The 288,358-nt window shown below is 35.2% G+C and overlaps 1 protein-coding gene and 1 long non-coding RNA gene across 5 annotated transcripts; one reads left to right on the top strand and one right to left on the bottom strand.

Annotated features, from left to right (window-relative positions):
- Nucleotides 1–19,366: 19,366 nt before the first annotated feature.
- Nucleotides 19,367–24,878, top strand: LOC118352737 (uncharacterized). Its single transcript, XR_004810367.2, has 3 exons — nucleotides 19,367–19,478; nucleotides 23,171–23,272; nucleotides 24,807–24,878. It is a non-coding gene; the product is annotated as an uncharacterized LOC118352737 (long non-coding RNA).
- A 120,026-nt stretch (nucleotides 24,879–144,904) lies between these two features.
- HNF4G (hepatocyte nuclear factor 4 gamma) lies at nucleotides 144,905–266,155 on the bottom strand. Of its 4 annotated transcripts, none has more exons than XM_035708391.2 (13): nucleotides 266,042–266,155; nucleotides 217,725–217,779; nucleotides 214,765–214,852; nucleotides 171,029–171,213; nucleotides 167,737–167,908; nucleotides 162,906–163,000; nucleotides 159,763–159,869; nucleotides 157,428–157,583; nucleotides 154,318–154,405; nucleotides 152,043–152,195; nucleotides 151,679–151,915; nucleotides 150,615–150,737; nucleotides 144,905–147,467 (listed from the first exon to the last, which is right to left on the bottom strand). In XM_035708391.2, the coding sequence occupies exons 4-13, from the start codon at nucleotides 171,162–171,164 to the stop codon at nucleotides 147,346–147,348; spliced, it is 1,389 nt and encodes a 462-aa protein (XP_035564284.1). In that variant the 5' UTR covers nucleotides 171,165–171,213; nucleotides 214,765–214,852; nucleotides 217,725–217,779; nucleotides 266,042–266,155; the 3' UTR covers nucleotides 144,905–147,345. The 4 variants fall into 4 exon arrangements, with proteins under 4 accessions (XP_035564284.1, XP_035564287.1, XP_035564288.1 ...); XM_035708394.2 differs by lacking the exon at nucleotides 266,042–266,155 and adding an exon at nucleotides 264,792–264,829; XM_035708395.2 differs by lacking the exon at nucleotides 266,042–266,155 and adding an exon at nucleotides 245,458–245,761.
- Between the last annotated feature and the right edge of the window lie 22,203 nt (nucleotides 266,156–288,358).

Here is a 288,358-nt window from a genome sequence, read left to right as displayed (position 1 = left end):
TAATTTCATTTAAATAAATGTAACTTAAAAAAAAACTTAAAAAAATAAAAAATAAATGAAACTTATTTAAAATTTTAAACAACTATTAATTTTTATTCAGTTTAATTTCTATTTAGCTTATTTATGTAATCTATAATTTATAATATATGTAAAATATTAAAAAATAATGTGATTTTATATGGCAGGGAACAAATTACATTTTCTCATGGAAAAAAATGGTAATAGGCTTTTTATCTTAACACTTTTCTGTATTATAAAGAATTAGGCTTTCTGAAGAGGATTAGATATATTAAGTTGCTCATTCATGGCATTCTATTTCTGGACTTTCTATTTTGTTCATTGATCTGTCTTCTTAGTTATATATCAGGACCACAATGTTTTAATTACAATAAATTTTAAACATTTTAAATATTTGATAGAGCTACTTCCTTCAATCCCTCAATTCTCTCTTTTAGAATTTCCATATTTCTATTTACTTCATTTTCTATAGACATATACACACATAGACACAAACACAAACACACACACATAGGTATATGTACACATATATTTTTATTGGATGGTATTTCACTTATGTGGAGAAAGTTAAAGTTTTTCAATACATAGGTCTATTTTTCAAGTAAATATATGCCTTTTCTATTTATTGCCACATTTCTTTAAATTCCTCTGTAGAATTGCAAAAGTTTCCCTATATACGCACTGAATAGTTCTTGTTACATTATTCCTAGGAATTCTTTTTGTGGTAATTTAAAAAAGAATTTGTTCCTCCAAAATATTTTTTTCCTAACTACTATTTCACGAAAACATTCATTTCATTAGAAAAGAGTCTGCTAAGTCTTGTTTATATTGTATGTCCAAGTCCTAGCATGCTACATATTTCATATCTTCCATAGATTTTGACTTGGTGTTGTGTTTGCTTTATATTTTAATGAAGTGAAATATTCCACTCCACATTTTCTACAACCGTTGTCACTGTTGTTTTATAATGTAGAAAGCAAGATAAAAGCGTCTAAACATTTTAGTAAAAGCTACAAGATGAAAACTCTTATTTTTTTTAAAGGATTTTATTTATTTATTCATGAGAGACACGGAGAGAGGCAGAGACACAGACAAAGGGAAAAGCAGTCTCCCCTGCAAGGAGCCAGATGCAGGACTCCTTGGGGGCCTGAGCCCCAGGATCATGCCCTGAGCCAAAGGGAGATACTTAACGGCTGAGCCACCCAGGAGTCCCCAAGATGAAAACTTTTAATAAGGGCTTTAGCCATTGCTAGGATACAAAGCATCGTGCTATGATTTGGGCAACATTTACTAACAATCAATAATTATTGTGTAATATATGTATATAAACCCATGAAGGATAGAACCACTTCTTTTGAAAGGGGGTTAGAGCTAAGTAGAGTACAGAGCAAAGCTAGAATAAAATAACCTGTCCATGGGAGCTTATAAAAAGCAACAAGCCTTTCCAGGGTCAGTATTCAAAGTACAAAGTCATTTTAAATGTGATTCCAGAGCCATAAAAAGTTCTTCCGGTCATGGTCTATGGTCCTTATTCCTAAAGTACTGCCCTTAATTGTATCTATCACTAGACTAAGATAGTAACAAGGAAGGAGACATGGTGGGAATATTGCAAGTCTACATCTTGAGAAATTGCAAGTAATGAACTCTTTGAGTAGAATCTTTTCTTTACCCAACCCCAGTCATTAAGTTTTAGTGTTTAGAAAAAAGCAACGTTGAAGTATTTCAAGTTATTTAAGTTTGTGGCTCAGTCCAGTTAAGCATCCTCCTTGGCTCAGGTCATAATACTAGGATCCTGGGATGGAGCTCTGCTTTGGGCTCCCTGCTCAGCAGAGAGTCTGCTTCTCCTTCTCCCTCTATCTGCTGCTCCCCTGCTTGCACTCTCTCTCAAATAAATAAATAAAATCTTAAAAAAAAAAAAAAAAGAATTTGTACTTGGGTAGTTACATGTTTATTTACTGATATTTACAATTCCTGAATTTGATTGTTGCACTCTGGTTATTTGAGAGATTATCCTTGTTCTTAGGAAGTACATTTAGAGGTAAAGATGCATAAGGTCTGTAACTAACTCTCAAAATAATTTATATATATATATATATGTGTATATACATATATATATACACATATATATAGAGAGAGAGAGAGAAAGAGAGCGAAATGATAAAGCACATGTCATAAAATGGTAAAAACTGACAAATTTGGGTCAAAGTTAAGTGGGATTCTTTGTGCTATACTTACAAACCTCATGTAAATTTGAAATTATTTAAAATAAAGTTAAAATATACAATGTTTTTTTCTAATCTTACTTGCAGCATGGAATAAATACAGTGAACTTCCTTACTAAAAAAGTATAAATGTATATTCAAAGGGGCTCTGTTAATTTTGAATATCCTTTCAGAAAAATTGTCAGAACTTTTTGGATCATCAGTGCTTAGCTCTTGTGTAATTGATAAGCATTTCTGACTAAAGAAAAAAGTATCAGCACTACCACTTACCTCTGGTCTGATTCTACTTATGGTATCAAAATAATTTTCAGTCCATATTTTTTGCAGGATTTCTTTGTTCATTTTGTGGGGTTACTTAGTTAAAACTAAGTAATAAAAGTGAATCGCCACTTATCCTAGATATATAAAGTAGAATTTATCACAAGATACACAAACACGCAGATACATACAGAGATTTCTATCAACCCCAGTATTATACCTGCTTGACAACGTTGTCCTGAATCCCTGTTACAACTATTTGCATCTACTCATATAGACATATAGCTTTCCCCCTTCATAACATGACCAAAGTGCTGGAAGGTTCAGCCAAAAAAATATTCTACTGTTGGTTATATAATTAGGCAATGAACTCATTACCCTATTCAACTAAGAAATGTTTCCTTTAAATATTAAAGTTCAAAATTCCCCATCCCTGGGTATTCTGCTACGCTGAAGAAGGACATCTAAATCTGAGACTTGAAGATTGAAGTTAGCCAGGCAAAGGGAAAAGAGCATATGGAGCTCTGAGCAGATGACAGAAACACAGGGAATGCCTACACTGAGGCTGGGTGGATGATAAAGAGAATTAGTCAAGGAATACTGTGGAGGGTGGATGCAGAGGTAGTAGTTTGCATTCTGAAATGCTTTGAAATCTAAAGGAGATGGAATCAAGTCAATGAGTGCAAGATCAAGATCAAGCACGTCAAAGTGCTAACAAGATGTCAAGGATTTGAAAGTTGTGTCATCATTGTGTGATATAACTTTTGAAGATTTGCTTTATATAACATTTGAGCTAAAACCAGTTTGCAAATGTTATTTGTAGGTAGAAAGAAGGTACAAATTACTCTTTCAAAACTGTTGATGATTGAGGGAAGTAAAGAGATAAATTAATGACGTGAAGAATTAAATGAATTGCAAGAAGCATCCTTTTAGTCTATAAAAGATCTAACCATGCTCTAAGAATTGTAAAAAGAAGTATAGCAAAGAGAGTAAAAAACTGAAACAAGTCTGAGTTAATTGGCAGTCTGAAGAAAAAGAGTTATAGTCTTCAAAATGAGAAAGAAGAACCTTAGTTTTTAATCCTAGCTCTACCTCTGATTTACTTATGATTTGAGGAAGTTTCTTAGCTACTCTCAATCTCAATCCTTTCATATGTAAAATCTGGAAATAATCACCTTCCTCACTGGGTTTTGATAATGGGCCCAAACTTTACCTCACACCAATAAAAGTTGCTAAAAACATCTTCAATAAAATGTGAATGGGTGGGCTTGGTCCACTGAGAGTAAACACTGGAAAAGGCATGCCAGTTTTAGATTTTGAGTTGTGAGAAATTAATAGGATCAGGTGTCAAATAACTTCAATTTTCTCAATAAGGGAAATAAGTAAATCAGCTGAGGGTCAAGTAGTTGTAGAAAGTGAAGAAAGCTTGGAAAAAGTAGAAAAATTGCTAGCAGATCAACAACTATTAATTAAAAACTGCTGAATGGTTGTAAAAGTACAAGTGTAGTGGAATAATTTTTGAGGGTCCCATACACATCCACTAATTGATAGACTGTCTATACTACTACTGAACTAGAGATCCAAAAATATAAGAGCCTCATACCAAAAGAAACACAGGGTTTCCATTCCAAAATTTAGATTAGCTGAAAATTGCCTACAAATTTTGTATAAGGAAAGTTTTTGAAATAAATATGAGGGAGAGGATTTCTTCTTATGAGATCATTTTTGTTCTTAAGAAAAATTACCTACAAGAACTTTGCACAGAAAGACCTGTTATTAAAAACAATATATTGTATATTTGTTTTGTTTTGTTCTAATTTTAATCGTATATATGTATTTGTGGATGTACAGATGATGTACATTGCTTGGAATATAAGACTTGCTTGGAATATAAGAAAGTCCATGTCTACATCAAATCATCTGTTGTGGACTGAATGTTTTATTCCCCCAAATTTATATGTTGAGATCTAATCTCCAATGGGACAGTATGTGGAGGTGGAGTTTTGCAGATATGATTAAGTCAGAAAGTGGAGCCCTCTTCAATGGAATTAGTCCCCTTTTAAGAGGAGACCAGACAGATAGCTAGCTTGCTCTCTCTGTCATGTGAGGACACAGAAACAAGATAGCCCTCTTTAACCAGGCACAGAATTGACTGATTCCTTGATCTTTGATTTCTCAGTCTCTAGAATTGTGAGAAATAAATTTTTCTTGGTGATAAACAACCCAGTTTATGTTATTTTGTTATAGTAGCCTAAACTAAGACACTATAACATAGAGGAATGAGTATAATAACCTGAATGTTCTCATTTAAGTACCCCTGGAATGTTTGAAAATCCACTTGTAAAATTGCTAGAGCAAGTTATTAATATTACCATTTTAGGTAAAAACTAATAAGACTAGTATATATTTTCAGGTTGGCTTAACTGGTTAGATCATGGTTCTCAGCTAGAACAGCACAGTGGTTTTGTGGAGTCCAAACTGCCTTGGCTCATATCTAGATTTGTCTCCACTTAAGAGGAATAAACCTCTCAGTTCCTCAGTTTCTCCATCTGAAAAATTCATATGTAAAATATGAATAATAAAAATAATAATACTGCTTATCTCCTAGGGATATTGTGAAGATGACAGCACACAGTCACAAAAACCATCTAGTAATTAATTAGGTATTAATTACTATTGTTCTATTACTGTTATAGCTCTTCTGCTCTCTGACCCAAATCACAATTCTAAATTTTGTCGCTAATTTCTAATATGTCACCTCAGCTCTAGGAAATATAAGGGGCCATGTTTGAATCATTTCTAATATGTGAAAATATCTTAGACTGCAAGAACTGTGCACAAAGGAGAGTAACAAAAGCAAACTCTCCATCAAGATATCAAATTCCTATGATCCATAGCTGGATCATGTATGGCCTTTGTTAATTATAATCTTGACTTCTTGATAATCTCACTAATATTGAATTCTATGTTCAGTGATTGTTTTGTTTTTATAACTATTAGTCAAAAATTATAAAAGGAAAATTGAAGCAAGTAGATGTCTTCAAAATGATCATGAACCAGTAAAGCCAGTTTCTTTTTTACAGAGGCTCAGAAAAGTTAATTGACTCACCTACGGTCACAAAGCAAACAAGTGGTAGAATAGAAATTAGAATTTTAATCACATGACCCCTAGTTTAATGTTCTTTAACAATGCAGTCATTTAAATAGCAAAGGATTTCATTGTGTATTAGTTTAGAATTTACAAACTGACCTAACACCTGATCTCTTACGATTTTCACAATAAATCTGTGATATGAGTGTGCCAGGGTTTATTGCTAATATATAAACATCTTGAAAATTCAAAAAGGAGACTCCCTGGACCAAACCATGTCATCATAGCTAGTAAGTGGCAGATCCAATTAAAACTATGCGTGCGCACACACACACACACACACACACACCAAAGAGCTATGGTTTAAATGCTTGAGTCTCCTCCAATTCATAAGTTGAAATCCCAATGCCCAATGTGATGTTATTTGGAGGTGGAGCCACTGAGGCCTGATTGGTCTCTGTTGAGAGTTGGTCTCTCTTGAATAAGATTAATACCCTTGTAAAAGAGGCCCAAGAGAGCTCTCTTGCCCCTTCTAACATGGGAGGATAGAATGAGAGGTCTGTAACCCAGAAGAGTCACCAAACCCTGCTAGCATCCAGATCTAGCACTTCCAGCCTCCAGAAATATGAGAAATGAATTCCTGTTGTTTACAAGTTATCCTAGTCTGTGGTATATTGAGCTGCAGGCACTATAACAGACAAACATAATTAATAAAAAGACTCAATCTGATTCCAACCCCACTGGCTTCCCCATTTACAACATGGTTTTAATTGTGAGATAATGCTTGGTCATCCAGAATTAAATTCTGTAATTAGCAAACATATATGAAGTATGACCAGCTAAATTAAAAAAAAAAAAAGTGCTGAAATTTAGAATTCAATGGAATTTAAAGTAATAACAGCTTAGGCCTGCAGGCTGTCACTTCACATCTGAAACAATGATTCCCACTGTTTTTCTGGTTGACACAATTTATTAAAACCTCTCAACATATATGAAATAAAATTATGATAAGCCCCCAAATCCAACACAGAAAGCCTAGCACGAAACATTTAAGTCATAATTTACCTTGGAGAGTCAGGAAAAAGAAACCTGAGAAAAATGAGAAAAGTTCAAAAAAGTCATTTCAACATCCCAGTAGAGTTAAAGACCATTTTCAAGTATTCCTGTTCAGATGTTTTTATAATTGCGTGGATCCTACAGTGCTACACATTCTACTAGTTCTCAAGTGGCTGTACCCAGAAGGTGGTGACTGTTTCTGACCGGCTGCTTGCTTGCTTTTATTTTCATTTCCTGTGCGAGACTGAGATTGCTGTTTGGGGACAGTTAAATCTACTTCAAGCATAAGAATCATTTGTCCCATGTGGAGGCAGCTTCAATGAATAGCTTTCCATTTCTTCTTATTCAACCTGACGTTACAATTGTAATGCTTAGCATGATAGGATTTCATTTGGTTCTCCCTCTGCATCACACAGCTCTCTTTCATTCTGGTTACTTAGGCCAAAATTTGGAACATCATGGTTCAGATGGCATTTTGGCAGAGACGGTCATCTGTAGACTGGGTTCATCTCTGCATGATGTGCTTCTTGATTATTTGTTTGTTGTTAAATATGCCTTGTAGCTCTCTGGGGGGTGTGTATATCAGTATAGGACTGATAGAAGGTAAAGCTTATGTCTTTTATTTTCTTAGCAAGACAAAATAAAGAAAAAAAATGGGATCAATTTCTTGATAACAATTTCATAGTTTTCTTTCCAGTCAAGAAATGCCTCCTTATCTAATGGCTGGGCATCTGATACAAATTAGCTCTAAGCAATGCATTATGGCACAAATGCATGTATTTGCATTTTCCAGAGCTCTAGGTTTTCATTCAATATCAGCAGTGAAACAAAAGCAAACACTCATTGAAAAAGTAATAAAATTAAAGGTGAACACTATGCCAATGAGATAATTCAGAGCACAGGAAAAGTAACTAGAGGTAATTTTCTTTTGAACAGACAACTTTTATTAGCATCACAATTGAAATGGTTGTCACAGATATAAATTTGTAAGAATGCATAGCTTATAACTGTAGCCCAGTGGCTTTCATCTTTGAAAAGTTGGATTTAACACTTTAAATCTGAAAAGATTTCCTTAAAAGGGGTGACACTTAAACAATTCCTTAAGGATAAGCAGATATTCTCCAAAAAGTAACTATTAGTGGGCAGGAGAAAAAATTCCATGATAAGAATATAGATTCTAGAAAGGCATAGAAATGTAACAAGGCATATAGAGTTAAAAAAAAAAAAAGAAAGAAAATGAGAATTTTTCTACTTATTTTTGTGATGTGGAAAAAGCATTTAGGGAGATGATACTAAAAATATAGTTGCCATCATATCTGAACAGTCCATGAATATAAGATATTAGTAAGTTTGGAAATTTTTCTCTGATCATTAAAGAGTTAAGTTTTTATTTTTTGCTTTTTTTCAAACAGATTAGTTTGTTCAACATTATACTTTAGACATCTGACAGTCATATGAAGGGTACTTTGGGTTAGGAGAGACTGTGGGGAACACATCTTCTGAGGCCTCAACAATAATCTACCCAACATATGGTGAAGAACTGAATGAAAACAGAAGTAGAGATGGTAAAGGAGAAAATGCAAGACATTTAGGAGGTCAAGTTGATGAAGTTTGGTGACTGACATGGGGTGTAAGAAAGGAAGGAGTTAAGGAAAGCACATTCCAAACTTGTGAAATATAAATAATAATTACATTTAACAAGATCTATAGAATATGGTAGAAATGAGATGAACACAACTGGGAGAAAGGCTGTTTTCCCTTTAGAAATATGGACACGGTATAATGCTGGTAGAAGGGGGATGACAGAATTGGAGCACAGTAACCAATGAGGTCTGGAAATACAGATTGGGAGTCACTGTACTACAAATGATAATTTATATCCTAATATGAATTGCAAGTAGGTTCCCACAGAGATCATACAGAGTGGGAGGAGAAGTTGGCATGGGATGGAGCTGTGGACAACAGCAGGAAGTATGCCACTTTTAGAGAGAAGGGAAGAAAACACTTCAGGCTGAGAAATGGAAAGAAGAAGCAGTGTCGAAGAGAGTGATAATAATTTGCTTGCGGAGGCGAATTAAGTAAATAAGCCTTACTTCTTAAAACATTCTTCCCTTAAATACTACTTTCTTTTGATTTTCATATGACTACACATTTCTTAATACCCTCTACAGTTTCATTTTCTTTCTTTTTTTAAACATTTTATTTATTTATGAAAGACACACAGAGAGAGGCAGAGATACAGGCAGAAAGAGAAGCAGTCTGCTGGACTTGATTCCAGGACCCTGGGATCACGACCTAAGCCAAAGGCAGACACTCAACCACTGAGCCACCCAGGTGTCCTACAGTTTCATTTTCTTTGTCTCTTTTATCTCCTCAAAGTTTTATCCTTGACTGTCTTTTTCCTTATTCTAAGTCTGGACATTCTCCACTCCCATTTAATATTTACTATTCCTAAACATGAATATTTAATTCATTTAAAAGCCCTTAAGGAATACTACTCCAGAAAGTAATCATGAACAACAACAGAGTTGACATTTCTTCCATAGAATTTAATGAATGGAGAGAGTAATAGGTGCATAAGTAGACTGCAATGTAGTAAGTGTGGAGTAATCATATTGTACCATCAACTAGATCAGGTAAGTTGTAGGAAAAGTGAATCTGACAGATTGTCTAGAGGGAAGGGCTTCTGATAGAAATTTGTTTCAATAATCCTGGAAGGAAAGAATGAGGGCCTATACTAGTGATACCAGGATGCAGAAGAGTCCAGGATGTCTCAAAAGCTTATATATCTGTTTTGTTTCATGTTGCTATAGTTGAAGTTGCTGATGCCTGGATTGATAGGAATGACATTCACTGGCATGGCCATTCCTACAGGAGTTAGAGCAGGTTTGACAGGAGAATGGGAATGATATCAGTTCTGGACATGCAGGGTTTGACATATCTTTTTTAAATGTCTGGATAGGAGCAACAAACAGGTAATTAAACATTTGGGTCTGAGACTCAGGAGAAGCTTACTGAAGGATCACTCCTATGGGCATGACTGGGAATCCTTTTTGTGTCAGATAGAAGGACTGAGAACAAAAACCTACGAATCACTGTATTTGCAAGACAGCCACAATTTCAGCCGGTCTCCTGAGCTGCAGGCTCACAAAAACTTTATATATACAAGTACTCCCAGATTTTTCCAATTTAATATCTTAAACTACTTGCTCTCTTTGATGTTCTATTCTACTTACTGCGTTCTACATGCCTATTCATATTGCAATCATTTTTCAGTTATGACTTTCTGAAACCTTGAAATGATTTTTCTCTGTCCAGTTGGGACCCTCACTACTCCAATTAGTTATTAGTTCTTTTGATTCAACTACTATGATGTTTTTCTTGTTTACTCATACTTTACATTCCCACTACTATTGAACTTAGTCCAAGCACTCAACATCTCTTGTCTGGTCTGTTCCTACTCTCCTCAGCAATGCACCTTCCAAAATATTCATACATTTCCCTTTCCAAACTAGAGGTTGAATAGCATTGTATACCTATTCAACATCTTGAAAAAGTATCTTTCTCCTTCTCTCTTTTTTAAAGATTTTATTTATTTATTTATGAGAGACGTGGAGAGAGAGGCAGAGACATAGGCAGAGGTAGAATCAGGCATCCTGCATGGAACCTGATGCGGGACTCAATTCCAGGACCCCGGGATCACGACCTAAGCAGAAGGCAGATGCTCAACCACTGAGTCACCCAGGTGCCCTAGGTATCTCTTTATTAAAATAATAAAGCCCTGTAGTCTCAAGATCCAAATCCTATGATTTATGTCTCAAATTAATCTTCCTAAGCTTATTTCTCCATTCATTCTGGCTAGAATTATAAATTCCAACACACATCAAATGGTGCTCCAAATATCCTCTCCACTCTCCAGCTTCTGTGACTTTATTTGCATTGTTTTCTCAACCTAGCTAAACACTCTCAATGTTTAAATTCTTGACTTAAATGTGATTTCCATTACATTTTCCCTAATACTTTAATCAGAAGTAATTGTCCTGTCTGCTCTCCTTTACAGAATCTCTCTTTTAGCACTTACTTAATCCTGGGTCATATCATACATAGTTCATCACATGCGTTGATCCTGGTGGCTAATACTTTTATACTTTACTACTACTAATGTTCCCATTAGGAACACAACAAATCAAGTAAAGATATTAAAGAAAAAATATTGCTATGGTTTAAAGTAACCTGGTTTGGGGGATCCCTAGGTGGCTCAGTGGTTTGGTGCCTGCCTTCGGCCTGGGGTGTGATCCTGGGGTCCCAGGATCGAGTCCTGCATCAGGATCTCTGCATGGAGCCTGCTTCTCCCTCTGCTTGTGTCTCTGCCTCTCTCTCTCTCTCTCTCTCTCTCTCTCCCTTTCTATCTCTCTCTGTGTGTCTCTCATGAATAAATGAATAAATCTTTAAAAAAATAAAGTCAACTGGTTCAATTTTAAATCAAGAATCTGAGTTAACTTCTACTACAGTGTTAATAGCAAGGTAATTAGAGTAAAAACCCCAAATAGTATATATTTTCAGGAGCAATGAGTATGTTTTAAATTGCCTAGCTACCTCTATATTGAGATAGGCAAGAATATGTTTGGCAGACATTATTTCAGATCATCTCAGAAAATAACTTGTATTGCTTCAATCAAATATTTAATATATTTTTGTTCAATGTCCCAGAATGTTCTGTAGGATAGGTGCCTAAAAGTTGGCGGTAATGGGGCCAGTGAGTCCTTGGCTTGCAGGAAACAAAATTTCTCTTGAGGTATATAGCTGACAAGTCACAACAAATTAAAAGAACTTTTGCTTATTGCCGCTCTCATCCTATTTTGACCACTACATTTAATTCACAGATGGAAAAGTCTTTGGGGATATTGTGTTACTCCTATACCAACATCCTGAAAAAGCATTGAGTTAAGTTCTTCTTATATCTAACCAAAATTTGTCCCAGACACATACAATGGTTTATGGTAGGGTCCAAGTGCTCTAGTTTTAAAAAGAGTTTATATTTATCCTTTCCAACCCAGCAAGTAAATGCTTAGATGAAGTTATCTAGATCCCAGATTCTTAAAGCAGAAGTTTATTTATCTGGGGGACCTAGATACAACCTTTGTTCTCTTTTGCAGACATCATCCTAGAATTGGATATTTCCTACAGTCAGAGCTTACAGAATCGTTACACCTAAAATGCAGGAGACAAAGTATGTGTTGGTAAGTACTCTTCCCAGGATGACTGGGAATATAAATGAATGGCCACAAGCAACACTAGACTAGACTAGATGGTTCTGGGAGAAATAGTAGAAAAATAGTTAGGGGTCTGAAGAGATGTCCTCAGAATAATCATGAGACACAGAAGGGCTCCATTATAGGAGAGGAGAGAATGTCACCAAATTGGGTGGCTTTCATTGGTGGGAAACAGTCCCAGAATGTTTTAGTTCTTTGTTCGGATTAAGGGCAGAAACAGAAAATCCTCAGTAATTGGAAAGTTCCATCTTATTCCTCATTCTAATTCCCTGACCTTAATGTTTACCCAATAAATCCCTTACTCCTCCTGTTACTTGTCTCCCTCTGGACTTATGGAATTGTTTCGCCCTTTGTTCACCCATATTCACCTGGCAAACATCCTCTGAGTGACATAATATTTTCTTGGTATAGAACCTTCTGTATTTACCTAGAAAATGACATTTATTATAAGATGGTTATTTAAGATCCATTAAATCTAATACTGCTTACTACTAAAACATCTTCAGATTCTAATTAATAATAAGACACAATTTCAGAGCATAAAAGATATAAATAATAAGATGCTTCTGAAGGATAAATATTATCAAAGCTTTTTCTTTATTCCCTTACATTCAAATAATTAATTCCAGCCTATATGTGTTTAAAGCATTCAGAGCATAGAAAATGAGGGGTGAAAACCCAAGTATTAATACTATCTCTGTGTTTTCACACATGCTTTTTATTTAATCCCCACAAAACACTATTAGGTTATTGGTGAAAAAAAGATGAGACTCAAAGAATTAGCTTCCTTAGCATCACAAAGTCAGTACTTACGTACAAATCTATGAAACTTTGTAGCAATCATGGTCCCATAAGGAAAAGAAACTACTCTAAATTCTTCAACCTAAGAGAACTTAAAACAGGAAAGTGGATATGCAGGTGATGGAAGACCTCAGGCATGAAACAAACAATTCATAACAGCTATTCCTGAGAAAACCTCTCTCTGAAAGGTAACTCCATCCTAAGGTTGGAGGGAAACAGATAGTTTATCTGGAGCCTAACATACATAGCCTGCAGAAGAATCAAAGATCATAGAGCAAAGGGGTTCACTTGCTAAATCAGGGAACATGAAGGAAACGCCAGAATTGGTATAGGAACAGAAAGAAAAAAAGATAGAGAAATACTCTTACTTCTTCTTTCCTTTCACCTTCCAGTTTTCCTGCATCGCCTCTCAGTGGTTAGTTTTACTCAGAAATGAGTTGCTCAGGCTATCTGGGAAATGTAGTTCCTTGTGATGCAGTGTGAAAGAGGGAAAGGGTAGGAAATTGAATTGAGAGCAAAAAAAGGCAAATGACAGCACACATTCCATGATGCCACCTTGCACTCTCAAGTGAATAGTATAAGTAAAGGATAGAGGTGAGGAAGTATCAAATATGTGCTAGGATAACAATGCAATTTGGTTGTTCCATGGGGAATACGTGGAAACATTAGGCTAAAAAAGTGGAGCAGTATAACAGCATGGGGAAAAATGAGGTTGGGGCTAAGTTGTTAAAATTTAATTTAATGAGAAGACAATTTGGACCAGGGACACGATGCAACTGACATGTTGTTTGGGAAATATTAATTTGAAAATTGCATGTAGAATGGTATTGAGAACATTCAAGAACATTGCCTGGCAAGGAAACGATTACAGTTGTTTAGGACATAAATGATAATGACTAGGCAGTGAAGACCTATAATTTATTGTACATCTAATATGTGCCAGCTACTGTTCTACATAATTTATATATAAGCATTATTCCAGTTGATTCTTATGACAATTCTTCAAGCTAAACATCCTTATCTGACTGTACAGACAAACAATGAGTCCAAGAATTTAAGCAAGATTACCCCTGTTAGGTAATGAATATGTGACAGGGTCTCTTCTAAACTACTGTTAATGAAGTAAAATAAATGGAATTTTTTTGGATGATCCCAAAACTATGTTGTTATGAACATGAAGCTTGATACCAAAGTTAGCATATGCTAATTATCATGCCAGATATCAATTTTCTGTATTGTTAACTTTAATATCTATAAATATTAGTGCTGAAAACGTATTTGGGGGGGTTGTTTATAGTTATTTTTATTTAGTGTAACTTAGATATTACCCAAATTGCCTTGGAAGTTTTCACCTATTTTCTTCATAGGTTGGATTATTCTTTTTTTAATATTTTATTTATTTATTCATGAGAAACACAGAGAGAGAGAGGCAGAGACACAGGCAGAGGGAGAAGCAGGCTCCATGCAGGGAGCCTGATGTGGGACTCTATCCCGAGTCTACAGGATCAGACACTGGGCTGAAGGTGGTGCTAAACCACTGAGCCACCCGGGCTGCCCAGTTGGATTATTCTTTAATTCGAAACTCTCCTGTGATAAATGAAATACTTTGTTACAATCATGCTCATCTTAAAATAGCATCTTCAAGACCTATATCAGAAGCTTTCATAAAGCCAAAAGAATGTGAACATGGATATCAAACATATTTTGAATGACTACATTTTGTTTCTATATAAAAATGTTGTAGTATTGTCTCCATGTGAGGATTTAATGTTTTCTCCAGTTTTTGTTCACTTCTGTTTGTTAATCACTCACAGCTACTGGATGTTTATGGATTTCCCTTGAATTTCAAAAATTTGGTTACCACCAAAATGAACACATCTATCACAGTAAATGTTCAATATTTATATTGATGTGCATTCATTCATTCCAAATCACTTTCATACTACTCCTGAAATCCTTTTTTTTACTCCCGAAATTCTTAATAACTCTCGAAGTGATTATTACTTTTTAAAAAATTCTATAGAGTTTATATTATCTAAATATATAAAATGAGTAATACAAGGCTTATTTTGACATTTTGGTTAAAAGTAATGGTCATTGTTGTTTGGTCTAGTTTTAATTTATTCTTTTGCTGTTACTTCTGTCAATGAGTCACTAACAACTGACTAAGTCATCCTAAAATTGAAACTATTGAATATGTAGAGATCTAAACTTAGCAACTATTTCATCCATAAAAACAATTAGATGCTCTATTCAATCTGCCCCCACCCTACCTCTTGAAATATCAGTTGAAAATTTGGTTTTGGAGACTTATGGCATTTTAATAATATGAATCAGAGACTGAGTCACAAGTACTGTTAGTATCAGAATGACTCATTTTTAAATTATCATTGTTTAGTTGAATCTATAATGACCTTGTATTTGCATTCTTGCAAGAACTTCCACTATAGTTCCTGTTTCTTCTCAGAATACTAATCTGATGGAAAGAATAAGTCATCATTTCTGAAATGGATAGCAATGTTATATAGAATGTAGGTAGACTCATTATTCTCAATACATTTGACTCATTTTTTGCCCATATGACATAAAAGTCTATATTTTTATTAGTTCAGAGAATATTCATCCCTATGAAACTTGAGGCCAAACCACTAAAATCTATTGCCTTGCTTTGTATCAAAACTCTGCAGTAAGACAGAGACCTATACTTTTTAATTGCTAAATGCTTTGATTATTCTAACAACCTCGTGTTCAAAATTTATAGTAGGTGACATTTCTATAATTTCTGTCTATACAAGTTCTTTCTTCCTTATGACATTTGTGGCCTTCCCAAATATTTACCAAGAATTCCAAATACCATTTAAACTCGTAAGAACTAAAGTGAAAAGGTATCTTGTAGAGCTTATGAGGCCTTAGAACCTTTAGGCCATAGAGCAATAGATTAAATGACCTCTGGAGACCCCCTCCAGTCCTATATTCTATGGGGACTGATAAAGCACAGAGATAGCCAAACAAAGGGGATACAATGAAACTGGTTCTATTATCCCAGCATTTAATGGTTTTCTGTGTATGAAGTTCAAAGCTGAAAGTTTCAACAAAGATTCTACCAACACAGTGTTTCCTGCATTTACCACTTTTCTGCTTACAATACTTTCTCACATTTTTCAAAGGCCAAGGAAGTGTGCTTTCTTTGTAATTCCAAAAGTAGTTTAAGTAATAGGAGATATTATTACAGATAAAAAAAAGTATATAACAGTGAAATCAGAGTAATAAAGTTGGATTTGGGTTAGGCCAACAGAGCAACCAAAGGAATACAAAAAAGGCAAAAGTATGATTTTAATAGAAAGAAAAGTAAATTTTGAGTAGAGACATATATGCTAACCAAATGAAAAAGAAAGGGGGAAAGTTAAAGGACTTTAAGAAAGCAAATGAAATATGCTGAGGGTGAATTAAAGTGTGTTCACGGGCTATGCATATCACTTAGAAATAAATATGGTTTTAGTTAGAATAAAAAGTCAATGTGGCAAAGAAGGAGAGTCCAAAAACTAATCAAAGCCAAGAAAGAAGAAAATGTACAGGATAAAACATGAGCTGGAGAGAAGCACTGAGGTGACTGAATGAAGTTAAAAGTGTAAAAAATATGATAAGAAAATTAAGGGGAGAAAATGAAAGGGAGATTGTGCAAGAGTTTCAGATAAATCAGGATCCTTTCAAGTAGAGAAGGAAGAAGGGGTCAGGGCTGGAGATAATGGGACCTCCATGAAATGGAAGTGTAATTTATTCACCGAAGTGGTGGATATTGCTATCAATTTTAATGACTTCTCTGCATCAGCTTTCAGACTAGAGAATGAAGAAAAGATATTAGGAAAGAGACATATATTTGCATATCTCAGGGAAGAAGGATGAAATAAATATCAAGCTAGAGCAATGATTAAGTTATTAAACTAATTTCTGGCAAACTATAGAAAAAAATGAAAACCAACTTAGATTTCATAAAGGAGTATTAATAAATAAGAAAGTCTTTATCAGGAGCCTTTTAGAACTTTATAGAATTTAAGGGATTGAAAACAAAGAGCCAGCATTTCTAGATTCACCTATTTTTTTTTTATAATTTATTTTATTTTTATTTTTATTTTATTTTATTTTATTTTATTTTATTTTATTTTATTTATGATAGTCACACAAAGAGAGAGAGAGAGGCAGAGACACAGGCAGAGGGAGAAGCAGGCTCCATGCACCGGGAGCCCGACGTGGGATTCGATCCCGGGTCTCCAGGATCGCGCCCTGGGCCAAAGGCAGGCGCCAAACCGCTGCGCCACTCAGGGATCCCTAGATTCACCTATTTTCATATCCACGGTCAGAAATAATTCTTGAAACATAATGCTCTGACAGCTATGTACATACATTTAGTCAATCACAGAAAGCTTGATTAGCTTTCTCTGTTAGAATTTTGGTATGGACACATACACACAAGCACACATTAATTTTAACTCCATTTTACTTTGCCATGGGAAGGTAAAATTTTTCACTTCCAGGAAGATTTTTCACCTCAACAGAATATAAGCGCTCATGGAAGTCCTTGAGGCAGTCATTCATACACCCACTGCTGTGTGAATGATGAAAACACACACAGAGACAAGCAATGGAGTACAGAGCATGCTAGAGCCATCACTGCCTCATGCTGCCTAGCAGCTTGAAGAAGCCAAAAGCCTCACATCAAATTATCCCAGCCAGAGCTTCATAGTTATCCATATCCTGATGGGGAATACAGATAAAAATCATACTTTCCCCATCCCAAGCAGGGTAAAGCCAAGTGATTCATTCATGGGCATGAAATCAAAACATCATCTGTATCAACTAAAAAAAAAAGAAAGAAAGAAAAACTTCTCGTAAGATTCTTGTTAAAATTTTGTGTGATTTGATCTTGGAAAATCTTGTGAAAAAAATCTCAGCCTCTGAAGATCTTATAAAACGCTGAGATGGAACTGATCTTAGCATTGATGAGTCTAACTTCACGGGAGAGTGCAGACAGAATGACCTGGGAACTCCCTGCATCGAATGCTTGCTTCAGCAATTTCTGATGGACATCCCAGCTGGAACTCCACCTCAGGAAAAAGTAATGAACTTAAAGGGAAACTAAGGGGAAGAGGTGATAAGTCTGAAATTATTGGAGAAAAATTTAGACTGGGAATCACATATCAGGTTAAGTCCTTTAGAGTATATCCAATAGGAAATTATTAGACATTGTATCTTGAGCAAATAGGTGTCATGTTCTGGGAAAATTAACTTTGGGTGATGTGCAAGGTTGGTGAAGCTATCCTTAGGTCTAAATTCAGGTGGTATAATCAGGAATGGAGGGAGAGCACGCTCTGTCTGGGGAGTTGTGAAGGTAGAAGGCCACAGGACATGGGGAGTGATTGAATAAAAGGCAAGAGAAATTAGACAGAAGACTTAACAGTTTGCCCTCAAATAGGGTGATGTCATTCATACAGATGAGACTATTATGAAGAAGAACAGGAAAATAAATAATAGGCCTGCTTTTCAAACGCTAAATCGGAAGTGATGACCAAATAAAATTTGGAAAAATGTATATTCTATTATGCTATTTATATTGTTGACAAAAATCATACCATTTATCCTAATGGTCCAACAGCCCTTTCTACTCAATTCTAACCAAACTAATGATACCCTAAATTATAAAAATAAACATAACATTAAAATGTTATTAAATAACATTCTACTTTTGTGAGCTGGTTGAGATATTAAGACAAATTCTTTTGGGGGAAAAGAAGAGTTCAAAATCATTCACAAAAAATACTTTAAAATTGAAACAGAAAGAATGTGATGTAGGCATTAGACTAAGCCTAGTATTCACAAAAATAACATAAACTCAGGACTATTAGGAAGTAATCCAAAACTCACTACTCTTGACACGTATATTCAAGTCCAAATGTAATTGCCTTGGAACAAGATTCTGGAAAAAAAAAATTACTTCCTTCTTAACTCTGACCCAACCTCTCACAACTCTATTTGTTTTCTGAGTCAAACATCCAAAAATCTTTAAAAGACTCCAGTACTGAGCATAAATATTTCTTCTGCATGATTCTGGCTGTAGAAGTGCTTCTATTTGTCAATTTAGAAAGCTGAGAAGACTAAAAATTGGATCAACTGTTTTCTACAGAAATAAAGTCTAAAAAATTACTTTCGCAGAATTCAACATTCAGCATGTCTATAAAGTAAACCTGGCAACCCCTGCTCATTTTATTTTCATGCTGACTCAACTGCTGTCAATTTACAGAAATGACCATCACCTTTAAAAATGACCATTCACTGATGTAGAATTCTCCATTTATTGAGTTTGACATTATTTAATTGACATCAACTCTGACAACTTCTATTGTTTTATTTTTATTATTATTTATTTTAGCTCTCATTGCAAAGCCTAGATCTAAAATCATCACTAAAAATGTCTGCTATGAAATACGCACATAGTTCATCTTTTGTGCATTTTTTTCCCTTCTTTTGGGGCATCCCTGAAAAGTGGAAGAGAGAAACAGAGGACCTTTAAAACAAAATCTTAGCAATTAAATTACTCACGGACTTGATCAGCTTGTAAGATAGGCTTTAATTTATTTAGTATTTCTCTTATAGATGAGACACCTCGGAATTTCTCATTCACTGTTTGAGGCTGCCCTGAATCAAGCCACTCTGATCTCGTGTTAAGAACACTGTAATTCTTAGCATACTTAAGTGTGACCTCAGGTAAGACACAAGTTCCTTAAGTCTCTGATTTTATTTGTAAATGGACATGATAACACTTGCAAGACAGGATAATTTGTAACTGAAATAAGCTAAATGCAGAAAGGTACCTGCTACAAAGTGCTTAATACTAAGTAAAACAAGTCAGGAAGTAAAGCATCTGTTAATCATCTTATCACTTTTGGGATGCAAAACCAACTAAACAACTTTATATATTTTATATCAAATATACTGATTTTATTAAAATTGGTGCATTGTTAAGTAGTTTATAAAATGCTTAAGTGTATCTGTAAGTTGTGAGGGTAATGAGACATTTAAAAAGAGAAGGCAATTTGCCCTCTCCACAATCCTGACATTGATAAAATTGATCATTGGCTAATCAATAACATTTCTGACAGCTTTTGGGGCACTTTGACTGCTGATCTACCTCCTAACTAACTTGTCAGTGACTACTGCATGGCCTCCATTTATGAGCTACAAACTGTGGCCATTATAACATGATTCCTTACCTTTTGTCCTGGCCCTCACCTTGATATCATTATCTTTATTATATTGTTGATGATAAATCAACTTTTCCTTCATAATTATTCCTTTCACTTCAAAGCTACATTTTTGTTTTGAACACCTCTTTATGCCTTAAGAAATATTCTTGGTTTCCCATTTAATAGATATTTTTTATTATTCCTGAGCTAACAAAATATATAATCAAAAAATTTGCCACAAATACTGAAATAATTTTAAATTTGTTAGTTTATAAATTATAACAAGATCTGCTATATACATTTGAAAATTATCCAAAAATTTCATATGGTGCAGCATAAACATTGATATATAAAGGTTATTTGGTGAGACTGTGGGAGAAAGGATATATTGCAACTAACAAAGCTTTCCCCTCTAGGTCTTCAGTAGACAATCTGAATACATGCATCAAACCAATAAGCATCTCAGAGGTTCAAAAATAGTGATTTTCAACCATTATTCTCAATTTGTGGTTTGGAAATCTGTGGATACACTTTGGATTATAGCAATGATGAGACATGCTGAACCATTTATATGGTATGAGTCTGAGATGTCCACACCCAAATATAAATAAATAAATAAATAAATAAATAAATAAATAAATAAATAATAGATAGATAAATAAATAAATAAATAAGGATAATCTGTGTGTGTTTGTGGTCTATACACACACATTATATGTGGATTATGGATACTCTGTTTAAATGAACTTTATCCTAAGAATCAGGTCCATTTTACATATAAGCACAAAGTATTTAGAGCAAGTTTTTAATATCTATTGAAATTTCCAGAAGTATATCTAACATGTAAATCAAAGGAAGATTGTACTTTGTCTTACTTGAAATTTTACCAAGAGTTAATTATCATTTTAAATAACAGGTTTTAAAGGTAAGGTTGTCTGTGGGATCTGAGTCATCAGTAAACTTGCCTGTATAGATCTTGTCTATAATTGTCATATTCATAAATTTCTACACATAAGTGCTAGCCTCTGACTACTTGTTTATGTCTTTTATCACAGGCTTTTGTGAATTAAAAATATATTATTTTATTAAGCATTATTTTATTCTATATTTCTCCTTTATAGTTAAGATATTAGATTGATTCTTTTTTACTTGATCACATATATTGGTAACTGAAAATGTGAATGAATTTTATTGCAGAATAGTTAGGGTTATTGCAAAGCATTTGCTATGAAAATGAAGTGTAAATAAATAAAATAAATAAAAATCTATAAGAAAATGAATGTTAGATCTGATTGAGAGCAAATAACACTGTTTGATTATATTAAATATTACATAGTTTCTGTAATTGAAGAGGTTTCCCAGGGTTCTCTGATCCAGACAACTTAGATTTGCTCCACCAAAATACAGATGCTCGGAGTCCATCCCATGCCAGACATTCATTTCTCTTTTACCAAACAGGAGTGGGTTGATGGCTGTAGTGACTGTAGTTCTTTTACAATGTAAACTCTTGCAGACCTTCATTCTCTTCTGGTTCTGAGAAGAAAACCTGCAGCTCCAGCCATCTTTTCTGTGTATTTCTCTTCTGTTCTCACCTAGCTGTCTTCTGTGGCTCTGAAGGTTTAGGAAGCCTACTGATGGAGGGGCGAGAACTCCCCCATAAGAGCAGGAAGGCCAGAATGCCACCCACACCTCTCATGTGACTGTTCCCAGGCTCTCAAAAGCTGAATCTTAGATTTGTGATTAAGAATCACAGTTCAGGCTGCTGTGATTGGCATTCAAGCCTCTAGGGTTGGCCCAATCAGTGGCAACTCATCACCAGAATTATATCAACTTGTGTGTATTCGCAATATTTCTTAAAAAGAGGGAGATTATTTCAGAAAATATGGTTTTTATAAACATATAAACTCTTAGAAACATTTTGCAATGGACAATATGTTTTTACTCCACATCATTTTCTAGTAATAATAAATTATGTCACAGCCTGACAATTTCTAAAAGCTTTCTAGCAATGTTTCTCTAGGAAATTCAAATCATTGAACACTTCACAAATAATTTTCTTTGCTCTAATTATAAAAATAAAAAGATGTTTTGCAAATTAAAGCAACAACAACAAAGAAAATTCTTGCAGTAGTACCCTCAGATTAATAAAGTAACTCAATCTTAACTAGTGGAATATTACAGAATGGTGCTCTGCCTGAAGACAAAAGAAAATGAATCAACTAAATGCAGTAGTATAACTATTACATAGTAATACAACCCCAGAAGTCTGCAAATATATTCTCAAAAAAAAAAAGCAAGCATAGTCTGGAGTTGTCACTAGAGGCATTATCCTCCAGTTTTGGTGTTGACAATGACTTTGACTTACAAATTCCAATTACCTTGGGATGCTTGGGTGGCTCTGTGGTTGAGCATCTGCCTGTGGCTCAAGTCGTGATCCTGGGGCCCACGGATCAAGTCTCATATTGGACTCCCTGCGTGGAGCCTGCTTCTCCCTCTGCCTGTGTCTCTGCCTCTCTTTGTGTATCTCTCATGAATAAATAAATAAAATCTTTTTAAAAATTCCAATTACCTAGGAGGCTTGGGGAAAGCCACAATCCACTTATTGTGAGCCCTAAAAAAGACAGCAAGAAGAAACGAAACCCACTGTGAAGTTTTCCATGATTTGGATTTACTTGCAGAGACAAGCAATCCAAACTGTTGCCCCCAGAAGCTGCCAAGAGCTGATGCTTAGCCCATGTAGAGTCATTATCAACCTAAGAGTCCACATGCTGCCCTAGGCTGGCTGAGAGACCATAACCATAGAGAAAGCCAATATAAATCACAAGCTCTACCTCTTTGCCTAACTAGATACAATATTGGGACCTAATTCCTGAATCAGTCCCCAAAATGGTAAAATATAGGACCCTGGCTACCCTACTCTTATGCTTCTTTTTTTAAAGTTTTATTTAAATTCCAGTCAGTTAACATATAGTGTGATATTAGTTTCAGCTGTATAGTTTAATGATCCTATGCTGCTTATTTTAAGTGTCTCATTCTGGCTTCTTCTATCTTGGTCAAATCAGAGTAGTAGGAAAAAGTTTCCCACTTTGTTATCACCAGTAGTCCTGTGTAAAAGAAACCTGATTTGTTTGGCTTATGCCCAGCTGAGCTCTTGCCTGTTCCTTTCTACTCTTAGTCCCTTTAATAAATACATGATATCGTACTTGCCTCTAGGATCTAATGTCAGGTGAAAGAGATCTCCATCCAGGCCCTCATGGAACATGAGACATCTAGAAGACAGACAATTATGTTAACTCACAAGAAAAACTGAACAAGGTAAATGCTACAGAGTTGAAGTAGGAGGGTGCATAGGTGTTATATGATATAGTGGTTGTTTAGACTACTCATTCAGGACTAGAACACTAATTCCCATAGGTCCTGGAAAGGGTGGTAGTTGGTGACACACAGCTAAATTGTTCTTTTTTTTTTTTTAAGATTTTATTTATTCATGAGAGACACAGAGAGAGAGAGAGGCAGAGACACAGGCAGAGAGAGACACAGGCTCCATGCAGGGAGCCTGACGTGGGACTCGATCCCGGGTCTCCAGGATCACAACCTGGGCTGAAGGTGGTGCTAAACTGCTAAGCCACCGGGGCTGCCCCTAAATTGTTCTTTAACTGGAAACAGTTGGAGTCGAGTGGCAGAAGTAAGGGTAGGATAGAGGCCTGTCTCGCATCTGCAGCCATTCGTTATCTTCTTTATCTTTATCTATACATTAAATTTAATAATACTATTCTAATCATTTCAGAAAGTTTTGGAGAGAGGTAAATTAGACAATGTGTATGAAATATTTGGTACAGGGCTATCTATATAAGAGATAGTTTAGCATAATTGTGAAGAGCATGGGCTTGATAACAGATTATCCTGGTTTCAAATTATGACTATACCATTTATTCAATGTGTAAGCCTCAGCAAAGTGATAAAATGGTTGCAAATTTTTTAATTACCTAAGTTTGCTAAAGTTGCTAGAACCCAGCGTACAATAAGAAGGTAAGCCCTTGAGACACCTGGTGGCTCAGCTGTTGAGTGTCTGCCTCTGGCTCAGGGCATGATCCCAGGGTCCTGGGATCCAGTCCCACATCAGACTCCCTACAGGGAGCCTGTTTTTCCCTCTGCCTATATCTCTGCCTCTCTCTGTGTGTCTCTTGTGAATAAATAAATAAAATCTATAAGAGAAAAAAAGAAGAAAGTAAGCCCTTAACTTGGTATTAATACCAATTAATACCAAGTAATTTAAATTGTCAGGGATATTTGTTGGTAATTATTAATTCTTTATATTTTAGTGCCTAGAGCAGCATTTGAATTTCATAAATATTTTAAATGAATAAATGATCATTTCCCACTAGTAATTTATTCAGCAATGCTTTATAGCCACTAAACATATTTATGAATTGCCTCTTATGTGTTGGGCCTGTTCTAGGCAAAGTTTCCCTGGTACAGCTGGAGAATAGTTATTACTGCCAAAGACAATTTAAATAGCATCATGAAATTCAGGTTTCTTTTGAAGGGTATGGGCTTTCACAAGAAGTCGACTCCCAGATTTGAACTATAAGAATATGCATACTCATCTGTACCCTGGATGATTTTGTAGCCTTTCTTCACAATCTGTCTTTCTTTCTCTTGTTTGTATAGAAGGAGTTTAAAAAACAACCATGAATTATTAGTTATTAACTTCTCACAAGTTGCAAGGCAGTGATGTATGTCTGCTACTGATTGCAGAAGATAGGTTCAAAGCCACATCTATTAAAAAGTTTTGTGTCATAAATTTTGTGTAAAATATAGCAGTATCAAATCAGAAACTCTCTTGCAGCCAATCTCCCCTAATCTGCCATCATTTCTTTATGAAGTTGTCAGCCAGAAGAAAATTGTCAAAAGAATACAGGTAAGAATTGGCCCTCAATTTCTCCTCTTAAAGACTCACTTCAACCAAAAACTTGAATTGCTATTTCTCTTTCAGGTAAAGCAAAGAAATTATTTAAGTATAAAAATATTTGAGTCCCTAATAACCCACATAAAGAGGATATATTAGAAGACGATATGACATAAACTTTAAAACTTCAAAAGGAAATACATTAACAAGATTAATCTGCAATTCATTTTGCCTCACACACAACTACAGAGCTCAGAGTCAGTTGCTCTTAATTTGAATGGGTTTACTTTCATTTAATTTCATAGATTCAACATTAAAAGCAGTAAAATCTCCTCTTCATTATTCAGTTTCCACTGCAATTTGTAACATGAATGTTTTAATTCTAGGACTAGCTGCCTCCTCCCAGAGTTAGATTTTACATTTGGTATTCTAGTGATATTTATCTTATGGTAGCAGGTTATTGCTAGGGTAATATTAGTATTATCACATAAGTTAGGTTCAAGCCATAAGCCTTTGAAAAATAAGGGTGACTGACCAAGTGTCACTTAGTTCAAAGTCTAGACCTGAAAGATAATGATTTCATAATTTCTTTTAATAACCATGAAAATCTCAATCATGTTCCATAGCATTGTATAGCATAATGACCACTAGAAAAATTCAGTATTCTCACATAACCATAGAAAGACCATGATGCCAGTGAAACTAAGATTATTTTTTTAAGAGAAGTAAGGATTATTTTTTAAAAATAGTCCAAACAACTAACTTTTTCAAATCTCTATGAAAAAAATATTGGGACACCTGGGTGGCTCAGCAGTTGAGCATCTGCCTTCAGATTAGGGTGTGATCCCGGAGTCTAGGATTGAGTCCTGCATCAAGCTCCTTGCAGGGAGCCTGCTTCTCTCTCTGCCTATATTTCTGCCTCTCTCTATGTCTCTCATGAAAAAATAAATAAAATCTTTAAAAAAAAATGTTGAAGCCTATAATTTAGTAAATTATTTGTAGAAACTAAGGAAGGACATCTAGGGAACATTCATTTAGAAATAATGTTTAGTCTTATTGTAGTTTAACTTCCCTTGTCTTGTTTCATAGAATTAAAAAAAGAGAGAGACAGTTTCTGATGGAAGACAGTTTCTACACTCTTTTGAAGGTCTGAGACAGTTGAAAATGACTTAAATTTATAATGCATTAACAGCGCAAAAAAACTCTGATAATAATGATAATAACAGTAACAATCGGAGAGCCTGGGTGGCTCAGTCCTTAAGGGCCTGCCTTGGGCTCAGGCCATGATCCCAGGGTCCTGGCATCAAGCCCTGATGTCAGCGGGGAGCCTTCTTCTTCCTCTCCCTCTGCCTATCCCTCCCCCTGCTTGTATTCTCTCGCTCTCTCTGTCAAATAAACAAATAAAATTTTAAAATAATAATAATAACAACAATCTACATTTACTAGGAAGTGCATAAATATCTTAAGTACTCAAGATTTTACATCTTTTTCTTCGTTGCTATCATAAGAATAATGAGGTAGATGCTGTTATTATCATTGTTTTACAGATAAAAAGACTGTATCTTGGAAAACTTAATAATTTGTTTAGCATTATTACCTAGGTGGTAAACCAAGAGTTGAACCCAAGTTATCCAACTCTGGAGTTTTTATTCTTAAAAATCCTTTAGAAATTTAAAAAAGATTTAGCATATCAAATACTTGGAAGATATTAAGTTCAAATATGCACACAAATAATTTGTTGAAAAACCCTTTTGAATCAAATGTTTAGCTTCAATTCGAGAACCTATTGGATTTCATCCCTACTATATCTTCGGATTTGTTTTTAGACATCAAATTTCCAAAAAGTAGAACACTTCAAAAAATTTATCTTGGCAAAAGAAATTTCTAAGAAAAAAATATCTGTATAAATACTTATTCTTGAACATACTTCTGACCACTATCTTCTAGAAATATGTTCTCAACAATTTTCCTCAAAGTTATCTACAGTTGCAATTGTACAGAAAACAAATGATAAGCATAAGACTGTTTTTCATTTACTTGAAACACTAAGTAATTATTTTATTCTGTTATACCAAATCTACTCAGTTAGTTAAAATAAGCTCAACTTGATGAAATATACAATTTGAAATTTTTAGGTTTGTAATTGGAATGATTACTTTCTCCCATAAGCTGCTTAGGATTTTTTTTTTTTTTTTTTCATTTGTAAAACTAAAGCATTTGGCTACCCAAACACAGAATCAACAGAACTTGTCCTACAATCCATTGTTTATTAATAATTTTCTGCTGATAATCTAAATGATGATTAGTCCTGCCTCAGTGAATTCTTTACTCTTCTAATACACATTTAGTTTAATCCTTGTTACATATTTGATTTGTCATAATTTGGGAAGTGGAATTCAGGAATATTTCTTTCAAAAACTAATTAAGGCAAAAGAAAATATTTTAAATGTAAAAGAAATTGTAAAATGAATATTTTTAACAAGGCCAGATGTCATATATACAGAAAAAATGCCTATGTGTTTTACAGTCATTAATTAAAAATAAAATCATAATTTGAGAGCATAATTCAAGTGGAAGTTTTCTCTTTAATTTAGGTAAACAGCCTGTTCATCTTCTTACTAAATATGAAACTTTTACAAATTATAATGTATAATAAAAGCTACCTAATTCGTTGGGCAAGCTGTTTTTCATACAAATGAAACTTCAGAAAAGATTGGGGTAAACAAAATATCCAAGATATTTTATTGAATGTTTTCAAAAAGTCACCATTGTTGTTTGTTAAATGGGCATAATAGGAAAAGCTGGAAAACCCTTAGACAGATAGAAATTCAGTTTGGCACATCATCATTTTCATTTTGAAGAAAACCAGACTTCTGTGTGTTGCTAAATCATCTCTCTGCGCTTAGTTTCTCAACATTCTTTTTATCTACGCAGACTCATTCATTACACGTTTCGTCTCTCCAACCCAACTTTGCATCGCTTTCTATTTTTCTAGCTATGCGTGTAGCAATCCATCTTCCTCCATACATCTAGTCCATTTTTACATTTGTTTAAAAAAAAGTCTTTTTCACAGAATCAAATTTTCCATGATCCTTGTCACAGGCAAGGCCTAATCTCTTTTTATTCTGAAAAGATGGAAGCCTGGGAAACAAAAGTATAGAATGCCAGAAAAAATAGGCAAATTTACTTAAATGTTTATTTTTTAAAAACCCTATTTTAGAGCATGCCACCTGTTTAACTTATATAATTGTCCTTGCCTGTTTAATTTAATCTGAGAGGCTCTGGGACAAAGACCCTGTCCTTCAATATGGTTTAAAGAGTATTGGGCTTACCTGGCATTCAACAAACAGGAGTAATGAAGATCTTGATCTTCTGTAGTCTTTTCATCTCGAGTTTTTATCAGAATTCACTGTATTATTATTTGTATGAATGATTTCACTGAGCTTAGAAAGGGTATATAGGAAGCATTGTATTTCCCATCCTCTGCCACCCCATGCCATTCCTCTAAAGAGAATATGAGAATAAACATCATAAATAACTTCAATATATTCTTTTTCATTTAGTGAAATCATTCAGGGAAAGTTTGGTGATGGAATTTTGATATCTTAATTATGCTGGATGTTGGTGGCCTCAGTTGATTAGGTTCTGTTGGTAATTGAAGGCAAAATCCTGTGCGACACAATGGCTTTGCTTTTCCTAAGGCACTGGTTCTACCCATAACATAAACAGATGCCTAACACACACCTCCATTAGTCAAAAGGGTGAGTAAGCCACAGCAAGTAAATTGATCTGCAAAAATCTGTCATCACTATTGAGAAAATTATTTGGTATGCATATTCTACTAATAGTGAATGGCATCTGTTTGGTTAATAAAGAAGAGCTAGTTTGATAGTTTTTCATTATAGTTTAATTTAACCAAAGCAACGCCAATGTGCTTACTATATAATATAGTAGTTGTTTAAATTCAAAGAATCTTTACATAGTACCCAACATTAAGGATACAAACACATAAAAACATAAGGGTTGTGTTTCTATTATGAAATGTTTGTACACCTTTAAATAAAGGAAGTACTTATTAAAGTACTCTGTTTAATATGACCAGTAGGAATACTCATTTCAAATGATAACTACCAATGGTCAAATGGTCCAATAAAGTTTCATCATCTGTGCTATTTTTGGCTGATTATTTTTAATATTATTTGCTTTATAAAGCACTTTTTATTAAAGAAGCTCTATTCTTAGGATTACGTTATATTGATAACAGAAATAAATGTATCTTGTGCTGGTTATTCTACAGTTTTAATGCAAATAAGAAATAGCACTCAATCCAGTTTTTATAATCAGATAAAATCCTCTCAGGATGGTTTTATTTGTCATTGAGACCTGAGTGCCTAGTTCAGTGCCTTACAAAGAGACAAATCTTGGGACATGTTTGTGGAATTGCACTGAGCCACAGAAACATCTTCGTTCGCCTATGAGGCAGTACACTTGTGAGCTACAGATTGGGGTTTCTTTGCAGCCCTCAATCCCCAAAGATGTGGGACCTAGGTCAAATCTTTCAAGTTTTAATCAGCTCAAATGAAAACACTTGGATACAGAAAAAGAATGACAGGAGTCAAACTGTTATGGGGGACAGGCAAGTAATATAAATGAGTAATACAAAGAAGAACATGAAATATTAGAGAATAATTGATACTGGACAATTAGAGAGCACTACCTCACTAATAGAGCTGCTACCACTTACTTTGCCAAATACTGCCATTTACTCGTGAGCATCAGTATTACCAAATCATCTGATTTGTAAGAGAACCTAGACGTCAGAGTTTTATAGGATATACCTGAATATTAAAGTTTGGAAATAGCTGAAAATATTTAGTAGTCTCTATGAGGGCCAAATCAAGCATAGCTGCTGGTTTGATGTAGTCCTCAGATCATAACTTTAGGATCTCTTGTAAATCACAAAGAAAATAGAATAAGTTACAAAGATCTAGATATTAAACATAACCTGAATTCCTCTTATTTCAGTTTTCTTATATAAAATAAAGATTGAATTACATTATTTGTAAGGTTCCTTTCTGCTGTAACAGCTTATCTTTTTAATATGTGTGGAAAGATGTGTGAAATATAGACCTAAGCCATAAAATAAGGATGTTTACCTCTATAGCCCTTGGAACATTCCAGAAATGCACTGTGTAGTCTATTATAGAGAAACGCAAGAGGAAGCTATGGAGAAAAGAGAAAAGAAGAGTAAATTGGACACCATTGTACAAGGAGGTTCTGTGGTAAGTATTCACAAAACATGACTGAAGTCAGTTTGCCTGTGGCAGGAGTAAATTTATACAGGCAGTGACAGAAAAGATAAGATTACTTGGAGGGCTGGTGAGGAGTCTGTTTTGGTCATTAGACTTTAGAAAAAGAAGGTCAGAGGATTTATTTTGAAGAAGAGGTTTAGGGAATCAGCAATGAGGCTCAATAGTAAGAGATATATTGTCAACAAAAGAAGGGAATAAAAGTTAAGAACAGGATTGTTGGAAATGCTGAAGCCAAAGGAAGTGTTTTAGTTATGGGATAAGAAAAGTCTTATTTAGAAGCAATGTCTACAAATAAATCAGAGGTAGAGCAATAACAATAGGAGCTAGCTAAGTGATTTGAAAAGACTCACTCAAAATTGGCAGGGCTATAGAAATAGTCTATTTTAGCAGTTACTTAACTTAAAATTTTGGGACAAATCTACAATAGTATTTATTCCCAAACATGATCTTTCCTTATACAGACATGAAATATGTTGGGGTTTTTTTTTTTCCCTCTTAAATTAAGAGAGATATTGAGAATGAGTAAGTCAAGAATAGCTGAGAACATGTTCTCTTCTACAAACTAGCTTTTTTTCTATAGCAATCCAATTTTGAATTAATAATGTGAGAAAAAGTTAATTGCAAAAATAAACACACAGATTATTTGAGGACTAACAAATAAAAACATGCTGGGTTCATAAGCAGCACAGTTCCCTACTGCAGGGGAGGTGCTGAGTCAGAAGAGGTTAAGGTAAAGTAAGCTCTATTTATTAACTGCCTACCTATGTATGGAGCATTCTGCTAAATTCTATCACTGTTATACCTTCCACTGTTGACAAAAATTCTCTGGTATATGTGATATTATTACATTTTAAAGAAGAGAAAGTTCAGGATCAGAATACATAAATAATCTGCCTATGGTCCTACGAAGGGCTGACCCAAATTGGAATTCAGGTTAGATGAACACCAGAGTCTATATTCATAATGGCTCCACTGTGCTTTCTGCCTCCAAGTAGGGCAGAGAAACCATTCTTGCAATTCTCAGAATGTTTCATGTGAAACTGCTTTCAGGCTTTTGTCCTTGTTATGCTCTTTTCCTGAAAAGCCAGCCTTCCAAATCCTCACTTAGCTGGTTTTCTTTTCATCCACGCAAAGATGACAACTCATCTGCCCTCTTCTCTAGAGACCTTCTCTCTCTCCGAGCTATGCAGGTGGCTCCCCTATCCCAGCCATTCTCTCCCCCCACTGCACTGTTTCTTTTCCACAGCCCTTTCACTATCTTAACATCAACTTAATTGCTTTCTTTCTATTTCTTTGTAATCTGTCTCCTTCCTCCAGCAGGCAAGCTGTATGAGAGCAGTCTTCTCATCTGCATTGTTGATTCCTGTAAATTTAGCACTTAAAAATCTAGCAAATGTAAGCACTTAATAAATTTGTGCAGATTTTATAAATAAGGAAAAATTACCTAACTTTGATATTTAAAAAAATAATTTTTAGATAATGGACAGGTAAGCTACTAGTTTTGTGACATTTTTTTAAAAAGGGCAACATACTATCATCTTGGATCCTCATTTCCCATGGAACTTAGTAAATCTTACTAAATAATTTGTACCAAATCCTTGATGAGCTGCTTCATTTCCATCTCTTGTCATAACCTCTCCCACCAAATATAACACCCACAATCATGAACTGTGAGCTCCAATCTGCCTTGTTCTATTCATATTCTTTTTTCGTATATTTTTATTGGAGTTCAGTTTGCCAACATATAGTATAACACCCAGTGCTCATCCTGTCAAGTGCCCTCCTCAATGCCTATCACCCAGTCACCCCAACCCCCGCCCACCTCCCCTTCCATTACCCCTTGTTCATTTCCCAGAGTAAGGAGTCTCTCATGTTCTGTCACCCTCCTTATTTTCTCAAAAACCCTCATGGCCTTTTATTTTTAGTGCCTTGCGTGTCACACTTTGTGAAAGACACTACCCTCCTTTGGCTGGAAAACTGCCAGTGATGCATATCAATAGACTCAGTTCTTTCTTTTCTCTTCTCTTCTCTCTTCTATCCTTTGGGGGAGAATGGCTCTTACTCCTAACACTGAAATGGCTATTTTCATATCTGTCCTTCCCACCAAATGTGGAGATCCTCAAAGGCTTGAACCACAAACTAATAGACTTGCAAAATAATTTTACTGCATCATGCCATTAAATTTTTTTGAGATATAACTGATGTTTACATCATATTATCTTCAGGGTTACAAGATGATGGTACAATGTGCCATGCCATTCTGGGTGGCTGGTCCATTTCTTTTACATTTTAGACTGAACTGATCACAAAGAATGGCAAAGCAACATTTGTATTCACAATAAAATTTTCGTTTTAAAAAATCTAACATTAAACAATTTTCTGACTGTAGTTTAATTGTGATTTTTAAAAAAAAAAGAAGTATGAAGATTGCTACAATAAGGTAAAATAAAAAGAACCAGTAACAATATGCAAATAACATTCATGAAGTGACCTAGTCATGAATTTCTTGAAACCTTTGATATATGGCAAATCACAACTCAGGAGGGAAATTACAATGACAGTAGTCCTAAAGTATCAACAAAGACTAATGCAGAATAACCATAATGTTCATTGTAGATTCTATTCAACTGTATATAGGTAGGTGTGTGTGTGTGTGTGTGTGTGTGTGTGTGTGAGAGAGAGAGAGAGAGAGAGAGAGAGATGTTCATCAAATTTGTAGCTGCATTCATTGTTCTTTCTATTTGGAAAAGATATTCTTTGCTCCCCTAAAGTAGCTTTAAGAATAGTCTTAACTGTGGCTAATAATCTTCCTATGGCTTTATCTTAAAAGGATTAGAGTGACCCCTACTGCCCGAGTTAAGTGGCTATATCCTTCACTTTCCTTTGGGAACTTTCAAATGCAAATTTTAACTTATTGCTTACAATTTCTAATCAAAGTCAGAATTCCTTGCTTAACCTTACACCCATTATTAGAACAGGATGAAAGGAGACATTTGATGAAAGTTTCTATCCAATAAAAATGTATGTACCTAATTTAGCCATACTGCATATTCTGCCATTTCCAGCATGGCAAGTATTTTTTTTTTTTTAAATAAAATTATAATAAGTAAAGAAAAGAAGAGCTGAGGTGAAATGTCAACTTGGCAGTAAAATAGGCATTTGAACAATTGCAATTGATTTTGAATATAAAAGAAATGCAGAAAGATCTGAATACAGGGTTGTCTAAAATCAAGATTTCAGTAATTCTCTATTTTTAAAGGCTAAATTAAAAGTACTGGCTTTCACAATTTTTTGGTTTTAATGGACATTAAAAGTTAATAGATGGCATGGCTGTAGATAATAAAGATTTCTGTCATTTGTTGAAGTAGTACAAATCAATATAAAAGCTAGAGACTGCAGTCACAACAAAGACCTCAGTATGGGGCTACCAAGAAAGATGACATCTCAAATTTTCACAGAAAAAAAATTATAAAAGGAGCTATTCTTTGAACTGCTAGAAATCCATTCTACCTTTTTAGATAATGTTCCTTAATTGGATTTTTTTAAAGGCCACCTTTGGAGACCTTACAAATTTTTTGGAATTCACTTAGGTTTTAGTGTTGAATATATCTTTTTAATAAGAGATAAGGTACCACATTGACTTGTATCAAAAAATAAAATATTTTGAAAACTTTTTTAACCATTTCAGCTAAAATGTGTTTCGAATAAAAACAAATGGGCTGCAAAATATTGCTCTAGAAATCTGTCTGCATCCATGGAATTCACAAAGGGTTGATTAATCCTCAAAAAAAATTAATTTTGCATAATCAAAAATGATTTTCTCAGTCACAGAAGTAACTAGGATATGATTTTCTAGTTATTTTCATAACTGAGATAGTTGTACCCCAAACTTGGTGATAGTCTAAAAAACCATGACATTGAGATAAAAGTATTGGTATAAGTAAGTCCTTAACCTATAAGGTAATATCTCAAACCAGCTTTGAAATAAGTAGTATTGTTTTCTCAATGGGTCCTCCCTAAATAAGCAATTGACTTGATCCATTCTGTCCATTCATTTTTAGCCTTGATGTTTAGGGATCAACATGGTTTCAGAGGAGAGTTCCAGAAAAATCTGTGCCACAGTGAATAGCTAAAATGGGATTTGGAATACATAGCTTTAAGGAGAAAAAAAAAGTGACAGAGGTAGTGAAATGCTGAAGGATAGAAATATTAATGTACTCTATATTACTATTACTAAATGCATTTGTTCAACATGGTTTATTTTATTTCTGCTTAAATTATATTGATTGTTATAAATATGATATTGTACAATTCTTTTTGTTCTTACCATCACTAAATAATTTAAGACCTGTCACAAAGAAAAATGCCAACTCCTCAAATTTGACAGTTTTGATTTTACACCAATACATAAAATTAAAATAACTTTCCTGTTTAACAATATATATTTTAGGTAGAGGAATATTATTAGCAACTATTATATTATTTCATAAAAGTTATCAAATTCTTGTGTTAAAATTCATATCTATAAAAAGAGGTTCAAGAACAGAAAATTCACACACTTGCTCTCAGCTTAAACTTTAGTAAAAAAAAAAAAAATCCATACACAATATACCATCTGTCTCCTAAACCATGTGAAAAGAAAAGCTTTGAAAATCCAGCCACTGCTAATGTGACATGTTGAAACATTAATCACCCCCTTAGGCCAATATAATTGTAGCTCCATGTTAATTACCTAACAATTAACAGCAGTAATTTCCAAGGGGCAATCAATGAATTAGCTTGTGATTTTCCCACAGATTTCAGTCCCACACTGCCAATCTGAATGCATTTCAAATTCCTCACCGTGGTTCATCAATGACACTTCTGGTGTATGAAATAAAAATTCATTTGCACCCTTACTAATTAGGCTCAAATATATCCCTATGTGTATTGCAAACTCTATTCACTAGCACAAAATCTCTGCCACAGGCATTTTTCCCCATTTAAAAATTCATTTTCTATTAAATTAGAAGGTCACCTAGCAGGAAAATGTACTAATCAAGATTTTATCACTAACGAATTAAAGGTTTTTAATAAGCAAGTTTAATTAAGTTATCCTAACAAGTGATAACAGCTATTTACAACTTAGGGGATGTGTGCATGTGCACTAGAGCATGGAGAGTTTGAAATCATATTTCTTGAATTCAGTAGATGCTAAATATTCCAAATACAGATGGAAGTTGACTAGGCGTACATGTATAAGACAAACAACTTCAAGCATAACCATTGTTTTCAGGCTGAGGAGGGGAGCTTGCTTGAAAAAAAAGTTAATTAGTTTTCTAAATTTTATGCTCAAAGATATAGAATATTTGATTTAACAGAATAATTTCTTCTCTTGACTGTGTACTTGTCTTGGTGTCAATTACATGAATGTGTTGGTGTCAATTACTTCAGTGTATTGATAATTTGCATGATATCTTAAATACACAAATATTGTAGTTGCTTATTATCTCTTAGGATAATGATAAAAATTGTGGTTCCAGGAAATTATATATCATCTTAAAAGACAAAAATATTATTTTAATAGAACTATTAAACGCAAACTTCTTGCGAAAAGTTTGCTACTCTCCAAAAAAAGTAGAAATGTAATATGTATATGGTATGTAACCTTCTACTGGTTTAGAATTCTTACTGGATTTACTAACACTTTGTGTTTTTCCTTTATAATTGCTATGTGCATATACAAAGATTTTGCTGCTTGCAGAATATCCCCTTTTAAAATTAATAATGAAGAGAGAACAGAGAAAAATTAACACTATGGCAATGGCAGACTTCCAAAGTGACGCTCATAGGCAGTTCTGCAATTCTACAATTGAATTGTTCTCTTTTTAAAAGATCTATCCAGGATATTTATCAATCCATGACTCATCTCATTCATTCATAAAGCATATGCCACTCTAAACATTGTCTGATATTATTCCCATGATGACAAAATCACAATAAACATAAATATTTTACGTTGTTTAATAGTGTCTTGAAATCTGTGTAAAGCATATACAAAAGTGTGATGTTAACTCTAGGAATTTAAGTCATAGAATTACTACGAGAAAAAGAGCAAACTCTCTTTCCTACATACTATTCATAATAACTACTAATGGACAAACACATTGGGGTACAGATAATAAGTAGACAAAAATAAACCTTTAATAATATCAAATGCAAATGTTTTCACTCCCAGATTCTTTCTTTGAGGAATGTTTAACACAGGTTATGAACTAAATCTTGTTACAAAGCATGTATCATAAAATCATAGAATTTTTCAACTCAAAATGACCTTAAGAGGTTAATTTAAAAATGAAATAACTGAAGCTAAGTGATGTAAAGTGACCTATTTATGGTCACACAAGCAGCTAATGGCAGACATAGATTTACTGACCTGCTAGGCCTATGCCCTTTACACCGCATTATACTGCTACACTGTTAGTAATGCCATTTTTTTAGTCATTAATGTCATATTTAGCAATAATTAATACATTTTATAAAGCATTTTGGAGTTAGCCTCCTGCCTCTCTGACCCATTCATTCCTTTGCTCCACTAACTGTTAAGTGGCAATATAAAGAACACACTAATACCTCTTTAGTCCTACATACTAATAAATGTCCAAGAAAGCCTCATTTACTGTCATTGAAGGCACCCTTTAAACTGGCTCTAGTTCCTTATTATACACTTATCCATCACTATTTCTACCACGCCTTAACAACCTTATACGTAAGAAGGGACTAGAACTTTCTAGTGGGAAATAAAAGGAAAGAAAAAAGCATTATATCCCTTTGTTAAACTTCACTTTCAGCAAAACAAACATACAAAATAACAGTTCTGGGGATTGACATCTACAATGGCAATGTTTTTATTTAAGTTTTTTTGTTTGTTTGTTTGTTTTTTTATAAAATAGTCTTGATGTGGTATCCACCACCAAGTCATACTCATTCCTCCATCTATGCTTTGAGTTATTATCCCAAAAACTTTGCCTTTGTCTTCAAGTTCAATATATCATCAAGATTCGCATGCCCTGTAAAGTCTAGCTTCACTACACTAGTCTTCTTTTTTTCTGAAACACATTTTTAATGAGTATATGCCACTGGTTACCTTTAATGGTTAACTTTTCGTGTTTCTCTTATTTTTATATTACTGTTGGTGATTGATTTATATATCTCTATTCAAATATCACCTCTTCAAAGAGATCCTAACTGATCTGATCAAATAGACTAAAATAATTCATTGAACCCAAATACCTTTCAATTCTGTGATATACTTTTATTACTTTAATTACATTTAAAGCTCTGACATCACTATGTTTATTTATTTAGTTGTTTTTTTAGTACCTTCTCCTTATATAATGTAAATTTCATGGGGGAAAAAAAAGGATCTGTTCTACCTTTTTAACTACTGTGTTCCCTGGATCTAGAATGGTATGTATCAAAACACATTCAATACACACTGCTGCATATTAAATAAAATTAAGTGACTCATACTTAAATCTTTAGACTATAAAATTTGGCATCATATAGAGGGAAAATCTGATTGGGCTTTAAATCCTGACTCAACCATTCAATTACACACGACAGTGAAAAGCTGAAAGTTTTTCCTATATGATCAAGAAGAACAAGACATTGATACCTATTCTTTTCACAACTATTCAGTTATAGTGGAAGTACTAGCTACAGCAATTAGGCAAGAAAAATAAATAAAAAGCATCCAAACCAGAAAGTAAGTAAGATTATATCTGTATCTTGTTATGCTGGTGACATGACCTTATGCATAGAAAACCTTAAATATTCCACAAAATATCTTAGAACTAATAAGTGAATTCAGTAAAGCTTGGGATGCAAAAAACAATTACAAATATCAGTTGCATTTCCATATACTAACAATAAAATGTCAAAAAGAGAAATTAAGAAAAAAATACCATTTACAATTACATCAAAAATAATAAAATGCCAAAACTAATAAAATAATAAAAATAAAATAAATTTAACCAAGGAAATGAAAAACCTATATGCTGAAAACTATAAGATATATATTTTTTAAAGATTTTATTTATTTATTTATGCATGAGAGACACACAGAGAGAGGCAGAGACATAGGCAGAAGGAAGAGCAGGCTCCCTGTGAGGAGCCTAATATAAGACTTGATTCCAGGGCCCCGGGATCATGACTTAAACCAAAGGAAGATACTCAACCACTGAGCCACCCAAGTGCCCCAAAACTATAAGATATTGATGAAAGAATTAAGAAGATGTAGATAGAAAGCTACTCTATGTTCGTGGATTAGAAGAAATAATATCGTTAAAATGTCCATACTACCCAGCTCAATTCAAAGTTCCAATTCTATCCTTATTAAAATTCCAAAATTAAAACTCATATGCATCCACAAAAAAACTGCAAATAGCCAAAGCAATCTTGAGAAAGTAGAACAAAACTGGAGGCATCACATTTCCTGATTTTAAATTATAAAACTATAATATTCAAAATGACATGGTATTAGCATAAAAACAGACATGTAAGTGAATGAACCAGAATAGGGAGCCTAGAGATAACCCAATGCAAATATGGTCAATTAATTTATGACAAAAGAGCCAAGAATATACAATAGAAAACAAACTGGCATTCTAATAAATGTTAGGAAAATTGGACAGCCACATGCAAAAGAATGAAATTGGACATTATCTTACACCATCCACAAAATAACTCAAAATGGATTAAAAACTTAAATGGAAGACTTTAAACTATACAACTTCTCAAAGAAAACATAGGCAGTAAGTTCCTTGAAATTAGTCTCGGCAATCATTATTTTGGATTTGAAAAGCCAAGGCAACAAAAGCAAAAATAAATAAATGGAGCTACATCAAACTAAAAACCTTTTGCACAATAAAAGAAACCAAATGCAATGGCAAGCTACTGAATGGATGAAAGTATTTTCAAATCATACATCTGTTAAGGGGCTAATATCCAAATTTTATAAAGAACTCTATAATTAATAGCAAAAAAAAAAAAGAATTTGGTTTAAGAAATGGACAGAAGACATGGATAGACATTTTTCAAAGAAGATACTCAGATGGCCAACATGGAAATGTGCTCAATGTTATTAATCATTAGAGAAATGCAAATCAAAACCACAAAGTGATACCATCTCACACTTGTTAAGAATGGCTATTATCAAAAAATACAAGTGGGCAGCCCAAGTGGCTTGGTGGTTTAGCACCACCTTTGGTCCAGGGCATGATCCTGGAGACCCGGGATCGAATCCCATGTTGGGCTACCTGCATGGGGCCTGCTTCTCCCTCTGCCTGTGTCTCTGCCCCCCACACCTCCGTGTCTCTCATGAATAAATAAAATCTTCAAAAAAAAAATAGAAATAACAAGTGTTGGCAGGGATGTAAGAAAACAAAACACTCTAGAATTACAAAACAAAAAATTAAAAATAGAATTGCCATGGAGACCAAAGTGTGACTGGGCACAAGCTATCTGTGCCCAAGTTTTACCCAAGAGAGTGACAGCCTCATGAAGGGTAAGAAATGAGACATATGACCAGGAACTCCATCCCCAGAGAAGAGGTGGATCTGTTTCTCCACTTGTTTTTGAGGAGCCAGCTTGGTGTCTGCCACACCCTCATCCTACCCCCAATATCATTGATGGTCCCTTCTACATCTGTCCTCCCAACCCTTCTTGGATGAACAAAGCCTGACTAATTTTGGCAAGGGGAATCATTTTGCTCCTCCACGTGCTGACCACAGGTGTTGGGACAGTGTGATTTCTGAGTGATTTCCTGTAGTGTTGGTTCCTCCCTCCAGGTTGGGAGGTGATAACCACCATCCCAGGAATTCTCAATAATTTTTATTACTTAAAAAAAATAGAATTGCCGTGTGATCTAGCAATTTATTTCTGGATATTTATCCAAAGGAAAAAAATGTTAATTCAAAAAGATGTCTGTATTCCCATATTCATTGTGACATTAGGTACAATAGCAAAGGTATGGAAACAACTGAGGTATCTATCAGTACATAAACGGATAAATACATTGTGGTAGATGATATACAATGGAATTTTATTCATCCAATTAAGAACGAAATCTTAGCACTTGTGACAACATGGAGGGAACCTTGAGGGCATTGTGCCAAATGAAAAAAGTCAGACAGAAAAAGATAAATATCATATGATCTCACTAAGAACAACACAAAACAACACAATTAGACTCACAGATACAAAGATTAGATTGTTAGTTGCCAGAGGTAGGTGTGAGTGGTAGGTGAAAGTGGTGAAGGTGGTCAAAGGGTACAAACTTCCAATTATAAAATAAATGTAACGGGTATATAATGTACATCGTGATGACTATAGTTAACAATACTGTGTTGTATATTTGAAACTTGCTGAGAGATCTTAAAAGTTCTCATCCCAAAGAAAAAAATGTATAAGTATGTGTAGTAATGGATATTAACTAGATTTATGGTGGTGATCATTTCACAATATATACAAATATTGAATCGTTATGCTATGCAACTGAAACTAACAAAATGTTATGTGTCAATTATATTCAATAAAAAAGAAAGAATGGCTGAAAGCATCACAGCTTTGTGAAGCTTCAAGATAAGTCAAAAGAGCTGTACACCAGAGTGTACAGTGTCTTTGAGTGTCATAACTCAAAGACAAAGAGAGAATATTGAAATCAGCAAATAAAAAGTGAGTCATCACATACAGAGAAGCTTATAAGATCAAAGCAGATTTCTCAGCAGAAACTTTGCAGGCCAAGACAGTTGATGATATATTCAAAGCATTGAAAGTAAAATTGCTAACAAAGTATAGTGTAACTGGCAAAATTGTCCTTCAGAAATGAAGGAGAGATAAACAAAAAAGAGAAGCTGATGGAGATCATCACACTAGACCTGCTTTATAAGACTTACTGGACTCCCAGAGGGAGAAGAGAGAGAAGAGCGGTCAGAATGCTCACTTAAAGAAAGAAGGGCTGAGAACTTCTCAAATCTGAGGACAAATTTGGATATCCAAGTTAATGAAACTCAAAGGTCACTAAATAAAGTCAATCTAAAGAGATCTTCTCAAAGACACATAATAAAACTGAAAAATCAAGGACAAAGAGAGAATCTTAGAAACAGAAAGAGAAAAAAAAAAAAAAGCTTAAAATTTAAAAGAGAATCCCCAAAAAGTGTTCCCTTTTCCCCACATCTTCTCCAACACTTGTCTCTATAGGAAAAAAAAAAAAACACCACCACCACCAACAACAACAACAAAAACAAAAAACACTAAAATTCTTGTGGAACCATAAAAGGCCTCAAATAGCCAAAGCAATCTTGAAAAAAAAAACAAAACTGAAGGCATCACACTTCCTGATTTCAAAATATGTTACAAAGCTACAGTAATAACAACAGCTTGACACTGGCATAAAAACAGACATTTAGACCAATGGAACAGAATAGAGAGTACAAAAATGTATCCGCGTATGTATGACCAACCAATCTTCAATAAGGTGCCAAGGATGTACAATGGGTAAAGGATAGTATCTTCAACAAATGGTTTTGGAAAACTGGACATCCACATGCAAAAAATGAACTTGAATTCATATTTAACAGCATAAACAAAAACTAACTGGAACTGGATTAAAGATTTAAATATTAATACCTGAAACTATAAGACTCTTTAGAGAAAATACAGGAGAAAAAGTTCCTGACATTGGTTTTGGCAACAATTTTTTGAATTGGACATCAAAAACATAGGCAACAAAATAAAAAGTAAACAAGTGGGAATGCATCAAACTAAAAAGTTTCTGCACAGCAAATAAAATAATCAAGAGAGTGAAAAGACAACATACAAAAGAGGAGAAAATATGTGTAAATCATCTACCTGATACACAATTAATGACCAAAACATGTTAGAATCTACTACAACTCAACAGCAAAAGAAACAAATAACCCAATTAAAAAATGGGCAAAAAACTTAAGTAGACATTTTTCCAAAGACATACAGGTGGCCACCAGATATATTAAAAGGTGCTCAAAATCACTAATTATTAGACAAATACTAAAACCACCTTAAGATGTCACCTCACATCTGTTAGGACATCTATTACTTAAAAAAATTAGTATTAAGAGCATGTGGGAAGAAGTCTTATATGCTTTTGGTGGGACTGCAAATTGGTACAGCCACTATGCAAAACAGTATGAAGCTTCCTCAAAAGTTGGTAGAACTATTATATGATCCATCAGTCTCAATTCTGAGGGAGCATCCACAAGAATTGAAATCAGTATCTTAGACAAATCTGCACCCCCACATTTATGCAGCATAATTCACAGTAGCCAAAATATGGAAATAGCTGAAATGTCCATCTTAGTATAAATGGATAAAGATGGGGAAATATATAATCAATGGAATATTAATCAACCTTTAAGAAAGAAGGAAATCCTGCCCTTACAACAACATGGATGAACCTAGAGGATATTATGCAAAGTGGAGTAGACCAATAACAGAAGTACAAATACTACATGATTCCATTCATATGATGTATCTAAATGAGTCAAATCCAGAAAAGGAGAGAATAGAATGGTGTTTGTCAAGAATGAGTGGTGGTGGTGGGGAAATGGTAATAGTTTCAATGAGTATAGAGTTTCTGTTATGCAACATAAATAAGTTCTAGAGATCTGCTGTATAACACAGTACCTAAAGTTAACAACACAGTATTATAGACTTTAAAAAATGTTAATAGGATGGATTTCACCAAACCAAACCCAAACAAAACAAAACAAAATGCAAAAGAGCTCAAGGACATTTTGAGGGGGGTGATGAACCATTTAGAACATTGGTTATGGTAACTGTAATGACTATGGGTGTATACATATGTCCAAACTCATCAAGATGTATACATGTATGCTATTTTTTAAATATCAATTATATGTACCTCAATAGATCTAAAAAAAAAAGTTCGGCCAGCAAGTCTAGGATGTTCAAGCCCTGCACATTCCAAAGAAAGGTCTGCCTCTTGATCTGTTTCTGGAAGATAATGTCTAAGCCTTTGGAATATTCTCCTTGATAATAGTATCTTTGTTTACTTGGGGACTTGGGATACCTCGGATGGTTTAAATTATTTTAAATTAACAGTGTGATTTATGGTGGGGCCTCAGGCCATTGGAATCCATTCAACCTCTAGAGAGGCTGGGGCCTGAGTTATTATGTTTGGCTGCAAAGGATGCTCTATGGCTACTTCCAATAAAAATCCCAGACACCAAAGCTCAGATGAATTCTCCGGTTGGCACTATGTCATATGTGTTGTCCCACATTGATGTGTGATGAATCATTAAGCACTATTTGTATGAGTGCACCAGGAGAGGACAACATGTGCTTGGTCTCTCCTGAACTCTGTTCTATGCACCTTTTTCTTTTGCTGATTTTGATCAGCATCATTTCCTTGTAATAAAGCATTAAGTATAACAGCTCTTCTGATTTCTATGAATCCTTCTAGCGAACAACTGAACCTGAGAGTGGTCTTGTGGACCTTGGATACAATGCCGTTCATAGAATAATGCCACTTCTGGATCTTTAGGAGTGTTAAAGTGTGTTGTAAATTTTGAAACTTCATTTTTTTTTTCTGCTGACTGAACATCCGCACTGTGCACACCCTGCCCAGGTGACCATGTGCACCACTGTGATAAGGATGACCTTTCCTTACCACAAGTTCTCCTTCCTGCCCTGCCGGGATCATGACCTAGTAACATTCAAACACACCATGGAAATCTCCTCCTGCCTTTCTCCTGTACTCCACCTTGACCTCCAACAAAGGCACTGTGTTTGTGGATTCCTGCTGTGCTAGGTTGAGTCCACTTGCTCACCCCCCAACCTTTCCACATGGTCCCTTACAGTGTGCAGTAACTCTGTATCTGTAGAACCCGTGAGTATAAGAAGCTGTGTTTTCCTGCACCTCTCCTGTGTCCCGAGGTTCACTGACAGTCAGTCCGAGGTTCACTGACCGTCAGTTCATCAACTCTGACCATGAGAACACAGGACCCACAGGTAAGAGCTCAATGTGACCTCAAGTATTTCTGTCAGCATTTTGTTATTGGTAGTGGTGGTTTATTCTCTCTCTCTCTCTTTTTTTCCTGAAAAGGGTGTTTTGAGCCCCCACTATCACTTCTATTTTCACAAGTTAACAGAGGGAAAAACACTTTGAAGCAGTTTATTGGCTCTGACTACAAATCCTAATATGACTACTTGCAATTATTTCAAATCTTAGGCGTGGCTCCTAGCACTCCTCATCTAACAATGTAGCACAAACCTTGTAAATATAGCCTCAGGGGAAAGATGATAATTTAATGAGTGACATCTAAAGAAATGGATAATCCTAATTTTTAGTACTCTTGCCTTTTCTTTCTTTTTTTATGTGAATTTACATAAAAACACATAATACATATATAAAATCTAGGATTGTTGGACTTAATGTCAATAAAGCTAATAGCACATATTTCTCTTATATACAAACTGTCTCTCAGTATCTTAAATAAATGACCGTATTAATATTCAATATTTAAGCCATCTAAGCTTATGAACACCATGATGCTTAACAATATTTAAAACATATGTAATGGAACAAGAATATTATGTTTCTTTTGAATGAGTTTCTATAGGCTCCATAGCAGCTTTTACTGTTGTTGTAGACACATACTCCCTGATTTTCAAAGAATTTATAAATCCAATTATTTTCATCATCAATTTTTAAAATTGTCACTCTTTTGAAATATACCCTCAAGATGATCCCATCATTTTTGGCCAGTATGCTAAATAAGCCCATATTTAGAAGTGTCAGATGGATGAAATAAGAAAAAATACATATTTTATGTATTCAAATATATGTACACATTTTATATCACCTGCAGGGATTTTCCATTACAATCTGATCAAAGATCACTCAATAAAGCAACACCAATCCCTAGAGAACTTTCAGTGTTATCTTTGAAATATAATGTTTTAAGCCATGACAAAAAGTAGAACTAGGTGAAAAGAAAAAAATGTAGCAACCAAAACAACTCCTTTTAAATGTAAAATACAAAAAAATGGGAGATATATATATTTAATAGAAAATAAATCCCCACATATAAACATTTTTTTCTTCAATTTGTTTTGAACTGAATCATTCACAGAATTTCATTCCATCCAGAAAAGCATAGTACCTATCACACTTGTAAAAATATTGCCAGTTCTGAAAAAGTCTATTACCTGTCCTTTAATTTTTTAATCCCATAGATGCCCAATGGCTTAGAATAAATTTCAATAGTAGAGCTTTTTTAAATCTTTTTTTTTTAAGATTTTTATTTATTTATTCATAGAGACACAGAGAGAGAGAGAGGCAGAGACACAGGCAGAGGGAGAAGCAGGCTCCATGCAGGGAGCCCAACTTGGGACTCGAGCCTGGGCCTCCAGGATCACACCCCAGGCTGCAGACAGCGCTAAACCGCTGTGCCACAGGGGCTGCCCTAAATAGTAGAGCTTAATTTAAAGCAATGAAACTTGTTTTTGTAATGAGGTTTTTAATTCAGCTTTTGTTGTATCAGGTTAAAAGTGTAAATTTAAATCTTCATTCAGGGATTACATGTACAGAGAAAACAAGTGTAATGTTTTTATAGGGAGGTGTAACAATGTATACTTTATTGTGAGAGGATGAGAATTCCACAAAGAAATACTTTATTTTTTTATTTTTTAAAAGATTCATTTATTCATCAGACAGAGAGAGAGAGAGTGGGGGAGGGGGCAGAGGGAGAGAGAGAGAATCTCAAGAAGACTCCATGCTGAGTGCAGAGCTTAGATCATGACCTGATCTGAAATCAAGAGTCAGATGCTGAACCTACTGAGCCACTCAGGCACCCCTTGAAGAAATATTTTAGTGATTTTTTTCTGACAGATTCAGGAAACCAACTAAATTATCTAAAAACTACCCAGAGATTTGTATACTGTAAGAGAATTAACAAGCACAATATAGCAAAACTAGAAAGCAAATAGAAAAGTCACTAAAATGCAAACTGATGCCTGAGAATTATATGTTGTATGCCTACTGAAAGTACACAATGATTATTTGAGTAGTTGGGGAACAAAGCAAAGAAAAGAGAAGTAGAAGGAAAAAGTCAAAATGGAAAGAGTCCCAGATAGGAGTCTCTAAAGAATTAAGAGAAATTTTAGAAATAGCAGTATAAGTTGATACACTTTGAAGAAGTTGGATAAAATGTCAAGTTTTCCATTATAATTTTCAGGTTGTATTTGTAATAATTCTAACATTTTTATCTGGCCATAAATTTGGCTTTTAGGGTATTTCAGCACCTTTTTTTTTACAGAAAACAAAATTATGTAATTCTGTATCTACCATTTAAAGAGAAACTCTTTTAAATAAGAATGACATCTTATAGTAAAACAAGTACATTTTACTTTAAACTTTCAATAGCAAGTAAACCTATTCCAAAATGGCACCTGCCTAGCAATTTTTAATATTGTTTTTCACTTTCCACTAAAATTCACAAGAAGAGACTTAAAAAAAAAAAAAAGAAGAAGAAATCTCACTGTCAGATGGCCTTATACCAGCATATTGGACATTTCCATTACCCTTAAAATAAAATGGATATTTCTTCACTTGGTGGAGAAAAAAATCTATTAAAGTTTTTCCTCATAGGACATTCACAAAATGGTTTAGTTTAAAAACTTGGAAGGTTTCTTCTACTTTTCTCTCTGTCTCAAGTCCCAGATACCCAGCTGTCTATATCTGTAACAGAAACTGGATCACTATACCTTAATGCCACAAGTGCAAATCTCCAAAGCAACCAGAGTAAGTTTCCAAATGTTCTAGTTGCCTCTTTCAACACCTAGGTAGAACATTTTCAAGAAAAGGAACTGAGCATGTCACAAAGTACTGGGATGCATGTCTCTATGGATAGAAAATTCTCTAGAAGCAGGGTTTGCTGGGATTGAGGTTTACTATAGACTTCAGAAGTCACAGTGATAAATCTTCAGACGATTGAGGCAGGAGAAAAAAATCATCACAAGGGAGACACGGTGTGCTAAATGAAGTCCATTCAGATCAGAAAATTGTATAGGATTTTGTGAGTATTAAGTAACCTCCCAATAGCAGACTGGAGAGTAATATCTGACTGAAATGTGAATAAACCAGAATCTGAGGGAAATATTGTGGTCCAAGAATTTTATACCTAGGTGAGTGATTTTTATTACTTATTACATCATTTATTTTTTTAAAAATTAGATATTCAAGACCCCTGAGATCTAAAACACAATTTTCATATCCTACTGGAATAAAAGTACTGTATTCTAGTAAAAATATTTGAATATTCTAGTAAGACAGTTCAAAAAGGTATCTGCTTTCAAATAAGTAGGTAAAAATCAATAGTTTTTTTTATGCAAGTAGTAACTAATTTGAGCACATAATGAAACAGAAAATCCATTCAGAATAGCAACAAAAATATGGCATAGTTTGTAGTAAACTTAATAAGAAATACACAAAAATTTACATAAAAAAGAATTACAGGGCATTGCTGAGGGATATAAAAGAAGAATAAATAGACAAGTTATATTACTAAATAGGTATTTTAATATTGTTTGGATATAATGTATTGATATGATTCCATATCTTAATGCAGGCATTTTAAAATGTTATATATTCCCTCACCTAGTGATTTACTTCAAAATTTTTCTCCTAGGAGCTACCTATTAATGTGTATAAATATGCAGATGCAAACATGCTCATTTTGGTGGTTTTTATAGTCATAAAATTATCAAAATATTTAATATCTAATAATAGCATACTGGTTAATCTGTGATAGATCTATATGCTATTGTGAAGCCATTACAAGAATATAAAAATATAAAAAGAAACAAATGATAGTTTATTATGTTTGAAATTGCAGTCTTAGTATATACTGTATAATTCTGTGTTTAAAGAGGAAAAGGAACTGAATGATGACAATGTTCTTTTTTTTATATAAAGCAAAAATATAAATGATACTTAAATTTCTAGATTTTTACAATAGTGATTATTTTTTTTGAGTACCTAGAGGGTGTAATGCTAAATGAAATAAATCAGACTGAGAAAGACAAACACTGTATTATTTCACACATATGAGCAATCTGAAAGAAAAAGAATAAATAATATACTTTTTTAAACTAAAAAAGTGTTACTTAGAAGTTGCTGATAAAGACATCATTTCCCTTGTATGATACACAGTCTTCAATTGAGGAAAATCACTAGAATCAGCTCTCAAGTTATAGAAAAAATGATGACCAAATAAGCAAAGATTATCCTTAGAGGAAATTATAAAGTTCTTTTTAACCAAGATACAGAAATTCAGAAGAGATGTAAATCTGTTCTGCTTATTTGTGCATTCCCATGTTTCTTTCTAAAGCTTGGACCTAAGAGGAGCATTTCAGGAGAGATGGCAAAACTACCTTTGGTACCTTAGACTGGGGAAAACACTCCGAATGCAGAATTGTCTCTAGGCCAGGTGATCAGGGCCCTATCCCTGGCCCCAGGCTTCACAGAGCCTTTTCTTTCTTTCATCTTCCCTCAACTGTGGCTTCTGCCATTAACTGGTTGCATGACCATCAGTAGTTCATTTTATATTACTTACATTCAGTTTATTTTTAAATTTAGATTTTAATGTTCCTTTGACTTAAAAAAGTATATACCTTCAGCATAAAATTGGCATAGCTCCTATGGTCTTTACTTCTACAGCTGGTCAGGGATATCAGAGCTTCATTCCATCCATCTTTTCCTTGACCTCTCCAACACCTTGATTCCTCTGTTTTGTACCTGGTGGAGTAACCCCCAATTTTTATTTCTAAAAGTTCTAGATTCTCAGTCCCACATTCAACATTGAGTTAGCACATTTTCTGGTAATGTTAACAAGCAAATACAAGTTAAATTATACTGACCAACTTAGTAACCCTCTTCTCTATTGATTTATAGGCATGGACAGCCATAAGTGGCCAATTTAAATGCATTGTTGCTGTGATCATTGATAGGAGTTTCCTCCTTTGGAAACAAGGGCCTTCCAATTCCAAGGCTGGGAATATATGAAGAATTCCTCTGTGAACATGCTGTAACATGCAATAATAGAATGGCACTCTCACTTCCATTCCTTGGTTTCCAGCCCTTTGTATTACAGTTATGATGGAAATAGCACCATATATATTTGTTTTTAGTATTACGCATATACCACATTCTAGGAAAACCCCCACCTTGAATTTACTGTTCAAAATTCTAACCACTAGAAAGATTTACATCCACAATATTATCTTTCAGGGTTACCCTGAGATGAGTGCCAATATACCATGTGGATCCATCCATAAACTACACCTTCAAATATTTGTCTTTGGTTAACTGGTCATCTGAACTATCTAAAAGACAAAGGAGAGGTCAGAGAGAAGAGTAACCAAGCAAGAAGGAAAGATATTATGAGTGTCTGAGTAAACTATAAGTGCAATCTATCTGTGTCTTCTGGATCTAGTTGGACCCAGCAGATCTCTCATCTACAATCACAATTTTGGGTGGTGCATGCCAAACTTAATAGTTTATTAGAGCAGAAAACATTGAATTTGTGATAAGCAACTTAGGTTTAATATTCACTAAATGATCTGTAATCAGATGTTCAATCTTTAACAGCATCCATTAGCCAGGAGCTGCTTCTCAAATGGAAAATCATCATTGACAGAGGATGAGAAAGCATTGTTCCAAATTATGGATCTGCCCCATAAGTCTCCTATTGGAGGTCGCCTGTAACTCCATAAAACATCCTTAAGTGCAAAAGACAACTTGAGGTATCACTGGTCATAAGACTCAAGTCTCAAGCTGCTTGAGTCTCAAGACTGGACTTGAAGAGCTCTCTCTTTTTCTGGGTCCCAATTCAAACCGGCAGTCTTGTATATTACTCCAAAAAAGGATAAAAATAGTATACCCAAATGTGATGCATATGGCTTCCAAAAGCCAAAGAGCAAAGTATACATCTGAAAGGTTTACTCCATCAAGCCCCAGAAAACTGAACTGAACTTCACTTATGTGACAGGAGTCTGGAATTTCTCTTGACTTAGTATCTCATACTCTAGCATGCTTCCGCTTTTAAAAAGTATTTAGGATACTTATTGGTTCTTGCTTCTCAAGTCCAATTAGTATATTTGCATTTTAAAAAGTGGACCAGTGTGGATTTTTGTGAACTATCAAAAGGCTCGACATTCCTACCAATTATAATATGACCAAACAGAGAGTTGATTATAAATGTAATTTAAAATGGTGAAGATGTACTACTCTCCCACCAAGGTGAAAGTGATCTACTTCTGGGGTGTCTGGATGGATCAGTGGTTAAACTTCTACCTTTGACTCAGATCGTGATCCTGGGGTCCTGGATTTAAGTTCCACAACAGGCTCCCTACAGGGAGCCTGCTTCTCCCTGTGCCTGTGTCTCTGCATCTCTCTCTCCCTCTCTCTCTCTGTCTCTCATGAATAAATAAAATCTTTAAAAAAAAGAAAATAATCTACTTCTGATTGTCCTTATTAAATATGGTTAAATAAAACTGTTTTTAAGTCAATAGCTACATAAAAGGTGCCAGAGGCTATACTGTTTGCTCAGCAATGAAAACATAACTACTGTATGAGAAGTGACAACTTTAGTCAAAATCACTACCTTCTTAAAGTTTAAAATAATCTGCAATCATTCCTAAGACCTATGTGGTTTTTGTACTAATCCAAAAGAGACTTAAATGGACATTTGGTAGGTGTTATCATCTTTGGCATCTTTGGTTTGTGACGGTGGTAATTATCTCAATAATTCCCTTAGGAAATTACTCATGGTTTAGCAGTGGTGCAGTGTTGTGTATGAAAGAAAAGCTAACAGGTAGATGTAGAGGTTGGCATTTCAAGGAGCTTTCATTTTAGTTCTTCCTACCATAACCACCTTTACTCTATGAGTTAGGGAGCCATTATGTCTAATTTGCATTATACACTTGGAAGCTATTGAGACAGTCAAAAAAGATGGCTCTGCAGACCTACTGAACAAGAGTGAGAAGAGATTTTGCCAAGTATCTACAAACACTTATGTTGTCCAGTGTATCCCAGTAGCTATTTAAAGTCCCCGTATATTTTTGTTGACTTGAATTTATGATTTAATAGTGTGATCCCACACCAAGAAGGAACGATTAACTTGTTTTCCTGCTATGCCAAACAATTAGTACTTTTAGTAGGTTATTTAGGTTTGCTTTTATGATTAATCTCTATTTCTTAACTGTTTTATTATAAACACTATTTTTAAACTATAAGTTTTATATAATTAAGTCATTTTTAATTGAGTAAATTTCACCTTCCAAATAGGGTCTTTTTTTTTTAAGTTTGAATCCTCTTCTTGATCTTAGCAATAGCCTACTAGAAGTAACTTGTAAATGTAAATAGGAAGTTTTTAATATTCAAAATATTTAAAAAATCAGCCTCAGATTCATTACAATGATTAGACACTCATAGAACTTGTATTTGACATAATTTAAGGATGTCAAATAAACTTCAAATGATGTAATAGAAAAGTAATGAATGTCTGGAGTATTATATTGTAGACAATTCTGAAGATGTATTTGGCTTCAGCTGGAAACTGCTCTGACTGTTTAGCAGTATCTGTCATGGACATTGGAGAGAGGACTATTGATCCATGTATTTGCTATCCAGGCCAAAATGAGTCTATTTGCAGAACTTTTTATTTTATGGCATCACCTTAAATAACCATTGTTTGTGGTATTGTCTAGAAACAGGTGGATTTTTTTAAATTAGAAATATTTGCATGCTGAAAATGCATCAAAATTTATCAATCTGAAGACCATAAAAATGAGAATTTGATTTTTATTTTTTTATCTTTTTTTTCCCTGAGTTTATCCAATTTGAATTTGATGTAACAGCTATACAATGCTGCAAGTTGGAGAAAAGATGACAGACATAGATTCTTGTGCAGACTAGCAACCATCTGATAGAGACCAATGCACAGGGCTTGAATGGAGCACTTTTCTCCTTTGGGTCAATGATCAAAATTCACATTCAGTGGTGCTTTGCAAATGTTATGTTTAGTAATATAGATGAAACACTGGTTAGTTAGGCTGTCAAAATATCTTCTATCAGCCAATGATTTCTTTTTTATATTGTTTCATGAAAAATTGAAACTTCTTGTGCACTTTTCAATGTCAAAATAAATTCAGTCTTATCTGATTGTCCCAAACATATTTCCTCAAATTAAATAACTTGCTGAACATATTGACATTAGGTTCCATTTGGGCTGTATTTATGTCTTCTGATTATGAGAAATCTTTTGATATGAATGTTTCAGAAACATTTTATTGATACTGTATTTTTTCTCTTTCCTATGTTTATAAATGATGTTACTTCACATTCTTTTTTTTAGAATATACTTACTTTAAGGTATAACTTGAATAGATCAGAAATGATATTATTTAGTATAAGAATCTACAATTAACCAGTTACCTTTTGTCATAGTGGTATCAAGGACACTTAACCAAATATTTTGTCTAATCAGATCCTAAAGTTATTTTCAGGTTGAATTTATCAAGTGATAATCACATCAATTCAGTTGGAGGCTCAAATTACTAATTCACAAAAACCCATTATTAGAAACTATTCTATTTAGATAACATTTTGATGCCAAAATTTTATTTTTTGTTTTGATTATCTAATACTTTGCTTGCATACCATTAATAACATGGAATTCTGGGGAAGTTACTGGACAATAAAATAATCTCTCTGTCAATAATCATGTAATTTGTAAATCCAGTATTTGTAAAAATTCCTTGAGTAACAATAAAATATATTTGGGGAAATATTTCCACTGGTCTAAAATAGTTTTACTTTTTATATTTTGGGAAGTAGATTCTTGTCTTTTTTGCCCACCCATACTCTGATACTCTTTTATGTATTTGGAGATCTAATGAGATAGAGTCTTACTTCACATCAGGTTCTTAAATTCCTTGCTTTATTGCCTCTCATTATAGAGAATTGTTTAAATAGAATGAAAAGGCAGTGCAATTCCGATTGTAAGCTAGTTATGAAAGTAACAAATCTGTCTCTATAGAGCAGTTCCTGATCTTTCACCAGGACTTAAACTTTTCTTCCTTTAACTTCCCTCATCGGTTCCTCTCTCCTGGAACTACATACTTTCTCTACTTTATTTCTGAATATACCTTACCTCCTTCAGTAGACTTACTTCCTTAAAGAAGGAAAATGATTATTTGATTCATCTTTGTAACTTTCAAAATGCTTATTCCAGTGCTAGATACATAGTAAATGATAGGTAAATGACTATGCATGAAGTAATGAATGAATGAGTTAATGAAAGAGAGATAAAGATGGGGTGCCTGGGTGACTCAAATCAGTTGAGTGTGGGAATCTTAATCTTGGTTTAGATCATGAGCTCAGAGTCATGAGATCAGCCCTGTGTTGGGCTCCATGCTGAGCATGGAGGCTGCTTGAGATTCTCTCCCTCCTTCTCTATTCCTCCCCTGCTCTTGTGCTCTCTCTCTAAAAAAATGGGAGTGGGAGGCAGAGATAGAGCTCATGCATCTGGGGTTTAGTTGTAAACATACTCTCTAATGCTGTTTGACCTTCACTACTGGGAGGATGACTTAAATTATCATGCCCTTCCTTTTTCAAAAATAGCCTACTACTAAAGGGATTATCTTGCCATTGGTGGAAATTTTTTCTGTATAGAGATAGAATCAAACATCCTTAGAATCAAGCACCCTTAGGATCAAATATCAGCACAACTGATGGTATGATTACAAACTTTTGAGGAACTGACAGTATGGTAGACTTAAAATAAAAACAGTAAGTGGAAGCCAGGTGTTTGAATTTTTTAAAAAACTGTAAAACACATGTTCCACTGATTTAATTAGATTTTTTTAATAAGTGATCCAAAATAATTTGAAATGCTTCCAATAACATTCAAATGATCACATAAAATATTATGCACCATTTTATTTCCACTTGTATTTTGGAAAATAGATGGAATTTCATCTGTATTTCTACAGATATTGCAAAGAATTTGCTTTCGGCTTTGAGTTTATGAATGTGAAGTGTACATTGCACTACTAAAACCATAGACAACTTCTCAACTTATTGTATATATCTATGTATGTGTTCAATTTAATGAAAGACAAACCCTATTGCAGGCATTGTGGTTGACTACTCCAAATCATTCCTCCTTCCTAGCCATGATTTGGTTCAGGTATCTATCACATCTATAGAGTCATTACACCTCTAGGGAAGGTCTTCATACTAAACTTGTGTTAATTAGCTGTGATTAAAACTCTAAGCTAATTTTGATTGTTCCATCTACTTCCAGAGATTAATGAAGTCATAAAAAATTTATGAAATTTTGGTCAATGAGGCAGGAGGGAAAATAATCTAGAAGGCTTCTGAGAAAGGTTTCCTTGCTCTTAAAAAGAGATGCAAAGAAAGAAATGATCCTTTTCTTTTAATGAACATTGTGGTGTTTCTATCAACACTGTCTTGCAATCTTTCAGACAAAACTGACACACTGAAGAAGGCAAAATGGAAAGATTATAAGAATGATTTTTTTAAAGATTTTTATTTATTTATTCATAAGAGACAGAAGAGAGAGAGAGAGAGAGAGAGAGAAAGAGAGAGGCAGAGACACAGGCAGAGGGAGAAGCAGGCTCCATGCAGGAAGCCTGACATGGGACTCAATCCCTGGTCTCCAGGATCATGCCCTGGACTGAAGGCAGCGCTAAACCACTGGGCCACTGGGGCTTCCCAAGAAGGAATTTTTTTAATATGTGATTGAATCATTGAATTAATTAAACCTAGAGCTGCTCCAGTTTGTTACATTTTTCTTATTGTTTATGAGATTTTTGTTGTTGTGATTTTCCCTAATTGCAGACGAAAGTTGCCTCCCAATGTTTTAAAATACTATTATCTCTAATGTTATCTACCTACTAAGAAATATGATTATTTCAGGTAGAGTTAATGTAAAAAGAAAGATATGAATTTCAGCAAATTTATTTCACTGAATAAAATTCCTGAATTTTATTTTCCATCATGTAATCAATTTTTATACCCAGTTTCTTCTTTGACATTAGGATTAATGTAAATTTTAATATATTCACTTGAATAATCTTAAAATTATATTTTAAAAGTTTGACAGTGGGGCACGTGGGTGGCGAAGTCAGTTAAGCGACCAGCTTTTCATTTTGGCTCAAGTTGTGATCTCAGGCTCCTGAGATAAAACCCCATATTGGGTTCCACGCTTAGGGTGGAGTCTGCTTGAGATTCACTCTCCCTCTCCCTCAGCCCTTCCCCTCTCCACACGCACTTATGCTCTCTCTCTCTGTCTCTTAAATAAGTAAATAAATCGTTTTTTAAAAAGTTTGACATGTTCCACAAAACTGTAAAATAGTTTTATTTTCCTCTTGTATACAAAAAAATATAATTTAATCACTTTTCAGTAGTCTTTATGATATACTTTTTTATATAGTCATTAGTTATAATGCTCTGACATGTCATGTTACTATCAGGGTTTCTTTCTCTTTTTATTTAAAAAAATCTTTTGGTTCTGTGGAAAGTTTAATCTTTTAAAACATAATCAATGTATGTCTAACTTTAACCCCAACTTATGAAAATGTAAGAAAATTAGATATGCTGTTTGACATTTATAGTATCAGGCTTTGCAAGTTTCACATTTAAAACATACCACAATTTCTTTTATCATCTTCTATATAATGTATATGTTTTACTTTCAAGAGATAGGTGTATGTAATTTTAATGTCAACCTCAGAATCACCAAAAAGTACCCTGGCAATCAGTGGAAAGGTTTAATAGGTTTTCTGTCTTGTTCTTAATTTGCTGAAATTACAAAATCAATACTTCAGTTGTAGCTGCAGTTACCCGTTTTACTGCTTTAAGATAAAGTCTACAAGAAAGTAACCTTCACTTTCAATTTGTAGCTCAGAACATCAGGTTGTTCTTGGCCACTGGTTAAATAGCCTGTTCTCTGCCATCCCATATAAGATATTCCAAATGTGTTGTGGTTCCCTTTCCAAGGAGATACATACTAAAAGGAACTGTGATTAATACAGAACAAGCAGCAATTCAAAGTTTTACACTTTCTCCTCTTCCCCTTTCTCTTCACAATATACTGATGATGTCTATTTTTTGAGCTTAAGCTCATCTGAATTCTTACTGTCTCTTTCAACTCTGAAACTTAGATTGGCATCAAATGTCCACAAACAGTTTCCATCCAAATAAGAAATAGTCTCATTCCGTCTGAACCTGGTCTTACCCTAAGCTTTTGTTACAAGAGCACATTCCTGCCACTTTTAAGATAAGGAAATTCTTCCAGTGAGAGTCAGGTTAATACAAAGTAGACAAGTAAGTACATTCTAAGACTGGTTTGAAAAAAATTTATATGATAGATCAGTCACTTTAAAATGTCATAGATATTAGAAGTGACAAAGGGATTTTGAGTATTAAAGCTATAAATGATTTTCATTGTAATAAGTGTCAATAAACATGGGCAAAATCACTACTGAAATGTTAGTTTTATAACATTTATCACAGTCTTCATGTACACTGTTTTTCAGTCTAAGATCTACAATCTGTGTACAAGAAAAGGAGTAAGAATTTGAAGTTCTTAACTCAAGTGATTTTTTTTTTTTTCAGTCCTAAAATTCGTAAGTGTTCTGTTTCAGGCTACTTAGTAGGAGAAGAAAACATTCCAGAAGGAAGTGAAGATTCTTTCAATTTTGCTTCATGATATTTCAGACTTTTTACTATCAATGCATTTTTTTGGCTACAAACACAAAAGGTTTTGCTGTTTTATCAGCTCATGACCACTCTGAGCTACAATAGTAATAATCATATTCTATTTTAATTAATCTGCTCACAAATTGGTCTGTTTCAATAGTCTATAGATCTTTAAGGGAAATAATGTCTTATTCACCTAGCACAAAACCTATGAACATAAGGCATTCAGTATATTCTCCATAATCCTAGGAAAAATTTCTTAAAAACTGGAATCAGAATTGAAGTCATAATAAATTTCCAATAAACTGAACCTATGAGAACTAGTAATAATGTAAAGTTACTTCTATTTAAGCAGGAGACTGGGGGTGGAAGCTCTGTCATAGAGCATATGACACAAGGACATCATTTTATGTCATTATAAGAGTTTGGACAGTGTTTCTTAGACTATACACTGTGACCCATTGGTGAGTCCTGAAATTGATTTAGTAGGTAGTATCCAGCATTATTTGTCTCAATAGAATGGAATGGAGTGAATGGGATGGGATGGAATGGAATGGAATGGAATGGAATGGAATGGAATGGAATAAAACAGTAGAATGGAATAGAAAAGAATAGAATAGAATTCAGTAGAGTAAAATAGAAAATATCAGAGTGTACATGCAAGAGATAACTATACTTTTGTAAAAGCTCTTGGTGACTCACATATTTGTGTATGTACATGTTGCAATTTAAAACGTATTTTTAACTAAGGGCAGTGGTCCAAGAAGTTTGAAAAAAAATATGCAGTTAGAATATGAGTTTGGCTATTCTGTTAGACATTATAGATAATTTTGGTCTAAACACAAAGGCAGTTGTTTTTCTCTCATCTAAAGGTCTAGAGGTAAACAATTTAGGACTAGCATGGCATCTCCACAGAATCAGTTCCTTTGCTCCTTCTACTTTGTTGTCTTGCTATCTCTAGAGGATTGCTCTCATCCATGTGATCCAAGATGGCTCACTTCCATGTCCACATTTCAATCACTAAGAGAGAAAAAAAGGAAATAAGAGAGCACCACTCAAAGTTGTCCACAGTTTTTTATTCACAACAGATGCTATATCTAGTTCCAAGAGAGATTGGGAAATATGATCCATATCTTGGGCAGCCAGATAGCTAGCAAAACCCCAGAGTTTAATTACTTTGTAAGATGGAGAGATGGAAATCTGGGCACAAATAGCAGTCTTGCCACATTTATGTTTGTGAGACATAAAGGAGGGACATGATACAACTCAGATTTTACTATGCAACCAGCTTTATCAGCCTAGAAATTCAAGTCTGCCTTGGCTACCCTTGCTTTTCTCTCTTTTGATCTCCTGGTTAGTTTTTATTAAGAATGCCATGTTTTGGGAAGCGGCCTCTCAGATGACCTTCAATGTTCCTTACCCCCTGGTATTTGTGCCCTTGTGTAATGCCCTCCCATTGAAGGCTAGACATAACGACTTACTTATAGCCAATAAAATGTGGCAGAAGTGATAGCTTGTCACTTCTAAGATCAGGTAATAGAAGAGACACAAAGGTTTCTGTTTTGATTGCTCTTTTGCACTCTCTCTCTCTCTCTCTTTCCCTGTCTCTCACTCTCAGTTTCTCAGATGACTCACTCTTGGAAAATCATACCATGAGCAGCACTATGGGGAAGCAGCATGTGAAGAACTAGCGCCCCCTGCCAGCAGCCATATAAGTGATGGTGGAAGCGGATTCTCCAATCCCAGTCAAGGCTCCCGGAAGTTGCTGCCTTGGCTAACAGGTCCACCGGAGTCCCATGAGATACTGTGAACTAGAACTGCCAGCTAAACTGCACCCAAATTCCCAACCCTCAGAAACTGTCCAAGATAATAAAAGGTTCAAATTTTCTAGCAAATCCACAAAATGAGTCCTAGTTTTGCAAATGTAAACCAGAAATCACAATAAAAATTATAAAGAAAGAACAGGGGGTAGAGAGAGAAATATAGAGGAGCTGCAACTCTAAGGAATTTATCTCTTCTGTTGAAAATACAAAGGGTGATCACATAAAGCATATAGACTTATTTTCTAAATATTCCAACTGCATGCAGAGGCAAACCATTATTTATCTCAAATGTTCACGACTATATTTTTAACAGATCCTTAGACATCAAAAAAGTTCTAAAACATGTCCTTTTTACATTGGAGGAAGGAGTGGATCAGGTTAGATAAAACTGAACCTAGATAATATTATTGATGTCTTATAAATGTTAATTTTTAACTATAAAACAAAATATGCAGAAAAACTGATTTTGGATTATTATATGCTATTGAGGCAAATGACATAACCACACATTTATTTTTAAAAACCAGGATTTCCTTTGAAATATTTAGATATTATGTATGCAGGATATTGTCTCATATTACTTAACCCCATCCTCTTTCCTTTTTACATATTTTTCACTAGCACAGGGGCTAAGATCCTAAGAACTTCATAGTCCAGACTCCCTTACAACTAAGGTTCCACCAGTTAGGCACATATGCAACATATTTGTAAGACACAAGTGAGCAGAAAGCTATTGTATTAGTTTTTATCTCTACATAACAAAGTACCAAAAACAAAAAAAAAATCGATCAGCTTAAAACAACACAAATTTATTATCTCACAGTTTCCATGGGTACAGATGAAGCTACAGATGAGCTGAGCCTTCTCACAGTGTTGAAATGGGATACAACTGAGATGTCAAAGGGAAGCACCTCACTGTATGTGGACATGATTTAGTTTCTTGAGGTTGCAAGACTAAAGTCCTTGCTTTCTTGCTAGCCATCAACCAAAGACTGTTCTTAGCTCCCAGAGGCTGTCTGCTATCCCTCACCATACTACCCTCTTCACAATAGTTTACAACGTGGCTGTTTATACTTTCAAGGCCAACAGGGCAACATGAATCTCTATGACTTTTTTTAAGAGCTTGCCTGATTTGGTTAGACCCACTCAGGATAATTTCCTTCGATTAACTCAAAGTTAACTGACTGGGGGGCCTTAATTACATCTATAAAATCCATTTGGTCATATAATGTAACATAATCATGAGAGAGATATCCCATCATATTTAAAAGTTTCACACACACTCAAGAGGTGAGGATTACAGGGATTGTACAACATGGGCCTGGATTCTTGGGAGCCATCTTAGAGTTGTCTACTATAGCCAACTTCCTTTTGTTTTTTCTTCTGGCAAGGACAGTCATGGAGACACAAATATTTAGAGAAAGTTGTGGTAGCCCAACTCTGCATTCCTGTGTCTAACCACCAGTTTTGTGAATGTTGAACAGCATTTTATCAGCAGTAGTAATGGCAGCAGGAACAATGTTCTATCTTCTAAAATTCAGTGGATGTGTTACACTCTTAAACACACGTAACTACACCCTGACACCACTCCATCCAGAGATCTTGTAAGACCTGAATTTTAATGTTAAATCTCCACTTAAAATAGTGTAATGTTTCTGAATTTTGCCTCCAAAGTAGGATGATATATTAACACTGCCAATTTTCCAGGAAATAGACAGGTCATAGGAAAGAAAGTAACGGGAAAAAGGAAGACTCGGGCTGGAGGAGGAAAGAATAGCCCCTACTTTTCAATCATGGATATGCTTAACAGCATTCCCGATGCTTGAAAGAAGCTGACATCTATTGTATGCATGACCATGAACCTAAATCTGTGGGCTATGAGAACAGTCAAGACTAGAAGGTGGTTATATGTTGCTTACAATTATTATTCCTTTTTCTTTCTCAAAAAAGCCTTGCTACATGTTATACTGTGGTCTCAGATAAACAGTGGAAAATTAAAATAAGAATTTGAGAACATTTTTAAAAGAAAGTCATGAAGGAGGGATGCCTGGGTGGCTCAGGATTGAGTGTCTGCCTTGGGCTCAGGTCATGATCCTGGAGTCCTGGGATCAGGTCCTGGGATCAAGTCCTGCATCGGGCTCCCCACAGAGAGTCTGCTTCTCCCTCTGTCTATGTCTCTGCCTCTCTCTCTCTGTGCCTCTCATGAATAAGTAAATAAAATTTTAAAGAAAAGAAAGTAGTGAGGGAAAAGCAATATTTCCTATAAGGCTGGAGGAGTGGTAATATAGTAGCCTAAGCCCTACTACAGGCCCATGACTACAGAGAGCTGATCAGCAGCAGGGCAAAAAGAGGCCATGGTCCCAGTGAGGCTTAGAACCCCAGCAAAAGCCATGGTGGGATATAGACTGATGGAGACCACACACAGCACTCTCTCTGGATAAATCAGAGGGTGAGGAAATCAAGACAAGGAGGACTGAGGAAAAACCACCACAACTTATTGAGGCTTAGTCACATTTTGGCTATATACTATGAACTCTCAAGAACATTGACTCCTTTGACTTGGACAAAAAACATAGTATTGTTGATCATTTTGTTTTTTATTGGTCTAACTCAGGAAATAAATTTTTCAAATATGTTGTGATCCATTTGGTCTTTAACTACATTATATTGCCTCCATTGATCCTATGGAGCCATAAGTGCAAGTATAAGGTCAAATATGGTGATGGGGGGGTCCCTAGCACCTGTCTATGTACTCATTTTGAGTGTGGGCACAGCCAGTGAATGTGGTGGAATGTCATTCTTATGATTATGTTGCATTATACTGCAAAAATAATTTTGGCAGGTGTAATGAAGCTGCCTAATCAGTTGAGATAATCAAATGGAGTCTGTCCTAAGTGAGCATCATCTAATGAGATTAGCTCTTAGAAGAAAATCTAGAGGTTGAAGGCCAGAGAAATCAGAGAGATTTGAAGCCTGATAAGGATTCAACTTGAGGGAGATTCTCTCCTGCTAGACTTGGAAATGGAGAAGTCTTCTGGAAATGAATGCAGGTGGCCTCTGAGAGCCAAAAGCAGCCTCTAGCTAATGAACAGCAAAGGACTGGGACTGCAGTCCTATAACCACAGGAATTCACTTGTGCCAATATTGTAAATAAGTCTGGCAGAGAACCTAGAACCTCAGACAAGACCATAGGTAACATCTTATGGTGCCATAGGTAACATCTTATGGTGCCATCTCTATGGCGGTTTTATGAGAACCTGAGCAAAAAACTCAGCTATGTCATTACTGGACTTCTGACCTACCGAACTATGAGACGATGTGAGAGTTTTTTCTTTAACCCACTACATTTTTGGCAATTTGTTACACAGTAGTAGGAAACTAATACAATTAGATTTATTAGTAAATTTTTGTAAATTGCATTCCTGGGGATCCTTGGGTGGTTCAGCAGTTTAGCACCTGCCTTTGGCCCAGGGCGTGATGCTGGAGTTCCTGGATTGAGTCCCACGTCAGGCTCCCTGCATAGAGCCTGCTTCTGCCTCTGCCTGTGTCTCTGCCTCTCTCTCTCTCTCTCTCTCATGAATAAATAAATAAAATCTTTTTAAAAATTGCATTCTTAATAAGCAGCATTGATAGTGTTGTGGGGACACATATTGAGCTTGCATTAACACTAGAGTGCCACAACTCCCCAAAGAAGGAAGAGAAATTTCTCCAACGAGAGAAATACACTAAAATTTTCTGTAGGGCCTACCTACAAATCTATACACTCTAAAATAGTCAACCAATTTTGTACATACAGTCAAATGCACAGTTCTCCAAATCAGCACCTACATTTTGGCAGTGACCTTTGGAAAATAAACTGTACCACTACAAGGACGCATGCCTGTTAACTGTATCCAACTCCCAAGGTATGGATGACACACAGATCTCTCTAAATAATTGAGGGAAATATGCCTCACAAAAGATAGCTATTGAATAAACACACAAAATATATCATGTCACAGGAAACAAACTATTCAGAAAACAGATGAATTTGAATCCATGTCTTCAGAGAAATACAAAATACTTAATCAAACAATAATGATGAGTTGCTTTATCAAATGACTAAGTAAAAGACAAGATACAGTCTTTGAAAATTACAAAATAAGATTGTTAAATTATAAACTTTTTAAAAACCAAGCATATGGGCTTAATGAGAAAATGATGTCAAAAAAATCAATAAACTCTAAGTTAAGTTAAGGAGATCTTCAGAACACAGAAAAATAAAATTATGGAAAGTACTTGGGGATAAAAAAAGAGGACAAACTCAAAATCCAGTAGATCTCCCATTCTCTAATAAGACTTTTAGAGTTTAAGAGCCTTAAAAATAGAGAGAAAGAAACAATTATGACAGAAGAAAGAAAAATTCTAAAGCAAAAAAAATCTTCAAAATGTATAAAGGAATGTTCCAAATACAAATAGAAGTTGATATTTTCTAACCGTAGTTGAAGACTGTAGCCCAACTCTATTTTGAGGACAAAATAAATATTTTAATTAACAAAATACTAGGAGAAAATCCTTACATGATCTGAGGGAGTACAAAAGGCCTTATTAAGTAACACATAAAAGAAATCAACAAAAGGAATATTTTAATTTTTTTAAAGATTTTATTTATTTATTTGAGAGAGAGAGAGAGCATGATTAGGCTGTTGAGGGAGAGGCTAACCTCCCACCAAGCAGGGAGCCTGATGTGGGACTCTATTCCAGGATTCTGGGATCACTACTTGAGCCAAAGGCAGATGCTTAACCAACAGCCCCAACAAAAGGACTACTAATTAATTTTATTTTATGACATTTTAAATGGCCATACACTAAAAGATAGCATTGAAAGTTTATGAAAAATAAATGTACATTGGAAAAATTATTACTCTCCCGAATTTGTAATGAATTTCTGTAAATGAGTAAAGACAACAATAAAGGATAGACAATTTATTGAAAAGACTGTAATGATCAATAAATACTTTAAAAGCCTGTAAATCACTTCATCAATTAGCAAGTTCATTATTTAAGTAATAGATTTTTGTTTTGTTTTTCCCCATTAGATTAGCAAAAACTAAAAATATACATATATTTATGATATCCAGTGTTAATGTGAGTGTGAGGAAATAGATATTTTCATATGTAGTTGGTAATACCAAACTGATAGAGCTTCTTAGAAAGCCATTGGCCCACATGAATCAAAATGTCAAATGTACAGGTCAACCTATAGCTAGTACTTTGTTTAACACTTACTATGCATCTACTTATTAGTTATTAGACACTGTTGTAGGCATTGAGGTGTAGCAGAATAAAACGTGAAAGTGTCTATCTTCATGGAGCTTACATTCTTATATACAATGAACTATAAATTAATAAAATTTCATATTTTCCTGATGCCTCAACATTGCCACAAACAAGGTGTGAGCACTCTACCCAGGTGACCTGGCCCACCAGTGTGATAAGGCTGGTCCCTGTCAAGTTTTCCTTCTTGCCCCTACTCTTGACTATAGCCTAGAGACATTTAAACACTTCAGTTTTTAGTTTTAGTTTTTAGTTTTGTCTTTGCCGTGTACTCTGCATAAAGGCACTTGCCCAAGGATCCTCACCTCTCTCAGTTCCCCACCTGCTTGGTTAAACCTACTTCCTGGAGCACCTCTTACATGGCCTCCTGAATGGCAAGCTGTGCCTCTCTCTTCTAGGACTTGAGAACATAATAAATCTCTTCCACTTTAATACTTCCTATGAAGTTGTTCCACATTCACACCAGACTGATCATCAAAAAATAACATTCTTTTTTTTTAAGATTTATTTATTCATGAGAGACACAGACAGAGAGAGAGGCAGAGATAACAGGCAGAGGGAGAAGCAGGCTCCACACAGGGAGCCTGATGCAGAACTCAATCCTGGCTTCCAGAATCATGACCTGAGCCAAAGGCGAGTGCCCAAACACTGAGCCACCCAGGTGTCCCCCCAAAATATAACATTCTTAAGTAATATAATTATTCTTTAAAATTCATATGCTTCAGCAGAAAAATCACAAATACACATAAAGAACAATTTATAAGGATGTCCACTACAGCTTTGTTTATAATAATAAAAAACTGGAACTCAATGAAATATCCATCAACATGGGGAACAGCTAATCTAATTATGATTTATCTATATTACACATAATAAGTTTCTGATAGAAAGAATGAGAAAAAAAAAGGATGAAGCAGAGCTATGAATATTGACAGGGAAATATCTCCAAATTATGATGAAAAAGGTGATTTGTCAAATAATAAATGTGAATGACTACATATACTTTTCAGCAAATATTCTTATGTATTTCTCATTCAATCTCTACATATTTACCATATTACATTTGTATATTCTACCTTAGTAGGAAAAATATTTATTAATTAGTCAATAACTTAAAAATGGCTATTTGGAGGCAATGATTGAGATCTGGGAAGATAGAAAAAGAACCTAATAGTTTTATTATATAAATTTTGTTCTGTTTACATTTTAAAAGAAAAATGTCTACAAATTGTCCTGCAAACACAGGCAAATTGCCAAGGCATACATTATCCCCTACCTACAACAGTAGTATTCAGTGGAGAAAACTGCCCAAACCAAGATGAGTAGCCAGTCAGCAAGTCCCCGATTTCCATTTTTTCTTATGCAGCACACAGAGCTCCACTAAGGCTGTTCATCAGACTCCAGGTGAGGTGTCCTAATAACTCAGGCTATGTGACTTTTTAGTTGCAGGATTAGAGAAACATCAGCCTCTCATCTAGTCACTCAGGGGATACAATAGAAATATAATCTAGCAGAATCTTCATTCCAGCTCTAACCCAATATTTAATTGATTGCAATTTGGGCCAATGGTCACTGGCCCCTTCTTGTTCTAATTAAGGGTTGGGGTCCAAGCCTTGCTGTTGCAGCTAAATTATATAACCAGCTTGTTGCAGAATATCTCATATCAGCATTCTTGCTTAGGGAAGCTGCAGTTCCTTCCATGACATGATTAAGAGGCTGGGGTCCAAATCTCGAGGTTGGATAAGTTTGGTTGTCTTGAGCACTGAGATGTGACCTATTTCTATGGAATTTTGTAAAAGGTCATATTCTTTTTTTGGAAGCTAATCTGCAGGAAATTTGTCTTGGACAATAGCATTACTTTTTACATATATTACTTGAGTAATTAATCTATTATGAAAATGTGATTTAGAGGTGAGACAATAATAATTACCTATTGAATTTAGAGAGAGTAAGGCCAATGATGAGTAATTAATCTATTATGAAAATGTGATTTAGAGGCAAGATAGTACTAATTACCTATTGAATTTAGAGATAGGAAGGCCAATGGTGATCTTGAAGAAGGTGGTGGTATAATAGATAAAAGACTGATGCCATGAGAGAAAAAAGTGGATAGGAAATGTATAAAACTATTTGAGAAATACGACTTTGAAGGAGGGGTAAGAAGCAGGCAATTAACTGCAAGGTGTTTGAGTGGATAAGAACAGATCCAGAAAGACCATTTAAATTGTGTATAATGAGGGTGTGGGAGAGGCTGCAGGACACTTGAGTGGGAGTAAAATAAGAAGGGGCCAGAATCACGCAAGGGAGGGAATGATAAATGAATGATGACAGTCCATGGGCACAAGTGTGTAGCTGGAAGAACTGTCTCTGGATAGGAGAATGCACCCCTTCTCTACTGTAGCAGGAGGGAATGGAGAAAGAGTGGTGCAGAGACCTGAATTGTTGTAGATTTTTATGATGAAAAGTTGAGGGAGGTCCTATATGACAGTTTCTGTTTCATCTAAAAAGTTGAATGAAATTCATTTTTACTTCTGAAAATCAAAAGGAGCATACTGACTTTGACAAAAGAAAATGTTTAAAACAGTTGCCGTGGAGAGAAGAAAACCACATGAATGAGGGTAGGAGTTGAATTTTCCTAGCAGAGTTCCTCATGAATCCAAGTGGCAACAACTTACACTATTGTGTTATTTCCCCAATGGTGTTAAACAAGCTGCATGCAGATGTGGAAAGACAAATATTTGGATTGATTCAGAATCGGGAATTTCCCAGTTTAGTGTGAGGGGAAAGCCATGAGCCAGTGGTATCCATAGGGTTCAGTACATACAAAACATGCAGTAAATCTTAACCTCTCTGGCAATCAATGGACTAAAGATTTCCAAAATTATTTGAAAGCCAGTGTGATTGGAGTGCAAGCTAGAAGGTTAGAAAGGGAGATCCATGGAATTTGATTTCAATATTAGAGTTGTTTCCAATAGAGTTTGGTCATCAGATATGTAGCAGAAGCAATGTAGGACAGAAAGTTATTGAGGGTGAGGTGGATACTCAGTACTCTTAGAATTTAACTGTGGCACATAAAAGAGGTCCAGCACTTGGGTGTGACTATTTCCTATTGTTGTAGGTCTGGGAAATTGGTGGCAGAAGATAGAGGTTGACAGAAAAAGGAGAGATCATCATAGCCTTGGTATTCTGGGATTACCTATTGTTTGGGGGCATTGGATGTGAGGAGTTGTGTCTCATCCTGCAGACACACTTTTTTTTTTTTTTTTTTTAAATTCTGATGATCTCTGTTTTAAATTTGGTTCCCTTCTCAGGGACAGTATCCTTCTCAGAACATTCGATGAAAAAGTGCCATGTCACTTTGAGCTCTCTCGCACCAGAATATCCCTACCATTTCAATACTTAGTAATAGCAATTGAACTCTTACTGTGGGCCAGAAGCAAAGCTTTGTCCCATGAAGAGATATATGTGGCTCGTTTCTATCCTTAAAGAATTTCCAGTCTAGCTAGACACTTTTTGTCATATCTTCACAAGTAGAATGACTTTATTAGTGTAAAATATAATGCTAATAATCCATTTCTTCTGAATTCTCAAGGCATTTTATTTGTACTTCCCTTACTAAATTCATATTTGGCGTCAATTTTGTTTTGTTTTGTTTTGGAGGAGTCTACTTCTCAACTTCCCTATTGTAAAATAAGGCAATCATAGATGTGACCATATGTTTTCATATTTATCTATTTAAATTTAATGAAATTTAATGAAATGTTAGTAAAAGAATGGTTCTATATCAGTCTGTATCTGACAAAAAAGGGCTGCAAGAGGAAAAAAAATGCCTTACATTTAAAAGAGTTTTAAGACACAATGGGCTAGATTATTCTGCCAAAAATTTATAGCTGTGCAGAGAGAACAAAATTCAGTGCCTCTGAGGTATATAAGACTAGAGTCCCTGAGCACGTAGTCTAGGCAAACCATAAAGTTCTGATGGACATCTTTAAAGACTAGAAGTAATCGCATGGATTGTCAGCGTTTGTTTTGGACTTGGAGATGACAACACGGAAAATAGACAAAAAGAGCTTGTTCGTTGTGTTACAAAACTCTAGAGGAAAAGCAAGTAGCAATGACAAAATTTATTTTTTAGTGTCCAGTTTATTGTAATTTTAATGGAACCTAAGAATTGACTCACTTGAAATGTAAACTCTGGCTAAATCATCTAATCTTGGCACCACTAAAGCCATTTGTTTCAATTCAGGCTGAAAAAAAGTCAAATTGTTTGTCTACAAAATAAACAAGTGCCAACAATTCCATGGCCATCATTCATTCCAGTTTGTTGTGATTGGTCCGTTCATGTTTTCAGCACACTCATCTCAGCAGGCTCAGACTCCCAAATCTATATTTAATTTAAACATTGCACCATCACACAGAAATCCTTCAACAACCTCACGGCCATTTAAAGGGAAAAGGAAAAGGCTACTCTACCAAAAGCACTTTATTGCGCAAAAGAAATGATAATAATTCCAAACATACATTTTTTTTAAATTCAAGAAGAATACTCTGACGAAAATCTAATCTCTTTTCTTTCATTCTTCATCTTAACAGAATTAGGAGATGTTTGCATTTTAATTTAGTTTTCATTTAACTTCATGTGGAAAATGAACCAAAAAGAGAAAAATGCTGCCCAAGATATGAGAAGCAATAATAGACTTAGTGAAACCCTTGAATTTGGATTCTAAACCTGAATCAAAAAGTCGTCCCATTTTTTAAGTGGTCGTTTGGTCTATTGTTCATTTCCATTTCCTGGTAGGAACGAGAATATAACTCAGCTATGTGGAGAGATTTTAAAGAAGGATCTATTAACTGAGGTGTAATTGAGTTTCAGGGAATGAAGTTGAGCTGTGGAAGCCAGGCTAGTTCTGAAAAGACAGTGGGAACAGAGTTACTGGAACCCAGGGGGAGTGGGAGGCACGGAGGGGCTGCTCAAGAGGCATTGTGGCCTTCGAGTCACAGAAGGACATGGTGACTGTGGGCAATCACAGCCCAAAGCAGGAGGGAGCAGATAAAAAATACTCACACTTCTCCCCATCACCTCCCTCATTCTTCCATTTCCTACTGACACTTCCCATTAGCTGAACACTACCAAACCCCAGAAAGGAAGGGAGACTGGGTGATGCAAAATAGGTGTCATACCCCAGGGAACAGGGTCAGGAAGGGTGAAGATGGCATCTAGGGATTCCTGGAGGATAGATGGATTACGACCAGGACACTATACCCCCCATCCCAAAAAAAGGGAGTTTTGATGCATCATGAAACAGATGATAGCTGTTCAAATGCTGTGTCATTTAGTAGTTTTACACACTTGTGCAATCCACTTCCCTCCTCTCACCTCCCAGTTTTCTCTCATGAGGATATCTGCAAAATGATTGAATTCTTGAACAAAAGATCTTTTTAAAGATTTTATTTATTTATTTATTTATTTATTTATTTATTTATTTATTTATTTTACAGACAGAGAGAGAGAGGGAGTCTACAGGGGGAGGAGCAGAGAGATAAGGAGACTCCCAGCTCAGCACTAGCCCCACGGGAGGCTGGAGGTGGGGCTGGATCTCAGGACCCTGAGATCACAAACCAAGTTGAAACCAAGAACCAGATGCTTAACTGACTGAGCCACCCACAACCCCCTTGAACAAAGGATATTTAAATTCTCCTGCTGTTAGATTTCAGAGGTGCATGGATAATATTAAAAAGGAAACTAAATACTGACCATCAGGGGTTAAAAACCAAGAAAATAAAAATAAGTGTGATGGTCTAGAGATAATGTTAGTTGAAGCAAGCACAACTTTATCAGACATCAGAGCATCAGTGACTCCATAAACATATTTTAACACACGTATGTTAGACGTATGTTAGACGTAACAAACATATGTTAGACGTATGTAGCATCTCAGGAAAGGGGGAAAAATAAGCCTATGGAGCGTAAACCAAAATTGGGTGATTGTTCAATATTTTATGTTATAAAAAAATTATGTTATAGAGAGTTGAAAAGTGTTTTGGGAACACATTTTGAGCAGTTGGCATTATGGTAAACACTAAGGTGTAATGAAAAGGCAAAAAAGGTTACATCTTAATCTCCCTTCAAGACATTCATAGCATAGTTGGGAAAGAAAGCATAAAAAGTAAATAATGATAAATTTTCCTCTGTAATTCAAGACAGTAATGGAAAGATTATCAAAAGACTGTGCAAAATATAATGTCCTCAAAGAATTGGAGAATAACTTTTAGGACAGCTTAGATGAGCACAGCTGGTAGGTAGGCAGGGAAACCAACATTCCAGTGCATGCAATATTACAAGTGCAAGTAATGAGACCGACAAACAGAGGTACCACCAGAAGTAAAATTTTTACTAAAGAGATAATTTGCTTAAGAAAGAGGTTGAGGTGAGGCTGGACAGAATATGTGTCAGGGAATGCATGATCAAATTATTGAGGACTGTAAACAAGAAGGCAAGTCATCTCCCCTTCATCTGATACACAGTTAGGAGCTATGAAATATTTTGGAAGTGGGCCGTAATCTGCTCATGGATTTAGTGATGATAACAAAGATGGTGTGGAGAGCAGAAAACTAGCAGGGAGGCAAATCAAAAGGCTACTGCAGTTAGTCCTAGTGTGTAATGATAATTTCCAGAATCAACAGCAGTAGTGGGAAGACAAATTTGAGCTATTTTAATGAAAAAATAAACACTAATTCAATTTATCAACTAGGAAAGAAGAGGATGAGTCAACAATGATCCTAAGGCTTTGGAGTTAGGAAGACGATGTCAGTTGTCTTGAGATGCCAGTCTCGGAGAGGTATTTTAGAGGTAAGCATGAGTTCAGTCTTAAAGATTAACATTCGGTGATATGTATGTGTATGTGAAATTTAGAAATGCGGGCTCAGAGTTTAAGAGAGAAGCAGCGTCTAAAAGTACATGGTGTGGACATACAGCACAGACATGCTATTTGAAACACCGAGATGACAAGTTGGAAACTCTAAACAAGAGGAAGTATAGAGATGAACAGGGTAGTCACAGTCAATGCGGGGCAATGGTTAAGTCTGTGTTATTTGACAATAGGAAGCAATAAGCCAAAAAACTTCTAGTCTATTTGCCGTGGAAGTCTGATAAAATCCCAATCTCTGCCAAAACACAGACTCTACCTAAGAAGATAATAGATGATTACTACAGCAACTACAATTTTGCAAGATTAGCGTAATATGCTTTCTAGCTGTAGAATTTGGGGCTTCTAATGAAAACATGATTATTTATCAAGTTTAAACAGATAGTCTAAGGCTTCCTATGTGAGGCAGATGAACTAATATTGTGACCATAGTTGTTAAATATGTCACAGAAATAGATATATTGATTTCCAAAGAAAAGTTATATTTTTATAATATAACACAAGATAGCAATGGCATTATTATCTCTTGATATGTTAAATAGAACCATGTGAAAATTTGAAGACCCCAAATAGTCGAACATTGCCAATTTTCTATTTTTCAACTATCATTTATATTCATATGTGTAACAGATTTCTAAATTTTAAAATTTAAGTTAAAAATATTATAATAAGGCAAGTAAAAATTTCCCAGTTTTACTTCCTTTGATGTACAAATATTCTTTTTTTCAACTATATTTAAATCTAAAAAAATCCCTATAATAAATCATATTTGACTTATAAGCATAAGAATCATAAATGACTATTCTAATACAGACCAAAAACTGAAGATTTAATAATTATTTTTAGGGCAGCCTGGGTGGCTCAGCAGTTTAGCGCCACCTTCAGCCCAGGGTGTGATTCTGGAGACCCAGGATCCAGTCCCACATCAGGCTCCCTGCATGGAGCCTGCTTCTCCCTCTGCCTGTGTCTCTGTCTCTGTCTCTCATTAATAAATAAATAAAAAATCTTAAAAATTTTTTTGAATTATTTTTAAATTTAGACTAAATACATAATTTCACGAGTAGTAAAAACAGATACAACTCTGCCCACTTTGATCCATTATGTCCACAGTGACTCCGTTTACAAGATAATTACAAAACTGTATTATACTTTGTATTCTGTGAACATGAAACCAGTTTATTTAAATGTATTGAATTACTAAACAAAGGAACAAAAATTACTTCTAAAATATTGATCTATTTTTAAAGTAGGTTGGACAGCTCAGCGTTAGCACATCATGAAGCTCAGTATAAAACGGATTTTCTTCTTTCAGGGCAGATGCTATCATAATGTACCTGCTAAATGCATGCATTTGATATAAGAAAATTATGGTAATGTGACATTCCTACTACATGATGGAATATTCTTTTAGATAGTGAAACATATTAATAACACACATGATAGAGTTCTTTTTGGTTCTTGACATTTAGAACCAAATTTTTCAAAGATTGTCATTATGTATGTATACAGAAAGTATAAACTACACCACGCATAAAAATAAATGCCTACTAGCCTTTGCTTTGATAGTTTTACACAAGTCAACAGGTGATCACAGTTTTCCAGTTCCTTTAAATACAAAGTCTTTAAAGAAAACTGAATGAAAACATTTTTGAGAAATTATGTGCACTGACATAACCTTTTGAGATAAGCCTACCTTCCCTTGTGATAAAAGTATTTAGGATAACTGCAAGGGTAAAGGACTACTCAAAATATAACACAATATTGTCTCTTGCTAAAAATATGTGACATAACGTTTGCTAGGAATCTGTGTGTATGGTTGTATATAGTCTGAATATTCATTTACTTTTATATGCAGACTTAGCTAATAATATATATGCATATATGTATACACATATGTATATATCTTTGTGAGTAAAGTTAAATGATTAAAGTAAGAAATCATTGTAAAAGTTTTCATGTCATCAATCTGATCTCTTTGTGATCATCATGACTTCTATGAACTCATTCACCACAGATAGCCCATTTGCACATACATGTAGCATCTGGCATGTCGTCTCAGGACAAATCCAGCTCTGGAGTCTAACCCCAGAACCCTGCAGCTGCTGCCTTCAGCCGTATAACTTAGCAATCTTGTTGTCTTTGTAGATTTGTTTTAGGTGGCATTGTTATTTTTTAAAATAAAATGTTAAATTGCCTCATATAAATGTTTTTTTATGTATTCATCATTAATATTGATTAAAATTGCCAAGAGGCAACTATAGTACAATAACACAGAAGCCCAGGGGCACCTCAGTCAGTTTAGTAGCCACTCCTGATTTCAGCTCAGGTCAAGATTTCAGGGTCCTGGGATTGAACCCCAAGTCAGGCTCCTCGCTCAGGAGGGTGTATGCTTGAGGATTCTCTCTCTCTTTCTCCTTCTGCCCCTCCCCCTGCTTGCCTTCTCTCTCTTTCTCTCTCTCTCAAATAGATCTTAAAAAAAAACAAAAACAAAACAGAATCCCAATTCAGAAATCAGATTGCCCTCACATATCTCACCTCTCCCAGTATCAGGTTCATTGGTAAGTCATTTGACTTCTCTGTGCTTCGACTACCTCATTTTCCAACCATAAATAAAAGCAATTAATACCCCAAAAACACAAAGCATCAATCATGGAGAGCTATTACTATTTTCAAAGCCTATCCCTTAAGGTACTGATATGGTTGCTGCTTTATGTCTTCTTCTTTGGCCATCTTCTGAACTCTCCTTTTTCATATTTTATTGCATCTCATTCCTCTAATGTATAGGTTATTAAAGTTTCTACTTGTAGCAGTTAGGGAAAAAATGGGGTGGGTTTGTTTGTTTTGCTTTACTTTTCCAAGTATCATGCCTCCATGAAGCGGGCTTCACAAACTGAATACAATCATGATAGTAATTAGGATATTCAACTGCAAAATGTGGCAAGGTGAATTAGAAGCATGCCCACTATTGTAGATCATTTCCCCTGCCACAAAGTTAAAAATATACGTTATAATAAAAAAAATAAGACACTCTCAGTTATAAAACAGTGACACTCAAGTTTTCCTTCATCCACTTCTTGAATTCAAGAAATCATTAGAAATTTTAATAATGCCTAATGCCAACATTTGATGAAAGCTTAAAATTGGCTACTGGCCTTTGATAATTGGCTTACTAATATAAGAAATTAGATAAATGCTACCTGGAATCTTGTTGTAGATTCCACATGATTAATCAGCACAATATGGAACACAATGATTCTGAAGCCAAACAATTTGGCTTGAACAATATACATTAGGAGCCTAGTACAAAAATCAATCTATAAACTGGTTCCCATTTTCATTAAAAAAGAATTTTGGTAATGCAGTGGTTTAATAGCTCAGCAGCACAAATATTTGCCTGGACAGTGCTATAAAAAAGGGAACTAGACTGGAAAATTGGGCACTACAACCCTAGATAAAGATATCTAGGCAATGTTTTCATTTTCCTAAATCTCAGTTTAGTGCCTTGTACTATACAATGATATAATTTGACTAGATTTGGGTAGCAAATAAGGTCCAATGTCTATTTTAATCAATTAATGATAACTCCCTGGAGTCTCGTGCTAAGACTCATTTTTATATTCTATTTTCATCTGGCCTAAGGAGAAGGATGCCATGGACGAAGGCAGAGGTAGTGGTTGCATGCATGTCCTATTTTTACTACTACAGAATTGCATAAATAAAGAAGAGCCTTTGAAACTCTAAAAAAAATGTATTAATTGCTATGGTCATCATTAAAATTATTTATAGTAGTACTTTCTGGGCCATCTTTTTTTGAAAATAAATTTCAGCTATGGCATTCAACCGAAATGTATTTGATCCGATGAAAAAAACAAGTACAACTCTGTGTTTTAAACAGAAATCGTTCTTTACACAAAAATTCAAATTACCCAATATGATTTGGTTTAGATCATATGAAAAACACATAAAACTATGCTTGGGAAATTGTTTCCTCCACACAATTGGTATCTGATTCTTCCTAAATAGCAGAGCATACACTAATGTGGGTTGTGCACACATTGGAAATGCTGCTGATCCAGTAGCTTCTTGAGAGCAGAGGCCACATCTTAGTTAACACTCTGTTCCTCCCTAGGGACTGACACATAAATGATGTGCAAGAAACATGGATAAAACCATACTGTTCAACTGTATCCACTTAGTATAGCATTCAGTCCAAACATTTATTGAGCACTCATTTATTCTAGTATCAAGCAGTGTTAGGTGCTATTAAAGTTTTTTTTTCTTCAATCAGTTATTCATTCTTTAAGGTCTTTTTATGATCAAAAACTTGTTTATGAAATAAAATGAATAGTCTTATCACAGCTATGATCTACAGTTTCTCACTGTAAAGCACAATGGAGAGAACTAAGTTATATTAAAAGGTCCCCTGGCCTCTATTTCAATTGGCATCCTATCTTCATACAGGGCACAGCTTGGATTCCTCAGGAGATAGGCTTGCAGGTGGAGGTTCATGTGCAAGAGGGTTGTCCATGAATGCCCAAGGACCAGCCCCTGTACAAGGGGAAGTGAGCAAGCAGCACTGAGCAAAGGGAGAAGCTGAGCTGTGATGTGTTCTCCATGGAAGTCCCACCCAGTTCTGTGGAAAGTTCTGGAGCTGGGGTGAATGTTAAGAACTGCCCCAAGTTGAGGCTGATCCCCACATTGTTTACATTAGGCAGAAGTCTCCCCAGAAAGGGAATGCAATCTTGGGCCACAAGGTTCTGTTTGACAGAGAGAATATGCATGGGAATCCATGGTGGTGGAGGCCTGGATGGGGCACCATTTGCAGCAGGGCAGGAAGCAAGCCCTTCCTTTCTGAAGCAAGGGCTTGCATCATGCGTCACTGTCTGCAAACAGTGCTATGCTTCTCTCTTAAGAAAGTAGAATTATCTTTAAAAAAAAGAAAGAAAGAAAGAAAGAAAGAAAGAAAGAAAGAAAGAAAGAAAGAAAGAAAGAAAGAAAGAAAGAAAGAAAAAAAGAAAGAAAAGGAAGAATTATCTAAGCACAAGACAGCATCGTCACGAAGACCATCAAATCATATGCTTAGCCATCGTTTCTGAGAATTCTGGGAGAAGGAACATCAGCTGTTAGTGGGTATAGCAATCAATTTGCAAGGCTTGGTGCAAACTGTGGCTTGCACTGGGCTGCATCACCAAGGTGGCAGGAGGTATGGGGACCGAATCAAGCTTCCACCCAACTTAGCAAGCCTTGTCCTGGTGACAGGCTGTGTCTCCCCAGAAGAAAGAATTGTCTTCTTGCAATCTGCCTGCCATAGGGTCAACATACCCAGCTTTTACAGAAGTGCTGTGTGTTTTCAAGAAAGGCTTGGTCAAAAAAATAAAAATAAAAAATAAATAAAAAATAAATAAAAAAAAGAAAGGCTCGGTCATTATTGCTCTGCTTACTTACATATAAACACTGTGAACACATATATAGCCTGTTTTATTCCTTTTCTTTTTTCCTTCAGATGTTAACAGTGACTATGCTGGCAGTGGTGAAAGAATTTTACTTCTGTACTATCAGCCTAATGAATTGCATATTGTCAGGAATTACTATTTAACAACATACACATCACATGATACCTTTCTTATTTATACCACTACACAAAAAAATGCCAGAAGAGACCTGGCAGTAATGGAATGAGTTTTGTTAATCAAGTTAAGCATTCTGAATTGTCGGGGTTTGAGAACAACTGAAAATCTCCACTGCTAATTCCCACAGGATTTGGAATTTTTAAAGTAAAATTTTGGAGGAAAAACATTAAGTGGTTTATTTTTATTTGTATTAAAAACTCACCATTTTCACGACTCATACTAAAAGTGTTCCTGTTCAATCGTACTTACTGTCATAAGTTTTCATCTGCATTTCTTTTTGACATACTGCTGGCTACATAAATAAAAATAGTAAGTAATAATGATAACAATATAACTCTCGGAATCTTTAAAGTTTACATCTGTGTTCTCATTTGTTTACGTATATGAAATTATATACGGAGACGACCCATTTCCACTGTTCTTCAATTCAAATCAAAGAGTATTTAGGTAACAGTGCCACCTATTGCTACAAAGTTAAAGTAAACCCTATTTGTTACTATGCCCTTAGCATTTGATGCTGCGATTCTAATTTTTTTCTGTTTCTGTCTGTTATCCTAGGTTTTCATTTTCATTTTAAAGTAATGGATGATTTCAAGTAATTTAAATATATGAACTTTTTCAGGAAAACTACATTTAAAAAGATTTATTTGAAGGTTTAAATACCCAGTGGGTCAATAACCAATATAAGAATAAAATGATTTAGGCTTGATTTGTTTTCTGCCTTTGAAAACTAGATCATAAAAAAGTATGGCAGAAATTTGTATTTTTAATTACATTTTATATCAATATCAAACATAAAAGGTATTTGATTTCGTCTGTGGCAAAATATACTACAATATATTTAAAATAGACCACTGAAAAAAAGGAAATAAAATTTCCATTGCTGTGAAAAAAATCATGAATTTCTTTTCAAAAAAATTGTTCATAGCATTAATTTGGATTTATGTAAAAACATGTAAATTGTAATAGTTTGAACATTTTATTTCATTGTTTCCATTCTGTAGTAATAGAGTTAAAAGTCTACTACACATTCACATTCATACAATTAGTGTCAGTTGCCTATTTTCAAAAACTTGTATATGAATATCTTTTAAAATAAAAGTAAAATTTTAATATATATAAAAATTAAAGTTTACTTGCTTAATTCATTCTAAAAAACCACTCATTTAGACATATTGTGGTATTGTTTATGTATATATATTTTTATTGGACTTAGATTTGCCAACATATAGTATAACACCCAGTGCTCATCCAGTCAAGTGCCCCCCTCAGTGCCCATCACCCGTCACCCCATCCTCCCGACCACCTCCCCTGTGATATTTTCTATTATTCTTTATTGTATGTTAAAAATAAGGCTGCATGAATGATAAGACTGTCTAAGAATATAAAAAGAAGTTCTTGAATTTTCCAGCAGCAAAGTCATCAATGAAGTTAAATTTTTTAAAAAGCAGAATTTTCTCTTTATCTTCCCAAATGAATTGTGGTATAAAGTAGTATTTATAGAGTCTGGTATTTAAAGTTACTTTAGATGAGCAAAAGAACAGTTGAATTTTAATATATGCTTCTTGGTCCTTAGGGAAGATATCATAAATCATGTATTTCTAAAACCTAATTATATAGATTATATGGTTTTCAAAATTGCAATTACTGGAGTTTGTATATAATCTTTGTAACTTAGATGTAAAAATTATTTCAATCTTTTGATTGTATCTTTTAATTTTTATATTCAATTACATTGAGCTGTTTTGTTGATTATATATGTTTATATGAAAAACGGTGATATTCTTGGATCATCTCAAATGGTGCCGTTTAAATTCAGATTAAACTTTATGAATGCCATATACAGTCTGAGTATGCTGAAATATTGAATTAGTTTTAGTATCACTGTTTGTATAGCTATGTATATGTTTAGAAGACATTCGAGTTTAGTGAAAATGTGTCCCATTACATATGTAGGAAAGTAGGAAACATCTTTTTTTTCTTGATTCCAAATAATTTATGCTATGTGTAAAAATGTAATAAAACATCTTGCAGACCAAGAATTTTGCTCACAATAGCTAGCACAGTTCTTGATACATAGTAGGTGTCAAATACCTATCTAATCAAGGTTAAAAGAATAAATACTATGTGACCCTAGAAAGACCAAAAACATTTTTTTCTCAGTTTCGACTCTCTTGTGTGTAACTGCTCTTCTTATTTGATGTAATTAATAGTTTTAAGCACAATTCCCTTCAAGTATAGATAAGTTAGCCTTACAAGACAACATATATTTTGAGGTAAAAAAAAAAAAATTGGGGGAAAGATCCATTTGTTTCAAAAATCTTTGTCTTCTACAATATAAAAAATACTTAAAATTTGTCAGTGTCTTCACAAACTTTTTGAAATTCCCCATCTTTGAAATAATCATTACGTTTCAACTGGAGAAATAGAAATATTATAAACTAGAAAGGCTGGACTAGGGGAACAGTGGAAATGTACCAACCAACTATTTTAAAATATGCTCACCCAGCTCTGTAGAAAGCAATGCATAAGAGACACCGCTTATGTAAAACATGTATCATTGTCCATAAAAGTAAAGGACCTTGATAATATATATCAGAAACAAAAAGAACATGCTTGCTTGTGAAAAATAAATACACACTACTGCCTAGAGACAGAACTTGATCATTCTTGCAGTCTGAGTGGTTTGGCATATTTTGTGCTGTTGGAGTTAAAACAAGTATTTTGTATAAAGATCTTCAAGGTGTTGAATTTAAATATTGGAATAATGTTTCTTTATATAAGATTATCATTAAGGTATAATTCAATTTGGAATAAGAATGAAGAGGGTTAGGCAATTAGGCCTAATGCTGAATTATTTGTCTTCGCTCTCTACCTAATTTTCTAAGAATGCGGACTAGGAATGTAAAGATAAGATGGCTGTACCCCAACAGCTAACATCATCATCGCTTTTATGTCTTAGCTTGACTAGATCATTGCTTTAAATGAGCATCACAAAACCAATGGAGCTTTAGTCTCTGCATTACCTTTTCCTCATAATCATTTTCAATTTATTTTTTTCTTGCATGTCATCATTTTAATGTAAATCTTTCTTTTTCTTTTCAATAAAATGAAATGATTAAGTAATTCTGCCTTTTGCATGATTAAAGATGATGGATAAGCTTGGGTGGATAAATATCAAGGCTCCTAACAGAAACTGTGCACCTTACATGTCAGAATCCTTCTAGCTTGCTCACTGTTAGAGACAGGAAAAATTAGCATGTCTGTGGATAGCCTAAGAAGAATCAGAAGATAAGGAAACTATATCATCTTTTCTTAGGAAAATTTAAATCATTTTCTTTCTTTCATTTATTCTTTCTTTTTTTCTTTCTTTCTTTCTTTCCTTTTTCTGTAATTAATCCCTAGCATAAAGAGTAGAATTAAATTATATATAAGTCCTAACCACAATACAGGTTCATATAAAATTTTTTTTAAAAAGCCTAAAAAGTCAGTAGTTTTTAATAATTGTTTAGTAAGTATGCACATATAAGCCAATGTAGGATAGAGAGAAAATATTAATGTAAGGATATGTACAGCATCATTGATTATATAAAACACTGAACGCCATAAAAGCTAAAAGCATTACTTTGGTCACTTTGTCATAATGATTTAAGGGGTAAACACAAACAAAATTAATGAATATTACCACTTTATTTTTCGTAACTCCTTTATCTTTCAGTTTTCACAGTTTACTCAGGCATGTATCAGAAAGAAACTTTTACAAGAGAGCACATATTATATTGTCATCGCTTCGAGATATAAGAATTGAAATGGTGCTAAAAATTAGTTTGGGAGCCTCTCGAGATTCAGATTTTTTTAATTTAATGCTAAAATCACGATTATTTTTTAATTTTAATATTTTCAAGGACTAACTCATATTTTCCTCAATCTTAGTTCTATCAAATGAAAACCACTGGCTTCTAAGCAGAGGCCTATGATAACAGTAAAGCACCCCCTGCATTCGTTTTGCCAACCAGGACCACACAACAACATTCCCTGACCTAAGTTTTGCAGACATCTGTATCATGGTAGTCTTGTATTCCTTTTTTGACAGAAGAAATTACCATGCTCTGATTTTTTTTTTTTAAAGTATGTTCTGGATGGCAAAATTTGGGCCACAAAATGCTAATTTCTAGCCTAACACCATGACAGCAATCACGGCCATCACAAGGATGGAATAAAGAGAGCAATCTAACATCCAGGGGTATGAGTTTCTCATCAGTGGCTGGCAGACTGCCGTGAAGGCTTACAGTAATCCCATTGGACAGCCCTGGTTGATGAAGCCTGGGAACAGGCAGCCACAATGTAGGGAGTTCACAATTGCAAGCATTTGTCCATAATTTAAAGCTATACGAGAAGTGAAGAGTATTCATCTGAACAACAAGCTGTAATTTTACTGGAGTAACATTTACACAGTTTTTAACCCATTAACTTCTTTCCTTATGCACATTGACTTTCTTGTTTTAAAAAATACGTCTCTAAAAGGCGGCGTGCAAACACCTAACACAAGCTTATCTGTTAAGCCGTGCAAACCTGCCATAAGAATAAAAGCTTTTTGTTTGGAAACAGCATCAGTGAGTGACATTTCTAAATCTCAAACTTGGCAGTTTTTTGATAGTTTCCTCTTATGTGGTGCTTTTAGTACTTGAAATTCATTTTTAGCATATCACAAGCATATCTAGGCTGGTATTTAGCTTTTTTTTTTTTTTTTTTCATTTTCATGTGTGCTGGGTCTGACCATGTATTACTTCAGCCTGAGATGTTACCAAATGTAATAATTCAAGAAACTCCAATTTTGACGTTCCCACGGAATTGTGTGTCTGTGCACATGCAGGTGTCTGTATGTGCATGTGTGTAGGGGTGGATAGTTGCCCCCATTATTTTACAGAAATGTATAAATCTTAACAACTTACACTTTGCTTCTCTTATTACCTTAGAAATAGGGCATCTTTTCAAGAAAAAGAAAAAATGCATTTTTTGTATCAAAAATACGGAATGATAGTTATTAAATGTCTATAGCACTTTTTAAAAGATTTTTATTTATTTATTCATGATAGACACTGAGACAGAGGTAGAGACATAGGCAGAGGGAGAAGCAGGCTAACCACAGGAAGCCCTATGCAGACTCAATCCCAGGACCCTGGGATCATGATCTGAGCAAAAGGCAGCTACTCAACCACTGAGCCACCCAGGTGCCCTACAAAGCACTTCTTTTAAGAACACCAATGGTTAGATTACCTAAGAGGTCATTTTTTAAGAGGTCACTTTAAATTGAAGAGTTTGCTATCATCCAAAGCTCAGAATTGGATAGTTAGTGTTGCTTTCTCTCTTTTATACACAATCTACTCTTTTGTCCAACCCCTTATACTTTTGCCATAATACCCTCACATACATACATGTTTCCATCACACCACATTTTACTTGTTATCCTAGCTTTAAAAAAACTAAATGCATTTATATATCATGCTATTTCAAATACCCATCCTCCACCCAGTGTTTGAAGAAAATCTATTTTTACACTGTAGCGAAGGCTGCTTCTTTACACCACTGTTCCTTACCCCATCTTACTCCTTCCATTTGAAATCATAAGGAAGTGGGATGCCTGGGTGGTTCAGTCAGTTAGGTGACTGACTCTTGGTTTCAGCTCAGGTGACGATCTTGGGGTCTTGGGATCAGGCCTCACATTGGCCCAGTGATGGGCTCTGTGCTCAGTGTCTGCTTTAGGATTCTCTCTCGCCCTCTGCCCCTCCCCCCACTTGCTCTTTCTCTCTCTCTCTCCTTCTCTCTTTAAAGTAAATAAATACATTTTTTAAAAAAGATTTTGTTTATTTATTCATAAGAGAGAGAGGGTGGGGGGCAAAGACACAGGCAGAGGGAGAAGCAGGCTCCATGCAGGGAGCCTGACGTGGGACTCGATCCTGGGTCTCCAGGATCAGGCCCTGGGCTGAGGATGGCATTAAACTGCTGAGCCACCTGGGCTGCCCAATAAATAAATCTCTAAAAAATAATCAAATAAAAATAAAATAAAGTCACGGGGAAGTCCTCTGATAACCAGAGATAGAATCTTTTACACTTTGGTCTTCTGGTTTCAATTACTCTCTTTCTCAATAAATCCATTAAAAGCTATTGTAATTTTGCTTGCCTATTAATCCAATCATTTTAAGGAGATCAAACCTCCCATTTGAAATCTGTTTATTGAAGTAGCAATAAACAGAAAGAATATCAGCAAATTGTTTAAAATTTAAATATATTATTGGGGCAAAGATCACATTCTCTACTATCTATTGCTGCAATATGCAAGTACAAGAAGACCAAAGGTTCACTGGCATTAAACCACAGCATGTCTGGCACGCATAGGTCCTCTCTTCCTCCTAAGCCAGCTTCCTCTTTTTGTGATGCTGTCAGAGATACATTGTGGTTATTACACCAATATGTCTATGACATATGAAGAAACAGTTTTTTATTCATATCTGATCGAGAATTCTCAAGAATAGCAAAGTATTAATGCCAGATGGCTCTAAATGTGGCATTTCTAATTACTCAGCTATTCTCAAATTACCCTTTGGGATTCAGGCTTATATTTCTATTATTTCTTATATTTCTTATAAGAAATATATATTTCTCTCTATATATTTTTAATATATTTCTTATATTCAGGCCTATATTTCTCCAAAATCTGTTTGTTATACTAGAGATCATCAATAAATAAATAGTTGTACATTATCAAGTTAAATTCTGACCCCTTTTCTTAACACTCACAGCCCCAACTGCTCTTTCTTCATTTTTAAACTTTTAAACTTTTTATTGTAAAATAAGACACTGATCTGGAAAACTACACATACAAAAATAGTATTGCTTGGTGAAATATTATAAGGCAAAACACTCCTGTGATCCTACTCAGGTCAGAATAAAACTTTGCCAGCCCAGAAGCTGCACCACATGATTCATCCCAGTGGAAGCCACTTTCTCTGCATTTATTTATGGTTTCATCACCCAAGTGTGTGTGCAGCCCTAGTCACTAGAACAGTGTCTTGCCAAAATTTTAATTTGATATCTTTTACATTAAAAAAAAAATTCTTCATATTCCCCTGCTTTCCTCTTCTTTTCTCTATAATTTTTCAGGTAAAGAACACACCACTGACAGGATCTTAAAGAACTTACAGACATGCGGCCTGAGTTTATGAATCCAGATTAGCTAATTGAGTTCTCATGGCACAATATAACATCGTCCTCTGTCTTTTAGAGTTCCTGAAAATTGCTAACTGTAGGCAGAGACTCCATCAGGCTCAGGATTGATTCCTTTGATGGTGTGTTCTTTCATCAAGAGACAGAAAATCTCATTTCTTTTTATATTTGCAGCTGAAATGCAAAATACTCAGATCCATTCATTCATTAAGGATTGCAAAATAGTGATAGTTTAATTCTATTATTTTGTTTTCACTTATTAGGTGGAATGATTTCACAAGAAGGCTCTATAGGATAGAATTAATCTACAGCTGGCCTTAGAAAGCTGTCTCTATTTCCAGGGATACCTAGATGTATGGCTTTGACTCTTGACCAAGATAAGTGCAATGGAATTTATGATATATTGTTTAAAATTCTAAACTCCCCTGGTGACTCCCAAACACTAAGGCCAATTTATTTACTAAGAGTTTTCAACTGGCATTAACTAATAAGATAGCCCGAGTGGTTATGTACCAGAGAGGTATAAAAGACCTCCTGGAAGCTTCTGCCTTGAGCTCTTCTGAACCCAAAATTCATTGCTCAGATCTTGGTAATTGAGAGGATGCCTGGGTGGCTCAGTGGCTGAGTGTCTGCCTTTGGCTCAGGGCATGATCCTGGGTCTGGGATTGAGTCTCGCATTGGGCTCCTTGTGGGGAGCCTGCTTTTCCCTCCTCCTGTGTCTCTGCCTCTCTCTGTGGGTCTCTCATGAATAAATAAATGAAATCTTAAAAAAAAAGATCTTAGTGGTTGAGTCAAAAGGTGAGGTGTATCTTTCTATGAATAAGAACCATGGAGAGCTTACACCTGAATGTCTCTTGATCTCTAATGTCTACCTGCATTCTTTCTTTGAATGTATCATCCTCTTTGACTTTAGAAAATATCCATAAATGAGCATGTTCTGTTGAGCCTTAGGAGTCTTTTAAAAAATCTAAAACTAAAAAAAATAAAAAATAAAAAAAAATAAAAAATCTAAAACTAAGAAATCTTTTGAAAGACAACTCCCCTCATCTACTAGTTTTCTTAAAGAAAAGAAGATGTGGTATATATACACAATGGTATATTACTCAGCCATTAGAAAGGATGAATACGGGGATCCCTGGGTGGCGCAGTGGTTTGGCACCTGCCTTTGGCCCAGGGCGCGATCCTGAAGACCCTGGATCGAATCCCACGTCGGGCTCCCGGTGCATGGAGCCTGCTTCTCCCTCTGCCTGTGTCTCTGCCTCTGTGTGTGTGTGTGTGTGTGTGTGTGACTATCATAAATAAATAAAAATTAAAAAAAAGAAAGGATGAATACTTACTATTTACGTAATCATGGATGGAACTGGAGAGGATTATACTGAGCAAAATAAGTCAATCAAAGAAGGACAATTATCGTATGGTTTTCCTCATAGTTGGAATATGAGAAACAGTGCAGAGGATCTTCAGAGAAGGCAGGGAAAACTGAATGAGAAGTCATCAGACAGGGAGTGAAACCATGAGACTCTTAACTATAGGAAGCAAACTGAGGACTGCTGGAGAAGAGGTGGGTGGGATGGGGTAAATGGGTGATGGGCATTAAGAGGGCATGTGAAAAAAAGGATGTATTTATTTATAATAGACAGAGTATGTGCAGAGGGACAGGGAGACTCCCAAGCAGATTCCCTGCTAATCGTGGAGCCCAAGGCATGGTCCATCTCACAGCCTGAGATCATGACCTAGGCAGAGACCAAGAGTCTCATGCTTAACCTCCTGAGCCACCCAAGTGCCCCTCACCTACTAGTTTTTTTTTTATCCAATGGTTTAATTCATATGGAAAGGCAGGATAATGTTGATATCTTTCCTCTGAATTCACCAGTTTTCAAAGTAGTGAATTGATTCCCTGTTATCTTCAGCAGGTAACTAATTATGTTTTTTTAAATATATTTTTTAAAACTTGCTTGTTTAAACATATTTAACAAGCTTAGATTAATTTCAATATTTAACCTTTTATTTTTTTATTTACTTTTCTCCTGAGCCTTTAACTACCTTCATTTTATTAAGAATGCTGTCAACAGTAAATTCTGACTAGCGATTACAGTTATTTTCAAATATTCACACAGACCCTGGAAACACCTTTCAGAACTATTCCTTTAAGATACTTTTGCAGATACATCCATGTGATGCCAAGACACCTTTCATGGAATGTAATACTATGATGGTGAATGGAGGTAAGATACTTCAGTTTCTCAAAGTGCAGTCATGTCTTTATATACCCGAAATGGCATTTATCCTAGGTTCCTCTGGTTCTTGTCATGGGCATAATTGGAATGACAGCCAACTGAACTGGCCTATCCTTCTGAATGTTGCCTGCCATTCTGAAAGCATGACCTTACATTTGGAGAATAATGGTGCCACTGACTGGTGTGGACATTGAGATGGTACTGAGGCTAGGAAGTGAGGGACACATCATTAGTTCAGAGTGCCTACCGGGCTGCTCATCAGAACCACCTCAGGAGCTCTGCAGCCCCTAGAGCTTAGATCTCATCCCTAGAGCTTCTGAATCAATCAGTCCACGGTCTCAATGTTAACCCTTTTAGAAGCTCAAAGCTACCCTTTCTCTCATTTGTCCCAGTAATCTTTGATGACTGTCATGCTTCCTGGTATATCAAGATGCTCTAGAGTTATCTTTTGTGTTTCCCCTCTGCCCAAACTTGGTATTATCTATTATTCCATCAACACAATCTGTATCCTGGGAAGGCTCATTATTGGTGGGTCAGTCATTTTCTCTAGGCCTTTTCAGTGAACATAACTAATTAATAAATAAATATTTAAAAATATTTTGAGTTCATTCTTATATTTTGAATTCAAAGTGAGAACTATAGGGTGTTTACTAAACCTCTTCTTTGTATATTTTCTCCAGACTGAATACACAATGAACTCCAATGGATATTTGAGGAGGTTTATTTTAAATGGAGGGAAGTTACAAATGTTTAGAATATAAAGAAATCACAAAGATTAGGACAATAACCCAGAGCTTGTCACTAACCCTATGTACAAATGAATGAGAATGAGAGTATTGTTTCTGGAACCTGAAAGGATAGACAATTATGTAGAGTCAATTGTCTTATTAGGAAATATGATTATGGTTACTGGACACAGCCAGTTCAAGAAAAACTTGCAGGGAGGAAGTCAAGAATTATTACTCTTGATCTCACTCTCTCTTTCCTCCTGATTTCCTTCTCCTGGCAAAATTCATGTTATACATATTCTTATATGATCTGTTTCTTATACTTACTCTGTCAATAACTATTCATCAAAAGCAGTATTTCAATTGCTGTCACATGCATATACCACAAATAATGTAGTCAAGTAGTAAATTTTTAATCTATTTTTCTGTTAATTTTCTACTATTATAAAAAAAATTTTTTTATGGAAATTTATGTGACTATTTGCATAGGGTTGTAGCTCTATCAGGTAAATTTGTAGAAATACAATTGACATTCTAAACAGTAAGTACATTTTTAGTATTTGGGGGATATTTTGTAAAATTCCTCCCTAGAAATACAGTACCATCTTGTACTTCCTCCAGCAATATTTTTTTTTTTCACACTCCTGATTAAATATGTGAGCTCTTTCCTGGCATCAAAAACCTGACTCCACTGCTTGCTAGCTGTATGAGGCAAGTTATTTAACCAGTCTCAGCCTCATTGTACTATAAATACAGATGGTAGCTATGATATCTTCCTATAGGTCTGTTAGAAAGAGTAAACAGGATGCTGAATGTTTAAAACAGTGTCAGACACATAAAAATCAGACAATAAATGTCAGTAGACATTATAACTAAAAGTACATCTTTGCCAATTTGACAAGTCCAAGTTACTCATTAACCTGAATTTCTTTAATAATCAGCTTGTATACTTTTTCATTTCCTTATAGGTGATTTAGGTTCATATTTTATGAATTATTTATTTATGATTTTACACATTATTATTTACTTTTGTGGCATTTATTTTAAATACTAAGAAAGGCATCTGTATATTAGAGATAGTTTGTATATTATATATGTTTCAAATTATTCTCAGGTGGTCATTTGGATTTTAATTGCACATGTAGGTAATTGATTCTGTAAATTTTTTAAATGATTTCTGACTGTTGCCAAGCTTAGAAAGGACTCCACAACCCAAAATTACATAAATAACTTTATATTCCACCAAAAACAGACTCTTAACTATAAAAAACACCCTGAGGGTTATCAGAGGAGAGGAGGGTGGGAGGATGGGTTAAATAGGTGATGGAGATTAAGGAGTACAGTTGTGATGAGCACTGGGTGTTGTATGCAAGTCTTGAACCACTAAATTATATACCTAAAACTAATTTAAAAAATATTTGTTATATAACTTTTTAATATAACAATAGTATATAATTTTATAATATTGTTTTTACACCTATGTTTTTATGCATTTGCAAATGATTTATTTATTTAGTTTAAATTCAATTTGCCAGCATATAGAATAACACCCAGTGCTCATCTCTCATGTGCCCCCCTTAATGCCCACCATCCAGTTATCCTATCTGACCACTCCCCTCCCTTCCGCAACCCTTTGTTTCTTCCCAGAGTTAAGAATCTCATGGTTTGTCTTCCTCTCTAATTTTTCACCACTCAGTTTCCCCCTTTTCTTTATGGTCCCTTTCACTACTTCTTATATTCCACACAGGCATGAAACCATATGATAATTGTCTTTCTCTGATTTACTTATTTCACTCAACATATCACCCTCCAGTTCCATCCACATCGAAGTAAATGGTAAGTATTCATCCTTTCTGATGGCTGAGTAATATTCGATTGTCTACATATACCACATCTTCTTTACCCATTCATCTGTCGAAAGACATCATGGCTTCTTCCACAGTTTGGGTATTGTGGACATTGCTGCTATGAACATTGGGGTGAGGTGTCCCAGTGTTTCACTACAACAATATCTTTGTGGTATATACCAGTAGTGCAATTGCTGGGTCATAGAGTAGCTATATTTTTAATTTCTTGAGGAACCTCCACACTGTTCTCCAGAGTAGCTGCACCAGTTTTCATTCCCACCAACAGTGTAAGAGGGTTCCCCTCTCTCCACATTCTTACCAACATCTGTTGTTTCCTGTCTTGTTAATTGCAAATTATTTAGATATAAGTTGTGATATAGGGAATCTAAACATCATTTTTCCAAATAACTAAGACCTAGACTAATAATTTTTTGTGTACAATGTATGATCTTATCCCTGATTGGAACTATATCTTTATTTTATGTGAAATTATTTATATAAACACAAGTATAACTCAGGACTTTCCACTATTTCACTTGATAACTATACTTTCTTATACATGTGAATATAAAATAAGGTAAAGATTCCTCTATAACTCTTATTTTTAACAATTTAATGAATATTTATAAAACAATATATTTTAAATGTAAGTAGGTCATAGCTCATTTAAAGTTCTGGGAATTAATTTACTAAGAGTCATCAACATTTAATAAATAAGAACATAGATAATGTTAGACTTCACTATACATATTTGGGTTTTTTAAAAGATTTTATTTATTTATTCATGAGAGAGACACAGAGAGAAAGAGGCAGAGACACAGGCTGAGGGAGAAGCAGGCTCCATGAAGGGAGCCCGACATGGGACTCGATCCCTGGTCTCCAGGATCAGGCCCTGGGCTGAAGGCAGCGTTAAACCACTGAGCCACCCAAGCTACCCTATTTGGGGTTAATATAATTTTATGAAACTTATATTGCTTTTGTAGGTGTGTGTGTGTATGTGCATGTGGATCAAGTCACATGCTAAATATATTTCATACTATAGGTTACAATAAAAAAAGATTAAAAATCACTACTGTGATATAATTAATTCTTTCAGATAATATTACAGTATTTTTTCCAAGTTCCAATGCCCCCTACCAAAATTTGTCCATATGGATATGTACTGGCATTATATTAAGGATCACCACTTTTACTTCTCATTTTAAAAAACAGTTTGTCCAAAGTAGTATGCAGGATGTATCCATTCCCATTACATTTTAGCATTTTTCAACATGTTAAAGAAATCTAATTTGGATCTAATATGGATTTGTCTTCTGTAATTTCTTCTTTGCATCTCCCTGAATTTTATTCACTACTAGGCAATATAACAATTACTCACTGAATTTACGAGCTCCCTTCACATCAAGAAAATCTTATTCCAGGGGTGCCAGGGTGGCTCAGTCGGTTGAGCAACAAACATTTGGTTTCAGCTCAAGTCATGATCTCAGGGACCTAGTTCAAGCCCATCAGGCACCAAGCTCTACTGAAAGTCAGCTCCAGATTCTCTCTCCTTCCTATTCTTCTCTCTCCCCATTCCTCTCACTCACTCCCCTCACCCTGCTTGTGCGTACACATGTGTGCTCTTTCTCTCAAATAAATAAATAAATAACCTTAAAAAAAAAGAAAGAAAATTTTATTTCATTGCCACATAGGTAAGAGCCATTTTCCCTGTCAAATGAATGGGCATTTTTATCTTAGAATTTTTTTTTTAAGATTTTATTTATTCATGAGAGACACAGAGAGATTGGCAGAGACACAGGCAGAAAGAGAAGCAGGCTGCCCTCAGGATGCTGGATGAGGGACTTGATCCAGAACTCCAGGATCACTCCCTGAGCCCAAGGCAGATGCTCAACTGCTGAGCCACCCAGGCGACCCTATCCTAGAATTTAAAAAGCAACTGACATGTCACTGAGAGTTACAAATAACAATGAAACATCTGCCTGCACTGAGAAATTGAAGAAGTAAAGCTTTCACATATTACCTGGTGTTATATAAACTGTGATAGGAAAACAGTGATGCAATTAAACTCTTTTCTAAACTGAGCATTCATAAATTAATTGTCTCGGTGTTTGAGATACATGCATAAATATAGTTATATAAAGAGTTCTTTTTTTAAGATTTTATTTGTTTATTCATGAGAGACACACACACACACAGAGAAAGAGAGGCAGACACAGGCAGAGGGAGAAGCAGACTCCATTCAGGAAGCCCGATTCAGGACTCTATTCCAGGTCTCCAGGATCACGCCCCGAGCCAAAGGCAGATGCTCAACCACTGAGCCACCCACGGGTCCCTATAAAGTTCTTTATGGTACCATACCAAAGCCTCACGTCAGCATGTAATATGTGCCTGAGATGTGCTAAGAACTCAGTATGCATCACCAGATTTCAACCCATTCAACCCAGCCAGTGAAGTTTAAATCTCCATTGTACAAATGATGCAACTGATCCTTGTGAGTTTACAGACTCACCTAAGTACACAAAACTGGAATGTGGCAGATCCAAGACCAGAAGTCAGAGTTGCTCATTCTTCTGCACTCCAAAAAGGGCAGGCAAAGAGAGAGAGAGAGAGAGAGAGAGAGAGAGAGAGTTATTTTATGGGTTCTATTGTTCTGGAAGCCAAGAGACAGGGAGATTTTTTCCCAATGCCAAAATCCCCTTGTGGCACCTGATGCTCTCTCTGGGGGGACTGGTTCCCATTCTCTCCCAGCCATTCCTTCTGCAGCAGCTGGCCCACGTTCAATCTCTCTCCTTTTCCCCCTTTTTCCTGAATTCTCATTTTTCATTCATGTAACTTTTTGAGAGAATAAATGATTCATCTAATTGAACTTCATATTCAGGACAAAGCAAGACAAGTTGAATGTTTTCATTTTTCACTTTGGGGGAAAAAATAAGCTTTTAGTCAAATCAACTTAAGAAACAGCTTGAATTGCAAGATAATACTGCTCCTGTAAGTAATTGCTTATGTGCTTGTCCTATTCATAGTGGAAGAGCTGTGATTTATGAACATTTTTATTTAAAGTATAATCTTGGATTTATTCCAAATAATTGTCATCTTTGAAATGTTGTCAACCTGGCTAGCCACAGGGATGCCAGAATTAAAGTATATATCAGCTCACCACATGGTCCGCCCATTGGGCTCAAGTACGTTTTTATCCGCTTCTCTTTTATCGCAGATTTCCTTACTTCACATTTATATTTAATCCATTGGCTTCTGTGATTTCTTTTATACCAGAGAGCATGTAAAACACAGGAGAAAATGAGTAGACATATTCACTTAGCAGGAGCTTTCTCCCTGATTCTCTCTCACTCTCTCTCTCTCTTTCGGACTGAAACTCCATTAGGCAAAAGCGCCCCTGGTATTAATCTAAGATGATTAGCTGTGAAGTGGCACACAAAGGCAAGCCCGGGGTGGAGCCATCTGAGGGTGGGAAGATACTTTAGAGCAAAAGGATCAAGAAGAACATGAGTTTAAGAGGCAAACTTTCAAATAATACTAGGCACAGGAAATAACGTTAGCTACAGCTGCAAACCAAATGGGAAAATAGATCCACCAGGGTAGAGGTGAATACGGGCCTCACAGAAGCTGTGCGGGGAGCCCAGAGAGCTGGGCTGTTGTTGTTATACTTCAGTTACGTTGTTTTATCCTCTCCTTCCCTCTCTCTTCTTTTCTTAAAAATTTAAGCATTTGACACCTTTTCTCCTACATCCTGGCCACATCTTACTCCTGTATCTAGCCTAACTCACCATTGATGTGTTTACAGGCAGCACTGCTCACCATATATACCACACACTCCCCCAAACTATATATTATATACTCCCCTTGCAATTACATTAGGCCATGAAACTGGTTCCAGCCAATACTAATTTATCAGAGGTGATTTGTTTCACTTCTAGGCCAAAGAGTTAAGAGCTACCGTGCCATCTCCACCTCCCCGGGGAGAGGTTAACTAACATTACAACATGTAGGAACCCGAATGGGTCACGTGATGAAAGAGCATCTCCATTCACTGGCATCAGACTTCCCATGAATAATTATTAAAAGTTGTATGTTAGGGGCTGAGTGGCTCAGTGGCTGAGCATCTGCCTTGGGCTCAGGGCATGCTCCCAGGTCCAGGGATCAAGTCCCACATCAGGCTACCCACTTCTCTCTCTGCCTATGTCTCTGCCTCTCTCGTGTCATAAATAAATAAATAAATAAATAAATAAATAAATAAATAAATAAATAAATAAAATCTTTAGAAAAATAGTTGTATGTTAGACTATTGAGATCCTGAGGTTAGTTTGTTCCTAATCTAGTATATACATTAAACTATGTTTTATTTTATCTTATGGCAGGGTGCGGGGGTAGTGTTATTTATTTACTCAACAAATACATGCAGGGAGAAAGGAAAAGTCACAGCTCTCATGGAACTATCACTCTAGTTGGGGTCAAATACAAAGTTGTATAATGTGGCAGGTTGTATTTTTCCAAAAATGATCACAGATATATTTCTTATATCTTTAACTATATATATATATTTTTTTATGATAGGCACACAGTGAGAGAGAGAGTCAGAGACACAGGCAGAGGGAGAAGCAGGCTCCATGCACCGGGAGCTTGATGTGGGATTCGATCCCGGGTCCCCAGGATCACGCCCTGGACCAAAGGCAGGTGCTAAACCGCTGCGCCACCCAGGGATCCCCTTATATCTTTTCTTAATTTTTTTATTTGCTTACTTATTTTAATTTTTTATTTGAGTATACTTGACACACATGAAGCTACACTTAATTTTTTTCTAAAGATTTTATTTATTCATTCATGAGAGACACAGAGAGAGAGAGAGAGAGAGAGAGAGAGAGGCAGAGACACAGGCAGAGGGAAAAGCAGGCTCCATGCAAAGAGCCCGACGTGGGGCTTGATCCCGGGACTCCAGGATCACACCCCGGGTGGAAGGCAAGTGCTAAACCACTGAGCCACCTAGGGATCCCCCCAAAGCTAGATTTTAAACTAACATGTACATTGGTATTCATTTCTAACATACAAATTAAATGTACAGAATACACCGGCCACATTTTAGGAAACTGGGATTTGACTTCCATCCATTTGATATTCCTTCAAACAATATGTATAGAGTTTCTACAGTACTTTATTAATTGTTTTAGCTATGCCCTGGGAATAGTAAATAAGACAGTTCCTTGTTCTCAGAAAAAGGGTAGGATAAAAATTAGGCAAACAAATAAATTAGTGAGGTAAATCAAAAACTAATGTTTTGTTAAAGGTAATGCCCATATTATGTGAGAGAGCTGACTGAGGGACTGTCCAACTGAAGAGTTAGGACAGGCCTAACTATAGGCTTCTTTGTCTTAGAATTAGACATGAATGAAATAAAGAAGCTAATCCAAATATTTCAGAGAGAGGTCCTCCGGTTTAAATGATCTTAGTGCATGAAGGAAAAGAAAGAAACCCGATATGATTAAATCATCAAAGCATAGTGAACCTAGAAAGAGTAGTAGTATATGAGGCAAGAATCTGCAGTAAAATTTTGCAATTTTTAAAAGAATTTTGTGAGTATTAAAGAAATTTAAGTAGGAAAACATACTAATCATGTTTGCATTTTCATAAATTCATTCTGAGCATAGTGCAGAGAATGGATATATTTTTAAGGCAAAACTAACCAGAATGCTAATAAGTTAGATGTGCAAGGTGAAGAAATAAATAAATCAATAAAAGCTCCTAGGATCCAGATCCATGATGATACCATTTGCTAAGAAGAAGGAAGCTGAGAGAAGTACTTGCTTCCAGAAGGGATTTATGATGTCAATTAGTCATCCAAGTGGAGTTGTTTAATAAGAAATCAGTTGTAAAATACAGAGCACCATGGAAAAGTTAGAGTGAGATAAAATTTGGGGATATATTTATGAAAATTTCATATAACTGGACTTGGTTAAGATCACTTAGTGAGAAGGCTTAGAGAAGAAGAGTCAGCTGAGGATAGAATTCTGGAATATTCCAGTATTTGGTAATTCAGAGTCTCAATTCCTCAATCTCTTACTTGGCTTCAAAGCAGACTACTCAAAATTGCTAAAAGCTTTGCCTTGATGGGATCCAGAGGAGTGATTCTAGTGAAAATTTCAGGTATGGTGGTAAGCTATTGGGAGAAATAAAATCAGTAGGAAAACACTTTTGAAAAATCTATAAATCATGTTGTTTAGGGGGTTGCTCACTCTATCTGCAGCCTAGGCTTAGGTATGAAATTGTTACCTAACTCAGAGAATCCTCATCATATGGCTCTACATAGGGAAAGTCAGGGCAAACCACTTCCTTTAACACGTACAGCCATACAATCATAAATTCGAAATAAATTATCACCCTGCCACAAATCTTGATTGGGTTCCAATGAACAGCCCACTAGTGAAATATTCACTTGGCTAGTCAAGGAAGTGATAAGGGGACCACAGAAATGAGTAATTGTTCCAAGAATGATCTGACCTAGTTTGTTATATGGCTTGGGGACATCACTCAAATTTTCTGTCTGTGTTTTGAAGCAAGTGCTATGAAATGACCAGCAGAAGAAGTTCCATTTGCCATCTTCATGGCCTATTTTCACAGGGAAACCACCATCATTGCCTACCAGGTAGCACATGTACAGTTGTTATTGGTAACAAAAGAGACATCAGGGACAGAGGCAAAAGATGTCTCCATGAAATAATGATGTTCAGCTCTTGAAAGACCGTTGATGAATTCCAGAACCCCAGCAATAGGACTTTCTATAACACTGCAAGAACTGTATCCTGAACAAACCAGAGAAAGAAAAATGTTTGTATTTCAGTCTTAATTAGCAATCCCATGAAGGATCTAAATAAGAAAGAATTGTTTGAGAAGGAGAAAAATTGTTCACTCAATTTATTTTGGTAATTTCTTGCATATAACTAGTCAATCTCTTTTAAATATACTTAGCAAAAGTAGACTTACAGAATGAGCATGGATTGTTTTGATTTGTCATGAGAGATCTTAGTGCCACAGATTAAATGTTGCTTACATTGGATTGTAGTGCAATATGTAGTTGTTGTTATCAGTTTGAAGAGGAATAAAAATAAAGAGAAAGGGAGAAATGGAAAGAGTATAAAGGGACAAATGAATCTTCACCTTAGATGAAGCCTTAGCTCCAGGGATCCAGCAGTCTTCAGATTCATATGAAAGTTAGGATCCTGCCATTCACCATCTCTTCTACAAAGTTTCTCCCATCCCAACACATGCCTAATTTACTTAACAATCTTCCATGAGATTTACCATTTTTTAAAATTTTATTTCCCAGTTTTACCTCTCATACCTGGAGTTCCCAATTCCCTCTGCTTTCCCAGCAAAAATTAAGCTAGTTAGGAATTGGGTGACTTTGAGTGTACCAAAGTTTATACCCATTACTAGTGGAACATCTTAGAAGCCAAGATAATACATGGGCTTAGCTTGATGAATATGGTATATCCAGTCATCTTGTCTTACATTTAGATTTAGGATTTTTTTTTTAATTTAAGTAAGCTCTAGGCCCAACATGGGGCTTAAACTCACAACCCTGAGATCAAGAGTTGAATGTTCTACCTACTGAGCAAGCCAGGCACCCTTAGGTTTTTGTTTAATTTTGCCTGAACTTTTAAATACCAAATACCTTTAGATGGTCGACCAATTAATTAATTTAACTATTAAACATTTATTGAGCACTTATGCTATACCAGGGATCCCCTTATGATATGCTGGATATTAAGCAGTGAGCAAGATAGATATGTTCTATGCCCACAGACAACATGTGGTCTTGCATGGAAGTTGGCATTCTATAAAAAATTTCAATGAAATTAGATGACAGTTACATACAGAGTGATTCTGAAGCTCATTGTAACTATCATCAGGAGCATCAAACAAATCATGTCCTGTCTTAATATGCAGAAAGTATATGGAGAAATGAATCCCAACCCTCTCCTGAATTCTGATTCACACTGGCATAAATTCCTGACTTTCAAATAAATTAGTATCACTGAATTCTTTGTCTTCAAGGTAATCAACTGATGCATTTCCCTGACATCCATAAAATGCACACTTTGTTTCCCATCCATGTAAATCCTGAATACATAATGTCAGACACAGAAATATCACAGAATAAAGACTGCCCAGTAAATCAGAGATGGCAATGTAGTTTGAACTCAGGTGCCAATCTACACTTTTGAGAAAGATATTTGAATCACATATGAGATCAGCAAGAAAAATGACCAATAGAAGTATGAGTGATGTGGACCTAAGAAACATAACTCATAACATAATTTTCCATCCCTACGCTACATGGAGCACACCCTTTTGGACTAGATGGAGAACACCTCTATAAGACTGAATTTCTTGAGGGCTAGACAGGGTCCTACTCATTTCTGCACTTATTGAGGAGCTTAATAACTGTAAATGCAAAGACAGTTCTAGACAACCTCCCTCTACTGAGAATTATTGCTAGGAAAGTTCTTTGAAACCTCATATTTTTTAAACAAATGGAAGAAGATTTGTTGGGTTTTTCTTGGAAAATGATTTATCGCTCCACTCTTCACTACTGCGTGATCAAACTGCACCTTTCTAATTCATATGATGTCTCTCACATTCATATGTTGATGACATTATTCTGTAAATTCATGCTCCACTCAGAGAAGATGGAAGCACCAAATGCAGAAAAAAATAAGCTATCTCAATTTGGCAAGATATGACATATATGCAATAAAAGGGAGACACTCTTTTTTCTACTTTTTTAGTGTATTTATCCAACAATTCAAGCTCTTATAGAATAAAAATTTATAGAATAGAGAGAAAAAAAGAAAAAAATATACATTTGTACTCAAATAAACCATGTATATCTCCTTATAAAAAAAACTCCAAGTTCTGATAGTCTTCTCTCCATTAAAAACATTTTATTGGTAAAGGATCACCTGGGTGGCTCAGTGGTTGAGCATCTGCCTTTAGCTCAGGGCATGATCCTGGGGTCCTGGGATTGAGTCCTGCATCTGGCTTCCCACAGGGATCCTGTTTCTCCCCCTGCCTATGTCTCTGCCTCTTATGAATAAATAACTAAAATCTTTTTAAAAACACACATTTAAAAATAAATAAAAAAACACACATTTTATTGGTATGAATGCATAATAATTGAATTTTTTACCTGAACAAAATGGCAAATTATTGTGATGTTTGTTCTAATAAGATTTTCTTTGTTTCTTCAGGTAAAAGTGTTTTCATGATTTTCTCTTTACTAGTACATTTCTTAGATCTTTCTCCCCCGGTACTTCTAAGCAACTTGTCATTTCACATGCTTATTTGGCACTTCCCTAAGTGCTTATAAAAAGCTTTTCAAATAATCATTCAACCAGATTAAAATTTTAGAAGAGAATGCAATCGGTAGTTTTGTTGGAGATAGGGTCGGCAACATTAAAAGAAAATTGTTAATGTTGTCTATACCACTTACATTGATTCATGGTGAAAAATGTTTCTTAGTTTATTGCCTCCATCTGAACAGCAAATCTATGTAGAAAATCTGATCAAAGCACACTCTTTAATAATGCATCATGTCTCACTATTGACATTCTTAAGTTGTGTTGACTTTTACAACACTGGTAATGGTAGGAGAAGCCTAACATTAATAAGTAGACTGATATTTAAAATATATATGCTCCACCTGAGTATTTGGAAAGTCATTTGAATGCTGTCTGAGGTCAAATATATTGTAGAAGAAAAAAGTCTTTCCAATGGCTGATGGAATAAATGTAGATGAATGCAGACTAGTATTTGTCTCTATGCATTTTCTTCTCATCTAGTAGAAACATGAGGCTGTGTATCAGAGTTGCACTTTAGCTATTGGGTACCCAGTGGATTGGTCATGAAGTGGCTGATTTGTGAGTGGTGAGTTTTCTGATTTCAACACTAGCAAAGGTGTTCCAAGAGTGTTGTCTCCTCAGTCGGTATTCTAATAACCTTTCAGCGCTGAATTGAGATAAAGCAATGGACGCTACTAATAGAATTTGCTGCAGGGAGGCCCATGGTGAATTGCTGACTTCATCATGAACTCTAGTGGTATAGGACACTAAAACAAAGCCATAGTGAAGGGGAAAAAAAGTGAATAGAACATAAAGAGGAAATATAATTTACAAAAATTCTGTATATTCAGAGACTGTGTAAAACATTATGTGGTCTAACATACAACAACTTTGTTCAATAAATCTGGCGTCCTCTTAGGTTATATAAGCACTATAGCAATGCACATGTTTTTTATGCTGTTTTGCAGTACTTAAGATGGTATTATACATTATAATAAACAAAATGCAGGAATGTCACAGTTGGCTAAATTCCTATCAATTATGAACTTAATTTTTACACACGTTTAATACTTATCTCATTTCAGACTTTGCTATACTGAGAAATTTTCTTTTAAAGAAAAATGGTTTATACAGTTCACTTCCTGCCATAATCAAGGTCTTTCTAACCTGATATCTGAAGGTTATGCTTCAGTGAATAATTCAGTAGGTTAGTGAAACTCTGGCAGCAAAGAAAGTGCTAATCTTAGATGGAAGCTGTGAGGGATATTAAGAAACAATTGCAAAAAGTGACATATTTAATAGAGAAAGATTACGCCGTGCTACATCTATTTAATTTGAATTGATAAATTTTGCCAGTATTTTATGAGATGCAGACTAGAAATTATGTGAAACTTCAGAGTGTCACTTTAGTCTAGGAGAGAGAATAAAGACCTTAAAAATATTTTATTGTGATTTGGAAGACTTCTCGACCACTGGAGAGAATTTTGAAGAAACTGAAAATGAATTCACTGTAGGTGTTTATTAATTTGAATTTTAAAAATAAAGGATATAGAAGATGAGTTGCCAACAGACACATAAGGTATGGAACCAAAAAAGAAATAGTGTCATGTGAGTCCTTGAAATGCGGGAATTCCTTCTGGACTATGACCGAATGCAACTGGCTTCTCTCTCCATTTTTCAAGGGAAATTTAGTTGATCTGGTTGAGACAAGTCTGAAATTATGAATAATTGCAAGTGTGAAAATGATATTGGGCAGTTTGTGGCCTTAATCACTAAATAGATCCACATATGAACCCATCTTTGACATTTATAATTATCTTTTGCAATGTGTTCACCTGACAGTATTTCTAAAAAAAGAAGGCATACATTCTTCTAATGCTTCATCTAACAGTCCTTAATTCAGGAAATTTAAAATGGGAAATTTCTTAACTAATGAACTTGAACAACATTTATGCGTGGGGAAAGATATCTAGGATTAAATATCCCAGAATCCATTCTCCCTACCCAGAATACAGTCCATGAAAAGTAGGAGTCCACATCAAATAATCTTGGGGGAAATACATACTCTGTCTTCCTGACTAGTCACAATATAATTTAACAAATTAAAAAATCTGAAATGTCCTGCAGGAAAACAAATACAATTTTTTTAAGTATATATTACCTGAAAATCACATCACTTAGACATATCTCCCTAACTTGTTTGACTTCTGTAGTCAATCCTCTTCCATTTAATATCTATTAATATTCTGCAAAATATATTTTTTTTAAATTGCTCCTTATATTACCAAACATTTGTTGAACTGAAATTCATATGTTTAAGTCCTAGCTCTCAATGTGATGGTATTCAGAGGTGACACCTTTGGAGACTAACTAGGTTTTAAATGAGATCTTGAGAGTAGAGCCCCTCGTGATAGGATTAGTGCCCTTATAAGAAAAGGAAGAGACACCAGAGCTCTCTCTATCCATGCACATGTACCCAGGAAAGGCCAGGTAAATGCACAGAAAGAGGGTGGCCATCTGCAAGTCAGGAAGAAGCCTCTCACCAGAACCCAGTTCTACTGGTACCCTTATCTTGGACTTTCAGTCTCCAGGAATATAATGGAATAAATGTGTCTTGTTAAGCCAGTCAGTCTATGGTGTGTTGTCATAACAGTCCAAACAGATGAAGACAATTGCTTTATCATTTCTCATTTTATATCTTATTTTATCCATATCATATCCTTGGATCACCAAAGTGTCTTCTGTCCTTAACCCACACAGAGACATGCATCTCAATCTTGTAAAAGATAGGGCCTTTTAAAAGTAGAAAGGACCTTGGCATTTATTTTCATATGCAGGTTTTGCTGCTATGTATCCTGGAATAATTTCCATACTGAGTAGTAGTCTTCTCACCTCAAGTTTAGTATAGTAACATTATATTGTAAAAATTAAACAAGTCACTTTATATAAAGATTAGAACAGATTCTGTAGTCAGTAGACAATTAGTGTGTACCAGGACATCATTATGATCATCATTACAGAAAATCTAAAAACCAAACCAACCAACTCAACTATTACTAGTATCCATTGTGTGCTATAATAATACCACAGCAACTTTGCAGTACTGCGATATAGTAGGTAGCCTTAGGAAAGAAGTCTGCTGGTTTTCTGATCCCTTTCCTTCCTAGCCCTCTGGCAGATTGAGAGAAGTAACCTTGCCTATTTAGTTACAGTGACATGCTGTCAGTGCCTTTGCTCACATCCTGTGGATCTTAATCTTTCAAGATACTCCTGCCAACCTACAGTCTGTAGGCTATGAATGCTTGAGTGGGCTTTTTATCTGGCCACTTGGCCCATAAGAAGCAGGTTGGACATACTGGTGAAATCAATTATCTAACACCCCCGTTATTCTTTAAGAAATGACTCTTGAGGATGTGAAGGTAATCTGGCTGCAACATATGTTACCCCATTGATCGTCAGGGTTGATTAGGCTGATCGTCAGGGTTGATTAGGGTAGGCGGGTGTCACCTTCCTCCCTCACCACTCCAAGTGCATCCCTCTCTCCAGAAGCTGCACCCTCAGGAGAAGAGGACAATCTTTCCCATAGAGGAGGATCTATCTTCCATCAAGATATAGGAGTAGCCACAGTCTCCTGCTAGAACCTCCAAACAAGCTCTCAAGGTCCATTTGCAAGACAATGTAGGGTAGTCAAATTTCTAAGACTCCAGACACATCCAAATGAGATGCTGCATGTGGTAGTCTAACTTTCCTGAAAGAAAGAAAGAAAGAAAGAAAGAAAGAAAGAAAGAAAGAAAGAAAGAAAGAAAAGAAAGAAAGGAAAGAAAGAAAGAAAAGAAAAGAAAGGAAGGAAGGAAAAGTACTCTTGAGAGTACTCATTTGCCTTTGAGTGGGATAATTCTGAGATACGTGCATTTCTCAATTTCCTTGGGGAAAAGAAGCTCACTTCTCAATTTTCTTTTGGTGTTTACTTCATATTCCAAGTAAACTATTTGCACTTGCAGCTTTGTCTCAAAGTCTGGTTCTAGAAGAACCCAATCTAAAACAGTTGCACCTTCTTAGAGTGAGTAGGGGGCATTTGTGATATAGTTGTGACTCACACACACAGAAACAGCTTCCTCAGGGATGCTAATTTTTTGATCAACATACTCTGAAGTCTAGGCTAGTGACTTCAATTGTTACAAATTCCATTGATTTCATTGCCTTTTCCTAAAAATCTTGAAGACTTATTTTCTGGGAACATTATGAAAACTACCAAAATCAAATGAACAAGCTGGGAACTGAATGTGCACTTTATGTAATGGATGCACTAAATGTAATATAATTGACCCAGAGTCTGAAATCATCTCAGATCCCTGAATTCCACCATAGGAGAGTCCAAAGTACTTCACAAATTTCTTGAAATTTCTAGGGAAAATTGTAAATTTGTATAATCACCTGTGTCTCGGGGACCATACTTCTATGTGAGCATCTTTAATTTATACAAAATCCCTACTCATACAAATTAGCAGTAAGTGGTAACTTTACTGAAAACTAGCACAAGTGGAAAGTGAGAAATAGTTTGTACTGTAACAAGGAAGAGAGTCATTTTTCTCTCATAGAGCGTTACACAGCCCATTGTCAAAATATTACCTGGCTATTTTTACACTGTAACAGATTTCACCCTGGTTTTACCGAAAGCCATCCCCTGAAGCATACTCTTTCATGCCCCAATCTCTCTTCCTTCCTTTCTCTTTATACCTCCTCTTTGAGAAACAAATTATTTGTTGCCTAGACCTTCAGGATTTCACCATCTTCCCCAAAGTCACTACAAGATACTTTCCCCTCTCTTAAAGAATTCTGGTGCTACTTCTTTACATCTATAACGTTTCTCTTTATCTCAATAGAATAGCAACTGCCAAAATAATGGGTGTTTGTAATTACCTATCTCTTCTCACTCTGCCTGTGGTTAAATTATAGTGTTCAACACAACTTTAGAAGATAAACAAGTGAATATTGTTCATTGGTTATATATTTATTGTATCTCTAGTTGAAGTAACATAACTATAATATTGAGTTTTAAAGAAATTCTTGTGTAGGAAAAAACTACCTTTATAAATTCAAATTAAAATCGATGAAAAATTTTATAAAGTAGTCAGTAATACTTCTGACATGGGCAAACTGACATGGCAAGAATTACAAAGGTAGTGTTTGAATAAATGAATGAAATTTTTGAAATATTTCCCTAGGGTAATGGTGACATTTTTGTTTTTGTTTTTAATAGGAGCCTAATGTGGGGCTTGAACTCAAGAGCCTGAGATCATGACTTGAGCTGAATTCAAGAGTGGGACGGTTAACTGACTGAGCCACCCAGGAGCCCCTATAGTGATGTACTTAACAAAAAGTGTTTGGGGTAATGTTCATCGTGATTCAGATTCTATTTTATTTATTTCAAATTTTTATATATTTAAAAAATGTACTTGCTATTCTCAATTGTACCATTAAATTTATTTTATCAGAGCTAATATACTAACTTCAATTAGTTGTGACTCTGCACTTTACCAATTGTTCAAAGTTTAATACTGACCGTATTAGGGAAAGTTAGATTGCTTTTCTTATTTAACATGTCATACACACCCATGCATAGATATACAGATAGAAGATGATAGATGATAGGTGGATAGCTAGATATATGAGAGAGAGAGAGAGAGTTCCAACTGTGGTACTCTTTCAATGAATTGTCTTCAATATTTCTACTTTCAAAATGTCATCTTCTACCCTTTCCTAAAGTGAGTCAGCTTCTATAGTCTGCTGAATATTTGAAATAAAAAGAGTAAATCCCAGGCTAAGTACTTCCTCAAAGAGGTTTCCTCTCTACTTATTCCATGCTTCTTTAATACAAGATTCTTATTCCTTAGCCTCCAAATTTCAGAAACAATGACAAAAATGACCTTCATGCTGCTCCACTAAGCTTTCATTATTTAACACCTTTTGGATACTTAGTTACATTTAGATTGCTTCAAAAGTTTGGAACAGGAGAGGGTGAAGGTCAGAGCAACCCTCCAGAATGCTCCTCAACATCAGCAGTCATTCATCCACCGAATATGTATACAACATTATGCTATAAGACAAAATGGATTTTGTTTTACAACAAATATAAATTTTATTCTTTACTTGCCGATTTTCAGAGTGAATGCAGTAAAGTACTCACATTTCTATTAAATGTTAAAACATTTGTCTTTGGACTGAATGAGCCACAGCTTAATTTCAAACACCACCATCAGTGCAACAGATTTCAGAGACTAAAATAATTAAGCAAAATCTTCTCCATCTGTATTTTGCTTCCTACCTGTCTTTCAATATACATTACACTTTTTTTTTCCCCAAAATATTGTCCTTATATTGACCAATTCTATCCTCACAACAAATGGGTAGGTTACATCATTGCCCTAAATTCATCAATGAAGTAATAGATGAGAAAAGCAGCTGGCCCTTAAGAAGGGCAAACAGGGGATCCCTGGGTGGCAGCGGTTTAGCACCTGCCTTTGGCCCAGGGCGCGATCCTGGAGACCCGGGATCGAATCCCACATCGGGCTCCCTGCATGAAGCCTGCTTCTCCCTCTGCCTGTGTCTCTGCCTCTCTCTCTCTCTCACTGTGTGCCTATCATAAATAAATAAAAAAATTTAAAAAAAAAAGGGCAAACGTATTTCCATCCCAGCCCCTCCCATTTTGACTATATCCCCTATCACCTGGTTAGTTATAAACAAACAGTTCTATGAAGAAGTAGTGGCTAGGGAAGCAGTCATTCAGTTGTAAACCTCAACTATCCAACCATTATCTTAAAGCAATTGTGCTTTCATCTTTGTACCCAGTAAAACAGTCCGCCAACACATCTCTCCAATCACTGCTATTGAAAGAAAAACAAACAAAAGAACGACCCATCAGCTTTTGTCCAAAATATGTGATTCAGTGGCTCTGTTTAGACACCATATAGAAAGGACATTTGTCTTGTAAGATACCAGCCTTTCCACTTCTGCCCTAAATCCTATAATTTTCACTTACCTTCTATTTCATTTCCTCTCCATCCATCCATCTCCTCACTTCTGCCTTCGAGCACACCCAGGACATTTACTATTAAAGAAAAAAAGAAAAAAAACACTGTAGCTTCGAACTAGTATGTATCTTATTTTTCTTCCCATTGTGTTTTCAAAAACTTAACTTTCCACCATGTCTCTTAATAAACTTTAAAATATATGTATTATAAATACTTGAATGTATCTAACATTTGAAATATATTAAATAGCACTCAGTGAAAAATACTTCTTTCTCCCAACGACTGCCCAGCCCCCCTCCCCAGAGGAAATCACTTTTATCAGGGGATACATCCAGAGATAGTATAATGTATTTAGGCATGTATGTTTATATCCTGATTGTTTTTTACACAATGGATTACATACAACGTGCATTGTTCTGAGTTGCTTTTTTTTCACCTGATATTAATTATCTTGAAGGCTGCAGCATATCAGAACATATGAAACAGTCTCGGTTTATGTTTGGTGTTTATTTGTTTGTTTGCTTATTTGTTTTAACAGCTGCTCAGCTGTCATTGGGTAAGAGTACTATAATTTATTTACCTGTCAATGAGCACTTAGGTATCTCAAAATTTCGATATTTCAATAATACTGCAAAGGTTACACTCTAGAGATATCATGGCTCACATGGGCAAGTACGTATACCAGATAAATTTCTAGGCGTAAAATCGCTTATTTATTTATTTATTTATTAAAGATTTTATTTATTTATTCATGAAAGACCCAGAGAGAGAGAGAGAGAGGCCGAGACATAGGCAGAGGGAGAAGCAGGCTTCCTGCAGGGAGCCCGATGTGGCACTCTATCCTAGGACCCTGGGATCACAACCTGAGCCAAAGGCAGATGCTCAACCACTGAGCCAGTCAGGCATCCCAAATTGCTTATTTAAAAACAGAAAACAAAAACTTCTTTTAAATCTTTTCTCCCAATGTATTACTGAATTATTCTTTAGTAAAAATAATGACTCCCTAATCACTAATCTTCACTACCCTCTTGTTTGCCTGCCTTTCTGCTGATACTCATTTTATGCCCTTTTCTTTATTTGCCTTGACCACTATTTGCAGACTCAGGTCATCTTCTTTTTAGTTAACCAGAATTCACCTGCTTCATGAACCATTCTCTAATTCTTCATTCCTTAAAAACACACCCCTGTCTCTTAAGATCTCCATGAAATCTTCTTTACAGTGAACTTTCATGACACTTATTGGTCCCAGCTTTATAATGCAGTCATTTGTGTTAATATTTCAGTAGATCCCCCCTGGTTTCTGAGAAGGCAGTCTATACCTTTTTTATTTGCTTGTTCCTTAGTTGTGCTTGGCACAGACCAGTGTATTAACAGACTCAACAAACGTTTGCTGAATGAATATACATATTACTAAACAAATGAATGAGAAGACATGAATGAGTAAATGAAAGAAATATAAGTTTTGCAGAGAATAACATTTAATTCAGTCTGAGAGGGCTAGGTGCATCCTTCTGGACTCTTCAGTTCGTATCTACTTGATAAATTTTTATCTTCAAAGCCTTTGTTAAATGAATAAACTCAGGGTTCTCTACCTACTAAAAAACAGAGATAAATTGTAATCTCTTCAATAGTGTTATCCTTATACATTTAACATCCAAATAAAGACGTCGTTTGGAAAGTATTATTCTACTATGATCATACTTATATGGTCTACATATGAATCTCTGTGTAGTATTTGAGAACAAATGTATTGTTCATGAGGCAGTGTCTCTACAGCCCATTACGGCTTGAAGAAGTTTTGCCTTCCCTGCATCCCCTGCATTGTTTCATGTTAAAGTCTAGATTCTACTGAGGTTTGGAAAAAAAAAAAAAAAAAAAAAAAAAAAACAACTGGGCTCCATATAAAGCAAACTCCAGGGTTTCTGATTAGTTCTGTGAGAATTCTACAATTGAGAGAACTGCTATCATGAGGCACTGCTAACCTCATTTGCTAGCCCCACTGTACAAATAACAGAAGGTGGGATCTTATGAGATAAAGCACTGTCCTTCACAGACAGCCCATGGAGGCCACTTTCTTATCTCTAACTCAAAGGATTGAGTCAGTTGTGCAATATTATAAGCATTAGGAGGGCTTCAAAAAGAAGTTCAGACATGCTCAAATTTTGTAGGAAAAAAAAACTATTTAAAATGCAGTTCATAGGATATGGGAGTATAGAAAAAAAGACCAATGAAATATAAATTACAATGAAGGGATCTTGTCCTAATTCTACTTCTTTCTCACATTGTCCAGGTCCTTTTCCTCTCTGTCCTCCATCTTCTCATTGAATAAATAACGATTTAGACTAGAAAATGTGAAGGTCCATTTAAGTCCTAATGATCTATTTAGGAGTGGGAGCTCTGCAGATAGAAAACCTGCCTCCCAGATACAGTTCCACTATTTCGTGCTAAGTGAGTCTTGGCAAGTTATTTAAGTCTCTGAGCTTCTGTTGCCTTATTTTTTTTTTATTTGGAGCTAATGATGCCTACTTTACACAGTTATTTTGAGATTCAAACAAAGCAAAATAAAGAAAAATAGTTGTAAATTCAAAGTCTATTCAAATGTAGCTATTATAACAGTATCATTATTTCTCAATTATGAATTGAGACAATTCTCATTCTCATTGCACAGTGTTTTTTAGATAGCATATGTGGTGAATAAGCATGATGGGGTTTTTTGATGATGATGATTGGTTTCCATAACCTCAGCTCTATTGTATGTATAAGGTTTAAAACTTTGGGAAAGTCACATTGTCTTCCACCTACAAGCTTTCAATACTTCTGGAAAACAAACAAAAAATTAGAGAAAGGAACAAATGATAATATAAAAGTGTCAAATACCATGCAGAAAAATTTGAAAATAAGCCAACTAATGCCAAAATGTGCTAAAAACATTTCCAGATTCCATACAGTCACTGCCATCATCATCATAATCACCATCATCATCATTGGTAACATTTTACATTTGAGCTCCAGATACTTTTTTAAGGATTTTGCATGCATTAACTCAATTAATAGTAAAATCAGGTATATATCATTTTCATTTTGCAGGTGAAATTATAAGGAATAGCTTCTTTGATCAAAGTCACATTAGCAGTAAATGTCGTCATTTTAGTTCACACAGTCCAGTTCATAATCTGAGATTATCAATGTAAACTACCTTAATTTGTGGAATAACAACAACAAAAAAGACATAACTTAATAGTAAGAATTACTCCAGGTTCATAGAAATAAAATTCAGTATTGAAGCTTTTCTGATTACTCCTATGTTTTCAAATATAACATGAAAAGAATGAAGAGACAGAGTGTGTGTCTGTGTGAGATGAGAGGTCAGCAAAGCAGAAGAAAACATTGGGAAAAATTACTTGAGAGTTCATGTTGATTTTTGTCTCTTTAAGGTAAATTAAAGAACCACTCTTTCTAATTTATCATTTCTGCGGAAGATGAATATTGATGTTAATTGCAGTTTGGGGACCATTATCAATGACAACAATAATGGATTCAGTACGGAAACAGTATTAGTACATAGCATTAATGCATAAAAGATATTTCCATGCATCAAAATGTAAACAGAATGCATTAGCCAGTTATTTTCTTTGTTTTTCTGCTTTGATTATTTGCATATCTTAAAAAGACTGCCAAAAAAATAGAGAGGGAAAATGATGAAGAAATGCTCATTATTAAGCCCATGTGCCTATGCTGAAACAGGAATAGTGTGTTATTACTGTTTTTTGTTTCTTTATCCAAGTGTGAAGATTGACACTATTTTTCTTTTTGAAGACTTATTTTATTTGGTAATAGAACGCAACATTTTCATAATCAGTAACATTTGTCTCTATTCCAATTAAGAATTAAATGAAAAGTCTAAAACCATCAAACATTATTATTGCACTAATGCTACCAACTGGAAGCAATTTGAAATTTTGAGAAACTAACTTGCCTTAAATGCTTTAGGCTTAAAAAGCTTTTAGAATCTAAGGGCAATTATATCACTGATTTTAACAACATGGATTGGTCAAAGACTCAAATTGGTAAAGGTTGTGTTTCACTGAGCATGATTTATTTACTTTCCATATAGAAAATTCTATTTTATTTTTAAAATAATAGGCTGCTTGACATATGCCTGGCTAAAGTTACCATGAGTGTGGGTAATATAGAATTGAAAGGACCATCCGCACAGATAACCACAGAGAATGAGAGAAAACTATTTCCTCAAACCTCAAAGACGTTGAGTTCATTTGCATATGATCAAATGTACTTAATGGGTTTAAACAATTTACCAAAGTGAAGCAATTGAGTTTCTTTGCTTTTGTGTGTTTGCTTGTATGGACTTTGGGGTCCTTCATTTACAAATGAACCTTTGTATGTGTATATCCCAAGAGATGAGAAGTGGTATTGTGAGAGAGATCCTTGAACTTCAGGATTCTATTTCTTGGGAAGAGAGGAAGAGATCCTGACCTCCAAGTGTTAGTTACTGTGCTTGGTAACTCAGAGCTTCACATTAAAAACTAGCTCTTGAAGTGTTGCCATCCCTAGATTCCAGGCAGTTATAGAAGTCCTTTGTTTTTAAGTTTAGTCTGTTCTTACCCAGGAAAGAGCATTCTTCTGCCTGAAAATTTAAAAGTCCCAGTTTCCTGGAAAGCACTTGAATAAGATTCACAGGAAACATTCTGTTCTCTAGCAAAACAAGAAAGAAGGAGGAAATAAAATGCCTAGATTTCTAATAATATGTAATTAGCAAATTGTTTCCCCTAAAACAAGACAGAAAAAGGAGTCCTTTTAAAAGTACTTCTTTTATTTCTTGCCTTTTAAAAACAAAGTTCTTAACTGTGTTTGTTTATAGGATATGCATACAAGACATAAATTGCATTATATAAGATTCTAATATAAATTCAGATATGTGCGTATGTATATGTACATGTATCTAGATCCATCTAGATGGATAGGAGTATCCATATGGTAGATATAAAGAGAGAAAGCCAGAGGGAAAAGAGAAGAAAAGAGAGGAGAAAGCAAATAGAAAAAAAAAAAGGATAGAGAAGTAGAGACAGATCTTTATGACTTGGGATCTTGCAGGATCTGATAACCGCTTCATTTGCTTTCATTCCCTTTGCTTCCTAGCAGTCATAGAGCTAAGTGGAGCATTCTTACCTGACTCAGAAAAAAGGAAAATCTCCTACCTCTTCTCTAACTCCTCCAATTAAATCCCTGCCAACAACCTGTACTTAGTCTCAAAGCATCGGTACATAATGCTGGGGATTACATTTTATTCTACTCCAGAATTGTGAATACTCATTCAATAGTATTTTCCCACAAATAAAAGTAAATCATAAAACTGAAATCAATTCGATTTGTAGTCTATATTTTAAAATCTATAATAAAACACAGAAACAAAAAAGGAAATGTAGACCGATATAAAAATAATATTCAGGAAAAATATAGATTAATATAAGAGCATTTATGAAGCAACAATTAGCCGGTGCATGTTCAAATTGTGAAAATGAATATTCCTTTCATAGAGCATCATAAATGTTGGTTGGCCTAAACCTAAAGAAATATATAATTTTATCTCCACCTAGTGGATACTGATGGTAAGGCAGGTATTAGAAGTAAAATCTAAGAAATTCCCAGCATATAGTAGAGCAAAGTAGGTTTGCCCTAAAAATCTTGGAAATGAACCCCAAATTGGTTTATGACGTCTTGAGGAATTCTAAGGAATGCTTCAGTACTCATGTGTTTCATTTTTTTTAAATCTAGGACCAGATTATTCTGTCTCTGGATGTTGGAAAATGGGCCCTGCTCCTCTTTATGAGTGACGGATCTTTTTTTAACATTAAACCAACTTTATATTTGTACATTTGAACTATGTATTGCAGTTGGTCTTATATAGGAGAATATGAACTCTCAATGGAATTGGGATTGCTTTATTTTATTTGGTGGATATTTGGGTGAAATTTTTGTCTAAAGAAAACAGTAAGGTTGATGATTAACATTGGAAGCTGAAGGGAATTCCAGGTAAAATAAAAGCTAAAAGATAGAAAGTGATCCTTAGATTGTATTGAGGACCTGCCTCTTAGCCATTATTTTGATGCTCAGGAAGGAAAAGCTGAACACTCAGGAATACTCATCCAATACCAAATATTTAAATAGAGGTTATTTAGTCTAACTTAATTTCTTTAAAAAAAAAGAAAGAAAGAAAGAAAAACTATTTCATTAACCAGCAAAAGCATTTTTACTCTAAGAGCAAATGAAAAAATTTATTTTGGCTTTCTCCTTTAAGTGTTCAAGGGAATGTTATAAATATTTAAAAGCTGTGATTTACGGCTATAAGATCTAGAAGTACTGGACTGAGGTAATCTGCACCATGTAATATATTTAGCACAATAATGTTCATCACAAAGACAGATATCTGGGGTATGTGTTGGGGGGGAGGGTAAAATGCACTTCCTGGAAAGCCAAAGAATAGATGGCATTAAAATACCATGATTTCTGAACACACAAAAATATGCATTAAAATAAATCATTGCTAGAAAAACAAGATCATTGGTAGTTTTAAAAAAAATATTGGGCCCAAACTAAGGAAGACTTCAAAAATCAAAAATTTTGTTTCAAAAATATAGCAAGAGAAAAAAGAGAAAAATTCTTTGGTATCAAACAGTGAAAAATGTTAGAACCTATAGATTTTCCATGGTAGAAAGGGATGAAGACAAGTAATTGAAGGACTAGATAGCCACATATATAGAAAGGTATATTAATACTAGCAAAATATTATTCAAGAATATAAAAATTATATCACTTAAAACTGTAATTACAGGTAAAAAATAAAATAAAATGACACCAGAAAAATAAATAAAATTCCAAAGTGGTTCAGCAACTGATACATAAAGATTTATTTTGTTTGTGCTTTCATTGTTTGTTTCTTTAGATTGCTCTTTGGTTTTTGTTTTTAATTTCCCAAACTTCTTATATAGAACTTATTCTATTCTTTCCATTTAGAAATCTTGGGACACATTAGTTCTTACTTTATAGATCAGGTTTTCTAAACCATACTTTCAATTGATAGTTTCAAATAAAATTTCCTATCCAATTATATTTTCCCTTTGATTGAAAGTTATTTATAGCTCTGTACTATCCACCATCCTGCTTATTTTTTATTATTTCTCACAATCCTTTACTGGTTTTATATTTGGAAAAGGTTTTGGATATCATTTTCATAATGTTAGCATATTTAATTTCCCGCTACTTTATTCTACTATTTTCAAATTGGTATTAAAAACAATATTCTGATTTAGTAAAGATTTTTATTAAAAGCTTGAAAATGTTGCAAAGATTCCTCTTCTATAAAACAAATCTTATACCTCAAATCCAAAACTGAACTATGCCTATCAGTATTTAGTATATTTTTTCAGGCCTGTGTCATGGTAGCTGAGAAAACTAATTTAGTCACATAGTTGCTTTCAATACGTAATAACAGCAATGAAACTTTTTTCTATATACACTTGCAAATGTTTTTGAAATTGTTCCTGGGCCTTCTTCTCATTTCTTGTGAAACTAAATATAGATACTATGCCTGCTGTTGTCCTTCTACTAAAGATTTAAATTTAAGAAATAATAAATGCCTGTCTAGACAACCCTAAAATTGTTTTAGTTACTGATGTATGGATGACTGATAAATGTCATCTTTTCTGCCTGCAGTGCATTTTGAATCTACTCTACTGACATTTGTCTATAGCTGACCTGTGTCTGCATTTTAGATTTACATGAAACATTTAAGTTTTACAACTATAAACTTTCAATTTCATTGTTCCTACTCTACATCCAGTACAATAAAACAATTAGATCCTCTACCATGTTTCTTCCTCCTCACATGGATATTTTTAATTAAACCAGCAGGGAAGATTGTAATCAAACGAAAGGCAATGGAATTTACTTCATCCCTTACCTAGTGAAACAATTATTAAATTCCCTAGCTTCATATTTCTCATACCGATAAAATTAAATCTGCAGCTCTGCTAGGAAGGGCAAAAAAAAAAAAAAAAAAAAAAAGGCAGTCCCAAGTAATCAAAGCCTATAGGTCTTCAGAACAATAATGCAAAATATATAACTCTGTTGTCTGGAAAATTGTTAGCTTACTCCTGTAGATATCATATCAGTTTTCCTCATTTTCACTTTATTGGGAAGTGTTCCTATATTTTACACATAATAACAGAACAGTAGCCCTTAGAAATGTGGTTATAAGACCTAATTAGGTTATTTCTGAACAATGTTTTTATAGAATAATGGCTTACCTTGAGTTGACCCACAATTCTACTGAAAGAAATAGTTTTCTTGGCTTATGTTATATTATAAACAAGAAATTATCAAGAACATGAATATGAAGAAGAGTTTTCCAGGCTGTATGTCTATGAGTCTTTGTTAGACATCTCATTAGCCTGATACACTGTGACATGTGACATTCCCACTTTTCACCCTTTACACTGTTTACAATGCTTGGACAAGTTTAAAAATTTATATAAAAAACAATCATCCTTACATTTTAAACATATGGAGAAAGCAATTTACATAATTCCTAGCCAATAAAGAAACAAAGGCTGAGCGGCTGTAGAAGTGATCACTTCAGCAACATGAGCAATGATTCCTGACAGCCCTCCATCTGATTTAGGTTTGCACCAGACATTTAGCTGGCAATGGCCAGTGAAGATGTTCTTTCCAAGTACATATTTCGTTTACAGAGCTTATCTCAAATGTATCAGTATTTGTCTCCATCACTTGACTGAGATTAAGAGCAGAAAACATAACGTTTATCACCATCAAATACTTGACTCGGGGTAGGCACTAAGTGAATATTAAATGAATTAATGAATTAATTAATATTAAAAGAATGAATACACATGGTGATAGTTGAAATGTTGATATTGTTACCAAATCCAGACTCCATTGTCTTTAATGTTAAAATACAGAAATGCTTATTAAGTTTCTGCAGGATCCTATAAAGAAACCTGAAAGTTGCAAATGAGATTAAGCAGCCGATAAAAGCACAAAGACCCTGAAAACAAAGGGAGAAAAACCTCCTAAGTGAATACTATATGTGGATGAGATGGGAAGAAAAATAAACAATTACTATGGACGTAATTTTACAACATTTTGATTATGAATTGAAGCTTTAAACTATGTTAATGAAGGAGCTTAATGAAAATTAGGCTGCAATCCTAACTTCATGATTCTCCTATATGATTTATTTTGTTTGGATTCAAAAACGAATCCATTTTCTGTGAGGAATGCAGACTCTAATTTATGGAGTGATTTATATGGGCAGATGCAGACAACGTTGGCTGAAACTGGTATTTGGTCAGAGATCCAGGAAATGGAGTTATATCTGTGGTAAATGTGACTAGAGTCAATGCAAATTTTGCAGACAATATAATTAGTAAGATGATAATGATTTTTGAAAGCAATTTACAAAGATAAATTATGCTATCTTGTACTGTTTGGAATATGGATATGGATATAGGAAATCAAGAATACAGTACAAAAAAAAGTAAAAGGAAATCTTCTCAGGAAAAAAAAAAAAGAATATTCCCCAAAGAGGATATAATGAATGAAATTTTAAAAATGTAGGTGAATCCATTATTATTCTCCTTAAAGGGATTATTATTATCTTCATTAATTTCCTTAGTTATTTTTTAATCAATTTCTTACTTATTCTCTACTAGTTAACATAAATGGAAAGTATAAAAAAATCCTTGCAACCTGAATAGATAATAAATGAGAAGATAGAGTCAATAAATTTGCCCAGAATGCATTGCAGAGAGATTAAAACAAAAACAAAAATATCTGCCATCTTTTTGGCCTCAGGAAAAGGAAGACAGGACAACCAGAGAAGCCAGAAAGCAACGGAGGAATTTGCACAGAGAGATCTAGAAAAAGGGAGCTCAGTTCTCTATATAAAATCTATCCTAGTCTTAGACACTGGACCCTGCATGTAAGAAGTCCAGAAACCTCCCTGCTAATATAAACCGTCAAACTGAGCTGCCCACAGCAGTTGGAACAGAGTTTGCTGTTTGAGTCTAACCACATTAATTAGATGGCAGATCAAGTGTCATATTTTTTGGAGGAAGCTAACAGAATCCAGAGACTCCACAACCCAACATGCAAAATGCAAATAATGCAATCCCAAATTGTTCATTGCATAAAGCACTCAGGAACTGTGATTTGTTCCAAAGACAGAAGATAATCAAGAGCAATGACTGTGACACTGCACAGATGTTGAGATGAGATAAGGATTTTACAGCAGCTAATATAACTCTGCTCAATGAGACAAGAAAAATATTTTTCTAATTGAAGATAGTAAACTTTCAGCCACAAGCAGAAAGTGTAAAAAAGAATTGAAAATTGAACTGTGTCTCCCCAAAAGTATGTTGGAGTCCTAACCGCTGGTACCTATGAATGCAACCTCCTTTGGATATAGGGCTTTTGTTAAGATGAGGCCAAACTGGATTAGCATAGGCTCTAAATGCAATAAATAGTGTCTTTCTAAGAAAAGACCCAAATGAAGAAGAGACTGAGGGAAGAATGCCACGGGAAGATGGAGGCAGAGATTCACGGGAGGTTACCACAAGGAGAGGAATGCTAAGAACTGCTAGCGATCACCAGAAGCTAGAAGAGTCAAGGAAGGATTCTTCCCCAGAGCCTTCTGATGGAGAGTGGCCCTGCTAACATCTTGATTTCAGACTCATAGAACTGGGAGAGAATACATTTCTATTGTTTGAAGTCACCCAGTTTGTGTTAGTTAATTTGCAGTTACCCGAGGAAACCGAAACAATAATCAAATGGAAATGTTAAGACTGAAAAGCAATATAAAAAAAAATTTAACATTCACTGCATGGGCAAAACAGAATAGAACAAAAAGTCAGTAACTTTGAATCAACCCAGTGGAAAGCATCCAACTGGAAGACTATACAGGGACCTGCAAGAGAAGTGAAACTATCATAAAAAAGAAAGTTGAAAAGCATAAGACAATGTAACCTAGATGAATAACTGTTTCTCTACCAAGGTGTAGGACTTTGAAAGAAACTGCAAGAACTATAAATTCAAGAGAAAAAAAATGTGAGAATATACTTATAAGTTTATAGACTTTTTTTTTATTGGGACCAAGAAACCAATGATCAAAAGAGGAATGAAAGTGTATTTATATAGAAATGAAAGTAAGGGAAAGGTACCTTGCAGAAGATGCTGGAGATGACCCATTCTGAATGATAGTGTGGTCTCAGTTATAGGTGTGCTCATGGATAATTGAAGTAGTTGAGAAATTTTCCTGGAATATAAGGATTTTGGAAAATGGGGAACAGCATTAATAATAGAGGCATTAACATGGATATGAAAATCACAGAGGCTGGTGAGAGGGAAGACAAGGAAGGATTAGTGGAGGTAATAAAACAAGTCTTGTCCTAAAATTTCAGAATAAACTCATTTAAATAATATTTGTTGAGCTCTTACTTAGTACCAGTCACTGGGTATAATAAAGCAAAAAAAAAAATAGCTGGTCTAATTTTTAAGAGCCCGAGACATAGTAGGAAGTCAAGAAGTGGGAAGTGAAGGGTGGTCCCACTTCTGGGTACTGAAGAAGAAACGGCTGCAATCTTAAAGGGAAATGGTAGAGACAGGAGAAGTACAAATTAGGAAGAAGAGATAAAAAGATGGGAGAAACAATTGTATCATTTCAGAGAAGTCAGAAGGAATTGAAAGCTGTCCCTTAAAGAATCCATAAAGTAGAAGGAAAAATAGTCACAAGCAATTGGTCAAAGGTTGATTTTGAAAGGGACAAGATTGAGCTGAATAGAAGTGAGAGAAGTAGGAAATAGATTTTTGTAATTAATAAGTCGGTTACCCAATGGGGTATAACTGTAGATAACGGATGGAAGGAACTGCACTGTGGGTGAGTGTTCATGTGACTGTGTACATGTATATGCTTGTGTGTAAGTGTGGGTATAGTGAGAAAAAGTGAGCTTAAGAAATATAAAGGCTAGAGAGTTAGTGTAGCCGATATATTTTTCTTCTAAAAATTGCTTAGATTAATTTAATGAAATCTGGTCGCAATAGAATAGAGTAAGATATTTTTCCAAAGAGTAAGAACAAAGGCATAATGTTGGTATGTGAGTGCAGGTGGTAAGCAATTCAATTTTTAGAAGCTTTTCTTTTCAACAATCAGCCAACCATACCCATCTACTCATTTAAAGTCACTGCTTTTTATTTGTGACGGTACCCCTTGAACTAACACAATATCATAATAACATTTCAGTGGTTTTTAGAAAGAGAATATCTGACTTAAATAAATTGTTGTCTCTATCTTCTGCAAGTACAAATTTATAAATACAATGTGGTAAGTAAAAATTTACGTGACAGAATTGAAAGCAGGTTTAGGGTTAGGGTTAGGGTTAGGGTTAGGGTTAGGGTTAGGGTAGCACATGGAGCAGGAGATGGTAGGAAAGCATAAAAAGAATGTTATAATTTAGCAAACAATCACTATCAGTTTTGTTCTGTAACAATAAGAACAAACGTACATCATTATATTTATGAATAGCAAAACTTGTTGCTTTACTAGTCAGTCCTTTTCACCCAAAATAAAAGCGATGCCATTTATCACCACTCTGCAGAGGGCGCTGTTGACCTGGTTTCCCACACCGGTAACTGGAATGGGAATAGACAAGTCATTTGATCTATTCAGTTTTTTTTTAAGTGTGGGGAGAGGCCGTGGGAGCGGGAAGGAAAGAATCTTAAGCAATTTCCACGCCCCAAGGTGGAGCTGGACCCGGGCTCAATCCCATAACCCTGAGACCATGACCTAAGCAAAAATCAAGGTTGGTCGCTTAACCAACTGAGACACCCAGGCACCCTAATCTACTTAATCTTTTTTTTTTTTTTTTTTTTTTTTTAGATTTTATTTACTTATTCATGAAAGACAGAAAGAGAGAGAGAGAGAGAGAGAGAGAGAGGCAGGGACACAGGCAGAGGGAGAAACAGGCTCCTTGCAGGGAGCCCGACGTGGGATTCTATCTCAGGACCCCAGGACTGAGCTGAAGGCAGGCGCCAAGCCACTGGGCGGTCCAGGGACCCCCTAATCTACTTAATCTTAATAGCTTAATATCTAAACTGGTTCCTCAAAGAAATGGAAACTTTTAAAAAACGTTTTTAATAATGCATACTCATCCTTTAAAAAAGGAAATTAATCATAACGTCATTTCAAAATAAGCAGGGCTACAATATCTTCTCATATTTTAGAATCTTTAACAATTTCTGCCTTATCACATATAATTTGCTGCCCGATTATTATTCATTTTATGTTATATTGCAAAGCATTTTGCTATGTTTCTAAAATTATTTTTTAAAATGGCTTTAAATATGTGACTACCCCATTATTTATTTGAAAGGTATTTTTTTCAGTTCATATCCTTAGTGAAAAAGTTAATTACAACACACAATGCTGTCAAAAATATGTCAGCTTGAGCATAAATCTAGAAAACAATTTGTTTGGATACATACAACACACGCATAGATGCATATGAACTGTAGAATTGACCTGGTACTCCGGTGTTAACTACGGACTCCTTCTCATGAAAATTCATAAAATCCCCAGTCAGTTGTGGCTCTGGAGAACATCTCTCTTCTGATTCTGGGTTAGGTCCTCAAATTCTGTTATTCTGGCTTTCAGTTATCTGATTTCCATCTGCCTCTCCTGTAAGAATAAAAACAAATTTGCAAAGAATTCCTTTCCAAGTTTATAAATGTTCAACAGTAATTTTTAAAAGTAAAACATATGTTATAGGCAGTATTTCCAAAGCTCTGGCCATCCCTGTTTCTCCTCACTACTGTACAGACCTCAGAGGTTCCAAGTCCCGGTGGTCCTTTGCAGTGACTGGGACTTCTGGGGAAAGCCTTCCTCTAGGTGTTGATAGGGTGACAGAATTTTTGAGTCCTCCAAACCACTCAGTGATCTGGAAAGAGCTGCTCCTACTGGTGCTGTTTGGAATGGAGAAATCCTATAGTTGCCTTTTGCATTGCATCACCGACATTCCTCCCAGTGGCTGTGATTTGATAAAATAGTCCAAATATTACTTAGGGGTTCATGTTGTAACTATGTATCCCTGTGAATGTGTAAATTAACCTAATCTTTTTTGGAGTGCATAGCACAAATATAAATACAGTTTTCTACAGACCAAATATCCCCTCACAAGGATCTGGAGAGAACTAGAGGCAGTTGTGTATGAATGGAACAACGGTCAATCTCCGTTCAGATATTCTAGTTCACTGTAAAGATGACAAACTTATTTTACCGATTTAGCCTGCAGAGGTGAAGTGATGGTTTATTTAGAGGATGCTTATCCAGTATTAAAAGATCAATGTGATAAAAAGATATACATTGGGAAGGAGAAGTATGGTATGAACTTTTCTTGATGATTTCTTTTTGTTGGTTGGGGTTTCGTCACTTGCTTGGTTTTATTATCATGTAAGTATTTGCTTAAAACAGTGGGAGTAGGATATTCTTGCATTGCTTCCTCTGACTCTGCAGTGATTGGAGCTGCTTTAAGACACATGGCCACCCGGAGAAGGCTCACAACCTGATGCTCCTTCAAATAAATGTCAGACTCCTGTTTTACATTTATTTATTTATTTATTTATTTATTTATTTATTTATTTATTTATTTTAAGATTTTATTTAATTATTATGAGAGACACAGAGAGAGAGTCAGAGACATAGGTAGAGAGAGAAGCAGGCTCCATGCAGGAGCCCGATGTGGGACCCGATGTGGGACCCGATCCCAGAACTCCAGATCACGCCCTCAGCCAAAGGCAGACGCTCAACCTCTGAGCCACTCAGGCATCCCCTGTTTTAATTTTTTTAATAAGAAAGATGCTGGGATCTATAGGTAGAAGGAGGGAAAACAGAATTGTTTGTGGCAATACTATAATGCCTTGAAGGATTCCTCTCCGAAGTCCAAGCTCTAAATTTGCATTTTCCTCTTAGCAGAAGACTAAAATTTCTTGAGTCAAGAAGCTAGCATGACAGCTGGGAACGAGGGGTGGGGAGGTGCAGACAGGCTAAGCTCACCCTAAGTATTCCATCTTTCCACTATTGACAGAACTTCCCATGAAGAGAGTTCACGGAAATACAATTTCCTTCATCCTCTAGTGTTTCTGGTGGTGTTTAAGTGTATAGAGAATATTGAGCAACTTCCATTCTTGTCTTCTCCTTAAACCAGGTCTCATATTTTCAACATTTTAACCTTAGTTGTCTGAATTATTTGGCAAGGATTACTTCTGTGTCTTATAAGCATTACAGATATGATGATTTTTAAAAATTTTTCTTTACTTGCTCAATATACAAATGGGCATTAAAAACATTGGAGAGCTATGAGTAGTACCAATCCTAAACCAAAGAGAAAGTTAAGCTTACTTTCATCAGTTTTGTCGCTCTCCTTCTGTCCCTCCCAGTCTCTGCCTCTCTTCCTCTCTCTCCTTCTGCCTCGATTTTTGTCTTTATCTATCCTATTTCCCTTTCAGCAATCTTCTTCTTCTTCTTCTTCTTCTTCTTCTTCTTCTTCTTCTTCTTCTTCTTCTTCTTCTTCTTCTTCTTCTTCTTCTTCTTCTTCTTCTTTCTTCTTCTTCTTCCTTACACAAAGCCCCATGTCACAGCTTCCTTCCCTGGTTTCATTGCCACATGCTAATCCTTTCAGTAAGATTTGTCCCAGCCTTACCTACTCCCTCGAAATTTATCCTTTGGTGTCATGTATCTTTGGAATAATAGTTATGGATATGATGAATAAAAGACACAGGGGGATATGGGTAAGTTCCTCTATAATTTATTTGTATTATTGAATTAATTGATATAAATTTTCAACCAGGTCCACAGTGAAGTTTCCTTCTTTCTTTTTCTTGTTTTCTAATGGGTAGACCATTTCAAATCCCTTCAATACACCAGGTAGAAAATTTGCAATATTTTTAAGGTAATTATTTATCTAGGTAATGAGAATAAACAGCTGTCAAACATCTCTATATGAATCCAGGTAGGCTATGATTAAGAATCACCTGTGAGTACCAATTACTGACTTTGTGCTCTGAGAAAGCCATGAAGCCTCTCAAAGCTTCAGTGTCCTCACTGCAAAATGGATACTAGTGGTACCTACTTCACAGAAGGGTTTCAGAGTCGAAGGAAAAAATGTACATAAAGTACTTAATATAGCATGTGAGGAATAAAAGACTTATGATAAATATTATCTTTGTTACTTGTCTTAAGTCATCATGAAAATAATCAGATCTTGTTGGTTTAATGGCTTAATTTAATATATTCTGTATTCAAATGTTATAGAATACAGGAATAGCAGAATTAAAAGTGACATAATCTTTAAAGTATCTTCAAACTCTAGGGTCTAATGACTCTATGATTCATGCAACTATGAATTACCCTTGCGAATAAGTTTCCAGTCAAATACACCTCTAAATATAATATTATTAGTGGTTTTTGTTGTTGTTGTTTTCCATTCTTCTTTGTAGATGTTTAACAGAAACCTGATGAAACTCAAAAGCAATGAGATTCTAGGATCAATTTTCTTAGATTTACTTGAGTATCAGATAAAATAAATGTGGGGAGGGTCCCTGTTTATTCATGTTGAGAAAGTGTAACTAAAATCACCATTGAAACAAATGGAGGTTGATGATTCCCCCATCACTTTAGATGACATCATTGTTAAAGATCATTTCTTTGGGGATGTGTTTGCTGTCGAGTCCTATTGACATCAGTGAGGATGCCTTCATTATCTGGTTGCCCTGACTGGATGTTCATGCCGTGAAACTTAGAAAATGCTTCTGCCAGTACACAGCAACAATTTGATGATTTTAATGTTTTGCTCTTTCAAAACTCAGAGTTGTGTATTTTTTTTTGTTTTTTTTTTTTTTTTAAATGGCCAAAGGCAGTAATGCCAGACAGGCTGTCCGATTATTTGGTTTAAAAATCAAACTAAACTCCTAAGTCCAGTTATCATCTTTCTGACAGATTTTGAAACAGAGCACCAGAGCTACACTACAAACTGTCAAAAAAAAGTTGTGTTTCAATTCTATAGTTTCCCCAAGGCCTGGTTACCATTTGGTATTCTTAACTTACTTATTGAATTTTCACTCAAGTAGTCTGGGTTTCTGAGAATTGTCAAGCTGTTCCATTAGGAAGAAAAGCTTGTTTGTAGAATGGCAATGTAAACATAGCTGAACTAGAATTATGTCAATTCACTAATTTTTACCTCTTATAGGAATATGTGTCATATTTGAACATGATTGTCAGTTGGCTCAGGACGATCAATTTCTAGAGAGTTCTCAGTGCAATGGATACAAATAAAAGAGGGATGGGGTTTAATTTTATGCCAAATTTAAATATTTTGTTTCAAATTAGTATATCTATTGCAAAATGGTTTTACGAATTATATTAATAGAATGTAGTTATTTTCTAAAGAGAGGAACATTTGGAATATGTTTTTCCCCCTCAAAAACTAAATGAGTGACAGTAGTAATTTTGCTCTACATTCTTGACATATTTCATTTTCAGGACATTTTTATACTTCCCTATATTCCTTTCAAAATGGAAACATTATGGAAATACCAGTTATTAATGGCCCTAGAAATTCAAGTAATTTATAGATTATGAATAATCTAGATACAAACAGAAGCAAGCAAGCCAAACTTCCAGGTATGTGGCAAATGTTTGCTTATAAATGATTCAGGTGGTTTCTTTGTTTTGTTTTGTTTTTTTTTAAAAAAAAAAAAAAAACAAGAAATCGGGTAGATTTTTAGATGTTCATTTTAGAAAATATATAGCATAAACTTCTCATTTTACAAATATGAGGAAAATACACCAAAGAAGGCAATGAACTTACTCATAGCCAGTCTATAGTGTCACAACAGAAGCTGTTCTGTATGGTTTCCAAGAGCTCATGCTGCCACATTTGATCTTTTATTCATTCCAACTTTGTTGACCCACACCAATGAATATAGCAATGAGGATAACTAAGAAGAGTTCTGATAACCATTCACCAACACAAATATCCCAAGATTCTCCGTTTCAAAACATCTTGCAAAGAATAGAAAGGCAATTTGAAACAGGTTTATGATGTGAAACTTGGTTCCCTCTAAGATGGACAGGTCACTGTGGAAACAAATTAAAGCTCCAGTATACTTTTCTTTTAAGTAAACATGGTGATAAATGAGGTGGGAAAGATACAATGGAAAAGGAAAATATTTTATACCTTAAAAATGGAAAGTTGGATATTGATTGACATAAATTCTTCATCTTTGCCCCAAATGTACATCTAGCTGGCAGCTGCTTCACAGCACTACTACTTTTGTATATTTGCATATGTCTATATGCCTACAAAAATAGGCAGAAAAAATAAAGAGGAGAATAAAATTAATCATAGTGAGTTCATCTGTATGTAATTCATTTCTCATAGCATTTTTGATGTTGTTAATTCTTCACTTTAAAATTGTTGGGTTTTTTAAAGATCATGAGCTCAACACCCAGAATATATTCTTCTCTTCTTTAAGAATTTAGATGTGTCTTCAAAGATCCACAACTTCACACTATGTTTCCCGACAGTAAAATGCAATGATAGAAAAAACCAATTACCTGGAGTACTGTGTGGATACCATATTAATATTTTCTGTCATTTTTATTCAGGTGCATGAATGATGTACTGTGCAGTTTGTTTGATATTCAATGATAATCTGACTATTTTAATTAAAATGTGTCTGTCCAAATAAACATTATGGAACATATAGTAATTTTACATGCAAATGGAATGAGATGATTTTCTTTTATACCATTTGCTAAGGTGTATTTTATCATTTGGATTTTAAAAAAAGCTCTTGCTATATTGTAATGATTTGGCATGAATTAGTTACAGCAGTAGCCCTTTTATGAAATCCTCCAGAACCTCTTTGACTAGTTTTGACCATTCTGTCAGGAAAGGAATGAGAGAGACGAGGCAGAGCAAGGGAAGAGTATTTGATATTTCATTCTATGACCAGCAGGCTAATTTGCAATTTGCAGAGTCTATAGCCCAACATTTCCTATCTGCCATGTACATGTGGAAATATGACACATAATGCATATATCTTAATTCCCGAAATTGAGAAGTAAAATTAATTATTTTAATTTATCTTTCTTAAAAGATAGCAATAAAATATAATATCACTGTGTCATGCAATTTTTAAAATCAGTTTTTATCTGTTTCCCTCGTTTGTCATAATCTTGCCAGTCAGATTATTGAAGGGTGTCACCATAGTATTAAATAATTTAATTTTGTGTGCTGCATAAAGTGAATATCGACAATACCCAGTAACTCAAACTCAGATCATACGCACTGGCTTCAAAGAACTTTGCTGTGCCAAATGTGCTTTTTCCTTTATAATAGCTCTCTGTCTCTGTCTCTCTGTCTCTCTCTCTCTCTCTCTCTTTAGGTCAGTAACATATGTACTGTTTCAAAAAGTAAACTTTATTTTTTGTCATAGCTTGGCAGTGTCTTTAACTTTTAATTATTTAAACTAATCTTTGGAGACAAACTTTACTTTTGCAAATGACTGTGTGGAAGATTATATAATTCTCTCTATTATTCTTTCATTATTAATTTTAACAGAGCATTTGCTTTGCTTTGCTTTCCTGAGTAGGTTATGGCAGTCTGAAATCTGCTCAATTGCATAGGTGCTCTGCAAGCAATTTGTATTCATTTCACTTGAAAAGACAAAACACATTTTGAAGCTGTACAAAATATTAAGCCAAAACAAGCAGAAGCTGATCTGGTTTGAAAAATGAAAAGCAAAAGCAAAATTTGGAAAATTCTCTATGGAGTCACTTGATGATATGATGTAGGTAGGTGTCTGAGAGAAGAACAGTTAAAATGGTGCTGGCAAGATTTGTATCCTTTAGAGGTAGCAAGACAGCTACCAGGCAGGATTTTGAACATGCAGTAACAACTAAAAAGTTGTAAGGCTAAAAGAGTTTGTACCAAGTTGTATTTATCACAAAGTTTGTGGAATTATTAGCAATTTCTTCAACATGGATCAGATAAGGATAGTTGAGGGTGTAAGAGCTAGCTGGGATGATTGGTCTTAAGTTGAGTGGGAACAAAAGCTTTTCCATTTTTAAATACCAAAATCATTTAATCATTTAGTTTCAATACCTTATGTGGGCATTCTTATCTTGTTCTTGATCTTAACATGATGAAATATATAGTATTGGAATACTCTAATATTGTCATAGAAATAGATAAAATAGAGACCAGAAAAACAAACAACCAAAAAAAATCAATTAAATTAAAAGATTTTTTTGAAAAGATAAAAAGAAAACCTGACAAATTTTTACTAAACTAAGAAAAGAGAAGACTCAAATAAATGAAATCAGAAGCAAAAGATGAGACATCACAACTGATAACAAAAATACAAAGTATCAAGAAAATACTATGACCAATTACATGCCCATAAATTGAATAACCTAGAAAAAGGTGGACAAATTGCTAGAAACAAACATCCTATGAAATCTGAATCATGAGAAGATAAAAAGCCTGAAAAAATGAAAAATGAGCAAGGAGATTGAGTCAGTAATCAGAAACCTCCCAAGAAAGAAAAGTCCAGGATCTGATTGCTTTAGTGGTGAATTCTACTAAACATTTAAATAAGGATTAATGCTAATGATTCTAAAAGTCTTCCAAAAAATTGAAAAGGGGAGAACAATACAAATTCATTTTATGAGGCCAGCATTATCCTTATACAAAAGCCAGACAAGGAACCACAAGAAAGAAAATTACAAGCAAATATCCCTGATAAGTATAGATGCAAAAATCCTCAACGAAATACTAGCAAACAGTATTCAACAACATGGTAAAATGATCATACGCCATGATCAAGTTTGACTTACCAGGTAGGAATTATCCCTGGAATGCAAGGACAGTTCAATAAACAAACATCAAAGAATATGAGACACCACATTAATAGGGTGAAGGATAAAAATCATGTGGTCACCTCAATAGATGCAGATAATACATTTGAAAATATTCTAAGTTTTTTCATGTTAAAAACTCTCAACACATTAGGTATAGAAGCAATAAAATAATATGTATTCTCAATATAATAAAGACCATATATAACAAGCCATAGCTAATGTCAGGCTAAGATCAGGAACAAGACAAAGATGCTCACTCTTGCCACATCTGTTCAACATAGTACTGGAAGTCTATTTAGGCTTCCTAAGTTCAGAAAGAAAGAAAGAGGGAGAGAGGAAGGAAGAAAGAGATGTGGATAGGAGGGAGGGAGGGAGGGAAGAAGGAAGAAAGGAAAGAAGGAAGGAAAGGTATCCCAATTGGAAAGCAAGAAGAAAAATTGTGTTTGCATATGACATGATCTTGTATATAGAAAACCTGAAAAGACTCCACCCAAAAACTGTTGGGACTAATAAATTAACTCAATAAATTCGCAGGATACATACAATATTACAAAGCTATAGTAACCAAAACAGAATGGTACTGACATAAAAGCAGACACACAGATCATAGAACAAAGTCAGAGGGACACTCAGGTGACTCAGTGGTTGAGCATCTGCCTTCAGCCCAGGGCATGATCCCAGCATCCTGGGATCGAGTCTCACAGCGGACTCCCCACAGAGAGCCTGCTTCCCCCCTCCCCCACCTGTGTCTCTGCTTCTCTCTCTGTGTCTCTCATGAATAAATAAAATCTTAAAAAAAAAAAAAAAGAACTGAGTCAGAGTCCGGATATATAGGTCAATAATTTTTTTAAAAAATTGCTAAGAGCACAATAGGAAAAAGATAGTCTCTTTAAAAATGGTATTGGAAAACTGGATATCCAAAACTGGTATCCAAAACTGGATATCATGTAAAAGGAAACTGGATCTGTATCTTACACTATTCCCCAAAAATTAACTTGAAATGAGTTAAAGACCTAAATGTAAGACCTGAAACCATAAATTCCTAGAAGAAAACATAGGGAAGAAGCTTCTTGAAATTGGATTGGCAATGATTTTTTATTATTTTTTTCTTTATTTTTTATTTTTTATTTTTAGAGATTTTATTTATTTATTCATGAGAGATAGAGGCAGAGACATAGGCAGAGGGAGAAGCAGACTCCATGCAGGGAGCCCAATGTGAGACTGGATCCCGGGACCACAGGATCACGCCCTGAGTTGAAGGCAGGAGCTCAACCGATGAGTCACCCAGGCATCCTGGCAATGATTTTTTAGATATGATATAAATAAATAAATAAATAAATAAATAAATAAATAAATAAATAAATAAATAAATAAAATAACAAAATTAAAAAAAAAATAAGCAAGTAGTATTATATCAAACCGAAAAAGCTTCTACACAGCAAAGGAAACAATCAGCCAAATGAAAAAGCAACCTATGGAATGGAAGAAAATACTTACCAACCATGTATCTGATAAGGAGTTAATATCCAAAATATATAAGGAACTTCTACAACACAAAAGCAAAATAATAACAATAATAATAATAATAATCTGATTTTAAAATGGGCAAAGGACTTGAATAGACTTTTTTTTCCAAAAAAAGATATACAAATGCCCAATAGGTACTTGAACAGATTCTCAGTATCACTAATCATTAGGGAAATGTAAACCAAATCTACAATGAAATATCTCACAACCATTAGGATGGCTTTTATCAAAAAGACAAAAGATAACAAATATAAATGGTGGTAATATAGAATAGTGCTACCACCACATAAAATGGAACTGACATTTCTCCAAAAATTAAAATAGAACTACCATATGATCCAATACTCTTTTTCCAGGTATATATCCAAAGGAAATGAAATCAGTGTTTTGAAAAGATATCTTCATTCCCATGTTCATTATAGCATTATTCATGATAATCAAAATATGTAAAACAACTTATATTGATGATGAATGCATAAAGAAGATGTGGTATATATAGACAATAAAATATATGATGGAATATTGTTCAGTCATGAAATGGAAGTCTTGCCACTTGCAACAACATGGGCAAATTTAGAGTCATGGATGAATCACATTATATTAAGTGAAATTAGCCAGATAGAGAAAGACAAATAGTTATAATCTCACTTATATGTGGAAACTAAAAAAAAAAAAAAAAAAGGTGGAACTTCTAGAAATAGAGAGTAGAATGGTGCTTACCAGGGGCTTGGGGATGGGAAAGGATTGATGAGGGGAGATGGGGAGATCCTAGTCAAAGAGTTCAAGCTCTGGGTTTCTATTGTACATGGTGACTGTAGTTAATAATAGTGGGTGATATACTTGAATTTGCTGAGAAAGTAGACCTTAAGCCCTCTCACTATACCTACATATTCATAAAAACTTAAGTATGTGTATGATGGATGTGTTAATTAACCTGATTGTGGTAATCATTTTGCAAATATAGAGGTCAAATAATCACATTGTATACTTTAAATAGGTACAATTTTATTGGAGTGCTGGTTAAGCAGCTATCTTTGGCTCTGGTCATGGTCCCAGGGTCCTGGAATGGAGCCCTGTGTGGGGCTCACTGCTCAGCAGGGAGTCTTCTTCTCCCTCTCCCTCTGCCTCTCACCCCCACATGCTCTCTCTCTCTCTCAGATAAATAAATGAAATCTTTTTTTTTTAAGATTTTATTTATTCATGAGAGACACAGATGAGACACACACACACACACAGAGACAGACAGACAGACAGACAGACATAGGCAGAGGAAGAGACAGGCTCCATGCAGGGATCCTGATGTGGGACTCCATCCCAGGACTCCAGGATCACGCCCTGGGCCAAAGGCTGGTGCTCAACCACTGAGCCACCCAGGCGTCCCACTAAATGAAAGCTATATTTAAAAAAAAGATACAATTTTATGTCAATTATACCTCAAAAAAACTGAAAAATAAAGAAAGCTCTATGTGAGTAATATTACCATCCAAAGCAACAAGAGAACACAGAAGACTAGTTAGTGATTTTATGAAGTCATAAACCAATAAATGACTGTCACAGGGCTTCAGAATAAAAGAAAAATGATCTTTATAGATATTTTTGAATGGCAAAAATTGGGATACATTTAGTCACTAAATAAAAGTCTTTTAGCTAGTCAGTGTCTTATAAATATTTGACATAACAGGCAAAGTCAATTAAAAATATTATCTACGGAAACATCTCTTGGTTAGCCAATTGATGATACAGTGAACCTATAAAATTTCACCAAAATACCCTGCCAACAAAATGACAAAAACAACATCCAAATTAACATTCTTATCCTTGGTTTTCTGCTTCCACACAAATTGTAGTTAAGTTCTCAAGTAAGGTGATAGTCTTAATACATTTACTCTATAGAAATGCGGCTATGAAAAGAAAACTTTTTGTTTTCTTTAATTTTGTTTTTGGTAAAGTTTGGAAGCATCTGTGAAGTATATAGAGGGATACAGTCACCCGTTAGCTAATACCTCTAAGCTAACTGAAAGTTCCAAGAGAAATATATCTGCTCACAATACATGAGAACACAATACATTAGGATGGAAGAGGTGCTTCTATGACTAAGAAATTTAAAATGCTCTTTATTTCTCAAAGAGCTTTTCAAAAATAAAGCTCTATTTATAACATTTCTTTGGCGAATGCTTCCCATGGTAGCTCTTCAAGGGATGTTTAGTAAGTTCTAATGATCCTAAACTGACAGAAATCCTTACAATGGAAAATTCAGATCAGACTAACACCCATTCTTTAAGACTTAAGCTGAGTGAACATCTAAGACAGTTTTTCTCTATTTCTTATGCTTGAATTGTTGTTGCTTTTAGTTGTTTCCATTAATATGCTCATTGGTTGATCTAACTGCTTTTGAAGGAAAAAATTACACTGTGGCAAAGTCATTGAAACCAGCAGATAGACCATTCCATAGTGTGGATGCACATCTCCTCAAGTACCTGAACAAATATTGTAGGAAGTATGATTGAAAATAATTCTCTCGTTTGTAATATTCCATTGTCTGTCTTTTCTTGTTAGGTATTTTACATTAATTTTGTGCCTCACTCTTCTCTGTCCCTCTGCCTCTCATAAAATAATCACAATTACCATTTATACATTGACAAAACTGAATTCGCTTCCAAATATCTACCTGGTAGTATAAACTCAATACTATTGGACTCCTCATGCCTTTTTCTGGGCTAGGATCAGTTGTCATATTGAAGGTATTTTCTCTGCATTTGGTTGGAAACAAAATTTTAACTCTACCTTTTAACACATTGTTATCATTCCCTCTAGTTAATTATTACTCTACAGTTTAAAGCAAGGGTTTGTATCTGATATTTCTAAATTTCCTTTCTTCATCTAAATTATGTACTAATTTTTTGTCACATATAAGTTAGTATATGGGCCCATCGATTTCACGGGATTTTCAAAGTTTTTAGTTGGTTACCTTTCATCAATATCTTACGTAACAAGCAGGAATAATTAACAAAACTATTAACTGAAGTGTCCCTTGACTAGCCATCTGATCACATACTGAATCTAACAATTTTCCTCATGCAACACTTACCAAAAAACCCCACAAGTTATCATCCTAACATACAAATTAGCTCCGGGTTTTCTGTTATTGATGTTTTTGTTTTTAGAAGTTGAAAACCTCAGGTTAGTAGGCAGCAAATATTACCATCAATGATACTGAGTTCTTAAGAAATTACTGAGGATATGAATAATGAAGACAATAGATAAGAGGAAACAAATATTTCTGTACTTAATTTTGCCAAGAACTTTTTAATGATTTATATACTACCGTATGAGCTCTTTTTTTTTTTTGTTTTTGTTTTTGTTTTTGGTCCTTGTATGCACTATTAATGGTAGCCACATTTTTTAAAAAAATACAACAATCTCATGGACAATGTTATTTCTTCCATTGGAACTCAAACTATTAAATCCATTACCCATTTTTGTTTCCTTGTCAATGCAATCTGTCTCTTTGCTTTGCCCCTATTAACGCCACATTGAAAAATTGAATCTGTTCCTTAAGCTCGTCTCTAACCTCTTTTATTATTTGAAAGAGAGTTTAGTGCTTGGAAACTTGCTCAGGGAAATAGAATTCCCTTCCTAAAATTTTCCACAGCACAAACATCAGTATTGCAAGCATGTTCAGCAGTGAGCCCCTGGCCTGCTTTTGAAGAATTGCTGAACAAAATGACTGAGGTCAATATGGGGCCTCTCAGAGGCTCAGCTAATTCATATGTTACAGGTGATGCAGATCCCGTCAGACTAAGAGAAAAGCCACTGTTCTCCAAGGTCCATTGTGTGTGGGGGGTGTAGGAATGGAGGGGGAGAAGGGGATATTGTTTGTCTGGTCTGTGTGCTTTCTGGACCTAAAGGAAAAAACCTTAATAAATTCAAAGCCAGTTTCAGATACCTTAAAAGCCCATTGCTTTTCTAGTCTAAGCTAGATTCTGGTTTGTTTGTTTTTTTTTTAATACTATATATATTAAATTGTTTTATCACTTGACAAAATTATTGATCATTATTAAATGTAATTTACATATATTGAATCAGCTAGAATAATTTGAGTGCTCAGTATTGAACACATTCTGTGAATGAGGTCATCTATAAAACAGGTCAAGGTTTTTTTGTTTGTTTGTTTGTTTTGTTTTTTTTCTCAGATGTATGGGGAGAAAGATAAGCCTAGCAAATTTCAGCCATCTGAGCTGTCCTGAACTCTGATCTCTGCCTTCTGGCCTCCTCACTTCAGTGAGACCACTTTGCTTTGCTTTGGAGTCCTTTCCCAACCTCCTACAGGATTTGGCTGTTTTCTTCACTTAAGGAACTGAGGTGATTGTAGGAATCACAGGATTTTTTTTTTCCTAAGGGATCATGATCTTGAACTTTCAGCTCTCCAATGCCTAAAAACAGTAGTTGCATTTACTTTATCCACTTTTCTCTCTTTTTAATTATTTTTACAGTAGCAGAGAAAGTCCATTCTCAATGGCTTCCTCAGGACAAGAAGCAGAAATCCCTACATTCATTTTTGAATTCTAAACATTTTAATTGCAGTGTAGCCAGTATAAAAAAAAGTACACAAGTCGTAAACACATGGACTAATTTTAATAAAAGAGACATCCAATTATATGGCACCCAGATTAAAAATAAAACATTACCAATTGCCCAAAGCCCTCTGCATGCCCTTTTCACCTGCCATAACCACTATTTTGACCTCCAACAACATTGCCTGTTTTTGACTTTTATTTATAGTACATATTCTTGTGCCTTACTTCTTTTACTTGGCGTTATATTTTTGTGACTGTGTGATTGCATGTGGCTCATTTATCTTATTGTTGCAGAATATTCTAGTCTCTTCCATATACATACCACAATTGGGCAATCTCTGATTTGAAGCTATTACTAGTGGTGCTGCTATAATCATTCCCAAAGAGCTTGTTTAAAAAACACATGCACATATCCCGTTAGCTATTGCCCTAGAAATTAAATTGTTGGGCCATAAGACATACATTCATTTAATACAAGTATATATTGAAAAATATTGTCTTCTTCTTTTCATTCTTTTCCTTCCCCTCTTTCTTCTTCTCTTTTGATTGATACTGCATTTACTACATTCACTACTACTGAAAATTCACTATTGTATAGCAGTATGGGAATAAACACTATTGGGTCTTGCAATCTATACATTGGTATATCTTTCCTCTCTACTTTTTTCTCAAAATATTTTTGGTACTCAATATGTGGGTCTTGCATATATTTTAATTTTTTTCTTAACTAAATTTTGATATTCCTGTAAATGGTATTTTTATTTTATTTCCCAATTGTTACTTGATATACAGAAATAATTTCTTTCTTTTTTCTTCATTCTTTATAGTCTTTATGTCATTTATTTCTTTTTTTTTTTTAGATTTTATTTATTTATTCATGAGAGAGAAAGGCAGAGACACAGGCAGAGGGAGAAGCAGGCTCCATGCAGGGAGCCCCATGTAGGATTGGATCCCGGGTCCCCAGGATCAGTGCTAAACCTCTGGGTCACCCGGGCTGCTCTGTGTCATTTATTTCTTTTTCTTACTTTAGCCCACTGGATTTAACTTCCAGTAAAATTTTGAATAGAAGAGGTAAGAATAGATATTTTTGACTAGCTCCTCAAAAGAAGAAAATGACTGATATTTTATCATGCCTTTGCAGACTGAAGAAGTTCCACTCTTGCTTTTGTTTTCTGAGAGTTTTGAAATTAATTTTACCAGTTTTTCTCTGCATCTACTGAGATTATCAGATGAGTTTCCTCCTTTATCCCGTTACTGTGCTGAATTACATTTGTTGAATGTTAAAACAACCTTGCATTCTTGGGATAAATTTCTCTTCTTTGTGATATGTTATCCTTTAAATATATTGTCAGAACTTATTTGAAAATATTTTGTTCAGGATTTTTGCATCTGTGTTCATGAAAACTATGTCTGTCAGCTTTTTTACTTAAATTGTCCTTTTCAAGGTTAGCTCTCAGGGTTATTCTGGCTTCAGAAGGAAATTGGGAAGCATTTTGTCCTCATTTATTTTCTTAAAGGTGTGTACAAAGCCAGTCATATTTCTACTTTAGATGCTTAATAGAATTTGCCACTAAAGTCTTCTGGGCCTGGAGAAGGTTTTGCATTAAGAATTCAATTGCTTTGATAAATATATGGTTACTTAAATGTTATAGTTCTTCTTATATCTATTACAGAAATTTTTAAAAGAAACATCCATTTCTTATAAATTTTTGTATATTCCCATAAATTGTTAATGATTTTCTGTTTTACTTTAATGTATGAAGAACTTATATTGATGATTACTCTTTCTTCCTTTATGTTGGTACTATGTGTTTTCTCTCATTTTTTTTTTATTATTCTTTAAGGGTGTATCAATTTCATGAATGTTTCCAAGAACAAATTTTTGCATATATTAATTTTCTTGAATATGTGCCTCATCTTATTTCATTGATTTTTCTTCCTCCAGTATTTGTTATTTTTTCTAACTATTTTGGATTTACTTTATTTTGTTTTTCTAGCTTCTTAAGGAGCAAGGGTACTTCCTTATGTTTTTCAACATTTGTTTCGTAAAACAAGCATTTAAAACTATACCTTTTTTTCTAAGCACTGCTGTAGCTACATTCCACAAGTTTGGACATGTTATGCTTTCATGAGATTTCAGCACAAATGTATTCTAATTTTCCTTGTGATTTCTTCTTTGACCTAAGGGTTATAGAACCATGCCACTTAACTTTAAATATCTGTGACTTCCTAGATATGCTAATTTTATTGGTTTCTAATTTGATTTTGTTGGAGTCAGAAATCATATTCTATATGATTTCAGAAATTTGAAAATTATCAAGACATATTAATGGTACCACATATTGTTTATCTTTGTGAATGGTCCATCTGGTTTTGAAGAGGGCCTAATCTGGTTATTAGGTGTAATATGTCTCAATTAAATAAAATTGGATAATTTTGTTTACATCCCTTCTATCCTTACTGATTGTCTATTTCTCAATAGATTTTTGTCTCTATCAATTACTAAAAGATGAGTGCAAAATCTCCTCTAGCTATGACTGTGAATTTGTCCATTTCCCTCTCTAATTATCAATTTATTTCATTTAGTTTTTAGCTCTGATATTAAATTATGCAGATTTATTACTGTTGTGTTCTTGATTAATTGAATCTTTAATATTATAAAATGTCTCATTAACATAGCCAATAATTTTTTGTTATTGAATTTTTAAAGAATATTTCTATCCTTTATTTTTAGTATATCTGTGGCTTAATTTTTAAAGTTTAACAACATATAGTTGGATCTTGCTCTGTATTCAGCCCAAGCATCTCTAAATTTAAATGTTAATTTATGTTAAAGGCTATTATTGATAGATCTGTGTTTATCATTTTGTATTTGTTTTTTATACATCCAATATGTTCTTTTCCCCTCCTTTTCTCATTTCTACTTTGATAGTTTAATTCAGTATTTTTTAAGTATATTCCATTTTGTCTCTGTCATTTTATTGACAGCTCTTCGTAGTACTTTTTTGTGGTTGCTCTAGGGATCAAAGTACTGCTGTATGCAATACTTCTGAAGTTGAATGTCTCTCTTTTAATTAGTGAATTCTACAAATACTTGTTTATGTAAGCTCCATTCCATGTAGCTCCACTAGCAGTACAATGGTGAATAAATTGGATATGATTTCTTGTCTCATATAGCTTACATTCTAAATGGGAGAGAGGGCAAGACAGGAGGTGGATGAACAAATAATAAAATGATCGTTAGTTGAGATACACTGTGTCAACGACAGGGAAGATAACTCTCAGGGGACAGAGTCAAGGAAAGTCTCTCTGAAGAAGTGACATAGAGTGGACACATCAATTATTAACAATATGTTAACCATGTGAAGAGTGTTCTGGATAGAGAAAACAGCATGGCCAAAAGCCCTAAATATCACTAATCAAAACTGTCCAATTTTGTAATTTCCTAATGTGTTTTTCTGTGCCAAATTTTTTAAAATGGCTTTTTCAAAAGCTATTTAAAACCTAACAAAATATCTTCACTTGCATGAATTGTAATTTCATTTGTTAAGATGTGACTGTTAATAGTCTTTCTTTTTATACTTATTGCTACCAACATGTCAGGATTTTGTAGCTGTTACTATGCACAAGGTGAATAAATAATTTTGCAGTTTTTCAGGTGGTTTCCTAGAAAAGGCTGTTCTTTGTATCTCACCTTATCTGAGTCCACCTGGGAGTCAGGAGGCAGTCTTGGCCCAGAATGAATTGCTGTGAATACTTGGCCAGGTCTCAAAATCTATGTGTGACCAGCACCCTGAGCTTTTGGTAATTATAGAAAATTCTCAACCTATAGGAATTAACTTAGAGTGATTCTCATTTACAGCACTCTTGCAATTGCACTTGTGTAATTATTTATGGCACTTAGGGCAGCAAGAACACAGACTATGTCACTCAGACTGTCTGGATCTTAAAGATTGCCACATAAAATTTGGACCCTTGGGGTGTGTACTCGGGGTCATGCTAGCTACCTGGTTCAGGTGCACTATTAATTCTTGGATGAGGGTTAACCACTTCCTTGCATATCTATCATTCTCTTTTTAGCCAGATGTTTCTTATATAATAATAGAAATACGTATTAAAGTAGATATTGTATATCCCCTTTATTTATTGTTTATAATGTCAAAATGCTTTTTTCTATACAATACACAGATGATTATTTTTCATTTCTTAGTTCAATGATTATGTTTCTATTCATGTTTGTAAAATGTTGGTCAGCAGGTCCTTTAGCAAGTTTATGGAATTTCCTATTGCAATGCCTTACCACAATATGAAAATAGCATTATCATTTTAGAGTACCACATAAAAAAAATCATAGGCAATATTTTTTTGAGAATTCCTGTATGGGGACGCCTGGGTGGCTCAGTGGTTGAGTGTCTGCCTTTAGCTCAAGGCATGATCCCGGATCAAGTCCAACATCAGGCTTCATGCATGGCGCTTGCTTCTCCCTGTGTCTCTGCCTCTCCCTCTTTGTTTCTCATGAATAAATAAATAAAATCTTTAAAAAAAAAAAGAATTCCTATATGCATTTGAGTTATGATCAATACCGGGTTTTGGGGATCACATTTTAACCTGAGATTTTATTTAACTATTTAGAAAAATAGATTTATTCCTTGAAATTCACATGACAGCATTATGAAGATGATTTATCATAAATAGCATGAAAAAGAACTTCATTATTTTCTAAGATGATTTTTTTCTAAGATGATATTTTATTTTATTTATTTTATTTTTTTTTCTTATTTATTTATGATAGTCACACACAGAGAGAGAGAGAGAGGCAGAGACACAGGCAGAGGGAGAAGCAGGCTCCATGCACTGGGAGCCCGACGTGGGACTCCATCCCGGGTCTCCAGGATCGCGCCCTGGGCCAAAGGCAGGCGCCAAACCTCTGCGCCACCCAGGGATCCCCTAAGATGATATTTTAAAGAGAATTTTCTCCAAAACATGTTCTAAGAAACTTGGAAAGGAATATGTAGATGTCAAAATATATTTAAGACAAATATCTAATACTTGCCTTAGATCATGATTTGGAACTAAACATTCAATAATCATAATCAGATATTACTGATTTTTTAAATCTGTGCTCTCAGGCTTCATCCTGTGTACCTCTAATAATTGTTGTGAATATTTCTTTTAGTATTTACTAAACCTCAGATTCCATAATAACCACATTTTAAAAACTCTCTCAATTCATCCTTATCATAGCCTACCCAATGTTAATAGTATAATCACTCAATTGTTTGGGTTTGTTTTGTTTTATTTTGTTTAAAGATGAGGAAATTGATACACAAGAAGAAGCTGCAGATAATTTTACAGATACTGCACACTAGAGCCCACATTTGAATCTAAGCTGGGCCGTAGTCTTTATGGTACACTGCATCTTAACCTACTGCTTTGTCTGTCATAAATATTAAGAACTTGTCAATCTTGCTCACTAAATTTCAAACTCCTTAAGAACAAAAATGTACTTTCTTTATTTTTTGTATTTCTGTCCAAATTCAGTTTAGTACATTAGTTCATTCTTTGAACCTAGTAGGTCTAAAATAAATATTTGTGAGGTATTAGATAGGCTTTATATTAAAATTCCCCTTAATTTTATTTTTATTCAAGAATTATCATGATAGATTTTATGGTAAAAAATATTTTCTGCATATTGGTAAAGAAATGTAGAGGCGATTCTACAGCAGTTCTGTAGCATAATACTTTCATTATGCTGCAGAAATGCTGTCATGTTGTGTGTCTTGTGATGGGATTATGAAATGGGATTATGAAATGAAATCATTTCAGATTTTCCTCTGTAGACAAAGCAAACCAACCCTAGATTAAGATCAGTGTTTTTCTAAACACACACCACTACGTTTTGATTTGTGTTTCTGATCTTATTCATCTGCTAGATAACTGCTCATTAGATCTTTACATTTATATTTAAATTGAATTATTATGCAGTACAAGGGCACCAATGACTTATAAATAAAATAATCAATAATATAACCTAATTTCATTTCTCTCTTTTACTATCATTATCTTAGGGTAAATGGGCTTTACATGTTTTTCCTAAATTATCAGTATATTAAATCAACATCATTCCATAGCTTAAAAAAATAAACAGGCAATATTGTAACTATCTACTAACCTGCCTGCAGCCCTAATGTCTGGTATAAGCAGGTGAATGACTTGTGTGAATTACAATTTAGATTAAATGAGCAGAAACCCCTAATATAATAAAAAACCCTTTGTGTCTTGATGGGTTTTTTTGCTGTATAAAATATAATACATTTGTGCTGCAAAATATCTTTTTAACAAAGTTTGTATTTTAAAATATGAAAAATAAGTTGATGAAATCTCTTAAAGTCTCTGAAAAAGATCACAATTTAATAATATAGCAAGGATTAGGTGATAATGTTCCACTTATTAGCAATAAGTTGAAGGGCACCTGGGTGGCTCAGTGGTTGAGCATCTGCCTTCTGCTCAGGTTGTGATCATGGGGTCCTGGGATCAAGTCCTGCATCAGGCTCCTTGGGAAGAGCCTGCTTCTCCCTCTGCCTATGTCTCTGCCTCTCTGTGTGTGTCTCTCATTAATAATTAAATAAATAAAATCTTTTTAAAAAGTTGATTTTTTTTTACTGTTTTCACTTTTAAAAGTTAATGTGATAAACTGATTATCTTATAATAATAATGTTACCATTAGCTAAAAATAATCCTTTGAATAGAAGTAAATATATTCTCTTCAGCTTTTTTGCTTTTTGAGCTTTACTAACAAAAAAGAATTCACAACTGTGACTAATCATCTAATTTAGAAATCACTACTGATCACCTAATAATTGCCAGGAATTTGGTTGAATCCTGGGAATGCAAAATGAACCCAACTTGTACCTGCTCTTCTGGGTTCATTCTAATTGGCAATAAGCAATAATTGATAGCATTGAAATAAGTGCTATAAATATTCAGTATAAACAACAAACAGTAAAACATGTAAAGAAGTCCTTAATTTTACCTGAGAAGGTTATAAAAATGTTTACAGAGGGGTGAAGGTGGTAATGTTACTACATCTTATAGGACAAGTAGGAGCATGCAGAGAGGCTAAAGAAGAGAAGAAAACATCAGCAAAAAAGAGAAATAGTGTGAAAAGGGGAAGCTAGAAGTTTGTCATCCAGGACTCTTCCATTACAAAATCCTTAACTATCATAACTTTTTAAAAAATTTTTATTTTAGGGGAGGCAGAGGGAAAGAGAATCCCAAGCAGGCTCCATACCCAGCACAGAGCCTGACTTGGGGCTCATCTCCCTACCCTGAGATCATGATCTGAGATGGAATCAAGAGTCCGTTGCTTAACTGGCTGAGCACCCAGGTGCCCCATGGTAACTTTTTCTAATGAAAACTCAGATCTCACCAGCTTTTTCACTTCCATTACTATTTCCATACATCTGTAATTCGACTTTGTCGACACTTTCCATGCTTTCTTTGCCTTCTCGTCCATGCTGTAATTGGTACCTTAATTTATCTGAAGATAAATTTCAGAAACGTTTCATGGTTTTCAACATTTCAACGTCAATAATTTCATTAGATTATTTTTTTATAAGTTTGACTTCTGATGGTATTGTAATCTACACCTCATAAATCTGATTTTCACCAATTTTGTTTTTGATGATCTTGTAATCTACAGGATTGAATAATTTCATTTTACAGTTGCCTATGATAGCATATAAATATAAATGAATTCTGTATGCTGTTTCAGGTTGATTTCCCTAGGAATCCGACTCTGAGATTAGGAGGGAAGATATTTAGTGCAGAATGCTTTAGGATGGACACCCAAAAGGGAGCACCCAGCCCACCTTTAGCAGAACAGAAGCTGTGATGCCTGCTCGGTAGAGATGGTCCTGCCATTAATGATTGATGTTCAAATAGTAACTCAATCATGCATTTCTGGAAGAAAGTCCACTTGAATATGTTATACTATCCTTTCGTTATAGCATTGAATTTAATTTTCCAGTATTTTGTTTAGACATTTTGCAGTTATAGTCATAAGAGTTATCAGCCTGTATGTTTCTTTCAGCTCCCTCCATTTATCTTGGGTAGTTTAATCAAAGATTTCACCTAATTTATTTGTCATTTCAGAGCACTAGTAACTGGATTTATTACAAATTATATATTTTTTTCTATTTCTTAAGTTGTATTTCTTTTTTACTTTCTTGTTTATGAATTATTTTTATAGCATTAATTAGGTTTATTTCTTGTTCTTTTTGTAATTTTTAAATAATATAGTGCATTTCACTTTTGTGAACTTTATTGAGATATAATTTATATACAGTAAAATACATACATTTAAATGTAAAGCTTGGCTGGGCACCTGGGTGGCTCAGTGGTTCGGAGGCTGCCTCTGGCTCAGGTTGTGATCTCAGGGTCCTAGGATCAAGTCCTGCATCAGGCTCCCTTCAGGGAGCCTGCTTCTCCCCCTGCCTGTGCCTGTGTCTCTTTCTCTCTCTCTGTGTCTCTCATGAATAAATAATTAAAATCTTAAAAAAAATGTAAATGTTGGCAAAGTTTGACAAATTATGAACACCACCAAAATCAAGCTGTAATCTATCACTACCCCCACACCCTCAAATGTCCTCCTGCCTCTTTGAAATCAGATTCAAACCTAGGCAATAATTGATTTGCTTTCCCTCAGTATAGACCAGTTATACTTTCTCTCTTTTTGTTTTTTTCCACAGTGTATACTTTTGTCTGGTTTCATTTGCTCATCATGTTTTCAAGATTTGTCCATTTTGTAATGCTTATCAGTAATTCATCTCTTAATTTTTGTATTAATTTAATCTGTGTGAATATACCACAGTTTCCCCACTAACAGTTTTGGATGTTTAGGTTGTTTCCAGTTTTCAGCTATAACGAATAAAAAACTCTGCACAAGTCTTTATTTGACACATATTTTCAATTCTTTTGGGCAATATCTAAGACTGGTATTTCAGGCTAATATAGTAATTGTATGTGTTTTTTTGTATGTTTAATTCATGTAAGAATATGAAAATTCTTTCCAAAGATGCTGTACCATTGTACATACCCAATATCAAATTTGGAAGAAGTCTCACTGAGTCTGCTTCCAAAACAGTGATATATATTGGTATGTATTTAGTTGCATGTATTTGTACCAAATTTTTGGTACTTTTACCCTAATCCAGAATACAAATATTTCTTTTTATTCCTTTCAGTGAGGATGTTTCTGGTCCAATTTGACTCATTTTCCATTTAGCAGAGTGATTGATTGCAAAAAATCAGTGTGGATCATATTCTGTCCTACTTAAAACCATTTGGTGAATCACATGGAAATAAATTAAAATCTGAAATCCTTAGCATGGCTCATTAGGAACTGTGTTGTCTGCCCTCCACCCACCTTTATACCTTCTGGTTTGGGCCCTAATGGGTTTTTTTGTTTGTTTTGTGTTTTTGTTTAATATTTTATTTATTTATTTATTCATGAGAGCTCAGAGAGAGAGGCAGAGACATAGGCAGAGGGAGAAGCAGGCTTCTTGAGGGGAACTTGATGTAGATTCCATCTACATAGAACTCAAATTCCAGGACCGCAGGATCATGACCTGAACCAAAGGCAGACATTCAACCACTGAGCCACCCAGGTGCCCCGGCCTTCATGTTCTTATTCACTGAGCCTTAGGTACAGTCTTCTTTCAGTTTTTTCCTGAGAGCTCTTTCCTGATCTCAATGTAAATTTATCTAGGCAACTCAAAATGTCTGGTTATTGGACTACAAAGTAATGATTGGTTATCTGTAATTATTTGTATGACTATGGCTTAATGTTTTTCCTCTTCAAAATTCCCTTAGAAACTGAGAGCTCCAGTGCCTACAAATTTGTGGCAAAGTGTAGAAGTTTAATATATTTCGTATATTATATTGCATCAATGTCACTTACTGGATCACTTTGTAAAGAATTATGTACTAAAGAATTATGTGATAAAGACATAAATGAAGTTGTATTCTAATCTAATCTAAAAATAATTATATCATATCAGGTGATTTTTTTCAACCTATAAAACTTAATGAGATATCAAAGTTTTGTCATATATCTCCCATGTTATTTTTAGTTTTCTGTTTCCTTGATATTTTTTAAGACTCCTCTTTCACAGGACTGCTCGATATTTCTTATTCTTTTTTTCTACAAAGGTATATTCAATTAATCCTATTTTATTTTTTTTAAAGATTTTATTTATTTATTCATGAGAGACACACACACACAGAGAGAGACAGAGAATGGCAGAGACACAGGCAGAGGGAGAAGCAGGATCCATGCAGGGAGCCAGATGCGGGTCTCGATCCTGAGACTCCAGGATCACACACACCCTGGGCCAAAGGCAGACGTTCAACCGCTGAGCCACCCAGGGATCCCCTATGAATCCTATTTTAGTTCTATTAATAGTTATTTGTAAATTTTTAATTGTATTTATGAAATATCAATAAGAAATACACACACACACACATATATAGTTTGACCCCGTTATTTGCAACTAGTGTAAAATTAGAGTCCTGGCATACAGTGTCTTCTTCCCTTTCATCTCTCCCTGAACCCTCTTTGAAGCACCTAGTACTTTTTTTTTAAGACTTTATTTATTTATTCATGAGAGATGGAGAGAGAGAGAGGCAGAGACACAGGCAGAGGGAGAAGCAGGCTCCGTGGAGGGAGCCTGACAAGGGACTTGAACCTGGGTCTCCAGGATCACACCTCAGGCTGAAGGAAGCACTAACCACTGAGCAACCAGGGCTGCCCCACCTAGTACTTTTTTGTATTGTAGGGCAAACTTTGTGTTTTCTAAAGAATTGTTTTTTTCCAAAAAAAATGGATCCAGCCGGATATAAGAAATGGAGCACTGGCTACTTTTGACAGGTGGTCACCACAGGAAAGTTCACAGATTTCTTCAGCAACTGTTTGTTTCCACGTCTGGGTGGGTAGAAAGAATTGTCTTTGTCCCTCATCCTATCCAGTTCCATCCTCCCCACCCAAGGCATTGCCTTCTACTTAAATATGCCTATGTATTTTACAACTTTATCTGTGCCTGTAAGGAAGAACGGGGTCGGGGGATGACGGGGAAGAGGGAAAGCTGTAGGGGACAAGTTCACTATTGAATCGAGTCCCTTCTTTCATATAATTATTACACTACTCCGAAGTTAGGATTGCTCTATCTCTTTTGTAACTGAATACAACTCTCACAACTTGGAAATTGCTGTGGCTTAGACCCTCCTTTCTTGACAACCCATCTGCCTCAAGGGAAATCAGGTGAATCACACTATGAGCACCCCGCAGTGGGTCACTGCTGTTGCTCTTTATGTCCTTTGATTTGACTTTCATTGGCTGTCACAAGCTCTTCTCTTGGTCTTAGCCTCTCCTGTAACAACTTTGAAGTTTTTGAGGATTCTATATCTGGAATTTCATATCACTTTCACAGATGCACCATTATGCTTTTGGTTAATCACGGGCAAGTGTGCATTTCTTTTACTCTGATGTCGTCTGCCTTGTATTTTGCAGAAAAAAAATTGAAAATTTCAGGACACGTATAGATTTTTCTTACTCTTAAAAAGCTTTCTTTCTGGGCAGTTCAATGAGATCTTGGAGGGAAGAAAGTGACGTAAGTTAAAAAAGATCAGCTCAAATGCCCAAGTTGAAATGGATGTCAAATTGCACTGGAGTATAGAGTACAATACACCTTAATATTAATATATGCAACATTTTATCTTTATTCTAAATTGCAATCCTCCTGTGCCTTAGAGCAGGAACTCTTCTTTCTCTACTGAATTGCTCTATAATATTAGAGCATATTTCTTATATTCTCCACAAAAATATAAAAACTATATGTTTCATATTTTAACAAGGTACACAGTTACTTAAGTAGTAACTACGAAGGAAGTAAAAAAAATATTGATCTGTAAAAAAAATTGGGAGAATATGGTAGGAGTTGAGTGTCCAGAGATACAGTCTAAAGCTGAAAAAAAAAATTGAACAACGGTGATATGATCTAATGCTTTCAAACTATGGAGAAAAACACCAAATAAAACAGCTACACTATTGGAGTGCTTTTGCAGAAAGACAGAATGTGGAGGCAGTGGTCAAATGGGAGTACTACAGGTTTTCACTATAAATCTTAAATATAATTTGTGTTTTTAAATGATGTGGACATGTTACCATGATAAGAGTAAAAATTAAAGTAGAATCTTAGAAAAATAAAATTTAAAGTCTTCATATTTTAAGAGATTTTACAAAAAAAGGTTTAAATATGAATGGAGGACAATAGCAATGAAAACATCTAGGTTAAAAAAGTATTGCCAGAGTATATGTACACAACATTTAAGCCAGGCTGGCTCATTTATTTTAATTACTGTCACAAAATTATCAAGAAAAACTATACAATGAAGTGTAAATGTGAGTATTCTCCCTTCAATCAGTGTCCAATTCTATGATTATTTGGAGATGTGCTAATTAATTTTGCTCCGGCTTCTAAAGATCAATATTGGTGAACTCTATTTGAATTTAATCAAATGTCCACATAAAAAATATTATCAGTATCTCTAGAATTTCAAAATCATTTTAAACAATAATGAAGCACTCTACTTCAGGTTTTTTTTCCTCAATTTTTATTTAGAAAGTTCAGTGAAACAACATATCACAGTTTAGAAATATTTTAATCTCACTATAATTTAACACTTACAAAATTTAGTAAGTTTTGATTTTCAACAATAAAATTTATAAAAATAATTTTACATTTATAAAATGAATCACTATTTCACAATAAATTATTCATACTTATTACCTGAAAAAAGTTTTGTGCTATATAAAAGCAATGTTTTTCATTACTAGTATTTTGAAAATATGCTGAAAACTTCAGTTCCTCTTTGGCCAGCATTTTTGGCAGTTAAGTATACAAAAATATTATATTAAAAATTCCCTGACCATAGTTATTAAAACAAAGTCGTTAGCAATAATTTCTAAAACAAAGCTGTTTAGTAAATGTATGCAGATAAGTTAAAAGGCTCACTAAAAATGAATCTTCTGGTTTTATGTGTTAAAGTTTTTTTTAATATCTATTAAGAGAACAGCACAAAAAGTTAAACAGAACCTACAAAGGATATTTGTTTTTTAAAGATGAAAAGCATGAAATTGAGATGCTAAATTTCCACAAAATAATAATTAAATAAACTCTGCTCTTCCCTCACTCACTCTCAAAGATACATTTTATAGTTTGCAGGTACCAGGTATTGAAGGAATTTTGATTTTATTAACTCAATGATACCTTCTAATCAGTTTTCTACTCTGAGTTAATAAGTTAGTTAATAATAGAACATTTTTATTTGTAGGGTAAATGGGGGTTATGAAATTTTAGAACTTTTGAGGCTCTGTAAAAATCCTTGAATTCTGTCTCTTACAGATTGAGACACTTTCTTATATCCCTGATAATTACTCAACCAGTTTTTTACTACTTCAGGAAATGTGTATGTTGCCTGTGTATGAGTGTGTGTGTGTGAGAGAGAGAGAGAGAGACCACTGTTTCTTGACGTGGCCCATCATAATTGTTTTTAAATAAGCTTCACTTTACATCAAATAGGGCTCCAATGAACTATACTCCTCAGTCCACTTGATTTTTGAAAATCTTCTGAGTCAGTGATTTGAATTTGTGTTTGTTTTCATCATAACCTATTTTGGATTATATCTTTTATTTTCTTTAATTTGTTTTGAAGTGTTTTTTAAATAAAGTTTTTTTTTAAATAAAGTTTTGTGGTTTTTTTCCAGAGAGAAGGCATTAAAACCACAATGGTTTCTTATTCATGCTGCAACAAATTTACACTCATTGATTACATGTGAATATGTGCTAAGGTAAAAGATGGATAGGATTCCATCACTGCTCAATTGCATATATTTAAAACCATAGTCAAAAACTCACATTTTTCATTCCACCTCAAAGGTTTGTTTTCCTTAATGTCAAGCAGACCTGGTCATAAAGGTGGTGTCTATCCTAGGTTTAAGAACTTTGGTTACATATCCTCAAAGCAATAGATTTCTTCATTTGTAAATGAAAGATAATAATAGCTCTTTGACAGGTACCTGTGAGGATTAAATGAGGCAACGCATATGTGACAGATGGTGGTCTGTCGGCCAATAACAGTCTCTCAAACTGGTGCAGTTTCAGTGGGCACAAAGTTTCTCACCTAAACACTGCTCTCTCAGCCTCCCTGGGAACTGGATACACATATTCAGTAAGTTTCTAGTCAATAGATGCTGACTTCTAGACTGTTTTAGGAAAGAAAATCAGTGTCTCTCTTGGTCGAGACACTGTATTAAGGGTTTCCCTTTTTTTTTTTTTTTAACCTTTTATCCTGTATCTTAACTGTTAAAACAAACATGCTTTATCTTAAGATAAATCTTCAAATAGAGGCAGATTTCAAGGAAGAGCCAGTCATCCTTGGAATGGTTATTTATAATTTCCTAAGCTAAAGATAGGCATATTTAACTGTGAGCCAGAAAGATATTTCTTAGCCACAGGATATCCAAAAGTGATTCCTCTTCAAAGAAATATTTCCTCTTCAATAGCAACTGCTTTATTTTTCTAATTTGCAAGTTTAAAATTGATAAAAACAAAACAAAACCAAACAACTTGGCTTATTTTACACTGATCTGGAGTTGCTGATCTACTACTGTTCTTAGTCAAAAAAGAACACTTAATTCTACATCACATCACAATGAAGCAATTATTTACAGACTTAAATTAATATCAAGACAACAAATGAAAGTAGTACATGAGATTCAACTAGTTGGGGAACAGTGCGAGGGAAGTTGGAAAAATATATACAAACATACTGAAACTCAGATACACATTGTTTGTATCTGAAAGTTTTAAACAACAGCAACAACAAAAAACATGAGCCTATAAACAAAAACACAAGATACCATCTTATAACAGCACCATGCAGAAGCCTTGGCTAACAGTTTGCCAAAAGTACTATCCTGAGTTATTTCAAGATCAACAAGTTTTCACATTTATGCAGTGCCGTTTGCGAGTAGACACATCCTCACAATTGCTTTTGTTTGGAGAGAGACTGGTGTGAAATCACTGAAGCTTGGTTGGCAGCTATTTTGTACTGTTCTTGTCCAGAGCCTTGTGGTGGGGAAGGGAGTGGGGTCTCAGGAGTTGCTAAAAAAGAAGCAGAGAGTTGTATGTGATTGTCATCCTAGCCCAACCCATTAAGTCCTGCATGATATCAATATGCATTATTTTTATTTTGGAGATATTTTTAAAAGCCATATATAAAGTATGATTATAGAATACGAGCTCATTGAGGTCCTTTTGGAGTTGCACTACCTTCTGAACTCCTAGATAGCATTCAAAGGGAATAGAGCATGCTTAAACATCTTAATAGTTACTTAATAGTCCCTTATAAGTCACTTCCTGTCTTTCTTAATAGCATTTATGAGTTTCATTCTTAGAGGCAGACCCAGCAGAAAAAAAGTCAATGAAAAGAATTAACAGAAGGTCAGTTCTTTTTCTTTTTTCAAATCTTAAAAAACAACTTCACATTTTTTGCAATAAAAAAACGCACATAAAATAAAATAACTTTGGCTTGGATTCTACTAACTCAAACATATTAGATGATATAATAAGGTAAGATACTTTTCAAGTGCTCTGAAACCTATACTGTAGTTAAAAGCATCTAAAAACTAATGGCTTTTCAGCTTCAAAATTACTATTACAGTTGAGCTCACCCTTCCCTTCCCCATCAATGCAAAGAGCAAGCCCAAGTAATTAAAAAACAAAGTTACGGTTTGCATACTTCATTGTCTTGAAGAGTATTTCCTCCATATTGCAAACTTTTACTGTACAAAGGCCAGGAAAATACACATGAACTTAATTTTTGTGTGTGAATGTGTTTAATGTTTTGCTTTGCATGATTTATAAACTATTCCAAATAGGGGCAAACAGAGCGAATTTTCCTTTAAAAATGATTCTTGTAAAATATTTTGTTGAAAGAGGGAAAATAAAAAATAGGATGTGAATTTTAAAAGATGAGGGTCAGCAAATGCTTTTAAAAATACTAGAAAACTAACATTTAAAAAGTAAAAGATTCAACCACCAGCAGAATTGTTAAACTTTCTTGCCAGTTGATGCCTATAATGTTTAATATGTTGTTAATGTGTTTTATTTTCTGGGTTTATGAATAACTAATCTCTAAGAGAGATGGTATTGGGTTTGTCTCTCTCTGCTTTTGACAGAAATGAAAATCGTAACATTTACCTCACAAAGATGGTTCCAAATGGTCTTTCAAGTACATTTATATCCACAGGTTAAGTATGTCCTGCTATTTCCATAATTTGTATATTTTTCTAATAATTGTATTTCTACCTGTATGATATATTCAAAGAACTCTGTGTTTCAGATATAATTTACACATGGGTTTACTAGTGCTTGTATCTAAGGGATAGCAGTGGTAATAAGTATTTGATTTAGTGGTTTTTTTTGTTTGTTTGTTTGTTTTGATTTAGTGTTAGGAGGAGATAGGTCAAAGGCAAATCTGGGTTAACTTAGTATAAATTCAGAAACAATTCTAGAAATTTTGTCAAATACAGATTTTTAACCAAGGGGTAGCTTATAAACATAGAATTTGTGTTAAATCTGTAATACTATCATATTAATTTAGCTACTAACCTCTACTATTTATAACCATTTTAGTTCCAAAGAGCTTTCCCAGCAGTCCTCACTTTGCACAAATTTCACACACACGAATTTCAGTTATCACAGCTTAGCTAAATAGCACCAGTCCGTGGTTTGAATTTCAGTGAGCATGGTAACTCAAAGTTAACTGCGAGTAACTGCATACGTACAAACTTCACTGCTAATTCTTTGGTCTATTAATTACTTTGATGACAGATGTGCATTATGATCAGTGACCAATCACATCACATCTTTCAGTCTGTTAGTGATTGGCCACTGAATATGTTTTATTCAGTTCATGTACCGACAACTTAAATGTGTAGTTGTGCTGCCTCCTTGTCTCCTAGTGATAAATTTTCATGATATTTTGCAAAAAAAAAAAAAAGAAAGAAAGAAATAAAAAAGAGCAAAAAGTCATAAACAGGAGGTGAATGAGCATGGATGGAGTTACAGAAGTAGCTGCCCCCAGGAATGCAGACACTGCTACTGTTTGAGTCTCTAAATCTGCATTCTGAAGCTTAGTGAAGGAAAACTGATGGACATTATTGAAAAAACTGATCGTGTTGAAAAGGATGAAGACATGGAAAGTACAAAAGGTAAAATGTTGGCAGCTGATCCAAACTTTCAAAAAAGTAAAATTCATCAAGGCAAAGAAAGGGTACCCACTTCCACTTGCAAGTTAGAGGACGGAAAAGCAGCAAGCACTGTTTAAACTACACGTTATAATATATTTTTAAAGATTTTATTTATTTATTTGAGAGAGAGAGAGAGCATGAGTGGCAGGGAGGGGCAGAGGTAAAAGCTAGGTGCGGCTCAGGGAGCACAACTTGGGCTGAATCCCAGAACCCCGGGATCATGACTTGAGCCAAAGGCAGGTGCTTATTTAACTGACTGAGTCACCCAGGAGCCCCTACACTTCATATATATTTTTTAAATTTTATTTGTTTATTCATGAGAGAGAGAGAGAGAGAGAGAGGGGCAGAGACACAAGCAGAGGGAGAAGCAGGCTCCACGCAGGGAACCCGACGTGGGACTGGATCCTGGTTCTCCAGGATCACGCCTTGGGCTGAAGGCGGCACCAAACCACTGAGCCACCCGGGCTGCCCCACTTCATAATTTTTTTAACAAAGAAATAAAACTCATTAATTCTCAGTGAATCTAATGTTTACATTACCATGTACCAAATAAATATCAGGGTTCTTATTTTTCAATTTCCCTCTACATTTATATCCTGTAGTTAAGAGAGTCCTTAATGTTTTGGCAAGCCTTTTTAAAGGTCACAAGCAAACTATAATTTTCCTATTTATTATTAAGATTCCTTTGCATGGTTCCAGCTTGCAAAGTCCTTTTTACGATCCTACACTACCAGACAAAACCAGGACTGCGTGTAGATCCTGTTATACTTTAGAAACATTTACGTACTCACATCCCATTTCAGGAAGCAAACCTGTGCCTAAGGAGAATAAGTGATTTGCTGAACACCACAATCTCCCACTGTTGAGTCCTAGAGAGGAAACTGTACTTGAGTTTTGCAGTTCCTGGGTACTGATAGATTCTTTCCCCAAATGCCACTTTTTCTCAGTTAATTAAGTTTAAAAGTTATTATGGTCGAAAAGTAGCTCAGGTACTTACAGATCTGGTCTGTATGAACCAGTGACGACATGGGACCTAAAAGTATAGTTTGTCCAGTTAATGGATCTTGAGACAAATGTGGATGCATGGGATGATGGAGATGACTAGTGTCATTGGAAGCACCTACAGAAGATAAAAAGATGCTTGCGTTAGTGATATTTAATCAGGGACGTCAAGTTTACCTTGCAACAAATGTTTTGATTGACAGCGTGGATATTGCTATTTTTGCAAAGTGCTTTTTGGGATTTCAAAAATAAATTAATAGAACTGCCGCCATATTAAGGACAAGGGCAGCTTTCACTGTGCATTGGCTAGATTAATGTTGTATCATATTATGGTGTGTATTAATAATGGACCTTGTGTGCCGTTTCCTGGAATCATTAGGTTTGCTGCCTGTTGTTAAGGCAATTCCAAGAATCACTTACCTCAAGTTGATAATATTTGGGATCACACTGATAGCATAAACAACTTTTATTTCAGAAAGATGTCATTAGGAACACATTAAGAACCAGAAAACTAAAACTAAACTAAAATAAAATAAAGTGATTTTACAAGGAAATGTAATCTAGATCAGAACACAAAATAAATGATTTCTTAACTTATTCCTGACATTTATTGCAGCAACGAAATCTCATTTTTTCCTTTCTCATTGTGTTATGTCAATTAATTACTTCAGGAGGAAAGTGTTTATTTTTAAGGTATTTACTATGAACATTTCTAGGTTATGTTGCCATGCTGGTATCTTTGAGCTTTTAAAGGAGTCAAGGCTTAGAAAAAAATAATACAGTCCGAGGAGAACTAAATATAGGAAATATATTTCTATTTACCACCTTCGAAAAGATAAAAACTAAGGCGAGAGGAACTGGGGGGCACAAAGATGGTGGAAACTAGTAAGAACGAGGATTTCAACACATTCAGGTATTTTTGTCTCCATCCAATGAGTTTTGCAGACTTTCTAAATGTAAAAAATTGGGTTCATTATGCCATGGACAAACAGTAAATAGGTCAACTCTGTACAGAGTGCGATGCTAATAAGTAAAGTGGAAATTCTCAAATGTACTCACCACCCAGTAGCATTTCCTGAAGTAGGTTGTCAATTTTAACCATTCCAAAGAGCTTAACGAACTGTATTTGCTCAATCATTTGCCAAGTGATGCTCTGCAGTGTGGGCAGGAGCAGCAGCAGCTCTCCAAACCGCCCCCGGGAGTCATACTGCCTGTCGTTGATGTAATCCTCCAAACTGAGCTGCACCTGGAACCGCATGTTCTTAATCTTTACTGGATCACTTAGCCCCTTTGCATCTAATAAAGGAAGACAAAGGGCAATCTAAAGATCAAATCTTACTAAAGTGTGAGGAGTAAACGTTCTAATATGAAATAGCTTACTTTTCATTATAATTATTTTTTTAATGGAAATCTGAAAACAAACCTGGATCAAAAAATACAATTGCCTTCAAACAAGCATATTCGTTGTCATCAATCTGAATTTCTTGAAATGGTCGTACCAGCTCGTCTAGAACCCGGTTGGCCACACGGCTGATCTCGACTTCACTGCTGTTGCGGTGAATTACATAGTTGTTTCCTAGGAGAAAAAAAGATCAGCCGCTGTCCAACAAAAAGATCATCAGATGGGATTTAAGGGTTCTTCCCTTGAAGGAGTAGTAATAGTACTTCCTTCCAGTACTGTTAGCTGGTTATGTTAGAAAAGTTTAAGAACACGTCAAGGATCAATGACATTGATAATATGATCACATGCATTTTAACAGCCCCAGTCACTAGTGATAACACGAAAGTACAGACCAATAACAAGCTAATAATTGACAAGGGAGACACAAAATATAATGATTAGCCTGCCACTGTGTCAGTTATCTATTAGTGTCTTACTCATTAATGAGCGTAACACACAACCTAAAGAAACTTTCTTGCTTACACTGGATAAAACTAGGACTCCTTTACTGATGTAGGGGTGTGTAGCTGTAACAGCCCTTGGGACGCAATTTTAACAACTAGAAGTAGATGAATTCAAGAATATTCAGAAACTGAATCGAGACTAGACTACCTAATCCCTAAATTCAGAAAATCCCTAATTCAGAAAATCTCTGGCTCTAAAAGACAAAAACTCCTAGGATAACAGCCTAAACTGTTATTTTCTGGTTTTATAAAAAGCAGTATATTCTGAATTTTTTCACTGCAGGCAAAGACGATTTTCAGTGTAACAACATGTGCAAATGAACTTAAAAAAATGTGGCCTTGCTCTTATGAAAAGTTAGTTATCTAATTATTCGAGGTAAAACACTTTAGAATTAGGTAGCAAGGAAGCAAGGACATTTGGGTTTTTAAGTATATTGTATTCACATCTCTTGCAGTTTTCTAAATGCAAGAGAGTGTTTAATAGAATCTAACAGCATAGTCTATGCAGTCATATTATGCGCTTTAGAATCCTGGCTCTATCCCTTACGAGATTTGTGATCTTAGGTAAACATTCTCTGCCTGCATTTCTTCACCTGCAGAATAACAGTACCTACCTCTTGGGTTATCATGAAGATTACATGAGGTGTGTGTATTTACATGTAAAGCACTTAGAGCAATGCATCTTACATAGTATGTCCTCAACAAATATTAGCTATTTTTTAAAGATTTATTTATTTATTCATTCAGAGAGAGCGAGAGAAAGGCAGAGACACAGGCAGAGGGAGAAGCAGGCTCCATGCAGGAAGCCCAATGTGGGACTCGATACTGGGTCTCCAGGATCACACCCCCGGCTGCAGGCGGCGCTAAACCGCTGCGCCACCGGGGCTGCCCCTAGCTATTGTTATATCACATTCAATTTATTTCTATTTTGAGACACAGTATCTATCAAAAAATAGGATAAACAATCTGGTCATCATTTCATACAGCCAGAGAGAGGTGGGGGTAATAATTATTAGAGGGATCTCAACTCTCTCAACAGGAAACCTAATTTAAAAGGCAAGTAAGACTTGGGGATTGGAACAATTGCTTAAGGAAAACAAAAGCTTTCCCTCTGTGCCTTATCCCATTCAACCTGCCATCTTACTTTGCCTCTTCCAGCACTGCAACTTAACTATCAGAATTTTCAGACATAGTCACCAAATTATTCTTCTTTTAACCTGGGATGTTGCATCATACTGTAAGCAATAAGATTATGGGAAATAAACATGTTCCTTGGAAGTGTATAAAACAATATAATTATAAGTATTAAGTAGACACTGAAAGAATGTGAAACAAAACTGAGATTCCAATAAAGTGGTCACATGAATCACTAATTCTTTGTCCTGATATGATTTAAACATAATTCAATTTACCTTTATTGAGCAACATCTCTTTTATTTTTAAACCTTCTCCCCTAGTTTTATTGAGGAATAATTGACACACATCACAGTGTAAATTTAAGGTGTAGAGCATGATGGTTTGATTTACATATATGGTGAAATGATTACCATAATAGGTTCAGCTAACATCCATCATCTCACTGATAACCCTGAGTGTCTCAATGCCCTCTAAACTTCCTTGCAATCAAGTCAAGGAAATATAGGGCCTTGAGTGAGGACAATATCAATTAAATCCAATTTGTGAAGTGAGAGTACCATTTGACAGTGTCTACGAATGCTTGTTACATACAGAATAGATCCTGTGTAAGGATGAAGCATGCATAATTTCTTCTTAAATTAAAAAAAAAAACTTACCCAAAAGCAAAATATCTTTATACACCATGGATCTCTTTGTAGCTCCAAGCAGTAAATGTTCCCCTGCGTGAGCTCTCAACAGTGCCACCTGAATGAAAAATTTCAAGTTTAACAATTAATTATAAAATATAGTGATTAAAAGACGCTATAATATATATCTGATTAACTCCGTGTTCTTTAAGTCTGGGACCTTTTGTTTTGTTTTAATAAACTATAGTCTTCATAGATACTTGCCATCGTGAACGCTTCTATTTTTCCACCTTAGCATGTCAATAGAGTTTTACTTTTCAAAATTTCTAAAACTTCCAAGTCAATACAATGGAAACAAACAAACAAACAAACAAAAAAGTAGAACAAAAAAGAAAGAAAAGTGTTTTGGAGTGAAATAGAATCAAACAAATCAGAATTCACATGTGGCTTGGCCACATACTACTATTTCACCTTAGATAAACTAAACTGAAGGTTTGGGACTCATTTGTTTTCATCTCTCACAGGGAGGCAATGATAAAAATCTCAAAGTGTGGTCATGAGGACAACATAAGAAAATATATGTAAAACACTCTGTTACACATAAACTGAATAAATAAAAACAACGCAAAGACTTGTGACATACTGAGAAGAGGATGAGTGATTTGCTTGCTGACACACTTTCTAGACCGAACCTCTCTTTGCACTAAGCTCTCAACTAAGCCTTACGTGTGTACTCAATTGCCTACTTTAACATCTCCAGCCCAAAGAACAGGAAGCATTCCGAATATAACACATCAAAGTAATGTGTCTCCAACATCTTCAGCATCTTAGTCAATGGCCCCATCACCCGAAATGCTTGTTCAGGTCAGAAACAGAGTCCATTTTTATTCTTCTAATCGTACAGCAAATCTGGGTGCTGCTTCTCCATTGCTACCACCCCAGCCAGAGCCTTTACCATTCTTCTTCTTGCTTGCCTTAAGGCCCTTCACTGAGCTAATGCATATTCCTGCTTCCTTTCTGGCTGCCCAATCCTAAATCCTTCTTGATGGAGTTTCCCAGATAATATTTGTAAAATAATAATCACTTAATATCACTCCTCTGCTAAAACTTCTCACTGGCTTCTTATTGTTTTTACAATAAAACTCAAACTCCTTAACAGTGGCCTCACGGGGGCTAGCTCAATGCTTTGCCCCCCACTCACTTCTCTGGTTTCATCTTGTGACAGCCCTTACTCACTTTTATCCAGGCACATTACTCCTACTTGCCTCAGAGCCTTTGAACATGCTGTTCCTGTTGCTGGAATGCTTTGTCCTCAGATCTGGGCATGCCTGGCCCCTTGTCATTCAGGTGTCAGGAAAAATCTCTGATCTCCAATTTAAAGTGTGTCTTACCATCCCACCCCAGTCATTCTCCAACAACTCATTCCATTCCATTTTATAGAACTTCCCCCACCTAGAATTCACTTAGTCATAATCTGTATATTTTTTATTGTCTGTCTCTCCCAAAGAGAGTGCAGACTTTATGGGAATAGTGACGCAATGTGTATTTTTTACTGCCAAATCCTTACAGTTCCTAACACTGAACTGTAGTCCTACTAAATATTTGTTTGATGAATTTCCTGAGTGAATTTCACTGATCTAGGATCAGTTTGAAACACTGTTGATTGGAGATAATAACATTCATGAACTCCAGAGAAGATTAAATAAAATAATATGATATATAATGCAACTGCAAGCTACTTCGCTAGTGCCTTAACCACAATGGGTATTTGCCAACCCATGGCTATTAATTATATTGTTAGTATTCAAGTGTCATTTAGTAAATAAAAACTATTTCTGACGGGTTACTGGATTTTAGTTTTCAAATTTTTAAATCATCGTCTTCATACATAAGTCAGCAACTTTTAAAGAGGAGTGGTAATAAAAATATAAAACTGATAAATAACATAACCCTACTTATATGGCTTGGGATGAGACACGTAGGTTTTAGCAATTTAGCATTATTCACTCTGAAATAACCTTCTGAGCCAGCTATCTTTATGGTATGTCAATAACCATGACTCACACCAGGAAGGCAGTTACAGAATACTTTAAGAATGATTTCAGATTTCATAGCACTTTTTTTTTTTTTTGGTCACCATATGAAACACTGTCCTAGAAATATAATTGCTAACTTCCTATGATCACTTTTCATTCTGGTTGTGTAAATATTTTGCCTTTCTTGGGTTTTTAAACAATCATGCACCTTTCCTTTTCATTGTTTCTTTGTTTTTATATATTAGTGGTAAAGAGCAAGGACTGGTCAGAGGGTGCAAAAATATGCACTGGCTATAATACACACTATGGTTTACTCAATGTGGGGAATTAAAATTTTTCAAATTTCATCTACAAAATATTAACTACTTAGATGTAGGCATTCAAAATGAATCTGAAGCTAATCATCTAGTTTTTACAGACTAGGAAATTAAAATTCTTAACTATTAATTAAAATGTCTTAAGATATATCTGACAAAATATGAAAATATATGTATTAGGGAAAGATAATTGTATCTGAATTCTATTTCTCTGTAGATTTCAGAGTATGATTCTAGAAACATTTTTGCCAGACCTATTATTTTTATATAGTAAGTGTTAGAATAAAATTGACAACATAAAAGGCAAACTTTTATATTAACTGAATAAAGTACCTACAAAGACACCAACACAACCTATGTGGTTTCTGTCCAGGAGTGGCCTGGTATTTCGGTGGAATTTTATATGGAACCTTCCATAAACACCACGACACAATAGTGTACCATTGCCTCCCAGATATTTACTCTGCCAATACTTTTCTCACAATGGCAGTTCCTTGCTATTTGTTTTTCCTCTTTACTTAAGCTTTTTAAACTCCAAAAGGGAAGAACCGTGTCTTCCTCAACTTCACCCAATTAATACATTTGCAGGACCCCTAAAAGAGAAGTTAAACAGTTGTGCCTCTTGAGAGAACAAATTGAATGGACAAGAAAACCAATTATTTTTCTCATTATTTAACCTTTGTTAAAGATGGTCAAATCTATTACACATATAATTTAAAAAACACAAAAACTTAGCAAAGTTCCAAAGACATTTCCAAAAGCATTCATCAAATCCTCTAATTTATACCTGATCATCCAGTGGTAACTCAGAGAAGGCAGGAATATATTTAGCCCATTCCACCAAGACTAAGAGCTGTTGTTTCATAGATTCACAGACATCACCGATACTGGCAATTTTCTTAACATTTATGTCAGTGCTTGCACCAGGGCTTGAGACTGAGATCTAGCATTAAGAAGATCACATTAATTTTTCATTTAACATAATATGTGAGCAATACTTCCATGACTGCAATAAGTAAACACCTTTGAAGTGGGCACTCTCATTGCCACAGTATCTTGAGATATATGAAACATTTTAAAATTGAGAAAAAAAAATACCTATCGGCACAAGCTAAATTGAAAACATTCACTTGTGGGACGCCTGGGTGGCTCAGTGGTTGAGCATTTGCCTTTGGCTCATGGTGTGATCCCAGGGTCGCAGGATCGAGTCCTACATCGGGCTCCCCGCAGGGAGCCTGCTTCTTCTCCCTCTCTGCCTGTGTCTCTGCTTCTTTCCCTGTATCTCTCATGAATAAATAGGTAAAATCTTTACAAAAAAAAAAAAAAGAAAGGAAAGGAAAGGAAAGGAAAGGAAAGGAAAGGAAAGGAAAGGAAAGGAAAGGAAAGGAAAGAAAGGAAACATTCACTGCACAGTACCATATTCTGGGAGCAGTACCTTTTTTTTTCTCTCACTGGCAAAACCATAAAATATGTTACTCAACTTTCAGGATTTTCCTAATTCACAATGACTATACAAAACGATATGCCACAGTCACATGAATATGCTCTGTGATATTATTTTTAATTAAAAAATGGTATTTCCACTAAGAAAGCCTATCTATAACTTTTTGAAATATATGAGGAAAATGTTTTCAGTGGATATAGTTTACTAAACTGAAGAAAAAAGTTTAGAAGAGAAGCCAGAACTAGTTATGTTGCTGCATTAAAGGGAGGCCATCAAAGTAAAATTAAGAAACCAACTTTTGACTTAGCAATATTGAAAAGCTTAATGTGTGGAAAAAATTTTCAAATTATATATGATTTCTAAGTGGTTGAACTGTATAAAAATATAAGTTTTAAAATGTTTTTCGGCTAAAAACTACTTTCTTAAAGTTCTTATAAACTTAATTTTTGGACATGTATGTGGGGGAGTGTGACTTTCTATGCTTATGTTTATTTCTTCACAGCTTCCTTTTAAGGTATTCGGTAAATGCTCTACAGGATCATCAAGTAATCTTCAGTACTGATGATAATGGTGATGTTAGCCTCATCATTCCACCCTCATGCTATCAAAATAGAAAGTAGTTGTGCTGACTCATTATAGAACCTGATTAATAGTTAGCTATTTCATCATTTTTTATAATAGAGAAATATCATTAACTTTTCTAATGGGGCAATGCTAAAATAAACTGTCTTCAAAGGTTTCTTCTTTGATACTTTTTTTCCTTAAGGTAGGTTCCATGTCCAGTGTGGAGCCCACATGGCGCTTGAGTTCACAACCCTGAGATCAAGACCTGAGTTGAGATCCAGTCAGATGCTCAACTGAATGAGCCATCCAGTCATCCTTCTTCATTTGATTTTTTTTTAAGATTCTTTATTTATTTAATCATGAGAGACAGAGAGAGAGAGAGAAAGAGAGAGAGAGAGAGAGAGAAAGAGGCAGAGACACAGGCAGAGGGAGAAGCAGGCTCCATGCAGGGAGCCCGACGTGGGACTTGATCCCAGGTCTCCAGGATCACGCCCTGGGCTGAAGGCAGTGCTAAACCGCTGAGCCACCCGGACTGCCCTCTTCATTTGATTTTTAAATGATTTATTTTTATGTATACAACTAATGACAGATATTTTTAGACTTTGGAACTGATATTCTCATTTAGGAATTTAAAATAATTAACTTTCTTCATTGGTTTCTGAATTCTGGCTCTTCCCTTAAATATTTGTTTCCAAAGCAGATGCCAAGATGAGTTCTTGAGTTCAGAAACCATTTTCATGGAAGGAAGCTCTGATGATGATGGGAACCAAGCTCCCCAAAAGTCATAGTAACTGATTTGACAGATTTTATTAGTAAACAACCTACTGTCCCCAGAGCATTGTGCTATGCATTTAGTATTTTAAATCAACATTGTAAACAAACTTTTATTTAACAATATTAGACTGAAATGCATTGCATTTTTTTTGTTTAAAGACAGAAGTTGTTCAGGAAGTATCAAAATTAAGTCAATAGTCCATCTAATATTTTCAAAGTAAAACTGTAATTTATTTTAGAAATGAGCCCATTTAAATGAACTCAAATTATTTTCTAATTATGCCTAAATAGACATTTGATTCTGTTGAACAGGACTAGATACTGAAGTGCAGCAAGTTACCTGGCGAGACCGAATTTCTGCTTGTGCCAGCGTGTTAATGGAGGGGATGTTGCTGCCATCAAATGTGCTTCTTCTGGTGCTTATTCTATCACGTTCGTTTTGCACAGCTAGGGGAGAAAAATCACAGTATTCACTGGTCAGTTCTTTTCGATATATGTCAGGAAAACAGTTCAAAGTTTAAAAGTAATAGTATAAAAAATAAGAAGGGGCTAAGGGGCAGAGGGGAAAGTATGGTACAACTGAAGATATTTATCATTTTGTACCACTTTCAAAAAGTAGAAGGCCAGTCCTGTCATTAGAATTCATGAAATATTGCCTTTTGAAGCTTCATGATCATATGCGTGTCAGAAAGTGTTGGGTCAGTCAGTTCAACCATGCTGTATCTGTAATAGGACGGCCTTCCATTCTCTCCAAGTTAATAAAACTGTAAGATAAGTAGAGGAAGAGAATTGCCCCTACGATTGACCAACTCAAAGATTATATTCACTGTCAGAAGATATGAGTCATAGATTTTGAAATGTTCATATTTTTTTTTCTAAAATAGTAACAGAAATGGAAAGTAAATTTATTTAGTTAAGGTGGTTTTAAGTTTGCAATCTTATGATCTCTCATGAAACAATGTCCTTGGGACAGTTTACAAACATTATTAATAAAGCAAAAGTTACAGTAAGGGGTGTTTTTTGAGGAGACTGAGATTTGAACATCAGCATTTTGGAAAGGTGGAGACATCTTCAGTATTATATAAAAAGCTTCTTAGAGGGAGCCAGATCTACTTGTTGCAGAAAAGAAAGGAAAAGCAATGTGTGTTGAATTCCTTATTGAAATTCCTTATTGAAAACTACATTTTAAATATAAGGAAGAGTGAGAGAGGGAGTATTACCTTGTATATATCAAAGTTAGATTTTGTTTATTTACTTATTTTTTAAAGATTTATTTTGAGAGAGAGAAAGAGAGAGAGAGAGAGAGAGAGAGAGAGAGAGAGCAACCACAGAAGCAGGAAAGGCAGAAGGAGAAAGAAAACATCTCAAGCAGACTGATGTGGGGCTGGATCCCACGACCTGGAGATAACGACCTAAGCCAAAACCAAGAGTTGGATGCTAAAGTGACTGAGTCTTCCAGATGCCTTTCCATGTTAAGTTTTAAAACTTCGGAGATTCTATATTCCGTTAACCAAAAAGGATGAAAACAAGGCCTGTACCCCTAAATTATTTATATCAATGCTCTATTCTATTCTGCTGGAGAGATAAGATGTAAAACTATTAGAAATTATGATGCAATTATTCTTTCTGTAAAGAGATTCACCAATTTCTAAGGATGCCAAAATCTACTATTTACCCAAAACTTAGTATCAACCATCAACCCATTAATCTGGGAGAGAAAATACTGGACTTTTGCCTTTAAGAGTGAGTAGTGTTTAAGTTGGAGTGTATCATTAATATTTTATCTTAAAATCATATTTACTGGTAGCTTACAGTTTTTTCCCCATAGAAATTGTCATTGATTTTCAGACTAAACTGACTCATATGGAAATGCATATGTAGAGATAAAAAATTAAAAAGTAAGCTATGCTTTTATGAATTTCATTTACATGATCAATCCTCAGAAATGCGGCAAGATATTGTGAACATTTGTAATCGTTTTACTGCTATCATTTTTGACATAAAACCATGTTTATATAGGTTTCTATCTGAATAACCTTGATATTATGCCATTACTGTAAATATGAGAAATATATCTACTTTGAAGCCCAAAAGTTTCTTCCTAATCTATTTAGAAAAAAACTAATGCATTATTCTATGAATGGTTGGAGACATAATTTAACTATTTTAAAGTAATTTTATTTCAAAACTTGTAAACTTTTTTTTTTAAGATTTTATTTATTTATTCATGAGAGACACAGAGAGAGAGAGAGTCAGAGGCACAGGCAGAGGGATAAGCAGGCTCCATGCAGGGAGCCCAATGCGGGACTGGATCCTGAGTCTCCAGGATCGTGCCCTGGGCTGAAGGCAGACGCTAACCCCTTGAGCCACCCGAGCTGCCCAAAACTTGTAAACTCTTAAAGGAAATAGAGGGTTGTGACTTCCTTATACTTTTGTAGGAGTAACGCTGGAATTCAAATAGAAATAGATGAAGTTGTTTGATGAAGTATGTAATTAATCTCATAAACTATGAAATAGGCCATTAGAAATAAGTCATTTTATAATAACAAAATGCCTCTCCTTTAATTTTGTAAACTTCCTTTTGCCTTCTCTTGGAGACGAGCAATCTGAATGAAACCAAAGGAATTTTTGTCTATTTAAAATATTGTGACAATGACAAAACTAGGTTCAAGGTAAGCTTGATATGTTTTACATTTCCATAGTATATTAACTTGATTTCATTTTTTTATGGTTTCTGAAATAGTCCTGAAAAATATTTCTTTGTATATAATAGGCATAAGCATGTGACAAAACTGATAAGCATATTATGTTGGCAGTGGCTGTCCTCTGCCAAATGTTAAAATGTGTTCAACAGATTTGTTTCCAAATTAACCATAGTAAAAATGTCAGATAATATAATAAGATTATTTACTATGTTCAAAATGAAATTAATGTACACTAAAATAGAATATCTAGTCCACTGTTTCTGTTTCTCCATAGACTATAAACTCCCTGAGAGGAAGGATTCTTTTTCAGTTATGTTCACTATTGAAGCCTTAGCATCTGGAACAGGTTTTAGAAGGAAGTGCTCAATAAGTATTTTTTAGATAAATCAATGAACAAAAAGCAAACATTCAATCAATATTTATGAGATGAATAAAGATATTCAATTGTTATTGTCAACAAAAGTGTGTTTAAAAATACATTTATAATTTCAACCTATTAATAGATTTTGCCTTTTGTCTTTTGAACTGGATATCAGGATATTATTTAGATAATGATTTTGTTTCCAGGTATATCACAGTAGTAGAGGTAATAGTGTCTGGAATCAGATAGTCATCAGAGACTGGTGTCAGTGTCCTTGGGTAAATTCTTAAATTCAGGGAATTAAAGATTCTTCACTGAGGAAAATCAGAACTCCTGTGAAAAGTTATGATTAAATGAAGATGTATGTGTATAACACTTTTCATCAATAATTATCATTATTATACTATATATTGTTACCTTCTTTTTTCATTCCTGCTCTAAAACACTTTCTTAATCGACAATATCTACATTGATTCCTTTTGTCCTTGTCAACAACGCATTGCCGACTGAACCTATAATATCAAACAAAGATATATTAGTTTGCAGAAAACTATTTATCAAAAACAGCAACAACAACAAACATGCACAAATAAACAGATAAACAGATCTTGCATAAAATAAGTAAGGTCAAATTTGGCCCAACAGGAAGAATGTGTAATAACAATTACCTGCAAATTTTCCAGTCTAATGATCAGCATATACATGGAAATACAAGCCTCACTTCTTTTTTCTTTTTTTTTTGCAAGATTTTATTTATTTACTTGAGATGGAGTACAAGCAAGGGGAGGGGCTGAGAGAGCGGGAGAAGCAGACTCTCTGCTGAGCACGGAGCCTGATGCAGGCCTTGATCCCAGGATCCTGGGATCATGATCTGAGTGGAAGGCAGATGCTTAATCAACTGAGCCACCCATGCACCGCCCCCCCCCCATTCTCATGTAGTCTTTATAAGAAAACAAACCTGAATGATATCTCACTTTCTGCCAGTATACATAGTATACATTATTACTTCTATCCTGAGTCACAAAAGCCAAACCTAGTTTAAAACTCTTTGGCATGTGAATTCTAATTGCTTATTACTAAATGATTTCAGTGTAATGGAGAATATATCAGAACTTCATTCCTCTGCACTTTTATGCTTTTCTCTTTTTAAATATTCTTCTATTAATTTTAAATGTTCCTCACATGCGATTGAAATCTACTCTGCCAAATTACATATTCAGAGTCAAGTGAGAACAGCATTTAGAGTATGGTCTCTGCACAATTGGTACTACCTCACACCCAATAAAATGACTATAATCAGAAATAAAAGGAAAAAAAAAACAGATACTAACAAGTGTCAATGAGGATGTGGAAAAATTGGAACCCTTATAAGTTGCTTTTTTGTAATATAAAATGATGCAGCTGCTTGCAAAGAAAGTTTGGCACTTTTTAAGAGAAGTTAGGCATTAGAGTTACCATATGACCCAGCAATTTCACTCCTAGGTATATACACAAAAGAAATGAAAACCTATGTTTCCATTGGAACTTGTACACAAATGTCCAAATCATCATTATTCATAACAGCCAAAATGCAGGGACAACCCAAATGCCCATCAGCTGTATAAAATGTGGTATACTTAGACAATGGATATTATTGCTGGGCAATGAACAAGAATGGAGGGAGTACTGATACATGCTACAAACATGGATGAACCTTGAGAACACTTCTAAGTGAAAGAAGTCAGACACAATAGGCTACGTTTTATATACAGGCATACCTGAGAAATTTTACCGTTTCGGTTTCAGACCACCACAATAAAGCAAGTATCATAATAAAGTGAGTCAACTGAAATTTCTTGCTTTCTCAGTGTATATTGTTATGTTTACACTATACTGTAATCTATAAACTGTGCAAGAGTATTGTCTAAAATAGCAGTGTTATACCTTAATCAAAAATACTTTATTACTAAAAACTGCTAACCACTATCTAAATTTTCAACGAGCCACAATCACTGATCACAGATCACCATAATCAACAGAGTAATAATGAAAATGTTTGAAATATTACAAGAATTATCCAAATATGACTCACAGACACAAAGTAAACCAATACTGTTGGGAAAATGGTGCCAACACTCCCTCAATGCAGGGTTGCCAGAAACCTTCCATTTGAAGAGGAAAAAAAAAAAAAGCAATGTCTGCAAAGTGCAATAAAGTGAGGTGTGCCTGTAATTTAATTTCTATCAAATGTCCAGAAGAGGCAAATCCATAGAAACAGAAAGTGGATTAGTCCTTGCCTGTCATTGGAAGGGAGGGAGTTAGGGGAAATGGAGAGGGACAGCTTAAGGGTAGGTCTCTACAGGGTGATGAAAATGTTCTAAGTTGATGGTGGTAATGGTTGCACAATTCTGCGAACATACTCAAAACTTGAATTTTACACAGAATAAAAAAGAGTACGGTCTATGGAATTAGATGTGAACTTAATTCCCAGGTCCACTAATTCACTCTTGATGGAACTTGGGATGGTATTTAACAATCTCAAATTAATTTACGGTTGTCAAATTGGAAGGATTTTTTTCCTTTTTTTTAGACTAAAGTTGTGTGAATGTACTTTTGTGGTTTTGGGGCAAATATTATTCAATCATATGGTAAAATAATAACATTTCTTCAAAACTGTGTCATAAAATTACCCACATCTACATGTATTGCTATAATACTGATTATTTGTGGCTAATTATTAATGATGAGAATAAAAGAACATTTCTAGTGATCTATAAAAGAAGATATTTCTTCTAAAAATGATGGGTAGCCATTTCAAATGGAGCAAATATAAAGCCTCCTATAAAGGAACTGAGTGGGAAGAGAGATATATCTTCAGTATGAGGAGAAAAAAAAAAAAAAGAATTGTTCACTTGGGAACTCATGGCTGAGGAGACTTCGGGAGAGGGAACTAGATTACCAATATATACCAGATGGAAACACACTCAACTAACATTGATGCAAGAACTAAATAAACATGTTAAGCACCTTCTGTTACAAGATCCTGGGGTAGGGATTGAACAAAGGAATATGACTTGTCTCTTCCATTCAGGGAAGCAACAATCTAATAGTGTATACATACAAGTTTGCAAATAGTCATAATAAAGGAAACGTGATTTAAGAAGTATTGAATCAGCAATTTAAAGTGCTTTGGGAAGGAAAGCCCAACTTTTGTGTGACGGAAGTTAGGGTGGAAATGAAATTTGTACATCTGAGGAAATGGATCAATTTGAGACCAGCAAAATCTGAGCTTAAAAGACCTTGATGCTCCTACACTTTCATCATTATAATAACTATTTTCCAAATGGAAAATCATAGCATTTGCTTAATACCAAAATATGTAAAGAAGGCTAAGTTGGCAGCAATACTCATGATGGGAAGGTGTGAGGAGTTAAACTGTCCATGTGGTGGGAGTATTTTTTAAATTCCAAGAGTTGCTATGGGAATCTCCTTTCTCATTTTTCCCATACAAGATGGGAAGAAATCTTGGTGCTGTTATTTTCTGATTCTTAAAAGTATTTGTTGGATTAGTTGTTTGGATCACACCATTTTTTCATATATATGTATTTCATCTTCAATAGAACACATGACTCAAAATATATTGTTTACATGTTATTTTGTATTTATTTTTATTCTTAATTTTTAAAAAGCACTGAATATTTAATGTAATTATAGAAATTAGAGAAAATGCTTTTAATGAGGCAAATCTGGGATGCTTGGGTGTCTCATCGGTTGAGCATCTGCCTTTAGCTCAGGGCATGATCCTATAGTCCCAGGATTGAGTCCCACATCTCGGACTCCCTGCATGGAGCCTCCTTCTCCCTCTGCCTGTGTCTCTCATGAATGAATAAATAAAATCTTAAAAAAAATAATGAGGCAAATTTACTTGGTTTATATTTTGTCTCTAGAGCTTTGATGTACATAAAAGCAAGAATTATCTAAATATATTTTTGTTTGTTTATCAAGAAGGTTTTAAAGTAGATAACTAACATTTTTTTAAAAACCAACTTTAAGCTCTCCTGGAAAAAATTACTAGAGAACACTAGTTAGATATTTGGAGAGTTATATATTAACTTTTCCCAGATTCCTAGAAACAAAATGGCAACAGATTGCGAGAGAGGGAGCTTCTTTCCAAATGTCTAGCTTGTTCATAAAACAACACAGCAACATGCTTTTCATCAACTGAGCATTGATATTTTTCTGTTAGCTTCAGTCATTTTTTTAATAGTCCATATTTCACATAGATGTAATCTGCATTCCAGAACTGTCGCTCTGAATACTTGAGGTGGAATATTTAATCCTAACTTACACTATGATGTTGACTAGATACTATTTTTTTAAAAGCCTAGTAGAAACATGTGACATATACAGTATAGTTAAATACATTTTAGACAAAACATTAAATTCAATGGCAAAATTGTGGCATGAGAAATACATTTAAAATTTTAGGACTGAAAATTTAATTTCATTCATTTACATTGACAAGCTACCAGAAATCATCCCCACTTTTATAATCTTGTTCAAAAGACTTAGGATGTAGAGATGTCGAAAAGAAAATCAATGTGCAGGAAAACACACAGATTTAAATATGTCCATTGGTCCGTGAATATGTGGTTAAACAATAAAAGAACACAAGAAAAGACAAACACCAAATTTCAGACAGTAGTTATCCCTGGGAAAGAAGAGAGAAAGTGATACAAGAGGTGTGTTCACTAGAGGCTTTGATTATATTGGCCTAGGTTGGGTGATAAGTATGTGGATTTTTTAAATACATTTTTAAGTCTAAAATATTTCATAAAAAATGAACCACTTGTGGGAATATAACCTGCACTGGCATCCACATATCCTTTTAACACAGCTTATGGATTTTGTCTTAGAATTACAGAAACATGAAAGCTCTGATTTTTATTTATTTGCTTATTTATTTAAGAGAGAGCGAGATTTTTATTTATTTATTTATTTAAGAGAGAGCGAGATTTTTATTTATTTATTTATTTAAGAGAGAGCGAGATAGTGAGTGGGAGGAGGAGCAGAGGACAAGCACTCTGTGCTGAGTGGGGAGCCTGATGTGGGGCTTGATCTCATGACCTGAGCCACAATCAAGAGTTGGGCACTTAACCAACTGAGGCACCCAGGTGCCCCAAAAGCTCTGATTTTATTCCCTTACTTCTTGCACACCATTTTGAAATGCCTCTCAAAGTAACTTTCTCAAAAGGAGCATCTCAAATACCTGCAGGAATATACGTGACTCTTGCGTATGCTGCGTCTGAAGAATCCCTTGCACCCATCACAGCTTGATGCTCCATAATGCTTTCCTGTGGCTCTGTCCCCACATATAGCACATAGACAGTTGACACCATTGTCTGTGGCATTCATACTTGTTGTCTCTGGAGCAGAGCTATCTGTTAAAGAAAAAGCAGAGTAGGCTTCAAGTTAATACAGAGTATTTCTGATTTATATTACCCTACTAATGGATTCACAGGCTCAAAGCAGTCCATTCCTTAACCTCTTGGAGCATACCTGTGCTCTCCCTTGAACCATTGGCCACTTCTGCCCCTCCCATTCCAGTCTTCCCTCTCTTATTTCTGAAACTCAAACTTTGGGACACCATAGGTCTCAGTCCCTCCAAATATACTCTTTCCCAAGGAAAGCTCTTCTAATCCCATGATGTTAAATACAAATGTATGAGAGAAAATCCACAGATTTTATCTCTAGCTCTGATGTCTTCCACGGGTATCAGTCTGAAATGCCCGAATACCTATTTAACAACTTCACCTTAAGGTTTAATAAGAATTGCAAATTAATGTTTCAAAAACCAGAACTCTTCTATTTTTCCCCTTGAACTTGTTCTTCCTTCAGTCTTCTCCATGTCACTCAGTGGTACCATCCAGTACCTAGGACCAATACCCTGGTGGTCTTCATTGGATTTTCTCCTTCATTATTCATATCCAATCTAATACTAAGTCTATATTTGAAAGGCATATCGAATCCATATTTTCTTCCCTTTTACCATAGCCACCCTTATCCAATCAACTATAATCTTTCCCCTAAATTACTGCAATAGCCTCTTATCTAATTTTTCTGTTTCCACCCTTGCTCCCCGACTGTTTATTACCCCAAAGTGCTCTTGGAATAAGAAAGTCACATCATATTAGCCTTCTGTACCTAACCCTCAGAAACAGAATAAAGCCTATACATCTTAGGGCTGCTATAAAGCCTTGTGTGTTAAAGCCCCCTCCAACCTCTCCAATCCCATTACTTGGTACTACTTTCCATTGGCTCACTGCTCAACAGTGTTGCCATTTTAACCCCCTTGGAGTCTGCTCCCATCTCAGGAACTTGCTGTTCCTTCTGCCGGAAGGATAGTTCTTCCCCAACAAAGCCTTTGAGCTGGCTACTTGATTTCTGCTCCAATCTCACACTTTCTGTGAAATATTCTCTGAACACACATCTAAGAGTCATTGTTCATCTGCCTTTCAAGTAGAATCTAGAACCCTGATTATTTTTTAAATAACTATTTCATTTTTAAAAATTATATTATGTATTGGTATGTTCTTTCATCATCCCGCTTTACTTATAGAATATAAACTTCATGATGTTAGAGAACTCAGATTTGTCGTATGCACCCCTGTCTTCCAGCTCTCAGAACTGTGTCTGGCATAAAGTACGTGTCTAATCCATAGTTTTGAAGGAAGAGACTTTAAGAAATCCACATAAATATTTTAATTTAAATATTTCTTAAATGGATTAACATTATTGATTATACCTTTAAAATCTGTATGTACTCAAAAGACAATGAATATTTTAAGGTAATTTACTAAAAATTATAAAATTGGGGCAGCCTGGGTGGCTCGGCGGTTTAGCGCCGCCTTCAGCCCAGGGTGTGATCCTGGAGACATGGGATCGAGTCCCATGTCAGGCTCCCTGCATGGAGCCTGCTTCTCCCTCTGTCTGTGTCTCTGCCTCTCTGTCTCTCTCTTTCTCTGTGTCTCTCATGAATAAACAAATAAAATCTTTTTAAAAATTTATAAAATTGTAAGATAATATAGGCATAATAACAATTTGCCATATATTGAATATAACAGAAGATAAAATAAAGGCTGTCATGCACCAATTATATTCTGTGAAAACACACATATTCTACTTACTAAAACTTCTGAATAGACAGACATTAACCATATAGAATTTGGTCAAGTTGAGAAAAACCTTAATGTGAATATGTTTAAGGGTTTATCATGTGATGTTACAGAGTTTAAAGCTAGGAATTCTTCTTTTTGGTAACATACACAAAATAGATATTAGAAATATGACAGAAGTGTTAGGATTGATTGTATTCTAGGAGATTATGGAAATATGAAAAATTCAACTCTTGCTTTCTGTTTAATGCCATACTTACATATTGTTAATATTATTACAAAACAAACAAGTGAGACAACACAAAATTCAGTTATGGTAAATACTTATGCTAAATCTGTCCTTATTTAGTAATATAGAGTCTTTTTAAAAAAATCATGATCCTCTTGAGACAAATAGTATTAAATATCTCTAGTCAAATCTAAACATAAGGAATAAAAAACTGACTTCCTAAGATTTGAACTACAGGTTTCTTTTAATTCTCTTTGTGCTAAAATTTCAGAATTCATCTTCTGATGATTAAAAAGAATATTTGCACTAATAAGCTATTGTTTACTATAAATATAATGAGAACAGCAGTTGTAAAATAGAGGAGCACAGCAGAACATTCCCATATCCTGAGTACAAGATACATTCTCAGTCCTGAACTACACACACACACACACACACAGGTTTTTCAAAGTATACATAATTAGTAGATTTCAGGTGTTCTAACAATTATAAGTAATCTTGGACAAGATTTTACTTTGGGAAAAATTTAAATACAAAGTCAACAGTAAACTGTATTATATAAAGACATGAACTCTAAACAACTCATGCCTTATTTAAAGTTAAAAAGTTACAGTAGATAAATGCCAAGAGCTTCGTGAGGCTAAACATTAGCTTGTCAAGTAGTAAGGTTATAATATAAGCCTTTAATTCCTTTCATATTGTGTTTGGTGCAGAAACTTGATAGGGATTTTAGATGCAGTTTCTCATCAGTGGCCATGGAGAACTGAAATGACAGGAGGAGGCGACCAGTAAGTGCCTCCAGCGTTCCATATGTCATTTTAAATACTGCATAGAAAATGTACTTCACAGCCAGTCTGCCAATATTACTTACTACTGTGATTTACAGTAAATAAAGTAACTGCTGAAACTGTTCTTTTTACCTTAACTGGCCCATGATGGAATGCTGAGGTCACGTTATTATGCATAACTAGACTTTTAAAGAGTCTCAACACAAACCAGCCATAACATTACTAACTTAAATTTTGTGATGAAATGCACAGGCTCAGATATGTGGTCTTAAGAAGCAAGAAAACACAGAGCTGCCAGCTGGGACACTCAGCATTGCCCCTCCCATTATACCCACTTTCCTTTATATCTGCAAGCAGATGAGAACTCACCATTTGAATTATATAGAATCTGCATAGTTTCAAACTCCAACGTTGTGTAAGTTGGATCCAAAACCTCGCTGTAATTTGCCATCTCCATGTCCAGTATCGGTTCCGATACCCTCATCATTGATTTAGAGACACACATACAAGTGGCACCGCAGGCCAGTGCGTGTGATGGCTGTTGGGCTTCCGATCTGTGAGTGGTAATCCAAAGTTAACTGTAACTGTTAGCAGTGGGTTATGTGCTGCAGTGGGAGGAGCTGTAAAACTGTAAACTCCTCCACGGGCGATATTCTGCTCATTTCTTTCTCTTTTATGGCATGCGAAAGCAATTCCTTGTGATAATCTTGGAATGCTTCATGGAATCACCTTATCTGAAGTGCTTAGTGGACTAACATGATTTCCTAAATTGATTTCCAGTAGACAATAAATGATGTCATTAAGTAGTTAAAAATAGAAGAGAGAATCTCTTGGGTTTCAAGCATTTATAGCATGATTTATCCTATGTAAGAGGACGAAAGCACCTACCACATGTTCTAAAAGATGGGCTTTTACTGTTAGAAATTTGATGTTAAGATGGTAAGTGGACACTTGACATAGGCACTTAACAATTTCAATTTTTCTTACTGTACAATCAAGCTAACTTTGTTTATTTTGGGGTAAAACATTTATGATTTGAAATGACGGGGATTTAGGATATATTCCAGTAGTAGCCTGGACATAACCTTAATATGACTTAACATATTCTCCTTCACTATCTACTTACATTCGAATCTGTCTCCCTTGAATGTTTGGAAACTTCCCAAGGACAGTACCACTACAGTTGCTAGTACATTGTAGCCACTCTAATAAACAAGAACCATGTGAGTAAGGTTCCGTTTCTTTTGGCTTCTAATGGCTATTAAATTCTAGGCCCTAAACTGAAATAAAATTATCCCTAACGTGTGGATCTATATACATTCCCATCATCAACCTAATATCTAGCATCCATATAGCACATATAGCTTTTACATGCACATGTGATAGGGGACATTTAGAATTTGGGGGAACATTTAGAAGAGAGTATTCAATGGTTTTATTTTACTTCTGAGAATATGTTTATTGATTTTATATTCCAAGAAAGAATTCTAGCCACATTTATATAATATAAAGTCAGAATCTCATTTCCTACATTTGTTAAAAACTATGGCATAGTAATATTTCTAATTCAATTTCTTAATACCATTAATTTTGTGAATATTATATCTTAGAAATACTTATATTTTTCATCTGGGAAGCCCGGTCTCTTAAAATAAACTCAAAACCACGTGAAGAATTTGTGAAGAAAACAGTGGAGTCATTTTAGCATCCAGATTCACTCAATCAAACAGTGATCACTGGAATAGTCCGCTTGTCTTCATATCTTGTAGCACTCCTAATTGTGAAGGTACTATCTGAAGGATCTATTTGAGGGACTGATTCTCTCTAGTGAAGGCCAACTGTACTTAATCGGTTTTTGGAGACATGGACAGTATCCCATGGTTTTCATTTGCATGAATTAGTTCTCACTTGTGGTGAAATAACACGGACATGTTTCCTTGTGAACCAAAGCAGTGAACTGTGCATAGCCCACAGTCTTTCTCGTCTGTGTAGTGACTAAACAAGGTGAGGAATATCACCCATAAAAGTGTTCCAACAGAAGGAGAAGAAGAAAAAGGTAGACAGTCATTAATTTGTAGGACTCAAAACACTAAGAGAAGTGTGGGTATAGCTCAAGAGAACAACACTATCGTTCTACTTCATCCCGTGCCCACGAGTGGCATCACTATTGAATCAGGGCATTTTCATTGAGTGGAGAAGGGGCTACAGATTTATCTCAGAACAGATCCTCAAGTAGTCATTAGCAATTAATCAGAGCTGGCTTTCAAGATAAAACCTGTTTCCCATCCACGCTATTGTAAATTATTTTCTCCATTTTATAGAGTCAAAAACTTGAGAATTTCCAGAAGATATAGCAGATCCAAATAGCAGGCATATCTCCTCAAGTGGGCAGTTTGTCTTCCTAATGATATTCAGATGTGGAAACACCCACAGCATCCAGTCAGCCTCAGTCTAGCAAAGGGAAATTTCTCTTTAGGTTTTAGAGTCTCAAGAAATTACAAAGTACAGTAGAAGTCTTCTTTTCTTAAATGCTGGGATTGGTAGTTTACTGAACTGGTTAAGCAAATAAAATAAAATTGCGAAAATGGTGTATCCATACTTAATAGAGTATTTGACTTAAATTTGTAAATTGCTACTGTTTTGTTGGATAACCAAGACTTTTTGTTCAAATAAGTATTCACTGCTTGTGATTCTTTATTACATTTTTGTTTGTATAAATCTCACACACTGCCTTTGATGTCTAGTTTCCTTTTTTTAAAAATGGAGGAAAAAAGTCAAAACTAGCAGTAAAACCTAAATGCAGAAGCCTTCTAGAATTTTATATGTTTTCAAAACATTTTATACATTTTAATCAACTTGCTTTTAGCCACTTCCAAAGTATTCCCCTAGGTTTTTATTGGGGAAAAAAAATCTCTTTTAACATTCATGTTTTAGCAAATTATGCAATGTTTAACTAAATCATGATGAAATAACAAGAACAGATGACATAACCATGCTACATAATGAATACAATTGATGACTATATATAGTTGGTCAGATGATGGTCAGGGTACATTGCAACACTATTCAGAATAGCCAAGTTGGAAATAATATAAATGTCCATAAATGGAAGGAAAAGAGTATGCTATACAATGAAATACTATTCAGCCTTAAAAAGGAATAAACTATTGATACATACTACACCATGGATAAGCTTTAAAAATGTTATGCTCGGGCAGCCCCAGTGGCTCAGTGGTTTAGCACCGCCTTCCGCCCAGGGCGTGATCCTGGAGACCAGGGATCGAGTCCCACGTCGGGCTCCCTGCATGGAGCCTGCTTCTCCCTCTGCCTCTCTCTCTCACTCTCCCTCTCTCTGTCTCTAATAAATTAATAAAACCTTTAAAAAAAGCCATTATGCTCAATAAAATAAGCCAGTCACAGAAAAAGATACTACATAATTACACCAAAACGAGAAATCTATAGTCAAACTCATAGATCCAAAGAGAAGAATGGGGGGGGGGGGTGGCTAATAAAAAAGTATAAAATTTCAGTTAAGGAAGATGAATAAGCTATAAACAATCACTGTACAACACTGTAACTGTCAATAATATGGTACTGTACACTTAAAGTTTTGTTAAAAGAGTAGGACTCATGTTACTGTTCTTACTAAAATAAAATAAACTAGTTTATGAAGAAAATCTAAACTATATCATGGGAAAATGATCAACCTTATCAGTAATCAGAAAAAATGTAAAATAAAACAATGAAGGCTGTTAAACAAAAAAAAAAAGATTCCTACTACTTAAGGAAGTTAGCCTACCCTGGAAACGAATTAGTACATTCCACAAAAGGAAGTTGAAAACTGAGTTAACCCAGGAAGTTGGCTAAAGGGAGATTAGAGTTTTTCTCATATTGATTTTAACATGAGATAACTTGTTAGTAGTTGATTTCCTTATGACCAATCCCTTCTCTCTACTTCTAAAGTTAATTGGGCTAAATTCAGAATATTTCTATTTGCTTAAAAAAAGAGTAGGGGAAGGACAATGAGATGGATGAGGAAGCAAAGAAAAAAGGAAAAGAAGAAAATGTCAGAGAAGCAATTTTAGTCATGGTTACTTTTAGATTTCTAGTTATGCCTCATATCAAAGCGAATATCACATTCTTTAGTATTTTTTGTGTTTTCCATACAATAGTGATTGTGGAATTTTCATAATTTAGTGGAAGTGATTTTTGGAAACATTGTCCATGGCATAATTGTACAAAATAAAAATTATATAATTTAAATATATAAACCTTAATTACACAAAGTTATGGTATTTGCATATTTTCACATTGAAGTTCAGTTATTTTCAGGAAAAAGACAGATGGATAACATACAGGGAGTTTTTCATTATTGCTTTACCAAGTACTTCTTATAGGTAACATTCATTAAGGCTACATTAGATTAAAAGCTTAAGTAGTTATTAAAAGAACTATATTAATTTTATGCCTAGGTGATATAGAAACAATTATCCTTAAGTAAATGAGACTTACTAAACCCGACGTTCATCATTAATTTATGAGTACTTTTAAGCTTACTATGAAAGGTTTAATTGGGAAAAACATCAAAAATTCATGCTAATTCCTACAAGTAATTTATAATAAGTAGCATACATTTTCTAAAGTAGAAATATATTAAGTTAATCTAGGTCCAAAAATATAAATGTATATGATAAACTATGACCTACTGAAAATCTCTCTTAACAGAGGTCACTTTGTAGTATATGTTCGGTAAGCTGGGCAAAATGTTGCTGTTCTTCAGGGTGCTATCATGGTTTGTAGACAAAGATGTACCCTCTTAGCCTGGTCAGGGCGAATACCCCATAGAGAAAGACACGGACTTGTAGATAAAAGGTCTATTTAAAAAAGTGCAACTTATATTCTTGAAGAATGTTTCTCTCAGAGCAATGATTTTCTAAGCCAATATGTGAAATACGATATTTAAATTTCTTTAAAGATGAAAACTACATGGTGTTTAAAGAAGACAATAACTCACTTCACTATTGACTATTCAGGATAATAGCAGAAGCATTTCTATCTTATCTGTAAGACTATTAAGTCTGTTAAATTGTTCTATATTCCATATTTGATTTAATCATTCCTTCATAGAATGAGTTAAAGTAGAAAACAGGTAATAAAAATCAAGGTTATTTTCATAAAATAATTTTCGTGAAAATGATCTTGACTTTTCTTAGCCTGTTTTCTAAATTATGTAAAATAATTTTCATGAAAATAATTTGGAATGTTAATATCAATATTAAAACATTACACTTTAAAGTTAGAGTTAGTAAACTTTGTTCTGTAAGCTGATTTCTTTGAGGTTACTTTTTGTTAGCCAAAATATTATATTAACACCAAAAGAACATTAGTAGTTTCTCTTCTTTCTGTATTTCACCTTTTCAAGTATGACGATTACATAAATGTGATCTCTAAAGGTTAGATGAAGAAGAATAACTATCCACATCAGCTCAGTGTGGTTTTCAATGTAAGGAAACCATTAAGTAGAGAAACTGCCCAGTAAAGTGATGTATTAATCTAAAGCAAAGCCACCTTCCACTTCTCAAAAATGACTTAACTAAAAAAAAAAAAAAAATCATTATTTTCCTTGCTGTCACTGTCTTAACCTAACCATCAGTCATCTTTTGAAACAGAAATTTTGTCTCTTCTCTACTTTAATAGGGAAAACAAGCATATTAAAAAATTTAAAGAAACAAAACAGACATTTTAATCTTCAGAGCAAGTTGTGATTACCAACATGCAAAGAAAGAAATTTGGAACTGACTGTAATGATGAGATTCTATTTTCAAAGAGCTTCATAAATCCTTTCTTAAAGTCCAGATTATATAGCATTTTTATATAAACCAAAACAATTTCCCTTGTCTTTTTTTTCTTTTTACATCTGACAATCAAGCAATAATCAGCAGAACCACATAACTCGCTTAATCAAAGTCATTCCCAATGTTAAAAATGATCTACTACGATTATTTTGAAACACACTTCTAACCTAAAATTGCTGAAAACTTTTAGTATTTAAACTGAACTTATGGAGATTTTGTTTACATATTTTTATAATTCTCTTTATAAATAATTATAATTATCCATGGCTCATTGTTCAATTTATATTGCTTTTTAAATCATGACCATAGTCCAAGGAAGTAATTGTAAATTGTTATTTTAGATTCATCTTTTATCTGATCAATGCAAATAATTCCCATCACTACTAAAAGAATGCCATTTTCTAGTAAAATCTAAGTACACTGGACAAAGATGCACCCTATGAAACAGCTGAATTAGTTTAAAAATATGTTACTATTCTTTATAATATTCATGATTTACTTCAACTATTCATATTTTTCCGATTTTCTCATTAAAACATCTGATTATTATTTAAAAGTAGTTATAGAAATAAATAAGATAAAGTTTTGACTTTAGTCAAAACTAAAAAAGAGTGGAGACTTTATTAGCATGAAATCAGTTACTGTTAGGCTAGACCAAGAGGGACTGTACAGCCAAGTTGTAAATGTAACCAAGAAAACATTCTGAGAAACAGCGAAATGGTGATAGGAGAAATCTGCATATATTAAACCTACTTTCAAGGTCAGTTGCCTTGTGATTCAAAACAGACTCTCCTTTTCAGAAGATAAGGAGCTGATTAGTACTAAATTATTAACTGGAATATAGATTATACTGTACGGAAAATAAAAAAATCTGGATATAAGGGACGTTAGGATTCGACAGCTACTTATTTCTGCATCGCCTTTTTACAATGGCTATTACCATTGTTGCTACTGTCAACTCAGCAAAGTTAGTCAGAATATTCAAGATTGTGGTGGCATTCTGATATCAAAGTTGCTGCATTATGCAAAATGAAGGGAAGGAAGTTATCAGTGTTGGCCAGTACCTATTTCAAATATGTTCTGAAGAAGTATAATGTTTAATAAAAATAGCAGCAGTTTTACTAGCTGGGTGCAAAGTTAAGATTTGAATATTTTGAACAAACATATTGTGGCCATAAAATTTAGATAGGAACCGTATCTATCCATCCATCTAGCCATCCATCCATCCATCCATCCACCCAGCCTACTTACATAAATACATACATGAGAGTTATTGTTTCTTCATTTAAAAAAAAGTAGTAACAGACCATACACACAGTCAGAGTAAAGAACTGCTCAACATTCCTCTTTAATGTTTTTTTTATATAATAGGAAGAACAACATATTACTGTGATACTTGATTTATATAAAACTAAATAATATTTACCACTCTGTTTAATAAAGGTAAGTATGTGATTGACTCAACTGAAATATTACATTAATTCCACCTCCTTTTAGATACATTTATTTTTGAAAAAAGCAACTGGGTTTTTGAAAATACCATAATGAAGTGTTTCTTTTGGGATAAAAATACAGGACAAAATGAAAATGATATTAATAGCAAGCAAATATTAATGTAATTTGAACTATACATCATAGTAAGCTTGTGGCCTTTGGCAAAGTGTTGAATTTCAAAATTAAAGTAACGCAGGCTATTATCACTCTCAAATAAGTAATTTGTAATTGTTTAATGTTTAACTTGTACATTAGGTCAGTGATTCACAAATTCTGCTATGCATTAGAATCATCTGGAAAAGTTTTGAAGACCTCAAGGCCCAAGTTACATCATATATTAATTAAATTAGAATGTAGGGTGGAGTCAGGTATCGGAGTTTTAAAAAATCTGTAGGTGATTCCAATGTGCAAGAAAGTCTAGAAACCACTGCTTTAAGCTGTAAGTTCCTGAAGGCAAAGACTTTATATTCTTTACTTATTATTATATCTCCAGGCCCAGAATAGTGTCTGCCATATGGTCAACACTCCCCAAATAATTATTGAAAGTATGAATAAAATACATATGCAAATAATTAACTTTGACACAGCAGAGCATTTATATGGAGTACATAAGTATATTTTGTATGCCAAGCACTTTTCGAGTCATTATGTATTTTTACGTGAACAATGAGAAAATTTCTGCCCTCATGAAACTTATAATCATGTAATAATAATTTATATCTTTATAAAGAGATGGATAAATAAAACCACTGTCTTTCCACTGGATCTACAAAGCTGGGCTGAAAAATATCATTAGCATTTTATACACTTAGACTTTGAAATAGCTAATTTACTGCTTTGTAGGTAAATATAAAGAGGTATAAATCCTCTTATTCACAAATTCCTCAATGACTGTCTTAATTTACACTATTGTTTATTCTTAGGTATTTCAGAGGGACCATGCTGCAAAAACTGAATTGGCAAATAGAACCTTTGCTCCTAGGAGAAACAGAGGATTAAGTTCCTGTGAGCCTCTGATCCCGTTTTTATCAACCAATCAATTTGCAACCTGGCTTTATGTGGTTTCTGTTCAAGACCCCTTATCTAATACATACATGTACATATCGTTGATTCATTAACATTGAACTCGCAGCATTATAACTCATGCTTGAATGAAGCTCATCTAAAATGTATTTTCTCTGTAAGGCATATCCCAGCCTTCCTGCAGTTTAGGAATACTAGACAGTACTTTAGCACCACACTTGGGGGGCCTTTAAAATAGCAAAATCACCAACAAAAAGCACAAATATGAGAAAAACATGGCATTAAATATGTTATGAAAAGGATATTTATTGGTATGAGAGCTGAAACATGAAGGCAGAGCATTGCCTTATATAATCTCAACTGGGAACATGCTCATCCAGCAACTTAAACTTTTTACCAGTCAGCAGATCCACGAATGACTGCAAACGGACCTTGATTTTGAGGTTAGAATATATTTTACAAGTAGGCATATGTGTAATCACGGAATCTGCAAATAATAAAGATCCACTATATATATATATATATATATATATATATATATATATATATACATGCATTATTACTGACGTTTTCAATATGCAAGAAAAAGAAAGATATTCATTGGTGGTGTAACATATTAATTATACATTGAAAAAAAGAAAACTTCCTGAGAATTATAAAGTTCTTTGTAGTCTTTCAAATAGAATGTTTCAAATAGAAACTATATATATATAGTTTTTAAATTAAATTTTTAAAAAGCTATGTGACCATATATCTGTTATTATTATTTGGGTTTAAATGTAAAGAAACAATTGATAGATATTAATAAATCCATTCTCTTTGAGGTTTGTCCATTTCTGTTGATCCAACCTCCTAATGTTTGTAAGTCATTTTATTTGATACAAGAAATCAAACAATAACTTTCAATACTAGGCCCTTAAAAGTAAGAACTATATTTCTAAATCTTTAATACAAAAAAAAAAAAATCAGCCAGGGCACCTGGGTGGCACAGTTGGTTAAGCACCCGATCCTTGGTTTTGCCTCAGATGGAGCCTGGCGTCAGGTCCGTGCTCAGCACTGAGTCTACTTAAGATTCTCTCTCTCTCTCTGTGCCCCTCCCCTGCCTAAGATAAATAAATAAATCTTTAAAAAAAATCAGCCAGTAATTTCACTGTGATACTGGGTTATGACAGTAAATGGAATGTTTGTTCAGACAAGCACCTGAACCTTTGCTCCTTGCAGAAATAGAGGGTTAAGTTCCTGTGAACTTCTGATTGCATTCTCATCAACCAATCAATCTGCAACCTGGCTTTATGTGGGTTTCTGTTCAAAGACCCCTTATCTAATTATATTATATCTATATATTATATAGATATAAAATATATATACACACTAACTTTAATTAGAGCAATTTCATGTTTCAGTGATTAATATGCATCATGATAGCAGAAATATTTTCTTCTAACTGTTCTCCTCTCAGTTGTGGAAAAGAAAATGAAAAAGAACAAGCAATTTAGGTTAGAATTATGGACCTCTGGAAAAATGTAAAACACAAATATGTAAAATTTAAATAAATATTTGTATCAGAATACTAGGAGCAAAAACTTATTTTGCTTAAGTGTTAAAAGCACATCATAATAATTTTTATTGTATTACCACTATTATTAAATGAAAATGAGTAAAAAATTAATATCAAGTAGAGAAAGCTATTATAGTAAAATTGTATAGTATCTGATCTATTTTTCACAAGAGCTGAAGCTTATACAGTTTTGATGGGACTCTTGAAAAGAAATAAATTTCTGGAAACACACTGCCAAGGCCTGGACAGGAACCAGAAGGGGCTCATGCCAGTGATGGTCCTTGAAATTGAAGTTTCATTAGCTTCTCTTGAAATCTAACCCCGACTTACCAAATACCATAACTGTCTTTATTTAAAATTATATTTTCTGATTCTTCCTTTACCTGTGGGGCAACTCCCTCTTTTTTCTTCCTTATCCACCTCATAAATATTCTTTTTTTTTTTTAGCTTACTGCTATTTTATTTTCTTTTGGAATCTCATGCATTTAAAATTACCATCACTATTTAGAAATATGATTCCAAATTTTTATCACGATTACTCCATTGCAAAATATAATTTTGCATCATCTACCAACTGAGCCAACCAGGTGTCCTATAACCTTAAGTTTTGGTTAATCCTTTTTACCCCAGAATGCTTTTCTGTCATATACAGTAAAAGTTTTCCACAATATTATAAGTGGGGACCAAAAACTTCAATCTGGTTACTGTGAAGTTAAAAAAATGACCCAGGTGAGCCTACAGAACTAGTTGGTTTAGAGGTGAAATGTCAGGCGGCTTAATCCAAGTCTTTCCAGACTTCAGAGGTAGTTTGGACATGATAACATTTGTCCACTAAGGCTAAAATATTAATGGAGAAGGTTCTGGATATTGTCACTGGTTAGAATTACACCAAGAATATAAGAATTGCCAAATATTATCCCCAAACTCTTATTATTGTGAAACAGGTCATTGCACATTGTATACATATACATATATATGTATATACATAAAATTATAAATATAAAGTAGAACTCATTTTACCACAGCAAACAAAAAGCTTTCCTTGCTGATTTTCCTAACTTGATCCTGGTATAATTATTCTTCCAGTAATACACACACACACAATATTAACAATTACAGCAAATTTAGCCCACTTTAATCTTATCAATTCAATAACCAAGTCAGATTTATCCTAAATAATACGTTTCTCATTTATCCCTAGCTATTCATTCTGTTTCCTAACGCAAGATACAATCACTTCCTGTGTGAGCTACTGCAACAGCCTCCTAATCTTTCACTTGCCCCTCATTCATTCCATTATGTTTATTCTATTCTGTGTATAGGTGACTCTTTCTAAAATAACTTTTTTATGATGTTATTCTGATAAAAAATGTAATGACTCTAAGAACTTAAAAAGCATATAGCATGGACATAAACACATAAGGTAGGTTTTCAAAATTACTCATGGTACAACATTAAATGATGAAACATTTCTCAAGACAATCATTTTAGGTCAGACTGATCTTGTAATTTCTGGAGTCTTTTCTCCTCACTGAGGAAGAGGTTAGGTATGTAATTATAGAATGTTTTGAATGGGTTACTCATATCTCCTTTTATTGTCTCCAACTCAAAGCAATTCTTTCTAGGGTTATATAATCTTACCTAGTTATTCATATTCCTTATTGTATCTAGCACAATACTATGCATATAATGCATGTAACAAATTCTTATTTAACGAATATATTAATAGAAAGTCAACCCACATGAATATCATAGGTTTCTAAAAGGTGCTCATATCTCTGTGTTCAAATTCTAATCTATGGCTAGATGGGAGTGTATAGTTGCAAAACCTTATCGTGCTATACTTATGTATCGGTATTATACTTCAATAGAGTATAAAAATTAATCCACCATAGATTGTACCTTAAAGAAGTGTTACTATTTCTAGCAGTTTAAGGTAGCCCATATAAAGTGTTTTTATTAAATGTTTTCATTTTTTGGCACACAGCAGCCCATTAAGAATATTATTGGAGAAGTGACAGTGATTAACAGTATTATGAAAAATACAGAATAGCAAATATACAGGGAGCTATTTTTTCTGGTCAGTTATAATCAATTCATTTTGTTAATGAAATGTCTTGGTAAGTTTTTTTTTTTACTAAGTTTAACACACTCTTCAGTATTATGGATTTTGGGGAGGTTTTAAAAAATCCATTGAGTCCCTCTATGTAAAAAAAAAAAAAATCTTCAGTAACTCCCTAGTTCCTTACAAACTACTAGTTTCTTGTATAATGCTATTGTACATATGAGCTTCCCCGTAAATTTAATGTACTCAAAGAAGATTCACATATATACCTCTTCACTTCTTCATTTATTGTTCATCACCAGGGTCCAGAATATTTTTTTTAAGATTTTATTTATTCCTGAGAGACACACAGAGAGGCAGAGACACAGGCAGAGGGAGAGGCAGGCTCCCTGCAGGGAGCCTGATGTGGGACTCGATCCTGGATCCCGGGATCACGTCCTGAGCCAAAGGTAGATGCTAAACAACTGAGCCACCCAGATGCTTCCGGGGTCCAGAATATCGAGACAATTACTTTATTATGTATGTAGCAATGGAATCAATGTGTTTTGTTTGTATGACTGAGGGAAGAAGAAAATGATTTTTTTTTCTATAAGAAGAAGCCCTTGCAGCAATAGGACTTAGGGATTACTTAGCCTATCAGAAAATGATGGAGATATAATGTTCAAATCCTTGATTCTAGAAGGCTAAATTAGCATCTAGGAAAAGCACGATGGGGGAAGAAATCCATCATCCTATGGATTCAAGGAGGTTACTATTCCTTCGCATCTTTGACTGACTTTCCCTTTTTTATGCCATCTGTTTCATGGTATGCTTCAGTTCACTTTGTCCACCTATTTAAAGACAAGAACCAAACTCCAGTGAAAGTATTTCCATTATGTAGGTATGGCATAATTCCAGCTTTATATTAACTTATATGTAATATCTCTCTTTAAAAAATGGAATATCATGCTTGAAATACCACTCCACCAAAATTTAGGTGGCATATTAGGAAAATCATCAAACCATAGCAGTAGTTCTTAATGAAGGGTGATTTTTGCCAGCCCCAGGGAACATCTAAAGATGTCTGGAAACATTTTTGGTTGTGACAACTGAGAGAGAAAGGGAGGTGATACTGATATTTAGTGGGTATAGGCCAGAGATGCTGCAAACACCTTCCAGTGACAGAGTGATGATGGTTCAGGGCAAAGAATCACTAGGTCAAATGTCAATAATGCTGAGGTTGGGAAACCTTGACCTACACCTGGGTTATGTGTCCTCATTTAAAATTAAAAATATTTTGAATGCGAATCAATAGTAATAATGTATTAAGCATTTTGAAAATAGCAAAGATCAACTGTGATCATATGCTTGAGCCTTTTGGAAATTTAAAGAACTGCTTAATCATTATTTATTTAAACTTATTATAAAATAAATGTTTACATAAATATATTATGATATATATTCTAAGCTATATATACATAGCCCCTTAAACAGTATCTCCATAGACAGGCAGTAATACATACATAAAAACTTAAATAGGGGTGCCTGGGTGGCTCAGATAGTTAAATGTCTGCCTTTGCTCAGGTCATGATCTCTGGGTCCTTGGATTGAGCCCCCCACATCGAGGGCTCCCTGCCCAGTGGGGAGTCTGCTTCTCTCTCTCCCTCTGCCCCCTGCTTGTGCTCTCTCTCTCTTTCTCTCTCAAATGAATGAATAGAATCTATGAACTAATATCAAGCATAGCAATTGTAATTGTTGTGCAGAATCTTTTACAAAGAAGTCTAACAATATAGCTTTTTCCCCCCACTGAAAAAGAGCTTTGTTGCCTCCAAAGTTAATTTTAATAACCACATATTATGAAGGGAGACATACAATAACAGGAGATAGGGAGTGAACTGTAACTTTATAATAAATATGTAACAGGAATTTTAAAAGACAGTTTTCATTCAAAAGATAGTGATTGCATTTTTTAAAAAAATTGTTTATTTATTTATTCATGAGAGACACAGAGAGAGAGAGAGAGAGAGAGAGAGAGAGAGGCAGAGACACAGGCAGAGGGAGAAGCAGGGAGCCTGACACGGGACTCGATCCCAGGTCTCCGGGATCATGCCCTGGGCTGAAGGCGGCACTAAACCGTTGAGCCACCCAGGCTGCCCTGATTGCATTTTTTAATGTCGTTAAAAATACGCTCTTATTATAGTATCTTTGAATTTTCTATTTGTGCGTTTTCTTAACTGGACTGTCAGCCCGATAGTCACTTACACTCAGTTTTCTGTGATATCTTTGCTGTTTTAGCAGCAAGGCAGGTCTTACACTCTAAAGTGTGGCAATCTCACCTTCTCTCAGGGTTGCAATTATATATATATGAATACACACATGATATATAAACATATAGATATAGGTATGAACAGGCAGAGAGAGATAGACACAAAGACAGAAACAAAGTCAGACTAACAGGCCTGTTCTCTCATCCAGCTGCATCTTGGATGTCTCTCGACTAGCTCATACTCAACATGCGCTCTATTGTCTTCAGAAAGTACTTATACATTCCTGAGTCGAATCTACTTCTCCAGCATTCTCTTACCCTATAATTGGCACCATCATCAGCCCTGAAGCCCAAAATAAAAATCTAGTTTTATCAAATTCTCTCCCTTTTCCCACCTCATTTACTCAATAGTTGATCCCCATCACATTTATTCAAAAACACCTCCTGAAGCATGACTTCATTCCATCCTTTCTATGCTAGTGGTCATGGAGGTGTATTGTTAGGGACCCTGCTCGGGAGGCACGGTTACCAATCCGTGGCCACAGCCGCTGCCCTTCTGAATCTCCCACAATGATCCATAGTGAAGTCATGTTCCCAGCGACCACTGTTTTATACCATATACAAAGATTAACTTTTATACATATATATAATATTATTTAGCCATAAAAAAGAATGAAATTTTGCCATTTGTGACAACATAGATGGACCTTGAGGGCTTATGCTAAGTGAAGTGAGTCAGACAGGAAAGACAAATACTGTTATGTTCTCTCTTATATGTGGAATCTAAAAAATGAAACAAAACAAAACAAAACAAAACAAAACAAAAAAACCCCACCATGCTCATAGATATAAAAGAGATTGGTGGTGGTTGCCACTGGCAGGAGGTAAGAGACATGAGGCAACTATTTAGTTTTTATTTTGTTTCAGGTTAAATAAATTAAAATTTAAAAAATCTTCAATGATTTCCCACTGCTCTTATTAATGGAGTTCAAATCCTTCTACATGTATCACAAGACACTTCAAACTCAATGCTGGTCTTCCTCTTCAGCTTCATCTTTTTTCAGTCACCCGTTACCCTCTAGGCTTCAGTATTAATGGATTTCCTCAGTTCAGGTGTTCTCTTGCCTCCAAGTCTATTTACATAGTTACAGCTTCCCTGTTTCCCTCATCACACTGTTCTTCCAATATAAGATCAACATTTGTTATTGTAATTACACTGGGTTGTGTTTTTAGCAAGACCCCAAGCTCTTTGAAAACTGGTACTTTTTGTCTTCTTACAGCTGCATACCTAAAACCTGAATTTATTGGGGGATATAGCATAAGATGGGATCTAACTTCCTTTTGATTTGTATTTAAATAATCACTTTTATATATATAGGCATGTTAATTTATATACAAATATTTCATATTTATTAATATTATATAAATATATTACATATTAATATATAATTTATATATACGTGTGTGTGTATATATATATATATATATATATATATATATATATATAGTAAATCCCTGTGAAAACATATCCTATTTGGATTTATAAGATTAGCAAATGGCTCAAGGCCTCTGTCCAGGTTTCCTTCTCAAATAGTGTCTCAAAGTTCTTGCTGGGGAGAGAAGGTAGCATAGATGTCCTAGCCTAATCTTACCCCAGGAGAATGAAATTTCTTATCTATAAAGACAATCTCCATATGGTCTCTCTATTTTTACACTATTGTCTCTGTGTATATTACTACTACTAATAGCATCACTGTAGCCTAATAATATTGTTTAATATTAATACGGTTAGTCTCCATTCTTTTTTGTCCTCTTTTTTTTTTTTTACAAAATTACTATCTCATTCTGTTTATACCGTTAAAATTAACTTTACAATCTTTTTGACAAGTTTTACCCAAACTATAAATCAATTCAAAAGCTTCTGAATTCTTTACACATTTTAGTTTTCTTACCCAAAAACCTGGCATATCCATTTATTACTTTTTACGTTTTATTCTAAAGCACTTAATTATATGATTATCTTAAACTTGACACACCTCTGTTCACAATTATTTCCAAACACCATGTATTTTAAAAACATATTACTAAATTTTAATGGGACAGTTAATACTTTTTGAACCAGTTTTGAAACTTTATTATAAATACTAAATAGTTTTATAAAATATATTTGCAAAAAAAATTTACTGTTTTCCTCACATCTTTAATTATAAAAGCCTTAAATGATTTGTCATTAGAAAAAGCAAATTTTACAATGTATGTAAATCAAAATTTAAAAGTCAATTTTTCCCCTTCCCAATTTTACCCCTTGATGATAGAATAATAGAGACAAAAGTTATAATAAAATAGGTAGGAAGGCAAGTAGATGGGTTATATATAAAAATAGGTAATTATTTATTTCTTCAGATAATCTATATATAAATAAATGAAGTATGTATTTCGTGAACGCTCATTCTCATCCTAATGTACACACATACATGTAGAATTTACTGTGCATGTAAGCTTTTCACATGCCTACAGAAATTTTCAGCTCAAATGAAACTGTAATGTTCAAGCATCAAGACATTAATATAATACTACATGGATACATGGAGAATGATCTCATTTTTAATCACTGAAAAAAATTATTTTTCCAAAAAGATTTTCCATTGGTTCCCACCTAAGCTCCTGTGTGACCTTGCATCCCATCAAAAAATTGGCTAAATTGGAGGGCAAAATAATCCGTACGGATTACCTCTTGATAGTATGTAGGAGGAGAAAAGTCAGATTTGGGAAAAGTCAGTGCACAAGCAGCATATTTGGACAATATTTAGGAACTATAATTTTAAGTGTAGTGAGCCAATTCAATCATGAAATCTTCTAAGCTTTGAATTAAAAAGGAGGTCAGAGGGAATGATATTCTAGTAATCAAGATACATGCTACCTATGTTATAGGAATGAAAGGATATGAGAATGAGGTGGCTTGTTAATTATTTCCTCTGATTATGTTACCTATTTATCCCCATGTACATTTAAATATTAATCAGAGATCCACTTTAGTACAGTGTTATTCAAAAGGATAAAATGAGGGAAGAGTTCAAGTACAAGATAAACAGGCACTTACAATGAAGATAAGAGTTCTCTGCTTACTGAACCCAGTATTTAATAACTGCTAAAGCTGCTTGTAAATTTTATGATAGATTTTATTTTTGCTATCTTTAACTCCTGCGTTTATGAAATTAGTCTTTGTTTGAACTTTCAAATTCAGATTTTTATACAAGAATCACTAGATGTACTTTCAGACCTATATAACTTTTAGGCTATACAGCTTCTAATACATTAGAAGATGTGTGCACTGTGGTAGAAAAAAAAGAGTACCAACTGCCTAATCTGGAATTACTTACATCATCATCTTTAAAAGCACACCCACATTTTTCAAATGCAGAACGCTTTCATTTTCATTAAGAGAGAAAAATCACCAAAATAACCAATTTTAAAAGTGCAGTTTCACCTCCAAGAATCTTAAACTCTGGGGATGTCTTTTCCAAATTTTAAAAAATAATAATAATTAAAATGCACCGTGTTAGTTATTACAAACAGACTGTCAAGGGTCATTCCACTTAAATCATTGAGTAGTAAGCAGAGTTAATTATTTAGAGTCTGTGTATCTACAAAATATTTAAAATGTAACAGAGTTAAATGAATTCACCACGTTCTTCTTCAGATGATTTTTAAACTAGTGGAACAAGTGGCAAGAATACCCAAGTATGTATACTTGCAACTCTTGTATCATGTACTTTCTGTAACCCCTGTATTATGGAGATTGCAATATAATTCTTTTCAGCATAAGGCACATTTGTGTTTGTTTATGAGTAACCGGACAGTGAAACTGACTCCAAAAGACTGCAAGATAAACAGTGTTCTTATATATTTTGCTTTAACTTTGTCCATATTTTAGTGAATGAATATAATTTCAAAACATTGTGGTTTTTTGAGTTCCAAACTTCTGAAACCTTTGTACTGCTAATCTTGTGCTGAAAAAAGGATTAAAGAATCAGATAAAAAGAGAAGCCAACTCATGGTAGACCGTGGACAATCGTAAATTCATTTGGAAATTCCAAAGGTATATTTGGGAGAAAGATATGTGTAGCGTAAATGAATCAGAAAGAATCAGCTAGCATGGACCTTAGAGACATCTAAGACTAATACTTCATTTGTGCTTGAGGAAACAAAGAGGTTAAGTGACTTGTCAAAGGTTCACCAACAAGTTAGCGGGAGAATCGGGTTTAGCAATCAGTAACTACATCAAATATTTAGCGGGTAAAATCAGTACACCCAAAAACTAACATCTTTTCTAAAATGTCACCCTACAAAAACAGAGATCTTCTTTCATTTTTTTCAAGTTTTTATTTAAATTATAGTTCCTTCTTTATAAACCCCAATAAACTACTGATAAAATCTTCTGAAAGGAATATTACTCAGTGATAATCATAATAAGTATTAAGAATTGAGTATATCCCAGATTCTGGTAAAATTTCTATAAACACCTTCATTAATGAATGGAATTAAGAAAAATCTACCTTCCTTTCTACTCACAGCCCACCAAATATAATAGGTATAATTCAAAATCACAACATTATAGACCTAGGCAGATAAGAGACTCAAACTAGCTTCCACAATTCATAATTCACTGTATAGGATCCCAGGGTTGCTTATCTGTGAGTAATAAGAGATTATTTAAATTTGTAATAAAAATATCAAAAACTTAATAGTCATCAGGGGAACATAAATATACAATTTAGACAAAGGGAAATGTAAACAGAAAACTAATACATGGGAAAATTCTAAATTTGGTGATAAGCAAAGGACATTCATCTCAAAATACAATTTTATGCCTAGCAAATTAGCTTATTTGGTAAATGACAACACTATATGTTGCAGACAACCAATACGACTCAAAAAATGCTGATAATATATACTGCTTTCCTCCAAACATGTATATGCATATGGACATATAATGAAATGTTATAACCTTTGCCCTAGTAATGCCAGTTCTAAGAATGTGTCTTTCTTGAGATTTGATACCACCACTCCACTGGTATCTTAAAAGCAGAAATGCTATTGTTTAATATAAAGGGTAAGGTTATATTTTCTGTTTTCTTTCCTAATCATGCTCAGAATTTTATTGGCCTTTAGGATTATGGAGGTAACTCAGCCTCATGTATTCTGAAAATAGTCTACAAGGATTCCTCAATCCTTAGGTCACCTGGATTTGTATTTACTGACTTTGAACTAGTTCTTATCCACAGCAAAGGATTACAGCTCTTGTGATGACATGATTTTCCCATAAGTTCCCATACACTCCCACTGGCACGCCCAGAGCTGTCAGCAATTGCCTGCCCTGTGGGTATAAGTAACTCCCTTTCTAGCCCACTCAAAAATTCATTTCATAATTTTGGAGAGTTAGAGTCTTAATTGGCACAGCAATATTTCAGTTCTTTTGCTTTCTTTTCTTTTTTCTTTTCTTTTCTTATTTTTTTATTTTTTGGATTTTCTTTATTTATTCATGAGAGACACACACAGAGAGAGAGAGAGAGAGAGGCAGGGACACCAGCAGAGGGAGAAGCAGGCTCCCTGGGAGAAGCCTGATGCAGGACTGGATCCCAGCACCCCAGAATCACACCCTGAGCCAAAGGCAGACGCTCAACCATTGAGCCACCCAGGCATCCCAGCAATGATTCAGTTCTAACATAAACAGTCCTCTAACTTTGGTAAAGTAACCTACCAAACAAATTACTCACCAAACCCACAATAATTATAACACATCAGCTTGGCATGGCACCATGATTAGGAAACTCTGACCCAGATTAGCTGTTATTGCGAGAATATCTTGACATCTCTTACTGAAAGCCAAAACCTCTGCACATTCAATCATTTTGAGCTACTGCTATTGCTCATAAAAATGTTATATAGCATTTATTAGATGATTACTCTTTGCCAGGCCCAGCAAATGTTACTTTACATTCTGTACTTATTTAATATCTACAGTAGCGCTGTAGGTGACCATTATTTTTATCTTTATTTTATAAGAATATGGAGGCATAGAGAGTTTAAATAATTGCCCAAAATGAATTCAGTGACAAAAATCAAACACAAATATAGGGCTACATAATGTCAAAGCCCGTTCTCTTATCCAATGCTTTCGTTTACCACATGAAATTTCTTCAAATATTTGATAATTATTTACCTATGAAGTTTTCTTTATGAAAGGTAACCTCACCCTCCTTCCAATTCCCAAATTGTCCTTCCTGGTGACTCTACCACTATTTTTGAGTTTTTGTGTGTCTGCCCAAAGAAAGTCTATGCATACAAAACCTCTGTGTGTGTGTGCATACTTTTAAAACACAAATAAATAAATAATAATATACTTTATGTCCTACAAACGTCTTTTTTGCTTGAGAATATAACCAGGAAATGTTTCCATATCACCCTCTAGTAGGAAATTACTTGTCCAATGAACAATTAGGTTGTCCCTAGGGGTTTCCTATTATAGATAATGTTATCATGAGCAACTACATTTTTCCTACCAATGTGTGTTTTGCAGAGACAGGTAGAGTCTTTTTCTTTTTTTTTTTTTTTTTGGAGGGACGCGGTCAGATGAGGTCAAATTATTTCAAAGTGATTGTGAAAATTTACACTCACTCGAACACTATGTGGTAACAGAATACCCGTTTTCTCACAACCTCATCAATACCAAATATCTGATACTTTTATTTTTTGCTAAACTGGACACTAGAACTATTATGTTGTTGTTTACACTTGCATTTAATTAATTATTTGTATAGACCAGGTATTGTAGATACACTCTCACACACGTATACATAATTAAACTTCATAAATGTAATGTGTATACATTTGTAACAAATATATATTTTCACTACAATATATATGTATATTTATAATTAAATGGTTTTAATAATATTAAAAAGGTTGTACAACTATCATCACTATCTAATTCCAGAACATTCTGATCACATCCTAAAAAACTCATACTCATTACCAGCCCCTGGAAATCACTAATTATGTTTATCTTTTAGATTTCCCCATTCTGGCCATTTCACATGAATGGAATTATACAGTATGTGTGTGTGTGTGTGTGTGTTATTGCTTTCACTTAGCATGTTTTCATAATACATCCATGTTGTAGCATATATAAGTACTTCCTTTTATGGTTTAATAACACTCTATTTAATAGATATCTCCCATTTTGTTTATTCATCCATCCATTGATGAAAATTGAATTGTTTCTACTTTTTGTCTATTAAGAATAATGTTTTATGAGCACTGACATGAATTTTTTAAAGATTTTATTTATTTATTCAGGAGAGAGAGAGAGAGAAAGAGAGAGGCAGAGACACAGGCATAGGGAGAAGTAGGCTCCATGCAGGGAGCCTGATGTGGGTGGGACTTGATCCCGGTCTCCAGAATCACGCCCTGGGCCGAAGGCAGAGCTAAACCACTGAGCCATCCAGGCTGCCCTAATTTTTATACGAATATATATTTTAAATTATCTTGGGTACATACTTAGGAGTGGAGTTGCTCTTTGAAGCACAAAGGTTTTTAATTTTGGTGAAGCTCAATTTATTTTTTATGGTTGTTGGTTGTTTTGCTTTTTTCTTTTGTTGGTACTTTTTGTGCCCTATCCAAGAATTCATTGCCTAATCCAAGATCACAAAGATGTAAAGCTATGTTTTCCTCTAACAGTGTTATAGTTTTGGGTCTTGTATTTAGGGCATTGATCATTTTAAGCTAATTTTTGGATACAGTGTTAAAGAGAGTTTCAACTTCATTCTTTTGCATATGAATCTCCAAATGTCCCAACACCATTTGTTGAAGAGACAATTCTTTTCCCAGTAAACTGTCTTGTTTTTTTTTTTTTTTTAAGATTTTACTTATTCATGAGACACACAGAGAGAGGCAGAGACACAGGCAGAAGGAGAAGCAGGCTTCCTGCAGGGAGCCCAATGTGGGACTCGATTCCAGGACCCCAGGATCACGACCTGAGCCAAAGGCAGATGATCAACCACTGAGCATGGTCCTTGTCAAAATCAATTGACCATAAATGTATAGTTTTTACTTGGACTCTCATTCTTTTTCATTGATGTACACATCTATTTTTATGCCAGTATCTACAGTCTATTTTTCTCTTAACATTTTTTTATTTAAGTATAATTAACATACAGTGCTAGTTCCAGTGTGCAATATAATGATTCAACAATCTGTACATTTCTCAGTGCTCATCAAGACAATACTCTTAATCCCCTTTACCTATTTCATCCACCTCTCTTCTGGCAACCACTAATTTGTTCTCTGTATTTATTGGTCTCTTTTTTCTTTGTTCATTTGTTTTCATAAGAAATTAAAAGAGGAATAAATCTCAGTAAATAATATACCTAATAAATAACACAGAGGCAAAGATAGCATTGTTTCCTATAGCTATTGAAGAGGAGCTCATCATTATGAATTCAGGGTGAAAATCTTTATTTCATCTTAATTCTTATAATCAAATCTATTTTCCTTCTGGTTGCTCTATTATGTCCACAGTTAGGATTTCTTCCTATGAGGAATCAGATGTGATGTCCTATCCCAAATAAAGTAAAATATGTTTTTTTTTTAAGATTTTATTTATTCATTTGAGAGAGAGCAAGAGAGAGAGCACAAGTGGTGGGGAGAGGCAGAGGGAAAGGCAGGAGTAGACTCCCCACAGAGCAGGGAGCCCTGACATAGGGCTGGATATCAGGACCTAGAGATCATGACCTGTGCTGAAGGAAGACATCTAAACATCTGAGCCACCCAGTGACCCTAAAGTTAAATATGTTTTAACAACATACAAACACAAAAGCATTTCTTTCTGCCAATTGAGGGAACAGAATTTGCTTTAAAGTCGTTTTTTTTATGTACATAAGGGACTTTGGATACCTTTAATGTAGGTTCAAATACAAATATACAGCTGTTTGGTTCCCAGTCATTAAACTCTTCTCATTTACAAAGCACTTATACATCCATTCAAATCTAGTGGCAAGAAACAAAGGGCTTTGGACTACCTAACCAGGCTATTCTGAATCACAGGTCATTTGACCTGAGGACATGTACTTTCTACAACAAAATTTGTACTTGATAAGACAACATGTCAAAATCTAGTAGACACTGCTTTAAATTTTCCTTTAAACTGCAATTCTCATAATCATAAAATATTAGGCTGGTCATCTGAGACTAGCAAAATTTTTTCTACACTCATTGTAATATCATTTGCATATGTAGTAATGATATATTTGATGCTGCTCCATTACAGTATAATTTCCACATGACATTGCTTCTATGTTTTCTGTATCTTTTCCCCACTTTTCTGATTGCAGTGACATTAAGTCCTGTTGATTTTTGTGAAACAAAAGCAATATGTTGCAGGAACTCTTTCATGACCGTTACGAACGGTCATAACATCAGTTTTGCACTTTGCAGGGGAGGTTCTCCCTATTTATAAATTAAATGGTAATAACAGGCTCTAACGTTTGAGAATAAATCCCCTCTTAATGTTAAGTGGTGGAGAATTCTGGTGCAGCCTGCCCAAAACAATTAGGAGGCTAAAAATGTTCTAAGGGAAACTATAGTAGTAGCAAATGTCTTTTTGTGTGTCTGTGTGACTAGCTAATAGTTGGAGGCTGCAGGGAAAATAAAAAAATCTCCAGGGGTGCCTGGGTGGCTCAGTCAGCTAGGCGTCTATCTTCAGTGCGGGTCATGGTCCTGGGGTCCTGGGATGGAGCCCCATGTAGGCTCCCTGCTCAGTGGGGAGTCTGCTTCTCCTTCTTCCTCAGGCCCTGCCCACCCTGCATGTGCTCTTTTTCTCCTCTCTCTCTCTCAAATAAATAAATAAAATATCAAAAAAAAAAAAACAAACAGTGTTGTGAAGGCAATGTAACATCAACAAAGTTGAAAAGAAATTAGAAGATTAAGATATATTCAAAAAGCTTCTGGAACCCTGCCAGTGTCAGGTAGAGTTCATGACAAAACAAAAACAAAAACAAAAAACAAAAACAAAAAACAAACAAGCAAAAAAAAAAAAACAAAAGAATACAGACTAACAGTGATTAGAATAATATTTTCAAAAATAATTACCTTTAAGAAGTACATTTTACTGTAAATTCAGTTTCTCTTGTAAATAATTTTCTCTGACTTCCATGTTTTCTTCATTGTCACTTATATTATTAAAATTGGATTTAAATATAAAGTTGTTTTTGAAAAAGTAACAGATTTTACATGTTAGTTTTGATATTATGTTCTTTTTCCTTTAGGTATTTATGTGTCTTTCAATTATAAATTATTAGCAGCACATCCCTATAAATATAAATATAAAAGTTCACAAAATTCAAAGGCTTTGTTGAGGAGGGAGGGGATATGCAATTGATAAATAAAAGGGGCAAAGAGGAAAATATAAAAATATAGATAATGTTTTATTTCTTAAGTAGGGAGATAGCTATCCTGGGCCTATCCTAGTATTATTCTTTAGACTGTTCATATGACACGTTTCTATACATTATTTCATTGAAAAAGGTGAAATGTTTTGCCTTTATGTAAGTTATTGTGCCTGCCTTACACAAATTCCAAAGTGGACAGCAAGCTCAGGGACCTGCTACCTCCTAAGCATAGTGAATTCTGAGGCCAACACTAATTTTAATGGTTAGTACCTTAAAATCCTGTTTAAGAATATCTTCCTTATTCTTAACAATGTAATAGAAGTGATAATAGTGAATGCCACCACATGAGGATATCAGAAATGGAGATTCAGAGATACTATACTTACATTATTAGAGTTTTCTGTATGACTTTGCATGATATGAAATACTGTTGATGATTTCGAAGAGGATAAGATGAGAGGGGTAGGAGGACACTGTTTAATCTAAAAATGTAATCTGTGTCAGCCACGTAAGCATGAATAAAATGATCATAAATTCATTTAGCTCCCAAATCACTGCCTTTCCCCCCCTCTTCTATTACACTCATCTCATTCTGTTTTCAATTTTTGTTATTTGATGACATCTTCTAGCTTACTACTGGATAAAAATCATTAATTGATGGAAATGAAACTTCATGAAACTATGCAGTTTCCTTACCACCAAAAACACTGCCTCATACATAACTGGCAGGCCATAATTTACAATCAATTTAAATAAAAATTGCTACTGTCACCTTCTAAGGTAGATGTTTATTGTTAACCTAAAACACTTTTTTATGATTTTGTATTTGAGTGCATATTTATTTCTACATATGCTGAATTAAATGACATTACCTTAAATTTGGCCCTTTCAAAAATTACATTTTACCAGCATTTGTTCATTCAAAAAAAATTAATGACCACTTTTTATGTGCTAGGCACTAATCTAGGCAATAATTTCAAGGATTAATAAGTCATAGTACCTGCACTTGATAAAATTGTTTCTAAATACACATGATTCATGATATTTGAATGTACAATCTTTATTTATTACATTCAATAAAAACAAATTCAATCTTTAGTCAGTAGCAGTATTCTCAATGGTCACAAATTAAAGCCCAATTTATGCAACTATAATAAAAACCTTATTAATGTTCATCTCATTATTTTAGGCAATAAAAATGACTTAAATTTTCACTTATCTACTGCATGATTTTTCCTTAGTCTCCTACATTGTCAGCTCTGTGTCTGTGCGTGTGTGTGTGAGCACTAGGACAGGGAATGCTTTTTCCTCACTCTCTGCAAAAACGCTTTGTCTGACTTTATTATATCATTTATTTCATGCTGTCTGTTAATTTATTGAATACATGTTCATAGCCTCATTGCACTCTATTTTCTGTAGAAAGGTTCAGTGTTTTATACAACTTGGATTTTCCCACAATTTTTTCAACAAAGTAAGGATTCCATTAATTTTCATGAATGAACTCAAAGTTTACAATCATTTAGTAACCCTAATAAATATCATAATTTAAATATCAATGGGATGCTGCTCAGAAACTTCACCTTTGTTTAAATATCAATATGGTGAGGGTGGTCACTCTATTATTTGGCACTGATGTCTGAGTCTGCAAATCTGCTTGAAGTAGGAAATGTAGCAATAGCAAAATAAAACATACTCCTAATTACTTGGGAAAAATTTTCAAATATCTTTGGAAATGAATCACAATAAAAACATAGCAAGGTTTAAAGAAATTAGTAGCATAAAATTGATTTTTGCCTAAATAAACTCTTAAAATTTTTAATATGCCTCAGTTTAATTGTTAACAATAGAAATAAAAATAGGTTTACAGGTTTTCACATATATTTCAATATTATGTTATTCATATATATCTGAATATATGGGTGTGTATACGTGTACACACACACACATATTTATTTAAATCATGTCCCAACTCTGTTCAGTCATGCATCTCTTGCAGATAGTAAGTCTGTAGGCTGCCACCTGTTTTTTGTGTCAAATCAATCTTGTTCAGAGAATTGTCCCCACCTCTTCTGCCTCCAAAAGGGAATAGTCAGAGACTGCTTTGGTTGGATAGTTATTCTCTCACCTTTTCTCAAGAGAAATCAGCCTCATTGTTTACTAATCAAAGCTAGAAAATGTCTTTCTGGCCTTCCTCATGTGGCTACTGTGAGGATGAAAGAGCCACTCTGTGAGATCAGCTGGGATTGACAGAAAGGCAATGGACTTCAGTGTAACTCAAAACAAACCATATAACTTCTTATGGGCTTTGGTTCTTCCCTGCAAAATGAGGATAAGATTCATCTCATAAAATTGTTTTAAAAAATAAATGAAATAAATTATGTGAAAACTTTACACAATCTCTGAAGCAGTGCGGTAAAGTCAGTTATTATTAGGTGACAGTAGGATACATATGTAAAACGTTGCACAACATAGAGGATTACTGGAAAGCTCCAGTGTAGCGCTAGAATGTGCGTTTTATCTGAAACAAAACAAAACAAAACAAAACAAAAAAAAAACCCTCTGTTTTAACCAGCTTTTTGGTTCTCTTTTTAATCTTTCATTATGTAGCTACTGAAGGGACAGTAAAAGAATCTTTCTTGCCTTATGTGTTTCTAGCTGGAAGAATAATTTTACAATAAATAATTATTTAACCAAATAGTATGGTATCTAATCTCAGGTACTAGTTAGGGTGATTCATATTATCAAGGCTGAAAGACTTTAGAAAAAAAAAGAAACAAGTGGGTGGACCGATAGGGACAGATTATAGGGAAGGTGGGACTTTAGCTGGACCTTGAAACAGTGAAATAATTTCAAGAAATAATTTCAAGAAACAAGTATTCCAAGCTAGAAGTAAAGTATGAAAATAGGTATAGACAACTCATTTTAAAAGCAATTTCCTTCAGTATGCAGGGAAAGAATGAAACAAGATCATAACAATGTATGTTGGCACAAAACAGTAGACAAGAAAATCAGCATTTCACTGGATCAAACTTTGCCTGGGAAGAATATCACTGACAGAGGCCTGACATGTATGGCTACAATGGCCTCTTTCTCTAAAGATGCTTGCTGGCTTCCAGCTTTGCTTTTCCTGTGCTCTCTCTTGCCCACAGCAGTCAGTCTGGACTTCCCAGGAAGAGCTGGCTTCCTCTGCTTATAAATCTTATAATGGATTTATAGACCTGTGTCTTCCAACAGATTTGTATTCCTTGTTTCATTGAGAATTGCAGTGATCTTACAAGTATGTTTTCATGCTCCTTAAATTTCTATAATTAGAAAAAAAAAATTTCCTAAAAGATGCTATGGTTTTAATGTACCATTATTCACTGCATATTTTCATTATTTTCAACAAGTATCTATTAGTACTATATAAAAAAATATAAACATCATAGGGACGCCTGGATGGCTCAGTGGTTGAGTGCCTGCCTTCAGCCCAGGGCGTGATCCTGGAGTCCCGGGATCGAGTCCCACGTCAGGCTCCCTGCATGGAGCCTGCTTCTCTTCTTGCCTATGTCCCTGCCTCTCTCTCTCATGTCTCTCATGAATACATAAGTAAAATCTTAAAATATATATATATATATATAAACATCATGAAATTAAATTCTTTAGCAAAAATTATGTACCAGTTATGTTATGACCATTATAGATATGTAATATATGCTTGTGCTAAGACTGTATATTATCACATTTACTCTTCTAATAATCTTTTTGGGTCATTATTATTATTATCATTTCATTTTCTAGAAAGAACTGTTACTTACAAAGCCTAAGTTACTTTCTTCGAGTCATAGAAGCTCTTAAATGGTTGAGATGATATTGAAAACTCTTCAAATATAATCAAATGGATTTTAAGGAATGGATGGGGCAAGAAGCTTCCTGAATTTCCAAACTATAAAGGGTGCTACAATAACTTTAGCCCTAATTCACAAAGTGTATAGGTACTGAGCCTACCAATGTAGGAAACCAGGGGGAGAGGGAGGAAGAAATTCATATGATTAAGCACAAATCTTTTTCCATTGAGTATTTTTATACGTGTGTGTGTAGTTTCAGTCAGCGAAAAGGTAGTTAGAATCTTCAAACTGCCCTGTTTACTCAACACAAAAGTCTGTTTTTTATTATCTGTGTTATGAACATTAAAAATTTTATGGTACATAGAATCACAAAAGAAAACTGAAGAGAATAATTTTTTAAAAAGCATATGGAAATTTCTTTCAGAACACTGACTCTACTACATCAGTGTAAGTGAATCAAGTAGGTATGTCGGACCCAATAAACAATTTTGACTAATAAAAGCTGTTTCCTCCATCATTAAATAAATGGCCTTCAAATATTTTCAGCGTTTTAAATTTGAAAATGCATTGCTTAATTGCCCAGTGCCAGGCTCCAAATTGCCAGCCTGTCTAGTGCTCAGTGGGAAACATGCATATATAAACATTTATGACAATCTGTACACAACATATCAGAAATAAGAATGACAAGAGGTATAATCATTATATGGTAGAACAAGTCATATTTCAAACATAAGGTAGTAAGAAAAACAGTTCTAGTAGAAGGTCCATGTACAGTGAGACTTTTCAATATATATGAGACCTTAGAAATCATAAGCAAGTCCAACAAGGAGAAAGGAGGTCTTTACAAGGTGTCCAGTAATAAATAATTTACGAAGCAATTTAGAGACCTCAGCAGTCACCACTTACAAGGTTGTGGTAAGGGAACGGAGTCTATATTTGCAGAGAAGAGTAGAATCAATACAAGGAGCACGCTGTCAGTGTTTTCTATAGTGTCAATATCTCAGACTGGCTGTGCTCACGGGTGCTCCTGTGGAAACAATCTCCAAAAGTATACTATCGAGTGACACACTGCATGGATTAAATGATTTACTTTAATCCCCTAACTGCATGTTGAAAGACCAATAGCCCAAAAGGAAGACTAGAGAGCCTGAGGACAAAGCAACCTATAATAACAGTGTGATTTTGGAATGGTTTATTCTTAAGAAAGCCCTAGTGCCACGGCAAGTTCCATCCAGAACAACGAGTAAAAATGAGAAGTGGCCACAATAGACTTATAATATCTAGCTACCAGGAGGATCATTCACAACATTGAGAGATCTGATTAAATAGATTTATTGGTCAACTTTCCTGTATGTAAGTCATCAAATAAAATGTTGATTTCATCTTGGAGCAGCAATGAGCAGTCTTAACTCCTTTTTAGTCTGTATTATGGGATAAGATCGGGTAGCAATTTCTGAAGTGTGTCTTATTAAACTAAAACATGGCCTGAGCACCAAATAATTAGGTGTAAGAAGTACTTATTTCATTAAATCTGAAGGTCATAAAATTAAATTGACCGGAAGCATAGAGCAACAGGCAGGTTCAGAGTCACATGGAGTGGAAAACTTTCCATCACTAGTAAGGAGGTAGGTTTTTTAAAGTTGGCTCTCCAATCCCACTGCTTTGTGATTTTGACCTTTTAAATGAGAAGATGGGTCCAATTTAGTTCTAGTTCCTTCCAGCACTAACAATTCTACTGTTATCAGCATCAATTACTGTTCAGTGGTATAGCAGATTGATCATTTGTGAGGTACTGAGGTGTGTGGAAAGGCATCAAATTGTCAGAATAAAGAACTAAGATGTAAATATAAGAAGAAATTTGTTTTTCTGGATCAGATTCTGCCATTTAGAAGCACTTGCATCACATTTAGAAGGTAGAAGAGATGCAGAAGCTATTGCTTCATGCAGTAGTAGGAAGCAAATAAATGCCTAAGCTTCACCATATAGAAGTTTCTATAAAGGCCTCTGTTGTTTTTCCTGGAACTCAGCCACCTTGATGTTGGCGATAGTTTGATCAGTGAGGCCAGCTCCTCGGCTCCAAAGTTAGCAGTGAACCTGAAAGCTAATAGCTTTCTTTCCTGAATTTCCTTTCTCTAGGCTTTCCAGTGGTGTTGTGAGCACTGTGTTCTTTGAATTTAATCCCTTCCGGCTTCAAATTCCTAAAGTCGTTTCTGTCTTTCTTACCAAAGCATAAATGTGACACTGTCTTTTAATATTTTTTCATAGGTGAAAGCCATCGCAACACATATATTTCACTTAAAGTTTGAGGAAACAGAATGAAAAAAGATATCAGAGACACTGGGATAAAATCTACCAGGAATGGATGGTCCATTTTGTCTCCATTTAAATCTCAAACTTATTTGTACCATGAAGAATTTGGTATATTAATCCTTAAGATTCCTAATGCGTAAAAGTTCTAAGATCGTATGATTCTAAGCTTATTGTTCAGAATGTCCAAATGTTCAATCTTGTCAAATTATATATAGCAGAAGCAATTTCTAAACTCCCTACTAAGTGGTCCTTAGTGAGGAATATCATTGTCTTAGGGTCTGAGTACATAAAGATAGAGAATACACTTTGTATTTTCATGGAGTCAACCTATCTGTGGAGAGAAAAATTGACACAAATAATTAGTATGAATAACTGGGCAATTACATTATTCTAACTTAGTTACTTCTGAAATTCAGAGGACAATTCATAATTGAAGAAAAGAGTGATCAATGGTATTAGCTCTAACATTGCTTTACGGAATGTGCAAATTTTAATTGGTGAACAAGTGTAAATAAGACTTTGGGGGTAAAAAAGAAAGCAAGTAATGGATGTTTGAAAGAATGCATGAGAAACTCATTAGACCTTTAGAGTGGGATCATATTATGGAGGTTTAGAGAGAGCTACACAGATATATTCAGGTTTGTTTTCATGCATGATTGGAGGCCATTAAAGATTTTTTAAACAAATAAGTGTACACATCAAAAGATTAAAAATTATTAAAGCTATATCTATCTTAGAAGTATTAAATGTGGCAAGTCCTAGAGCCAAAATCATGTTATAAATTTTATTAGTATAATTTTAAAAAAAGAAAGGCTAATCCGCACATAGAATTACATGCAAAAGAATAGCCTGTCTGTGAGTTGGCAAAAGAAGCCTGTCCCAAGGTAAACATTATCATGAAAGAAATTAAAGATTTTGAAAATGAATTTTAGGGGATCCCTCGGTGGCTCAGCGGTTTAGCGCCTGCCTTCAGCCCAGGGCGTGATCCTGGAGTTCTGGGATCGAGTCCCACATCAGGTTCCCTGAATGAGGCCTGCTTCTCCCTCTGCCTGTGTCTCTGCCTCTCCCTCTCTTTCTGTGTGTCTCTCATGAATAAATAAATAAAATCTTAAAAAAAAAAAAGAAAATGAATTTTAAAGCAATGACATCATTCAGAAAAGAGTGAACAAATCTAAGTTTTATCATATTTTAAATTGATGAGATGTTAAACAAAATAATTAAGTTACTCAGTTTTTGAATTCACTTCTGAAGGTGAATTTTCAAAATCAACTTAAAAATTGTAAGCCTAGAAAAGGTTTTTAAATTTTTGTTTGTTGTAGGACACCTGGGTGGTTCAGTAATTGAGGGCCTGCCTTCTGCCCAGAGCGAGATCCTGGAGTTCCGGGATGGAGTCCCCCATATCAGGCTCCCTGCATGGAGCCTGCTTCTCTTTCTGCCTCTCTCTCTCTCTCTCTCATGAATAAACAAATAAAAAAATCTTAAAATTTTTTGTTTGTTTGTTTGTTTGCCTGAATTTGGCCAGGTTCCATCTATAAGGATATAGAGTGATTTCTGCAAATGAACTATGGCAAATTATTACTAATTTAACTAAAGTATACAATATGGTTAGGCAAAGACTATTGTTTAAGTGTATTTTGTCTTCTCTCTCAAGGCTTAGCTGACGCCTCTGCAGATAACACAAATTCAACATACATATGATCAATGAAGGAAGAAAGGAAAACCAAATCAGGTTAATTAAATCTAGTTATTAAGATATATTAAAAATACTGTCAATGTTCAGAGAGAAATTATGCTGAGGTCCCTTTAAGAGGGTCAATTAACTATTACTTTAAGATATGTAGAGAGCTTACATGGAAATAATTTGGCAAAGCCTGTTTGTTTTTTTTAAGATTTTTATTTATTAATGAGAGAGAGAGAGAGGCAGAGACACAGGCAGAGGGAGAAGCAGGCTCCATGCAGGGAGCCTGATGTGGGCCTCGATCCAGGGTCTCCAGGATCACGCCCTAGGCTGAAGGCGGTGCTAAACCACTGAGCCACTGCTGCCTCAAAGCCTGGTTTTTAAAGACAATCCAGAAGAGCAATCAGGTTCATCTGTAAGGTCGGGGCCAACAAATCCAATGTAATCATCAAGAAACAACAGCTAGAAATTAAGAATCTAGTTAGGGTTCATTCATTCATTCATTCAAGACTGGTAAGCCATATGTAAGAATAAGCCCTGTCTAATCACTTAGGAGTTATATCTAATTCTTCGGATCCAGCGTATAATGGGCAGCTGGAGTAGACTTAAATGGAGCCAGTAGCTTTGACAATCATCAGGATCTGTGTGTAGGCAGCATGCCCTAATTCCATGCCTATCAAATGCTATATGCCAAGATATTTTATCTTTTTCTGCTAAAAGTATTTAACAGACTAGAGTGGTAGCAACCTGCTGTTATTCAGAGTCCTTGCTCATTTTTATCTATTTCAAGAGCAGGAACAATCAAAATAGTAATCACAGGAAGGAAAGTCAAGAGAAAAAGTATGATGAAAACTATAGAAATAAATTTTAAATTATGTTACCTTGGTGGGTTTAAAGAACAAAACTAACTTTTGAAAGCTATGTTTATCTTGACTACTAATGCTTGCAATAAATAAAACATATGTCTTTAAAACTGGATGCTATAAATTTGATTGCTAGCAGTGTCTGTGAGAGAAAATATCAGAGAAGGTGAAAGACATATTATAAAGAAATATATTTAACCAGCTCAAAACATGAATTAAGAGTTTCAATGATCTAGACTAAATGTGGCTTCTTGTTCCATGGCCTTAGGTTTTACATAGAATTTCAAATGGAAATTTTAAAAATGCACTTTAAAGATTGACTTTGGATTACATTAAGCAGAAAAGTTGATCAACTGCCAATTATACACCAATTCACAAGAGAGTTATCAACTATGCAATACACAGAACTCTGATTTTTCTCTTTCAGAGTCTGTTTACTCAGTGGAAATTCTTTGGGATATGGTGCCAAAGAAATGGACGTGAGATCTAGCTTCACCATTATGGGATGAATAGATTTTAACAACTGTCTTTCTTTCCACAGAAAATGATAAATATTTGGCATAGAAAATCTGAGGAATATAGAATAATATGCAGAAAACCGCACAGCAATTCTATCGCTCTTTTCACATATATACAAATTTATATATTTAACATATTTATAAATTCATTATTATTAATAAATAGGAAATTGGTGACATATTACCATTTTTTTTAAGATTTTAAAAATTTATCTATTCATGAGAGACACAGAGAGAGAAAGAGAGGCAGAGACGTAGGCAGAGGGAGAAACAGGCTCCATACAGGGAGCCTGACGTGGGACTCGATCCCGGGTCTCCAGGATCACGCCCTGGGCCGAAGGCAGCGCTAAACCACTGAGCCACCTGGGCTGTCCTATATTACCATATTTGACCTACAAATAAAGCCATTTGTGTAGTTCAACAGGGTATAAATGTCTTCTTAGTTGCATTAGTTGTGCAACGACTTACACAATCAGATGCTAAAAGCTCGGGCACTATAATCCAAGATATCAGGGTTTAAATTTAAGCTGTCCCAATTACTTGCTATATAACTTTGGACAATTTTCTCTTAGATTTAGTTTCTTTATCCATAAAATGTGACAAAGATCCATAACATCTTTGTGGGGTCTCAATAAGATTACGTGAAATGTTCTCAGCACAGAGCCTTGCATTCATTCATTCATTCATTCATTTCTTCAAAGAGTGTTTACTGAATTCATTTTATGTTCCAGTCTCTGTGCCAGGTAGTTGCGCAAACAAGGCTGACATAGTTACTGCTCAAATGAAGCTTATAGTCTATTGAGGAAGATAGATATTCAAGGGATACTACAAGGTGATTAACTATAATCAAAATAAATATGTTAAAGGAAATTTAAATGTTATGAGAATATAGAAATGAGAAAGGAACATACCCAGCCTGAAGTGACCCTGAGGGTCAGCAAATGCTTCCCTGAGAAAGTAACATTTAATCTGGGACCTGAAGGAGGGGCAGCCAGGCAAAAAAGTGGAACAAAAGAATCCCAGAGAAGGCCCTGAGCCATTTGCACTTTGGAGCATTTAGGCTCAGGACTCAGAAGTACATTTCCATAATTGTGATCACATGCATTGTATATTTGTATATCTTGCTCTTTTCATTTACCATCCTGATATAACAATTGTAAATACTTATACACGTAACATAGAAGTACCCAAATACATAAAACAATAACAAATATAAAGAAAAACATTGGAAATAATGCAATAATAGTAGGGGACTTTAATGCTGCACTTATATCAATAAACAGATCACTTAAAAAGAAGATCAACAAGGAAACAATGGCTTTGTTTTTTTTGGGGGGGGTGTGCGAAAAGGTAGTTTTATTAAAGCATAGGGACAGTACCAAAGGGCAGAAAAGAGCTGCCAGAAACAATGGCTTTGAATGACACGTTGAAACAGATGGATTTAACAGAACATATTATATATGTTTTATATATATATATATATTCAGAACATTTCATCTTAAACAACAGAATACAACATTCTTTTCAAGTGCACATGGAACATTCTCCAGAACAGATCACAAATTGGCCCACAAAACAAGCCTTAAAAAATTCAAAAAGATTGAAGTCATACCATGCATCTTCTCTGACCACAATGTTATGAAACTAGAAGTCAACCACAAGAAAAAATCTGGAAAGACCACAAATACATGTAGGTTAAGTGACATGTTACTATTTTATGAATGAGTCAACCAGGAAATCAAAGGAACTAAAAAGTACATGTAAACAAATTAAAATGAAAACACAAATGTCCCAAAAAAACCTTTGGGATGCAGCAAAAGTGGTTATAAGAGGGAGCTCTATAGTAATTCAGGCCTATCTCAAATAGCAAGAAAAATCTCAATAGCCTAACCTTACGCCTAAAGGAGCTAGAAAAAGAACAAGAAACAAAATCTAAAACCAGCAGAAGGAAGGAAATAGTAAAGATTATAACAGAAATAAATGATATAGAAACTAAAACAAAACAAAACAATAAAAGAGATCAATGAAGCCAGGAGCTGGGTCTTTGGGAAAAAAAAAAATCAATAAAATTGATAAACCTCTAGCCACACTTACCAAAAAAAAGAGAAAGGACTCAAATAAATAAAATCACAAATGAGAGAGCAGAAATCACACTCAATACCATAAAAATACAAACAATTATAAGAGAATATTATAAAGAAACTATATACTAACAAATTGGACAACCTAGCAAAAGTGGATAACTTCCTAGAAACAAATAACAAAAACTAAAACAGGAAGAAATAGAACAGACTGATAATCAGCAAAGAAAATGAAATCAATGTTCAAAAAACTCCCAACAAACAGAAGTTCAGGACCAGATGGCTTCATAAGCAAATTCTACCAAATATTCAAAGAAGAGTTAATAACTATTCTTCTTTCTTTAACTATTCCAAAATACAGAAAAAGGAAGGAAAACTTCAAAATTCATTCAATGAGGCTGGCATTCCCCTGAAAACAAAATGAGATAAACACACCACTGGAAAAGAGAACCACGGGCCAATATCCCTGATTAACTTAGATGCAAAAATCCTCAACAAAATACTAGCAAAAAACCTCCAACAATACATTAAAAAAGTCTTTTACTGCAATCAAGTGGGATTTATTCCTGGGTTACAAGGATGGTTTAATATTTGCAAATCAATCAGTGTGATACATCGCAGTAACAGAAAGGATAAAGAGCCATATGATCATTTCAATAGAAGCAGAAAAAGCATTTGACAAAGTACAACATCCATTCATGATATAGACTCTCAACAAAGTAGGTTTAGAGGGAACATACCTCAACATAATAAAGGCCATCTATAAAAAATCCACAGCTAACATCATCCTTTTTAAAATTATTATTTATTTATTCATGAGAGACAGGAGAGAGAGAGGCAGAGACACAGGCAGAGGGAGAGACAGACTCCATGCAGTGAGCCTGACATGGGACTTGATCCGGGGTCTCTAGGATCAGGCCCTGGGCTGAAGGCAGCACTAAACTGCTGAGCCACCCAGGCTGCCCCAACATCCTTAATGGGGAAATACTGAGAGCTTTTTCCCTAAGGTCAGGAACACAACAGGGATGTCCACTCTCACCACTTTTATTCAACATACTACTGGAAGTCCTGGCCTCAGCAATCAAACAACAAAAAGAAATAAAAGGCATCCAAATTAGTTAGGAAGAAATGAAACTTTCACTATTTGCAAATGACATACCATTTAGAGAAAACTCCAAAGACTGCACCAAAAAAAAAAAAAAAAATGCTAGAACTAATAAATGAATTTAGTAAAGTTGCAGGATACAAAATCAATGTACAGAAATCTGTTGTATTTCTTTACATTAATAATGAAGCGTCAGAAAAAAATAATGAAGCGTCAGAAAGAGAAATTAAGAAAACTATCCAATTTACATTTGCACCAAAAACAGTAAGTTACCTAGGAATAAACCTAACCAAAGAGGTGAAAGACCTGTACTCTGAACAGTATAAAACACTGATGAACAAAGTTGAAGATAACACACAAAAAAATGGAAAAACATTACATGCTGTGGGTTGGAAGAACAAATATTGTTAAAATGTTTATAATACACAAAGCAATCTATGCATTTAATGTAATCCCTATCAAAATGAATAATATTTTTCACAGAACTGGAACAATTCTAAAATTTGTATGGAACCACAAAAGACTAAATAGTCAAAGCAATTTGGCAACTAAAAGCAAAGCTGGAGGCATCACAATTCTAGACTTCAATTTATATTACAAAGCTATAGTGATCAAAACAGTATAGTACTGGCACAAAAACAGACACACAGATCAGTAGAAGAGAACACAAAAGTAACAAGTAAACCTGTAATCTTTGTTGAAGTAATCTTCAACAAAGCAGGAAAGAATATCCAATGGGGAAAAGATGGTCTCTTTAACAAATGGTGTTGGGAAAGCTGGACAGCAATATGCAAAAGAAAGAAACTGAACCACTTTCTTACACCATGTGCAAAAATAATTTAAAATGGATTAAAGGGCACCTGGGTGGCTCAGTGGTTGAGTGTCTGCCTTTGGCTCAGCACGTTCCTATGTTATTAAAAAACAAGATTTGTAATGGCTGCTTAATGCTCATCATGAAGATGTATAATAATATACTTAACCATTCTCCTATTTAATAATTTGATTTGTTTCTAATAATTTCTATTTTAAGAAATGCTGAGATTAAAAAATTCATATTTACTTGAGATTATTGTCCCATAATGACATGTTGGGACAAAGTGAAAAACATTGTCAGTTTTACTAAAATTGTATTTCATTAAAAAAGATTTACATTCTGAAAGCTGCTATCCACTGGCTTCCTTAACTTTAGTCTTTCTTAACTTTATTTTTGAATCTTTACATATATCTGTAATAACACCACTATTAATACTACTACTGATCCTAGGGTAGTTATAATCCAATGAGGTCTTTCATATGAAAGTATCATCTGCATAGAAAATTGTGCTAAGTTGGTTATTCTTTTCATAAATCCTATTAGTTATTATTGACCAACTATATTAACATACAGGAATAACTCTAAGCAACTATAAATAATAATAATACTTATTAAAATCTTAGCCTGTTTTGTCTTGCAAAGAATGTTATGATAAATCTTCAAGGAAACTATCTGCTATATACTTGGTTTAAAAATATTATCTACTTTTGATTTAAATACTAGCTTTCTCCTTGGATTTAAGGAAAGTAGACTTCTTAATAAGCTCAGCTTTGTATCAGTGAAACTGAACTTCCATGGACAGTTGCATAGACTGTATACTTTTTTAAGGAGAAAAGACAGATGAATAACCTGAACAATTTACACTGTGAGGCCACTTGGTGAGATGCAGGGGGCAGTGTAACAAAGGCTGAGGAAAGAAAGCAGAACTACAAGAGTGTGCAGGGAGGGGCCCTGGGATCCGGAATTTCCTCAGGGAAATCGGTGGATTATCCTTTTTATAAAAAAAAGATAGTCTCTGTCTACTTTGTTAACAGGACTATTAAAAACCAAAGGTACTGAGTATTGCAGGGAACTCTGCACCATCAGCACTACTTAAAGAATTACATTTGTGTTAGAAAGAAAATGTGAACTTCTCTTGGCTGATTTATTAAAATAAAAGCAGAAATTTTATTCAAACTATTTGAAATAAATGAATACATACCTAGTAAATCATCACTCGCTTTTTAAAAGAAGTATAATATCAATTTTGTACTTATTTTAGTAAACTGCAAGACGATAAACAATTAGTGATTTCCTCATAATTGGAAAGCTAGCATCATAAACACATCATTTCAAACTTTATTTTGCTGGTGCATGTTAAGTTCATAGGTCACTGAGTTCAGAAATGTTCAAGCATCCCTCCTAAACACCCAGTCACTACTGAATACTCTGTTTTTTAGTCAAAAGAGAATAAAACATTAGATTAAAATTCCAACTAGAATATGAAAGCTTAATGGGGAATTACTTCAAATAGGAAACAATAATAAAACACTAGTTTAAATCTGGTATAAACATTATCACTGTCATTTAGAGAATTAAAATGTGAGTGCTTAAAATTTTGTTGGGATAATTTAAAATTAAAATTGTTTTGATGAGAATAAGTAAGTGTGATCACCAGCAGACCAATATTTAAAAGAATATAAACTCATCAGTATTCTGACATATTCTAAGGTATTTACGAGTACTAAAGGTGCTCAGGAAAAGCAAAAAAAGAAAACCGGTCTTTAATGGAAATGATCTCCTTTAAGATTAACAGAAGAAGGCTGTACTAAAACCCTCCTAAATTTTTAGATGAGACTTTTCTTCCAGGCAACTGGCCAATCCATCTGCCTCTTTCTTAACTATAGTAACACTGTGAAATGTTTCTTAACCTCCTTGTTCTAGAAGGTATCTACATTATACTGCAAAGCATCAAGTAGGGGACACTGAGGTTAAGAGCAAAAGATTTTACCTTTGAAGATGACCCACTTACAGTTTTATCATTTTGAAGATATTGTCCTATTGCTCTTGACAGTCAGGCTTGCACTAGTTTTTATCAATATCATGATTTTACTCAGGCCCATATAAAAAGGCTATCTGAACATTTCTAATAATATACACTAGTTTTTATTGAACAAAGGTATAAATAAATAGACTGCATTCATGTTAAGGAATGAAGACACACATGCAGTCCAGAAGTATATGTAAGTGGCCATCACTCATTTTTTGTTGTTGTTCTGGCATTATTTGATTTTTATTTTTTAATGTAAATTTCCAAAAGCTAAAACTTTCATAAGACATTCGAGTGTACATTTTTTTTATTGAAACACAATTGGTAATATTGATTTTAAATTTCCCTGTGGACAGTCTCCAGGAAGCCCATTAAGGCTCTGACCCCTCCTGATGACATATGTGCTCTCCAGGGAGTGCCCTATCATCTCATCATTATCTTTTATTCATCCCCATACACTTGCTAGCCCCTGAAGGAATTAGGGATGGCAACAATTCAAAGACATAATAACCATGATAGAATGAAGTACAGGTAAGTGCCTCATAAAGAAATATGCTAACATACTGTTACTAAAATTCCAAGAAAGGAGAGTTTTTCCCTGACTTACTAAGTTTATTCATCAGAGAGATGGCCATAGAGTTGGACCTTGAAAAACAAGTGTAACTGCAACTGGTACAATGGGTAGATGAGTATCCCATGAAAAGTCTGGGGTATAAAGCATTCGTACTTTGTCTAATTCTAGCACAGGAATTAGAAAAGAAGAAATGGATCATATTATGGTAATGGTGGAAGGATTTCCAGATGTAATCTAGTCCAAGGGCTCCTCAAATCTTTAATTTATGGAAGTATCTTTTAAACAAATATCAAGCAACCCATAGGTAAAATACAAAGTGTGAATTGTATGGGAAATAAAAGCACTCCAGATGTGTTTGACTCGGCCGAGCACTGTTTGAAAGTCAGCAACCTAATTCCAACCTCTGATGAGAGAATGAGACCCAGAGAAATGATGTTACTCGCTCAAGATCATTCATTATTAGGACTGGAGACGGAGAGTCCTTTACTTACGCTGCAGTAATATGTATAACACTATGGATTACCTCAGCTGTTTTTGGGCAAGGTTCAAGAAATAAGATAAAATATTATTCAGATATCACACTTAGGTATGAAGAAATTAATAGTGGTGAAGACTATCTTAAACTCCAACTGAGTTTTATTTTAAATGTTATATTTATTATTCACTCTTAATTTCCCTGATGAGAAATTACATAAAGTAAAACTGAAAATCCTATAGAAGACCTGTATTTGCATATTAAAGTACAGTCATGTTGTCGCATTTTGCCAGAGCTGCCAGCTTTGCTCTCTTTGACACACTTCCAACATGGGTTCCATCGTGGCTGCACACATGTACAATCAATATGTGTCCTGCTCAAAAAAGTGAAGGTTATTTTCCCCAGGTTTGGATTTAATTCAATGCACATGTTAGATATTTTCCAGTTAACCTATTAAGGCTTTGTGTTATTAATTCTTGATAAATTACTTTGATTAATAAAATAATTACCTTATGTATAACAGAGATAAGCCAAATATTACCTATTAGGCAATTAAATATACATTCGATAAAAATTACATTACTCTTAAATTGCACAGGATTGTTTCCAAAAACAAAATTCTTACTTGAACACCAAAAAATATCTAAACATTAGGGATTGAAAAGATTTTTCAAATTTCTTCAGCTTATGGTAAAATGTTCCTTCATGTCCACCCGCACAGTAGTTAAACAAATATAGAAGAACACTTGTTATATTCCCTCTTGTTATCTTGTTTCTAATAAACAAAATGTTCATTCAGCAAATAAGTAGTCACACAGCATAGCAATTTCTTTACACAAAACACCCACACACACATACTCCCCCCCCCCCAAAAAAAAAAACAGTAAAAACAGTGACAGGACCTCTTTAATGACACAGCCTGGTATGATTTTCTAGACTGACTTTATCTCTGATTATTTACTGTGCCGTGAATAAGTGGTTGGCTCTGAAGGCAGTCTTCAAACGTTCAAATCCTGGTTCTATCACTTATTAGTTATGTGACCCTGGGGAAATGTACCTAAATTCTTTTTTGCCTCAATTTCCTTACGTGTAAAAATGAAATAATATCATACATAACTGAGAAGTATGTTAATACGTGTGAATTGTTTACTATTGTAACTGACATTTTTAAAATACTCAGTGTGAGTAATTATTAGTCTGAAACTATGAACAAGTGAAGGATTCACACATTTCTTTTTCTCAAAGGCAGAAGAAAAACCAAATATTCCATATGGATTATAAAATAACAACAAAAAAAAGTGTAGATTTTAAAAATTCTTAAGATATGCAAGAAATAAAAAGTTGAACTTGTAGGAAATATAGCCCTCTTCCACCCATCCTTTTCGGTGTATACAACTGCTGTTAAAGGCAATCATTTCTACTTCTTTAGGTAAAATAATCTTTTGTCTTCATTCATGAGCAAAACCAGAAGAGGCAGATCTGTTAAAAAGGGTTGGAGCTCCTGCAGGACAATTCAGAAAGTTGCATTTGAAAGGAAAGTACTGTGCTTAACACGTAGGAGGGGCCAATTCTGAGCCAGGCATTTTGCGAGGCCCTCTTCTTTCTCATTTAATCCTAATCAGATCCTACACAGTAAGATGTGTTATTGTCCTCAGTTTTATAGATGAGAAAACTGACACTCAAAAGGTGCAGTAACTTGAGCAGGAACACACACCCCTGACGAGACCAAGATTCCAACTTAAATTTATCTGATACCAAAGGCATTCCCTGGTCACCACGTCACATATATGGACTCGAGTCTAACAAGCCACTTTATTTAGTTTATTTAAAGTGCGCTCCATTATTTAGCTACTCTGTTGCCAGATTCAACACCTAGCTCTTAATTTGCTATAAATTTTACCATCTTCACTAAGATAAAAATATTTGTTTAAAAATCCGATTCTATAAGACTTGGATTTTGGAATCTATATAACAACGAGGTTTAGGACTTTAGAAATGCCTGTGGAAGTATTATTAGAGCTCTCATATATAGGAGTTCCCTTAAAAGATTTTTATCCTCTGTCACTAGAATCATTTGAATTTCAAAATCATTTGAATTTATGTAAAGTCATGAATAATGGGAATTTGTTATAATAATATTTGCAATGGTGCAAGTGGTAATGCAAAGAAATGCAAGGTCTAGCAGAATAATAAACACTAGATTTTGATTTTATTTAACTTGGACATAAATCTTATTTAGAACATTTGTATACACAGAAAATGGGTGTTTCTTGCTTAGATATCCTTTAAACTTCCACTCCAAATTGGTCACCAGAAGTGAACTGTTCTAACTCTTGTGTATATAAAGAAACTTGAAGGACTTAATTCTGAATATACAGGATTCAACAGGCAATAATATTTTTCATTCTCCATGGTGTGATTTTAATAAATATTTTAGCACTAAAAGTCTGTGATTCAAAAAGTGACCTAGAATCCTTTCAAAATTTAATGGTACAGTTTAACCACATGGAACACACTCATGTATCAAGTCAAATGGTTTCTTTTTTAACTTCAGGATAATCTAAAAAACAAACAAACAAAACAACAACAACAACAACAAAAACAGGGATGCTGGATGCTGGCGTGGCTCAGCAGTTGAGCATCTGCCTTCAGCTCAGGTCATGATCTCCTGGTCCTGAGATCAAGTCTCACATCAGGCTCCCTGAGGGGAGCCTGCTTCTCCCTCTGCCTGTGTCTCTGCTTCTCTCTGTGTCTCTCATGAATAAATAAATAAATCTTAAAAAAAATCTAGAAAACCAAAATATTTAAGATACTTGAAGCTAAACTGGCAAATGTCTCTTTCACATGACAAACTCTAGTAGAGGTGCTATCAATAAAAATGGCAAGATGCTGATAAAAAAGTAGAGTAAGGAGGTTATTTAATTCTAATAGATAAGTAACCCAAAGTATCAACTACTACATTAAGTAAAACTTTTATGCTTAGTTTTCAAACTCGATCTATTCATGAATATTAGGAATATCAATACTTTAGTCAGGGGCATCTACTTGTCACTCTTCAAGTCTTTTCCTGTGGAACTGGAGCTATTTCTTTACCTCACATCATTAATTTATTTACCTAGCCCTAGAAGAGGGGAGGGACTTACCTGGCGGGTAAATTCGGAAAGACTAAATTGGAATGATGAATAGCTCCATCTAAGTCTGCAAGTTCCCACAGAAGTTTACAGTTTTTTTCTCAAAAAAAAAAAAAAAAAGACATGAATAAATTACAGAACTATATACAAATTACATGAATAAATTACAGTACATGCAAAAACAAATTTTAAAAAGTGTCTCATTATACATTATTTCCTCACAAATGCTAAACCACATAACCCTGTAAATTTAGCCAATAAGTTCAGCATGTGTAAAAGCAACATAAGCTGATACTGAAGTTGATAGTAAGAAATAAACTCAAAAGTTCAACAACTTGCATTGGAAATTGAAAGTAAATTAGAAAGTCATAAACAAATTGCCAGTTAGAAACTACTTAACATATACTTTAGTTCCATCTCTACATTAAAAAGTTTTATTCTATGGTTTATTGTAAATGAAAAATAAGACTGGGAACTGGGCATTTTCTTCTTGGCACTTTAAAATAAAAACAATAAATAAAATCTCATTGAAGCTGTAGGTTTCCAGGCTCATCAACATAACTGATCCAAGGGCCATTAGTGGCTCATAAAATAAGAAAGCTCAATAAAATAATCATAAACTCACATGTTTATTTAGTTCTGAGACCTAAGTGATGGACCTTTGTACCTGACCATGCCTAGAGACAGTTTCATTACACACCCGCGCACACACACACACACACACTAATGTGCTCTTAATTATGTAAACTCACATACACACATTTATGGGCATCTGTAATGCCATCATATCTATACTTTGGTAAACAACAAAGGGGTATTATTTAGTTTCCTTTTCTAAATAAATAAGTTGAGCAATAGCTTTTTATTTAAATTATAATTATTCTAACGCTTACTTCTAAGTTTCCTCTGAATGGCAGATAAACCCAAATTAAGAAGAAAGGCTTGACTAATGTGAACATATTTTATCCCTCTCTAATTGTATTTCCAGCTTTCAGAACTTGCTTTATCATTATCAAATTCATTTAAGTAATTTTTAAGGATAGAGGATCCAAAATTTTCATACAATAATCATCTTCTTTCTAACTTCCTAACTTACCCATAAATGAAGAATACTCAGAACTTTGTAATTTCTTAAGTGGCAGTAGTGTCTCAGACAAATTTAGGTTGAATAAAGCATATGTTTCCTATACAACAAATACATTGTTTTTACACACTTAAAAAATGTCTCTTGTTAGTAACACAAAGTTTAAGTAGAGTAATACTATATCCTTGATTAAAATAGTTGTGTCTGGTCAATCTTCAACTTACTGAAAGCAATGTTTATTCACACGTTAAGTTTCTATCGTCTACAATCAGTATCCCTCTCATTCCCTCTGGTATTTCCGAAGAAGGAAATTGAATTCTCTTCCTTTCAAGGTGATCTCTGTAGCTAGAATTTTGATATCTTCTTCTAGATTCATTTCTAGTCATGTTTAGGGGTGTTCTCTATTGACTCTCTCTGCTTGACCCATCCCAGATTCTCACCTCCTTCCCATCTTAAATCTTCTCTTGACTATTGTCCTACTTTTTTTTCCTAATTTTTCCCCCCTCAGTTCTAAGAAATTGCTATTTGGGCTCTATGTCAATATCATCCACTTACCTTTTTTTTAACCCCATCCACTTACCTTTTTTTTAACCCTCAGTCATGGCAAGAAACTTTTTCTCTACTAGTTATCACCAGTCAAGGCCACAACTCCTCATTCTGTGATAACTCTTTTGCATAGTCTTCTATTTGGACTCCCCAGTTCCAATCAAATTTACCTTTCCTGATGACTTAATCTTTCTAAAGTGTAGTTTGGTTAATCTTTCTAGTGTGGAGTGTAGAAACAGTGGAAGGCAAAAAGGATCCCCAAGGATTCTTCAGTAGCTAAAGAACCAAATGGATTCCTCTTCCTCTGGACAAACTTCATCTTGATTTCAACTTCATCTTGATTTCACTATTCTTTTCACCTCTGACTTAGTAACTCTGTTAAAGTTACTATTCTTCCACAAAACATTTATATGCCTGCCTCAAACTTTAGTGTTTCCTTTGTCTAAAACCGTATTTTTCAAACATTTTAAACCATGACCTAAAGTGAGACATAAATTGTGACCAAGTATACACACAATTAAACATATATATTATATGGGAAGCCTGGGTAGCTCAGTCAGTTAAGTGGCTACCTTCAGCTCAGGTCATAATCTTAGAGTCCTGTGATAGAGCCCTACATTGGGCTCCCTGCTCACAGGGAACCTGCTTCTCCCTCTCCAACTTGCTCATGTTCTTTCTTGCCATCTCGCTCTCTCTCTTGCTCTCTCGCTCTCTCTCTCAAATAAATAAGTAAATAAAAATTTTAAAAATCTAAACATGTTATATGTCAGTATCACATATAAATCCAAACAATCTTCATGGCATAATGACACTGGAACTTTTTACATGTAAATCATGATCCACCAAATTTATTTCATCGCACAAGAATGAAGAGCAACCCACAGTTTAAACACCCTTACCTATATTTTGTAAATCCCTGGACTTTTTCTAAGTTTGACTTGATTATATACTTCATTACCCCATCTATTCACTTCATTCAAAATAACAAGTAATAGTGTCTTATTGGAAGTCAGGCATTTCTGTCTGCACTGGGAATAAAATGACAATGAGCAAAAACAGCCTGCTCTCCTGGAGCTTGTAGAGTCCATCCCAAAAGACAATGATCATTCATGTTCCTCTATTCTTGAAGTATTTACCTATTCCATCTATTTCATAGCTATATCATGCCACTTTACATTTCTTCAACTTTTTAATCTAAATTCCACCTCCACAAATAGACTGTACTATCCTTCAAGAGAGGGATCTTAATTATACATATCTGCACTCTGTACCATCACTTAGTAAGGGGAACAATGGGGCAAAGTGAAAACACAATGAGTTCTAGCCTTAGCTTGCCACTTACCAGCTTTGCAAGTTTAGGCCAGTCACTCAACTTTTCTCAAGTTCAGTTTCCTCATCTGTAAAATGAAGAGGTTGCACTATAACAGTGGTTTTCAAATTCTACTGTGAAAAGTGTTCAGGATTCAAGGCAGGCTTTACGACATGAGAGGAAGGGTTTTCACTCAAAAGAGGGGCATGGGGACTTGAATCCCCTTCTCTTTTCTCAACTGCAGCTTACAATATTATTTGAAAAAGAGAAAAGTCTTGATGCTAAAAAATGTTTTAATTATTCAATCTCAGGATTTTGCAATCATGTGCTCCATTTTCCCTGCCATACAAGTTGAAGTGGAGGAAGAAGAATAAAGTAGGAAGAAATAAGGTAGGAAAGAGGGAAGATGGAAGACAAACAATTTTTAAGAGTTTATACAATACAATGTTTCAAAAACTGTGTTAGGAACAGTATATATGTTTCCTTATTTTTTCTATTAATAATTTCACAAGATAGGAATTATTAGGCCCATTTTATACATGAGAAAAATGAAGCTCAGGAAGGTTAGATCACTTGATCAAGTACTATAATTAAAAAGCAGTGTGGCCAAAATGTTCTCTCTTCCATTATCCCAAGCTCCCTTTAAAAGAACCTAACAAGGACATTGCATTTGCTTTTTGTTTTTTTTTTTATGTTTCCTATATTTCATTTTAATCCTCACAACTTTGAGGTATATAGTTCTGCATTATTCTTATTTTGCCAATTAGGAAACCAAGGTTCTAAGAAATGAAAGTGATCTTCCCAATGCCAAATAATTCAATGGGAGCAAGAATGGGATTAAATGCTTGAATTTATATTCTGTGCTCTTCCCATATACCAAATTTTCTCCTTTAAAAGAAAGAAAGAGAAATAGGGAAACAGTAGGAGGGAAGGAGCCAGAAAGGAGGGAGCAAACAGAGAATTATAATTCCACTGCTTATTTAAGAGGTCTGGTGAGTTTAAATGAGATAATTTAATGGAAAGCACCTTGAAAAATCTGAAATACTCTATCATCATTATTATTATTTATTCAAACAATGTGCAGTAAAGTTGACATTTGATATTTTTGTAAAATTCCATGTGGTAACTGCAAATATAAAAGAGCTATATAATGAATTAATTGCCTAGACACACTACAGAAACTCCTATAAAAGAAGGACAATCTGACACTCTTGAGATTATGATACAACAGTTGGTTATATATGCCTGCTTTCTGCTCATGATATACAGTCCCTACTGGCAGTAGAATAATTCAAATTTTCAATTTTTCTTGAATTTCATCACAAACTCAATCAAAGGCATGGAAGTCAGTATTTTAATATCCTTGCACTCTGTGAAAAATAATAGCATGCTCTACTACCTGAACTCTTAGAGCATTTTTTATTTTGATTGTCTTCCCATTATACTGAGAGATTGTCAGGACCTTATCAGGAAGATCATCCAAACAAACTAGAACATTATTAAGGTTCCAGCAGTGCAGTAACTCACTGAATGTATGAGTGATTAAAAGCCATACAGTTGTGACAAGGACCATAAGGAGATCAGACAATAGAGTTACATTTCTTTAAAAGGGGGAAGAAAAAAGAAGGACTAGAATGATTTAACCCTGTGAATCCTTTCCAGTATTTAGGCTGCAGCATTATTTGATCAATATTTAAAGCCTTATGTGACTGAATTCCTTATGGTAAAAAATTTCCAACCATCAAAACAGGGGAAGATAGGATTGACAAACAATTACAACATAATTATTGCCTTGCCACAGTGCCAGTGTCCCAAAAAATGATATTTTGATAAAACAAGATGTATTGACATTAGTAAAATACCACCATTTTTAGAATTTATCATTGACTGTAGTTAATAAACTTTTTTTGATTCATTGAGATATTTGGACTTAGAAACATATTCCCATTTCATTTAACATTCACAAAACTATTAATTAAATGTCTCCTATTTGCCAGACATTGCACTGTTTACTGGAAATAAGGCATTACGAGAGAATAGATGCTCCTTGGAGGAATGAACAATCTAGGGTGAGAGAGAAATAGCTAAATTAATTTTTTACAATGAGATGTAATTGAAAAAATGCCTCTGCCATGTTGTTAAATGAAGCCAACTGACCTTTAAAACAAAACAGTACCAAATTATTAACTGTATTCTCTTAAGCAGAGGAGAACAGTGATTATTATAGACTTTATTTTCTTCTGTATATGTCACCTGGTTTTTGTAAGAATTTTTTTATACATTTATAATCAAAAGTAAAGAATCCAAGAGAGAAATTTTTAAATGAGTATTTCGGTAGAATGGGATAAAATTCCCCAGAGGAACACTGACTGGGTCAGGTAAAGCCTGAGAGCAAAAATGATGTCTGAATTGGCTCTGCATGGTGAATGACTTATTGAGTGTAGAAGACAGTGGATGATAGTTGAAACAGTGAGAAAGTCATCTAGAAGAGTAAAGAGTTTGAAAGTCAGCATTCCATATAGATTTGAGTGGTGGATGAGGAGAGATGGAAACTGAATGTTCCTCAGGAGAGAAAAATATTGAGACTAAGCTATAAAGAGCTTTAAATGCTGTTCTAAAGACATCCAGTTTTTATCCTGTAGTCAGTGGAGAGCCAAGGTTCTAGCAGTTGAGGCCTCTAAACATGGGACATTCTCAGAATTCTCTTGTTAAAGATGTTTCTGACTCCAAATGTTTGTGAGGGTAAAACTCTTGGTTGCAGATGAAAAATTCTAATGAATAAAAATTGAGTCAGTGGATTTGAAAGGTATGTTGAGTTGGAACTGACAGGACCTGTTCACCAAGTGGATGGAGGAATGAGAAAGAAGAAATACCAACACATAACTCGGAGAGATCTGAAGATTGGAAATTGAAGGGCAATAGGATTTGGGCAAATAAAGAGTTAGTGAAAATACTGGTCATACTGAGGAATATTCACTGGATAGTTTGAACACAGGTCTCATACTAATGAGAGAGTATAAGTGGCCCTTTCTCTTCAGTAAAGTGGCTACTTATATAACAAGTCAATGAGTAACGTTTTAATCTTATCAGTGAAATTCTTAAAAAAAAAGAGCTTGAGGAAGTTTTTAATGGCAAAATAAACAAACAAAAAATCATATATACCAAGAATACTCATATTCATATACTTTCCTTCTGATATAAATTGGATTATTGTCCCAATTATTCAGTTTCTTACACTAGGATTATACAACCACACCCTGTGCTAGGTACTTTTACAGTGCCTGTGCTGTGAGTGGAGTATACTTCCCCACCAACTAATGTTGAGGTTGGCCATAAAACTGCTTTGACTAATAGAATGTTAGTGGACATCATGCAACAGAAACTTTGTTTTCATGGCTTGGCTTGCTGTCTTGTGTGCCTGTCATCTGCCAAAGAATATGCCCCTCTATCCACTGTCCCTTCAACTGTACTTCAGACCTGAAATATAATCCGAACTCTGTGGTTTAGCCCTAATCCAAAAGAGCCTAGCCTAGATCAATCCTATTAACACCCTTGAGAGTATAAAAATAAAGAGTAAGTCATTGAGCATTTTATGGCTTCTTGTTGTTATGCAGCATTAGTGTAGCAATCACTGACTAATACAGGTTTTCCTTTACCTCAGAGTAAAGAAAACAGGGGTGTGATTTTTTTTTCTAAAGACTGATTTCTTTTTGTATTTTTTTAAGACTGATTTCTATAAAAGCATAGTGTACTTATAGAACATATATAATGATTTTATGCAGAAAATCCCAAAGTTGAAGACAGTATCAACAGATGACTCTATAAATCAAGGACTTTGCATATTTATTGGTAAGGTTATTGCATTTCAATGAAAATTCATGCATGATTTTTAGTGAATATTAATAAGCTCATTCTAAATATCTATGTGGTGTTCAAAAGAATAAGAACAGCCAAGACAGTCTTGAAAATAATATTTTGTTTGCTTTTATGCATGTATGGTATATTTTATAGATTAAAAATATTAAAATAAATAATAGAAATAATTATAGAACTGAAGAGATCCTAGAGATTAAACACATAATAACCAAAATACAAAGTGCATCAGAAGCCTAAAAAGTAAGCAATAAAAATATTTCTTATGTAAAGAACAAATGAAGAAAAAAGAATAAAAATACAGAGAGACAAAGAAAACTAACCTGGGAGGTCCAACTAACAGAAACGGGAAGAGAAAATGAAAACAAAGAAATGGGAAAGAAGTAATCATTAAAAAAAAAAAGAAAAAAACTAGAATATATCTCCCATACTAAAGTAGAATATAAGCTTCAAAATTGAACAGGCCCATGGGGATCTCAAGTCAAAGGATGAAAAAAGGCCCACACTCATCTTTTGAAATCCTCCAATTGTGTTGCGTTGTGAGATTTTCAAAAATATGTAGAGCTCCACAAGGGACGTTTTGGGGGAAGAAAATCTGAGACAACAATAGGCATTGAGGGTTAAAAAAAAAAATGAGGGTAAGGTAAGAGCAAATTGAGAAACAAAAAGAAACATAATTTGAAATTTCAGGGTTAAGAACAAACCTGTCTGAAAAGTTAAAGCCCAGATGTAAAGCAAATGTAAATTTAGAATGATTTCAAGCAATTGAGCTTAATAAACAAAAGAAAGAATCATTTGAGCACAGTTAACTTTTTTCCAAGGGTATCTTAGGTTTCTGGGGATGAACCGATATCCAAGTTAAGTATAGCCTCAGCTTTAGACGGTACTTGTGGACTACCAACATTATTTACACGTTTCCAACTTTTAGAATCAATATAAATACAAAAAAAGAGGAAGACTTGGTGGTGGTTACTGAAAGAAAAAAATATAAATATAAATAAGCTTGAGAACATAAAAGTTTAGCTGACCAAAAGTAAGCCACAGGAGGAAGGAAAAGGTGAAGAAATTAGTAGAAGTAATAATAACTTGTCTTAAAAAATTAAGAGTCTAGACTTGCTGGAAAAAGAAATTAATTTTTAACTGTTTTATTTCAAGTTATAAAAGTAATCAATAAAAGAACAAAACGAAAAATAAAAATGTCAAATATTGAAAGGAAGGGCTAGGAGAGATGGGGTAAGTTAAGGGGGACACATCCTCAACTTTCAGAGCAGGAGTCAATAATACTATTTTAAAGTCGAGGGGCATGTGATCAAGAATTATAGAGTAGCACTCCAACAGAAAAGAATTAAAAAGCAACAGTTAGGAGTTGCCCTGAAAATTTGTTGAGAAAAAAAAAAAAAAAGAAAGAAAAATTGTTGAGAAGAAAGAAAAGACAAGGCAGAGAGAGAACTTATTAATTCTAACCATCCTGTAACATGATTGTGATTAATCAAAAAAAGTAATTTTTAAAAGACTGACTCAGAATTCATGTCCCATAAAACTACTAGCTGTACACTTAAAACAATAAAAAAAACTTTCATCTTAAAAAAATAAGTACCTAAAATGGTATGAGAAGAAGCCATCATCAGGCTAATGAATTAATTCGAATGCCCAAATTTAACATTATAAGGAAAAAAAATGCAGGCATTGAATATGAGAGGAAAAAAAGGGAGGGGTAGCACAATATTATTTCTTAAATAAAAATAAGGCTGACACAGAATGTTAAACATATTTAGAAAATAAACAGATTTTGCAGGTTTAATTGTTATTACTCAGTACTTGTGATATTTGCATGCAGCATGTACTATTTTAACCATTTTCTCTTTGTTATTTTCTAAAAATAAGGGAGAAGAAACAAGCATTTGTTAAACACCTACCAGGTAAGTGTTTAAATATGTTTTTATTTGTTCTACAGAATAAAATTTGGTATAATTTTACCAGCGTATTGACTCTAAAGAAATAGCACTAAGAGATTTATCTGAGGTTAGTAAATGATGGAGCAAGGATTTATCTGTCCCAAACTACTTCTATTATATTATACTAGCATAGTCATTTTAGTGATTATTAATCTTACTGATTATATATGGTCTACTAAATTATAATATCAATATATTAACATTAATTTTATTAATATTAATCTGCACACAACTGTACTATGTTTATCTATATCTTCCTTAGCTTCTGCAATAAGCAAAATAATGGCCTCCAAAAATGTCCTAATCCTTGGAAGCTCCAAATATGTTATTTTACATGGCAAAAGTGACTAGGAAGATGTGATTAAGTTGAGGATCTTAAAAGAAGGTGAATAGGGCAGCCCGGGTGGCTCAGAGGTTTAGCGCAGCCTTCAGCCCAGGGCATGATCCTGGGGACACGGGATCCAGTCCCACGTCGGGCTCCCTGCCTGGAGCCTGTTTCTCCCTCTGGCTGTATCTCTGTCTCTGTCTCTGTCTCTGTCTCTGTCTCTGTCTCTCTCTGTGTCTCTCATGAATAAATAAATAAAATCTTAAAAAAAAAAAAAGAGGGTGAATATCCTGATATCCTGAAAAAGCCAGCTGGGCCTAATGCAATCAGAAGGGTCCTTAAAATATGGAACAGGGAGTCAGAGGAGTTAGAAAAGGGGATGTGGTGACAGAAATAGAGATTAGAATGATCGGATTGTTAGCTTGGAAGATGGAAGATGGAAGAAGGGGCCACGAGCCCCAAGGAGTAGAGAAAAACTCTAGAAGCTGGAAAAGGTAAGGAAATAGATTCTCCATCAGTCTCCAGAGCAATGCAGCCCTCTTGAATCTTAAATTCAGTCCAAGGAGACTTCTTTGGGACTTCTTGTGTTATAAAAAAAACAAAAACAAAAAAACAAAAACATATAAAATAATATATGCTATTTCAAGCCACTCAGTTTGTGGTAATTTGTTACAGCAGAAATAGGAAGCTAATCCTAGACTAGCTTCAAAATCAGAAAGATCTGGGCTTATGTCTTGTTTCTGCTATGATTTGGGGCAAGCTTCTTAACCTCTATGAACATCTTTATCTACAAATTTGAAATTATAAAAAGCAAGTAGGGTGATCACGCACCTACGGTTAGAGCTCATTCATGGGCAAACACTATTATTACGTACCAATTATGGAAGAAAAATAAAATCTGTAAGAAAAAAAGGGTTAAGATTGTTTTTTTGCTTCCAAAGCCCCAAAGTTAGCTAGCCAGTGATTTTTCATAGCATATTGGCTACAAGTTGAAATATGAAGGAGGAAAACTGTTCCAATATTGAAACCACTTCATGATTTGAGCTCATTCACTGTACTCCTTTAATATCTAGCCTCTTTGGGGGAAGAGGCAATATCCTTGACTGGCTATAAATTTATGAGCGTAGTTGCTTTTATGGCTCTGAATGTAATAGAACTTAAGTAAATACTGATAAGTTCTCTATTCTTCTGAGAAGTTTCCACCCACATAATATTGTCCTATCATTGGAAATCCCCACAGTTTTGATAAGAACGAAGGCAAGAACTCTTTTTTATATAATACTTGTCAATTAGAATCAGAACAGCATTCATCATTTTAGTTGGAAAGGCTTGGTATTTTTTAAAAAACCCACTTGAAGTCTGTATAATGAAATTTTGCTTTTATTGTCTTTGGAGCACCTTCAGCTGGTCCTTGGGAGGTTAATGTTGACTTTCAAGTTTATTTTTTTCAAGCATCCTTTAACATGGTTTGCATTTATAGATTAAATGGTAAACTGGATTAAAGGAAATAAGTATCTTCTGTCTCTCCACATAAATTGACTATATTTGAAAACCATGTCCATCTTTTCAATATAGGGATAGGTACTGCCTTCATTAACTGCGCCTGTAGGGAATTATAGTAACTTTTTCAAACCATTTAGATACCAGTCGTTTTTCAGGAATTCTTTGTGCTCACAGTGTATTTAAAGAGGTTTTTGCTCAGATGCCACATATTAAACTTTCTGTGTACTGTATCATAACATTGAGCTAGTTAATTTCTATCCAAGGGGTGTCACAAATAGGCGAATTCTTACTAAAAAGCAAAATCATTCTAAAAAGTTTAAAATGTGACTAAGGAAAAATGATTTACTACATGATTCCCCCTATTCCATAGTGTATAGTTTTTCACTGGTATGTGCAGCCCTTTATTTATTTATTTTTATTATTTATTTATTTTTCTTTTTTTTTGTTTTTTTTTTTATTTTTTTATTTTTATTATTTAAAAATAAAAATTTAAAAAAATAATTATTTTTAAAGGTTTTATTTATTTATTCATGAGAGACACACAGAGAGAGGCAGCGAAATATAGGCAGAGGGAGAAGCAGGCTCCCCACAGGGAGCCCGATGTAAGACTGGATCCCAGAACTCCAGGACCACGCCCTGAGCCAAAGGCAGACACTCAACCACTGAGCCACCCAGGCATCCCAATGTGCACCCTTTAAAACATGTCTTACATTATCTGAAAAACCTTTCTTTAGGGAACCATCATCATTATCATCATCAACATAAATATTATTATAACTAATAATAATAATAATGTCTCTACTCCCAGCATGGAGCCCAATGAGGGCTTGAGCTCAGGACCCTGAGATCAAGACCTGAGCTGAGATCAAGAGTTGGGACGCTTAACGGACTGAACCACCCAGGCACCCCAGGGAACCATTACTGATATCAACCAAAAGATCTTGCAAATCTTGCACTTATTTAGCTTTGGACTAAGTAAACTTTTGCTTTGGGTATTTCCTTTCTGGAATGTGAGAATGAGTATCAGACATCACCAAACAAAGTCCCCATATCCTGTATGAGACTAGTAGGTGTTCGTCAAATGCTTATAGAGTTTCATATACATATATGACAGCACACTCACACACACACACACACACACACACACACACACACACACGTGTATGAGTAACATTCCAGAAATGGGGAGCTTTTCCAGACTGCTTCAGCATTCTGAAGATAAATGCCTGTCCATGCTGACATCACGTCATTAGTGTCTGAATCACTCCAATGGATAGGAGAGGACTCCCCAAATGGATGGAATATGCTTCCCCAAAATGTGTGTGTTGAAACCTTAATCCCAACTTGATGGTATTTAGTGGTGAGACCTTTGGGAGGTAACTAGGTCATGAAGGTGGGGTTTTTATGAATGGGATTAATGTCCTTAGGAGAAGAGGGCAGAGAACTCAATAGTTCTTTTTCTGCCATGTGAGGATACAGCAAGAAATCATCTGTCTGCAACCCAGAAGAGGGTTTTCAACCAGAACCCAACCATGCTGGCACCATGGTCCTGGACTTCCAGCCTCTAGAACTATAAGAAACAACTGTTTGTTGTTTAAGGCACCCAGTCTTTGGTAATTTGTTAGAGCAGCTTGAACTAAGACAGGAGGTATGAATAAACATGTATATGATTAAATGCATAAATGAACAAACATTTCCTGAATGAACATATGTATGAATTAGCTCCTTGATTTTACACAAGGACATAGCAGAGTTTACCTCTTTTTGCTTACGCGAAGCCAAAGTACACAGTTCATTTATAAACACCACTACACAAGCAAGATTTTGAAGTGACAACTAGAATAAATATTTTATTACCCAGAATCCTATCACCCAACAAAACAACTATATTTTTTTCATGTTCCTACTAGTTTCCTGATCATATTTTATATTGTTTATTCATATAGCACAGAGAAATCAGAATTTTTTTCTACATAATGAGAACAATTCAGGCACAAGTTTAAAATTCTGCACATATATTAGGTTTCATATTCTTGACAGTCCACAGTGATCTTTCCTTCCTAAGAACTCATGATACTTTACGAATATCCTGCTGACTAGGGATATGGCCGTATATTGTTACAAGACATACTTGGTATTATTATTTATCCTAAATTCTATTCAATTTTATATGTTATTTGCCCAGCTACTATGAAGCTCCTTCCTATCAGGAGGTAGGAATTATGTTTCCTTATATAATCCCACTTAGCCTAGAAGAATGAGGAAGATGACAGAGAGATGACAGATAGGTAGATAGATGGGTAGATAGATAGATATTTGTTGAGTGACTGTCAAACAGATGTAGTCATTATAAGTGAATAAAAATGAAATGAGAAAAATTTAAAAATGCCCAATATTTTGTATTGTTGTATTTTGAATATAGTTAAAATGGTATGTTTACCTAAGATAGAAACCATTATTGTTTCTTAAAAATACATATTTTAAGATAAACAACTTTTTTCATTAGTATCATATCTGTTAAGGAGTAGTGAAAAAACTCAGAAAGTCATTAGGAAAATGAGTGTAAGAATGAAATTCATTATTCTCTTTAGCTTTCACTTTTGATTTAAAAAGCATACGTGAGATTAAAACTGTTCTTAACTTTGACCCAGTTACAACGCTGAAGCAACACGAACTCTGCCCCTTAAATGCCAACCTGTAAGTGGAAGTTATTGCTGCTTCCAATGAAGGTGTAAATTCGATTAAATAAATATACTACACATATGGCATTTAGGAAATGAAGAAAGAAGACACAATTCCTCAACCTCCAAAGAACAGGATAGTGTAGAAATATATATATATATATATGTATATATATATATATACATATATATATATATATATGTCAAAATCGGAACACGATTTTTGTTTATTTGCTTTTGTTTTGTTGTTTGTTGTTTTTGTTTTGTCTCCAGTGGAAATCATTAAAATTTGATTCCTGTTCCCTTAGGAAAAATAAGCTTTAAAAATGAGTTGGAGTGTCTCTTTGTTCTCAAGATTTCTCTCATTTTGACAACTATTTTCTGTTAGAAGTAGATAAAGTCTAGCTCTTTAAACACAAACATACATTGGTCTTCTTTCTCTTGCTTATTTCTTCCTTCCTCATCTCTTTTAGTTAGATTATACATTTTTCTCCCACCCTTAATGCAAGACCTGGTCTTTAATTTTATCATGTTTACCTATATACACATTAATTCAGGAACCTTATGAACAGTAGGAGCTGCTACTATTATTATTACCTCCCAAATTTATATTTCTAATCCTAACCACCTACCAGTGCCCAGGCTAGTCTTAAAACATAATTAACAGCTCATTATATTTTCCTTAAAATTACTATCATTCTCTAATTTGTTCTCTACTGAAAATGGCCATCACCTCATACAATATATACACATATATGTATGCACATAAACACACATGCATTTGTAAGTATGTATATATACTTACAAAGTGTATATAGATTTGTATTTTTTAAAAATATAGCAGGTCTTTCATTCTGTATACTACATCTGTCACAAACTCATTTTGATAATTCCTTAGGAAGGAAAACCTAGTTTCTGCAGCTTATTAATGACAAATTTTAATTTTCTTAAAAATTTCAACTCTCTCATGATGAATGTTTCTTTGCTATGGTCACTATTCTCAATTAATTAATCATCCTATTTTGAACCCAGTCCAGTGTTGATGCCAGGCTCCCCCTGGAACTGCTTAGGGCCCATGAGCTCACAGTCATCTCTTGAGTTCACATCTCCATTCACTTTGACCACGAATCTAATTTCACATACAGATGCTCTTTCTAACCACTCCCTCCAGCAAATCAAGCCTTTACTCCATCAGATCTTAGATGCTGCTTTCCCTCATCTCCAGAAAGGAGCCTACTCTACCCTATGGTAATGCTCCCAAGAATAAATACCCCTTTGCTGAGCAAGACCTGAGTAGCCACCAACCCAGCTGCCACCACTCCTTCACCCCAAATGCTCCACATACCTTCTCAGAGGTATTCTCTAACGCACACAGAAGATCGACCTATTAGATTTAATGTTATTTGTGATGCTCCATGAAAGTTTCAACCTAAGATATTGCCTCTTTCCTCTTTCCTCAAATAACTCATGGTAAAATCTAAGGGAATGACTTTAGAGTCACATAAACCCAGGTTTTAATTCTGGCTCTGCTACTTGTCTGATTCTGGACAACTTCAGTTTTTTCACTTAAAGAAAGATTTACCGCAGGGGTATAGTGGGGGATAGGCATAAAATATACAGCCCATGGTGGGCACCAACTTCCCTTCTATCTTAAGGCCAAGAAAGGAGATCACATAAAACTACCTGATAAATCAAGGCTACCTTATTACACTAAAAAAGGGGAAGGGTGGGCAGCCCAGGTGGTTCAGTGGTTTAGCGCCGCCTTCAGCCCAGGGCCTGATCCTGGATACACAGGATCGAGTCCCACGTTGGGCTCCCTGCATGGAGCCTGCTTCTCCCTCTGCCTGTGTCTCTGCCTCTCTCTCTGTGTCTCTCATGAATAAATAAATAAAATCTTTAAAAAAAAATAAAAAAGGGGAAGGGTGGCAAGAATTAATACACATCCTCATCTTCTCACTTCCTCTTAGATGAATAGACATGTGAGAGATACATGGTCCTTCCTCATGAAAACTGATGCACATGTATTCTCTTTACAATGCAGAATAGTCCATTGTTACTAATATGGAGCTTTGGAATCTGCTCTGAATACAACATACTTGGTAAATGACTAAATTAATTAGTCAATGGATCTTCTGGATATATTAGACTTGATAAATACTAAAAACATCAACTGGTTAAAAATAGATTCTTTATTCCATGTGGCTTGCATATAGAGTGTTTATTTTACCTTCACAATACAAGGAAGAGATTTTGATTACCAACCTGGTAAGAATGGTAAGAACTGCATTTCTTATACTTTCTAAGTAAATACTGAAGTCAATTGTCAATTCCTTATACTCCTTTTTTTTTTTTTTTTTTTTTGGAGAGAGAGAGAGCACATGTGAGTAGCAAGTGATGGGGGGGGGGGGGGGAGACAGAAAGAGAGACAGAGAGAGAATCTTAGGAAGGCTCCATGCCCATGCCCACTGGGATATGCTCCATTTTTTAAAAAAGGAATTAGACATAAAAATGGCCCAGATAAAGTAGAATAGCAAACATAAACTTAAAATGAAAACTAAGTAATCCAATAAAACACAGTTATATTTTTCACAGGAGTATGCTCTCAAGGAAATAGAAAAAAGATTTTTAAAAAATCTTGAGATGCCTGCATGGCTCAGTCAGTTAAAGATCCAACTCTCAATCTCAGTTCAAGTCATGATCTCAGCTTTGTGGGATCAAGCCCCAAGTCCATGCTGGGCATGGAGCCTGCTTAAGATTTCTTCTCTCTCCCTCTCCTTCTGCCCCCCTCTAAAAAAAAAATCTCAAATATGACAGATCAGCAAATTCTTAGAGTAACCCCATAAGTCCCTTCTTGAGTTGTATTATATATCATACCACCCTCAAACATTTGTAACCTCATTCTTAGTAGGTGGCGCAATGTATTCAATATTAACTCTATACATTCCTTTTTTCCTAATAATATTTATGTTGAATTTTGAATAATTCAACTACGATCTTACACAGAAAATAAGATCCTCAAAGTGTAGAAAATGAGTTTTTTAGATACATGAGGCTCTGGACAAGTTTGTAAAATTTTGAGTATTTCTAGACAAAGAAGTCCTGGATAAGAGGCACTCTACGGTTCCCATAAGCACTCAGACAATGATGCTCACTAGGTGGAAAAGTCCACACAACTCACTGTAACCAGTTCTGACTTAGAATACCTAATCCCATAGAGCTATAACCATATTCAATTAGGATCTTTTTTTTGCTTTGGTTTCGGTTTAGTTTTTTGAAGATAAGATTAAATAAGTTTGCATACGGAAAATATGCAAACATTGCAACTACTAATATTTTTAAGCTTTATTTATTCATTTGAGAGAGAGAGATGGAGAGTGGGGGGAAGGACAGAAGGAGACCTCAAGCAGATTCCCTGCGGAGCCCGACATGGGGCTCCATCCCACGATGCATGGGATCATGACTTGAGCCAAAACCAAGAGTTGGACGCTTAACAGACTGAGCCACCCAGGTGCCCCTACAACAAAAGTAACTTATTGAAGAATTTTTGTTAATAGAGCATTATGGTTAGTTTTAAAAATCTTTTTAACATCTTGCTCAAAAATATAAAAGCAATTATCACTTTTATGAGCTTTTCAGTTATTTCACTAATTCAATGGCATTGCAGATGTGTCTGCAAAATGAAACGTAGAACTGAAATAATTTATCAAGATAAATGTTAGTAAAACATTTTCTTTAATTACTTGCATATTTCATTTTGCTATACTTTAAGATCAACTACCCGGAAAAATTATAGTTCTCTATGTTCATTCATAACACCAGGTTGTAGCAAATCATTTAATTGTTCTCTAGAGCATAAATACTTGAACATTACTCACCACATTGACTGTAGCAATTGGATATGTGTGTAACTAAAGATACCAACATTTTATGAAACTTAATTTTTAATTATTAATCCCCTCCTATCCATCTAGAAGCAATGTTATTACCAAATACAACTCTTAATAGAGACAGATGGAAGAACTACATGAAATATATCACTTAGGTTTAAAAAAGTTAATAAATTTTATGTTCTCAAAAATCACATTTTGTGTTCTCAAATAGACTGTGTAGTCCAGTGTCCATTTTTTTTTAGGAAGTCAAGTTCCTAAAAACTTAGTGTTTTACTGTTTTGAGGGTTGATATACTTAATTTGGAAGATGAGTTATTTGTTTGGGTTTTGATGAGATAGAAAAATGCATTTAAGGACTTATTGCACAAAAAGCATGGGTGTGGCTGAAATAGGGAAGAACTCAAGACCTATATCTCATTTTTTATATATAATTGACAATCTTATTCCCTACAAAATGTTAACACTTATAGTAATATGCATATACACAAGTGTTTCCAAGTAGTTTGATTTTTTTTTTTTAATTTTACTTAGTTAACCTACAGTGCAATATTGGTTTCTGGAGTACAATTCAGTGATTCATTACTTACAAACAACACCCTGTGCTCATCACAAAACGTGCCCTCCTTAATAGTTTGATTCTTAATAGCAGCATTTTCTTATACAATTCCTTCCATTCAGTCAAAAAATAGGTGTTTCATGATGTAATAGACTAAGTTTTCTCCTTAGTACTGGAGCTAGAGCAGTGAATAAAGAGGGCAAAGTCTCTGCCTTCATGCACCTTATTCTTGTAAGCAAGAGAGGCATACAAAATATACATATTAAAATGTCAGTGACTGCTAAGTACAATTAAGAGAGATAAAACAAGATGAGATGACAGCATGATTAGGGCTATTTTTGATAGGCTGATTAGATAAGAGCTCTCTCAGAATTTGACATTTAGGAAAAGACCTAGCAAAAATAACTGGGGAGAAAAGGGCTTCTGTGTAGAGCACAGAAAAACACCAAAGCACCAACAATCTGTGTATTCTGGAAGCTTCAGGTAGACCAATGTGGCTGGAGAACAAGAGGATAAGTGAGGATGTACTAGTAAATGTACTAATGACTTAATACACATTTTACTTAATGCTCAGTATTATCACATGTGATATACATTACTTTCTTCATTAAAAAAAACCATAAAACATTAAGATCAGAAATATGAAATAACTTGCCTGTGATTGAGGCAGATCAATCACTTAATTCCAGAAGGCCCAAATCAGTATTATTAGTTCCTGTGCTATTTTGCTTCCAGCAAGGAACAAAACAAGACATAACCTATAGTCCTGGAGTAGGAATGAGGCTGCAGATATCAGGACGGGCTGGTGGTATAGGGTATAGAAAACTTAAATTCAAGAGGCCTGACATACCGCTACCCTGGTGGATGGTTGTGAGCTACAATTTCAACCCGAAATGGTCCATTTGAACATTAAAACCCCTATATAATCATTCATTTCTTTATTAATTATCTTAAACATGTCTATTAAAGGCCTAATACAGAGTAGGCAATGTGATTAAGAATTATAATGAATAATAATTGAAGGTGCCTTCATAGATCCCTCATTCAAGTGGAAGGCAAATGTATAGACATATCATTCAAGATAATATAGATTCAATAAATGAGCAGAAAAAGTGCTATGAAAATATAAAGCCAGGAAAATTTGGGAATGAAGCTGCATGATCACACTGGGCCTCTAATATTTTATTCCGTCAGTCACTGCATAACATTCTATGCATCCTATGAGGAAACAATATTGCATAAATTCCCTCTTAAAGTCTAAAAACTTTTTGGCAAACATAAGGCTATACTAAGTTTTTTCTCTCTTTCCTATAACAATCCCTGTAATTCTAAGTTATTTTTCTAATAATAAGTCATATGCTCAGAAATCTTCACAGATCATGAATTTCTTCATTGATAACAATAATAATGGATGGAAATAATTTAACCTAGGTATAAAATCATGGCCTATTACTCAAAAAATGAAACACGTGCATAGGGAAACTATGCATATACTTCTTTCTTTTAACACTTAAAAAATAAAGTCAAGGTTTTTACGGTATAATTTTAAAGGAAAGATACTTGAAAAGCCCGAACTTATACAAAGGGTGACATGTGTCTTCATTAACAACCACTCTGGATGTTTTACAGCTGGAAATTTAGCTTTTGAAGGTTTGAATTACCCCAAGAATAAGAAAGGAGTCTGACCAGTGATAAGCTATGTGCTGAGGCTCACATAATGAAACTCTAGATAAGAGACTAATTGTAGGAGCAGGTCATTGAACTCCAAGGCGAATTAACTCCACCTTGAAGCAGCTTTGTCATTCTCTATAAAGCATATGCCATCCCCGTGAGGAATTAAAATCCTATTTCTCTAATACAGTGCTGGTGAAACAAAGAAAACATACAGAATTCTAAGAAATGGATAATTTTGAGTCAGAAAATTAAAATTTTTGATGAGTTCAAAAGTAAAGTGTTGGGGATCCCTGGGTGGCGCAGCGGTTTGGCGCCTGCCTTTGGCCCAGGGCGTGATCCTGGAGACCCGGGATCGAATCCCACATCGGGCTCCCGGTGCATGGAGCCTGCTTCTCCCTCTGCCTGTGTCTCTGCCTCTCTCTCTCTCTCTCTGATGTGACTATCATAAATAAATAAAAAAATTAAAAAAAAACAAAAAACAAAAAAAAAAACAAAACAAAAGTAAAGTGTTGAATTTTAGGTTGCATCTATGTTATAAACAAACTTATCAATGTTCCCAAATGGAAACAAGAAAAGTCAGTTCCTATAGTCTCCATCCTCTTTGACTTGAGATAATAGATCATAAAGATGGTAGCAATGTCATTACTAATAGAAGGAATCAGTAAAATCAAATATGTTTTAACACAAATGCAATGTTGAAAGGGGTTTATGATTACTTTGTAATTACCGAATAGCAAATCTTCCATTTGAACATTAAAATTCAATTTGATTGGTTATAGTTAACCCTTGTTACAATGACCAGTAGCCCAAACTTGAACAGGTGACAGTCTGTTGGCCAAGCATAATTAATAATAGCTTCCCTTGCTACTCTCAAGAGTATCCTGATTTAGAAAATAAGTTATGTCACCTTCCTCAAGATTTAAAATAGTATGATGGGGTGTCTGGCTGGCTCAGTCGGTAGAGCACATGACTCTTGAGGTTGTGAGTTCAAGCCCCATGTCTGGCAAAGAGCTTTCATTAAAAGATATTACTTATTTTGAAATAACATTTGATGAAACATTTCAAATGATTTTTGCCACTGATTCACTCGACCGTCAACTAAAACTGAACGCCCAGTTAATTAAGCTGAAATCTTATTGGTACTGTGCTACATACTAAAATTAAAAAAAGGGATCCCTGGATGGCCAGCGGTTTAGCATTTGCCTTCAGCCCAGAGCATGATCCTGGAGTCCCGGAATCGAGTCCCACATCTGGCTTCCTGCATGGAGCCTGCTTCTCCCTCTGCCTGTGTCTCTGCTTCTCTCTCTCTATCTGTGTGTCTCATGAATAAATAAATAAATAAAATATTTTAAAATATTAAATTAAATTATAAAAAGGAATTCATAAATATGCCCTTCCTGGCAGAAATTAAACCCAAAAAAGAAAATAAAATGGCCCATCAATGGGCATATACAACTAAAAGCTAACAAAATAGAAATATAAAATCAGCCACATGAAAAGACATGCATATGCTAGGACAATACACTCACTTTTTTTTTTTAAGATTTTATTTATTTATCCACGAGAGACATGGAGAGAGAGAGAGAGAGGCAGAGACACAGGCAGAGGAAGAAGCAGGCTCCATGCAGGGAGCCTAACGTGGGACTTGATCCCAGGTCTCCAGGATCATGCCGTTGGCCAAAGGCAACACTAAACCGCTGAGCTACCTGGGCTGCCCAATGCACTCATTATTTAAATAACATGTCTATATATAGAATAAATTCTATATAAATTTAATTAACTTGATTTAATCAGTTTTTCTTAAGAGGTTAGTTGTTTAACATGTTAGATATTATTATTAACACTAGAAAATCAAAGGCTTAATAGTCAGAAAGTATAGTTTTTAATTAACTTGATATTTGATATTTTAATTAACTTGAACTTGATATTTAAATAAAATATGCCCAAACAAAATATATGCCTATTATTGAAAATTTTGTAAAATACAGAAAACTAAAAAAGCCCTATAATTTTATCATCCAAAGTACCATTTTTAATATATTCTTACATTAGATAGTTATAGATAGATGTATGTCATTAGATAGTTATAGATGTATGTATGTGCATATACATTAATATGTATACATGCTATGCATATACATATATTAAACACTTACATATATACGCATGTGTACATGTTTAATATATGTATATTATATAGATTATTCTCTATTTGGAGACTTACTTTTGAGAATAAAAACATATGGTATATGTAATGTTGTAGTGTGATTTTTTTTTCCACCGTATTGTGAAAATCCATTGATGTCAATCTTAGTTTATCATCGTGATAAATTAAATAAAATTTATTTTCAATCTTTTATTTTTATACAGTATTACATTGTGAGCATTGTCCTATATCATTATTATGTGAAAACATTATTTGAAGATAGGATAGTACATTAACTGTATTTACTTTGACAATATCACTAATTATTTCAAAACAGAAAAATATTCTAGAAGTGGGATAATTAAGTCGGATGATATGAATTTCTTCATAAATTTTGACCCACAGTGTCATTGTATTCACCACAAAAGTGGTCTTAATTTTCATTATCCACTAGTGCAGAGCTTAGGCTTTGCAATGGGAGTGCCTATGATGGAATCATGGCTCACTCACTAATTGCATACTTTAGTCTTTAAACTCTTTAAAAATCAGATACTCATTTGAAAAGTAATGACAATAAATGCTTTGAGGTTGTATTAGAACCAAAGAATGTTGGAGACCTACTAAAACTGCAACAATTATTATTGTACCCACTAGTAATGGTATAATGTCAACACTGAATAAAACACTTTTGCTCTTTGAAAATCATTATTTATATCATTTATTATAAAATTTAAAGTAATTTTGAACTTACATGACTACAGTTTGGCAGTGACAACTAGCAATTCCCTTAGATATGATCCTCCCTCGATGGCAAGAGATAAGTAATTGGGCACTTTGGAATTGGAGGTCACATTTCTCAGCAGCTGGCTGTAGCTATAGTTTTCACCAATGGAATATGATCATAAGTGAAGCTTGCTACTTATGGGCCTAAGCTTGAAGATATTGTGCATGAAATCCTCCATGCTCCCTCCTTTCTGCAAGCTGAAATACAGATGTGCCTGTGATTTAGCCTCATCCAGGCCAAGTAAAGACAATGCCCTGCAGCAAGAGTCATAAAAATGACAGAGACGACTGTTTTGTAAATAAAGTTTTTTGGAACACAGCCATATCCATTTGTGTATAGTCTGTGGCCACTTTCACCCTACAACTGCAGAATTAATTGTAAGAGACATCATATGGCCCCCAAGTCCTACAATATTTGCTACCTGGTCCTTTACACAAAAAACTGCCAACCTGGGCTCCAGGAGATAGCAAACCAATTCAAGAGAAACAATCTCAGTCCCCAGGGGACCATGTGAAACACAAATAATCATTCAGCCTAGACCAGGGGCTTAGGGGTTGCTAAGTGGGAAGGAAATAAACTTCTACTTTATCACAGCAACCCTTTTGGGCCATTTAGTTCTAGCAGTATAATTTGCATCCTGGCTAATATTCAAGGAAAGCTGGTTTTTATGCAGTTATGCCATTTAAATATGTCATTTTTATTAAACTTTGAGAATTTTTCTTGTTCATTTATGAAGTTTTAATATGTTAGATTTAAACCTGTCTGTAATAATTATGGAAAATAATGTTCATAGATTATTTGATTTTTAGGTTAATGGTATTTCTATATAATTCTAAAGATATTTCTCTTCTAACAAATCTATCCATACTTATGGTTTCTTATATTGTTTTACAGTTAGTTTTCCTTTTTCCAAAACCAGGTAGATATGTCTTTTTTTGTGTGTTTTTTTATCTTAATATTTCACTCATCTTTTTCATTCCAAATGGCATCTAGCAGTACTTACTGAATAGTTAACTCATAGATATGTTACAATTACTTACATATTATAACATATTCAGAATTATATAATCATATATTATACATTTATAAACATGATTTCAGAGCTTTTATATTATTCCATTGTTCTATTCTTTTCTCAAAGCAGTATCATAGAACTTTAATTATTATACTTTTAGGGGGATCCCTGGGTGGCTCATCGGTTTAGCTCCTGCCTTTGGCCCAGGGCGTGATCCTGGAGACCCGAGATTGAGTCCCATGTTGGGACCCATGGAGCCTGCTTCTCCCTCTGCCTGTGTCTCTGCCTCTCTCTTTCTCTCTCTCTCTGTGTCTATCATGAATGAATAAATAAATAAAATCTTTTAAAAAATATTATACTTTTAGAATTCAATTAATATCCAGTATATATATCAAGTTGTTCTTATTCACATTTAATCTCTAACTTTTGAGGGAATAGGGGTATTTTTTAAAAATTCTATTTTGTCATGTGAGAAATATAAAATAAATTATAATTTATTTAATTTATTTATCACGATGATGAACTAAGATTGACATCAATGGATTTTCACAATACGGTGGAAAAAAAAATCACACTACAACATTACATATACCATATGTTTTTATTCTCAAAAGTAAGTCTGAAAATAATCTAATGTCATAGAGTTCTTCATTAGAGTACGGCTAAGACAAATAATTTTTATCTTAGTTATTAATACTATTGGTGTTTTCATTTTAGTTACCAGAAAATTGGATAATGCAGTTAAAATCATGAGATCAGTTAGAAGGAGAGCCTGAGATTCAGTGCCCCTGCTCTCTGTCATAATTTCCAGTTTCAGTAATCTGAGTATTAAATCTACAGTGGGTCTGGCCAAATCATTGAATGCAGGCATTTTATTATATATTTTATCCCAGAAAACCTTAAAAACCAAATTTGTATGTTGTCATGAAAATCCTTATCTTGAAACTCCTTATGCAATAATGACCTTCTATCCTTTACAGACCTTAAGATATGGATATTATTTTTTTAATTTAATTATTCTGATTGGAATTGAAACAAATCTATGGCATTCACGTGAACTAGAAGCTTTATATTTCTGAGTCTTTCCATGCAAGAATCTCTACGTATTTATTCACATCTCTTTACAAGTCTTTCAAAGAGTCTTATTTTTAGTCTTGCATATTTATAATTTTAATAATTTATTATGAAACCTCTGATATATACAAAATAACATCTAGTATCTCTTCAGTTTAATAGTAATGAAATAAATATCCATATGCCTAGTGCTTAGTTTATGAAGTAGAACATGAACCGTGACTTTGAAGGACTCTGGATACCATTCCTTGATTGAATCCCACTCCTAGAGTTAATTACTATCCTATGCTAATAACTCCTTACATTACTTTGAGTTTTACAACATACCCATAAACTAATAACAGTGTATTATTTAGTTGTTTCTGTTTGGGTCTTTATATAAATGAAAATGCTACTATAATGTATTTTTCTTTGATTTGATTTTTTAAACTGAATTTTCTGTTTATATGAGATTTATTTATGTTGATGGATAGAAGAGTGATTTATTTTCTCTTTTATAATAAATCACCACGTGAATATACCACAGTGCATTTATCCATTCCATTATTGATAGACATTTGGGGTATTTCCAATATTTGCTTTTACAAACAGTGCTGCTATAAATATTCTGGTGTATGTTTCCAGGTGCACATATCAACACGTGGTTTGTGGACCTACGCCAGTTCAAGGATTGTTTGTTATAAGTCCATGACGGGATAAGTACAGAAATAGAGGGTAAGCAGTTAGAAGCTTTAATAATAATTGGATTTTGCTGTAATATCCGAGCTCAGAATCAGTCTATTTAGCAGGGCTTCACCAGTATGATGGTGTTGAACTCCTGTGGTAAGTCACACTGTGGCATATGAGTCATGTGCACTTAACAATCGTAATACTTTTAAGATTACGTTAGCAACTATAACCCAAAAATGTGTAAAAGTTGGATAAAATATAAACACATACATAACTTTATAAGTATTTATACATTCTTTTCAATTGGTAAATAAGTCTGTTTTAAAATTTTATCACTTAACATTATTGCTAAATTAGAGAAATAAATTTCTATAATTTATTTTATTTTATGAAAGATTTTATTTATCTATTCAGGAAAGACGCAGAGAGAGAGGCAGAGACACAGGCAGAGGGAGAAGCAGGCTCCTGCGGGAGCCCAACATGGGACTGGATCTGGGGTCTCCAGGATCACACCCTGGGCCAACGGCAGGCATTAAACCGCTGAGACACCCAGGGATCCCCCATATAATTTATTTTTAATGCCTAATTCATTGACAGGAATGTAAGCTTCAATTGATTTTTTTGTTATTATTAAGACAAAATATATCTTTCAAGAATGTAGTAGTAGCAATAAACAAAATAAAGACAAAAGAAGTGATTTTAAAGAAATGAAAACTAAAATATTGAAACTATCAACGTATTCAACCTAAGATGTTGGTTGACTATACTGTGATGCAGTCACACAATAGAGAACTATCTAAAAAAAAAAAAAAAAAAGAATGAAAAAGGTCTTCAAGAAATGTCAGAAAATCTCAAGAGATATCATGAGGGTGGGGGGCAGGGGGAAGAAAAGGCAGAAAGCATGTATAATCACAAATAGAGCTATTTGTGAAAGAGAAAAAATAAATTAACATGCATATATCTTCTAATCATGCCAAAAAAATCCCAATGAAATTAGTTACATGAGAGGGGTATTGAGTGGAAGGGATACAGGAGGGAATGTGGTTTCTGTAAGGGATCGCTTTTTATACATAGTTTTTACTTTTGAAAGCATAACATACCATGTTGGAAAAAAAAATTAAATAATCAAGAACAAGAATCAGAAAAACAAACAACAAAATCCCCACAAAACAAAAAACAACCCTGAAAGCAAGGTGAAATAAATATAGTTAAATTGTATTACAAATAAACATCATTACCATGCTGGAGGAGAAAGAAGGGAGGAAAAAGAGAAGGGAAACAGAGAAGGAAGGAAGGAGGGAAATTTCAAAACTAGGATTCCTTTGTCCTGAATAGTTCCAGAAGCCCTGCTCTGAGGTCCATTTAGCAGTGGAACTGCTAGCTCACAGTTATTGCTGAATTTTGCCATTCATTCCAAGTAGTTTTCTAAAGCATTGTACACCTACAGCATATGCCAGTTCTAGTTGCTCAGTAATGCTGATATTGCCATTTATTCCTGGAAATAAGGCAAGATATAAACACTCATTGTGGTCTAAATTTGCCTTTCCAGTGTTACAGATTAGAGTCAGCAAATTGACAAATTTTTCTTGGCTACTTTGCTTTCTTTTCTACGAAATGACTGTCTTATCCTCACTTTTTTTATTTGTTGTCTCTTTGTCACTAGCTTACCAAGTTTTTATATATTTTAGATTCTAAATTCTGTTGGTCATGGGCAATGCAAACGTTTTAGTCTGGCTTTTGGAACTGTCATTTCACTCTTCCCACAGTGCCTTTCAAGGGGGGGGTGGGGCTTGAATTTGAACAAAGTGAAATTTATCAGACTATCTCTACAGTTGCGCTTCTTTCTAAAAGTAATCCTTTCATAAAAAGAGATCGGAAACATATTGTTATGTCCCCCTTCTAATTTATTAATCTATTTGGAATTGATTTTTATGTTACATGTGAGTGAGGCGGGGTCCAGTTCTATCTTTTCCATAAAAATTGCTAATTTTCCTAACACCTTCTGCCAGAGGACTAAGCTCCCTCTACTGATGTGCAATGCTAAAAGAACAAGTTTCCATGTATGTGTGGGTTGTTTATGAGCTAAGCAGTCTGTTCCAGCAATGTATTCCTGAACTAGCACACTGTAATAATTATAATAGGTTTAAAATAGATCTTGATATCTGATAGGGCAAGGGGTGCTTCCTCATACTGCTTTTTCGGGAATGAATTAGCAATTCCTGTCCTTTTGATCTATCGTATGAATGTTAAAATGAGCTAGTCAGCTTTCATGAAAAGTCTTGTTGACACTTGATAGGAATTGTGTTAAACCATGCAACAATTTGAGGAAAATCGTCATTTAAAAAAGTGTCTTTTTATCTGCAGTGAGCTTCTCCATTTATTTGGATGTATCTTTGTGTTTTTCAATGCAATTTTATAATTTCCATAAAAAATCTGCATGATTTTAATTACTCTTAGATACTTTACAATTTATGTTGTTGCTATTAAAAAATGGAACATTTTCCAAGTTAAAATATTAACTAAATATTAATACATGGAATTGTGCTTGAATTTTGTTATCTTGATTTTATTGTTAAAAATGACTAATAATTCGTTGAGGCATCTTGGTGGCTCAGTCAGTTAAAGCATCCAGTGCTTGATTTCCACTTGGGTCATTATCTCCCAGGTCATGAGATAGATAGATAAATCAATAAATAAATCTCTTTAAAAAAGACTAATAATTTGTAGATTTTTTTCCTAAATGGGAAATCATGTCATCTACATAACAAATCAAAATTTGTTTCTTTTCTCTCAAAGCTTAATAATTCTCTTTCCTTCCCTCCCTCCCTCTCACATTATCATTTCTGGAATATCTTATTGGTTATACAGGTCATGCCTATTCATTTGGGTAAGAGACTACACAAAGCCATGAATACCAACCAGGAAGCAAGGATCACTGGGGTTCATGTCAGAGGCTGGCTACCACATGGAACAATATTTTTTAGAATTTTCTTTGTCTGCTATTTAAAAAGTGAATCTTTCCCCCTTTTTTGGTTACCAATTATTTGGTATATCTTTCCCAATTTTTGTTTTCTATATTATTCAGTTCAGGAGCTTTTCTATTTATTGTTACAATAGAACTGGGATTTGTTTCGTTTTGTCTTCTGTCCAATAATCTCTTTTAACTGGAAATTTTAATCCATTCATATTTATAATGATTACTGCTGTGTGTAGATTTGTTTCTACCATCTACTACCTTTCTGTTCTTTGTTAACTTTTTTTTGCCTTTCTTCGTCTTGATCAGTGTTCAGTGATTTTGCTGTAATATATTACAGTGTTCTGTTGATTATACTCTCCCGTATTACTGGCTTGAAATTTGTTTGCTTTATGAATATGAAGATAGGTGTCTTTCATAAATTCAAAATCTATTACAGCCCCCATCACTTTGAATATTGTCTCACCTTGATTTTCTCTCTTTCATCTATCTGGCTGTCCAATTAGGAATACGTGACACTTTTTCTTTTTATCCTCCTTATCTCTGAAAGTCTCTTTCATATTTTCTAGCTGTCTCTCTGCTCTATATTCTTTATATTTTCTTCAGATATTTATTTCAAAAAAATTCTCATTTCAGCTGTGTTTCCTCTGCTGTATAAGCCATAAAATGAATTTCAACCCTTATTTGTTTATTTTTTAATTCTCTCAAACTACTATTTGGTACTTTTTCAAATATATTCTTGCTTTTATAGTCTTGCCTTTTACTATATTTCTAAAATCTATACTATTTTTAACATATTAAATATAATTAATTTATGTTTCATAAGTGAAAATTCCAGTAGCTACAGTCTTTTTGGGTCTGTGTCTGGTGTTTGTTTTTCTGAATAAATTTATGCTTTGTTCTACCTTATTTAGTGCTGATTTCTTAATATGATCTCATGCCCTTTGAAATGTTATCTGTAAGAATTATTTAAGGCCTTGACTTAGAGTGCTTTTCTTTTTGTGAGACTTTTGCTTGCTTCTGCAAAGTACTTGGGGAAATTATCAACCTTAAAACTGGAATTTATTTTTAGATGTGAATTTGAATTACATGAGGGTGAAGTTAGGAATTTTCTTCAGGTAAAACTTCGCTTTGCTTACACTGCACTCAGAAACAAAACCAAGAAAAGTAATTATTCCTACTCTCCTTTAAGAACATATTCATCCTCTCTCTCTCTCTCCCTCCCTCTTCCTCTCTCTCCCACCTCTTCCATAACCACTGTATTTGTTTCATCGAACTAACAATAAAAGTTGCCTCCCAGAGATCCTATTGATACAGAGTGCTTTCCAATACAACCCAACCAATTTTTGCCAGCCAAAGCTGTTTTTTGTTTATCAAAAAATGTTCTCAAATCTTAAACTGTATGCCATGAGGAATTGCCAAATATCCCAGGAAAAACATCTGTTTCAGTGCTTGCTAACTTCTCTCAATTTGTGACTTCATGGTGTTCATGTGTTTTTAAAATTCCTTTACCCTCCCCCCAACTCAGCTATACAATTAGTCTTTTTAAAAAACATATTTTTCAAAAACTATACATTCTGTTGGCATTTTTTAGTTTTTACTAATGGAAAGTTTTCTCTAGATATACAGTCCACCATATTATCAGAAATTAAAGGGAAGAATGACCATGGGATTTCTGGTTGGAAGAGAGCAATGAAATGTTATGATTCTTAGACTCAGGAAGGCCCTAATCACCCTTCTCTCTTCAAAGGGGACAGCACAGAACTACTCTTCAAATCATTACACCTTTATGCTATGTCAAGATCTTCACTAATACTGGAACAAGCCTAAGAACAGACACCACTTGCTTCATTATTGAGGGAGGGTATTATTTTAACCATGATGAGCAGCAAAGAACCAATAATCCTCCACTATGTTAAATCAAGAGTCAAGAGATTCCTATGGTAGAAGGAAGGGGTGATGGTTAGAAATAGAAATGCAAGAGAGAAAGAGGCAAAAAAGACCTCCTTTATATTCACATGTCTGTCTGTTGTCTAAAAAGAGAGGGAGAAAAAAAGGTCTTATGCTGTATTGAATATTCAGTTTAAGACATAATGCAAACAGTTTAGAAACACACTTTTGAAAGATGGTCTAAATTAGATCAGTATCTGCACTCAGAAGTCTAACATGCACACATTTAATATGTATAAATATGAACAGACAATGTAGAGTCCCTAAACCTGTGGTCTTCTTCTTCTATTCCCTCTCTCAGTTAAGAGTACCACCAGTCACTCATTTAAGCAAGCTAGAAACTTGGAAATCATTCTCCAAGTATCTCTTACTCACTCCCCAAATCCACTCCATTATCAAATCCCCTACATTTTGCCCTCAAAATTTTTCTGAAATCAATCTATATCTTCTCACCCCCTCTATAGTACCTTCATCCAAGCCTTCAAAATGTGTTTACCTGAACTACTAAAATAGACTCTCCACTGGTCTACCCATGTATACCTCTGCCCCTACCCAGCTGCAGCCAGAATGATATATTCAAAACGTAAATCTGTTCTCATGATCTCCCTACTTAAAACATCTCTAATGCTTCGCATCACTCTGGAAATGACAAAAGTCTTAACATGTAACTATAAGATCCACGTTTTGGTCCCACATACCTCTTGAATAATATTCTTCCCAACACTCGTTTCTCTCTTTGCACCAAAACATTGTCCTTCTTTCTTGTCTTCATATTCACTGTGCTCCTTCCTGCACCACAAAGCCTATATCAGTTTCCCTACAAGAAGTACTCTTACCTTTCTTCCTTCTTTTCCAAGTTAGTTTCCACTCATTATTTAGATATTAGCTCAATTCCCCTTTCTCAGTGAAAGTCTTTCTGCACTTCCTTGATTAGATCATATCACCTATTGCACAGCCTTATGGCACAACGTACTTCTCATTCAATAAGCCTATAGTAATTGCAATTACTGAATTAATGTGTACCTTTACTCTAGCTGAAAGTTCCACGAATACAAAGATATGACCTAATATACTAGTGCCCCTAAGAAGCAGTTTATTTCGTTAAATTGTAAAATATATCAGAAAAGGAAGCATATATATAATGTATTTGTACAGGTTAAATATTAATAATAAATGAAACACTGAATAACATCATCCAAATAAAGAAAGAACACATTGACAGTCTGTGGAAGTCTCATTTGTGCCTTTCTACAATCATATATCCACCTGCCAGGTACATGCTCAAGTAATTAAGCATTAACAGGAGATTTTGATCATTATTCTCAATCTTCCCCCTTCACAGAAAATAATTAATTACATTAATATTTACATATTACATAAAATGGTGTTTATATTTTCTTGTTTTTGAAAACATAAAAGAAATCATACTCAATATATCCGTCTCTGATTTGCTTCTTTCACTCAATGTCAAGTGTCTGAGGTCTAACCACATTGATGGTTTACTTCAGGTTCATTCATTCGTACTCCCATATAATACCCTTTGTATGAGTGGAAAGCAATGTCTTATTTGTTGTTCTAGTGATAGACACTGGAATACATAACTCCTCATACACATGTACAGTGCTTGGCTAGTGTATACAGCCAGGACAAGAACTGCTGGCTTAAAGTGCTACTCAAACTTTCAGAGATCACTTAAATGAACAAATCATGAGTTATATTTTTTGCTATACCTATCATTTATTGAAGTATTATATAAGTTTTATTCATTTTCTACATTTTTCTCAATATACCTGCTGTTAATCTAAATCAAAGAAGGATACATTTTCAAAAAAATCTCACCTATTGCATTAATATATTCATTTATTCAACAAATATTTATTGAGACACTCATGCATAAGGTACTATACTAGATGCCACAATATTCTTAATTTTTTAATACTTATTCCAATAGTTAAAATCTGGATGCTATTAGGTGCTCAATACTACAGACTACTCACTGGTCTTCCGAAGGTAATGTTCATTCTGATACTAAGAATGAGAGGGAGAGCATGAGTGAAAACATACCTGCAAAGAGCCAATATGGGGTATGTTATCATTCATTGCTAAAACTGTCCTAAAAAAATCACTTATTATAGCTTCACTTCCAATGTAATAGTAGTATCTTTAAACATTACCTCTCCAATTTTATTTTTCCAAAAGTAAGGCCACTTGTGTAACAATATGGAAAAGAACACACAAATTTAAAATGTTTAAATCTGATGTGTATCTTGGTTTTAAAATAAATCATTCTATTTGTCTCCCACCTCACATGACCCCGAGACCTGGAAATGGCTTTATATGATGGAGTTTTAACAGGTGACTATTACTCCTGAGGACTAAAATAAACATTAACATAGTTTGATCAGTGGCAGGGAGTTTCATAGTACTTAGCCAATCATTATCACTTCCCAACTACTCTTTTCACTTTATACCCTTTTATCTTCCAATAAATAAGAATTGCAATAAAGGGAACATTGTCTGGTGGGAGTTCAATGATATAATTAAGCTTCACACCGGGCTATAATTTGGGAGTCCCAGAGAGAAGATATTTATTGCCAACACACCCTAACAAATATAAAAGCTGCTTAATGACTGCATGAAAGTCGGTGTTAGAGGAATTTTTTGTGCTCACTTCCTGGTTGAGAGGTGTAAGAGAGGACATAAAAGAATCATCCAATTTATTTAGAGAAATTTTTCCCATAATAGGAGCAGAAGATATAATGTATGAGAATAGCTTAAATTCTTTAAAACCCATTGTTTTCATAACCTTACTTAAATAAAAAGCATGTTTTCAAAATTGTATTCACTAATACATGGTAAAGCTCATGATTTGTGTATGTGGTGCTTGCGTGTGCTGTGCTTACCTAAACTATTTACATGAACTCTATCTTAAACACAGTGCAAGGGTATGGTTTCATGAGGTTCATTAACATAAGCAAATACCTACCTGTCAGCTGGTAGTGTGTATTCAGTACTTACTAAATGTGAAGAGACACACATGGGCAAATTCCACGAAAAGTAGCAGTAAAAGGTGCCTACAGCCAAAGCAGTAATAATAGTTGTATGCCAATTGCATCTCAATTTTAAAAAGTTATCACTATTTTTATTATTATAAAAAAATTTAATAGTTTAGGAATATTTATGTGCAGTAATACTTATATACTTCCATGTATGATAAATTTGTACAGAAAGAAAGGGAATTATCTAAGGCTTGTTAAGTTTTGCCATGAACAAAACACAGAGTTTCTAAACATAACTTGGTAACTACTTTCCTAAATTATTAATTCTCTCCCCTTTGTATGAGGAGTATAATATTCTTACTAATTTACAATATAGAAATATTTGTACTAGTATTTTAAATTGATTTTAAATCATAAGAAAATTAAAAATATCTAAACATATGTATCCTCTATGATCCAGTAATTCTGTTCTTGGAAATATACTCATCAGAAATGAGGGCTCAGGTCCAACAAATGACATAAAATACATTCAAGGCAGCTTTATTTGTAATAGCCCCAAACTGGAAACAACCCAAATATCCAGTGACAGTAGGCTTAGTAAATTGATTGCTGTTTATTCATTCAATGGCACACTACACAACAATGAAAAAGAATCAGCTACTAATATATACAGCAGTACAGTTAACAGGCAGATTTAACCTAGGTGTGAGTAAGAGTACCATGGTATTTTTTTAGGGAACTGGAAATACTTTAGGTGTCAATGATTATGTTTTACATGTGTAAAAATTTGAATGTGTCCTTAAGAAAAGTCAAAATTCAATAAAAAAAAATCTTCAGTTAAAAGCAAAAGCAATACAACAGTATGTGTCAAAAGCTAAAGAAAGCTGACTTGTTGACTTACTAAATTAATACTAGAGAAATAAATCAACTTTTTAAAAAGCTCTGTCCATGTACAAACATTCATTACAAAATTATGAGTAGGAAAAAAATTAAAATCAACCTGTACAACAATAGGAAAATGGCTAGGTGGATTGTGTTATTTCAACTCAATGGAATTTTATGTAATATTGCAAAAATAATTCAAAAAACTTCCCTAATAAGAAAAAAATTTAATTAAATAATCAGTGAAAAAATCCAAATACAAATTACTCATGGTGAATAAATATAAAAGCTATGCATGCCCATAAATACACATGTATATAAAAGAGTAGGTAAAAAAGTACAAAAAAGAAATGTGTGTGTGCTGAATAATGGGAAATTCAATTTTCATTTTAAAAAATTCTTTGAAGTTGTTACAATTCTGCTCTAATAACAGTAAGAATATGTATAAATATATTCAATATTTCAAGAACTAATTAATGTAAAATGTTACTAAGGGATAGATCTAAGCAAAAAGAAAAGGGGTTATACTTCAGATAAAGTAAATGGCATAGAGAAGACATAGAGGAAACCCTAAGCATGAAATTATGCAAAAGTGAAAAAATTCTGGGCAAAAAATTGAAATCGATGTGTAATTGGGTGTAGGTTTGTAGAACAGAAGATCAAGGAAGAGAGAATCCTGCCTTAAAAGAACAAAGTAAGGCAACTGAATATCAGCTAGGTGTTTGAGCAGGTAAGTGTTTCAAAATACCATCTCTGCTATAACTAGCTGTATAATGTCCATCTAAAAATAAGAACAATAATAATAGGATCATTGGGTTGTTTTGAAGACTAAATGAGTTAAAGCAGGTAAAGCATTTAGAACAATGCCCGCCAATGATAAGTACTCAATAAATATTAGATAATGCAGTAGGAAAATTAAGACTTGCAGAAAAAAAAACAAAGATTAATTTCATTTGATTTTTTTCCAAATTTAGCCTTTAAAATTTTTCAAACTCACAGCTTTATCAAAGTTATATTTAGTTTGGTAAGGATTTTTCTCATTACTCTAAACTTTAACATTAATTTTATCTAGTATTTGCCGGGGCCTGATGCACACAACAGCAGCTTTGTAGAAATTCAACAAGATACACTAGCTGTATGAGCATTATTCGTTTCATATAAACAATGGTAGTTGTTTCCATGTGATCCTCAAAGCTAATTTTAAGATCTGGAACTTAGTGGGTATTAAATGGCTAGAAAAACAGATAAATTACAGCAGGGGACATATTAGACTTGTGGTTGAGTATTCAACAGAGCTATTATTGCTTCCGTAAAAGTCTATCATCTGGACCTAGAATATAGACTCTGTTCCCCACCTCTCAAAGCAAAACATTAGAGACAGTCATCAGGGAGCTTGTATTGCTCTCCCCTCCTCCCATCTTAGTGACATTTCTTTAACAATTTCCTGTTCTGAAATTTGTTATATGGTTCTCTCTTTCCTCCCCCTCTATGGTTCTTTTGCTCCTCCATTCTCCATATGAAATACAGCATCATAATGAATGGACAGGAAATGTCCTCCACTTAGGATTACCACCCCCCAACAAACAAACAAACACACAAACAAAAATAGTGGTTTCCAAGGTCTCCATCACTGACCACATGACGAAATGAAAGGTGCTGCTCAGGACAATCCTGACAAGCACAGTGCCTGAGAGCAGAGGAGAGGATCTGCACCAGTAACAGTCTTCAGCCGCTTCAGTAGCAGCACCTTAAAGAATACTGAGAGATGCAGATTCTCAGCTCTATCCCAGAATCAAAATCTCTCGTGGTGTGTCCAATAATCTGCATGGTTATGAGCTTTCAGGTGATTCTGATGACCACTCAACTTTGAGAATCACTTGTAAATGCCACTCCATATAAACTGCCTTACAACTAAATCTTACAAGTAGCAGAAAGTCTAGCAGAACCATGAATTCTCTGGTGTAAACTAACCCTTATTAACTCTATTTGTCTTCAAACATAATTAAAAAAGAAATGATAGGTTTTTCATATTCATAAATGTGAGAAAATATTTGCCCATGAATTGATTAAAAAGTCTTTGAAAACAGAAATCTGACATATCTAATCTGAAAAACCAATTCAAAATTAGATCGTCCCACAATTAAATAAAGAGTCAACCCAGGCAATGAAAGAGTGGTATGGACTGAATCTCATTCGACTCACTACTGGATCCTCACTGACCAACATGGTATCCACTGGCCACATGTGGCTCCTAAGCACTTGAACTGTGACTAGTGGGAATTGACTTGTGCTGCAAGCATAAAAATGTACTAGATTTTAAAGGCTTACTAAAAAAAAGCAATGTAAACTATGTCATTAATGATTGTTATACTTACATTGATTCACATGGAAGTTATTACATTTTTGATATATTGAGTTAAATATAATAGATTATGAAAATTACTTTCCCTTATTTCAACCTTCTTGACATGTGGCTATGTAAAAATGTAAAGAAGCTTCCACATTATTAAAAAAAAGTTTTAAAGAGATTAAAGAATGTGCCAGACTTTTTTTTACTTTATTAAAAATTTTGTATTTCCTTTCTTCTCTTGCTCTCCTAGCCTTTTGTTTTAGCCCTTTTCACAATGTTCACTTGTTTCTACTGCTGAGACCTCTCAGCCAGCTGGGCTGATGTGATTATCTCCAAACAACAATAAATACGAAGAAGGCACAAATCAGAGTAAACTCCTAGAACCCTCTCTGTGTAGGTGAAATTTAAACAGAAGGAAAAGGTGAAGACATTCAGGTCATGTTTATGTATGGGAGGTGGTGGTGATTTGGGAAGGAGTTTTGAATGAAAAGGGCCAAAGTTGTGAAAAATAACCTGGCTTTTTTTGATAACAGAGAAAACATGGACACATGGATGTGGCCAGAAGTAAGAGAATGACCAGGTCATCAAATGCCTCAGAGGTCGCAACAAAGGGTCTGGATTTTATTCTTGGCACAATGGGCAACCAACTGGATGGGTTTAAACAGGAGGTGATATAGGTTCTTACTTATGTTGAGGGAAACACTATGGAAAATGAGAGAACAGTTAATGGGCAGCTGGAGTTGTCCAGGTATGCCATTATTGTGGCTTGGATGACACAGCAGCAGAGATGCAGGGGAAGTGGAAATTGCAAGGCTCGTTTGGAGGTGATATTGGCCGATCTCTAATTCAAATTAGATCAGGTATATAAAGGAAGAGGGTTTATGGTTTATGTGAAAAATTGAGAAAATTTTTTTTAATAACTACTTCCAGGATCATAAGAGGAAATTAAACATCACAGAGATGAAAAGAAAGGCTATTCCCATTTATTACGTAACTGCCAAATACTAGAAAATGGTGCTAGATGGTATCTTCTATTGGTGTTGTCCAATTAAACTTCTCACAACCCTATGAAAGTCGGTAGTATTCCTCTAGATTAGAGACAGGCAAACTAAAGCACAAACAAGTTAATAACTTGTCAAGGGTCACTCAGCAACTCAGTCTACTGTCTAATTCCCTCTGTCTTAAATGCTTTACACATACCACCCCATGCCAAGACTGATAATTTTCTCTAAATCAATGAACTACTGTTCCTAAGATATTTATTGCAAGATGGCTAAAGACATAATGCAACCAATCTTCCACAATTTTAAAACAGACCCACTGGAGTGAGCACACTGCTTCAAATGCCTGTGATTTGCAATTATATCGTGAGTGAAACCAAAGTGTTTGTGAGAATGAATCGTGGCACTTTTATTGCAAGCTGAGTTGTCAGGATTCTACCTGAGAAATTCTGAAACAATCTGTTTAATGCATAACTTCAAATACAGAAATTGCCCTTTGTACCTGAAAGGCCTTGTGTGTTTGTTTATCTCTCCTGACCAGGAAAGAGAGGATGCAGCCATGGATAGCGTCCCTCAGAACTGGTCTGGCATTTTGGCCCTTTTGCTACCATTATCAGTGGTGCTTAGCTGTATGGCTCTTTAATTCATGGAATAACTGGTTAGCAGTCCCTGAATTATTGTATATATTCCTTTGTGCATCCAATGCTTCTTAAAACTTAGTGCTTCTAAATTAAGTTGAGGCATATATTTTTTTAAGATTTTATTTATTTATGAGAGAGACGGAGAGAGAGAGACAGAGAGGCAGAGACACAGGCAGAGGGAGAAGCAGGCTCCATGCAGGGAGCCCGACATGGGACTCGATCCTGGGTCTCCAGGATCACACCCTGGGCGAAGGCGGCACTAAACCGCTGAGCCACCTGGGCTGCCCAGCATATATGTTTTATGTGAGGTCTTGGATACAGTAGAGAGTGAAATCCGAAAGAAAGACATATTTAAAATGTTTCTCCAAAATGCAAACACAGTACCTGCCCTATTTTGGAGTTAGCTTAATTGGCCATTGCTCTTTAACTTTTCATAGTCTCAGTGCCCCAAATATACGTACCCACAGAATTTCCCTCTACTGCTACTTAATCAAAACGCTGTACCAGTTACTCAAAGGCCAACTTGGAGAAATAGTAGTATGTACATATGTAGCATATAGAAATTTTTTAAAAAAATAAGACATTATTCATAGTCTGTTTTATTCATAGAAGATCCATCTTTGTATGTGTATTCAGTGAATCTAGATGATATCCTCAAGCCACATCAATTTTTGCCATTTGTCCTAATCTGACTGGCCAAAAGAGAGGTTGCATGAAAGCAAGAATGACTATGTGGATGGGGGGAGGGGGGGTGAGTATTAGGAGAGAAGAAGGCTTTCTAGATGTCAACATGAGTGGTTTTGGTTTTGGACTGAGTTGATTTAATTTATAGTCTAAAACGAATATATGCATGGACCATAAGGAAGATCTGAACATATAAGACTGTAGTAAGACTAAATTACTTACGGTTACCCTGCTGTTATGTGATGAATTGTGCCTTCCCCCTCAACCCCCAGGACCTCAGAATATGACTGTACTTGGTAAAACGAGGTCATACAGATGGGCCCGAACATAAAACTGGTGTCCTTAAAAGAGATTAGGGTACAGACATTCATGAAAGAAAGACCAAGAAGAAATCAAACCCACCAACACCTTGATCTCAGACATCTAGGCCCCACAACTGTGAGAAAATTAATTTCTGATGTTAAAACACCCAGATTCTGGTATTTTATTAAGGCAGCCCTACAGTACTAAAATATTAGCTTAAAAACATATTTTATTCCTTAGTTTTCTTCAAGCAGAAAAAAAAAATTTTTGAGATAAGTTCTGCATACATTACCCATATCTGGAATACATTATATAAAAAAGAGGAGCTATACAATCTCTTTGGTGTACGTATTTCTATAGAAATGAATACATATATTTGTATCTGTATCCAGGAATAAGTGATTTGTATATTACAAAATTTACTATAAACCAACTTGAATGAGTATTATTGTATTTATTTCTCCAACTATTTTGCTAGTTTTTAAACTCTAGGGATCCTATTTATTCCTTATATCATTTAAACCACTACATGTTTTGCACATAATACTCAAAAACTCTTGCCTATTTGAATTATAACCCTTTTTAAAGAAGGATACATTTTTATCATAGCTACTTGTTTCAAATATCCAAGTTATCAATTCAGTTTCACAAAATGAAATGTCAGGTTTTTGACTCACAAGAAAAAATATGTACTTTATATAGGTAGAAAACAACGTTACTCAAAATTGTTTTAGGCTTAAGTAAAAGAACTATGTGTTATGCATGCATACTGTTTGTTCTCCCTTATAAGTTAAGTATTTAATGCAATTTGTGGACATATATCAAACATACTCTCTACTTAGATAACAATTACTTTGCAAGTTGTGTAACTCTCAACTTTCTGGGAATCAATGCATGAATAGAAAAAAAAATTGACCATTAAAATTCATAAGTCACGTGGTAATGGAAAGTAGTTCAGTATATACTATATATGCTAACTATAAATATCCTTATATTTCTTATTTAACATATCCATAATGAGGATAATTTCAGGTAGCAGGATTCTTTGTCCAGAAAGAAGGTGATCAACTAAACTAAGAAAGAAAAATCATCTTTTCAAACACTCCAGGACTTGGGGCACCTGGGTGGCTCAGCAGTTGAGCATCTGCTTTGGCTCAGGGCATGATCCCGGGGTCCTGGGACCCCACAGGGAGCCTGCTTCTCTCTTTGCCTTTGTTTTTGCCCCTCTGTCTGTGTCTTTCACGAATAAATAAATTAAAAAATATTAAAACAACAACAACAACAACAACAACAACACTTCAGGGTTTTAAATTGTAAACCTTGCTTCCTAAAACATTTCATTATCAAATAATCACAACTTAGGAAACTTTTCATACTTATCCATGACTCCTGAAGAGAAGATAATAATGTACACACAATTACAATTAAGTTAATATTCAAAATGCTTCAATTCATTTTGCAAAGGTAGTTAAAATTCTGAAAGTCCATCCGTTAAGCATCAGATTTTACTTCATCAAATATGTGCCTATTATCATTATTATCCCTGATTTTAATAAATTAGTTTCCATTAGAAGCTCCAGTTCAGGGATCCCTGGGTGGCGCAGCGATTTGGCGCCTGCCTTTGGCCCAGGGCGCGATCCTGGAGACCCGGGATCGAATCCCACGTTGGGCTCCCTGCATGAAGCCTGCTTCTCCCTCTGCCTGTGTCTCTGCCTTTCTCTCTCTCTGTGTGACAATCATGAATAAATAAATAAAATCTTTAAAAAAAAAAAAAAAGAAGCTCCAGTTCAGTGTCTCATGATCTATTCCAACCTGTCTCAGGCATCAATCCACCATGGTTTTTGTTTACATACAAGTATCAGGTATGCTCAGATGAGCCCAGGGAAATCATTTACATGCTTCACATAAATAATGATGGGATATGAAAAATGAGGAATATAAAATTACCTTATTTCATTTTTAGCCTAAAAATCAAATCAGATTAACTGCATAACATCTCTCTTATAGGAAGAAACCGCTCTTTAGCAGAAGGGCCTCAGTTCGCCCTGACACTTACTTATAACTAGCTGTGCAGTCTCAGCTGGGTCTTTATGTCTTTGCCTCAGTTTCCTCTTCTGTGCAGTGGGGAGATAATAATACTTTAGACCTTATGGTGTTAGTGTGAAAACTAAATGATTTATGTGAAGCACTGGGTGCCCAGCACACAGAAAGTGTTTAATAAATGGTAACTAGGCACAGTAGTTAATAGCAGTAATAAGTTATGTGTATGTGTTTATGTTTATATTTATATGTAAGTATATGAAACCTACAGAAATAGGGATAAATATATAGAAATATTGATTTAATATAGAGAAAATGCAGAGGAGCAAGTGATGTCAGTGTTTCCCTTGTGTACCACTCTACTGAATGCTTTAAAAGTCATCTCATTTAACTTTTTCAAGTAGGCTGTATGCCTAATGTGGGGGTTGAATTCATGACCTCAAGATCAAGAGTCTCATCCTCTACCAACTGAGCCAGCCAGATGCCCCTCATTTAACCCTTACCAACACACTGTGCCCATGAATAAGGCAGGGCTCTGGTCAGTTGGCTAACATTGCCCCCAAACTATCCAAATGGTATACCCTCAATGAGAAGGATTTTGCAAAGATGCTTTAAAAGACCCTCTGACATTCCAGATTAATTGGTGAGAAAACAGCAGTCCATGCTAAGTCTGCATAAAAATATTGCACGGTACTTGAGCAGTTCTTAAAGTGATTTTGAAATGGTTACACAGAAGATACAGAGATAACATACAGCAATGTGTATGGACACATTAAACCTAATTATTAATTTGCTTTTATGTACTCATAAGAGAGTATTTAGAATATAAATGAATCCCTCAATTGAGAGTATGAGTATTTCAGTTACTCTGGATTACCATCCCTTTATTTCTCTACCATGAAAAGAAGCCACAAGAATTAAAGATGGATGAGATTTGCAAAAAAGGAGCAAATGAAGAAATGTCAAAACGAAAGAAAGAAAGAAAGAAAGAAAGAAAGAAAGAAAGAAAGAAAGAAAGAAAGAAGAAAAGAAAGGAAAGGAAAAGAAAAGAAAAGAAAAAAAGAAAAGAAAAAAAAAGAAAAGAGAAGAAAAGGAGAAATCCTATATTGTTAGCCTGTTCAGCACGTAATTTTTTCACATTTCTGAAGCTGACAAATGGTGCACGTCAGTGGTATGGGGAAACAACTCAGGGCCCTGGACAGGACAAGAGAAACAGAATATATTGAACCAAAGGATTATGTTTAAAAACTTCCTTGAAGTTTTTATCTTTGAATTTCCTGAGAAACAAACACAAAAATTAAAAATTTAAAGACTGAGTCATTCTATATATTTCCTTAGCAAATTAACTAACAAATACATATAATTTTACTTAATTCATCTAGAATCAGTTTACAAATAAAGGACAAGTAAGAAAATTCAGAGTCTAGAAAATGCTCTGAGATTCTGAATTTTTGTGAAATATTCCACATTAACTGCAAATTCTCTTTTTACTCCCCAACCTTTACCAGGGTCTACTGTACCATCTCCCAGAACTCAACAGGACACTATCCCCTGTCCTACTGGAAGAATGCCCTTGCAGATCAACCCAACTATCACTCTTGCATCAAACTTACACACACACACATACACACACACACTAGCTAAAAAGACACTGGCTCAAAATCTAAAAAGCTATATTTAATAATGACTGCATAAGCCTCTGAGTCTGTCTTCCCATGGTTGTCAAAGGATTTAAATAAAATAATGTACGGGAAAGCACTGTAAATTGTGCATATAAAAGAATTCCATAAACTGTAAAGCTCAATTATTAGTATCATCATTTTAGTTATAATGATATTTATTAATGTTAGTGCTCAAAAAAAGTCTAAATTCTGTGGCATGACATAAAAAAGTCTCTATCTTTAGGCCTTTTCCTATTTTTGTAAACTAACTTTCTACTACCTTTTCTTATTTTACCACACAATGGGGCCTCATAAAGTCATAAAACCAACTTTATTTTTTTCATTTATGTATGCTATTCTTTTTAATGACTGAAATATCATTTATTTTCTTTTCTTGACCCAATCCTAGCCCCTGTATAAGAATAAATTCATATGGAAGAGAATAAACTTATATCTGATAAAGGACTTGTAGCTATAGTATATATAGAACTCTTACAACTTGATAAGAAGAAAATAACTCAATTTTTAAAAGATAGGTGGAGATGCATAGTTTTTGAACAAAACTTCACCAAAGAAAATACATGTACATAAGTTCAAGAAAAGATGCTCAGAAAAAAAAAAAAAAAAAAGAAAAGATGCTCAGATTCATTAGTCATTAGGGAAATGCAAATGAAAACTACAATGAGATCTCATCACACACCTTTTAGAATGTCTAAAATTAAAAAACTGGGCATACCAAATATTGGTAAGAGTGTAAAGAAACTAGAACTATTGGTGGGAGCATAAAGTGGTACAATCAGGAAACCAGTCTGACAGTTCCTTCTATGGAATCCAGCTATTATACTTCTCAGTAATTACAGTTGACCTTCGAACGACACAGAGGTTGGGGACATTGACCCCACACACACATGCAATTGAAAATACACATATGACTTCTGATTTCCCAAAACCTTAACTACTAATAGCCTTCTGTTGACTGGAAGCCTTCCTGAGAGCACATTGTATGTTATATGTATTACATACTATAGTCTTATAATAAAGTAAGCTAGAGAAAAGAAAACATTAAGAAAATCATAAAGAGGAGAAAATACATTCATATCACTGTACTGTATTTATAAAGAAAAAAATCCACCAAAAAATGGGTCTGTGCAATTCAAACTCATATTGTTCAAAGGTCAACCGTATACAAAACAAATGAAAGGATATGTCGACACAAAGACTTTGTACCCAAATGTTCAAGCACCTTTATTTGCAAAAGCCAAAACTGAAGCAAAACTGAAACAATCCAAATGTTCATCAACAGGTCAATGAATAAACAAAGTATAGTATATCCATAGAGTGTCATCCTATTTAACAAGCAAGCAAACAAACAAGCAAGCATTGATAGATGTAACAAAATGAATGAATCTTAAAGCAATATGCTGAGTGAAAGAATTCCCTATGTTCCCACGGATAAACAATTCTAGAAAATGCAAACTAATTTGCAGGGGCAGAAAGTAGATCAGTGGTTATCTGAGGTAGGAGCAGGAGGCAGGGTTTACAAAAGAGCCTGAAGAAACCTTAGGGATGTTGGCTATGTTCACTAACTTTATGGTGATTGTTTCACTGGTATAAACTTATGCAAAACATTTAAATCGTGCACTTTGCATTTGTGCCGTGTAATCGTATGTTGGTTGTACCTCACATATCTGTTTCTTTAAATAAGGAATAAGTTACTGATACACACAACAAGACAACGGAATGTTGAAATTATTATGCTAAATGAGAAAAAGGACGACACAAAGGGTATGTACTATACTATTCTATTTATATATTATTCTGGAAAAGGCACTTACCAGAGTAATAGCTTTTTTTTTTATTCATATCCCCAACCAGACATGAAAAGTTTAGGAGAGAATCATTTCTCGTCATTATTTTACCCTCAAATAGAGAATACAGTGCCTGAAAATAAGGTTTTTAACAAGCATTTTAATTCTTTCACCTTTCTTCTCTTTTATAGTTGTTTCACTCAGTGAACATTTTTTTCATTAAGCTTCAGCTAAATGCCCAACTAAAGAAGTGGGCAAGAACAATGCAGTTCCTACCCTTGGAGGCCCAACAGTCAGCCTGAAAGAATGATCATCAAACATCCAACCACAGTATGTAATGAAGTTGGTAACACTCACATCAGGAACAAGATACAAGGAAATTGATATATTGGATCAGGAAAGATTTCGAAGGTGTTTTTTTTTTTTTTAGTACAGACCTGTGAGGTAAGTGGAAGTTGGCTAGGATGATGAGGGAAAAATGATGGTGATGGTGGCTAAGAGTGTCCAGAAGAACAGAAACAGTACTTTGAAAGCATAGAGAAGCATGCATTTGAGGAACCACGAGATGTATTCCAGCAGAAGCCTCAAGTAAGGGATCTCAGGAAAATCATGGACTCAGTCACTTGGCCCTTCACGCTAAGAGCATTAGAAGTTAACAAATTGTTTTAAATGGAGGGAAAAAAAAAAAAAAACCCAAACCCAAACCCAAAAAAGATAATGGTCCAATCTGTATTCTCTACATCTGTCTAACTGCTATCTGGGAAACTGACTGGAGGCCGGTAGGACTAGGTAGGAGAACAGTTATTGCAAAAATTCAGGTTAGAGGGACACCTGGGTGGCTCAGTGGTTGGGCATCTGCCTTCAGCTCAGGACCTGATCCTGGGATCCAGGATCAAGTCCTGCATCGGGCTCCCCACAGGGAGCCTGCTTCTCCCTCTGCCTGTGTCTCTGTCTCTCTCTGTCTCTCATGAATAAATAAATAAAATTTTTAAAAAATTCAGGTTAGAAATAGCAATTATTTTGCTGAAAATTAGCACAAAGTAGGGAAACATACTCTATTTAAATACTCAACAATCTGACCCTGAATGCTGCCAGTCAACCTTAAGGGGAAAAAAGAGGGAAATCTTTCATAACCCAACCTATTTATAGACTTTTCATGGCTCCTCATGGCCTAATGGGCACAGCTCAAATCTTTGACACCTAGGCACGGTCTCCCCAGTATTCCTTCTCCATGTCATCTCTTGCCATACCACCTACTCCAATTGTAACCTCCGCTGCCCCAAACACCTTTCTGATGTAGAAAAGATCCCCACTCAACAACTTCTAATCAGAAAATCATTAGCTCCTCTCTGGCTACTCAAGCTACATGTATCCTTTGTGCTTCTGTTTTCCATGGTATTTCTACCTATTATATTAATGAAATAGTTGTTACCTTACATTATAGATGATTATATGTGTTTGTTTTCTAAGTAGATTGTTTGTGTTTGAGATCAGGGATGTTATTTTATTTATATTTGTATTTAGGCACCTAGTAAGGTGTATATAACTTAAAATTCCTGCTAAATTAATATATATCAACTTTACATGCAACTCATTTCTTTTATTTTAAACATTTCTTGTTTTTTGTTTTTTTTTTTTAAGATTTATTTATTTATTTATCATAGACAGAGAGAGAGAGAGGCAGAGACACAGGAGGAGGGAGAAGCAGGCTCCATGCCCGGAGCCTCACATGGGACTCGACCTGGGGACTCCAGGATCGCGCCCTGGGCCAAAGGCAGGCGCCAAACCACTGAGCCACCTAGGGATCCCCTGTTTTTTTTTTTTTTTGTTTTTTTTTTAAATTGTATTATTTATTTATCCATGAGAGACACAGAGAGAGAGGCAGAGACATAGGCAGAGAGAGAAGCAGGAGAGTCCGATGCAGGACTTGACCCTGGAACTCCAAGATCATATCCTGAGCCAAAGGCAGACGCTCAACCACTGAGCCACCCAGGCATCCCTTATGTGCAACTTATAACCATGATATCTGAAACAAGTAAATGCAAAAGAAACAAATGAGCAAGGGGCAACTGGGTGGCTCAGTGGTTGAGCATCTGCTTTCCACTCATGTTGTGATCCTGGGGTCCTGGTATTGAGCACCATGCATGAGCCTGCTTCTCCCTCTGCCTATGTCTCTACCTCTCTCTCTGTGTCTCTCATGAATAAACAAATACAATCTTAAAAAAAAAAAAAAAGAGCAAATACTGGGACAGATGTTATAATCCTAAGTAAGCTAAGAGCACAAGCAAAACACTAGACAGTATATGAACTAGAGGAACAATACTCAAAGATTCAAAAATAAAAAAAACAAAACTAAATTAATGTGCCCAGATGACATTATTAGCCAATACTTTAAATGAGATGGAGAGACATTGCCTAGATGTTTATGTTGACTTTTTGCTTTCATAGATAAATGTGATTCTTCTTTACTGAAATATAGACAAAGTATCAAACATTCAACAGATAAAATGTTTGATATAAATAATACAAGAATTAATACACATATACTTTGCAAGTAATGACTATTATTCTCATTTTATAAGTTTTTAAAACTCAGGCACAGAAATATTAACTTATTCAATGACACACAGCTGGCAGAGAGCAAGGTTGAGATTTGTGCCCAGATCTTAATGATCCAAAGCCCATCTTCTGACCACTAAACATATTTAGGACAATCCTTGTACACTGCTTAGCTAAAAAGCACCATGAAGTCAGGAACGATGTCTTTCTTATTCATCATCGTATCTCTGAGGCTTATTAGAAGGCTTAGCCAGGTCTCTAGGGCTCCATAAACTCTTGAAGACATATGTAATTTGTTTGTGTATGTAAATATAATTTCTCTAGAGAGAGGGCCAATAAAAACAGGTGACACTTATTAACAACTTAACTATAAATCAAGTAGTGCTTTTAGATGCATTATCTCATTCTATCACAATAGCAGCAATACAGAATACATTTTGGGTACTTAATATATGCCAATTGTTCTAATGTTTTCATGTATTAACATATATAATCAGCATACCAATTCTATGATAGGTATTTATAATTCCATATACTTCAAAAATAAGGAAGGTGGACTTCCCAAGTCCCCTATTCCCTGCTCCCCTTTTAATAAATGGTTGGGCAGGGATATAAACATCTCAATGTGACAACAAAGCCTTCTTTCTTGGCTCAAATGCCATGAGTTGGTCACCCTCAAAGATCTTCATGTCCTTCAAAATGTTAAGAAAAAGAGAAAAAAGTAAAAAATGAACCCCTTATGTATTTTCCAGAAAATCATCTTGATAAAATATGATAAAAGATCATGTATTAAATATTCATATACAAATATAAACACATTATGTCATGTATTATATATGTATTAAGTTAGGGAGTATAGGCAATAAAGCAGATCTATTCTTGAAGGTGTACTCATAATGAATGGGCAAGATAGTACTGAGTTACAAAGGTACTTACTTACATAAATAAATGTGCATATATACAGCTCCTGATACATCAGAAGCAAGGTTGTTATGAGCCCTTATAGACATTTTGTGACCAAGAAAAGTGTCTTCCCCAGGGAACACTCAGACAAGAGCAAGGGAATATAGCTTGGCCTGGGGGTGGAGGAATCAAGGTTTCAGTTCTCACTTCCCCCTCAGTGGGTCATCTTTATGCAGTGAGCAACCCGATGACCAAGTAGAGCAGCCATGGTTACTCTCATAGCCTAGAGCCATGGTGCCTGGATTTGAACCTCCAGTTTTATCACTTGTACATGTGTAGCTTTAGTAGAGTCTCTAAATTTCTCTATGCTTCATTCTTCCCATCGGAAAATGGGGAGATTATTATTATGAACTCTAGAAATTTGTTTAAAGAATCTAGAAGGAAACAAAATGCATGCAAATGGCTTAGAAAATTTCATAGCACATATTAAGAATTCAGTAAGTATTAACTATATATATGTATATATATATAAAGAATATTCCTAAATAGGTTGTTCAGCTGTAAGAGTAAGCCTCGCTTGAAGTGCTCCTTATGCCTATGTATGAACCGATTAATATCAATAGGTGACAGTTTCTATGTGGAGGGCGAAGAGAAGTGATTCTACATGAAGCTATCATTGTACACACCACTATTTTGTTTGCATCTAGCTTAAGGATCCGAAGGTACCAGTACCTCTAGCCATTCATTTAGTAAATGGATGGGTAGTAACTAATGGAATGGCATCCTTTACAAGCTCAAAATGAGATGGAATTTTGAAACGCATATAATTCCCTTTCTACTTTGTTATATTTTCATTATTTATTTATATATCTATTTACTTATTTGAGAGAGAGAGAAAGCATGTGCTAACACACACACACACACAGAGGGGAGGACTAGAGGGAGAGGGAGAGAGAATCCTAAGCAGGCTCCACTCCCAGCGCAGAGGCCAACATGGGGCTCAGTCTCACAACCCTGAGCTCATAACCTGCACTGAAATCAAGAGTTAAGGCTTGGCCAGGTGAGCCACCCAGGTGCCCCTCTACGTTATTATATTTTTAAAACAAAATTCTCAAGCTCCCTAAGTCAGATGTTCCAAGACTGGTTCATATAATTTCCAAATTATAAAACTCCAACAATGAGAAATCATGTTTTCAACCAGTTAGGCAACACTTTAAACACATCAATATTATCCAGTGTTGGTGAGGGCATGGTAAATACACGGTGGGTACTTAAGGCTCCTTGCAATATCTATCAAATTTAATGAGACCATCCCCCTAGATCCAGCAATTCTCATCTCACAATAAATCTATCTCCTTGCAAAGATAATGTACACAGACATTCACTACATCACTATTTGTAAGGTCAAAGTTTCAGTCTTCACTTCCTCCTCAGATGGTCACCTCTGTGCAGTGAGCCTCCCTATGACAAAGTGAATATTCTGGGGGATACTGGCTGGCTACATTGGGTGGACATATTTAAAAAAAAAGAATCTTCAAATATTGACAGAAATATTTGATATTAAATGAAAAATAAATTTCAGAACACTGGTAGGATATGAACCATTATCCAAGCTTTAGAAATAACGAGAGAAAAATTCCTGTGGTTACACACATGAAGGGATACAAGCCCAACCATCAATGGCAGTTACGCATATGAAGTGGAATAGGGGAGTTCACTTTGTATTTTACTATAGTTTTCATGTTGCTTTATTACTTTTAGATTTCACAGAAGTAACAAAAATTTTCAAAGAAATGGGGCCCTCAAAAATAAAATTTGCATGTGAGTATTAAAAAAAATTTTAAGCAATCCTCAAAATTAATTTGTGTTGTTCCATATGCTTAGAATAAAAGGCTTATGCGATCTTAATAGACATATGTAGTAAAAGTGTTGTGCTACCTTCATAAAGCATGTCGAGAAAAATTCTATTTGTACGCCATAAAACGGAGCTTAGGAGAGATGGAAAGAAGAGAATAATGGCTTTCAATTTCCATTCCGCCTTTTTTTTTTTTTTTTTTTTTTACATAGGTAACCTATACACCTGGGGCTCGAACTCATGACCCTCAAGACCAAGAGCCACATCCTCTAATGACTTAATCAGCCACGCACCCCTTTACTCCACTTTTAAAAGAGAAAAATGAGTAGTTCAGCAGCACTCTTACCTCTGTCTCTTCCATCCCCTCCTACAAATCGAACCAGGGAGGAGCCAACTCTACTTGGCCACAGACTTCAAATACATAATAAATAGATCAGGTGGCCTGATGATGTGTCCATAGAAGAGGAAAAACAGAGGTAGGTGTGGCGAGTGGGTGGGGACAGCAGAATTATTATGTAAAAGCAGCGCTAGCTGGAGAGGAAGACTATTTTAATGTTGAATATATGTTTGTGGAGAGACAGAGAGGCTACGAGTAAAAAAGAATGGAAAAGTGAGAAAAGGAACAAGACAAACACTAGGAAATGTTGCTATCAATGAGGTGGTTAGCTTTCAGGACATCCCTCTGAGTTTAGAGCTTCTGCATTCTGCCACCCCCTAGGCCTTGGCGTCAAGTCAAAGTTCAGGGACGACTGCAGGTTGCAGAGGGGTCCCCGGACTCCGTGCTGGGCCAGCCTTAGAAACAGGCGCATCAGGTAGGAAGCACACATCCCATTCAATCCAGAGATCTTAACTCGTGCTGGCCTATTTCCCTTAGACATGGGATGGTTATTGCTTAAGGGGCGCATTGCTCAAACAAGCTTCCAAAGGACGTCTCTTCCCCAAGGAGGCCAAAATGATTTCAGTAGAACCGTACATAGTTATGATGTATGTAACCATAACACACACCTGTGTGTGGGTATAAACTATATAGCTTGTTCCGCAAATCATCTCCCGGCAGCAGCGTCCCTGGAAGATGCCCACTCCCAAAGTGTCCCTATGGGGGGGGGGGGGGGGGGTGACAAGGTGAGAAGGTGAGACTGCAGCCAGGCGTCGGGGTAGATGCTCCAGGCCCCGGCACCTCCCCACAAAGCTCGGGGCCCAGGGGTATCCAGAAGCCCTGGCCTTGCCCCAGGCCTCAAAAACCAAACAAAACCCCCCAACCAACTCCACCAAGGGCCCCAGAAACCTGCCAACCACGTGACCCGCCGACGACACCCCCTCTCCCCTCCCCAAAGCTTTTCTCTCCCAAACGGATCCAACTTTTAGTTTTACTTGTCCTGGGGGCGCAGCCTGCGCGTGCCCCCCGCGGCCGCCCCTTCGCGGCCCCGCGGGACCTGCTCTCGTCCCCGCCCGGCGCGGGGGGTCGCAGGGCTCAGCCCGGGGCGGCGGCCCCTCCGAGGGGCCCGGGGACTCCTCCGGCCCGACAGCGTTGGGGAGCGGCGGTGGCCGGGGCTGGGCCCCGGGGGGGGGGGGGGAGGGGGCGGGCGCAGCACTTACCTGCGCGGACGCGCTCCCGGAGCTCCCGCGTCGCACTCAGCGCCGCAGCCGCCGCATCTCCCCGGGGTCCCCCCCCCCACCCCGGGCCGCGGCGTCCGGGGCCGCACTTTTCCGAGCTTGGGGAAGTTGGCTCCAAAGCGCGGAGCTGGGGGGTGGGGGTGGGGGTGGCGGTGGCGGTGGGGGTGGGGGTGGGGGTGGGGCTGGGGCTGGGTGATGGGGGCGGGAGGCTCGAGGGGGTCGTTGTCGTTTGGTTGTTTGGGGGGTTGGTGTGTGTGTTGCTCGGGATCTCCCGCAGAGACTTTTCACCATATGCCGGAGAGTATTCGTTTTGCTCAATGGCGACGGGGCAGCGGCCTGACTCTCCTCGGAACGATCGATTTACTAAACAAACTGAGACGTGGGTGGGGAGGTTAAACAGTAACCAGCGGCCTCAATGAAAACTGAAAGCGGCCGGGCCGCCGGCGCATTTCGGTCGCTGTCGCGGGGCCGTCCGGGGCCTCCGGGGCCTCCGCACCGCCGCGCGCCACATGCCCCTTTCCCACCTTCGGGGCGGGCGGGGCCCGGGATGCTCGGCCGCTGCAGGGCCGCCCCCCCCCCCCCGGGGCGCCCGCCGCCTCCCCCGCTCAGGCCCGCTCCGGGGCGGTGCGTTGGGACCAGCGTCGGTGGACAAAAGCCGCCTGACCCCACCATGCAGATCCCGTTCGGAGCCAATGAGGTCCTGCAGAGGGCCGGAAGTGTCATTAGGGGAGTGGAATAGGTTCCTAGGGACGGCGCTGCGGCCGCGCCGCCAGGGGAAGCCGCAGCGGTGCGTTAAGCTGCACCTTGGCCGCCGGGTAACTCCTTCCCCGATGCCGGGGACCCCGAGGGCCGCGGGGCGAAGCGGGGGCCGAGCGGAGCGCCCCGCCCCGCCCCGGCCCGGCCCGGCCACCTGTGGCGTCGGTGCTTAGGTACCTCTCGGCCTCCGTGGGGGATGGGGCGCGGGCTCGCTGCCTCCCGACCCCAGGCGCCTCCCCAAGCTTTAGCCTTCGGGACGCGATCCTCGCACCCGGTCCCGTCGCGCTGGTCCTCGGGATCGCGCTGCTGTTAACCGGGCAATATGGCCCAGAAGCCGCGGCTTTTAAAAACATCTCAGCAATCTAGCTTGGTGGTTTCGGGAATGAATGACTTCGGGTCAAACAAGTAATTATCCCCAGGAGATAAATAGTTACTTAATCCGTAAGGTTTTTTTTTTTTGTTTTTTTTTTTTTTCTTTTCCGACCAGGGGTTGGCGGTTATTTTAAGACTGTAATAACAATGCCAGGGAGATCAAAGAGCTAGGTGTGTGTGTGTGTGTGTGTGTGTGTGTGTTTCCCCTTTTTTCTTTCTTGATGGGGCTTACTAAACTTTCTCAGTTTCCTCCTTCTGAATCTCACGCTGAAAGGCTCTTTTAAAAACAAGGAGCTGGTCGTTTTCGTAATCAGAACAAAAGGGAGAAATCATACACTATTTTCTTTAAATCGACCTTCCCGAGCTAAACACATTCTTTGCGTCCTTGTTGCCCACGCGGGCTGCAAACCGTGTGGCGAAATGCGGCCTCTTCCACGCCGGCCCCAAGAAAGCCGCCCAGAGAGAGTTGGGGCGGAGGAGTGACAATTAACGGGTTATGCTCATTCAACAAATCTGTCACAGGGGTGCTGTTCAAAGATCACCTGCGGACATTCTCCTTAAAACTATTCCCAGATCCTTAGATGGTGATGGTTGTCACACTATCTGCCAAACTGTAAATATGATTCCCATAAAACGTTAAAAGACCCAAGACAAATTCTCCATCCCCATTCGCGGAAGCTTTAATGCTACCTGACATCTGTTGTTCCCAGCAGAGAAACCACATTTTAGTTCAAGAGTCTCGGTTTACTTCACCGCTAACAGTTTACAATGTCAATGGGTCGGGTTTGGGGTGATCAATTCATCATCGATGCGTCGTAGAGTCCCAGGTCTACCGGGAGATGATCGCCAGCATGTTCTGTGTTCAGATTTTGAGACCACATGTAGAACCTTTGCCGGAGAATTTTTGTCACCACAAGGATTTTGACTAACGATGAGAGAAATGGCAGTGCGATCAAGAAGTAGAAACTCTAAGACTTAGTTATTATCTAAAGGAATTACTGCATTTGTTCGATTTAGAAAAATCTCCAAGAGTTTATGTAGCACTGTCAAGCCTCTGTCTTCCAAGGCGCGAAGGGGGTGGTTTCAGATGACTAAACAAACAAACAAAACAGGGACATTAAGAACCCAAGGAAGGTGTGAGGACTTGGACCGGCGGTTGTTACTAGATCAGCGGATGCCCGTTGACAGTGCTTTAGAGCATCACTTATATTTTTCCTGAAACTAATTTATTACAGTTCTTCGTGGCATGGGTTTATGATGCTGAAAATGAAAAATGTGCTCTACGGAGGAGTCGTCCTCTGATGCTCTGCGGAAGGAGGTGTGGGGCGAACACAACCAGAAGGAAGAGATAAGGATAAATGTTTAGGGAAAGGTTCTCATAAGATTTAAAAAAAAAAAAAAAAGTTCTGTTTCAGGATTTAGTGTTTAGGGGGAAACTATATACCTATGTATTTGTCGTATCTATGCTTAAAACTGAACAGAAAACGTAGAGTCAAAACCCCTTTACTTCATTTTCCTGTTAAATGTCTCATTTAGCCTGTTGTTTTTTTTTTCCCTTTCTGCTTTGATCATCTTTTTTACACCGTTTTATTTTTTTATTTTTTTATTTTTATTTATTTATTTATTTATTTTTCTTCTTCTTCTTCTTCTCCTTTGCAACGGCACCTGATCGCCTTGATAAGAGCTCGGGTTCGTTTTTTTGTTTTTTGTTTTTCCCGCCCCCCCCCCCCCCCCCCCCACCAGGAGCGGTTCTGATACGATTAATTAAAGCAGAAGCCACGGGCCGAGCTGTCCGGAGGTGTGGACGGTGCTGGCAGGAGCGGGGCACCTAGCGCCGAAACACTCCTCCGGATTTAAGCGCTCAGGGACCCCATTTCCGAGGGCAACTGCACGTCCCTCGCCCGGTACAGAAACCCATGGCAGGGCGCAAACGGGAACTGTCGCCTTCCTGCCGAGGCGCTCCAGCTCCGCTGACCTGGGCCAGCACCGGACGGTCCCCATCGCCCTGCACCCGCCCTGCACCCGCCCACCGCACCGCGGCGCGCAGCCAGCCTCACGCGCCTTTACATGCACGAGGCAAAAAAAAAAAAAAAAAAAAAGAAAAGAAAAGAAAAGAAAAAGAAAAAAAAAAAAAAGAAGTGAAGAACTCATCCAGCTCTCCACCTGCCGGTCCTTTCTGGATTTGGGCTAAAGCCCAGCGATCCCTTCCAAAGTCCTCCTAACCTAAAGGACCGCGGGCGGGATGTGGCCCCGGGGACTCCGGTGAAATTAAAGGTCTGGAGCGGCGCTACGAGCGTCCCCCCGCTCTCCGGCTGGGGTCGTATTTGACCCTGGGGGCGAAACAGCGGATGAAGCAGCTCACGCCAGAATTTAAAAAAAAAAAAAAAAAAAGTCCCTGGAGGCGCTGAATGTGTCGCGTATCTGAGCCGCAGGCCGGGATTCCGGTCACCGGGACTGGGAGCGGGGGAAGGGCCTGGCCAGCGAGGCTGGGGGTGGGGATGGAGGCGGGAACGGCCTGAAGCCACCCGGGCCTCGCGTGCAGGGCCGGGCCCCCCCCCACCCCCACCCCACCGCCGCTCACGACCCCGGCGGTCCTCGTCCCTTTTAAGGAAAGAACTAACTGTCTTTTTGCTCCCTAGCGCAGCCCAAAGCGAGGGCGCAGATTGCCAGAGCTGTAAAGCTGCAGGCTTGCGCCCCTGGGAGGGGGATGCCGAGTCGTTTTCATCTCCCCTGACCCTGCACAGTTAGCCCCCAGCTACGTCTGCGCTGGGCTCGGAGCTGTAGCGGACTGGGACGGCGACCCCAGGGCTTTGGTACCCTCGCCTGTTCTGTGGTGTGCCGGACTTTTCACCGAACACCCACCTTTCACGCCTGGAATTCAACGATGGTAAAACGAACAAAACCAGTAGATTGAATACGGAGGAGGGATTGATTAGCATCCTTCCAGCAGCACCACTAGCCACGCCGTGCAGATCCTCAAAAGCAACGTCCAGGATCTTGCAGGGCCCTTCTGGGGAGTCAGGTGCTTAAAAATAGTTGGGAAAAGGCATGGCCTCCAGGACTACGGACCCTACCTGGTTACACCGATCAAGATAAAAATTAGTCTTTATTTTATGCTCAAATCACAGAGTAAAGCCCAAGTAAGGCCACAGGAATGTCTCCAGACTACCTAAGTTGTTAATATAAACCCAAGATTTCAGATGTAATGTCTAAATGGAAACTGCTCTGCTTATGTTACGAATCTGCCTGAGACACTAGGAAAATCGAACATTAAATGATTCTCAGTGTCAACGTGCAGTTCCCCTGCCAAAAAAAGCAAACTGTTAGACTGGATCTCTTTTCCCCCCACCCCCTCTCTTTGTAGATTTCCTACTGAAATATTGATTGCCAAGGTCTCTGCAAGATTTGCAAACTTTTACAGTCATTTATGGTGCATGCAATAAAAAAGAAGTGATATGAGCATGCTAGTTCAAGGTGTAATGCAAAGATGTATTCCGTGCCCTTGGCAACTATCTGTGGGACTTGTTTGTCTTTGCAGAACACGCCCTTCTCTGCAATGAACCCCTCTGTGACAAAGATTGGCCCTTTACATTTCCAAGGCCTTGGCCCCTCAATGGAAAGTCACAAGTGTTCAAACCAGAAAATTCGATATTTCAGCCTCATTTTAAACCCGGGGTGGGGTAGGGGGATTTTTAATCAAAACTGTGGAGACAAAAAGAAAAAGAATCTTTTCAAAGTTCCCTACATCCTGACTATCTCCCTATCATAAAGACACAAAAAAAGGAAATCAATTACTAAATTATAATCTCTAACTGCCCCTTGCATAACAGGGATCCACTTCTGTGAGAAAATAAAAAGATCAAGATTATATAGAAACAACACACTAGTTTAGGTTGTATATGCTCAGACAAAAACAACACACCAAAAAACCCATCTCAAACGTTTTGCATGAAAATACATGTCTTGTTAAATACGGATTTGTTGCTGGATTTTAGTTTTGTAATTTTTCAATTAAGAAAACAAACCTGCAAAAGGGCTGTAACTGTAGATAAAACCTAAAAGCCTCATTAGAAACCTTATACCCCCTTACCTGTTTTACCAGTTTTTTTTAAGGCTATGTGTAGGAGATGGGGGTGGGGAGAGAACAAGAAAAAAGAGACTAATTTCTAAAATTTCCTACTTTGAACCAAATCGGTTTTCTCATCTAGTGCTGCAAAAATAATAGCTGATACATAGCCTTTCTGAAGGTATTCAGAATCCTATACCTGCCATCTAGTGGTCATAAAAGAAAATGCTGACTCTAGACATCCTTTAAAGACTCCATCTATTTTCTTAGAAGCAAAACAAGTCTAAGAAATGATCAAGAAAATTTAACTTTAAAGCTGAAGGAAAGGAAATATCCAATTGTGTTAGGGACTTTATAACATAATCATTCAATTGAACTCCATTTCCTTTTGTTTTTAGTAATCATTAAGGTTGCTGAGCTTTCCTAAGACAATCGTTTTATTATTATACTTTTCTTCTGCATATCCTCTTCACATAGATTTTATGTTGTTTGGGGTTTTTTTGGATTAAACTCATTATAAGTTTTGGTGCCAACTGATATTCAAATTTTAAGAAAATTGAAAAGGAAGCTATTGTCTTTCCTCTTGGACTCCTAAGTAAACATCTTCCATTTTATAAGACATGAGAAAGAGAGAAGAAAGGAAGAAATTTGAAAGAAAGGAAGGAAAGAAGAAAAGGGAGAGAAGATGGAGTTAATTATACACTTGGTTCTGATGCCTTGTTACAAATATTTTACTCCTTTGAAAACTGACTTCATCAAATATTAAAAAAAGGATAAGTTAAAGTCTATTTATCTATGGCAACTTAAACTATATTTTGTTGAGTTTCATATTATAAAATATCGAGCATATGTAGAAAGTATGCTGCATGGAATAGTCATTAAAAGATCATCCCCATATTTCAATGAGAGCTGATTTTTTTTTTGAGTGATTACATTGTGCCAGGCATAGTTTTGTGGGCTTTTAATGATTTAACACGTGGATATTTACAACAACCCTAGAAGATCTGTATTATTAACACCCTTTTATAGGTGACAAAACTGAGGATCAGAATTATGAAGCTGGCAAATTCTAGATCTGGTTCCAGCATTAGGGCTGGCGTCTTCCATGTCATACTGCCTCCCATAGAGAAAAGAGGCAAAAAGAGACCACCAAAATTCATGTTATGAGATACCTCCAAAAGAAACATTTGTTTGAATGTTAAAATTTGGTCTGCAAACTATCAGACATCCAAATGAAAACAAAAATTACCATTCATAAAAACCAAGTACTAAAAAAATATATTGTCACAAGTAAATCACATACTCATTTACCTCATCTGCTTAGTATAATTTTTGACAGATATCATGCAAACCTTTCTATAGATTTGTCCTACAATTTATGTCTACTTATACTTTAATTTCAAGTAATGAAGTTACCAATGCAGAACAACAGAGTTCTTGAAAAGCCCTCCAACATACTGCCAAAGATTTATCCCTGAATTTTACTGGTGCTGTCAGCTTAATTATCGTCCCTCCTTGCCTCATTCTAATTTCAAATTTAATTTCCTAAACAAAATGTATATACATTCTGAACATACTTTTCTCTTTTCTAATTATGCAAAATGCTCTCTTTTCAGGGCGGTTACTTTAGAAATATAAGTTGGCTCAGGAGTCAAGAATCTTAAATCATCACAATCAAATATATTCAAATTCTCTGCATAAGAACAAGCTTTCTCTTCTGGAGGCATATTGATAATTTTAGAAACGGTATGTGAATGCTTATCCTTTGACCCAAGGTGTTTTCTGTTTTGCTTTGTTTTGTTTTAATCCACATCATTTGAAATATTAATTATTAAGTAGCACTGTATCACCTAGGTTGAATTTAAGAGCAGGGAATGTTTTCAAAAGCTGATAGCAGCTGGCTTGGGATTCCTGCCATGGTTTAATACTCACAAATGAAGTCACCAGTTCAGCCTTCCTGATCTCTTACATACCTCCAATCAAGATCAGACATCAGATAAAAGCTGGAGACTACAGCAGTCAGGCCCTTTGTATCTCTCCTGTGTATCCATGTAGATCTAAGTGCACCTTCCCCTTCCCGGGAAGAAATACTGACATTCACGGGAAGGAGAGATTCAGCTCCTGGTTAAATTTAATCCCGTCACCTGTGTTCTTGATCCCATTCCTTCCTGCCTATGCCTGGCCTTGTTCTATCAATTATTTCTTTTTCTTGTCTCTTCAAACTCTCCCTCTCTTGTGGCTTTTCCCTGCAGGCTATAAATATATTTGTCTTACCAACAAACTCAAAATTTCAAAAAGAAAGAAAAAAAATTAAAGGAAGGAGGGAGGGAGGGAGGAAAGGAGGGAGGGAGGAAGGGAGGGAGAGAGAGAAAAAAATCTGCTTGCTCTAGTCTGTCCCTTTCTAACGTTGCCCTATATTTTTGGCCTTTGTGGACAAAATTCACTAGTCAGAGGCAATTAATTTATGGTCTGTTTATCAACACCTTCTATTCACTCATCAACACACCAAAATCTGGCTTGCATTGGTTCCACTCCACAGATATTGGTCTTTGGAAGGGCTGTAATACCTCCTGGGTGGTATTCAGTTCATCTGCTCCAGTAGATTAGGGTAATGGTTTTATTTTTCTCACGTAACAGAAAATCTGGAGGTAAGCAGTTTCTACCTACCAGGGCTGTTAAACAATGTTGCCACGGCTCAAGCGCTTGCTGTTTTCTGGCCCTACCATCCTTATTGTGGGACTCACATCCTCCTGGTTACAACATGCTTCCTTCATTTTATTTGCATTCCTGGAAGTAAGGAGAAGAAAGAGCAAAGAGCCAAAGGATCATACGGACTATCAAAATCATCTCCCTTTAAACTGCTTCACTCTTTAAATGCCAATGAGTAATTCCTGTTTATACCACATTGGCCAGACCTGGATCACCAAGACCCAGTTTACAGCTATACATTACAGGAAGGTAGCTTTGGTAGCCAGATTATCGAGGAAATTATTCTGGGGTTTTGTTAATCAGTATTAGTAAATTGAATTTCACTGTGTAATAAGCTACTTCGAACTTAGTGGTTTAAAATAACAATAATTATCATGGCTCACAATTCTTTGAGGTTGGCGGGGCAGTTCTGACATGGTTCAGCTGGTCTCATGCTCATGTCTAGGACCTCAGCTGGGATGACCGGGTCTTCTCTCCCCTCATGGGACGTCTCAACCTTTAGGAGGTTAGGCCTTCTTTCCATGGTGCTCTGAGAGTTCCCAGAAGCAAACGAAGGCCAGCCCCAGTGTCCTAGTACTTTTGAAGCATCTGTTTATATCACATTTGTTAATGTCCCATCAGCCAAAGCCATTCATAAGGTTAAGCCAAAGTTCAAGAGGTAGAGGGTTTCTACTTCCTGATAGGAAGATGGTATAGTCACTATGCTTTTAGGGATGGAAGGAACTTGTGGCCATTTTTTCCCGATCTACCATAGTAAGAAAGTACAAGAGAATAGGTATGGGGTGGGCACCAGTAGTGACTGCGCCATCTTACATATTTACACCCTGTTTAATCTGTCAGTATCTTAGTTAATAATACTTTAAAAAAAAGGTCTGTCCATTCTATGCACCTCTTTAACTTAACTCTACCTCCAATTCTTAAATTTTACACCCATTATTGTTAAATTCTCATGGTTTTGCATCACTGAAAATCTGATCAAAATTAGTCTGTTATAGACTGTTTCTACCCCCCTACCCCCTGCCAATCCAAATTCATATATTGAAGCCCTAACCCCTAGTGTGGCTGTATTTGGAGATGGGAAGGACATCCAAAGAAGCAAATAAGGTTAAAATAGGTCATAAGAGTGGGGTCCTGATCCAATAGCATTAATGTTCATATAAGAAGAGACACCTAAGGGCTTGTTCTCTCTCTTCATGTGCACTCATCAAGGAAATGCCATGTGAGGACATAGCAAGAAAGTGGCTGTCTACAAGCAAGGGAGACTGCTCTACCGTGAACCACATTTTCTGACGCCTTGATCATGGACTTCAAGCCTCCAGAACTGTGAGAAAAAAAAATCTGTTTTTTAAACCATCCAGTCTGTGGTATTTTGTTATGGCAGCCTGACCATATTGGTCCATGGTTTCTCTCCCAGAGAAAGTAAACAATTGCATAATATGCAGAACTTTATACATAATGTCAGAGTGCCTCTGGACATGTGGAATGCCACCTAGGAACCTCTGAGCCACTCATGCATCCTGGGCTACAAATCCCCGTTCCCCAACAATATCAAGATAACTTTCGAAAATATTTACTTATTTGGGCACCTGTTTTAAAGCCTTTAAGAGGTTCCCACCAGCTCCAAACTGCTTAGGGTGGCCTGCAAGGTCCTTCCTAATGTGGCTTGGTTTTTCTCTGGTGCCACTGACTGTCGCAGTCACTCATAGCTTCTTTCTTCTCCAACCAAATTACAGTAGTGAATTGCCTTCTGTTCCTGAAGTACCCAAGCCTCCCTCTGTACTTTTTTTTATACCTGTTGTAACATCCATCCAGAATGTCCTTCCTTTCTTACCTTTCTGGTGAACATTCACCCATTATATGAAACTGCTTTCCTATAAACGAGTCTTTAGCTGTAGTCCCCCCATCTCACTGCCTGCAACAGAGTCTGTCAGTTTTCCCTCCTCTGCTACCTCGGTGTCCTTCTGTACCCCCACTGGTCTTACTTCTTCATCTCTTGAGGTTAATTGTTTATATGTCTGTAATCCATGACAACAGATTTGGTGAAAATGAACTGATAAATTTGGCTTTCACCATCAGAATGTTTTATTCTTCTGTGATTATGTAATATATAGATTTGAAGTTCCTTTTATATTTTCCTTCAATAAAATGTTAGGTAGTAATAGAAATTGTTTGCCTTTTGTCTGTCAAAGCCTTACTTCAGAAAGCATCTCATGCTCTCAATTTATTTATTCATCTTACTCCATATAGATAAGCCATTAATGGAATATGAGAAATAAATTTATAATTACTAGTAGCTTAATGCTTTATTTCTTCCAAGGAGATCAGCATTTTAATACTGCCAGGCAAGATTTTATTTTATTTTATTTTATTATTTTTTAAAATTTTTATTTATTTATGATAGTCACACACAGAGAGAGAGAGAGAGAGAGGCAGAGACATAGGCAGAGGGAGAAGCAGGCTCCATGCACCAGGAGCCCGACATGGGATTCGATCCCGGATCTCTAGGATCGCGCCCTGGGCCAAAGGCAGGTGCTAAACTGCTGTGCCACCCAGGGATCCCCAGGCAAAGATTTTAAATCAAGGAAATAAATCTTGAGTGGTGGAATTTCAGCCATCACCAAGAGTTGGGGCAATGTGGCCCTTAAATTTTACCACATTTCTGTCTAACTCTTTCTTTTATGCCTAAGGTTATCAATATTCCAATTTATACACTTCAGACATGGTAGATTAAAAAAAAATTAAAGAACCGGTGAATTTCTGTGAGGCTATTTGTCAAGTTCAATAGATGCAAAAATAACCCTCCTGCTATTACCACCTCTACACAATTACTAATGATGGCAATGATCATCAGTTAAAAATGTTCATGTACCAGGCACTATGCTAAGCACTTCACATATTATTCACATGTTATTTTATTTAATCCTCATAAGAGCCTTATGAGGAAGCTTTACAGATGCAAAAAACAGAAGTATCAAGCAAGAGTTAAGTGACGGGCACAAAAAATTGCAGTAAAAGGCTTGAACCCAGAAATCTCCCTTTTGTTTCTTTTAAATAATGATGGTATGGTATACAACTTGCTCAAAAGTGCCCTTTCTGACAAACTTGGATTTGATTGTGCAGGACATGGTGGGACACAAATCAGCTCCTCCCTGTCCCCTGCCTGTGGGCAGAGGTAATGCTTTAGGATCCTCATTATGTTTAGCCAGAATTTTAATGTAGTTCAAAAGGATCTTCAAGCTGGTAGAGTCAGTTCTACTATGGCCTTCAGATACCTGATGTTCCTGTCTCTGTATCATCCAGTCTATTTCGCCTCACTGGAATTCTTGCCAACTTGGAATCCATGATGAGCTGTCAGCACTGCTCTCACCAACACCCTCACCTTCTTACTTCTTGACCTTTGGCATGATGTTCACACCAACTCACACAGTCTCTTCCACCCTCAGAACATCTCTTCTCTAGCTCAGAATTGGAGAAACACAGTGACAAAAACAAGCTTCCCTTTCACACCATAAACTGGAGCTTCAGCAAAGCCTGGCAGGTGTGAATATTTGATTCTTTCTTTACATCTCTGTTATTCAAAATGGCCATCCCAAATCCCCTCCACTCTTCTGAAACATACAACCTCAATCTGTGACTCATGCAAACAAGTTTTTTTTTTTTTATTTATCATTTGTGCCTCATTCCCCTTTACCCATGCTCCAAATTTCTTTGGCCTGACTTTCTTGAATTCCAACTTTGTATTTCCATCTGTTTGGAAAGCTCTTCACCTGACTGCACCCTACCATCACCTCAACTGAACTCATTGAAATATCCTCTCCCCATAAAATTCTGATTTCTGAGAAAGTAGCCATAATTTTCCACATCACTTGTGCATGACACCTCAGAGTAATTTCCAAATTTCTTATTCTACATGGCCACTTAGTCACAGACTTCCGGTGTTTTCCTTTTTTTAATTAAGTAATTAACTTATTTATGAGAGAGAGACAGAGATAGTGACAGAGATAGCAGGAGAGCACAAGTGGGGAGGAGAGGGAGAAGCAGGCTCCCAGTGATCAGTAAGCCTGATGCGGAGCTCAATCCCAGGACCCTGGGATTATGACCCCAGCAGAAGTTAGACACTCTACCACTGAGCCACCCAGGTGCCCCGAATTCTGGTGTTTTTTTCTTTGCAAAAGCTCTTGTATCTGTTTTACCACTTCCATTGAACCATGTAATACATTAACTGGTTTCTTTGCCTTCAGTTTCTTCCTTTTCCAAACCAACCACATGCTATTACTTTCATTTTTCCTAAAAAAAAGTGTACTTTGTTTATTAAACTTTGTGTGTCCATTATTTTAAATGGCATCTGACTAACTAAAGAGAACTAGTCCAACTTCTAACAGGAGCATACATGGATGTCCATCTCTAGTCCCCACTTATTTCTACGGCTTTTTTCCCTATATTAATTAGATGACGCTAGGCTATGTGGTAGCAACACAAAAGTAAAAAATCTCAGTGGTATAATTAAAAAAAAAAGTGGTATATTTCTCAGGTGAAGGTTGCTTCAGTGCACTTGTGCTCTAACAACTAGTAATTATCAGTGCTACTTAGAACTTGTGGCTCTATAACTTCAGCAAGGCACTTCCATATTCACTACGGCATGAACTGGGAGAGACTGGAGAATCACCCAGGAGCTTTTCACTGCCTCAGCCTCAGACAGATACATGCCCCTTTGGATCAGGATTAATTGTCCAGAAATGGCTCCATGGCCCCACTGAACAGTGAATAACAAGGAAGTGTAATTGTTGTGTGCTTAGACAAAAAGCATATGAAGTGGAACCTAGTAAACTCATAGCATTTGTCACTTCTTAAAGTAAGGCTTGGGACCATCCATTCATCTGTATTGGTTATCTCACTCTCCAGGAGTATTCATTCCACTTCCCCTTTAAGGCATTACAATAAAAGCTCCATATATTCAGGAAAAATAAAAACTATTCTGATCATCATAATTCAGAGAGCTTTCTGTTTTCCTTAAATTCTTAGAGAAATATTTTTTTCCTCTGTCATTCTTTTGGTGCTGCGATAGCTATTGATGGTATCCTCTGAATATTTCTGATTCTCTGTCTTCTGTACTTTTTGTATGGCATTAGGTAGGTGGGATTATGTGACAAGTTGTGAGCAGAAGCAGTGCCACTTTCTGTATGCTAGGCTGATAACTAGAATTAAATTCCAGTAAAACCCACACACCATCTTATCTAAACAGGGGTGTGAGAGCAGACCTATGACCATGGGATACATTGATCATATCATATGTTGCATGACTCAGAGACAGCCAGGTTCATAGAACTCTGGATCACCCTTCCAAAGGCACAACTGAGAGGATCCCTGGGTGGCTCAGAGGTTTGGCGCCTGCCTTTGGCCCAGGGTGTGATCCTGGAGTCCCGGGATCAAGTCCTGCGTTGGGCTCCTAGCATGGAGCCTGCTTCTCCCTCCTCCTGTGCCTCTGCCTCTCTCTCTCTCTCTGTCTGTCTATAATAAATAAATAAATAAATAAATAAATAAATAAATAAATAAATAAATATTAAAAAAACAAAAACAAAGGCGCAACTGAGGCATCGTGTTAGAGGAAACACCTGAAAGGATGGTGTGCCAATCTTCAAGATAGAAGTATTTGTTAAATCAGAGATCTCTATATGATGATGCTATGTCTACAAGTGGAAAGATACTTGGGTCTAGGAATCAGGAGGTGAGAGCAAAAGTGGCCTCTATCTCATTCCAATGATCCACTGAAAAATATCATGTTTCTTATTCCCAAAACTCTGGGTTCTGTAGGTGTTCTTTTTTTTTTTAAGTGTTTACTTACCTATTTGAGAGAGAGAGTGAAAGAAAGAGAGTGCACAGTGAGAGGGAGAGGGAGAAGTAGATTTCCTGCTGAGTAGGGAACCACACATGATGTGGGGTCTCGACCACAGGATCCCGGGATCAGGACTTGAGCTGAAGGCAGGTGCTCAACGACTAAGCCACTCAGGTGTCCCCAGAGGTCTACTTTTGAAGGGGACATAACAGGGTACCTATGGAACTACAAGTTATAGCTGCTATCAGAGCAGCCGGGATTCCTTGTGCCCAGGACAACCCCTGATTAGCAGGAGGCGATAAGAGTACTTTTACACAAGTAAATGCCAAGGTGGTAGCTAAAGGTGACGGTCATTAGGGTGGAGAGTGGAGGAGGGAGAGGCTGAGTTTTGTTTTCAAGACCAAATGTAACAACGGAGGTATGGTTCATCTCACTAGCCTCCCTCTTCTGAAGTTCCATTCGGGAAAAGGAGTCCCTAGGAACCATGAGGAGCTGCTCCCTGATCCTGTGTGAGAAGTACATCTGTATGACACAGGTTGTAGATTATGGTGACCAAGAGAATGTACCTCACAGGGAACTTAATTGATCAAGCTGTTGCACTTTGATATCTATTGCTATATTTACCCTTGTATCACTTTTCCCACATGTTCTCAGAGTTGGTGACTAAGTCTACTCAGGTAGCCCATTTCTAGGAGATAAAAGATTACCTTGACAGCCAATCTTGGCTATAGAAACTCCTTTGACAGCATGGCCATCTAGGATGCTTCCACCCAATCTTCCTTTCCTTCACTCAGGGTCGGATTCACATCACACGCTATCTCTCCCACCCTTCTCGGGATCCTCCCCCATTCTCTTTCATAGTTTTTTCCCCTTATAAAATAATTACATGTTTATTCCCATCTTGGCATCTATTTCTTGTAGGACCTTAAGGAACACACTATTTCTAGGGTATGGGATCCTAATCACCATTGGAATGGGGGTGAGAGGAACTTTTTTTTCCACAGATATCCAGATCAAGAACTACATCCAGACCTCCTATAACGACTTTCATGTATCATCCCCAACTTTAAAAACTCCAAAGTATCCCCCAAAGAATGGATAGGAGTTTTTTTTTTTTTTTTTGTAATTTCCCTTCTTTAGAGGGTGAATATGTCTTGACCGCATAAAGGAGAAGGAGCCAAATATCTGGTTATCAGATTCTGAGTTGTGGTTATCATAAAAGCTTTTCACTAACTATTTCTGAATCTAAACCTCCAGGGATATGTTAGATAGCATTTCCCAATGCTCTTGTCATGGGGTGGGACCAAGTGACCAGATCTGGCTAATGAGTTCTAAGTAAGTGACAGCAATGTGTATATATTTAGGCCAGGACATTTAATTACCAGATGTATTTTTCCCTCTAAAATGGTGGCAGAAGTGTTCCTTCAGACTGGGTTCTGAAACAGGGACATCATAGAAGAGAGCAGCCAGGTAATACATAAAAAAATGTATCCTGCATGGGCAAGACATAAACCTTTGGTATTCTAAGTTATAAGAAGTTTATTATTGGAACATAATTCATCCTTAGTTTCTCCAACTAAGTGTGCATCAGAGTTACCTGAAAGATTTGTCAAAATACAGATTTTGGGTTCTCATCCTTTGAGTTTCTGACTTAGTAGATTGGGGATAGTACCCAAGAATCCGCATTTCTGAGAAGTTCCCAGGTGATGCTGATGCTGCTGCTCTAATGACCACATTTTGAGAATCTGATCTAACCAAACCTGATGTATACAAGTATTAGCCCTAATATTCTTTTGCAGCCTATTTAACTATGAGCATGAAGCTGTTTAAGGACAAGCATAATGGAGGTCACCTTTCTGCACAGTGGGGATTCTATTTAACTCCTAAACAATCTGGAAATTGCTTTTCCCATCAATGGAAATGGGAGATCATCCCATATGTACTCTACAGTGTGGGCAATATACTGAGTCAGCAGTCAAGGCATATTCAGCGAAAGACAGAAGACTTTGGGACCATGCAAATATAAAAGAAAGCATTAGTAGTTGTATTGGTCAGCACTCAGGGAACAGAAGCTAGTCAGTTTAAGTGGGAATGGATTTAGTACATAATATTGAATAGCTTATAAAAATGTTAAGAAGTATGAAAAAACAAATTATAGGCACTGTGTCTGTTCTGTCCACTACTGTATCTCTACTTTCCACAAATGTCTCATACTTAATGCATGTGTTTGATTGAATAATGCCAGGAATTCATAACTTTTATTCCAGTCTCTTATCACCCTGCTCATTGTGCCTCATGATCAGCAAACATATATAGATTACAGTTGGGTATAATTGAAAACTGTTTAACATGACATTATTTGACAGAAAATTTACTCTTATATTTACTCTTCATCTGTACGGTTATAGGTAAGATATGGATTCTGCTTAGGATTCAGAATAAAATTTCTGAAGAGGTGAGTTTACAGATGTTATGGATCATTTTATAGAAGCAATCAACTCCTAGCTTTTACCGAAGCCACATTTCAGAGTCACCAAATAAACCTTATTTTAAAATTGGTGTATTTTTGCTGAACGCACCCTTCAAATAAATTATTTCCATCATATTCCAATAAAGTTGATTCAACAAGGAAAACACATACAAGGATCCTGAAAATTAGGTGGCAGTAAAGAACTAATCAAATACTAGAACAAGAGATTCACTGACATCAAACAAAAATGATTTTTAATGAATTTTTTTGTTATGAAAACTGAGTCCATGTAGCCTAGTCTATTTCTACCTTCTGTACATCTTATTTACCATATGACACCTCTCTGTTACAGAAAAACAAAGTTGAATTGAAGCTGGTCAATTCAGGAGCGAAACAACTATTGTTGTTGCTGAATATTAATTTTGTTAAGCTAGCAACCAGGTATTTGAAATCTGAATGATTTGGAAGGAAACAGTTAAAAGAAAGATCATTGTTATAAGGTCCATTTTTAAGTATCTCTAGAACACTGATATGGGAAAGCATTCCTTTTCTTAATCTTTATTTATGTGAATAAACCTGTTCATGCAAACGTCACATGTTACCAAGCACTGTTCTTATAGCAGGCAGTATTCAGTACACAGAATATTAGCTCCTTACATTCTCTGTTAGCATCCGTAGAGCATAAATTGGTAATTGTGTGGTAACTATGCAATTAACTCATGACACCACTGTACCTTTTCATTAGCGTCACCAAGAGTAGTATTACCCTCTCAGTGACCCTAGTGTAAGTGATAACATCCCTAGCTGTTAAAGTGAAAAAAAAAATTAAGAGAATTTAGTGTTGGAAAGGGTGATGGAGTGACAGCCTTGGAGACTGGAGCCCTTTTTATCTATCTTGGCACTAATAGTGAAAATGCAAACCTCTCTAAGCAGCCTCATTAGTACATCTCACCTCTTTTTTCTAAGAACAGAGGATTTCTTACTTATTCTTTTACTTGCTAAGATGACTTGCAGAGCTATCTATTGAGTTCACTTTTTTTTTTTTTTTTTTTTCATGAAGGTTAATGGCTGAGAGAGCCCTCCCAGTGTCACTGGTTTATTTGTCCGGCTTCCAGACAGTACTCAAGCTAACAAATACACTTGTTATATCTGTTCTTAAAGCATGACTTTGGAAATCCTTATCATTAATTCTCATTTATTTAATGTCTTCTTAAGTGAAAACAAAAACTATTAAACATTACTTTTACATAAAAAAAGATAAAAGGGGGCATCTGGCTGGCTCAGTAGGTAGAGTATGTGACTCGTGATCTAATGAGAGTTTGAGCCCCATGTTGGGCTTAGAGATTACTTTAAAAAATTACTTTTAAAGAAAATTCATTCAGTGTTGATTAGGTTTTTGCTCTCTAGGTTCGTGTTCTTACTGAAAGTAAAATTTAAAACAGATTATATATTTAATAGCATATCCTTTCTTAAACTATGGGACAATAGAGAAGGTGTTTATGCTGGAGGAGATTGTATATCACAGTGATTACAAGTAAGAGCTTAGAAACCAGATTCACCTGGATTTGGATCCAGATGCCCACATTACTGTTTAATGAGAGCCTGTAAGAAAAAATAAAGTATTAGGAAATGCTTCTCTGAGTTATCTGCATATGAAGGAGAATTAGTTATTTAGGCATAGGAAAGAATGTTCTAGAAAGAAGACTAAGAAATTGGCATACAAAATGGCCCTACTATGAGAGAGGGTTCACCACACCCACCATGAGTTCTAAATGTGTGTATGGTGTGTACGTGTGTGTGCGTGTGTGTGTGTGTTATGTGTGAATGTGAAGAGAGGGAGGTGGGAAATGCAAGGTACAACAGAAGGAGTTTTATAAAACATTTGCTTTTGAAAAACCACACTAATTGCAGTATAAATAACAGGACAATCATGTGGGTGATTACTTAAAAGGTTATTGTGAAATTTCAGGCAAGAAAATGAAAGCAGTTTTCACTAGGGTGCTGGCAGTGGGGACAGAAAGGTGGAAACAGATTCAAGAGCTATTTAGGAGACAAAGCTGATGGGACTTGGATATTGGGAAGTGAGGAGAGGGAATATTATGGATAACTCCTAGGTTACGGCTTGCAGAACTAGATGGTTATTTACTCACATGGAGGATGCTAAAGAAAACCAGATTTGTGTGAGAGGACCTGAGATTGATCAAGGTGACCTACAGATTTCCACGAGTAGATCATGAGTCCACAGCATCTTATATCTACCTTTTTAGTAACTTGGATCCACTTTTGTGACTTCCCATACATTTTCCACACTGAGGCCAGAACCATCTTATAAAATCTCAAATTTGATTACCACACTTCTCCTCCTGCTTAAAACCCTTAAATTACTCCTCACTGCACTTAAGATTAAAAAAAAAAAAAAAAAGTTAACAATCTAAAAAGCTTGTCTGATCTCTTCCCACTTCTTCTGTGGGTATTAGATTATGGCACTCTTCCCCTCACTCAAAATTATACACCCTTTACTGCCTTCTCTAGTTTCTTGAAAGCATCATGATCTACAGCCAACATGCTGAAACTCCTTGACTTATCTATCTTCTACTTAACTTCAGTTATCAGCTCAAACTTCTTCAAGGAAATCTTTTCGATTAAATGTTCTTCTGGTCCTTCTGATTTTCTTTTAGAACATTTATTACTATTTGTAAATTTGTAACTATGAGACTATTCAACTTCAGAGTCTTTATGGAAGACTTTATATTTGGGTTGGTAGGATATCAGTTTATTTGGATGCTATCGTAGGCAAAATACTATCCCCTTCTCAAGGATTTCCATGCCTTAACCTGGAGCCTGTGAACATGCTACTTTATCATAGCGAAAGATTTTGTAGATTGTGCCTTGAGATGCAAGATTATCCTGGATTATTTGGATGGACCCCATCTAATTTCATGGGTCCTTAAAGTAGATAACCTTTTCTGCTGTGGTCAGAGAAAGAGGTGTGGTGGCAGAAGCAGGTTCAAGAGATGCTACTTTACTGATGGAGGAAGAAGAACACAAACCAAGAGTGTAGGCAATCTACAGAAGTTGGAAAAGGTAACAAAATAGATTCTCCTCTAGAGCCTCCATAAAAGAATGCAGTCCCGCTGCACCTTAATTTTATCCCAGTGAGACCTGTGTTGGATTTAGGATCTAGTGAAGTACAGGATAGTAAATCTGTGTTATTTAGGCCTGTAAGTTTGTGGTAATTTGTTACAGCAGGACTATAAAGCTAATTCAGATGCAATTGTGAATTATGTTTGCACTACAACTAATTCCAAGTCTAGTTCTGGTCCGTAGGTTTCTAATTGAGAACTTACATTGTTTTATCATGATGTCAAATCTTATGAAAATATAGTAGTCTAAATTTATCAATAAAAAATACCTTTAACTTTGATCTTAATTGAATTCACAGTAGCATTCATAATAATATCAAATGTTTTGCTTCAGAAAAAATAAACTTTCAAAGCTCTATACTGATTCCATAAATTGTATGAAGTAATTATTGCTATTATTAAAAATGGCTTACATAATTATTGCCCATAGCTCTGATATGAGAGTCAAATTAATTCAGAATAACAGGTTTTTCATCTATATGAAAAGTCATGTACCACAGTGTGATAGGTAAATGTACCTTTTGCCAGCCACACTTATTCAGCCTTTGTCTTCAAGCACCATCTTTTTAATTTAACTGCTGCTTTTTGAAATAGTTGTTAATGCTTCTTCATCAGATTTGTTTCTTCTGTTTTATATGTGGCTAGTGATATCATTACACTCCCACAGTGGATGATAGATTCCACAAATACTTTAAATCAATTAAACACTTATTACCAACTCTCCTGACAAACAAATTTCTGTACTAATTTTTTTTTACAAATATGATTGTTTTTACTTTCTTGTTGCCAAAAGTGTTTATTGCAAAATAAAACAGTATATTTTATGTCATTTTATAACACGATTGTTCATCTTCTATTTCACATTTCATGTAGGCCTAACCTTTAAGTCCCCTTGTTTCCCCACTGGCCCAAGTGACTAGGGTCCCATGGAACAACTGGCTGAAACACCAAATGGCCACCACAGAGAGCAGGGCTCAAATAAATAAACTGATGGCCCCACCATCACTAAGACGAGAGGATTAGCTCTCCCTAGCCACATGTGTCCCTCTTTGTGTCATGCAGAAGTTATACTCTAATCTCCCTGGACCTCTGTCCCTCAACCATCCTTTAACCAAGTCTGTGTGACTCTATTTTCTTTAGGATGATTTTCTGAGGAGTCTTCAGCCTTTGTCTCCTTCAAAACTGAGAATTTTGTCACAAAACGCCACTTCATCAATATCCATTTCCTCTCACAGAACATTTCCACCCCTGATGCAAAATACACCTCTTGCTGCTCCCTCTTGCCTACAGTCTGTCAGTCCTGGGCATGTCTGCTTTCATAATTTGAAGAGTTTAGGCCTTCCTCTGGAACCCTGCCATCTGCTTTTCTTCAACTCTCTGTGTTTCTAAGTCATTTCTCATGGTAACAGAAACTCACATAGGAAAAGTTTAAAGTCTGGAGTAACTGCCTTGATAATCTATTTTCTTGAAAAAAAATTTGCTTTGTAAATTTATCAGATATGACTGTCCATCCACAAAACCAGTTGTACTGGAAATGGAAATTTATATTTTGATGCCAAATGTAGTATCTATTTTAAGTTACCAATTTCCATGACAGAAAATTAACGTCAGTCTACTCTAGGTAATCTTAGTTAATTCTGGATCCTTCTTCAGTCCTCTACCTTCACCTCATCAAAATTTTCAGTGGCTTTCTTAATGCCAAACACTAAGCAATAAAGACTCTCTATTATCCATCTGTCCCTGTTGGTTTCTCCTAAGTTGCATATGGTATTGGAAGATTCTTGGTCCTTGGTCTATTAGTTGTTGTGTTATTGTTCCTGGATCCTGACTGCAGGCCTTCTCTAGATTCACTCTTCTTAGCTACTTCCACACTTCTCTCAGGGGCACAAGATCTATTTGGATCTTACTCTGTGCCACTCTCAGGCTGCTGCTGGCCCATATGCATAGACACATAGACCCTTTCTTCTGCCTCTACTCCCTATTGACCAAGGAGAGTTCTGGGTTTTAAATCTCCCTGAAAAGAATCATATATGGCCAATTAGTATACCCCACCCAAAGAACTTCTGGTCTAAATGATGCAAAATGGAATCAGTCACTACCAGAAGCCATGCTCGAGTCTCAAGAGGAACCATACTTCTAAGTCAGAAATCAGGCTAAACTTTACTAGTCTACATTACAATAAAAAAGAGTTGCTAACTATCTGTGTGTCTTTATTTTTAGTAAATTAAATGTTTTCTATGCTGGGATTTAAGACTAAGGCCAACTGTGTTCTTTCATCACTATCATATTATTTTATGTTCTTGCTCCTCTATATTTGGAACCAAAAATATTATCTTTTTTTAAAATTAGTTTTAGTTCTTACAGAAGTGATTTACAGACCAAAGAATTATGTGATCTGAATTTTTTTTACTTAAAGTTTATTTTCTTTAAATAATTTCTACACCCAATATAAGGCTCAAACTCATGACGCTGAGATCAAGAGTCTCATGTTCTTCTGACTGAGCCAGCTAGGTGCCATGTGACCCAAATTTGAAATTATCTTTACCTGAGGTGTAGAAGAAAGTGATGCATAGTAGTTAGTGGGAAATAGACCTTTTTGATTTAGTTATGTAATTTTAGAAATATATCCAGTGTATTATTAGCAAGGCAACAGACATAGGATAGAACTGTAATGAAAAAGAAGACTTATGCCTCCACCTTTATCTTAGTAAGGCAGATCAGTTAAAATCTCTTTACATAGGGCTAGTATTTGGGTTCCAATCTCTATTATGTACTGCTGCTCCAATAATTGGGGCCAGCTCTCCTGCCTTATAACTTTCATGGAGTCTAAAAATAAATTCAATTGAGAAAAGGACCCTTAACACAGATGCTTTCCCAGGGAAATACATATATTTGTTTTATTTCAGGTAAGACAGGCAAAGCAGACTTTGGTCATATTTTGAAAGAATAC

This window comes from Canis lupus, chromosome 29 (assembly GCF_003254725.2).
Source record: "Canis lupus dingo isolate Sandy chromosome 29, ASM325472v2, whole genome shotgun sequence".
Classification (NCBI taxonomy): domain Eukaryota; kingdom Metazoa; phylum Chordata; class Mammalia; order Carnivora; family Canidae; genus Canis; species Canis lupus.
This window is presented reverse-complemented; position numbering and strand designations above follow the sequence as displayed.

Excerpts from the sequence above, each read along its gene's own strand:
- HNF4G (XM_035708391.2), bottom strand. The coding sequence starts at position 171,164 with ATGTGTGTCTCTAAATCAATGATGAGGGTATCGGAACCGATACTGGAC. Across the intron at positions 163,001-167,736 it reads AGTCACGTATATTCCTGCAG|GTTCAGTCGGCAATGCGTTG; the intron begins GTATTTGAGATG and ends TTGATATTATAG. Across the intron at positions 154,406-157,427 it reads AGTTACCACTGGATGATCAG|GTGGCACTGTTGAGAGCTCA; the intron begins GTATAAATTAGA and ends TTTTTCATTCAG.